The sequence below is a fragment of the Macrotis lagotis genome, chromosome X (assembly GCF_037893015.1).
Source record: "Macrotis lagotis isolate mMagLag1 chromosome X, bilby.v1.9.chrom.fasta, whole genome shotgun sequence".
In the NCBI taxonomy this organism is placed as follows: domain Eukaryota; kingdom Metazoa; phylum Chordata; class Mammalia; order Peramelemorphia; family Peramelidae; genus Macrotis; species Macrotis lagotis.
In genome coordinates this window covers 77551937-77786365 of record NC_133666.1, presented here as the reverse complement: position 1 = coordinate 77786365, position 234429 = coordinate 77551937, and the positions used below count along the sequence as shown (strand labels likewise).

Here is a 234429-nt window from a genome sequence, read left to right as displayed (position 1 = left end):
CCCCGCCTCTCCAGTCCCGGCCCTCTCGCTTCCTAGCTCCTACAGTGCGCCTGCGCAGCTCTGGCCTTTAACCGTGCACGGCCTTCTATAGGCTCAAGAAGTTCCGGCTTTTGTTTACCTTTCCTAGTACCTTTCCGCCACTTCGCCTCACGGACTTTTTCCTCCCAAGGAGCCGGAGCCGCCAGCAGGTTCGCCGCCCCGCCCCTTCCCAACCTCCCGGGCTTCTTTACTCCGGGACCGGCCGAGGCCCCGAGAGGGCCGCTCGGCGCGGCCGGGGCCGGGAGCCGGGCCGGCGGAAGGATTCTCCGCTGCTCGGGAGGCAACGGACCGACCCAAGATGGCGGCGGCGGCGGCGGCGGCAGGGGCGGCAGCAGGGGTCGGAACCAGGGGCGGTGTGGCGACAACGGCGACAACGATGGAGGCGGCGACGGCGGCGCCGGCCCGGGGGCGCTCTGGGTAGCGCGCACGCACGCACGCACGCGCACGCACCGGCCTTAGTCCTGGTCCGCGCCCGCATTGGCGGCGGTGGCGGCGGCGGCGGCGGCGGCGGCGGCGGCGGCGGCGGCGGCAGCGTCCGCGTCCGCGTCCGCGTCCGCGTCTTCTCCCACGTCCGCCATGGAGTCCGGCCCCGATGACTTCGTGCCCCCGCCCGAGTGCCCCGTCTTTGAACCGAGCTGGGCCGAGTTCCGGGACCCGCTGGGCTACATCGCCAAGATCCGGCCCATCGCCGAGAAGTCTGGCATCTGCAAGATCCGGCCGCCGCCGGTGAGCGGGAGGGACGGGCGGAACGGGAGGACCGGCGGACGGGGTGGGTGGCTGGCGCGCGCGCGCGCGCGCTAGGCCTCGACGCAGGTCTCGGGCCTCGGGCCTGGGCCTAGGCCCAGGCCCCGGCGCGCGGCGCCCCCTCGGGCCAGAGCGGACGGGGTCCAGCCGACGCTCCCCTGCAGCCAGCTGCAGAGAAGGAGGCGTGAAGGGAGGGAAAGATCTTCTGCTTCCGAATCTAGGTAGGGAGGTTGAGGCAGCCTCTTTCCCTGATTTCTTCCCTCTCCTTTCCCCGGGTTTCAAAGGACAGAGGGTCCGACCCTGCGCCGTGTGAGAAAAGCAGCTGGAATGGGGGGGGCGAACCCGGGGAGGGGCCCGGCCTGATCCTGCCCCGCTGTGATCTAGGCACGGGGGTGCCTCCTTGGGCCTTGCCGAAGGGCCCGAAGCCTGGACTGTCACTACCGGAAGTGCTTTGGCCTCGCTTGGGCCCTGATCCCCTGGCAGCCACGGGGCTGCTTCCACCTGCTTTGAAATCTGGGCCGTTTACTCTGCTCCTGCCGCTTACTGGGGAATGACTTGGGCCGCCAGGCACATGGGCCCTCGTTCTTTGCCAAGGGATATCCTGGGCATCGTGGGCCTCCCTTTTGGCCCGATTCCTAGTTCATTTCAGTTCAGACTCAGGTGTGCTAAGAAGGCAGTGGAGGGGAGAGAAGAGGTTCCTGCTGCCCCTCCTGCTTGGGGAGCTGACCAATAGCCTTGTGAGGCAGTGGTGACTGCTGAGCCCCCAGCCCTCCCACTTACCAAAGATGGCCGGGGGCCTGACGCAAAGGCCCCAGGTGCCAGCCAGGCAGTTTTTCTCAGATATCACAGGGGGGTCTTTTCCAGACCCAAAATGTTCTTCTGACCTTGGCAAGAGAAATGCTTAGTTTCATGGTCTGTCAAAATGAACAAGATTGGGACCAAGGGTCACCAGCCCTGGGACTTCAGAAGCTCCTCTGAGCTTTACTCTTGGGTCCAGCTGGGCCTTGTGGCAGAGAAGCAGGAGCAGGCCTTACAAACAGAAGGGCGTTGACTGTGTAGTTCTGGACTAGTCATTGCACCAGATGGTGTCTTTCACATGCACTTTTATAGCTTCTGTTTGGGATGAAATTAGGGGAAAGGGAGGAGCCGGTACAAACTGATTAGCTGTAGGCCTGGGCCCAGCCCCCCCTCCTGCCCCTATGACCCACAATCTGACCTCTACTCTGATGTGACTATCAGGTATCTTCTTCAACATGGGATGAACCCTGATGGCTCTTTCCTTGCCTCTGGTGGGCAGTAACCACTAACCTTGGCCCTTGTTCTCCCTCAGGATTGGCAGCCTCCCTTTGCTGTGGAAGTCGACAATTTCAGGTTCACCCCTCGGATCCAGAGACTGAATGAGCTAGAGGTAAAGGCGGGGTGGAGACGATAGGGACAGACAGACTAAGATGCCCTAGTAGGTCTAATTTAATGAGGTGTGGTTTGGCAAGGGCACTGGGTCAGCTCCTCATATTGCTAGGTTCAAGGAGATCTTGGAACAGCTTAATCCCATTGATTGTGAGCCTCCCCTAGACCATCAAGCCACAGGTGGCTTTCAATATTGGGGCTCCCCTGAGTTTCAAACCCAGGCTTTCCATATCAAAATGGGAAAAATCAAAACACATACGAGGTTCCTTTCTAGGGAGAAGCAAGCCCCATGGATCCCACTAGATAGATGCCCATGTACTAGGGTGGGCAGGCTGGTGAGCCAATGTGACTAAAACAAAGATATCTTACAAAGGCAGGAGAGAGAACAGACCCAAGCTCAGCTTAGCTAGACACCCTCCCCCCACCCCCCCAAAAAATTATAAACCAGAATGTGAGTGTGGGACTACCCTGGCATACAAGGAGAGAGGGACAGCCCCAATTTTCAGGCTAGGAGACTTTAATTGACTTGGGTGGTTCTCAGTTTTTCCTAACAACTAGGGAAAAGACAATTACTTTCTTCATCTCTTAAGGCTGGAGCAAAGATGAAAAGCTCATACTTTGTTCATTGACCAGGGCTAGTAGCTGTAGGGTCTAGGTCCCAGACACCACCATGACCCCCCTCCCCCAGAGCTTTTGGGGCCTGGGCATGGGGAATGACTAGAGCATTTTCCTCACCATTTTCCCTTGCTTTATTTACTTCAGGGGATTGAATGTGAGGCAGCAACTCTCATAGTTCAGAGGTGTTGAGTCAGCCCTAGAGACACACTTCCTCTTTGTATCTCATGTCTTTTGGGATATATTTCCTCAGTTCTCCTGAGGTTCAAATGTGCCTATGTGGCAGTTACGTGGCGCCACAGTAGTAGAGCAATGGGCCTAGAGTCAGGAAGGGCCTGAGTTCGAGTCCAGCTCCCAGCATTTCTGAACTGTATGACTTGGGTCGATTCATCTGTTTCCTCTTTTGTAAAATGTGGGTAAACAACTGCACCTACTTTCCATGATCATTGCAAAGGTTACATCATGTGGGTCATACTATATGGAACATAGTAAGCATTACGTACCTGTCATTACTATTACCAGTTATCCTCGTCGTTGTTCTCATTACTGTGCCGATGCTTTAGAAAGGGCAGACTGGCTGACAACAAGCCAGGAGGTAAGGTCTGGGAACCCTTAAGTCTCCCTTTCAGGAAGTTCAGGGGGTCTGCTGCTTCTCCCAGGGAATTCCCTAATTAGTGGTTTTCTAGGAGGAAGCTGTGTAACCAGGAGAATTAGGCTTAGTGGTCCAGAAGGTACTGGACCTGCCCACTAGAGGGCAAGACAGGTGTGTCCAATATGGCTCTACTCTTCTTCCCTAGGCCCAAACTAGGGTGAAGCTGAATTACTTGGACCAGATTGCCAAGTTCTGGGAGATCCAGGGCTCCTCCTTGAAGATCCCAAATGTGGAGCGGCGCATCTTGGACCTCTACAGCCTCAGCAAAGTGAGCCCTTTTCCTCCTCTTAGCTTTCTGGGTGTGCACGTTTTCCTGAGTTAAGCAATGGGAAGGAGGGAGCACTTGGGGCAGGGGGGAGGGAGATCGTCCAGCTGGAACTCTGGGTACCCATGACTTCTCTTCCTCCATGCTTTCCCTTCCAGATTGTGGTAGAGGAGGGAGGCTATGAAGCCATTAGCAAGGACCGTCGATGGGCCCGTGTGGCCCAGCGCCTCAACTACCCAGCTGGCAAGAATATTGGTTCTTTGCTGCGCTCTCATTATGAGCGTATTGTCTACCCCTATGAGATGTACCAGTCTGGAGCCAATCTGGTGGTAAGGGGTGGGGAGAGGGAAGAGAAGAGGATCTGGGCTGACCCAGCCCAGCCCTCAGTCTCCTGTTATTCCTGTTGGACTGGAGTTAGGCTTAGCTCTTGGGGGGGGGGGGGGGAATCAGCTCAACTTGGTATACAGAGTCCTCTTCTGGAACTGTCTGCCTGCCATGGAACTTCCTTCCATTCCATGACTAGTTAAATGCCTCCTATCGTGGCCTGTTGTTAAGGTGGTTGGACAGGGTGGGCTTTGCTTTGGGGAAACTCAGTCAAGGGAAGAAGGTGGAGGGGGGTTGGTCTGGTGGACCAGGCTCTCCTGCCAGGCTTTGGGGGGGATGGGATGCTGGCTGTTACTGATTCCAAGGCCATTCCCTTTTCTAGCAGTGTAACACACGTCCATTTGATAGTGAAGAAAAAGACAAAGAATACAAACCCCACAGCATCCCCCTGCGGCAATCGGTGCAACCTTCTAAGTTTAACAGCTATGGACGGCGGGCCAAGAGGTTGCAGCCTGATGTGAGTGCCCTTCCTCATTACTCCTCCCTTCCCTGCTACAAGCAGCTGCAGCTTGCTCACTCTCTCTAGCTCTCTCTCTCTCTCTCTGCCCTCTCTCACACACATGTCCCTCCCTCTCCCTCAGCCGGAACCCACTGAAGAGGACATCGAGAAGAACCCTGAACTGAAAAAGCTGCAGATTTATGGGGCCGGCCCTAAGATGATGGGCCTGGGTCTCATGGCCAAGGACAAGAGTCTTCGGAAAAAAGGTGAGGTGGCTATGGGGGACCAGAGTGGGGGTGTGGAGCCTGCTGCTGCCAATACCTACTGACTCGCTGTCCTCCCCAGATAAGGATGGTCCTGAGTGCCCCCCCACAGTAGTGGTGAAAGAAGAGGTGGCCACTGAGCCAAAGCTGGAGCCAACTTCACCTAAAGCCTTCATGGAAGGCAAAGAGGAGCTGAGCCACAGCCCAGAACCCTGCACCAAGATGACCATGCGGCTGAGGAGGAGCCATAGCAATGCCCAGTTTGTAAGGAAGACCTCCATCCCCACCCCAGCCCTTAGGGCAGGGTAAGAGTCAGGGGCTGGGAGGGAGGAGACCCATTTTTGGCAGGTGAGGGGCCTGAGGCATGGGGGGTGACTCCCATCACTTTGCCAAACCTTGACATGTGCCTGATAAAGCTAGTCTTTGGAGGGCCTCCAGCATAGGTGGGTTGCAGGCCAGGGGGGATGGTGAGTCCTTTCTCCGTGTGACCAGATTGAGTCCTACGTGTGCCGTATGTGTTCCCGAGGAGATGAGGATGACAAGCTCCTGCTGTGTGATGGCTGTGATGATAATTACCACATCTTTTGCCTCTTGCCACCCCTTCCGGAGATCCCTAAGGGCATCTGGCGCTGCCCCAAGTGTGTCATGGCGGTAAGCTGCTTGCCATAAGAGGTGGGGAGGCAGGAAAACTATGTTCTCCGGTGGCTCTGCCTTCTTAGCCACCAAGTCATTGCAGCCCACGGCTGTGCCTTGCTTTGCAGGAATGTAAACGTCCTCCAGAGGCCTTTGGCTTTGAACAGGCCACTCGGGAATACACGCTGCAGAGCTTTGGCGAGATGGCTGACTCCTTCAAGGCTGACTATTTCAACATGCCTGTGCACGTATGTGCCTTGGACTGGGTGGGTTCTGGGTTGAGGGTTTGAAGACCAGAGTCGGCTGGTGGTCTGAGGCCTGTGTCCCTGTCTCACTTGTGCCCCCAGATGGTACCTACAGAGCTAGTGGAGAAGGAATTCTGGCGTCTTGTGAACAGCATAGAGGAAGATGTGACTGTAGAGTATGGGGCTGACATCCATTCCAAGGAGTTCGGCAGTGGCTTCCCTATAAGTGACAGTACAAGGCACTTGTCCCCGGAGGAAGAGGTGTGGGCCAGGGCCTGGGGTCAAGAGCTAAACGGTCAGGCTTCCCCACTGGGTCCGGCGGTGGGGGGGCGCGGGTAGGGAGAGTGTTCATTCTGTTGTGGAAGTCAGAGGCCCATGGGGCACATTTGGGTTTCCCGCCATCTCCCTGGTTGTGTGCACATACTCTAGCACAAGCCTCTGATTCATCCCCATGTGCATTCCTTCTGTTTCAGCACTGTGTGAAGTTTTCGACTCTTACGCCACCTGTGAGGTCAGATGGCCTTGAGTTTGGGGGGTTGGGGAGCAAGGGCACCTAGACCACACTCTCCTAGAGCTTCCAGCTGGGAAGGCCCTGGGCACTCAGGCCTGTATTTGTCTCTATCTAGGAGTACGCAGCCAGTGGTTGGAACTTGAATGTCATGCCTGTCCTGGAGCAGTCAGTCCTGTGTCACATCAATGCTGACATCTCTGGCATGAAAGTGCCCTGGCTGTATGTGGGCATGGTCTTCTCAGCCTTCTGTTGGCACATCGAGGACCACTGGAGCTACTCTATTAACTACCTCCACTGGTGAGCAGGCAGGCACCCAGTAGGGTGGCTTAGGGAGGGCCAGGTCATCCCTGAGTGCCTGCGCCCTGCCCTTGACCACCTTCTACCCTGTGGGCAGGGGAGAGCCTAAGACGTGGTACGGTGTCCCGTCCTTCGCAGCTGAGCACCTGGAGGAAGTGATGAAGAAGCTCACACCGGAGCTGTTCGACAGCCAACCTGACCTCCTTCATCAGCTGGTCACGCTCATGAATCCCAACACACTCATGGCGCATGGTGTGCCGGTTAGTGCCCCTGCCTGCCTCCGGGTTCTCTTCCTTGTGCTCAGTCTTGAGCTTGGTTTTTCTGTGTGGTCTTCACTCTAGGGCTACTTTCCAGGAGCAGTCTTCTCCTTCCTCCCCAACCTCTCTCCCTCGAGCGGACGTTCATTGGACCTCCCTAGCCTTCCCTGGCTGGGATGGGACTTGGCTTCCCTTATCTGAACCTGTCCTTTTTTCCTCAGGTTGTCCGCACCAACCAGTGTGCAGGGGAATTTGTCATCACCTTTCCCCGAGCCTACCACAGTGGATTCAACCAGGGCTACAACTTTGCCGAGGCTGTCAACTTCTGTACTGCTGACTGGGTAATAAGCTGAACCTGGACTGCTGGGGGAGACTGGGGGAGACTTGGGCTAGCCTCATTCTTCTCTGCCTCCAGTTGCCAGCAGGACGTCAGTGTATTGAGCACTATCGACGGCTCCGGCGCTATTGTGTCTTCTCCCACGAAGAGCTCATTTGCAAAATGGCAGCCTGCCCTGAGAAACTAGATTTGAACTTGGCTGCAGCTGTGCACAAGGAAATGTTCATAATGGTCCAGGAGGAGCGACGACTGCGAAAGGCCCTGCTTGAGAAGGTGATGTCAGCAGAGGGCGGTGGGGGGGAAGGGGCAGAAGACTGCCACAGTGTTTCCCTGGAGCCCTGGGGCTGGTGGTTTGATTGGTCTCCTTGCAAGAAAACTAAAGGATTCCTGGGAGTCAGGGGACCTTGGCAGTTGCACTGGAGGGAACTGGGTGCCAAGGACCAGGGGAAGAAAGGTGACTATTGACTCTGGGCTCCCTTCCCTATGGTTCCAAGGGTGCCAGGTGTTGGCATGAAGCCAAGGAGACCCGTCTTTAGGCAAAGGAGGAAGAGAAGCCTAAGTAAGAGCCTTTGAAAGTCATAGCTGTAGTGTAGAGTTTGGGAGTTACGGAGGGTTGGTGTAAGCCAAGAGCCTGCAGCTGGCTTTCCAGGTGGCATTGTCAGGCCATAAGGGGCATCCAAGCAAAGGGCCACTGAGGTTAGCAGCCCCAAACCCCCATCGGGTGTGAATAAGAGATGCGTGGAAAGTGCTAGTCCCTGGGCCAGGGAGATCCCTTTCCAAAGTTCAGTGGAGATAGTGGCAGAAAATGAGAAACTTCTTAAGCCTTCTCGGTCTTCCAAAAGGCTGGTGTGTTCATTCTCGGGTACTTGCCTGGGAGAGCCAGGTTGGGGGATGCCTGGAGACCCAAGCAGAAGCCTTTGACTGAGAGTGGGGGAGGGGCTGAAGGGACAAACTTCAAAAGTCCTCCTGTGGAGCCCCTTCATCTTCCAGATGTAGTCAGGCCAGGTTAGTTCATGGCATAGTCAGCAACCCTCCCCTTCCCCAACTGGTTGCCCTTGGATCCTGGCCTTTTGAAGATCATTGCTTTCATTTCGTGTGGTCATTCTGTGGAGGCTGCCAGCATTTGACCTTGCTTCTCTAGCTAATAATCTCTGCCCACCTTGGCGCTGAATGTTGCCTTTCCCTGGAGGAGGGCTTAGGGCTTCTCAGGACTGCTTTGTAGACATCATCTTCAGTAGTCATTTCCCCTGTAGACAGACCTCGGTGAGTGGTCAAATTTCTGGGCTCTCCTTTCCTTCCCCCTATCTTTTGGTATCATTGTGAATTGAACAGATATCAAGATTGATGCCATGGACTAGGCACTGGCTGAGCATCTTGGGGCCCTCTCCCTGTGCTTGTGCCCAAGGGAGGGTCTGTTTTCTGCTTGGCTTGGTTTTGTGACAGACTCTGGTCCAACAGTACTCTGTCCTGACTCAGCTGGGCCTGCTTGGTGGCAGAGCCCCGGGAAACTGGGGAGTACAGTGGGGTTTGTTCTTGTCCCTTCTCGGTCTGCCAGACTGCTGGTTTGGGCACTGTGGGTCCCAACTTTGGCCTAAAGGCTGGCCTCAAGAAATTTCCCATGGATTTTCTCTGCCTATCACATGGGACTGTGGGAGGGCCTGGGAGCTGGGCAGCCTCTGACCTGCCCCCCCCATGTGTACACAGGGTATTACAGAGGCAGAGCGGGAAGCCTTTGAGCTGCTTCCTGATGACGAACGCCAGTGTGCCAAGTGTAAGACAACATGTTTCCTGTCTGCGTTGGCCTGTTATGACTGCCCTGATGGGCTTGTCTGCCTCTCCCACATTGATGACCTCTGCAAGTGCCCCACCAGCAAGCAGTATCTAAGGTGATTCACATAGGCGGTGGAGAGAGTGGGAGGACCTGACCGAGTGGCCCTGGCCAAGTCACTTCACTGCTGAATGCCTTGGTTTCCCAACTCAAACCTGCCTCACAGGTTCATTGTGAGGATCCACAGAAACTGCCTGGAGAGGCCTTGACATATCTTCAAAGACTGTAGAGTAATGGGGTGAGGGTGAGGGTGAGGGGCAAGCTGTGAGACTTGGGGATGGGCCAGCAGAAGGCCTCTAGAACAAGGAAGTTGGGGCGGGGAGAGGTTGGGAAAGGCCAGGATGCCAGCCGTGGCCACACTGTTCCCACAGATACCGATACACACTAGATGAGTTACCCGCCATGCTCCACAAACTGAAAGTGCGTGCTGAGTCCTTTGATACGTGGGCTAGCCAAGTGCGTACTGCCCTGGAGCTAGAGGATGGGCGGAAGCGCAGTAAGTGTGTGTGGGGGGGCTGGCGTCAGGGGGCTCCCATGGAGACTCAAGTTCATGGGTCATTGGCTCTTTCCAGGCCTGGAAGAACTCAGGGCTTTGGAATCAGAGGCCCGGGAACGCCGCTTTCCCCACAGTGAGCTCCTACAGCGACTGAAGGAATGCCTGCACCAAGCTGAGGCTTGCATCTCCCGGGTCCTGAGGCTGGTCAGCAGTCGAGAACCAGCGGGTATGGAGGCCAGTGGGGAACAACGGGTCCTCCGGGCTGCACCCCCCCAGCTGACCCTGGAGGAGCTGCGGGAGTTCATTGAGGAGATGAGCAGCCTGCCTTGTGCTATGCACCAGATTGGGGAGGTCAAGGTGAGGAAGGAACTCTCCTGGGTGGGCCTTGGGCTGAGCCTGTTGGTGGTGTGGGAGCATGGGGGCCCACCTGCCACTGTGTGCACCAGACTGGGGAATCAGCCTCTCCCCTTACTTTCCAAACACAGGGCATCCTGGAGCAGGTGGAGATTTTCCAGGCTCAGGCTCAGGCAGCTCTGGCCTCATTGCCAGCCAGCCTGGGTCACCTCCCAGGCCTGCTAGAGCAGGCTCATCGTCTGGGTGTGGAGGTACCTGAGACTGAGCAGCTGAAGCTGCAGGTGCAGCAAGCCCATTGGCTAGATGAGGTGAAGCGGGCCCTGGCCCCCCCAGCCCAGCGGGGTACCTTGGCAGTTATGCGGGGGCTGCTGGCATCAGGGGCTGATATGGCGCCCAGTCCTGCCGTGGACAAAGCCCGGGCTGAACTTCAGGAGTTGCTTGCCATTGCTGAGCGTTGGGAGGAGAAGGCCCATCTCTGTCTCGAGGCCAGGTGCTCCCTTGCCCCCCCCAGCCTCCCCATTTCTTTAGACCACACCCTCTGAGCCCTGAAAGGAGAAAGGGCCTATCAGTCTGGAAGCCTGATGCTTCCCCAACCATCTCCTGGCGTTCCCTAGTCTTTCCAGGGTATTGCTTTGTTCTGGTTTCTGGCTCAGGCACTGCCTCCCCCGCCCCCACGAACTAGGGTTGTTGGCCCTTGTCTTGAGAGGGAGTTGTCTCCATAACTCACCTTCTTTCCCTGCCAGGCAAAAACATCCTCCTGCCACCCTTGAGGCCATAATCCGAGAGGCTGAAAACCTTCCTGTCCACCTGCCCAACATCCTAGCTTTGAAGGAAGCCCTCAGCAAGGCCCGGGCCTGGATTGCAGATGTAGATGAGATCCAGGTGAGGCTTTGGGGTGCCTCCTACACCTCCTTGCCCTTTTAGATCTGTCCTTTAGAGAGAGCTGCCAGACAGGCAGGAAGCTGATCAGTTTTACTTTGATCCTGTGGTGGCAAGGGGGCTGATGAGATTGGGCAGGTCCCTTTTTTCCTCCTCCTTAGAATGGTGATCATTACCCATGTCTGGATGACTTGGAGGGCCTGGTGGCTGTGGGCCGGGACTTGCCTGTGGGCCTTGAGGAACTTAGGCAGCTGGAGTTGCAGGTGCTGACCGCCCACTCCTGGCGGGAGAAGGCTTCCAAGACCTTCCTCAAGAAAAACTCTTGCTACACTCTGCTTGAGGTGAGGCAGACCCCATTCTTTTGTTCCTCCTCCGCCACTGCCCTACCTGTTGGGCCTCACTTTTGTTTCTGCTCTCACCTCTGCCCAGGTACTGTGTCCATGTGCAGATGCTGGTTCGGAGAGCATGAAGAGACAGCGATGGAAGAGGGAGAAGGAGTTGGGCCTCTATAGATCAGACACCGAGCTGTTGGGGTTATCTGCCCAGGATCTCAGAGATCCAGGCTCTGTGGTGAGGAGGGAGAAGCCATGGAGTTGGGGGGGAGGGGTGGCCAGCACCAGGGGCAGCTGCCAGCCTTAGCCTCAGCTTACTGAAAGTATTCACTGATCATCTCTTTCCCTGGGGACCTAGATCCTGGCCTTCAAGGAGGGTGAACAGAAGGAAAAGGAAGGGATCTTGCATCTGCGCCGTGCCAATGCAGCCAAGCCCTGCCCATCAACTCTCAAGCTTACTGGCCCCCCCTCAGATGTGCCCTCTCCTGAATCCCCAGCCTGTGTGTGTGGGCAGGCACCCACAGGCGAGGGGGCCCTACAGTGTGATCTGTGTAGGGACTGGTTCCATGGCTGCTGTGTGGCAGCCCCCCGCCTCAGTGGGCTCCGGCCCCTGAACCCCACTCCCCCCGTTCCCCTGGCCTGGTGGGAGTGGGACACCAAATTCCTCTGCCCACTCTGCATGCGTTCTCGCCGCCCTCGCCTAGAGACCATTTTAGCCCTCCTGGTGGCCCTGCAGAAGCTGCCAGTCCGACTGCCTGAGGGGGAGGCCCTGCAGTGCCTGACAGAGCGGGCCATTGGCTGGCAGGGTAGGGCCCGTCGGGCCTTGGCATCCAGAGATGTGGCAGCACTGCTGGGCCGTCTAGCCGAGCTCCGGCAGCGACTACACAGATCCTCAGCCACCCCTTGGCCCCAGGCTAGCAGCCTGGCCTCTCCAGCCCCACTCAGGGAGAGCAGCGGCTGCAGCACCACCACTACCAATGAGCTTCAGGTGAGGGAGCAGGGTGTCCCCTTAGGAGGGAGAGACCTTGGCTCCCTCACTTTCCTCTCACTTTTCCCTCCTTTCTCCTTCCCTTTGTGTTGGCTTCAGGTGGCTTTGGAGAATGGAGATGGCACGAAAAGCCTTGAAAAGACCAGCTCTGGGAGCAGTTCAGGTAGGGTCTCTGGGTTGGGGTGCTAAGTGGAAATTGGGGATCAGGGCCCAGTGGAGCCGAACTTTTGCCATACCCATCTCTACAGACCTGGAGCTGCTGGCCTCACTGCTGCCCCGGCTGGAAGGTCCTGTGCTCGAGCTACCTGAGGCAGCCCGAGCTCCCTTGGAGGAGTTGATGATGGAGGGGGATCTGCTGGAGGTGACCTTAGATGAGAACCACAGCATCTGGCAGCTCTTACAGGCTGGTCGCCCTCCAGACCTGACCCGACTCCGCACGCTGATTGAGGTGAGGGTCAGAGGACCAGGGAGTTTGGGGAGGCTGGATTACTGGAGACTGCCGACCCACCTCTGCTGTTTCTCCCATCCTCAGCTAGAGAAGGCTGAGAGGCAAGGTGCTCGCGGGAGGAGCCGGGCTCCTGAGAAGCGGCGACGGCGGAAGGGGGACCGTGCCAGTGGGGACTGCCAGGATGTGCCCAGGGAGGAGCTGGAGCCAAAGAGAGCCCGGGGCCCATTGACCACCGAGGCTGAGGAGATACTGGAAGAGGAAGAAGAGGAGGAAGGGGAGGCCGAGGGGACCAGAGTCGGGGACCAGGACCCTCCCTCTGGTGGCAGTACCCGGAGTTGCAGCCCTCCCCTGAGCCAGAATAGGCCCGAGGTGAGGCCAGGGAACCAGGGGGGTGGACCCTCTGCCTGCTCCTCTACCATCTGTCCCCTGCCCACCTCCCCCTGTCAGTCTGAACAACAACAGCACTTGTGACAGTTTGGAGCTGGACGTGTGCACAGTCCCTTTGTCCCTGCACCCCCAGCTGGTCCACCCCTACCTTGGGAGAGGGAGAAAAAACTTGGGGTTGTGGGTTCTGGGTTCTATCAACTTTTGTCTGCCTGGGGCCCTGATGAGTCCTCAGAACCCAGGTGTAAGGATCCTGTCTGCCAGCCTGGGGGTGGGGTTGGGGGTGGGGCAGGGCTGGCCTGGCCTTTAGGGGTCTTGGACCTCTCCTCTTCTCCCCACTCTCCCCAGAGGGGGCCTCCTACCAGCATTCATTCCCTTGGATGGGCAGGCCTGTGGTCTGCCCCCTCCTGTCTTCCTCTGGCCCCAGCCAGCACCATTCCAGGAAGGGAGGCAAAGAGGGGCAGAACAGATGCCAGCTCAGCTGGTGGGGGGGGGCAGGGCATGGGGCTCTTGGCCCCTTCTCCTCTGGGCTAGGCTTCCACTAACCCTCTGCCCCCTGCCCTCCTCTTCCTCCTCTACTCTCCACCCAGGGATGAGGAGAGAGAGAGGGGAAGGAGCCCTTGGTTAGCAAACCCTCATAGTTTTTCTTTAAACTTGGGAGGTTTGAAAGAAAGCTTCTTTGGTGCTGCTCCTGCAGGCCTCAGCAGCCTGCCCCTCTGAACCCTCATCCCTGCCCCCCCCCCCATTCTGTTGTAAGGGGAAAAGAGATGGTGGCCCTGGCTGCCACCTTATCTATTTGTTGGGAGGAAGAAACGCAAGGAACTGCCCCTCCCCTACAAACAAAGCAAACCAACAGGAAACACATTGGTTCCCGAAGTTGCCTCTTTTAATTTTATTTTATTATTTTCCTCTTGTTAGAAATAAAACTGTTAGCAATGGTTTTTGGAAAGCCGACTCTGCCCTGGCCTTCCTTTCCTTCTCTGGCGCTTGGGGGGAGGGAGACATGAATGAGTTGGAAGAGAGAGGAGGAAGGCCTCATCTACTCTCATGACAGGATTGAAACCCTGGGCTAGGAGCTGGAGGTATAGACAAAGAACAGACTGCCCCCCCCCCACAGAAAGGGGGAGGGGGAAATAAGACCTACCTGCTACCCCACCTCCCTCATTTCCAGTACATCAAGATTCTCACCTGAGGGGGGTTGGGGGGGATGCAGTGCCTTTCCTCCATCTTAGGCCAACTCTGAGTGCCATGGTTTGTTACACTTGGGGCTACAAAGGCAGAAGGCCTGGAATCTGGTCAGTATTGAGAGTTGGGAATGAAAAAGCCATTGCCACATACCCACATGAGACCCAAGGGTCATGCCACCCCCCTCCCCCAAGTGCTGGATCCCACCTCAAGCTCCTACTTGGGATTCTAAAGTTCACCTTCCTTGTTTCCAATGGTGACTTTGCAGTTATCAAACTGCTGCCTGTTAGCAAGGACGCCCCCCCCCCCCCAATCTGTGTGAGCTTTCATCTCTAATTGAATACTTGGAACAATAGGACCCCTCACCTGAAAAAGGTGTAGGAAAGGGTAGAGTCTGCCCAAGAAACAATACCCAGGATGTGAGAGGAGATCAGCACAGGGGGCTGGGGAGTGCTTCTGCTGAGTGATACAATTGGAAACGATGGCAGGAAGCCCCTGAGCCTTTCTCCCCAAGCCCTTCCTTAGCTTGACCATGATTGTAGATAGCATCCAAGTTGATGGGAGTCAGACCCTGGGAATACTCAGGTCTGATCTTCATGGTCATACAGAAAAGGTGGGGGAGGGGAAGAGGGCACGAGGGGTATAATACTTGAAAGAGTGGATGATATGTTAGCTCTTATTTTGGGCCTCCAGCAGTGCTGGTCATCACTCTTGGGTCCATCCTGGGTTGGACACCTCCACCTGCACAATTTGTATCTGCCTTCTCATGCATACTTAACTGGAGTTGACCAATGAATTCACTAGGCTCTGAGAGGGATGAGAGAGAGAACAGAAGTCACCCAGACAGGCCAAGGGCAGTACACAAGAGTTCCAGGCCTGTCTAGGGGGTGGTGGGCAAGTCATCTGGGATCTCAGCATCTGGGTGGGAATGGCATCCATGGCCTGGAGAGAGGGGAAAGCAGTTGTTAGACCTAGAGAAGCTAGTGAAGAAGACCTGTGGGCCTAGCAGTGTCAGCAGTGAGGTGTGGAAGAATGAGAAGAGAAGGACAAGAGCTTGGGCATTTGGATCTATCACTAGAAAAAAGAGGTGGGGATAAGACTGAGGGATCTGTGGCTAAGAGTCAGGCTGGCCTTTGGAAGGGGAAGCCTCCCGACACCCTGGTGGGCCTAGAGCAGAAGGGCTGAGGTGCTCTCTTCCCTTTAAGGCACAAGACTTCCTGAACCTTCCTGCTCTTTGATCTGGAAGACTAGAGGATGTAAGCTGACTGGCAGACATCCCCAGAAAATGGGGGATGGTAGGGATGGAGTGTATTTGCCAAATACTTAGAGGTGTACCCAGTTGTGTTACAAAAAAGGCAAAAGCCACTTCCTACCTTCAAGGAGTTCCTGATTTCTGCAGAGCAAACTGCAGGCTAAATAGGTCTGTCTAATAAGGAAGGCAGCAGAATGCAATGGGACTGTGGAGAGCTTCTTCCACAAGATGCCATTTTAGCATTTGAAAGGAGCGTGTTCCAGCCAGAGAAAATAAATGCCTGCAGTTGGGATATGCAGTGTCTGGTTTGTGGAACAGCCAAGAGGCCAGGGCCACTTATCAGAGTCTATATCAAGGTTGGAAAGGTAGGAAGGGACAGGTTATGAAGGTCTCTGAATGCTAAAAGAATTTTGTATTTGCTTCTGGAGGTCAAAGGGAGCCACTGCAGTCTGTTGAAGGGGAGGTGTGACATGATCACAAATACACTTCAGGGAAATCACTTTGGTGGCTGAATGGAGGACAGACTGGAGTGGGGAGAGATTTAAGGCAGAGTCTGGTGAAAGGTGATGAAGGTCTGTCTGCCTGAGGGTGGGGCTGCCATCTGAGGTGAGAAGGGGGCAGGATAGGTGGATGTAAAAATCATCACTATAGCAATGGTAATTAAACTGATGGGAGTTGATGAGAACACCTTGTGAAGTCCAGAGTGGGGTGAGCAGAGGGGCTGGGACAGAACCCTGGGGGACACTTGTGGGTTAGAGGGTGTGACCTGGAGGAGGATCCAGCAAAGGGGCTGCAGAAGGAGTGAGGAGAACCTGGAAACCTGGAGGAGAGAGTGACCAACTGTGTCAGCGGTCAAAGAAAATCAGGACTAAGAAGAGTTTCATTTGTCAAATAAAAGATCCCTGATAACTTTTTTTTTTAGGTTTTTGCAAGGCAAACGAGGTTAAGTGGCTTGCCCAAGGCCACACAACTAGGTAATTATTGAGTGTCTGAGACCGGATTTGAACCCAGGTACTCCTGACTCCAGGGCCGGTGCTTTATCCACTAAGCCACCTAGCCACCCCTTATCCCTGGTAACTTTGGAGAAAATCGATATACTGGAATGATGAGGTCTGAAGCCTGGCTGGCATCAGTTTAACAGTGAGTGATGGGGCAGAAAGCCTTCTGACAGCTGATTTAAGGAGTTAAACCAAAAAAGCAGAAGAGATCTTGATCTCCTGTAGAAGCCCAGGCACTGAATTACACAAGAAAATACAGTATAATTACCTAGCCTTGTGACCATGGGCAAGTCACTTAACCCCATTGCCTTGCAAAAAAATTAAAAAAAAATAAAAGAAAATAGACAGTAAAACTATCAGGCCCTCCGCTTTCCTCTCTCAGAGCTAAATAAATAACTATAATATAAATAAAAAGGAAGTTAGCTGAGGAATAGAATTTTGGAAAAGTCCAAAAGAGAGGAAACTAAATTACCAGTATCAAAAAGGAAAAGGGTGAATACATTACCAGTGAAGATGAAAGTTAATGATTAGGAGTTATTTTGCCTGTTGACACTAAGTGAAACAAATGAATGTTTACATAAATGGAAACTGCAGATTAACAGAAGGGGAACCAGAATGCTTAAATAATGTTATTTTAAGAAAGAAAATTGAACAAGCTATCAATGTACTCCCTAAGAAAAAAATCCCCAGGACCAAAAAGATTCACAAGTGAATTCCACCAAACATTTAAGAAACAATTAATCCCCATACTATATAAACTAATTGAAAAAATAGGTAAAGAAGTAGTCATACCAAATGTCTTTCAGGGCATAAATATAGTTTTGATATTTAAACCATGGAGAACTAAAAACAAAAAACTCGAGACCAATTTCCTTATTATTGATGCAAGAATTTTAAATAAAACACTAGCAAAGCACTTTGTCACAAAGATCATACACTATAACCATGTGGGATTTATACCAGGAATACAACCAAGTCTGGTTCAATATTAGGAAAACTATCTGTGTAAACTGACCACAAGAACAACAAAAATCATTATTATTTGATGGGCAGCTAGGTGGGGCAGTGGAGCACCATCTCTGGAGTCAGGAGGACCTGAGTTCAAATTCAACCTCAGACACTTCATAATTATTGAGCTGTGTGACCTTGGGCAAGTCACTTAACCCCACTGCCTTACAAAAACAAATATATGATTATCTGAATAGGTGCAGACAAAGTACAGCACTTATTCCTAATTAAAAGCACACAAGGGCATAGGAATAAATGGAGCTTTCCTTTAAATAATTAAAAAAAATATCTATATAACTATCAGCAAGCATTATCTGTAATGGGGCTAAGCTAGAAGCCTTCCAAGTAGGAATAGGGATAAAGCAGTGATTCCCATTATCACCATCATTCAATACTGTACTAGAAATGCACACTATAGCAATAAGATGAGAAAAAGATATCAAAGGAATAAAAATAAGCTATGAGGAAACAAAACTTTAACTTTTTGTAGATGATATGGTGGTATACTTAGAAAATCAACTAAAACAATAAATAACTTTAGCAAAGTTGCAGGATATAAAATACAAATAAATTATCAGCACTTGTTTTTGTTTTTGCAAGGCAATGGGGTTAAGTGGCTTGCCCAAGGCCACACAGCTAGGTCATAATTACCTAGCTTCATAATTAAGTGTCTGAGGCCAGATTTGAACTCAGGTTCTCCTGACTCCAGGGCTGGTGTTCTATCCACTGCCCCACCTAGCCATCCCCAGCACTTCTATATATTATCAACAAAGTCCATCATGAAGAGACAGGAAAACTCCATTTAAAATAACTGTACATGTGCACTGACAATGTAAAATACTTGAAGGTCAACCTACCAAAGGACTGAGCCAAAATAATAAAAATGACAATTCTATCTAAGTTAATTTAATTAAATTACCAAAGAATTATTTCATAGAGCTAGGGGCAAAAATAACAATTCATCTGGAAAAACAAAGTGTCAAGAATATCAAGAAAATTAAGAGGGCAAATATGAAGAAAGAGAACCTAGCTATATCAAATCTCAAACTGGATTACAAAGTGGTAGTCATCAGAACCATGCATGTAGGACTGGCTAAGAAATAAGAGTAGTATATCAGTGGAATAGATTGGGTACACAGTAGTAAATGGCCATAGTAATCTTGTGTTTGATAAATTCAAAAAGTTAAACTTTGGGGGTAAAACTCAAATCTGGCAAAAGTTGCTGGGAAAACTGGAAAGCAGTTTGGAAGAAACTAGGTATACCAAGATAAAGTCAAAGTAGATACAGGATCACATAAAGGGTGATAAAAGTAAATTAGGGGAACATGGGATATTCAAATTTCTGAATAAAGGAAAAGTTTATGACCAAACGTGAAATAGGATCATAAGCAAAATGGATAATTGTGATTACATGAAATTAAAAAGTTTTTACACAAACAAAATTTACATAGTCAGAATTGGAAGGTGAACTGGAAACTGGGAAATGAAAAGTTTTACAGCTAGTTTCACTGAGAAAGACTTTACTTTTTAAACTGTCTATACAAACTAAACCAAATTTCTAAGGATAGGAGTCATTCCTCAATAAATAGAGGATTATGAACAGGCAGTTCTCAGAAGAAGAAATCAAAGCTATCAAGTCACATGAGAAAATATTGTAAATTTTTACTGTTTTAAAATCAAAACAACTTTGAAATACCACCTCACACCTTTCAAGTTGATTAACATAATAGAAAAGGAAAATGACAAATGTGGAAAAACTGGTGAACTGGTCAAATCATTGTGGAGAGCAATTTGGAACTATACTCAAAAGGCTATAAAACTGTCCATACTCTTTGACTCAGCAATACTATTATTACTAGTTCTGTATTCAAAAGAAATCAAAGAGGGGCAGGCGGTTAGGTGGTGCAGTGGATAGGGCACCAGCCCTGGAGTCAGGAGTAACTGAGTTCAAATCCAGCCTCAGACATTTAATAATTACCTAGCTGTGTGGCCACAGGCAAGTCACTTAACCCCACTGCCTTGCAAAAACCTAAAAAAAAAAAATAGTATAAAAGAAATCAAAGGAATGTTCCTATATGTTCAAAAATATTGGTAGCAACTCTTTTTCAGATGGCAAAGAAGTGGAAATTGAAGGAATGTCTATCCATTGGGGAAGGGCTGAATAAGTGATAAAGAACAGTGATGGAGAATTACTGTGAATAAATGATGAGGATGGTTTCAGAAAAACCTGTAAAGACTGCCTTCTAGGGGTGACTAGGTGGCGCAGTGGCTAGAGCACCAGCCTTGGAGTCAGGAGTTCAACGGTGACCTCAGACACTTAATAATGACCTAGGTGTGTGGCCTTGGGCAAGCCACTTAAACCCATTGCTTTGAAAAACCAAAAAAAAAAAAAGACTGCCTTCTGGGGGTGAGGGGGAAGCAAGATTAGGGGGAAAATTGTAAAATGCAAAAATAAAAGAAAAACCTGTAAAGAGTTACATAAACTGATGAAAAGGAAATCAGCAGAATCAGGAGAGAACATTATGTACAATTGTTACATTATATGATGATGATAACCTGTTAACCTGATCAAGACAATTCCAAAGGAGCTGTGGTGAAAAGTACTATTTACCTCCAGAGAAGAAACTGATAAACTCAATGCAAAGTGGAGCATATTTTTTTCTTTTTTTTTTTGTTTGTGTTTTCTTTTGCAACCTGGCTAACTTGAAAATATGTTTTGAATGAGTGCTTATATATATATATATATATATATATATATATATATAATCAAAATTGGAGTTGTTCACCTTCTTAAGAAGGGGGGGCAGATGGGAGGGAGAGAACTTGGAACTCAATTTTAAAAAATGAATGTTAAAAATATATTTACCTATAACCAGGAAATATTTGACAAAATAAAAATATGTTGGGGGAAAAAAATAAAAAGAAAATTTATTTTTAAAAAAAGGTCACAGGGCAGCTAGGTGGCACAGTGGCTAGAGCATCGGCCCTGGAGTCAGGAGGACTTGAGTTCAAATTATTGCCTTACAAAAAAAACCTAAAAAAAAAAAGGTCGCATACTGATTGCTCTTCTGGAGTCCTTTGGTATGGGTATGGAGAGAGAAATAGTTACTTCCCTAAAACTTTGTTGTTTCTTCTGTCCCTCAGGGACAAAGGAAGCATTTCCTGTGTAGGTAGGGTCCCCAAAGCCCTCTTCATTGTGCATAAGTGAGGTGGGTAAGAGAGGAAATTATGTGGGGGTGGAGGGGACGGGAGTGGAGTAGTCACAGCACCTGATTCACTACTATGTACTTAGGATTTATAGCTTCTTTCCCTCTGGGTTCTGGGTTACTTCTGTTGGTCAATAAATATTTGAGTGCCTACTATGTGCCAGACATATGGTTAAGTGCTGATAACTTGTGAAAGGTGCTGGACAGGAGGCAGGCCATAAGAGAAGGTTGAGGTCTAGGGAAGAAAAGGCCTGTCGTAATCCTGAAGACACTGTTAAGTAGCCTCCCAGAGATTTCAGAAAAACCTGGAAAGAATTACATCAACTGATGTAGAGTTGTACACATGTACAACATTGTGATTTGATCGTCTTGTGATGGATGTAGCTCCTCTCAGCAGTTCAGAGATCAAGGATAATCCTGAGAGCCTGGCTGTGGACAATGCCATTGACATCCTGAGAACAAAGTGTGGAGTCTGAGTGCAGAGCAAAGTATGCTATGTTCACTTCTTTTTGATTTGTTTCTTGTTTTTTCTTTCTTTAGGTCAGATTTTTCTTTCATAATGTGACTAGTATGGAAAAATGTGTTTAACCTGATTGTAAATGTATAAACTATCAGTTTGCTTATCTTGGGAGGGGAAAAGGAAAGGAGGGAGAAAAATATGGAACTCAAAGTCTTACAGAAATGATGAAAAGTATATTTATGTGTAATTTGGAAAAATCAAATACTATTAAATTATTTTTAAAAAACAGCTTTAGGCAAGAAGGCTTCAATTTCTCATATTATTGATAAGAGCAGTGAGATCCAAAAGAACCTTAAGGAACTTCTTCAATTGCACGTAACCCTGAATGACTTATTAGGCTTGTTTGTATTCTTCAAGGGTTCTAGATTTAGGAATGGCAAAGAATTTTCTAGGTGAGATCCCCAGATTCCCAAGAGACCAAGCCAACACCCAAGGGGTCATAGGCAGTAATTGACAGCCAGAATTTGAACCCAGGCCTCTGATTTCAAAGTCAGCAAGCAACCTGGTCCCAACATCATTTCTGTTTGTATCTTCTCACACAGAAAGGGAATTGGAAGGTCAAGGAGGAAAGAGCAAGGTCTCAAAATTTGCCCCAGTCTTTTTTTTTTCCTTTGAGACAGCAGTTTTCGAGATTGTATCATTCAAGGGAGAAGAGGGACTTTTTTTAAGCTTTATGCTGCAAGGCAGTAGGGTTAAGTGGCTTGCCCAAGGCCACCCAGCTAGGTCATGATGAAGTGCCTGAGGCTGCATTTGCACTCAGGTCCTTGTGACTCCAGGGCCCATGCTCTACCCACAGCGCCACGTAGCCGCCCCTAGGAGAGAGACTTCTTTTCAAGTCCAATTGCTAGAAGTCATTATTCTCATAGTGGAGACCTAGGCTGTCCTCCATTTTCACTGAAGGCGGCGGGGGTGGGGGTGGGGGTTGAACCTAGTCTCTGCTCAGCTCTTAGCAAGGGCAGATTGGGCATTGCGATTCAGTAACGTTCTCTTATATGACGTGGCCACGCAGTCCTGAAGCTGCTAGGGGCTGGCTTGCCTCAGAGCCCTTCGGGGCCATCCTCCTTTCAATGCGGGTGGGGAGGAGAGGTGACGAGATGGGGAGAGGGAGAAGGGAGCTGGCCCCAAAAGCCGGAGACAAGGGGCCAAGCCGGCGTCGTGGCTTTCTTTGCTAGGAAGCCGCTGGGGCCTGGGGCAGGCGCCTGGGCCAGGAGCGTCTTCCGGGGCAGCCAGCGCCCCCAGCCCCGGGAAGAGCTTCAGGAGCCGGGCCCTGGGTCCCCGCCCCTTCCGGGGGGGCTAGGAACTGACGCGATCGGGAGTGGGCCACCTCCTTGGCCCCAGCTGGGAAGCTACTTGTCCGATAAAGAGTGCTCGGAGGAGAAGGGCCTCCCCCAGGCCAGCCTCCACTTGGGGGGCCGAGCCCTCCCCACCGGCTGCAGCTCGACGCCCTCCAGGCTTCCTCCCCACCACCCCGGGAGGCACCTTCTCACCTGACCGCTGAGCCACAGGCGCCGGCGGGGTGGGGGCTGGGGCAGGGGGAAGGCTCTTCTCCGCCCCCAGCGGCCCCTCTTCCGGCCCGAGGAGGAGCCCGCGGGGGGCGGAGCCGGCAGAGCGCCTGCTTCCCGCCTGCGCTCTGCTGCCCCCGGACCTGGCGAAGGCCCAGAGCCTCTGGGAGCGGGGCCTCGTCGGAGCGGCCTCGGAAGCCAGCTCGCTGGGTTCCCCCCAGCCCCCACCCGCGGCTCCGCAGCCCCGAGGCACCGCCCTCGGGGGCGGTGCCTACACCGGGCCCGAGACGGAGCATGCGCAGGAGAGCCGCAGCAACCCTGGGCCCGGTCCTCCGCATCTCTAGCCTTCCGACCGCGAGCTTCAGCTTCTCGAGCTCCGCCTCCCGCTTCCAGGCCCCACCCCCATGAGCCCATTGGGAGCCAGCCCCGAGGCCGGCCAATCCCAAGACTTCAAGATGGTGGAGCGGAAAGGCTGGGCCCAGCTCAGCCTTTTTTTCCTTCCAGGGCATCCCGGTATCCTTCACAGCCCAGCATCCCCATCTCTCTTTCGGCCTCTGTCCTCGAATCCCCTAGCTCCCCACATCCCAGCCCGCTTCGGCTGTCCTGGGTCCCCTACGGGACTGGACTCTGGAACGGGCCCGGGGGGGTAAGTAAGCCAAGGCCTCCATCCCCTTCGAGGCGGACAGCTGCTTCATGAGTGGGGGGAGGGGAAGGTGAGGTGCTGCGGCACACGGTCAGGGAACCCCGGCCCCGCCCCACCCCACCCCCAGTTCAGATCCTTCACGACATCGGGAGCCAGGAGTTCTGACCTTTGGCTACCAATACCACACTCCCTAAACACCCTAAAAGGCCTGCTTCCAGCCCGGCCATCCCCTGGGGAGGGGGCTCCTGTGGAAAAGGGACCAATCACCCCATCACCTGCCACCCACAAGACAGCCAAGCCTCCTGAAGGACACACAGCCCGGGCCTTGCAGCTGGAACCTTCAGAGTGTTGTCTCCTCATCCATTGAATGGAAGTTCCCAGGGCAGAGACTTCAGGGCTTGGTACACAGCAGGTGCTAAATTAAGGTTTAAACTTAAGCTTTTGAAACCTGGAGCAAATATCTTAGTCTCCTCCCTGAAACCCAGTTTCCTCCTCTGGAAGACAGACCAAATTCCTCTCTTCTATTTACACATTTTCTGAATGCAGGAACATGCAGTCTGGGGGCAGTTCTTAGGCCAAGGTGGTCAGGACTCCTGGGCATGACTCAGGGTGTTCCTGCCCCTGACCTGTCCTAGACTCTAACCCCACCCCACCCCACCCCCAAGCCCCTGGAAAGAAAACAAACAAAGCTGAGGGATTTTATTTACTTCAGTATCTTAGTTTACAAAAAACAGGCAGAAAAATCAAGGCCCTTCCAAAAGGGCAACTGCCTATCTATGGGCCTTTACATCAGGCCCAGTGTTAGCTCCTATTTCATCCCTCCTCTCATTGGGCCCTGCCTCCTCCAGCCCTGAACCATGACTTGTTCAAACTGGCCCAGGATGGGGCCAAGTCTGGATTGGTCCAGAACCAAAGACTCAAAGCCCAGCTGCCTTCCTAATCCCCATTTCCCTCCACTGCCTGCCTGTTTTCTCCTCACGTTTTCTCCCACATAGGGAAGATTAGAGTAGTTGGAGGGAACAGCAGACAAGGGCTGAGAACCAAGAAGTTCAGAATTAAGGAGGCCAAGGGTGCTAGGTCAGGCTAGGCAAATATGGGGCAGCTGAAGCTCATGTGTTCCCCAGCTAGGAGTAGGGAGGAGATGAAGGGACAAATCCCCTACATGAACACTCATGGATGGGGTTGAGCCCAGCAACTACTCTGGGACCTAAAGGGCTTCCCAGCTGCCACAGGATCAAATGTTGACCCTTTTCTCTTGGCATTAAAGTCCCTCCCCCCCTCCAATTTCTCTTTGTGGCCTTAGCCAGTCCCTAATACATACCCCTAGCTCTTCAGGTCCTCCAATACTCCTCTCCCATCCACATCCACCTCCTCCAGGAAACATTCTCTACACCCAGCTCACCTGTCTACTGAATTCCCCCTCTGAATCTCTCCCCTCTTCCTAGCCTGCCCCTTACTTTCAAACCTACAAATGGGGCTAGCTTCCTCAGAAACAGAAAACTAGACAGTCTGGAGTCAACTCTCTGATGTAGGAGAATCCCTGACCATTGACACCCATGTGAGCCTCTTTTGGTTTCCAAGGATCAGGTGAGACAGGAGGTCTACTATGAGGCACCTCCAGAGAGGTATGTTCTTAGGGAAGGGAGGAGGGTCCCTGAGACACACTGAGCCAGGTCAGTGAAGAAGGAGAGTTAAGGATTAACAGAGAGAATGGAAAGAGGTCCCAAGAGGGAGAGGAAAAGGTGATAACAGCCCTCCACAAGGGTTCTGGGACCATTGACTCCAATGTAATGGGCCATCTATCACCTTGGGAAAAAAAGATGGGGGTTGACCAGCTTGCAAAAAGGAAAGCTGAGGATGAAAAGCAATCCTCAGTGGCAACAAGCTGGGATCTAAGGACCATCGAGGCTCCTGGAAGGACTCTGGAGAAGCAGAGACCTAACTCCTCTACCAGGATGGTACCATAATAGGAGACTGGCCAACCCCATCTCCATAAGGATCTTGGAGGGAGCTTGGCAGCAGGGGGATGCTGGTCCTGGGCTATCCCCGTGCCCCAACACGGGGGCAAATTGGAATTCCCAGTGGGAACAGAATGTGGAAAGAGAAATGATTGAGCCTAAAGACCATCCATAGCAGCAGTCCCCGAGAGGCTTGGTTGTCCTCTCCCCCTTAGCCTCCTGAGGCAGGGAGTTGGGGCAAGGATGCTGCTGGATGAGGCTCTAGCATTGGAAGGCAAGGGTTGCCCTCCCTTTGCCCATTTGGGGGGGGGGACATTCATTACTAAGTGTGACTGGGTTCGGGGAAGAGGGATTATGTTGTACATAACATCTCTCTCTGAAGACAACAAATCTGAGAGAGATGAGTTAATGTCAATGAAAACCCAGCATAGTCACAAGTAATAGAAAACCCCAGGTTTTTTGTTTGTAGTTTTTTAAAAAAGGAATAAACAATCTACTGTGTTGGGTCCCTAGAAGCTGCTGTGGACAGGGACAAGCCACAGGGGACATTCCCTTCACATACCATCTGTAACAGAACAGTACCATTTGATGACACCCAGAGAATCAATTAAGTTTTGGGACCCACTTCTGCATTGCCACCCTCCATGCCCTCAACTTGACTTCTTATCCACCATTTTTGGTTTCCCTCCCTTCATTGATCCTCTTTTCCCTTTCATTTACACTCCCTTCCCTCCTCCCTCTATCTGCTGGTCAATTTTACATGACACAATAAGGCTCCCGAGGCGCCTGGGGGCCTCCAGCCCCCCAACAAGGAGCATGAGTCCTCAGGCACTTCTTGAGGTCCTTGTTGAGGAGGAAGCAAACAATGGGATTGACCCCAGCCTGTGTAAAACTCATCCAGACAGCAGTGGCTAGGTATCGGTGAGGCACAGCACAGGTCTTCACAAAAACCCGCCAATAGCAGGCCACGATATAGGGAGACCAGAGCAGCAGGAACAATAGAGTGATGGCATAGAACATGCGACCTAGCTCCTTTTCCCCCCGGAACTCCTCCATGCCTAGGAGGCGCCGGCTGGCTGCATGGCCCCCTCCTCCTCCAGTTGCCTGCCGGATGCCCAGCAAGGTAGGAGGAAGGGGGCCTCGGCCAAAGCCAGCTATCCAGTTTGCAGCAGCCTGGCCGGTGGCGCCAGGCCCATGAAACGTCCAGTTCTGACTTACTGCTGGGACAGTCTGTACGGGGCGCATCTTGCGGTGGCGGTACTCAAAGAGAAGCAGCTTCCCATACACGGCATGGGTGGCAGCCATGAGGGCAGCCAGCATAAGCATGAAACCCAGTGTATCATTGGCCTTGAAGTAGCGGTGTTCAAAGATGCACTGGTCCTCCTCTCGGATGAACTTGTAGGTGCCCACGTCAAAAACAGGTGGGAAGGCCATGGCTACAGAGAGGGTCCATGCCATGCAAATGACTGCCGCACTGGTCCAGAGGGTCATGCGCTTGGCATAGAAGCGGTGGTGAGCCACGGCCATGTAGCGAGTGACACTGATGCAGAAGAGCATGAAGGCAGCATGGAAGCAGAAGAGGACTGCCATGAAAGCCACCACCTTGCAGCTGAGGGCACTGTAAGTCCAAGCCGAGCCATGCCGGATGGAGGCCAGCACAAAGGGGAAGCAGACCGCAGCACGCACACCATCAGCCAGGCAGAGGTCCAAGAGGAAGTAATAGGGAGCCTTATGCAAGGTACGCTCCCGGAGAACAAGCAGGGAGAGGAGGGCATTGCCCACTAGGCTGACACAGATGATGGCTCCCAAGAGAACTAGCTTGATGGAAGTGGAGGCGGCAGCTGCAGCGGCAGCAGCTGCTGTTGTAGGAGGCAGGGAGGACCCACTGCCGCTGAGGTCGTCTGGCCCAGTGGCGTTGGGCATCATGCCACTAGGAGGACTGGCCCAGGGAGGGAGGGGCTGGGGATCAGAGGCTCCTTTGGGCTGCCATGGGCTGGGCAGGGTGGGGTCTTCCTGCAGAGAGGACAAGGAGGGGAAGAGATGGGAAAGCAGAGGCAACGTGAGATACCATAAGCTGAGAAAGTAAAGAGGAAGATGAGAGACAGAGATGGAGACAGAAAGAGGAGCAGAGATATGAGGCTTCAGTGGGAGGCAGAGAAAGGGAACAGGAGGGAGAGAGAGAGAGAATGAGGGCGGGAAAGAAGAGAGAGAAAAGGGAGCAAGAGAGAGACAGGAGGTGGATACACACACACACCACATATACCATATCACACATATATACCACACACACAAACACACCACACATAGCCTATACCTCCCCACACACTACACATGCAGCCTATACACATTATACATACAACCACAAACATGCCACACATACCCCTCATACCCCATACTACATACTATACATATACCACTCAGCCCCCCCCCCCCCCACATGACAGGAGAGACAGAAGGAAGGGAGAAACAGTAGGGTTAGTACATCCTTCCCACCCCACACTTCTAGACCACTTCAGCCCCACCCAGAATCCTCCTCCATCTTATATATGTGTGTGTTCCCAAACTGCTTTCTGGGTGTGTTGTTTCTGTGGTATTGTGTCCAGTATGTTTTGTTGCCATGTCTGGATCTTTCTAGAGAGGTTATGCTGTCCTGATTGTGTGTGTGTGTGTGCCTGGATTGTATTTTTCTCTTGTGGGTCTGTGTGTCTCTACGCAGTGTGGCTCATGAACCTGGAGATGAAGCTTCTAGAACAGGTGCCCCCATTGGATACACACACACACATACACATACCCACTCATATACCACAAGAGGTCTCCCCTTATGACTCCTCTCTTCTTCCTTCTCTCCTCCTTGTACACAGACACAAAAGAACTAGACCACAGACATGTAGATGCTCTCTCTCTGATACACATACACACACACACACACACACACACACACACACACACACACACACTACACTACACACAATACGTGCAGGTGATCTCGCCAAACCGCCATCTAAATACACACAGTGCAGAGAGATGAGCTTGGAAAGATCTCATTGTCATCTGTAATGTCTCCGGATATACTCACACAGAATCCGGAGACACACACCAGGGCACCCAAGCCAACTTGGGTTCGACAGCACAGGCAGCTGGCTAGGAGGCTCCAAAAGAGGGAGGAGTCAGCCCCCCCCCAACTCCCTGTCTCTGTCTCTTCTTTCTGCTCTCAATCAGCACCAGTGACTGGCTGCCCCCCACTCCCTTCCAGGGAGGTGGTGGCTCCTCCTCCACTCAGTGGAGACAGCAAGAGAGTGGGAGGGACAGAGAGACAGAGGGAAAAATGGAGCCAGAGAGGAGTGAAGGAAGGGTGGTGGTTGGGCTGGCCAAAGCCTGGGCTTCTCCTTAAAATAGATCTGTGAGGACCCCAAGATGGGCTTGTGTCCATTGTTCAAATTCCTGCTACAGACCAACAGATGAGACAACCTTCCAGCCCCACCCCAAGGCCCCAGCGTCTGACCTGGGCACCTCAGTTTCTGGGATCACAGACCTGGCCAGACACATGAGCCCCTCCTTTAGGTCTGAGGTCAGACAGGCAACAAAGCCTCTGTCTCAACGAGAGAATCTGGTCTCCTTCCCCAACTCATTTCCTGCCCACCCACAGTCACTGAGAACAGTCTGGGATAATGAGAAAGAAACACAGAATAACATGGGGGTGGGGGAAGGAGAGAAGGCGCTGATGACCAACAATTTCTGCAGGACTCCATTTTGGGGGAGTGAGGGAAAGGTGGGTGGGCAAGCCAGAGAGACTGAGGTAGACTCTAAGGATGAGCAAAGACAGAGAGAGAAACAGGTGGGCAGAGACACAGTGAGGAGATGGAGAGAAAGGGAGGGAGACAGGCAGTAAGATGGACAGAGAAAGAAAAGGAAAGATGAAAAGAGGAAACAGAAAGACAAGAAAAGGGGAGACAGGGTTGAGGGAGATGGGAGAGAACAAAGAAGCTATAGGGAGAGAGTAGGAGAGATACAGAGAAATGTGGAAGACATTGACATACAAAGAGAATAGTGGATCAAAAAGATAGAGAAGAAATACATGGTTGGAAGTAAAGAAGGTGACAGAGATACAACTAAAGGAAAAGATAGGAGGAAAGGGGGCATAGAAAAGAAAGAAAGGTGGGGAGAGTTAGACTGAGGAAGCAAGAAGACAGAGGCCACAACCAGACTAAGATTCAGAGCAAGAGAGGACAAAGAAACCTCCCAAGGGAAAAGAAAAGAAAAAATGGCACAAGAGCCAGAGATAGGGAGAGAGAATCCCAAAGGAAACTGAAACAAGGGGAAAGGTGAAAGGGTGGGGTGAGGTGAAGGGGATCCTATAGGAAAAGAGGGGGCAACACCTCAATCAAAGGGGAGAGAGATAGAATAAAGGCAGAAAAGGAAGGACCTGGAGAGGGGAGACCTAAAGCAGCAAGAAGGACAGAAAGGGGGGGACAGAAGGAAGGGGAACCAGAGAGAGTAGAAAACAGAAGAACAGGAAACTAGAAAGCAATAAAGAGAGGAAAAATAGAAGATGGAGAGACAGGAAGGGAAAAAGGGAGACAGGAAGGGGAGGCAAAGGTGTAGGGAGACAAAGAGGCAGGGGGAAAACAGAAAGGGAGGGGTTGGGAGGGATAGAAAGAGTGGAGAGAGAAAGGGAAGACAGTGATGGAGAGACAGGGAGGATGAGGTAGGAGATAGAAGCATGGAGAAAGGAAGTGGGGCCAGAAAGATTAGGAGACCAAGAGAATTGGGAGGGGGATAAAGGAGGAAAAGATAGAGCTGGGGACAGACCGGGGACACAGGCATGGAAGGGGGCCAGCCAACAGAGGGGAGGGCAGGGAGATCAGGAGACTTGGGGGGGGGGATAAAGGAGGAGGAGATGGAGAGACAAAGGAGGTGACAGGGAGGGGGGCAGGCAAGGTAAGACTTAGAAATAGAGGGTGAGAAACAAAAGGGGAGCTGGGGGGAAATGAGAGCTAGATGGTGGGTGAGAGAAAAGAGGAAGGTAGACAAGGAAAACAGAATTTGGGTTAGCGGGGAGACAGAGAAATGGGGGAACCTTGAGTGTGGGAGAGAGCAGATGTAGGACTCAGCCTGGGAATGGGCTCTGTTCTGGGGAGATTCTCCTCACCTGGCAGCTTTGATGGCTGGACGATGTGTGCTGGCGATCGTGGCAGCAGTGGCTGCAGCAGCTGCGGTGGTGGTGGTGGTGGCAACAATGGTGGTGGCGGAGGAGGAGGTGGTGGTAGCGGTAGCAGTAACGGTGGCTGTGGCTGAATCTCCTGCCTCCTTGTTGTGGTCCCCAGGGGGAAGGGCTCTCAAAGGCCACCAGCCTCTCCTCCTCCTCCTCCTCCTTTTTCTCCTCCTCCTCCTCCTCCTCCTCCTCCTCCTCTTCCTCCTCCTCCTCCTCTTTCTCCTACTGCTCTTCTTCCTCCTGTTGTCCTGGAGACCAGGGGTCTGCTCTGCTCTTGAGAGGATGGGGAGGGGATGCGCATTACACATACATCACATGGGTCCCACATAAGTTCCATCTCTGCCCCACAGGCCTTAGATTCCATACTAGGCCCTGGCTATGCTGTGCCCAAGTCTGGAGGGATCCCCTAATGGCCCTCCCACTTCTATGGGCACACAACCTCTTGGGACCAGACCACAAGGAAGCAGTCCCAGTCTGAAAAAACATGCAGAAATAGAAAGAGGGAGACAGAAACATTGAGAGAAACCGAGACAGGCAAGACCCCCAGCATAAGACAAGAAAATGCCAACTACAGAGGCAAAGACTGGCACTGAGAAAGAAAGAAACAGAACAGGGTAGAAAGGGCCACCCCGACAGAGACCCCAAGAGATGCTTCCTCCATCCCCGTGCCAGGCCCCTTCCCTTCCCTCCCCAGTCAGGGTTCCAATTCGGAGGAGGCATAAGAGGCAGCCACAGCTGCACATTCCTGGCATGCAAATGAGGTGGGAGATCTGAGCTTCTCCCCTCTCCCCCCTCCCACCTGAATTGGCCAGAATAAGGAAGAGGAGGAGGGCCAGAGTTGAGAACTGGACCCTGAGGCCTCCAGGGTAGCCACTGGCTCCAGGAGAAGCATGGGCACTGGAAGCTCAGTGCCTTGGTGGCTGGCTGCGGGGAGGGGGGATCTCCAAGCACCAGAGAGATAAAGGGGATGGGGAGCTAGGCTGAGAGGCCCTGAGAATGGGAGACTACAGGAACAACGGGTCAAGAAAGAGCAATGAAAGGAGGTGGGGAAGAAGGGCACAGAGGGGGAAGAGAAAGGGGGAACACGGGTAGAGGAAGGCAGCCCCCCACAGCCCTGGAGTGGGGGAGGGACCTTGACAAATGTGAGGGGGTGGGGAGAAAGCAGACACAGACAGGCTTGAGTCTGGGAGAGGGCAAGTACTGAGAGGGGAAGCAGAGAAACAAGACCCCCGGCTCCTCCGGGGCCACCAGCCTAAAGGACCTCTGGAGAGCCCAGAACGCCAGGCCTAGGTACTAAACCCGAAATGGCACTTCTGCTTTCTGCCGCTAGAGGGAAGCACTTGCTCCCTTGCTTTCCTCAAGCTTGGAAAACAGAGAAGTTGCCCAGGGCTGGCCACCGGTCATCCACTCTCCCAGGCTGCCTAGTCACTGGGGGGGGGGGGGTCTGGGAGCTTAGCTTTGAAGGAGCTTCCAGATGAGAAGAGGGCTGGAGGGCAATTCCTGCTGTCCGGTGGATGGTGGGGTGAAAGGGACTTCAGAAGCAGAATGGGGAGCTACAAGAGCTGTCTGAGCTAGGGAGTAGAGGCTGTAGAATGAAGGTAGAACTCAATGGAGACTTCAAGTTGGCCCAAACTCTTGCCCTCCCCCCCTCAGGAAAATCTCCCTCTAGAACTCCACCTTCCTCCTAGTCCCAGGTCCCAACTTCCTGCTCACTCCTACCTCACTCTCCACCTCTGCCAACATACTTAATGTTCCCTTTCGCCACTTAGAGACTTTCTATTTCCTTGACCAAACAGCCTCCCTTCCTTTAGGGTTCATGCAGTCCGGATTGCTCTCCTGATGCAGCTCTTAGTGGATGTTAACTACCCATCTCCCCTCTTTCTCAAATTCAGCACCTGCTTCACACCCTTGCTTCCTGTCCTCATCATAGGACACGTTTATCCTATTCATGTTTATTGCCTGACTGATTTCAATATGGCATACTGATGTTCCCACAATCACCCTCACTCCCCATGAGCTACCTCCCTCCCCTCAACTACCCCACACCCACAAGTGGTGCCTTTCCATGCTTGTGAACTTAGAAATTCCTTCATTTCACAATCTTTGCTCATTGCACTTCACTCTAACCCCATTTTTTCCTTGTCCTTACTGTCCCAACCTGTAGGTCCTCTGCCTTCAGTTCTCTCTCCAGTCTTGAGAGTCTGCTCCCTGCCCAAACTGGACCCAACATTATATGACCCTCTTCACCAGTGGAATCACAAATCCACCAGAACTTTATGTTAGTGATTTTCAATTTTTCCCAGTTACATTTGAGTCTGGTCCCTCCACTCATCCACCTGCCTTGGTTCTTTGGTCATCTGTGATGTGGCTGACATGTGGAGGGTAAGGGGGGTGGGGTGGGGGAGAATTCAGGCCCAGCCTCCTTTCCTAATCCTTACGTGTTAGTTTCCCCAAAAAAGAGACAAAAGCTTCCCCAACATCTAATCTTAACAGCTTTCTAGCCACATAAAGGATATGGACAATAAATGCCCCTCTAACTTGGTGGATTTCTAAAGGGACCAAATCCTTTACCATATCAAAATGGCCCCCAATAACCAGATGTTTCCATATAGAGAGCCCATGGGGACTGAGTCCAGAAAACCAAAATACCATACCCCTTCTGAGTTAGGGGCAAATTAAGCCTCCTTTTGTTAACTGTTTAATGGTTCCAGAGCAGGTCATTTCATTCCAACATCAAACCCCAATCTAGAGAGTGTTAGCATTAGAGCAGAACCTCTGACACCCAGCAAATTTCAATATATGCCCCATCTGGCCTCCTTCCATCCTACCCACTTTCCATTGAAGGGAGCTGGAAGAAGTTATGAAACTGAGCTGAAGGGATCTCAACAAATCTGGGTTATCCAACCTCACCTGGGTCCTCACTGCAGCAATGCAATGCTCCTCCCTAATAAACTCCCATTTACCATAGTGGCAGCTTCAACCCATCTCTTTTCTCCTCAAGCCTCCTACATGACACCACCCACAGGTGAGGACTTGGTTTCATCCTTCACATCCCTCACCCTGCCACTAACTCCTCCCTCCCTCCAATCTCTGATAAAGAAATGGCCAGCCCTGGCACACAAACCCTTTCCTCCCCTTCCACCTTCCACAGCAGATCACCTAATTAGCTCCACTCTGGAATGGGAAATTTCTCCTTATCTACTGGCTACTGCTCTCCAATGTGCCCAAGTCTCCTCTATCCTAAAAAATAAAAACCCTTTAACAGACAAAAGGAATTTGTCCATAAAAAAGCTTTTACTGGACGCTCCCATTCCCTAGATCTTGCGTCCTTTTTACTGCCTTCTTTCTTTTTTTTTCTTCTCTCATTCTTTAATCATCCTTCTGTAGTCTGGTTTCTGACCTCATTTCACTGAAACTTTTCTCTCCAAAGTGACCACTAATTTCTTAGTAGCCTTTTCTCAGTCCTCATTCTCCGACCTCTCACTACAGCTTTAGACACTGTTCGTCACTCTCTGCTTCTGGATACTTTTCTCTTTGGGTTTTCAGAACATTGCTGTCTCCTCTTACCTGTCTGACCATTCCTTCTCATATTACTTTCAAATTTGTCTGGCTTATCAGTGTTTCTTTCTGAACTTTCTTCTTTTCCTTTCTGTGTACTTTTTAAAAATTTTTATTTTTTTAGATTTTTTTGCAAGACAATGGGGTTAAGTGGCTTGCCCAAGGCCACATAGCTGGGTAATTTAAGTGTCTGAGGCCGTTTTTGAACTCAGGTACTCCTGATTCCAGGGCCGGTGCTCTATCCACTGAGCCACCTAGCCACCCCCCTTTCTGTGTACTTTTAAAAATATTTCAAAGAATTCTGACCAATGACACTCCCCCAATAAAGAGCCTTGTAACAAATAAACTGAGTCCAGCCAGGGCCAGGGCCAGGGCCAGCCATAACGAGTCTTCTAGAAAACAGCTATCATGCTTCCAAATGGCTCCCTAAGGTCTTAGGGTTTGCAAACTTGTATTTCTTATGAAATGCCTGCCATGGCCATTTAGAGTTCCAGTTCCAGGCACTATACTAAGTACTGGGGAGAAGAAGAAGGGCAAAGGAAAGGGGAATAAGCGTTTCCTATAGCACCTGCTATGGGTCGGGCACTATGACAAGCACTTTTCTTTTGCTACAAAAATTATGTCATTTGAGATCATGAGAAAATGAGAAAGGCAAAAGACAATTCCTGCCCTCAAGAAGCTCCCAGTCCAATGGGTCAGACAATATGCAAACAGCTGTGACCAAATAAACTCTGGACGGGACAGATTGGAGAGAATCATGAGAGGTAAGCTCATAGTGATATGGAGGACTGGGAAAGGCTTCTAGCAGAAAGTGGGATCTGAGGGGCGGCTAGGTGGCATAGTGGATAAAGCACCGGCCCTGGAGTCAGGAGTACCTGGGTTCAAATCTGGTCTGACACTTAATAATTACCTAGCTATGTGGCCTTGGTCAAGCCACTCAACCCCGTTTACCTTTGCAAAAACCTAAAAAAAAAGTGGGATCTGAGCTGAGATTTGTGTGATACTAACTGTGACTCCTTGGCACTTGGAATTCTTTGACCACAAACTCTGGATTTTTGACATATATATTCCTGGATTTTTTCATTTCAAGATTTCTTTCAGAGGGTAACTGATAGATTCTATTTCTACTTTGTTCTAAGACATCTGAGCAGTCTTAATATCTAAGATCTTTTGGTCATGGTTCTAAGGGAGTCCATTGATTCTCCTTGATCTGTTTTCCAAGTCAGTTGTTTTTGCTATGAGATCTATTTTTTTCTATTTTGATTTTATGACTCTGATTTTTGACTTTGTTTTAATAAATATTCCTTACTGCCTCGTGGAAGCATTAGCTTCTGCTTGATCAATTCTAACTTTTAGGTAGTTTTGTCCTTGGGCATTTCTATCTTAATTCTCTTCCCAAATCTTTCTTCCATAATTTATTTTTCTCCCCCTTTTTTTCCTATAGCATTCTCATTGGCTTTTTAAAAATAATTTTTAGCTTCTTAAAATTTTGTTTCATTAACTTTCAGGAATACTAGTTGAACTTGTGCCTACACTGTAATTCTTTCTTTTTGAGGTTTTGCTTGTAGATGTTTTAGAGTCATTTCCTTCCAGGTTTGTATCTTGAGCATTTCTGTCACTATTAAATGGTGAGATATTTTTTGTTTGCTCATTCTTCCAGTCTACTTCTGGACTTCAGAATTCAATTTAGAGTTGGCCTCTGTGAACTTCTGGAGACGGTATTTGAATTGAGCTTGGGTCCTCTTGGATCAAGTTGATTTCTTGGTGTAGTGACTGTTATATTTTAGGATTTCAAGGACAACTAACACTGGACCCCTGAAAGTTTTTGGTTCTCCCAAAGTTTGATCCAGAGCAAAGTCTAACAACTTCTTCCCTACTGATATGAGTTTCGCAAGTTTCTGACCTCTTGCAGGCTTGCTCCTGGTTGGAAGTTCCAGTAGACTACTACTGGACTCAGCCACTATCAGTCAGTTGGAAAGCTCTATGATGATGTTTGATGGTTTGTCTTTCATCCTTGAAGACCCTAACATCAGAGATGATGGCATGACCAGCAAAGTGAATGGGATTCAAGTGTAAGGGGAGGCTGTGCGAAGTCACCAGCCTCACTTGCTCCTCCAGAGCCATCTAGGTCCAGGGGTCAGATCAGGAGAGCTAGTGACAGCCTGATATGACAATGACAGAACTACAGGCTCTCCTTTGGTCTAGAACTCCTGCCCTGGTTATTCCTCTTCAGGCTTCAGACTTGGCTAAGGTCAAAGCCACACAGCTACTATTTGTTTCTGAACTTGTTCCTAGCTCAATACATAACTTATGAATCACAAGAACGCCTCACCCTGGAATGCTACTCTTAGACACTGGTCCTCTGGAATCATTACGTATCAATGTGCTGATCAAAGTTAAATCTTCTCTAGTTGTTTGCTTTTATAATTTTTAAAATATAAATTGTTCTCCTGGTTCTGTCACTCTGCATTACGTCGGAGGAGTCTTCTCCAGTTTATCTGAAACCCTTTCCTTCATTCTTAGAATCACTGAATGGGTGTTGCTTCAGTCAAACTTGAGACCTGTTCAAAACCTTAGCTTAAAAAGACCCAGGTCTCCCACTATATCTGGGGCCATCTCCAGTCATCCTGATCCATATCTGGCCACTGGAAACAGATGGCTCCAGAGGAGAAAGTGAGGCTGAGGATTTTGCACAGATTTAAACCTCATTTAAATTCACTTTCAGGTCATCTCCCTGATGTCATGATTATCTTTGAGAACAGTGGGCAAACAACAATAACAGTAGCAGCAACAGCACAGTAATATTCCACCATATTTATGTATCATAACTTGTTCAGCCACTTCCCAAATGATGGACACCAATTTCTAAATCTTTGCCACCACAAAAAGAGCTCCTATAAATATTTTTGAATATATAGTACTATTTGCTCTTTTTAAAAAATCTCTTTGGAGGACAGGCCAAACAGTAGTATATCTGGGTCAAAGGGTATGTACTATATAGTGACTCTGGGGGACAAAGTTCCAAATTGCTTTCCAGAATGATCAGACCCATCCATGGCTCTACAAATACTACTAATGTGCCAGTTTTCCAGCAGCTCTCCCAAAATTTGCCATATAACTGAGGCTTGCTTCATGGTAGCATGGAGGCCTCTGGATATCCTCCAAAGACCCCTCAAAGGTCCCCTCCATGTTACTCAAATTGGGCATATTGGAAGTCTGGATTACAGCCTTTTTCTATTTTGTCAATTTGATGGGTGTGGCATAGAACCTCTGAGTTGTTTCAGTTTTTATTTCTGTGATTAGTGATTTGGCTACAAGTGACTTGTATTTCTTACCTCGAAAACTGCCTTTGAAGGATCACGAAATTATTTCAACTAGAATTCCTTTTCCTATTTTTTCCTGCTAGGGAAGGCAGTAATGGATGCTTACGATTTATGTGCTAGAGTAGGTAAGTGGGAGTTGGGTGACCTGTTTGGGTAGCCATATTGACTAGAAGTCAGTACAGTTAATACAGTAATTTGTTACTCCCTACCCCCACCCCTGTGCCCTACAGCACAAATCTGATTTTATCCTTCACCTCTTCAAGAATCTTCAGTGATGGGTAGCTAGGTGACTCAATGGATAGAGCACTGGCCCTGGAGTCAGGAGGACCTGAGTTCAAATCCAGCCTCAGACATTTCATAATTACCTAACTGTGTGACCTTGGGCAGGTCACTTAACCCCATTACCTTGCAAAAAGCAAAAAAATAAAAATAATAAAAAAAGAATCTTCAGTGACTCACTGAATCCTCAGCCTGCCTGCCACTATAATCTAGCTCCTTCCTACCTTTTTGGTCTTCCACTCCAACTGGTCTGCTAGCTGTTCCCAGAAGAAATGTTCCATCTTCCCAACTTTGCAGAGGTTGTCCCCATCCTCCATCAACACCCCAATTCATCTCCTCCTCCACTCCAGCCTCTTAAAAATCCTTCATTTCTTCCCAGCAGAACATGTCTCTCTCCACCTGAGTTCTATTAATTCTCTGTCTCTCTTTTACATTTACTTTGTAGTTTCTCTGTCTATTGCTGGCTTTCTGTGGGAGTGAAGAACTCTTGGTTTTTGTCCCTGTATCTCAGCCACTAGTACCGTACTTGAATGACTAATCTTGCCTGATTGACCTATAGGCAATCCTCCTGACTGACCCGGGTACATGTGAGCAGGATCCCTAGGTTTAGTTTACAAATTCCTTTCAAGTTGGGAAAGTTTTCTATGGCTTACAAAGTTCCCTAATATTTACAAAGGCTTTCATGATTTCAAAAGTACCCTTTGGTTTAAACAGTCCTTGACAAAGCCACTGCAGAGCAGGGTAGACAAGGTATACCAAGTGATCCTAGGGAAAAGACTAGGAGGAAGACTAGGAGGAAGGGGCAGCTCTCTCCTCATGGTTTCCTGAAGTAATCTTTAGGGCTTTCAAGGCTCAGCTCATAGAGTACCTCCCACATGTGATTGAAAAGGAACATGTGTTGGCAATGGGGAGGTGAAAGGGATAACCCCTCCCTCCCTTCTGCTACCACTTCAAATACTAACCCTTTAGTCCTAGCTCACCCGAGCTAAAGTTGGAAAATTCCTGGCCCCTGCCAGGGCTCCTATCTTCGGGTTGGGCTGCTGCTAGTGGATTCCTTCACACTGAGCTCATTGGAAGTGCAGAATCTAGCTTACCTATTTCTAGGATGCTTTACACCTTTCCTCATTGAATCAACACTTGCTCCCACCTGGTTCCCCCACTTAGAGACCACTTAGGCCCTTTTTTTTATCAGAGCTCAGGAACCAGGAGGGCCAGCACTGTTCAGTGAGTGATTTTAGAAAAATCTCCTTTCCCCTTGAGGGGCCTCACCCCTCCAGTCAACCTCCAACTTATGATTGATTTCAAAGCTGAGAAGGAGGGAATAGACAAAGTTCTTGGTTGTTTTTTAGTTTTTGCAAGGCAGAGGGGTTAAGTGACTTGCCCAAGGCCACACAGCTAAGTAATTATTAAGTGTCTGAGGCCTAGACAAAGTTCTTGATGAAGGTTAGGAGGAGGAATTTAAGAGATTAGAGATCTGAACCCATCCCATTGTTAAACCTGTCCTCTTGCTTTGCTTTCAGAGTTGGTCATGGTTGGTCTTGCTGCAGCAAGAGCACCACGGGACTGGGAGCCAGCAAGCCCTGAGTTCAAATTTGGCCTCAGGTGCTCACTAACTGTGTGACCCTGGGCAAGTCACTTAGCCCTGTTTGCCTCAGTTTCCTCATCTGTAAAACAAACTCCATCATCTTTGCCAAGAAGCACCAAATGAGGTCACTTGGGGAGTCGGACACAAGAGAAACAACCGATACATGTGAAACCATACAAAGGGATGTGCTCTTTCCTCAACATCCATCCTCAATATTTCTGTCCATTTCCCCAGACAGGATGGGGTAGCTCCTGGCCCTCCTAAACAAGTGCAATGGGGGGAGGAGGTATGGCGAAGAGAAACCAACACAGCCATGAGTAAGGAGCTGAGATTTGGGAATTTATTTGGACACCGTCACAGTGCTGAAGATGCACAGGCAGTTGAAGGTCAGGGAGCTCTAAGACTGGAACTCTTCTATTTTCCATAGCTCATGTAGCTTAGGAGATTTTTCAGTTTCTGAAATTCATCCATATGAACCCAAAGGAACGTATGAATTTACTGCTACTCTTCCTTTACCTAGTTCACAAAGTGCTGAAGGAGGCACACAGGGATAGATTTCCTGATCTCATCCCCACTCTGCCTCCAGAGATAAAGTGAGTAGCAGGAAGCAATAGGTCTGTCTTGGGCACAGAAGGGATTGTGGTTCCTAGGAAGCACCTATAAAACCTGAGGAACTCCCCAGATCTCCTCCAGGTTCCCATTTAGAGCCCTAGACTGAGCTCTTCAAAGACAGACAGAGATGAACAGACAGGAACATAGACATGGATGGACAGACAAGGATGGAATAGTCAGCAATGTGGACACATGGATAGACAAGGTCACAGAGATGTGGACAGACATACAGGGAAACAACACACAAACAAGGAAATACAAGAACAGAGTCACAGAGGGACACAGAAAGAGATGGGGATAGACAGGGAAGGAGAAAAGGATGGAATGACAAGGATGAATATACAGATATAGACCAGAGATAGGGATGGATGGACATGGACAGAGACTGGAATGAACTCACAAAGAGAAAAACAGGGAAGTGGAGCATGCTAAACACTCAAGGGATCTTCAATTTGATAAACACTTATTAAACCACTGTGTGCATGGTACCCATATTGTGGATGAAAAAAAACAAGCCAACAAAGGTCCTACTCTTAAGGGGCATACAGGTGATTTGGGGGAGGCCACTATGAGTTGTATGTTCTGGGAAGATTAGGCTTTGACAGATGGACAGAGGCTTGTGTCTAGCAAGAGAGAGCTGAACAAGATTTGGGGCATGGAGAGATTATACACATTTGGCTAGACCACAGAGTGCAGGGACAGGAATAGCATAAGGGGAAGCTGGATAGACCAATAGGAAGCAGACTGTGGAGGCTTCCAATGTCAGCAGTAGGGAACTGGGCTAGTTTCTGGAAGGCTGAGAAGCAAGGAACCCTCTGCAGCCTGTAGCACAGGAGGGGTTGTGGGCACATCTTACCTAGGGTCCACTGCAGCAGGATGGACTCTCTCACATGACAGTGGACAGTAGGTGGTGGTGCAGTGGATAAAGCACCCCTGGGCCTGGAGTCAGACAGACTCATCTTCCCGACTTCAAATCTGGCTGGGTGATGCTGAGCAAGTCACTTCACCCCACTTGCCTCAGGTTCCTCATCTGTAAAATGAACTGGAGAAGGAAATGGCAAACCACTCCTCTACCTTTGCCAAGAAGATCCCAAATGGGCTCATGGAGAGTCAATCACACCTGAAAAACTCACAATGGAAAAGAGGGCCACATATGGTACAAACTTCATGAAACTGGGGTGGTAATGTCCTTGATACTTGCTCCTTGAGAAAAGCTCAGCCTGAGAGAGGAGTGCTACTATCATTATAGCATCCTTCTGGGAATTGAAGCAAAGGCAGTTGAACCCATTTTGGCCCCTTCCTGGCTTTCCTTGACTGATTACCCACAAACTATCCTGACTAGAGCTTGTTTATACATGGTTGTTTGCTTGTTGTCTCACCCACTAAACTGTGAGTTCCTTGATAGTAGGGGCTGGGTTTTTCCCATTTCTTTGTATCCCTTACATTGTCTGGAATATAGTAGGTGCTTAAAAAATGTGCAATCATTGATTGAGGGATAACCATTATAATCAGATGAATAGGCAACAAACTCTGAGAGAGGGGCTGAGGAAGAAATTAAAAGCAATAACTAAATCCCAGACTTCCTCACAAAATAAGAGGGACTGGAGATGCTGAGGAGGCTGAGTGCAAGCAAGAGTCATGGCCCCTCCCTCTGAGACACCTGCTTGCGGGGAGGGGGGATTTGGGAGGTTATGAACATTTTCTTGTCATTCCCTTCTAACAAAGTGAACACTCAATGTGGAGGCTAGGAGCCCCCTCCCTCTTCCAAACATTCCCAGGTTGGGCTCCTTCACCCCAAAGTCCTACAATCCACTTGGGGGTAGCTAGAGTTCCCACTGGATCTCTGAGGCAGAGAGAAGAGATCCACTTCTAAGGTCTGAAAACTAAGTCAAGTGGGTTTCAAATATCCATTGACTATTCAAGCAGAGGTTTCTTTAGCCAATTTTCCTGGAGTTGAGAAGGCTGTTGAGATTTGGCCACAATGAGAAGAGGAAAAGAGGCTCACTCTTTCTTCCATTGATAGCTGGTTGGCCCAGTCCTTATTGGGGCCCATTTAAAATGAGAGAGCTGGCCTTGAAGACTTCAGAGCAATCAAGGACTCTGGTGCCTGGAGTCCTTTCACATATAAGTAGCAGTGGAAGCCTGAGCCCCTGGAAGAGGAAGAAAAAAGGGAAAAAATACCCACTTCTATGTCCAATCGGGTCTTTCAGCTGTCATTCAAATCAGCAGAGGAATGAGAAGATGAAGACTCAGGAGAAACTCACAAACTGCAAAAAGCCTCTGGTGGTTTCCTTGGAAGTGGTTTAGTAAGAAATAGAGCCAACAGGAATTGGGTTGCAAGAGACTAATTCATGACCCTCAATGGTGGCAGGGAGCTGCTTTTCCCTGCTCTATCTCCACCTACCACATACCACCCACATGTGTTATATATACATGGATGGGTATTCATATAGATCTATGTAAACATTTATTTGTGTGTGCCTGCGGATCTGTATGGATGCCCAATTTGGGCCTGGGTGTCTAAGAGCTTTGAGAATCTGCCTGTCTTTTCTCATTTTTTTTTTTACTAACCTCCAACAGAGCACACACAGCCTCGGGAGTGTAGAGCCATCTGGGGTTTTTGCGTAATTATTATTGCTAGGCCTCCATTCCCACCCCCTCCCCACCCCACCCCCATGCATGACCATCTAAGAGAACCAGGCCAGAGAGAGATAAAAGGCCAACCCCATGAAGGCCATGCAGGCATTCCACATGATGGGCAGGAAGACCAGCAGGCCCAGCACACATAGAGATTGGCTGAGGGCCCTCTGGAGCTGGCCTGGGAATTCCCAGAGGCCTCCCCCTTGGGCAATGCCAGAGGGCTTTTGCACTGGGATGCTATTGGACAAGAGCTTGCTTCTTTCTTGGAAGCAGGAAGAGAGTCCTTCAGCCTTGATGACACTGATCTGACCATGATCTTTCTCTGTATCCACTGGCTTCTGTTCAGGGGCTGCCCAAGAATGGGACCACAAATGGTCAGATCCCACAGTTTCCTCTTCTTCCAGATCCTGACTGAGTCCATCCTTTACCAAGACGAACCCTGGATGTTGTCCTGCCAGCCACATGCCAGTGATGATGCCAGGAGGGGATTCCTTCAGTGTGTCTCCTCCAGACTCCTCCTCCTCTTCGTCCTCCTCCTCAGTAGCAGAAGAGACCCCCGGCTCCTCAACCTCACTACCACTGCTGCCACCACCTTCTTTAGCATCTTCAAGGAGTTCCATCACACCCTGCACACTTTGCATTGCATAGTGCAGAGTGATCTCCTCTGCTAGAGAGCTGTTCAGAGCTCTTTCTGGACCCATCCATTTCAGGAAGAGATCTTGGTCAGGGTCAGTCATAGGGACACCCCCCAAATTGCCATCAGCCACCTTAGCAGCCCTCAAGCGGCTCAGGTGGGTAAGGTAGAGCTGTTCCAATTCCAGGTCCACAGCATCCTCAGTTTGGACCTCATCTGACCTCTCACCCAGAGGACTTGTCAATGGCGTACTTCCTATGGCTCTTCCCTGATCTGGCACCAAGGTCAGCACAGAAGGGTGAATTTCGATGGTAGGGGACTGTGGGTATTCCAGGACTGTCTCAGGCAGCTTTTCTGGAGAGCTAGCCACCATGATATCTGAGACCTAGGGTCACAGAAGATGAGGAAGAGGGAAGGGGGTTAATAGGATAGGGAAATAAATAAAAGAGAAAGAACAGAGGGAAAAGAAAATCAGGACAAGTTCTACCAAAAAATGCCTCATTCCCTTCTCAAGTTCAGGTTCCAATTCCCCCAAGGCAGAGGCTTTCTCTCTACACCTCACTAATGACTGTGAGTCTCACTCTGGTTCATTTCATTCGGCATTTATTAAGTAGTTACCCTTTGCAGGACCTGGAATCAAGAAGACCCAAGTTCAAATCTCACCTCAGACACTTGCTAACTAAGTGACTTCTCTGGTCTTCAGTTTCCTCCTCTGAAAAGCAGAGATATTAGTGCCTACCCACCTAGTAGGGTTGTTCTAAGAATTGAATAAGATCATATCTTTATTGTGCTTTATGAGCATCAAAGTACCATCAAAATGTGAAGTCTTATTAAATGGGACAAAGAGCCAAACCAAGTACCCTGAGAAAAGTGGGGCGAGAGAGACAGACAAAGACAGAATGAGGAAAAAGCAAAAGAGAAGAGGAGTCAAGAAGTTGAGATGACGAGAGAGTGAGTGTCTTTCAGATTTGGGAATGAGTCACCAGAAAGAAAAAGGAAAGATATGGTTGCCTTGATTAACTGTGAAGAATCTTGGAATGCACAATATCCTCAGTTTGGGCCTCATCTGACCTCTTACCCAAAGTACTTGCCAACTGGGGAGGGGGAGGGGGAGGATGGTTTCCTAGGACTTCTGCCTGATCTGACACCAAGGTGCATGATGGTGGGGGACTGTGGGTATTCCAGAAATGTATCAAGCAGGTTATCTTGAAACAGAAAATTGGTGAAAGTTTGGTGCCACTGGGAAGTCCACTGAGATAGGCTGGTAGACAGCTCCCTTTCCTCTTTACACTTTGATGACATCATGTCAACTTCAGATTTAGTGGAATTATCTGGCCCTCCCTATGGCTAAGGGGAATCTTTCACCTCAGAAAGAACAAACCTGGCCATGGTTTCGAAGGGAGGTAACATTAAAAAGTTTGAACTAAATTAGGCAGGCCACCCCATATTACCTCAACATGCTGCTGCTGCTGCTGCTGCTGCTGCTGCTGCTGCTGCTGCTGCTGCTGCTGCCGCCACCGCTGCTGCTGTTGCTGCTAATAAAAATAGCAAAAGTGGCCAACAAGGGACTCAGGAAACCTGGACTGGAATTCCAGTTCTGTGACATGAGGCAAGTCATTTTTCTTCTCTAAGCCTCAGTATCCTCATCTGTAAAATGGGAATAGTTATCCTTGTACTACCTATTTTATAGGATTGTTTTAACTTTGCAAATGTTAATGGTCTCTAGAAATAGGAGCTGCCCTTTTCTCCTCCTTCTATTACAATGGGTTTAAATTCAATAAATTTAACCCAGTGAGAACTTGGGTTCATTTAAAATTGAAGTGAATATGAATTGATGATCACAATGGTGCATAGTTCTCAAGCAAAGCTAGCCATCTATTTTCAGAAGTCACTTTATCTTGGTTCATCTGTTTCCCATCAGAACATAGCAACAGAATTAATTTATTCCACTCCCCATTTCAGATGGTTACTGTGAGGAAAATCTTTTTGTAAAGCTAATTGGGGGTTGGGGGGTGAGTGAAGAGACTGAGAAGAACTCAATCCTATGTGGAGGCTGGGTGACCTGTTTACAGAATAATGGAGGGGCCCCTTGATGATGATTCTCTGAAGCAGGTAACCCAAGCCTGTTCCATACATTTTAAGGAAACAGCAAAAGCAGAGGTATACAAGATATGGTAGGGAGGCCGTGGTTCCATTGTGAGAAGAGATTGCTCTGGAAAGGATGAAAGACTGGTGTGAGATTCAAGGACCAGGCTAAGAAATTTGGGCAGCTGAGTTCTAGACCCATTCCAAAGTCAAAGGCCATAGAAGTCAGGAAGAAGAACTGAAAAAAGAACAATTGCTTGATCATGATTACTTTGGAATGATGAGATCAGAGACTTAAGAAGAGAGCTTGGGGAAAAGAAGCAAGGACATCTATGGTGGAATTTAGACATAAAAGAGAGGAGAAATATGGGGCCCGATCTAGCAGGGATGGAGACAAGGCTCTGTTTGTAGGGAGCAGGGCAACAGCCAAGAGACAGAAAGTGATAAGAAGTGAGAGAGGATGGGATCAAGGGTGCATATGGGGGAGGTCACCTTGGCAAGGAGAAGGGCCACCTTTTTACAGAAGATGAAGTGAAGGAAGGCATCTGAGTGATGGGAAATGAAGAGGGAGCTCAAGGTCAAAAATGGCCTCAATCTTTTCCACTGAAATGAAGCAGTTTGGGGTAGGGGTGGATGGGGGACCAAAAGAGTTATGGGAGCTGTGAGGAAAGATTTAAAGGTGTGGAGAGTGGGAGATTGTCTTGCTGCAGGGAGGGTCCAGTTGTGATTATGTAACAAATTTGTTATGGACTCAGCAATTTTGTGAATTTCTCTAGCTTCCTTCAAGCAGCAAGTGTGAATGATCCAAGACTGAGAGATGGTAGGGAAAGATCAGAGATCCAATAAGTGGGCATGAGACTTGAGAAAAGGGTAGAAAAGAATTGGACTGGTTCATCAAAGGGTAAAGATAGGTAAGTAAGAAAAAGAAGAAAATGTAACCAGTACAGGGATGTTGGCTTGGGAGAGAACTATGGGGTGAAGGGACTGATGATTGAAGTGAGGAAAAAGAACAGGATGCTGGGTTGTAAGGCAGAGGGAAAGATGAAACGATAAGAGGCTTTGATCAGATAAAACAATGTCACAATTCTTGATCATGAAAGTGGGACACTTGTGGGTGATGGAAGAATCAAGGATATGACCATCTGAGTGCAAATGAGGTGAGGTGAAAGAGTAGCTCACAAGAACTGGGTGCTATGAGAATCTTGAGTGGGTGATAGAGATTGCAAGAACCTCAAAGAAGATGGCAGAAAAGGGAGAATCTAGTCAGTCCACAAGTATCAATTAAGCACTGGAGATCCAAGGAAAAGCATAAGACAGGTTAGGTCCTGAGCTATAAAACCCACTAAAACAGAACTAGAGCCTCTGACCCAGAGGCTCGAATCCTTGGGGTTGATGTCTAGACATCTAGGAGGCCTCTCTTCCTCAGGGTCTCTTGAGTCACACTCTCATTGGCTCTGTCTGTGTTTCTTCGGGTTTCTAGACTCCCCAACTCCAAACCTTTGGCATTTTGGCTTTAAAGTGTAAAGACTTGATGTCTCTCAAGTCTTGGTCTAGGCCACAGTCTCTAGTTTCTTAAGGTTTCTGATATGTCTGTAGCTGTAAGTGGCTAAGACTGAAGGTCAAGAGTAAAGTCTAGAGTGGAATTAGTTGGTGATTGACTATAAGGCAGAGATAATTGAGTTCTATAAACCAGGAAAGAACTGAGAGTTGGACCAAAAACAAGTTTAAAAAGATAGAATGAGAGAGAAGAACATGGAAGTAGACCATTTGTGGCTAAAGTGGAGAAGAGAAGGAGGTCATGGGAAGTATTTGAAGGGCTATCATGATGTGGGGAAGTAAGGGCAGGAATTGAGTTGGAGAGGAAGACTGACCATCATGAGAGGATAATAAATCTATATAGAAAATCCTCAAAGTACAAAGAGGCTCCAGAATAATGGTAGCAGAGGGAGACCGTTAAAAGCAGGAATGGAAAGAAAAGTATTCTGACTACCCCTTGTAGTGCCAGTTTGTCTGAGGTATTGGTATTTGAGAAGTGAAAATAGAATTATCTTTTTTATTTTATGAATTTTTTTTGGTTTTTGAAAGGCAACAGGGTTAAGTGACTTGCCCAAGGTCACACAGCTAGGCAATCATTAAGTGTCTGAGGCTGGATTTGAACTCAGGTCCTCCTGACTCCAGGGCCAGGGCTCTATCCACTGCACCACCTAGCTGCCCCATGAAAGTAATATTATCAAGAATGTCCAGGGATGTAATGTGGTAGTGCACAATCAGAAGGGGCATCACAGTACAGAGTGCTGAGTCTATAGTCAGGATGGCCTGAGTTTAAATCTGCCCTCAGACACTAGTTGTGAGACTTTCAGTTAGTCACTTCACCTTTGTCTCAGTTTCCCAAACTGTAAAATGAGGATAACAATAGCCCTTACCTCCCAAAGTTGTGGACATCAAATGAAGTAATATATGTAAAGTGCTTAGCACAAAACCTGGCACACAGTCCGGCTCTGTATAAATGCTATTATTATTATATCATTCACTGAGTGACAGACTGAAAGAGCATAAGAAGAGGCTTCAAATTAGTTTCTTAATTGAAGAACTCAAGAGATTCCACTCTTGAATTCATAGAATCATAAACTCTCAGAACTGGAGCAGGAATAGGGAAGCCCCAATTTCCAAAGATGGCTCGTTCCATCCTTGGCCAGACTTGATAAGAAAGACATTTTTTCTTATGTCATGCTGACCCACAGGCTAAGCTATTTTTGAGACTTGAGAACAGAGCAGCCTTGACATTCAGATTCTTGATGGAGGTGGAGAACCTGGATGACCCTCAGGTGACATTTCAGCTATGGATACCCTGGAAGGTTATGAATGTCAAACAGATATCCATGGGATCCACGGGTGTATCAAGCTAATGTGAGAGGGATGCTACTGTGACTCTTACCTGTATTACCTGTGGCCCTGGTTGGAGTGGCAAAGGGGTGACTAATATGCTCCCTGACCCCCTGTTCCCATCATCAGAGCATTCTGAAAGAGTGAGAAAAAGGCAGGAGGAGAGATCATGCTGTATCTCTGGGACTTCAAGTCAACAGATTCTTTTCAAAACTGATCATTACACTAAAAACAAACTAGATGATTTCGATTACATTAAATTAAAAAGCTTTTGCACAGACAAAACCACTGTAACCAAGATCAACACAAATGTAGTAAATTGGGAAACAATCTTTACAACTAATGTTTCTGACAAAGGACTCATTTCTAAAATATAGAGAACTGAGTCAAATTTAAAAAATATCCATTCCCCAATTGACAAATGGTCAAAGGATATGCAAAGGCAATTTACAGATGAGGAGATCAAAGTGATCCATGGTCATATGAAAAATTGCTCTAAATCATCACATATTAGAGAAATGCAAATTAAAACTTTTCTGAGGTACCACCTCATACCTCTCAGACTGGTCAATATGACCAGAAAGGACATGATCATTGTTGGAAGGGTTGTGGGAAATCTAGGACACTAATACATTGTTGGTAGAGCTGTGAACTCATCCAACCTTTCTGGAGAGCAATCTGGAACTATGCCCAAAGGGCAATAAAAATGTGCATCCCCTTTGATCCAGCAATACCACTACTGGGTCTATACCCTAAAGAGATGATGAAAAAGGGTAAAAACATCATTTGTACAAAAACATTCATAGCAGCCCTGTTTGTGGTGGCAAAGAATTGGAAATCAAATAAATGTCCTTCAATTGGGAAATGGCTTAATAAACTGTGGTCTATGTGCGTGGTGGAAAGCTCTTGTTCTATTAGAAACCAGGAGGGATGGGAATTCAGGGAAGCCTGGAATGATCTGCATGAACTGATGCTGAGTAAGATGAGCAGAACCAGAATAACATTGTACACCCTAACAGCAACATGGGGGCGATGATTAACCTGGATGGACTCGCTCATTCCATCAGTGCAACAATCAGGGACAATTTGGGGGTATCTGTGATGGAGAATACCATCTACACTCAGAGAAAGAATTGTGGATCTTGTACAAAGACCAAAGACCATTACCTTTAATTTTTAAAAAATGTTATCTTATTATGTAATTTTGCTTCCTCTTATACTTTATTTTTCTTCCTTAAGGATATGATTTCTCTCATCACATTCAGCTTAGATCAGTGTATACCATGGAAACAATGTAAAGACTAACAGACTGCCTTCTGTGGCGGGTGAGGGGGAGGGAAGCAAGATTAGGGGGAAAATTGTAAAACTCAAAATAAATAAAATCTTCAAATAAAAATAAAAAAAAAAACCCTGATCATTACATGAGAAATCCCCAGGAGATGGAGATGACCCAGCAGGCCTCTGTCAGCTCAATTTGGAGAGAAAATCTTCCCCCTCCCCACCCCACCAATGGACCACCTGCTAACCTGGATTTGAAACACCCCTCCCCCTTTGCAAACCAAACCAGACAAACTGTCATTCATCCATGAACTTGCCATGGAAAGTCATGGAAACAATTTGCTCTGGCCTTAGCCTCAAAAGATACTATTCATAACCTGTACTGGGCTTCAAATTAGAAAGTATCAGTAGAAAGCCTCTTGGCACAGGCAACCAGAGTGGCTGGAACTGCCCCACCCCACCCCAATGGCTTTGTTAGAGATGCTTTTGCCTAGACTTAATTATTTTTAACAATCTTTTTCATAATCCATTCAACTGAGCAGGATTCCCATTCCACAACCTGGGGATTTCTGAGACTCCAGGTGAATTTGTGGAAAACTCAAAATGAGATGGGGGCAGGGCAACAAAAGAACATGAAAGTATCAGTCTTTCCCATCACTCACCCATCGAAGAGACAGAGTCATCTACATTCTCTCTTCTGAGTTCCTCCTCAGTTTGCCTGTGGGAGATAAGAGAGGAAAGTGGCCACATATAGGTCTCCTGGTCTCTATAGCCCCCCCCATTCTATTCAGTCCTTCACACCATCACCACAGTGTTTCTGTAGCAGAAGAAACACAGCCATCTATGCCCCTTACTGGCAAGCCCCGGCATTCAAGACCCCCAGAAATCTGCTACTTTTATATTTAGCCTCATCTCTAACAGCGTGGCGCTTTGCCCTTCAAACACAGCTCCCCTCCCTCTCTTTGTCTGCTCAATTCCTAGTCATCTTGTAAGGGATATAAGCCAGATGCCATCTTCTCCAGGAAGCCTTCCTGACATCCCTTATTTCCTAAGCTAACATCATCTGGCACTCAGCTTCACTCTTCTCTCAGCCACTTTATATGCATATTATTAGAATCATCTGCATGACAGATGGCCTGCTGTTCACACCTGGCTCATTGCAGAAAAGCAGGTTGTCACTTACTAAATGAAGTCATTGACCTGCAAGAAGGTGGAGATTGTGGCCACCAGATGGCACCAGCCCAAGGCCACCAGGCTAGGGGATTTTATGACTAGGCTATTTCTCTCCCGCCTCCCCCCACCCCAATAAAAGCAGTCTTACACTCCTCACTGATAAGTATTATCTCCTGCCCCCCACCCACCCCCCACTCTGCAAGCATCAAGTGCTTCCTCAGTTAGGGAACTCAAATCACCAAATCAGTTCTGATCTAGAAGAATAAAGGAAAAAAACCTCAAAACACCAGAAGCAGGGGTGGCTAGGTGGCACAGTGGATAGAGCACCGGCCCCGGAGTCAGGAGGACCTGAGTTCAAATTCAGTCCCAGACACTTAATAATTACCTAGCTGTGTGGCCTTGGGCAAGCCACTTAACCTCGTTTGCCTTGCAAAAACCTAAAACAAACAAACAAAAAAACACCAAAAGCAGATTCTGGAGGACCTGAGTTCAAATCCTAAGTCACACACTTATTAGCTGTGTGACCCTGAACAAGTCACTTAACCCCAAATGCCTTCCTCCCCTCCCACCAAAAAACCTAACCATACCCTGAAATACGAAAAAGGTTTCACCTGGTTTCTTACCACCAGCAAAGTTGGGACCCTTAGGATCTTAATTGAACAACTTTATTCAGAGACTCAGATAATTTTTTTGGGTCTACACGATTTATTAAGATCTAACTATCCAGCCTCAGACACTTAATAATTACCTAGCTGTGTGGCCTTGGGCAAGTCATTTAACCCACTGCCTTGCAAAAACAAAAAGCTAAAAAAAAACCTAAGATGTAAACAAAGGAAACTGCCCCAGAGTTGTACTGTAAAGAGACTACTAGGCTTAATCATCTTTCTTCTCCCCACAACACCTCAGAGAAGGGATTGTGTATTTGTGACTGGCCAAAACCAGTGCTCTAGCAATTAGAGAATGGAGGCAAAGTGCCCAGGGCTGGGATTAATATCACTTAAGCCTTGGGGCAGCTAGGTGGCATAGTGGATAAAGCACCGGCCTTGGAGTCAGGAGTACCTGGGTTCAAATCCGGTCTCAGACACTTAATAATTAGCTAGGTAATTATTAACCCCATTTGCCTTGCAAAAAAAAAACCCTAAAAAAAAAAAATCACTCAAGCCTGGTCTTGGGTTGTCCATTATATCTCACACGGCCTTGTTCAGTGCTAAATACAGGTCTCTCTAACACAAAGAGACCAAACCTGAATTTGAAGAAGCTTAGGGGCTACCACCATCAGGGTACTTCTAGTCTCAAAAGCCTCTCCCATCCCAGCAGCCAAAAAAGTTCATCTAGAATAGTGGGCTTGAAGTCTCTCTCCAGGTCAAACTCTGTGACTACCAGTCCTCAGAGAATTACAGGATTTGAAAGTTGGAGGGGGCTTCTGTGGCCATCAAAAACAATCCGTCAATAAAAGGAATCTTCACCATAACACCCAGGCCAAGCAACTCAAAGCAGCTTCTCTCGCCCATCTCCTGGTTCTGCCCAGCTCCTCCTCCAGACACTTCAGCCCAGTCTCCATGATACTTCTGAGTCTTCTCTTCTGAAGATTAGATAATCCCAGTTCTTTCAATGTGGCCCTGAAGGATTGAAGGCCATCCTGGTTGCCCACCCCAGATAAGCTCTTTCCAAACTATGACCACCTACAGTTGAATCCTATATTCAAGATGAGTTGAGATGACCACTTTCTGATTCTCCTAATGCAGCTCAATGTCACATAAGTTTGTTCAGATCTTTCCATTAAAACCCTGGGATCTTTTTTTTAATTACATTAAACTGAATGTTCTAGCCCAGAGGTGTCAAATACAGAGTCCACAGTGAAATACAGCACTTGTAGGCCCACAACACTCCAGAGTAAGTTTTCAACAAAGTAAAATAAAAATGAAATCAAACACTGATAAAATTATATTTGGGTTTCTTATGTTATTTTATTTTTTTCCAATTCCATGCAAAGTGGTGTGTTCAATATTCATCTTTTTGTAAGCATTTGAGTTCCCCTCAAGTAATCGGATATCAGCTGTACTTGTCCAATTGTGTTTAAAACATTTCCATATTAGTCATGTTGTGAAAGAATCCGAACTAAAGGGGAAAAAATATACAAGAAGGATAACATGACATTGGAAAACAAAATCATTATGTGACTAGCAGGGCTCCTTCAGTATGGATGGAGTAGTGACCTTATTTCTATTTGAGTCTAACACCACTGCACCACATTGCCAAGGTCTTTCTGTGTGCTGACACTAGCCTGGGTGTCCTCTACACATCTGATGAGCAGACCATTTGTGCCTTTATCCAAGTCAGGGATATGAATGTGAAATAGCAGCTTGGAAGGCAGTTCAGATGCCTAGGGTCCCACTACCTGGGGACCTCATCCCGCCATGTTGACAAGGGGTCATTACCAACTAACTCCACTTTGAGGTTGATCATCCAAGCCTCTTCTGAATCCAGTTGCATGGATCGTCATCATCTGAATCACAAGAACAGGTGGAGACTTGATCATATTCCTAGTTCTGCAAAGTATCTTCTCTCAGAAGGTTCCAGGAGGGGAGGGACAACTGCCATCAGTTCTACATACTCAGAACAGGAGAGGAATTTAAGTCCTGTGGGAACTAAAGCAATGGCCAGGAGATTATGTACTTGAATGGCTCTCTGACCTTGTACCACCTTTTACCTCTACACCTTTTCAAAATCAACACCCTGAAAGGAAAAGAATTATGGAATGAGAAAGACATCCAAGTACATGGATACAAGAACTGTTTCTTTTGGGGGTGATTAAACAGAAGTGTCAAAAAGAGCCCTGGGAGTCAGGGAAGACCTTGTAGTCCCCATCTGACAGGTGACTAGTCCAAGGAAATGTAACTGAACTGAGGAGAGAAATAGCTCCCAGAAAGATGGGCAATTGGGGGTCAAAAGACCTGATGCAAATAAAATGATAGGAAGCCATCATATCTGGTCCTCTAATTTTGGCAAAGGAGCTGTTTGGGTAGTTTCCAAGTCTCCTTTCTAGAAAAATGTCTTTCATTTTCTCAAATCCCAAGTTCCAATGCCAAGAGGTCAGGGCGAATGAGCATTCTGTATGTCTAGATTTGCATCTAAGCGCCCTCTTTCTTCAGGCCTTGTTCAAACCTGGCCCCTTCCTCCCATTCCAGGTATCTTACATCTTACTCCCTCCACCAAGTGCTCTTCAATCCACTGACCTTTTCCTTCAATTCACCCAGCCATCCTCCGACTCCAGGCATCTTCACTGACGGTCCACGATGCTTGCAATGTTCTCCCTCCTTACTTCCTCCTTCTGTCCTCCCTGGTTTCCTTTAAGTTTCAACTCAAATCCCATCTTCTACAGGAAATATGATGTTAATGCCTTCTCTCTGTTATTTTTTCTGGTTGAGGTCTTCATTGTGTACCTAGTTATTTGAATGTTGGTTCCCCCATCTGACTGGGAACTCCTTGAGGGCAGGGACTGGTTTTGGTCTGTTTTTTTAACCCTAACACTTAAAAAAAGGGTTTCCTATAAATCCTTGTTCTCTGAAGTTTGAAAGTGATAACAACCTGAAAGCATAGCTCTGGCCATTTCACATGCTCCTATTGAATAAAGTCCAATGTTCCCTGGAGAATCAAATCCAAAGTCCCTGGTCTAGCAATTAAGACCCTTCCCAGTCTGGTTCCAACTTCCTTTTTCTCCAGCCAGACTGGTTGGTCTTCTGCTTTCTTTCCTTTGCAAGTTTCAGCTGCCTGGAATGTTCTCTCTCCTCAAAACCTCTTTCAAAGAGTTAGGACAATGATATTAGACTGGCTATGGACAAAGTTATCCCCATCCAGAGGAACAAAAACAAAACAAAAATCCAAACTCTTCCGAATCTGATGAACACATTACAAAAATTATCTCTTGTGTATCTCTTTCCTAATTCCTTATACTGAAAATGACTAATCTGTAAACATGTTTATCAAAAATATGTATGTGGGGCGGCTAGGTGGTGCAGTGGATAAAGCACCAGCCCTGGAGTCAGGAGTACCTGAGTTCAAATCCGGTCTCAGACACTTAATAATTACCTAGCTGTGTGGCCTTGGGCAAGCCACTTAACCCCATTGCCTTGCAAAAGCTAAATTTAAATATATATAACATTAACCTGACTGTTCACTGCTGAGGGGAGGAGGGGTGGGAAGAGAGGGTGGAAGGAAATTTTGTAACTTAAAAATATATATATGTGGGGAAGCTAGGTGGCACACCAGTGGATAAAGCACCAGCCCTGGAGTGAGGAGGACCTGGGTTCAAATCTAACTTCAGGCATGTCATACTTAGCTGTGTGACCTTGGGCAAATCACTTAACCTCATTGCCTTGCAAAAAAAAAAAAATAATATATATATATATATATATATATATATATATGCATATGGATGAATGTTGCAAAACTTTCATAATATGTATTTAGAAAAATAAAATATCAAAAAAAAAACAACCTCTTCCAATCCATAGCTTCCTTCCCAGATCAACTCAAAGGCTACTTCCAAAATGAAGCACCTCTAGCCCCCTACTTGTTCTGGTCTTTTGTTTAGTGTCAGGAACTGGCATGAAGGCAGGGTTCAGAAAAGCTTGATGAGTGATCAATTGATTAAGCAGTTAGATCACCTTTGTCCCTTCAACTTAGTCTTTTAATTATGAAAATCAAGCAGCTCCAATAGCTGGCTGAAGATAAGAGGGGAAAACCTGGCAGTCCTAAGATGAGGAGGTGAAGTGGAGAAAGTGAGCCTTGAGTCAATTGATCCAGCTCCTAGACAATGCAAACAGACTAGAAATAGGCAACCACAGAACTTTCACTTGAAAGGGAAAAAGAATCAGATGTGACAATTTCTAAGAGGCTATGGAAAAAAACATCAATGAAAAAGAAAAGTAGCACCCTGCCAAACCAAAGAATCCCGGGTCTGCTGTTTCCTCCAAGAGTCTCCCAGATACTCAGGGGATCTAGCCAAAACAGGTCACAGAAGAAAGAAAATTCAGCAACAGGGCAAGGGAGGAGTCTGTTCCCCCCCCCCCCCAATCAAGAGGTAAAATACCAATATGTGCAAGCACTGTGCTAAGCACTGGAAGCTATCTGGCTTAAAAAGGGAATGTGGCTGGGCCCATAGTGGGGCCAGATCTGATGGTAAGATATCTTCGCTCAGGATGGGAGAAGGGAATAATAAACATTTCTAAAGAACCTACTGGGCACCAATTGTAAAATTTTGTAAAATTATATTTCATGAATGGGGAGGGAGGGCAAGCAGAATGACTGTCTGTTCTCTGGGTCCATGCATGACCAAAAGGAGGAAGTTAAGGGGAGCCTAGCCGCTGGCCTAGCTTGAGTTACTGAAAAGCTACTTAGGGTCTTCCTTTTGCAAAGAGCCCTGTGAGCTCTGAATGAGCCAAGCTGGTGAATGGATGTTGAACAAGCCCGCAGGCCAAGTTGGGAAAATCTGAACTCATTCTGAACTCAAGGATGGATCAGTTTTCCTTCTCTTTCATTCTTTTGGTGAGTTTTTGCCTCCATAGTTAAGTGAACAAGCTAATGGGTGGTTCATAATTAGGGTGACCATCTTCATGGCTTTTCAGTATGAGAGCAGAATTTTAGGCCTCTCATTTTGTTGTGCCTCAAACTTTAGCAATAGTACAAAGGACCAGGGTCTCACAGCTAGAAAGTGACTGAGGGCAGATTTGAACTCAGAAAGAGGATTCTTCCTGACTCCTAGACCAGAGTTCTCTCCACTGCAACCCTGCCTTGTCACCCTACCAATAGAGCTTCCATACAGTTGCAGAGAATCTCCTGGGGTTCTAGGATGTGTTGAGGGCAGGACTAGAAGCCAATTCTTTCTGGGTTTGACCCCAATACTCCCTGCTGCCTGAGTACCAGCTTATGCTCATCTTCAGACAACTTGATTCTGGTAAAAGGCATCAGATGAGTAGTTCTAGTTAGACGTCTCTCAAGTGTTCACTGAAAAAGAAATGTGAGCCATACTCCCATAGTACCAAGTGTTAGAAAAAAAATTGACCTTGCCATCGAGACCCCATCTCTTACCTTCATAGGCTGACAGACTGGTGAAGTACTCTCCTCTCAATAAAAATAATCGGGGGCAGCTAGGTGGTGCAGTGGATAGAGCAACGGCCCTGGAGTCAGGAGCACCTGGGTTCAAATCCAGTCTCAGACACTTAATAATTACCTAGCTGTGTGACCTTGGGCAAGTCACTCAAACCTTTGCCTTGCAAAAACAAAAATAAAAATAATAAAATAAAAATAATCATTCCTCATATGGGAGGAGAAGGAAACTGAGGCAGACTTGAGAAGTTCAAGTCCCATTGTTACCAAAGGTAAAGGTTGAGTTCAAGCCCAAGTTTTCCTGAATACAAATTCAGGGCTATTTCTGTTATGACAAGATATAAAACTCAGTCACACAGAAACTTTTTAGTATTTAGTGGTAGAAGGGGAGGGCCACAGAAGTACTGTGCACATGGAAAGTAGGAAGTATGTTGGACCAGATCAAATTCAACAGTCAATGCAAAAGGAAATGGACCGGGGGGTGGCTAGGTGGCACAGTGGAAGGGGGCGGCTAGGTGGCACAGTGGATAGAGTACCAGCCTTGGAGTCAGGAACCTGAGTTCAAATCTGGCCTCAGACACTTAATATTTACCTAGCTGTGTGTGGCCTTGGGCAAGCCACTTAACCCCATTGCCTAGCAAAAACTAAAAAAAACAAAAACAAAAAAAAAACCTAAAAAAAAAGGAAATGGACTGTCTACAAAGTAACACCAATGTTGTGAGATGGGAATGTCTTAGCTTTTCTCAGCAAGAGTGATTCAAGACAATTCTGAAGAACTTGGTGAAGAATGCTCTTCATCCCAAAGGGCCACAAAAATATGCATACCCTTTGACCCAGCAATACCACTACTGAAGAGATGATGAAAAAGGATAAAAACATCGCTTGTACCGAAATGTTCATAGCAGCTCTGTTTGTGGTGGCAAAGAATTGGAAATCAAATAAATGTCCTTCAATTGGGGAATGGCTTAGCAAACTGTGGTCTATGTATGTCATGGAACACTATTGTTCTATTAGAAGCCAGGAAGGATGGGAATTCAGGGAAACCTGGAGGGATTTGCATGGACTGATGCTGAGTGAGATGAGCAGAACCAGAAAAACACTGTACACCCTAACAGCAACATGGGGTGACGATCAACTTTGATGGACTTGCTCATTACATGAGCGCAACAATCAGGGACAATTTGGGGCTGTCTGCAATGGAGAACACCATCTGTATCCAGAGAAGAAATGGTGGAGTTTGAACAAAGTTCAAGGACTATTCCCTTTAATTTAGAAAGAAAAACCATATCTTATTGTCTGATCTTGCTATCTCTTAAACTTTATGTTTCTTCCTTAAGGATCTGATTTCTCTCTCATCACATTCAATTTGGATCAGTGTATATACCATGGAAACAATGAAAAGACTGGCAAATTGCCTTCTGTGGGGGTGGGGGGAGGGAAGCAAGATTGGGGAAAAAATTGTAAAACTCAAAATAAATAAAATCTTTAATTAAAAATAAAAAAATTATTAAAAAAAGAATGCTCTCCATCCCCAAAGAACTGATGGAGTCTGAATACAGATTGAAGCAGACTTTTTTTTGAAATTTTACTTTTCTTGAGTTTTTTTGGGGGGCAAATTTACTATATTTTCTTTCACAACATGACTAATATAGAATTGTTTTGCATGACTATACATATATAGCCTATATTGAATTCTTTGCCTTTTCAATGGGGCGGTAGGGGAAGTGGGGTGGTAAGAATTTGGAACTCAAAAGTTTTAAAAATGAATGTTTTGGGGGTTTTTTAGGTTTTTGCAATGCAGATGGGGTTAAGTGGCTTGCCCAAGGCCACACAGCTAGGTAATTATTAAATGTCTGAGACTGGATTTGAACCCAGGTACTCCTGACTCCAGGGCCAGTGCTTTATCCACTGCGCCACCTAGCCGCCCCTTAAAAATGAATGTTAAAAATTCTTTTTACGTGTATCTGGAGAAAAATAAAATACTAAATAAACTCAAAAGAAATTCAATGGTCAAAGTCAACAACAAAGTTCTAGTAACAGGTTTGGTAAAAGATACCTTTGGGTAGAGCATGTACAGCAAAACCAGAATGAACTACTCTGGGAGATCATTGTTATTAAGATGCCCATTTTATAGTTGAGGAAACAGAGGCTGAGAGGAGTTCAGGGACTTGTGAAGGGATTCACAGGTCTTCCTGACACCAAAGCCAACAAAAAGCAGCCTCCTTTACACAGGTTAGCCACAAGGACCTACTGCTTCAAAACCAAATGATTCCACCTACCCCCCCCCCCCAAAAAAGAACGATGAAACACACATATAGACCCACAGACACACATGCACATAGATATAAACACAAAGATATAGACAGACACACTGATATATATATAGACACACATACACATACACATACACACATACACCACACACACGCACAGAGTCCTGGCCCATCATTTCATATGTGGGGAATTCTCTCTATAGATGTATACTAACAGGTTTTTTACAATTCACACTTTTATGAACTACCTGAGTGGTTGAAAGCCATAAAAAAATTTATGTCCCCAGAGTAGAGACCTGGGGCAACAGATAAAGTTAGGGGAAAGAAAGGATGTATCTGTTTGCTAACGGATCCCTGTTGAGATGAACAGGGATGAGGATAGGTCTGACTCCAAAACAAACATTTCTTAGTTGTCAAACCAATGTCCTTTTCTTAATCGTCATCCTTCTTGACAAAGGATCCCCCTCTCCTTGAGCCTCTCTTGTGTCTAGGTTTCTAGGACATCCCTCTTCCTTCTCTCCTGGTCCCCCTCCTCCCCCTCTCTTTTGCTGGATCCACCTCCAGATCACATCCTCTAACTGCAAGTTTCCCCGGTCTCTGTCCTGGGCCCTCTGCTCTTCCGCGGCCAGACTCCTGCCCACAGACTGAATGACCCTCTACGTCTATACTGACGATTGTCATATCTCCCATTCCAAGGCCCTAGCCTTTCTGCAGACTCCAATGTCACATCTTCACCAGTCTTTCAGACACCCAGCTGTGCAGTGGAAATCTGAAACTCCACACAGTTCAAACAAAATCCATTCTCTTTCCCCCTAAACTCTCCCCACGTCCTACCTTCCCAGTTGTTATTGCTTGTTCTTTATTTTCAAAGAAGACCAAAGACACCATTTTGCTATTACTATGGAGGACGCCTTCCTCTCAATCATCCAGGCTGACAACTCAGATCTCATGCTGGACTCCTCTCTTTTTTGCTATTGCATCCAACCTACTGCCAAGGCCTGTCAATTTTATCTTTGTACCATCTCTCATATATTAAATATCCCTTCTCTGCTCTGTCCCTGGGCCTCCCCAACACTGCCTCTCCAGGCCCTCATTAGCACATGCCTGAATGGCTGAAGTGACTACAGGGTAAGGGGGTGGTGGGGGGAGAGGCTCTGCCTGCCTCTGGGCTCTCATAACTCCAGTCTATCCTCCACCAAAGTGATTTTCCTAAAGTGTAGGTCTGACCTTGTCACCAGCACTCACTACTCAATAAATTCAGTTGATTCAGTGTTCCTAGGTGTCCTGGTTGCCCCTCAAAAAGGCCTGTTTTGTTTATCTCCCTGGCCATCCCCTAGACTTAGAATGCTTTCTATCCTCCTGGCTTCCTTCTATAGGAAGGCTTCCCAAGGTCATTTCTTTGGCATGACTTCCTATTTATTGTATAGAGAGTTTGCTTTCACAACCTAGTTTATTTGTTTTCTTCCCAGTTAGACTGGGAGCTCCTTGAGGGCAGTAGCTTTCTTTTGCCTTTTATCCCCAGAACCCGACCCAGAATCAATGCTTAGTGCCTAACTTACTCTCAGCTGTCCCAGGAGCTTACATGATAACTCTCTGACCTGTTTTGAATTCCAAGAGTGTGTGGAAGGGCCAAGAAGAGTCAACATGTGGTCCTACACAGGACAAAGTTTGAGGAGTTCATGGGATAATAGAGCCAGGGAACCTGGCCACCGTTGGGAGGTTGGGCCTAGGGAGACATCCAAGCTGCACCTTCTTTGGGATTGGATGTCTCTCTTTCCCTCAGTGCTTTTCTCCCTCAGTGTCTCCATTGTATAGGTATTTGCAGAACTTTCTGGGCAACTGGAAAAAAGTGTATTAAACATTGTGATCCTATTCTAAAACTGTAGTTTATTTTTCTTGCTTCCCATGTCTATAGACATGGGGAAAAGAGTCAGAAAATCCATTTCTCACATCTTTAAGACCCGTGGTTTAAATCTAGCACACCTTCATGCTCGGATCTGGGACACAGAGAAGGATGGATGGTTTCACAAGAACGCAACTATTAACTTGAAAACCTACAGTACTTCAGAGGATTTGATCAAGAGAAACAAAACCCTCTCTGCATCACTGACTTGGGAGAGAGACTTAAAAAAAAAGACTGAAGTACCAGCAAAACCCCTAACAGGGGAGTGGGAATGGAATGTTTACTTTCACCACGCCCAAGTCATAGGATAACATCAACAGGTAGAGAGGTCTGAATATCAGGTAGAAGAGTGGCAGCTTTATTGAAGAGAAGTGTCTTGCCCAATGGATAGGGGTGGTAAATAAGGAGGCAAGGAGATCTGAGTTGTAATTCTGCTTCAGACTTCCCAGGTGTATAAATATGAGGATGTCATTCACCCTTTGTCTGTCCCAGTTTTCTCATTTGTAAAACTGCACCTTCTTTCATGAGTTGTAAAAATGACATGAAGTAATACACTTGGCAAGTGCCAGCAGTGATGTTTATTGGACATCGGTTGTCCAAATTAAGTCTCTTCTCTTTTTCATTTTTATGGTTATCAAGTCACTTGGTTAAATACCTTCCAACTCTCCTAAAGGAAAATATAAATACTGTATGCAGGGGAATCCCTTCAGGTTTTTGCAGAAGGAAGGTTAGGGCCCACGTAATACAGACTCAGAAGTGACCTAGCCTTGAAGTTGGCTTCCTCCTGGCCAGTGCCTTAAAGGTCACTTACAGCACCAACTTACTTGAGGCCTCTTAGAATAGGCAGCATTGAATATTGACGTAATTAATTTTGCTATGCATAGGTGTACAAAGACCAAAGACATATTCCCATACTGGTCTGGGGGCCCCAAGAGGGCCAGAATTAGTTTTCCTAAACATCTTCTATCACAGGGCAAAGTATATTTGGGAGGGAAAGAGGAGAGGGGGAAAAGACCTCCAACTAGTGACTTTGTCTGTTTGGGGCAATGCCTTTCACTCAATGAGGAAATCTGTTCCACTCAGTCCACTCATTCCTATGTAATTTAGTTTTAAGGAGTTAGAGCAGAGGTAGCAAACTCAAACAATAGGGAACTGGATTAAAATATCATTGAGAAATGTTTAGCAAAATCAGTAAAAATAAATTAATTCAACATAGATAATGTTAATTTGTAGTTTTCTAAGTCAACAAGATTGCTTTATGTTGAAGAGTCCTGAAAGGGTTAGTAACTTGTCCAAAGAGTCCCAAAACCAGTAGGTATCAATCAAGAGGAGAAATGCAAATGCAGGCCTTCTGTCTCTATGGCCAGGCCTCTACTGCTATACTACTCTGCCTTATAAATTGGAGGGCAGTGAGCTGGATGGGTTCAATTGGAGCAGGAAACTTCAGTTCTCTGACATGTCAGTTGGCACCCACTTGGACAAGTCCTCGTGAGTTGGCTGATGGACTATGGACCTCTTCGTCCTGGGTTTAGCTGGGATAACAAAGAAAGTTAGAGAGCAGTGAATGTGTGTGTGTTCACCTGGGCTGTGTTTTTGAGTCAGTCCTGGGCATGAGAATCAGTTTCTCATTGTTTATGTAATCTTTATGTAATTTCAGAGAAAATGGTCCTTGTGAGTAACTGCTATTCTTGAGTTTTGGCTAAGTATATGGGCCCTATCATTCCAAACAAAAGCTCAGATGGAACAGAATCATGACATAGCAGAATAGATGGCCAGCTAGTCCAACTTTCTTATTTTATACAGAAAGAGGAGACTGCCTGAGGAGGCCTGGGCAGATGAGTTACTGTTTCAGGATGGACAGGGTGGGAACCTTACAGTTCTAAGTCCTATGGAACTGTCTCCTAAAGCAGTTCTGCACAGACTGAGTGGACTGGGACCATTCAGAGTAACTCAAACAGCTGGGTCAATAGTCCAAGCAGCAAGTCCAACTACCACAGTAAGAATACTTTCTAGCATTTCTATAGGGTTTTGAAGTTTGCCAATATGATTTCATTTGATCCTCATCAGACTTCGAGAAAGCTGCATTTCTCTCACAGATGAGGAAACTGAGGCCCTGAGGAGCTAAGAATCTGGTCTCTCCACTATCACCTAGCTGCCAACCCTTCTGCCATGAAGAGGAGGCTGGGGTGAGGGTGGGGCGGTGTTTACCTGTGTCTGCCAGGTTTCATACAGCTTTTCAGTTGTTTCGTCTGAACCTCCCAAAGGAGATGCTTGGTCGTTGCAGGTACAGGGGGCGTGCCGGGGGACCCCAGCACGGCCGGTTCCTGCCTTCCCTGCCCGGGCCGAGTCCCAGTCGTGGCCGTCTCCTTCAGCACCACCGTGTAGTTCTTGCCCTGGTTGTTGGCCCAGTAGGTGGCCTCGGGGGTCTGGTAGCGCACAACGAAGTCGATCCGGGCCCCGTCCCGGACCTGGGCTGCGCCGCTCGGGGGCTCGAAGGGCAGCTGGAAGGCAAAGCGATCCGTCTGCCCCCCGTCCTCCGGCGAGCCGCTCCCTCCTGGCACGTAGTGGGCAGGGTGGTCGCGGAAGGTAAGCCAGCCATCATGCGTGGCCCGCACGTGCACTGCCTTGTGGTAGGAGAGGTTGAGGACTCGGATGAGGCCGCGCAGCAGCGGCACTCTGCCGGGTGCGCCCGGGGTCTCAGGGGGCAGCAGGTCCTCCAGCTCCACCATGGAGCCCCGAAGGCGTTCCAAGCGGCCCGGGGCCGGGGGCAGCACGAAGGCCGGCAGCAGGTAGAAGGGGGGTCCGGGGCTCCCATTCAGGCCCAGTTCGGGCACTGGCTCCTCCCGCTCTTCGGGTCCGAGCCCCGCGCAGCCCCAGGGCTGGTAGCGCCGCAGCTGGGCCAGGGGCAGCCCCAGGGCTTCGTCGGCGAACAGCACGCGCCGGGGGCCCCCAGGGGCTCGCGGCGGCTGCACGGCCTGGCCCGCGGCCTCCTCCTGCTCCTCAGCGCCGTTAGAGGGTGGCGGGCCGGGCTCCTGGGGCAAGGCCGCCAGGCTCGAGGCCTCTCCTCGGGGAGCCGCTCGGGCCATGGCGCTGCCGAGGTCGGCTGCCCCGGAGCCAGGAGGCCGAGACCAGGCCCGCGGCCGCAGCCGGGAGCCTCCCGCCCCTTCTCCGAGCCCGGAAGGGAGCCAAAGCCTGAGGCGGAGCCGTAACCCGAGGCTGTCCTGGAAGCGGGCCACAGGAACACCCGAAGGCGGGCCGCCAAAGACGGCGACCAATGGGAGCCGGCGAGCGCGGAGGAGCGGGACGGTGTGGGGGGGGGAGGGAGGGGGCGCGCGAAGGCTGATGGACCAGGATACGCGAGCAAGGGACGCAAGCTGCGCGAGGAGACAGAGCAAGGGCGGAGAAAGAAGAGGGGAGGAGTGGCCGGGCCCTCCTCCCCCCCCTCCTCCCCCCCCCCCCCCCCCCCCCCCCCCCGCTCCCAGCCTCAGAAGCCTAAGGCGGTCGGGCTAGCAGACGCGCGCGGGAGAAAAGGTGGGAGGACCTTGGACAGCTGCTTGCCTTCCCCGCCTTACTGCCGCTCCACCCTCCCCCGCCTTCCTTTCGGTCCCCCGGCCCCTCCCTCTTCCTCCTTTTTCTAGAGCTGGAAAGGGTTCGGAAGTCCTAGGAGTTCTTTCCTACGACCTTGCCCACAAGCTGCTCTTGCAGATTGACCCATGTGGTCACCCCGATGCTGTGTAACAGGCCACAGAAGTTTTGGAGGAAAGGACTTGGGACACTTATGGGCCTACTTGGAGAAGCCCAAGACTCAAACAACTGATAGAACTCCTGAGCCTCTCAAGGAGACAGAAGAGTCTGGGAAAGGGGACTCCAGCCTGTGGGCAAGAAACCCGGGCCTTCAGCTCTGGCTGGTGCTGACTTGGCAGCTGAAACCCATCATGACCTATGATGATGAATCATAATCAGGATGCAAGAATGAATAAAGCACACGTGGCCTCAGAAGCATGTAACATCTCTGGAATCCTCGCTGTAGTCACCAGACATCTCCCGACCACCCTTACCCCTGCCCACCTCTAAATGACCTTGGCCAAGTCACAGCACCCCTAGACCACATCCTCATTCCATCTTTAAAAATCCCTCTTTTGAAAAAATAGGAGCACCTTTCAGATCCCTGTTAAAGAAATTCGAGGGGGCAGAGGTTGCTGTGACTTGACCAAGGGCAAATAGGAAATAAAAATAAGAAATACAGCTCACTTAATTATCATGTTCACCACTCTACTCACGGTGATAGGGTGAGATTCGTTAGCTTAGGTACTGCCAATGGGGAGATTTCCACCTCCATGACACAACACTGAACCTTCAACAGATAATCTTTAGTAAGCATGCACTAAGTGCCCTTAAAATACCAGTCACTATCCCACGTACTGGAAAGACAAGTATAAAAAAAAAACAAAACACCTCAGTCACTTCCCTGAAGAAATCTGGTAGGAACATAGTGCAGAACAAAGTGGGGTTTTATCTAAAACCTAAAGACAGCTAGAAAAACTAGAAAGACAGAGCATTCTGAGCATAGGGACAGCAAGAGAAACTGCCCAGAATACAGAGGTGTGGGTGTTGAATTTAGCAGGGAGGGAAGGGCAAAAAAAAAACCTGGGAAGGGAGGGGATGAGCATTAAATGACTAAATACCAAATTGACCTTCCTTTATTTGTTCCTGGAAACAATAGGGAGCCACTGGAATTTAAGAGTTGGGGAGTGACCTGGTCAGATTTGTACGACATTCAAACATCCATGTGACCACTTTGATGTTCATGAACTATGAAATTCCCTTATCTATTCACAATCCCCATTCTCTCCATTTCTTTGTTTTCTTCACCTACACCATGACCTCTAATCCCTTAGACTCTCACTTATGACCCAAGCAGAATCATCTGTTTCTCCAAATGAATTTTGTTATGATTTTATCTAGTTTTGGAAGATAAGCCTTTGCTCATTTGATTGGTATAGCATTAAAAGTGTAAATCAGTTTTGTTAGTGTTATCACCTTTATTCTACCGCTCAACCACGAGCATTTTGATCCCTGGATGACCCACCTCAACTCTACACTATCTACTTCACTCGAGTCCCTACAAGATTTCAGCCTTAGATCACTCCTACTAGTCATTTAACTTTGCTCCTATACACTTGTGTCTGAATAAAGGTGGAGAATCATAAAATCATGCAGAGTAGATCTACAACAAATTTGTCACAACTCAACTAGCAATCCTTGAACACCTCCCTTCTCCACTCCCAATCCCACTTCCACAACAACTCTTCCAAACCCTTTCATCCCTCCTCAAACTTCTGTAACTCCTCTATGTCCCCCCCCCCACACACACACAATAACAACCTGGCCTCAAGGTTTATTGAAAAAAAAAAGATAGAACCTTTGACACAAGAGTGAAAGATAGTAAAGTAAGATGTATGAGTGAATGGACATGAGAAAGAGGGAAGAAGATGCATTTGACAAGACATTTTTTTATTCCATTATTCCATTTATTCCATTTTATTCCATTTTTTATTCTATTATCCCTAAAACTGTTTCTCTACTGCCTATAAACAAGCTAATATGACTCCTAAGCTTACTTGATTACCCCATAACTCTCCTGCCTTTTTGTACCTAAATGCCTTGAGAAAGCTACCTCCCTCCTTATCTCTCTTTAGTCTGACTATAGAATTCATCATTTAACTAAAAGTACCATAATTCCCCATATAAGACACACTTAATCTTAGGGCCAAAATTTGAAAAATAAATGCATTATTACATAGTTATTTAACTCAAGTTTTATTTATCATAAAATCCCTACAACTCCTCACTGCTGTCAAAACTCCCATTCATGAGCTTGTCCTCATGTGTTGGATGAAGAATCACTGTTTTAGGAGAGGCTCTGCCTGCTCTCCTGCCTGCTGGTTATTTCTTCAGCTATTTTAATTGGATTTTATTTATTTTATGAGAACAGGTATTGATTGGGCAATAATAGATTAAACCCTAAAATTTTATACATTATGTTGTTTTTGACTAGAACTTCCCTTTTTATTTTGACTTCCTAGATATTGTTACTATTACATGGAAATACTGTTGATTTTTGTGAACTTATTTTCTAAGTTATACTTTTGCTGAAGCTATTGTCTTGATTAGTTTCTTTCCTGATTCCTTTGATTTTCTAAATAAATCATCCTCTCATCAACAGAGATAGTTTTTGTTTATCTCTGCCTATCTTTCTTCTTTAAATTCCTTTCTCTTTTCTGCCTGCTAATATTTCTAGAACTCTTTTAAATAATAGCAGTGTGAGGGAGCATCTTTCCTTTGTTGTTGTTTTTGAGTCCTCTTTCAGTTGAGTCTGACTCTTGGTGAGCCCACTACAGGTTTTCTTTTTCTTTCTTTCTTTCTTTCTTTCTTTCTTTATTCTTATTTTGTACAAATAATGTTTCTTATACATTACTAAAATATTCTTTTTTTTAAGGATTTTGCAAGGCAAATGGGGTTAAGTGCCTTGCCCAAGGCCACACAGCTAGGTAATTATTAAGTGTCTGAGCCGGATTTGAACCCAGGTACTCCTGACTCCAGGGCTGGTACTTTATCCACTACCACCTAGCCGCCCATAAAATATTCTTGTTTAAGAGTAAGCATAATACCCCCTCCCCCAAAAAAATATAGACCCACATGAGCAATAAAGTAAAGGGGAGAGAAAAAAATTTAAACTAAAATAAAAAAATAATTGTAGGCATGACCAGGTGGCACAGTGGACAGAGCACCGGCCCTGGAGAAAGGAGCACCCAAGCCCAAATCTGGCCCCAGACCCTCAACAATCACCCACGTATGTGACCCTGTGCAAGCCACCCCAACCCCATTGCCCTACAAAAACCCAAAAAAAAAGACCAAAAATAAAATAAAATAGTAATATTAATAGTAGGGGCAGCCAGATGGCAAATAGATCACTGGCCCTTGAGCCAGGAACACCCAGGTCCAAATCTGGCCTCAGACACCCAACAATCACCCAGCTGTGCAGGCCCCGGCAGGGCACCCAGCCTCATTTGCCCTGAAACCCCCCCCAAAAAATAATAATAAAAAATGAGCTTCAATCTGTGTTCCAACACCACCAGCTCTGTCATGGGTGTATCACATTATTTATGATAAGTCCATCACAAAAGTTACTTTCATATTTTTCCACCTTTGCCATTGCTGATCGCAACTCCCTCCATTCATGCTTCTCTACTACCATCAACTATATTTTCTCTCTCCTTTCACTTTGTCTCTGCTGTAGAGTAGTTGAGTGGCACAGCAGACAGATCCCCAGCCCTGGGGCCAAGAGGCCCCAGGCCCACATACCACCCCTTACCCAGCATCCACCCAGCCCTATGGTCCCAGACAGGCCATGCAATCCCAGCCCCTTGCAAGAAGTAAAAAAGAAAATGTGTTATATTTGACCACTCTCCCCGCTATGGTCCATCTTCTCCTCCATCACTCACATACCCCCCTTCCCCCTGTCCCCCTTTACTCCTTCTTACTACAGATGTCTATACCCCATTGAGTATATATGCTGTTTCCTCTCCTAGCCACCTCTGATGAGAGCAAAGATTCCCTCATTCCCCCTTGCCTTCCCCCTTCCATATCATTGCAATAGCTCATTGTAATAAAAAAAATCTTATTATATGAAATATCTTAACCTATTCCTCCTCTCCTTTTTCTTTCTCCCATTACATTTCCCTTTTATCTACTGACTCCATTTTTACACCACAATATATCTTCAAATTCATCTTTGTCCTGTGCTTCATCTATAAAAGTTCCTTCTACCTGCTCTATTAAATGAGAAGGTTCATATGAGTATTCTCAGTATCATTTTTCTATACAGGAATAGATGCAATTCATCATCATTAAGTCCCTCATATTTTCCTCTTCTCCTCCACTCTCTATGCTTCACCTGAGTCCTGTATTTGAAGATCAAACCTTCTGTTCAGCTCTGGCCATTTAAATCAGGAACATTTGAAATTCCCCTAGTTCATTGAAAGTCCATCTTTTTCCCCTGGAAGAGGATGTTTAGTTTTGCTGGGTAGTTGATTCTTGGTTGTATTCTAAGCTCTTTTGCCTTCCAGAATATTATATTCCAAGCCCTACAAGCTTCCAATGTAGTTGCTTCTAAGTCCTGTGTGATCCTGACTGCAGCACCATGATATTTGAATTGTGTCCTTCTGGCTGCTTGTAATATTTTCTCTTTGACGTGGGAGTTCTGGAACTTGGCTATTATATTCCTGGGGGTTGTTTTTTTTTTTTTGGATCTCTTTCTCCGGGAGATTGGTGGATTTTCTCCATTTATATTTTGCCCTCTGCTTCTAGGATATCAGGACAATTTTCCTGTAATAATTCTTTGAAAATGATGTCAAGGCTCTTTTCCTGGTCATGACTTTCAGGTTATTCAAATAATTTTTAAATTATCTTTCCTAAATCTGTTTTCCATATCTGTTGTTTTTTCAATGAGATGTTTCACATTTTCTTCTAATTTTTCATTCTTTTGGATTTGAAGTATTGAGTCCTGATTTCTCATAAAATCAACAATCTCCCTGAGTTCTATTATTTTGTCTGAAGGATTTGTTTTCCTCAGAGAGCTTTCTTATCTCTTTTTTCCATGTGGCCAATTTTGCTTTTTAAAGCATTCTTCTCCTTAATAACTTTCTGAACTGTTTTATCCATTTGACCTAAGCTGGTTTTTAACATGTTATTTTCTTCAGCATTTTTTTGGATCTCTGTGACTAAGCTGCTGACTTCATTTTCATGTATTTCCTGCATCTCTCTCATTTCTTTTCCCAGTTTTTCTTCTATCTCCCTCACTTGATTTTCAAGGTCTTTTTTGAGCTGTCATAGCCTGAGCCCAATTTCTGTTTTTCTTGGAGTCTTTAGATGCAGGAGATTGTGCTTCCTCATCTTCATACTGAGTGTTTTGATCCTTCTTGGGCTCATATGCAAAATATTTCTCAATGGTGTTCCTCTCTTATCTCTGCTTACTCATCTCTCCAGCCTGTGCCTGGATTTGGGGTGCTTCCTGAGCTTTTGAGTATTATTGGGACACACCCCCCCACAAGGATCTCCATGTGTGAGGCTCTGTCCTCCCTCCTGGTCTGTGAACAACTGCTAGCACACCCCTCTTCCATGGGGCTGAGGTGGGGGGGGGGGCCTGCTGTTCTATGGGGGGGCCTAGACTGTGATCAGGATCTGAATGTGGTCAGAGCCGCAGAGTCCTGTTCAGGGACAGAAAACAGAGCTCCACAATCTCTCTCCACTCCCTCCCTAGGCTCAGCATGCTCATGCCCTGGGGGCTCCTGCTTACCAGCTTCTGCTTCCAGTTCCTGGATCTGGACTGCCTTGGCCACACTGCTCACTGTGTGCCCTGAGGGCTGGACTTCACATGCTCACTCCTGAAGAGGTCACCTGCTGATCCCCCAAGTTGTGCCCGGTGCTCCCGGGGGTGTAGGTCAGGAAACCGACCCCCGCTGCTGCAAGCCAGGGCTCCCAGCACCCTGATGGGCTGCCCCTCTGGTGGGCTGCCCCTCTGGTGGGCCACTCCTCTGACCCGGTGAAGCCAAGCCTTTCTGCTCTTTTCCAGGTTACCTTGGGTGGGAGAACTGCCTCACTGCATCACTCTGTGGGTTCTGTCTCTTGAAAATGTAGTTAGAGTTCTTAGCTTATAAGTTTTGTTCAAGAGCACCTAAGAGATGGTCCTCTCCTGTCCCCACTACAGGTTTTCTTGGCAGAGATCCTGAAGTAGTTGGCCATTTTCTTCTCCAGTTTTTACAAATGGCAAACCTGAGGTCAGAGTGAAGTGACTTACCCAGATTCACACAGCTAGGAAGTGTCTGAGGCCAGATGTGTACTCAGGTCTACTTGATTCTGGACCCAATACTGTCACTTCAGGCCCCCCAGCTGTCCCACTACTCTGTGTTATGCATTGAAAAACCAGATTCACAAGTTAATGTCCTTCAATTGGGGAATGGCTTAGCAAACTGTGGTAAATGTATTTCATGGAACACTATTGTTCTATTAGAAACCAGGAGGGATGGGAATTCAGGGAAGCCTGGAAGGATTTGCATGAACTGATGCTGAGTGAGATGAGCAGAACCAGAAAAACATTGTACACCCTAACAGCAACATGGGGGTGATGATCAACCTTGATGGACTCACTCATTCCATCAGTGCAACAATCAGGGACAATTTGGGGATATCTGCAATGGAGGATACCATCTGTATCCAGAGAAAGAACTGTGGAGTTTGAACAAATTTCAAGGACTATTCCCTTTAATTTAGGGGGGAGAAGTGATATCTTATTGTCTGATCTTGCTATCTCTTATATTTTATGTTTTTTCCTTAAGGACCTGATTTCTCTCTCATCATATTCAATTTGGATCAATGTATACCATGGAAACAATGCAAAGACTGGCAGATTGCCTTCTGTGGGGGGGAGGGGGAGGGGGAGGGAGGTAAGATGGGGGGGAAATTGTAAAACTCAAAATAAATAAAATCTTTAAGCAATTAAAAACAAGATTCAGAGGATGCCATAAGGCTTCTTCCCCAGTGTGCCCAAGAACTGACACAAGAACAGTGAAAAGCCTATGCATATGCCCATCTCCTTTCTCCCCCTCCCATCAGTAGAAGGAACTACTAACATCCCTGCACCTCATGTCTCTCAGAGTGAATTGATGAGCAAGGGTAGCAAGTCCATAACTCTCAGATGGGCTCTTTGGAACTCTCAGTGAGGGTCTAAGTGAGAGGCTGTTTTGCAGAAGACTCAGAGGCTAATTTTTTCTTTCATTCTTGATCTTTTTTCAAACAATCATTTAAACTATTATTCTGCAGAAAATGGAGTAGGGGACTACAGTATGGTGAACTAACTCCTTCAGAGTTAGATAGCATACCAGAGCTTAAAAGGCAGAAGGAGGCATTTTTCTTTCTTTTGTTCTTTTTCTGTTTTTGCATATTATTACTATGTGAATTTGTTTAGAGTGATACAAACATTTGTACTGCACTGGGGAGAGAGAAAGGAAGAGTTTAAAACCAAAAATAAAATAAAATTACAAAACAAATAAAAATAAAGCAATAAAAAAAATAATTAAACGCAGCAGACAGAATCCTAATGGGAAAAGCCAGAAAAAGTCCACAGCATGGGGAGGGGGGTGGTACCTTCAGGGAAAATCTACTACAGACCCTAGGTCAGCACCAGAGAACAGCATGGGGGCCCGACCTTGGAGCTCTTCTGGGTTGCATCATCCAAACTTGACAAGGGCCACATGTAGAATTGAACATTAATTTATGACTATAATGTTATCAATGAGTATAATAAGAAAATGTAATAAAGTATAATAATAAAAATGAATATAATATTAAAACATTTACTTTTTAAACAAAAAATAAGAACATGCCATTTTGAATGTGAAAATTGAGTCTGCATTTTCTTTTTGTTTTAACATTTTAACATTTGTTTTCCAATTATATACAATAGTAATATGTACCCATCATTTTTACAAGGCCCTGAATTCTACAATTTTTCCCCCTCCTACCTTCCCCCACCACAGAAGGCTGTCTGACAGTCTCTACATTGTTTTCATGCCATACATTGATGTAAATTGAATGTTATAAGAGTAAACATAAGCATGAACATAACCCCCCCCCCCCAAGAAGATGAGAAACCTCAAGAATAGAGAGAGAAAGAGAAAAAAATTGTACTTCAGTCTGTGTTCAGATTTCAATGGCTCTGTCTCTGGGGTGAGTTGCTTTCTTTATCATAAGTCCACCAGAGAAGTTACTTCAATATTTTTCCCTCAGTTGCTATTACTAGCTGTACCTCCACTCTATTCCTCCCCACTCTCATTTATTCTATTCTCTCTCTCTCCTTTCATCCTAGCCATGTCCAAAAGTGTGTTGAATCTGAGGACCCTCTCCCTCAATCTTCCCTCTTTTCTATTACCTGTTCCCCCTTTCCCTCCCCCCATTCCCCCTCATCCCATTCCTTTAGTCCCATCCTTCTCCAGGGCAAGATAGATTTCTTCACCTCAGTAAGTGTGTATGTCATTTCCTCCCTGAGCCATTTCCAATGAGAACAAAGGCTCACTCATCCCCCCCCCTTGCCTTCCCCCCCACTCTATTGAAAAAGCTTTTTCTTGACTCTTTTGTGAAATCTCTAAGCTTCTTCTTCATCTCCTTTCCCTTCCTCCCAGTACTTTCCTATCACCCATTGACTCCATCTTTTTACTGTATTATACCATTATATTCCACTCTTTCCTATGTCCTGTCTATATATGCTCCTTCTAACAGCTCTTATAAATGAGAAAGTTCATATGAGTCATCAATATCTTCTTCCGATGCAGGAATACAAACAGTTCAACATCATCAAGTTCCTCTTAGTTAGTCCCTCTCTTCCACTCCCTCTATGGTTCACCAGAGTCCTGTACTTGGAGATCAGACTTTCTGTGCAGCTCTGGTTGTCTCAATAGGAAAGTTTGAAAGTCCCCTGTTTCATTGAAAATCCATCTTTTCCCCCTGAAAGAGGATGTTCATTTTTGCTGGGTAGTTGATTCTCGGTTGAAAACCAAGATCTTCTGCCTTCCGAAATATCATATTCCAATCTCTACAAGCCCCTAATGTAGATGCTGCCAGATCCTGTGTAATCCTGACCATGGAGCCTCGGTAGTTGAATTGTTTGTTTCTGGCAGCTTTTAGAATTTTCTCTTTGATTTGGGAGTTTTGGAATTTGACCATAATATTCCTGGAAGTTTTTCTTTTGGGATCTCTTTCAGGGGGTGATTGGTGAATTCTCTTGATTTCTCTTTTACCCTCTGCTTCTAGGATCTCAGGACAATTTTCCTGCATTATTTCTTGAAAAATGAAGCCTAGGCTCTTCTGGTCATGGCTTTCAGATAGCCCAATAATTTTTAAATTATTTTTTCTGGATCTGTTTTCAAGGTGGGTTGTTTTTCCAATGAGATATTTCACATTTTCTTCTAATTTTGGGCTTTTTTGGCAGAGTTTTATTTCTTCCTGCTTTCTTGCAAAGTCATCAGCTTCCTTTAGTTCCATTCTGTATTTGAAGGAGTTATTTTCTTCAGAGAGCTTTTTTATCTCCTTTTCCAGCTGGCCAATTCTTCTTTTTTTGTTTGTTTTGTTTTGTTTGTTTTGTTTTTTGCAAGGTAGTGGAGTTAAGTGGCTTGCCCAGGGCCACACAGCTAAGTAATTATTATGTGTCTGAGGCTGGATTTGAGCTCAAGTACTCCTGACTCCAGGGCTAGTGCTCTATCCACTGTACCACCTAGCTGCCCCCAATTCTGCTTTTTTTTTTTTTTACATTTTTGCAAGGCAATGGGGTTAAGTGGCTTGCCCAAGGTCAAACAGCTAGGTAATTATTAAGTGTCTGAGGCTGGATTTGAGCTCAAGTACTCCTGACTCCAGGGCAGGTGCTCTATCCACTGTACCACCTAGCTGCCCCCAATTCTGCTTTTTAAGGGATTCTTCTCCTCATTTGCCTTTTGTTTTCCTTTTTCCATTAGGCATAAACTGGTTTTTAACATATTATTTTCTTTGATTTTTTTTTGTATATCTTTAACCAAGCTTTTGATTTGGTTTTCATGATTTTCCTGCTTTGCTCTCATTTCTTCCAATTTTTCCTTCACCTCCCTTAAAGTCTTTTTTGAGCTCATCCACAGTCTGGGCCCATTTTCTATTTCTCTTGGAGGTTTTTTTTTAGGTTTTTGCAAGGCAAATGAAGTTAAGTGGCTTGCCCAAGGCCACACAGCTAGGTAATTATTAAGTGTCTGAGACCAGATTTGAACCCAGGTACTCCTGACTCCAGGGCGGGTGCTTTATCTACTATGCCACCTAGCCGCCCCTGTCTTGGAGGTTTTGAATACAGAAGCTTTGATTTTGTCCTCATGTGAGTATGTGTTTTGATCTTTCATGGGACTAAAATAATTCTCTATGGTCAGATTCTTCTTTTTCTGTTGTTTACTCATTTCCTCAGCCCAAGAATAATTTACAGCACTTCCAAGGCTTTGGGGGTTTTTTTTGGAGGGACATCCCACTGGGACCTTTATTCCTCCAAGGTCTTTTGCTCTCTAGCCTGTACTTTGATATGTAGATGGCCCAGTACTTCCCTCTGCCCTGGGGATATAAGGAGAGATCTAGCTTGGTTCTTTAGTATGGAAGCCCAAACAGCAATATGTGAGTGTAGGCAAACAACAGGGTCCTACCCCAGGGAGAGCAGAGAAATTTCTGCAGACTTCCCTTACAGTTTTTGGGGGTGCAGGCTGCTTTCTCCTGATTCTCACTGCAGATTCTGTGGCCATGCTCCTCACTCCACACTCATTCTTGTGAAGCAGGTTCTCTCACTGCTCCTTCAAGCTGTTGCCAGTAATCTCTCCAGTCTGCATTTTCAATATCAGTGCACCTATATCTGGTTTGGTAGAGGCTGTAGTGATATGAAGAATATTTTAAAGATGCTCACCTGAAATTTTTGTTCTATGTATGTTTCATATAGGAAAAACATTGCTTAAAACTCTACCTACTCCCCAAGAGAGACATCATGAACAAGGCACATTCGGGAAATGCTGGATAGCTTTCTTTAGGCAGGTACAACAAATAAAAGTCCAATAAAGACACTTGAATAAGTTTTTCTTTAAGTTGTATATCTTATTGTAACTCTGTATTCTATTTGTAAATTTGCAGACTATGTGTTGATGTCAGGTGAGAAGGAAGTAGCAAATAGACTGAAATCCAGTTGGTGTTTTCTAAAATCTTGTGATCTATTCTCAAAGTCCTGTGACAAATAGCAATTATCATTGCATACAATAAAGCTGTCTGTTGCAATTAGGATGTCATATAATGTTTTAAAATAAAGATCCTCATTCCTATATACATATCTTTTGTAAAAAAAGAAGCCAAACAAACATTCCTACTCTCTGCAAGACCACACAGTGTTAGTTATATAAAAAAGAAGACTTTAGTTAAGGGTTAAGCTGGTCTGTGGTGTCGCAATGTTGACACATTCACTCATCTGTTCCTTCATTTTATAGTTATGTGGCAAGAGCCACATGTGGCCCTTGGGCTTCAGGTTGGACACATCCAAGGAAGGGCTTTATATGTAGGCCAGATCCCTGAGCCCCTCCAGATAAAGGGTCCCTTGACAGAAACAGGTGCCAGCTTTGTTATCCACTACCCAATTCAGTCACAGATACAAGGCAGACTAAGGAGGGAATCTGTGTCCAGGGGTGGCATTCTCATGTAGGGAGACCCTGCCTGGCTAGTATATGAATCCAGCAGTAGCAGCAGTGGTGGTGGTGGGCTCTAACTCCAGGACCAGACTGGGCCCTCAATTTCGGCATCTAGCCCAGCCTGAAAAGGACAAGCCAAAAAAAAGGAAAACCATACCAAAGTGGAACTGCCACTCAAAACCAGCAGAGCTTGCCAGATGAGACTTAGTGTTGCCAGTGGATCAGATTCCTTTGGGAGCCTGAAAAAATTGAAGGTCCTCAAGTTGAGCTGCACCTGTACAACACACAATATCCTAAGAAAGTAGCAACAGTGTAAAGATTATCAGATTGCCTTCTGTGGGGGGGAAGGGGGGAGGGTGGGGGGAAAAGTATAAAATTCAAAAGCCTCACCAAAAAAATGACAGGTAGAAACTATGATTGTAAATAATTGGAAAACAAGTAAAATATTTATATAATTAAAATAAATAAAAGATAAAAAAAGAAAAATTGTAAAATTCAAAACCTTACAAAAAAGATTGGTAGAAGCTACTATTGTAGATGATTGGAAAACAATTAAAATATTTATATTTTAAAAAAGAATGAATGGACTGTCTAAAAGCCGTGATCAAAAAAAGGACCTAGCCATCTTATTCCATTTTTTTGTTTGTTTGTTTTTGTTTTTTAGGATTTTTGCAAGGCAAATGGGGTTAAGTGGTTGCCCAAGGCCACACAGCTAGGTAATTATTAAGTGTCTGAGACTGGATTTGAACTCAGTTACTCCTGACTCCAGGGCTGGTGCTCTATCCACTGTGCCACCTAGCCACCCCTTTGCCACCTAGCTGCCCCATGAATTGCATTTTTCATCTATGTGGACATTCAATTTCAAAATTTCGTAAAAGAAAACTGCCCGGATCTTTTAGAATCAAAGGTCAAAGTAAAAATAGAAAGAATACATTGGTTATCTCCTGAGTCTAGGAATATCATAGCCAAAATTTAGAGTTTCCAGGTCAAAGAAAAAATACTGCAAGCAGCCAGAAAGAATTCAAATTCTGAAGAGCCACAGTTAGGAACACACAAAATTTTGCAACCACCATTTTAAAGAAGCAGAGAATTTAGAAATTATCTAGCTGTTGTGACCTTGGGCAAATCACTTAGGTTCATTGCTTTGCAAAAACCAAAAACCAAAAAATCCTAACAAACTAAAAGAATTGATGAAGAGGATATTTCAGAAAATCCTGGGAACTTACATCATCTGGTTTCATAGAGGGAGTCCAATTAGACAAGGCCTGGGAATGGTTCTGTAATATCTTGATCATCTTGAGAGAAGAAAGAAAGGGGAAAAGGATTACACTGGGGTGGAAGAGGAGTGGGAAGGAAGGAAAAGAAAGTGAAATTAGGAAAAAATAGTTTACATCTACAGAAAGACAAGTAGAGGACTCCACTTTGTTGCTCTGCCTGTTTTCAACTCCACTGAAGTACTTCACCTTGGCTAAAGCAGTAGAGGCCTTGTTGGGGACAGAAAAACCAAAGATGCTGGGGAGCTAGGTTTTGGTGCTTTCCCAAGGAAGATTGGTAATCAAGCAGTCCCAGCTCTGCCATGGCCTTGCTGTGCTACACTAGTGAGCAGATTCTTTTTTTCCTCTGGGCTATATGAAGATATATCACTGAAGACCCTGATCCCCTGCCTGAAGGGTCAACTAGGTCAGATTTCATTCCTCTACTCTTCTCCTTATTAAGAAGGTTTGGGGCTGGGAAGTCTGGAAGGAATTGCATGAATTGAGCGAGATGAGCATAGCCAGAAGAACATTGTACACCCTAACAGCAACATGGGGCAATGATAAATCTTAATGGACTCACTCATTCCATCAGTGCATCAATCAGGGACTATTTTGGGGCTCTCTTCGATGGAGAATACCATCTGCATCCAGAGAAAGAACTGTGGAGATTGAACAAAAACCAGAGTATTACCTTCAATTTGGAAAAAAAACAACCTGTTATCTTATGTAATTTTGTGATCGATCTCTTAAACTTTATTTTTCTTCCTTAAGGATCTGATTTATCTCTCATCACATTCAACTGAGATCAATGTATACCATGGAAACAATGGAAAGACTAACAGATTGCCTTCTGTTGGGGGGTGGGGGGAGGGAAGCAAGAATAGGGGAAAAATTGTAAAACTCAAAATAAAATCTTTCTTAAAAAAAAAGAAGGGCAGCTAGGTGGCTAAAACAAATAATTTAAAAAAAGAAGCAAAAACTAAAAAAAAGAAGAAGAAAAGGGGCGGCTAGGTGGCACAGTGGATCGTACACTGGCCTTGGAGTCAGGAGTACCTGAGTTCAAATCCAGCCTCAGACACTTAATAATTACCTAGCTGTGTGGCCTTGGGCAAGTCACTTAACCCTATTGCCTTAAAAAAACAATTTAAAAAAATAGAAGCTCCGCTCAATGGAGCCAAGATGGTGGCAGGAGAAGAGCCTCTCCTAGGTGCCTTCTCCAAAATATTTCAAAAATCTTAAAATTGGGGGCAGCTAGGCGGCACAGTGGATAAAGCACTGGCCCTGGAGTCAGGAGTACCTGGGTTCAAATCCAGTCTCAGACACTTAATAATTACCTAGCTGTGTGGCCTTGGGCAAGTCACTTAACCCCGTTTGCTTTGCAAAAACCTAAAAAAAAATCTTAAAATTATGTCTCTAACTAAATTTTCGAGAGACAGAACCCACAGAAAGATCCAGTGAGGCAATTCTCCAGCCCAAGGTAACTTGGAAAATAGTGGAAAAACTGTTCCATGGGGTCAGAGGGGTGGCCCTGCTAGAGTGAAGGAATTTCAGCTTCCTGAGAATAGCCCCAGGGCACCTGGGAACCATGGCTCCCAGTAGCAGAAGCTGTTTTCTGACCTGCACCCCAGGTAGCACCAAGCACAACTTGGAAGATCAGCAGGGAGACCTCTGCCAGAGTGATAATGAAGCCCAGGCCCTCAGCACAACCATAGCACTCAGCACAGCCCTGGCACTCAATGTGACCCTGGAAGCCCAGATCCAGGAAATGGAAGAAGACCCAGGAAGCCTGCCAGCAGGAGCCTCCAGACAGCTGTGCCTTGAGTGCTCAGCCCACCGAAGGTAAGGGAGTGGAGGGAGACTTCTGAGGTCTGTCCTTTGTCCCTGGAATAGTACTCTGGGGCTCTGATCACATTTAGATCCTGATCACAGTCTAGGCCCCCCATAGAACAGAGACACCCCCCCCCAGCCCTGTGGCAGAGGAGTACACTTGTGGTCATTCACAGACCAGGAGAACAGTCAGAGCCTCAAACACTGAGGTCCTTGTGGGGATGTCCCAATAAAACTCAAAAGCTCAGGAAGCACCCCAAATCCAGGCATAGGCTGGGGAAATGAGTAAACAGAAAAAAAGGAACCAAGCCAATGACAAATACTTTGTCTATGATCCCATGGAGGATCAAAATACTCAATCTGAAGATGAGGAAGTCCAAGCTTCTGCATCTAAAGATTCCAAGAAATATAGAAATTGGGGTCAGGCTATGTCAGAGCTCAAAAAAAAGATTTTGAAAATCAAGTAAAAGAGATAGAAGAAAACTTGGGAAAAGAAATGAGAGAGATGCAGGAAAAACATGAAAAAGCTTAGTCAAGGAGATCCAAAAAAATGCTGAAGAAAATAACATGTTAAAAACCACCTTAGGTCAAATGGATAAAACAGTTCAAAAAGTTGAGGGGGTGGCTAGGTGGCACAGTGGATAGAGTACCGGCCCTGGAGTCAGGAGTACCTGAGTTCAAATCCGGTATCAGACAATAATTTCCTAGCTGTGTGACCTTAGGCAAGCCACTTAACCCCATTGCCTTGCAAAAAACCTAAAAAAAAAATCTTAAAATTATGTCTCTAACTAAAGTTATTGAGGAGAAGAATGCTTTAAAAAAAGTAGAATTGACTAGATGGAAAAGGATATAAGAAAGCTCTCTGAGGAAAATAAATCCTTCAGATGTAGAATGGAGCTAAAGGAAGCTGATGACTTTGCGAGAAATCAAGATACAATAAATACTTCAACATCAAAGAATGAAAAATTAGAAGAAAATGTGAAACATCTCATTGAAAAAACAACTGATCTGGAAAACAAATTCAGGAAAGATAATTTAAAAATTATTGGGATACTTGAAAGTCATGATCAAGAAAAGTGCCTTGACTTCATTTTTAAAGAATTCCTACAGGTAAATTGCCCTGATATCCTAGAAGCAGAGGGCAAAATAGAAATGGAGAGAATCCACTGATCTCTCCTGGAAAGGGATGCAAAAAAAAACAACCCCCAGGAATATTATAGCCAAGTTCCAGAACTCCTAAGTCAAAGAGAAAATATTACAAGCATCCAGAACTACACAATTCAAATATTGTGGAGCTGCAGTCAGGATCACACAGGACTTAGCAGCAACTACATTAAGGGCTTATAGGGCTTGGAATATAATATTCTGGAAGGCAAAAGAGTTTGGAATGCAACCGAGAATCAACTACTCAGCAAAACTGAACATCCTCTTCCAGCAGAAAAGATGGACTTTCAATGAACCAGGGGAATTTTAAATGTTCCTGATGGAATGGCTAGAGCTGAACAGAAGGTTTGATCTTCAAAAACAGGACTCAGGTGAAGTATAGAGCAGAGGAGAAGGGTAAAATATGAGGGACTTAATGATGATGAACTACATGTATTACTGCATAGAAAAATGATACTAATAATACTCATATGAACCTTCTCATTTAATAGAGTGGGTAGAAGGAGTTTTTATAGATGAAGCACAGGAGAAAACTGAATTTGAAGATATAATATATTGTAAAAATGGAGTCAATGACTAAAAGGGAAATAAGTAGAGTCAATGACTAAAAGGGAGTAAGAGAAAGGAGAAATGGAATAGACTAAGATATTTCATATAAAAGATATTTTTTTTGCAATGAGTTTTTGTAATGATATGGAAGAGGGGAAAGAAAGGGGAATGAGGGAACCTTCACTCTAATCAGAAATGGCTCAGAGAGGAAACAGCATACACACTCAATAGTAGATATCTAGAGAAAAAAGGAGGGAGGGATGTGGGTGATAGAGGAGAGAGCAGATCATAGGAGAGAATAGGTAACATATTTTCTTTTTTACCTTTTGCAAGATGCTGGGATTGGGTGACCTGTCCAGGACCATGGGGCTGGGTGATTGCTGGGTCTCTGGGGTGGTATGTGGGCTTGGGGTCTCTTGGCCCCAGGGCCAGTGCTCTGTCCACTGTGCCACTCAGCTACCCTTCAGCACATTTAGAAGAGGAACAGAGTGAAAGGAGAGAGAAAAATATAATAAATGGTAGTGGGGAGTAATGGATGGAGGGAATTACAATCAGCAACAGCAACTGTGGAAAAAGATGGAAGTAACTTCTGTGATGGATTTATGATAAAGAATGTGATCCACCTGAGACAGAGCTGATAGTATCAGAACACTGAAACACATTTTTCTCTTTCTTTTACTTTATTCTCATGAGGTTTTATATTTTTGTGGGGGAAGGAATATTACGTTTACTCTTAAAGAAGAATATTTTAGTAATGTGTAAATAAAAAGAACAAAGAAAAAATTAATAATAAAAAAATACAAAAAAAAAGAAACTCCTCTCCCCCCAGGTGGTAGGGGCTGCCAAGTGCCTCCATAGTGAGTGGCCATCCCCAAGCAAGCCTCCACACATAAATTTCCTCCTCTGTCCCTTCTGGGTTCGGACCTGAAGGAGAAACCGCTTTCTCTACCAGGCCCTGCCCCAATCAAACTTCCCTATGACAGACAATCTTTCAAATCTTTGAAGTTATATCCCTGCACCGCCCCCCTCCCATTTTCTCTCTTAGATAGTAAGTATGCCTGAGCAGAGAAGACTCTACCAGGAGCTCTCTCCTGCCACCACGAGGTCAGGGACAGGAGGACCTGGGAGTTTATAAACAGATGAAGAAATGCAGGCTGGCACATTGTGTTGAGACATTTTAGGGGAAATGACTGGTTCAGGGTCACACAGCCCAGCTCTGTCAGAGGCAGCACCTGAACCCAGGTTGACTACATTGTACTGAACCTCTGACCAAGACCTGACTTCTGCTCCTCCTTGTATGATGCTTATTCTCTTTTCTTTACCCTGCCCCAAATGGCTAGGCTTTCAAATCTGCTTCTCTTATGTTGTTAAAAGCTCTGGGGTTCCCTACAAGAAAATTCTCCCCTAGGCAGGACAGGATCTCATTGACCTCAACAACTCTTGTGGAGGCAGAGAGAGAGAGAAGGATGAAGAGAGAGGGAGAACCAGACAAGAAAGAGAAAGGAGGAGGAAGAGAGGGAAAATGAGAAGGGAGAGACAAAGAGACAGCAGGGAGGGAGGGAGGGAGGAAGACAGAGCAAGAGAGAAGGAGAGGAGGAGGGGAGGGAGGGAGGGAGGAGGAGAGAGTCTGAATTTCAAAATTTCCGTTTAAGACCCATACACCAGACCAAGAAGGGGGAAGAGCAATAGGATTGATTGAGAAGACAGCGTGTGGGTTCGGTTTTCAGTGGTTTTTTTTTTCTCACCTCCTATATAAAAGCGCACTTGTTTTTGAGCCTCTGGTACTTCTTCCCCCCAAGCCAGTGTGGCCACCCCACTTCCAAGAGGTGAGTAATTCCCGCCTGTGGGCACTGCCTTCACCTCTCTTCCCTCCCTCCCTTCCTTCCCCAAACCCATGTGGTTTTCTTGGCCTCCAGTGTTGGGGGTTAGCAGAGGGCTGGGGAGCCTTACCTTGGGTGCCAGGGAAGCAGGCAAGCAACCAGTGACCATTAGAGCCTTGGGAGTGAGCCCCCTTCCTGTGGGGCTCTGGGACCCTGTGGTTAGCAGACCTGAGGTAAAATCCAAGCTCTGGCATTTCTCCCTTGAGTGGCTCTCCCTGGGCCATGGTTTCTTGCTTTCTAAAATAAAGGGGTCATCGCTAAGGTCCCTCTAGCCCTTGCTATTTCCTATATCAAGTAAGAAGAGATCAGCACAAGGAGGAAAGCTGAAGAGCCATTGAGAAGGGAGTCATAGGATCTGGTGCAACAAGGGCAATTTGGGAGCCAGGTTCTCTCAAAGTCCTGATTTTTCAGCAGGGAAGGCAGAGAACTGGAAGCCTCCCAAAAGAAGGACCTGGTCCAGGGTTCCAAGGAATTAGCTGGAACCCGAGGGCTCTCTCCTTGCCCCAGATCCCATGCAGAGGGAGGCAGCATCTTGGGGAGCAGGCAGGACAAAGAAACCATTCCCAAAGTGGGCTTTTCCAGACCCACCATAGTCTCCACTTAAGAGCTATAGGGACTAGGGCAAAAGCAGACCATTCAGGGGCAGCTAAGTGTCATAGTGGATAAAGCACTGGCCCTGGAGTCAGGAGTACCTGGGTTCAAATCTGGTCTCAGATACTTAATAATTACCTAGCTGTGTGGCTTTGGGCAAGCCACTTAACTCCATTTGCCTTACAAAAACCTAAAAAAAAAAAAAAGCAGACCATTCCCCTCCAACCTGCATCTGCAAAACCAGACTTACAGTATTTGGTCAGTCTGGCTGGAGCACACTAGCTTGGCTTAGGGCTGGTCTTGACCCATCAGACTGCTGGGAGCCTCCCATCCTAGGAGCTCCTTTCCCCTTTGCCTTCTGTGACAGAAAGGGACAAAACCTACTCTTTGGCCTTGGGGAATCAGTTTCTGGTCTGGATAAAAGGAGGGTAAGTCATTCCTGCCTTCATTAATTCTTTACACTCTAATTCCTATTGTATATAGGCAATTTCTGGGCTCTCAGATGAGGTGGGGAAGAGGGAGTAGTGAAAGAAGAAGTTGGGGCAAAGAATTCCCAGGAAGGTTCTGAGCCTAAACAGATCTGGGAGTAGGGGCTTGCAGGATGTAGGTATATGAATAGAGATATGGGGCAACAGGGGCAGAGGAATGAGGAAGCAGGGAGGTGGTTACGAGAAGCCCCTGACTCTCAGATCAGACACCCAGGGATATGAGAAAGGCCTCTTCAGAAAGAAAAAAAATGTAAACACCAAGAAGCCAGCTTTTGACCTGGAAGAAACCCTGCCATAGTATAGGATAAATAGAAAAGTCACTGCAGGCAAACCTAGGTTTCTTCCAAGTGGTTTACCTCTGTATGTGTTGTCTGTGTGTGTCTCTGTTTCTGCAGATCTAAGCTGGTCACTTAGAGCAATCAGATTTAGAGCAAGGTAAGTCATCCCCTTCCTCTTAGTCCCCTTCACTGGCCTCCTCCACAGTTCAATCCTGTGAGCCTCGGGCTTGTGGGATTCCTCATGTGAACAGTGTTTGTGACTCCAGCCTCCCTTTCCCTTCTCCTGGCACATTTTCTCCACTGTCCATGAAAGTGCTTAAAGTTCAATGATTGCTGAGGTCTGGTGGGAGAGGTGCCGGATCTCATCCTCCTACCATTGTTACTTGCTAGTCAGAAAACAAGCAGGAGCAGAAGGGGCCAACAGGATAACAACTCTCTCCTTGGCTGTGGGCTCTGCTTTGGGTCCTCACTTGACCTCAGTCTTCAATTTCTTTCTTAAAAACAAACAAAAAAAGGCTGTGTGTGTATGGGGGATTGTGGGGGGTACCCACCTCTGTATGCCAGACCCAAGGATATAAAGACAGAAAAGTGAGATTTGGGCCTTAGGGAGCTTCCAGTTCTCTAAGGGCTAAAGCAGCTTCGATTGGACCAGGCCCTGTGATTTCCTTGGTATGAGGGACTCCTGATAAAGAAATGCCCTCTGCCAATGACACTTAGAGTGTACCCAGGAACACACAGTTAGGAAGTATCAAGAGCTCTTTGCCTCTCATAAATCTGTCCAGAGGGGACAGAGCAAGAACAATAGGGGAGATCAGGAATGGGCAATGTGATGTGGCAGATGGAAAGCAAAATTCAGAATAAGGGAGTGCACTCTGACTCAGAAGCTTCCTAAGGGTCATGATCAGAACTGAGCTGCTCCATCATCTTCTTACACCTTGGAGAGGAGGGATCTGCCATCAGGGGAAATTCAAGGCAGAGACCAGTTAAGAGACACAATATCCCAGTGGTCCTTGAATTAGTGGAGAATCAATATGTGGTGAAGTGTGAGGGAAGATGGTGGGCCCTCAATAGACTTAGAGAGGTTAAGAAAACAGGATGGGTTGTTTAAGTTCAGGGTAGGGCAGAGAAAATTATTTCTGTTGGGGACATTGATGAGAGTTTCAGTGTCCACCATTCTGTGTGGGACCTGTCAAACTACAAAGACATTTCCCTCAATACTGGAGGAAAGTCCAGAATGGGCCCTGTCACCTCTCAGTCTCCACAGAGTCTAGGGAACAAATTTGGAGGGAAGAGAGGGAAGAAGGGAGGGAGGCTTCCAGACAAAGTTCCAACCCTAGAAGTCAATGAGACCAAAAGTGGGAACTTGATTGAAGAATCACATACAGGATGGTGGGCATGGCCCTTTTCCAAGCCTTCTCTCAGGCCTGCTCTCCTGAGGGCCTTGGGAGCTTGGGGAAACAGAAGCTCAGAGAAGTAGTAGCTTGTACAGAACTGGCAGGTGGCTGACTGACCCATCCCAGCTTAATCCACTCACTGATGGAACACGAGAATTTTGAAGCCAAAAATCAATGTCAGAAATTGTCTAGTCCAATCACTTTGACTTTAGAACTGAGAAAAATGAGTCCCTGGTGGTTGAAGGAAATTGCTGAGGATCAGACACTCTAGAAACAGGCCCTGCTCACCAGCAAAGCTGGCAAACAAGGTTGGAATGACAATTGGGAGCAATGGGGAGCCATGCTCTAGGCAAGGCCTTGAGTCTCCAAGTGCACTGTTAGATTGGATTGGATTAGACTATAGGGTAAGAAGGTCCTAGGCCCAAGGGTGGAGTTGACGCAGGTGATGTTTTCCCGGATATCACCCATTTCCGCTGCTATTCACGTCATAAGTCCAGAAGTCAGGGGCCCAGACTGCTGGGCAGGCCCCACCGGTTCTCAGAACGAAACCCTGGGGTGGCGTTTTCTTCTGTATCGCCAGTGACGTGGCGGGAAGTCTGGGGGTGGCAGGGCCGCTCAAGCTGGCCATCTCCTCCATCACACTGGTCTGCAATAGAGCTTAGCTCTGCCAAGAGAGGCATGGTCCCCAAGAAATGGTCAAAAATGTAAGGGCATGTCTCTATTGATCACCCCCAAAATGGTATTTCTGGGGAAAAAACAGCATGGAGAATAAGGAAGAAAACTTGGGAGGACCAAAACCCAAGTTTCACCTGAATCTGTCCCTACCCCTAAAAAGTTCATCAGAGGAACAGCAGCCACAGTAACGCCAAGCTGGTGTCCTTCCTCTCACTTGAAGAGGGATCCTAAGGCTCCACTATCCCCGCCGGGTCCTAAGACTTTCGTATTTGAGGTGGCCATTCCAAGAACTGGTGTCAGAGATGGAGTGTTCTGTGATTCTAAGATTCTCTGGTCTACGTACAGACTGGTGAGAGGCTGAGGAGGAGATGGTCCTGATGTGCTTTGGACTCTCAGCAGCTGAAACAAAGAACTTTCAAGAATCAGTTTGCCCAGTAGTATCAACTGAGAGACCCCTTGCCATCAGGGAGCAAGGAGAGGAGGGGCCTCCAATGAGTCAATAGAAAAGGCAGGGCAAGAGTCTAGGATTCTAATTTACAATCTTAGATTCAGAGAATTTTTGAATCAAAAAATCTTAGAATTTGAAATTCATAGAATTTGAGACTTCCCATGACTTTTCCACTGCCCTCTTCGTACAGCGTTAAAAACAGCACCAGGCCACCACATGGTAGTTTGAGAGCGAGCAGGGCTTTCCCTCCATTTTGGTTTTCTCCAACTGAACCCAATCACTATTTTCATGACCTGGGGCTTTGAAATATGATTGCACCATTATGTGAATGGAGACAAACTCAAGAGTTAAAGTTTTTTCTCTACCCACTAACTTCACTGTTTGACCCGGGCTATGTCTTTCCCACCTCTGGGTCCCAGTTTACCTAATGTTCTCTTCTTAGGTCTATCAAGCACGGAGAGGGACAGAGAGAGAGATGGGAGGAGAGAGAGAGAGAGAGAGAGAGAGCAACAAGAATGGGAAAACTGTTTTGCTGTTGGCAGACATATGCAGTAGAGCCCTCTTGCCCTGCCACTAGTCCAATACAGAGGCACTGAACCACACATAGATCCCAGGCCCTCTACGGAGCCCAAAGGCTAAACAAAGAAGTTCTTTTTCTCCCATCCTCCCCTCCACAGTTCAAACTCTCATCTCTCTGCCAGGAAGCCCATCTCAATCAGTCTACAGGGAAGGTGTCTGAAGTCAAGAACTCTCTTCTCTCCCTCCAGGCTACCTGAGGACCATTTTGATGCCCAACCCCAAGCCACACCAAATCCCAGCAGCCTCTTCTTCTGTGGCTTCTTCTAGCATTGTGGCTCACATGAAGGACACAGAGCTGGTAACCAGAGGGGTTTTGGAGTTTCCAGGCTGGGAGGTTGAAGCTCCCCCCAGAGGGGGATCCACTGGGCCAACTGCCTTGTCACCACAGGTACCTCTGGGCCAAAGTGTTTGGGGGAGCTAAGGAGCTGAGAGTTCATTGAAAGAAACTTCACATACACACAAATACATACATACATATATATGTATATATATATATATATATATATATATATATATATATATATATATATCTGAATCACTGGGGAGAAGAGAGCAGAGGAAGTGGTTTCTGGTATCTCTGAAGGGATGAGGGGGTGCTGTCTGCTTCTTATGCAGATCTCACCAGCAGGAGAAATTCCCCTCCAACTAGGGCACCTAACTTCCCTACCCCCCTCCATCCCAACCCAAACCTTAGGGAGGGGGAAGGTGGGAGAGATGAAGACAGAAAGACAGATACAAAGGGAAAGAGACAGATAGACAATGCTTAATCAGGTGACCTCTGGGAAAACCATAATACATGGCTACTATCACATTTTGGAAGAAGTGGCAAATGATGACTACAGTCACATAGTAAGTGATTAATGGAGAAAAATTCCCAAGCATTCCCTCTTGGGAGCACTTTTTCCATTTGTCAGTACTCTCTGGGTCCTCCCCCCTGGCTTAGTTTGGTGCCTATAGCCCTGCTGGCCCATCCAAATGTAAATGGGAAAGACTTGGTCTAATGCCTTCTGGTACTGCAGGTATATTGGGACTTCAGAATTCCTCAGGTCTAAGAACTCCAAAAAGATAGGAACTTGGGTCCCCTGAACAGAAAGTGGTTTTTCTGGACTTGTGCTGCCACTTCCCTCCTGGTCAGGACAGGCATTTTCAAGCTCTCACCTTGGTCTATGTTTGCATTTGTGTCCTCCCTCTTCCATGGTGGCCCCTCCTTTCCTTTCTCCATTCCCAACTCTCCCCCTTCCAGGTCATTGCCCTGCTTGAAAAGCTTCATTAGTCCCATTCATCTGCTGCCCCTCACCCTCACCCCCCATCTGTGGGCTACCATTCATCTTCATAACTGGACTCAGTAGGCTTTCACTGCTGAACAGTGAATTGGTTTCTAAGCTTTCACTTGGGATAGTCTTCCATCCATCTTGGTTCTCTCCAGTTGAGTACTTTCATACTTCAATTGTGTCATACTGGGATGGATTGAAAAGTGAATATCTACTTTGAGTCTCAGAAGGAAAAAAAAATTCTCAATAGTCCTAAACATAGACTCCAAGGAATATCGACATCAAGGCCTTTAAGAAGCAGAGCAGCAGCAGCAAATTCTAAAATTGGCATTTGCCTTCCTTCTGCTGCCATTCTCACATCATGGCCTATTTGTCTCCTGACTGGGCCATCCTGGTCAGCTCAATAGGATGCAGCAGACACAATAGCCTGGAGAGACAGCTAGAGGCAGAGAGGGCAGCCACAAAAGACATAATATTCAGACCCAGGGAGGCAGGTGATCAGGCTCTTATTTCATGTTAGCCTCTGTAGATCTACTAACTGGTCCTATTTGGCCCAGATATAATCAGATTTAAGATTAGTGGATGGAGTTCTTCCAAAGTAGATCGGTCCACCATGGGAAGTAATGGGCTTCTTCAAGCAGAAACTGGATGCCTGGTTGCTGGCCATATTGTCACTCCATTATGGATTGCACAAGATGGTTGCTAAAGAAGTCCCTTCCCAACCTGAGACTCTGGGATTCTCTTTCTGACCTTCCCCTCCTAGTTGCCAACAGGTCCCACGGTGATGGTGGCCCCAGCAAGTGGACGGCTCAGCACCTCATCACATCCCCAGGCCCTGCTTCAGGAAAAGCAGCATTTGGTCCACCAGGTATGAGGGGGCAATGCCCTCATTGTTCTAGCTCTGGCAAGACCAACCTTCTCATATAATCACTTGACATGTGGCTCCCTATGGGAAGGGGAAAGGCCTCAAATGATACACTCATGGAATTTTCTCTCTTCTCCCCTCTCCCGGTGCCTTAGCTCACCTCTGCTGAGGTCCTTAGCCGGTCTCCACTGGTGCACATGACACCACTGAGTACCCCAGCCCTGATCAACCTGCCATCACCTCCTGGAGTTATCACCCTCAAGACCAGACCTGCCCAGTTGCATGGCCTTCCTCCTGGTGAGGATCCCTGAGTCTGATGAGTTGGACCTGCTCCTGTCTTTCCCCATCCATGGCTCAAAGAAACCTAAACACTTGGACTCCAGGGAATATCCAGTCCAATCCCACCCCCCTCCTTACACAGGAAAAATGAGGCCCAGAGAGGGGAGGGAATAGTCAGGATCAGATGATGAAGTCTGGAGTTCAAACTTCTTAATTCTCTTGGATTGGGGTTTACTGTCTTCAGGGGTCAATGCTCATGAGTGAAATTCAATTAAGGCTGAGTAGCCAAGGAAGGCCTTGCTCACCCTATTTATTGCCAATTACCTACCAGTGTGACTTAGGCCCCTGTGCGGAACCTTCCTATCACGATCACTTTCTCCATAGCTCTTTCTCCTTTACTCTTCAGGGATCAACCTTGCCAACCTGGAATGGTTGCCCAAGGAGCCAGCCAACATGCTGACAACTTATCTCTGTACCTTTCCCACTGGGCCCAGCCCTGGGGATACCTCTGCTTTCCGCCTTGGCCCCAAGAAAGAGAGGTCAGTGTCTCGCCTAGAAAGGGGAGCATTACAGAATCTCCACAAGAGGCTGGTGGCATTGCAGATGGAGGATCAGCTTTAGGAAGCCCTTGGTTCTCTCTCGACATGTCATACTAGGCAGGCTGAAGAGAGGCCTGGACCAAAATGAAGGAGGGAAAGCCTATGTGTGTGTGTGTGGGGGGGTAGGGGTTGGAAGGTATCTTGACCTTAGAAGCTGTCCAGCCTGCCAGGGGCCAATTCCCACCCATCCAGGGGGGGTGGAGTTGGTTCCAGACTCCCCAGCTGCTCCCCCGTCCCCACAGCATCCATCAGTCGTGCCTGCTGGACAGCTCCTGGAGTTGCTGGTGGCCCACTTGTGAAAAGCTCTTCCCAGACTCAGGGGAGCTCTTGAAGTGAGTGCCCAGGCCCAGGCAAGGGTGAGGGTGGCAGTGGTCCAAGCCTGCACAGGCTCAAGCTGCTGTTTCTCCTGCCTCCTTCCCCTAGGCACCTTCAAGAGGACCACCGCCTAGATGAGAAAGGGAAGGCCCAGTGTCTCATCCAGAAGGAGCTGGTACAAAATCTCGAGCAGAAGGTGAGGGAGAGGCAGGCTGGGAGGCTGGGCCTTGAGGAGATTGGTGACCCTCGGGAGAGAACTGGCCACCTCACACACTTCCCAGTTGGGTGACTCCAGCCAGGGCTGGCCTCACCTTCCCTTCTCTGTAAAATGACAATCAGTGTGGTACCTTCATCCCAGTGAGCTCCCATATGGTAAATGTAGGATAGATTCAGGAGCTATTATTGGGGGGGGGATGGTGGGAAGGAAGCTGTTAAGGCTGAAGGGGGGGCCTCCAGGCAGGTAGATGAGGCAGCCAGCTGCTCTCCTTCCTGGCTCCTGTCTAGCTCCTTTCTCTTCTTTCTCACAGTTACTGCTAGAGAAGGAGAAGCTGGGGGCCATGCAAGCCCACCTCTCTGGGAAGTTGGCCCTGGTGAAGCCCCTGGCTGTGGTGAGTATGTTGATTCTCCCTCCAGGTGTCTCCCTGGAGAACTGGACACTATAGGCACATGGTCTCAGAATGTAAGCAGCAGAGAAATTTGACATCTTAAAGTCTTTCACTCTTACTGATCCGCTCCCTTGACTCTGAATCACTGACCCATAGAGCAGAAGGTAGGTGGGCTCAGGAGGCATATTCATCTCCCAGATCTTTGGCTCAATCCTAGCTAATCATGGCCTATCCTGGAGCCTCCTCTGAAGGCCTCTGGGGGTGTGGGGCAAGAGGAAGAGGACTGGCTTTGGAGTCCCCCCAGCCCCTGGATACTTTGGGCAAGCATTTTGCCGCAGTTTGCTCACTTGTGAGGGAAAAGGGCAGGACTGAATAACCTCAGAAGATCCCTCTCAGCTGGAAACCCCTCATCTTAATCCTACCTTCTGGAGCCCCAAGAGAATGGAGGAAACCAAATTTCTCCTGGGCAGAATTATCTTGCAGATTTGACAGCTTAACCTATCTCCCTCCCCCACTCTGGCCCTAGAGCCCCTCCACAGGGAAAGCAACCTACTGCCCAACAGGGAGCCCAGGCCCCACCTGGTCAGCCTGGCCAGCATCCTCAGAGGACGAGGAAGAAGCACAACTCCCAGGGCAGGGCCTCTTCGCAGTTAGGAGGCACCTGTGGGGCAGCCACATGTCCCCAGGTGAGCACTCAGAGGTGGACTGAGGCTGGGGGCAGGCTGCCTGGCCACAGGCCCAAGAAGCAGCTCCAGGCAACTCCTTGTTTGGGCCACCTGTGTGCCCGGGCTGCCCCACCAGCTCCTCTGAGCTCCATCACCACTGGGGGAAGTAGTGGTATTTCCTGGGTTCCCAAGAATTGAAAGGCAAAGGGTGGGGATGGTAGGGGTGGGGGGAAGAAGAGCCCATAGAGCTAGTTCACAACCCATCTCCTCTCTCCACAGAATTTGTCCATAATCTGGAATACTTCCGATCCCACAATCTGCGGCCACCCTTCACCTATGCTACTCTTATCCGCTGGGTAAGCTGAGGCATTTAGAGCTTGGCAGACTATCTTGCCCTTGGACCCTGACCCTGAAAAAACACTCTAACCCTCAGTCCAAACCCAGAACCTGCCTTGAATTCAGACTCAACCCCAAATTGAAACCCTATGGTGACCCTACCCCCAGAAGTTGCCTCCAATTAAACTAGTCAACAAATACAGACCTCACTGTGAGTAAGATGCTCTGGAAGGTAAGCATTGGAGAAAAACGAAGAAAAACTACTTGCCCTCACCAAGATGCCATTCCATCAGGCCTAAAGAAAATGGCATCAAGGGCGCCTAGGTGGCGCAGTGGATAGAGCACTGACCCTGGAGTCAGAAGTACCTGAGTTCAAATCCGGCCTCAGACACTTAATAATTACCTAGCCTGTGGCCCTGGGCAAGCCACTCAACCCCATTGCCTTGCAAAAAAAGAAAAAAAATGGCTTCAGTCAAGAAAGGAACAAGCTAGCTGGCAAGAGGAGGCAGAGAACATACACAAAGAGGGCTGGGCTGGGCCACAAGGGGTGGGGATGGGAGACTAGCTCACCTTGAAGTTTTCCTACTGGTATTCCTCTCCTCAACTTCATCCAAATTCAGCTTCAAAAGCTGTTGCACCTCCAACCCAAATTCTGATGAGCTACCTCCACTCAAGTTACCGGTCCTCATGGGTCCAATTTGCTTATCTTAATGTTGTCTGACCTTTGACCTTTGACCAGCCCATTTCTAATCTTAATTCCTACCAAAGGACTTCTGAGGAGGCCCTCTTCTTTCTCTATTGGATTCTTTCTCTGTTGGATTTGGTATCCATTTGAAAATCTGGGGTTGAAGCTACAAGCTTTGCTATTGGGGCATCTGTCCTCAGTCTCCCCCTCTATAAAAGTTCTCCCTTTAGATTCTATTCTCTTCTGCCTCTGTCAGAAACCGAGTTTTCCAAGAACCTTCTTCCTATAAATTCCCTGATAGTGAGGGACCACTCCAAGGAACGGACTGAGGAAAGTCTCCCTAAAGCCTTCTTTGCCTGCAGGCCATATTGGAAGCCCCTGAGAAACAGCGGACACTCAATGAGATCTATCACTGGTTCACCCACACCTTTGCCTTCTTTCGGACCCACCCAACCACCTGGAAGGTAAACCCCTGTCTGAACAGTGGAGGAGACACATGTGCATTTGGGGGGGGGGGCTGGGTAGCCCTTGGATACTTGATCCTCCTAGGCCCAAACAGCCTTTTCTTGGAAGGTTCTGGAAGCTTCAGAAACTCTTGAGCAAAGCAGGGGGAGCTTCAGGTGCCCTCATTTCCCACAGAATGCCATCCGGCACAACTTGAGTCTGCATAAATGCTTCGTCCGGGTGGAGAATGAGAAAGGGGCAGTGTGGACTGTCGATGAGTTTGAATTCCGAAAGAAGAGAAGTCCAAGACCCAGCAGGTACCCAGACAGCCTTAGCTTGAGTATCCCAACCCCCTAATTCACTTCCCAGCAGGTCCTCCCATGAGAGATTGTGGAGGGGAGGAGGGTGTTGGGGAGGTTGAGTGACCCTCCTGTACCATCCCCCCACAGAGACCAAGATTTGAAACGACTGCTATCCTGTGCCCCACTGGCTGTGCCGGAGGCCTGGCTCTCTCTGCCTCCCAGCTAACCAGCCACACTGGAGCCTGGCTGCTGAAGGAATCATTTTTATTTGTTGTTATTCTCCAGGGCTGCCCCCCTCCCCCCTCCCCCCATAGTGAAGGAGGGCTTTGGTCTTCTTTCACCAATAAAGGCCCTATGGCTGAACCACACATTGGTAGAGGATATGCTTGAGGGAAAGGTCTCTCAGGGCCTCTGCCCAAAGAGAAAAGGGAACGGGAGTGATAGCCAGGCCCTGGGAGAGGTGGAGCATGCAGCCCTAGGCCCAACAGCTGCACCAATCTCACGCTTCATGGGCTCGGCCCAGCAGGCCTGTGTTTTCTTGGCGGACTGCCCTGTAGTCCTCCAGGATCTTCTCCAGATTGCTGAGAGTCTTCTTGCCAGTCTCTGTCTCGATCTGGTGCACAGAAGTGAGGGTTAGGTAGGCCGGGCCCAGCTGCACCAATAAGGATGGATCACCTGTTCTCAAGACTCAGGCTGATCAAGCTCCCCTGATGGCCAAGATGTGTGCATGTGCATGCATGTGGGGGTGGAGAGGGGAGGAGGAGGAGGCATTCAGTGAGGTTCTCCTGGATTCCTTCTCCTAGGCCCCATGGGTTTCCCAGACTTTCTTCTCTTCCCTAAAGAGAACTCCATCCCCCACCTGATTCTGTTGGGGGAGGGGGGAAGAGAAGGGGAAAGAACCATAACCAGGGGCCTGGCCCAGATGCTTGTCTGGTCAAGCAGCACCAGCCACTCAAGGAACAGGCCTCAATTAGACACAATGGCACTCAACAGTCAAAAGAAAAGTAAAGCCAAGATGGTGGTCCTGGCCCTGGGGGAGCTTCTAGGGGTCTCCCACTCCCTTCCCTTTCCCAGGGAAGAGGCGTGCCCACCCTCCTTGACTCCTTACTTGCTCTTCCAGATCTCGGACTTCCCGTAAGATGGTGCCAGTGTCCTCTATAGTCTGGATGAGCTGGCTGCAATTCTGAGAAAGATATGGAGAGGGGAAGAGGTCAGGTGGAGAAACCCGGGGCGGCAGGGGCTGTTCCTAGAGAACCCCATCCAACTTACTTCATGCAGGGCTGCCAGGTACTTATAGGCTTTCCTCACTGAATCATCCTTCTTGGCATCCTGCAGGGCGGGAACCAAGGGGCCAAAGAGTTGGAAGGGAATCCAGAGGCTGCCTTGAGCCAGCAGCAGTCAAGGCTCCTCCATCCTCCCTGATAGGTGTTTGTCAAAGATTCCAGGGTGAAGCCCCACATAACAGGGGAAGGTTCATTGCTTCCACCAAGCAGTGACCTGGCCTTGAGGCTTTTCCTTCTCTTGTGGTAGTCCTCCCTCCCATTTTGGGTCCTTATAATCCTTTGGTGGAATAACAAGAAGTCTCCTAGTGCTGGCATCCCAGAGGCAGGAGGGAGGGAGGGAAGGGACTTGCCCAGGGCCATACAATTTGAAACCAGGCCTTGGCAACTCAAGTCCTCTGCTCTGGCCAGTGTCAAAGCGCGCTGTCTCTTCATCCATGTCTGAGAGAAAAATGCTCAACAGCCCAGGGGCTTTATAGCCAATAGAGGTCGGGCCCCACTCAGGCTGGGTCAGTCCCTCAGGCCACCATTTTCCATTTGACATACCACATACTGCCTTCTCACTCAACTGTGCAACCCCAGGAAAGAGACAGGGTGATCCTGGCTCAACTGAGGAAGCAGCCACTGCCCCCTATAGATCTCATACAGACCTAGGCTGCCCCCTTAGCGATCCCTGCCCGGACACACACACCTACCTTGAAGACCAGTTCATCTGTGACAGCAAAGGTCCGGTCCAGCTTGCCAGACAGAGCATTGATCTCTTTCTGAAGCAGTTTGGTATCAGAAAGAATCTACGAGCCCCATTAAGAAAGAGAGGTAGATGGTGGGTAAGCATGGGTTGGCCAGGTCAAGGGGCTAGAAGGCAAGGACTGCAGGCTGGCTTACCTTGGTGATCTCCTCTTTCTGCTTCCGGATGCTTCCCACAATCTCCAGGATGCGATGGGTGTAGGCAGAGCGGGCCATGTCTCCAGGCAGGGTCTCCAGCTCAGCCACCTGGGGATGGACCCAGCGCCATTGTTCTCTCAGTCCAGAGATCCTGGCCCCAGTGCCATCCGCTCCCTTCCCAGCCCCTAAGCCAGGCCGGTCTCACTCACCAGCTGCTTGTATAACCCTTCCTTGCGTCGGGCCTCAGCAGCAGCCACCCGAACACACTCCTGCAGGGCCTGGAGCTCAGCCACCCTGTGCGATGATTCTAACTAGATAAGGAAAGTGGACCCTCAGCTTCCCCCAAATGTCAAGAGGGGGGAGGAGGGCAGGGCAGCTGATATTTCTTAAATAAGAGAAAGTCCTCTGGGGAAGGACCCTGGAAACTGCCTGTCTAAGCCTCCCACTTCTAAGTGAATGCCCAAAGCCTGAGAAGCAGGTGGGGTCACCTGTCTCTGGTCCCGTTGCTTCTTCAGAGCCCGATATTCAGCCAGAAGTGGCAGTCGATGCCTCTCCCACTGGCCAGCTAAGTGGATGACACGCTGGGCACTGGCCTCTACCACCACCTGGACTCAATGGGAGAGAAAGAAAAGAATCAGCAGGGACTCAGCTCAAAGCCCTGCCCTGGGTAGGCCCTGGTGGCCCACCACACTAACCTGCAGCTTGGCCAGGTTGCTGGGGGCATCAGGCAGCAAGTCCACAGCCCGGCGCTTCAGCCTCCGGGCCTGTTCCCGCTCTGTGGTGCTCAGCCAGTCTTGTCGGGCTTCTGCTTCAACCTGAAATCCGGCTCTGGGTCAGTGGGTTTGAAAGGGTGTCCTCTTCTTCCTCCCCACCCCCATGCCCCGAGGTCTGTGGTGACCCCTCCCAGGCTGCCCCCCCCTCACCTGGCCTGTGCTGAGCGTCAGCCTCTTCATGGTGGCCCCAGCTTCTTTGATGCTGTGGCCCACGAGCTCTAGGTGGTCCTGGAGAGAGGCCAGCTCTGCGTCCTGACCTGCCTGCACCTCCTGCTCCAAGTGGGCAGGAGACAGTGGGGACAGTGGTGCCAAAGGTGGAGCATGGGCCACCTTCTCTTCCTGGGGCGGAGAGGGGGGAGAGGAGAACAAAAAGGGAGCTGGCCTCCTAGATATCCAATGACCTGACCCTTTAGTCCCTCATCTGTCCCCTGGCCACTACCTGAGCAAAAGTGAATCTCTCAGCATGTGTGAACCTGGAACCCTTCCCCCGAGGCTGTCCAGAAGCAGGCCCCCAGGTGCAGAGGAGCTCGCCCAGCTCTCGGGCTGGTCCAGGAGCTCCTGAGGTACTGGCTGTAGCTTGGCCCCAGCTCTGCCTCAGGTGCTCCACCAGCCTTGGGGCCAGGTGCCTTCTACAAGCCTATGGAGAAAGAAGGGACATTTGTCCTTGCTCCTCCACCCAGAAGAGACCTTCTTCAGGGTCTGGCCCTTTTCTCCCTGATGTCTGACCACTTGGAGGCTCCCCCAAAAGGAGGGCAAGAAATGAAAGAGCAAGTATAAAAAAGAAGAGGAGAGACAGAAAGGGAGAAAGACAGAGAGAGTCAGAGGGAGAGGAAGAAACAGAGAGAAAAAGTGGGCCTGAGGAAGGGGGTGGGAAGGTCCAGGTCCCTGGCCTTACCTTGTCTGTATCTCCATGGGAGTCCCCTTCAGGCAGGTCATGGAGCTGGGCCATGTGCTCCTCCAGGAATGAGGCTGCCCGGATAGCCTGACAGGGGGTCTGGGCAGGAACTGGGGGCACTAGGGGTCCCCTACGCAACTCCTGCACCTCAGAGACACCTGGTTAATAGGGATGAAGACATGGCCTCAGCATTAGCAGGTCCTGCCCTACTGGCATTCCTGTGGACGCTAGGCTGAGGAGATGCAAGGTCTCCTTGGAGTAACACTGCCAGTTTTTTTCTATACAAAATGGTGGGGGACCTGATTGAGATCTTTTCACAGCTAACCGTGTATGCTGAATTGAAGGGCCCCAACCTGAGGCCCCTTCTTACCTCCTGGGGGGTTGGTTTCAGGGAAGATGAGGGGCTGAACATGGAGAGGCTTCAGAGGGACACAGTGCTGGGCAGGAGAAAGACAAGCAGAATCTAAGAGCTGAGCTGGGCAGCAGTAGGGCCAGGGGAAGAACAGAGTGGGCCACTGGGGACAATCCTACCTGGTGCTTTTGGGGTCTTAGGGTTGGGGGCATCCATGGCTCTGCCAAAAGTTCCCTGACTTGGGCACCGACAGCTCGGAGCAGGATGGCCGTCTCACCTACTGAGCAGGGAAGAAAACTCGGCTTGACTCTCAAACCAACCAGGCAATCCCCTGCCCTTAGCCTAGCTCCCATGGGATCCCAGTTACCTGAGGGCTGGGCACTCTCCTGGGCAGGGTCAGGGGGCAGCCGCTCCGCAAGGAACAGCAGCAGCTGCCGCAAGTCTGGCTCACTTGGGTACAGAAAGCTCTGGTAGCCGAGCTCCCGGGTATAGCCTAGATCCTGGCCCCATGTGGCCAGTGAGGAGAAAGGGACAGAGAGAGGGGACGTGCCACCCTTCATTTCCTTGCCCTCCTTCCCAGAACTTCAATCCAGTCGGGGTCCCAGGACTCACCGAGCAGGCTTGAGCCAAGCTCATGCCAAGTCGAAAGCGGGCAGACATTCCAGGAGGCAGGTGGGGACTGAGGCTGGCGCTTAGAGAGGGGCGAAGAACCTGTAAGCAGCCAACCACGGCTGCTATGGTCAGCTCTGCTGTGAAGGCCCGGAGAGACTGGACATCCTCAGGGATGGCCCTGCCAGGGATGAAGGAGTATCTGGGACTCAGGGCCCTGGCTTCTGTCGGGGAGGCCCTGGTGGGGGGGGAGACCTTGGCTGCGGGGGATTGGGGGACCCGAGAGGGGAAGGCCTGGCTGGGGGGAAGGGGGCCCTGGGACTCAAGCCTTGGCTGGGGGGGGGGGGGGACGGGAAGAGGGGGCCCGGCTGGGGGGGGGGGTGGAATCCCTGGGATTCAGGATCCTGGCTGGGGGTTGGGAATCACGGGGTGGGGGTGGGGGACGGCCCAGGACCCTCGTCTGAATCTTGGCCCTGCCCATTTGGCACGCCAGGCATCTGCTTCCCCGCGGATCTCGGACGACTCCCTGGCACGGCGCGGGTCCTTACGAGCCCGCCTGACGTAGCGAGTGGATCAGAATCCGGTCCGCCTCCTCCATGCCGCCCTCCGACACGTATTCTACAATTCCTATGCGCCGGGACTCGGATGCCTGGGTTCCGCCTCGGAGCAGGAGAATGAAGAGCCAAGTCACCTGGCTCGAGCGCGCGGCGCAGTCTGGAACTTGTAGTTCCTTCTTCTCGCCACCTACCTCCCGCTGCGAGCAGGGAGGAGCCGCCGCATGGCTCTCTGGGACTAGTAGTCCTCAGTCTCGGGCATGCGCCCCAGCATCCTTGTCCCTCGGACCACAGGACGCCCCCTGGCGGCAGAACAAGAATTGAAGAAGTGGGGCAAGGATGATGGGGATGACAGTGGGCGGCCGCTGGGATCACCCCTAATTGGAAAACGTAGGGCCCAGAGGCGAGTCCCTACGGAGAGGCCATCACAGAGCGCCTTTATAGAAACTCTGACCACTCCCATTCCCTGATTCCCGCCCCTCTCCCCCCTGGCCCCTGGGAAGACCATCTGGCTGCCCCCTCCCTTTCCCACTTCCCACCCCACCCCCAGGACTGGGTGACCTTAATCCTGGGAGGCCAAGTCTGGTGTCCCAGCGAGAGGGAAGAGGATGGAGGGAACTGAAAAAGCATTAGGTAAGTCTGGCGATGCCCCCCCACATCCCCAGAGACCCCCCAGAAGCTCCCCAGGATTCAGCCCCAGGTTCCTACAGAATCCTTGCCAAGCCTCGATTGAACCTGTGCTCCATTGAGTCCTGAATTCACCTCAAATGTTGTTCATCAGCTCCCACTTTTGCCCTGACTTCCCCTAGGTTTAGTCAGATGGGAGGGGTGGGGGAGGCTTTATCCAAGACCCTCTTAGACATAGCCTCTTCTCTTTTTCTCCCTCCCCCTCCAGAAATAGCTCAGAGACTCAGGAGACCAGGCCCTGAGTGGGGTCTGGCTGCTGGGCCCCCTCCGGGGGGAGAAGGTCAAGCCAGGCTACCAGCGGGGCGCCGGAGAGCCCCTCCCAGCAAACACAAGGGCCCAGGGACTGGGAGGATCCAGCGATCCCCCCGGGCCCTCTTCTGCCTGAGCCTCACCAACCCAGTGAGGCGATTCTGCATCACCATTGTGGAATGGAAGTATCCTGCCTGGCATGACCCCCTCCCCCCACAACTGAAGATACAGACAGTGGGCAATGCAAAAACAAAAGGCAGCATATGGGAGACTCCCTCCTTTCTCACCTGGAGGCATGGGCTGGGGAGGAGAGAGAGATAGAGATCTAGACTCCTTCCAGCTTCCTTGACCCCACCTGCTTCAGGCCATTTGACATCCTCATCCTGATGACCATCTTTGCCAACTGTGTAGCCCTTGGAGTCTACGTCCCTTTCCCAGAGGATGACTCCAATGCAGGCAACCACAACCTGGTAAGGGGTTCCCTTAGGCCAATGTAGACCCTGTCACCCTAACTTTGCCCCCCCACCCCAGGGAAGCTACTTCTAGACACCCTTTAAAGGACTCCCTCCCCTGGACCATTACAGAGCCTCACCCCCTGAAGCCTCAGACTTTCCCCAGCCCAATCTTATCTACCATCACCACTGTCCCTGTGTGATTACTTCAGGTTCTCCTCAGAAAATGAGAAGCAATGATCTTGTACCCTATAACCCCTTCTTGGGCTTCTATGGACCACCAACTTGGACTGTTATAGAGATCCCCAGCCCCCTTTTGAATTTGATAGGCAACCCTATCACCTCTCCCCAGTCCATGGACTGTACCAATTGAACCAGGACTCAGATGCCCTTAAAGCTCTCCAGGACCGTTTAGGGCCTCTGTCCATTCTTGGGCCCACAGACTTCCTCTTAACCCCAAGAGATGCCTTCAACACCCCCTAGGCCCAAAAGGTGGGCCAGAGACCCATTAGATACAGCCCTACTCTCTCCTCCACACTCCCAGGAGCAGGTGGAGTATGCATTCCTGGTGATCTTCACTGTGGAGACAGCACTCAAGATCATGGCCTACGGTCTGGTGTTGCACCCCAATGCCTATATCCGCAATGGCTGGAACCTGCTAGACTTCATCATTGTGGTTGTAGGGTGTGCCCCGTCTTACCCCTAAATCCCTGAACCATTCATCACTTCCTTGGCTCTGCCCCCATCCCCCCAGCCCCACCCTGGGCCCCAAAGCCCAAGGAATATCCAGAGATCTACTGGCTAAGCCTATCCCTATGACCTGAATGGGCCCTGAGCTCTCCTAATTTAGCCTCCTTTCCCCCTCACCCCTCCCAGGCTCTTCAGTGTGCTGCTGGAGCAAGGTCCAGCCCGGCCAGGGGATATTTCCCATGCAGCAGGGAAGCCTGGAGGCTTTGATGTTAAAGCCCTGAGGGCCTTCAGGGTTCTTCGACCCCTCAGGCTGGTGTCTGGGGTACCCAGTGAGTCTGGGCTACAGGAGGGGAAAAAAGAAATAGAATTGGAGGGAGAAAAGGGAGCTTCCAAGCCATCCCAGGGTCCACAGAGGGTGCTGGTGTCAATAGAACTCAAAAAAGGGAAGGTGTTTGCAGATGCCTAAAGTTTCACTGGGAGGATGGTCTCCCCAGAAGTGGGGTGGGGCCTCCCAGAGGGGATAGGGGAGCCTGGGAGAGTCTGTACCCAGGACTCAGCTCCCCAGGAGTGGGGCAGGGCCTCCCTGGAAGGCCCAGGAATCCAGTGTAAGACCCAAGGGCCAAACCCTAACTCTCCCCACCCCTAGGCCTGCACATTGTGCTCAACTCCATTCTGAAGGCCCTGGTCCCCCTACTGCACATCGCCCTCCTGGTTCTCTTTGTCATCATGATTTATGCTGTCATAGGCCTTGAACTCTTCCTGGGCCGTATGCATAAGACCTGTTTCATCCAAGGCTCAGGTAAGTTAAGGGGGTGGAGTGGCAGAGCTTTGACCGGAGTGGACCCTCCCTTCTTCCTCTCCTCCCCTGTCCCCTGGCCTATGAATCAGGAAGAATGGAGTTGAAATCCAACCTCAGGGTACTTAAAAGCTAGGCGACCCTGAGCAAGTCATCTAACCTCTGCTTGCTCAACTGTGAAATAGGGATAATATAATAGTTTCTATAGCAATAACAAATAAGTCTATGTGTTCTGAGGAACAAATGGGCTAATAATATTTGTAAAAGGCAACTAGGGCAACTAGCACATGCTAGTCCCCTCCCCTCTCCCCTCTGGACAGATTTAGAGGCTGAGGAGGACCCATCCCCCTGTGCCAGCCCTGGCTCCTCTGGCCGACAATGCCTCACCAACCAGACTGAGTGCAGGGGCCGCTGGGCGGGGCCCAATGGAGGCATCACCAACTTCGACAACTTCTTCTTTGCCATGCTGACCGTCTTCCAGTGTGTCACCATGGAGGGTTGGACTGATGTGCTCTACTGGGTATGTCCCACCACCCTGGACCTCTGGCTGGTGGGGAGGAGGGAACTAGGGGGCATCCAGCCATACCTTGACCACTGGAACCCCTCTGACTCTAGGTATTTCCTTACCTGACCCCTTGGCCTCCTCCCCCTTTCCTCCTCTCTTCCTCCCTCCCTCATCCCCTTTCTCCTCCAGATGCAAGATGCCATGGGCTACGAGCTTCCCTGGCTCTATTTTGTCAGCTTGGTCATCTTCGGCTCCTTTTTTGTCCTCAACCTTGTACTGGGTGTCCTGAGTGGGTGAGTCCCTGGAATGATTCGGGGCCTTAAGATGCTTCTTCCTGGGCATCTTCTCCCCCTCCCCCCTTATACCTCTCTCTGGTTGTTCTTAGGGAATTCTCCAAAGAACGAGAGAAGGCCAAGGCCCGGGGAGACTTCCAGAAACTTCGGGAAAAGCAGCAGTTGGAGGAGGACCTTCGAGGCTACCTGGAATGGCTCACCCAGGCTGAAGAGCTGAGCTTCAGGGATCAAGAGAAGGCAGAAGCTGAGGGGAAGACTGAGCCAGAGGTGGAGGAGGAGGGCTTGGCCACTGAAAGGCCTCAGCAACGTATGGAGGGGGAACTCCCAAAGTCTACTATGAGCCTGGTCCCTGGGGAGGGACATCCTGCACAATTTCAAATCCTACCAGGCCCCATTTGAAACCAAGGAGGGATGGAGATTATGGGGGAGGGTGTCATTTACAAGATATAGGATTTCTAAGGGGAAGGAACCTTAGAGAATTTGTTATTCCAATCCCTTCACTGCACAGGTGGGGAAACAGATGAGGATACTTGGTAGGGGGTAGCAAGAATCTAAATTTGAATCCCAGTCCTCTGACTTTCATTCCCTGCTTACCTTGACATGGACCATTAGCTTACAGGCATTAAAAGAAGAGACTTGAGTGGGGGTCCTAGAAGTCCTGATGCTCTTTCCACATGCTTCTTCCCACAGGAATGACCCTATCTGAGATTATCCACAAGAAACGAAGCCAGCTGAGTTGGTTCAGTCACTCAACTAGTAGCCATGGTATGTGTGGCATAGGGGTGAATGTGGGGGAGACCCTTGGAGACACAGCAGCCCAGAGGGTGCCTCTCCTGATCACATCTCCCTTTCTCCCTCCGCTTCTAGCTAGTGAAACAGGTTCAATGACTGCAGAAAATGGGCCTGAGGAAGATGAAGAATCCGGGAATGCCTGTACCAGAAACCTGTGAGTGCCATCCTCCACCAGTCAGGGAGGGTCTTGAGAGATTCTGGTCTAATGCTCTGGAGGGGGCCCCTTCTGCAATGCCTCACTTCACAGATTGTCAAATGCATGCTCCTCCCCTCCCCAGAGTCAGACTAGTCCTTTCCATTCTGCAGGGCCAATATCATGAAGACCAGGATGTGGTAAGTTTGGAGGAAGATTCCCTGGCATTGGCAATCTCCTGTGATTGCCTACCAGGCCCTTCCCTGCCTCCCTCACCCCCACCACCACCCCCAGCTGCCATTTTGCAAGATTCTCAGAAAAAGGTATACTGGTAGAGGTGACCCCCTGGCTGAGTCTTCAAGGAAGACAGTTTGTTGGAATGGAAAGTGGGCAAATTGGAGCCAGCCTGCGGAGGGTTGAAGGGAAAGTATTGGGAATATATGAAGCTTCTGGGCCATGGAAAGAAGTTGACTTTAGGGAGATGCTTTCATTGACTGCATCTAAGATCCTTAGAAAGGGGAAGAGATTTAGGGCAGTCTTCAGTTTGTAGGCTTTGATAGTAGGGCAAGCGAGGGATGATGGGAATCTGAACCAGGAGGAAGAGAAAGGGTTGGATGAGGGGTCCAGTGAGTTAAAGAAAGTCATCACATGGACTTTGTCAAGGGGACATGGGAAGACAGTGGTCCCTTTGACAGAGATAACAAAGCTAGGGAGAAGTGGGTTGGGGGAAGAAGAAAATGGATGCATTGGCTTTGGTATGTGTTGAGTTTAAGATGAGAGTCAGCACTTGCTCTGGTTTCAGAGGCCTTGGATTCAAATCCCATAGCTAAGGATTACTAGTCAGGGAACCAGGTCATTCAACCTCCACAGATGGAGCTGTCCAGTCAAGAGATCACTGAAACCACACAAATGGATTAGAGAATCACTGAGCAAAAAGGCACCCTAGAAGCAGAGGGGGGTGGGAGGAAAAAGGAGTCCACCAAAACCTCCTTTTCTCTCCTTTTGCGCCCCCCCCCCCAGCCGCAGGGTCCGAAGGGCCAACAGGGCACTCAGGGCCCACTGCCGTCATGCAGTGAAATCTGTGGCCTGTTATTGGACCGTTCTGTTGTTGGTCTTTCTGAATACACTGGCCATTGCTTCTGAGCATCATGGACAACCCCTCTGGCTCACACAGATCCAGGGTGAGACCCCCTAAGAGAACCAAAGCCTCCTGCCCCCCAAATACCCTTGGGAGACCCTACTGAGGATGCTAAGGTGGAACCTGGAGAATATTAGCCCAGGAGCCCCTCAATGTGGCTTTCTACCTTGGGGGTCCTCTGTCCCCACAGAACATGCAAACAAGGTCCTGCTCTGCTTATTCACTGTGGAAATGCTTCTGAAGCTTTATGGCCTTGGCCCAACTGCCTATGCAGCCTCCTTCTTCAACCGCTTTGACTGCTTTGTGGTATGCGGGGGCATCCTTGAAACAGCCCTGGTAGAGGCCGGGGCCATGCAGTCACTGGGGATCTCAGTCCTACGCTGTGTTCGCCTCCTGAGGATCTTCAAGGTGACCAGGTCTGAGAAGCTCCCCCCCCCACCATCCTCTCCCCCATCTATCCACCAGCCAGCTTTGATAGGCCTCTTCATCCTAATTAAGCCAGCCAGCTCTTGTTCTGTGAAAAAGAGACCATCCACCCCGGAGGAAAGTGGAAGTTGCCAGCAGGTGGCAGTAGGGAGCTGGGCTGGAGCAGCTCAGCCAGTTCTTCCGGAAACCACTATTTCTACCAGGTGGTTGAATCCCAGGGTGCACCCTGCCCCAAAACAAGCCAACCGCCCTTCCTGCCGGTAAAGGGATCCAGACCTGACTTCCAGAGGCTCCAGGTGGCTAAGGGAGCCTAGAGCTTGCTCTACCCACAGGACCACCCCACCCAGCCCAGAGTGCTGTTAGCTTAGAGACTCCTAATGGGCGCCTGCTGGGACTACCTTGGCCTCAGCCAGCTGCTAATCAGTTATCTAATATGAAAAAGTGTGCCATGCCGGTGGTGCTGGGTGTGCTAGCTGCTGGGAATACAAAAGAAAAACAGACAGTTTCTGCCCTCAAGGAGTTTCCACTCTCTTGGGAAAAGAGAATAGTCAGGTCACCAAGCAGCCAATAGCCACATTCATAGCTGCCCATGAAAGGAAGCTTTGAGGGGACAGGGTTACCTTGAGATGGGAGCAGGCAGGAGCCTGTCTTTCACCCCCAGCTCTGCATGGAACTTGTTTCCTCCTTCTATTAGATGATAGGGTTGGCCCAGGTGAACTCTCAGAAACTGCCAATCTGCTGTGCTCTTTAAGCCGGAACCCATCCATACTGTTAGTAAGCCCTTGGCCTTGACCTTTGCCCAGACCCTGACTAGGCTCTTCCCCTCCCTCCCCTCAGGCACTGGGCATCCCTCAGCAACCTGGTGGCCTCACTTCTCAACTCCATGAAGTCAATTGCCTCCTTGCTTCTCCTCCTCTTCCTTTTCCTCATCATCTTCTCCCTCCTGGGGATGCAGCTCTTTGGGGGAAAATTCAACTTCGATCAGACCCATACCAAACGAAGCACCTTTGACACCTTCCCCCAAGCCTTACTCACCGTCTTCCAGGTCACTGATTATACCTCAGCTTCTGTTGGCCAGGATGGTGTCGGGGGCTGAGGAGAGGGGAGGTCAAGAGGAGTCTGGGCTTGCTCTTTGGGGAAGAGAATTTGGAAATGTAATTTGGCTGCAGAATTGACCAGACCTGAGCTCAGGGTGGCTGGGAGTGGCCCAAGGCCTCTCCCCTAAGCAGTGGTGGCCTTGTTCCCACAGATCCTCACTGGAGAGGATTGGAATGTGGTCATGTATGATGGGATCCTAGCCTACGGGGGGCCCTTCTTTCCTGGGATGCTGGTCTGCATCTACTTCATCATCCTCTTTATCTGCGGCAACTGTATCTGCTTCCCATGCCCAACTCTGGGGACCCAGCTTTCCCTCAGCTTCCCCCTACCCCCAGCCCCCTCTCCATGGACTCCTCCCACTCCCTCCCACTCAGCCTCATCTCTGGCTCCCTGCCCATTCCCAGATTTCCTCAGGCTCTGGGAGCCCTTTCACTCACCCTTGAGCTTCCACACACCCTTTGGGGGAGGAAGGGAAGGACTATCAGGAGGTCCCAGAATCCTCAGCTGAACCATCAGACATCCTACTGAATGTCTTCCTTGCCATTGCTGTGGACAACCTGGCAGGGGGAGATGCCAGCCCCTCCAAAGACCGGGGAAAGTGAGGATTCCCCCACCATCCTTTATAGAATCCTTCCTGCTACTCCAGACTAACCTCCAACCCCAGCCAAGGGGTACCCTATATGACCTGGAGGGGGGATTCTCCCTAGTGTTTGAAACTCTCTCTAAACCCTAGCCCTCCAAGTTTCCCACCACCACCCCCATCATTCCCCACTGACCAGGGAGAAGAATACTGAGCAAGGTGCCGGCCCTCAAGAAAATGGAGTGTTGGTGAGTTTGACTGGGCTAGAACTTGGGGGGTTGGCACTTGGGGAGGGTCCTAGCCTTGTGCTCCTTATCAGCAGGTGCCCTGTGGAGAGGATGAAGAGCAGGAGCCAAGTGAAGAGGGAGGTAATGGAGGAGGGGACTTGAGACATGGAAGGGAAGCTTCCTTTCTTTGGCTTCCAATTTCTACTCTCTCAGCTTCTCCAGATTCTTCACCTTGCAGTCTCTGTTTTCTCAACCCATAAAAGGAGTGTGGTTAGATGATCTCTAAGCAGCCTTCCAATTCTACCATTCTCTGAGGTGGAATGGGGGAGGGGGAGGCAGAGGAGAACAATAGGATTTTGACAGGATCTCCATAGGAAAATGCTTGAACTCTGAGTTTAGATCCCAGCTCTTCCACTTGCCTGTGTGACCTTGGGTAAGTCACTTAACTTCATTTAAACTTCTTCAGTTTCTTCATCTTGTAAAATAATTGATTGGGCTAAAGAACTACAAGTCCCTCTGGTTCTCAGTCCATGATACCTGAGAATCAGGAGGGATCAAGGAAGAATCAGACAACGTAATAGGTGTTCCTACTCACGCTAACCTTACTTTCCTGCCTGTGCCAGTTTCAGGAGAGGAGGAAGAGGAAGATGATCAGGAAGGAATAAGGCTAGAACGCCTACAGGAAGTGGTACCCAAAGAAAAAGTGCTGCCCATCCCTGAGGGCAGTGCCTTCTTCTGCCTCAGTCACACAAACCCGTGAGTAGCTAAGGAACCCCTGAGTATTTGTCAGCCTGCAGGGCAGTTGTGCAGGTTTGGTATGTGCCACAAACCCGAGCAATGGGCTGCCCCATGCCCCATCCCAGCCCCGCTGCTTCTCCCAGTCACTCAAGCCACTCCTCACTCTGGGTCCCAGGCTCCGAGTCCACTGCCACGCTCTCATCCACCATCGTATCTTCACTAACCTCATCTTGGTCTTCATCATCCTGAGTAGTGTCTCCCTGGCTGCTGAGGATCCCATCAGGGCTCACTCCTTCCGGAACCATGTGAGGGCCAGCCACCAGAAGCATCTGGGTGGATGGGGAGGAAAGGGGGGGGGTGAGAAAGGGGAGAGCTAGCAGCACCTCAAAGATCCTGGAAAGATGGAGGAGGTGCGGCACCCTGGGCTCAGGCCTGAGCGACCAGATGCCCCAGGATTGAGCTTAGCTTCAAGGAGGGGGAGAAGACAACCAGAAGGGAAGTTTGGGGCCCCGAGGGGAAGTCAAAGGGATAAGGAGTTGGGCCCCTGAGGAGCCAGTGAACAGTTTTTTCCAAAAGAAATTATCTGACTGTTATGCCCAGAATAGACTGGAGAGAGTGTGCCAGGAGAGTCAGAGCTGGCCCTGGATGACTCAGTCTAGGCCAAGAAATAGAAAGGGCCCAGAGTGGAACATACATCCCATCCCCACAGTCTTGGGCAGCTAGAAAATGATAGAGCAAGAGAGAAAAAATCAGAAAGAGACATGTAAGAGAGGCCCAATGAGAACCCAAGCTGAAGAGAAGACCAGAGGGAGGCCCACATATTCATTGAGGGTCAGGCTTGGGACAACCATCTGGCACAGTTGGATAGAGCACCAGCCCTGGAGTCAGGAGGGTGAGGGTTAGGCTTAGGACCAGAGTGGAAAAAGGAAGGATACTCAGAGAAAGAGAGTGATCCAGGCCCTTGAGACTCTGGAGATGGGAAGAATAAGACACAGGCTGGAGGGAGGGTGACTGGGCAGGAGAGACCAGAAGACCTAGAAAGAAACAAACTCAGGGAATAACTCCAAAAGAAATCAAGTCCCCCAGAGAGAGTAGAACCAGGACAACCCCAGATGTGCAAAGTGAGGGAGCAGAGGGGGCTTGTCCAGCAAGGCCGCCTGGTGGCTAATGTCCACACTCTGGCCTCCCCTCAGCTCCTTGGGTATTTTGATTACGCCTTCACCTCCATCTTCACTGTTGAAATCCTGCTCAAGGTGAGCCACCCCTGCCCTGCACTATCTGTCTGTCTCCTTGGGCCTGGGCACCCAGGGCTGAGCCACCCTGCTCTCTTGGACTCATCCTTCCCCCAGATGACTGCTTTTGGGGCTTTCCTACACCGAGGCTCCTTCTGCCGAAACTGGTTCAATCTGCTGGACCTCCTGGTGGTCGGTGTGTCCCTTGTCTCCTTTGGCATCCAGTGAGTCCCTCCTCAGACCTGGACCCCAACCCTCAAAGAGTCAAGTAGGCTCACCTACCTATTGGGAACTCGAAATTTAGGAATATTCCCCCAAATAGCTAATGAAACTGGGAATGACTAGAAAGAAGAAGCTTTCAAACTGGGATCTCCTCCCTAAAGTCAAGCAAGATTCACTGAGCTTAAACTCCTTAAACCCCAACGAATCCTTCTGGAACTAGGATCTTTGACTTTAGGCCTCCCAAACTGGAAATCTCCAAACCTATGGATGCCAAAAATTGGATTCTTAAACCTGAACTCTGGGACCCCCAAATTAGACAGCTCCAAAATAAAGAAACTGAATCTCAGACCCTTTGTCTGCTTCCAGAATTCAGGAAGCCCCAAATCTAAGCCTCCCAAAATCTGGAAGCACAAAAAGGCCTCTCTGGTCAGTAATCTCCAAATATGGGTCCCCTCTAGAGCCTGTTAGAGCCTAGCCAGAAAATCAGATGCCCTAAATCCCCTCCCCCAGAATTCCTGGGTAGAATGAGCCTGACTCCGACTCTGACCTCTAGTTCCAGTGCCATCTCTGTGGTCAAAATCCTCCGTGTGCTGCGGGTGCTCCGGCCTCTGCGGGCCATCAATCGAGCCAAAGGTCTCAAGGTGATTGAACTTGTCTGTAATCTCCCTGACCTGGGACACAGAAACTTCTTTGTCCAGTCCTGGACATCATTCTTGTGTCCTCAGCATGTGGTCCAATGTGTCTTTGTGGCCATCCGCACCATTGGCAACATCCTGATCGTGACCAGCCTGCTCCAGTTCATGTTCGCCTGCATTGGGGTCCAGCTTTTCAAGGTAGGGAGTCCCTGGGTCAGCAGGAAGCAGGAGCTATGGTACTGTGGTAGACAACACACCTCTCCTCCCCCATCCCACTCAATTGCCCCTGCATCTCATAGGGCAAACTGTATAGCTGCACAGATGAGGCCAAGCACACACCGCCAGAGTGCAAGTGAGTACCCCGGGGGAGCCTAGAGAGCCTCATATTCTCTACCCTGCTACCATGTCCCTGGAAAGCTTCACTCCCCTAGGGAAGCATCGCTGTCTCAGAGCACTCCCCCAAGTTTGTTAGCGCCCCTAAGGAGCCTGTGGAGTCCAAACTCAGGGCTCCCCTCCCCAAATCCTCTCTCTTCTTCCCCTTTCTGCAAGAGGCACCTTCCTTGTGTACCCTGATGGAGATGTGGCCCATCCTGTCATGAGGGAGCGTGTGTGGCAGAACAGTGACTTCAACTTCGACAATGTTCTGTCAGCCATGATGGCACTGTTTACCGTTTCCACCTTTGAAGGCTGGCCTTCGTGAGCTCAGATGGGAGTGGGCTGGAAGGGGAGAGCCGGGGTCTCCTCCAATTCTACCTCCCCAGCCTCCCTTGCTCTGAGAGTCTAGACTCACTCTCCCATCCCTGGATCCCTCCCCCACAACACATACATACACATGCCCATGTACACATGTGCATATTATACACATGCACACTAAGCCCTTCAAAAAACTCAGTTAAATATGCATGTAGGGTCTTGCACTTGGGAGGTTCCTCCCTCAGGTCTTCTTGACCAGTCCACTTCTCTTCCCTAGGCTGTTTCCATTTCCTTCCAAGTCTCTAAAAATGACCATCTCTCGGTCTCCTCCCCCCATCAAGGTTGCTCTACAAAGCGATCGATGCCCATGCAGAGGACCAGGGCCCCATCTACAACTACCGGCTGGAAATCTCCATCTTCTTCATCATCTATATCATCATCATTGCCTTCTTCATGATGAACATCTTTGTGGGTTTCGTCATCATCACTTTCCGAGCCCAAGGCGAGCAAGAGTACAAGAACTGTGAACTTGACAAGAACCAGGTCCTGACTTCATCCCCATTGTGCCCCCATTGCAGCCACTCTTCCAGCCCTAGCCCCCACTAACTCCACTTTCTCCATTTCAGCGCCAGTGTGTGGAATACGCCCTGAAAGCCCAGCCTCTTCGACGCTACATTCCAAAGAACCAGCACCAACACCGGGTCTGGGCAGCTGTCAACTCCCCAGCTTTTGAGTACCTCATGTTCCTGCTCATCTTGCTCAACACCATTGCCTTGGCTATGCAGGTTCATCAACTGGCCAGCCTCCCCTCACCACCTCCTCACTCTGCCTGCCCTTGTGTCTTTCTCCATAAAACAGGCGGTTGAATTCAGTGGTCTCTAATTAGATTCTGCAAGGCCTGTCTCGTACAGGTCCCTACCTCTCAGAGAGCTCGGTTTCTTCCTCTCTAAAGTAAGGAGATGGTACTGAATGGCCATTAAGACATTCCAGGACCCTAAGTCCCTGCCCCACTCTGTACTTCACTTTCTCTCTCTTTCAAAGGTCTCTTCCAACCCTAATGTTCTGTGTTCTAGGGAAGTGGAGACTGTCAGATTCAAATCCTGCCTCAGGCATTTCCTACTTGTGTGACTCTGAGCAGACTACAGTCTACTCAGTTTCCTTGTCTGTAAAATGGGGATCATAATCATGGTCCCTTCCTCCTAAGGCTATTGTGAAGATCTAATGAGACCAAGTGTGGCATATAGGAAATCATGCTTATTGAATGCTGATTCTCCAGCAGCAGGTTTAAGAAGGGCTATATGCCCCTCTCCCCTCTTCCCTCTTTCTTTCTCACTGGTCCTATTTTCTCTCCCCAGCATTATGAACAGACAGCTCCCTTCAATTACACAATGGATGTCCTCAACATGGTCTTTACAGGCCTGTTCACTGTGGAGATGTTGCTCAAGATCATTGCTTTCAAGCCCAAGGTTGGCACCTTCCTAAGGGGGGCCCAGACTTGGATTAGGCTGAGCTGCACAGTGCTTGGAGCTGAGGGAGGCAAGGCCCAGAGGGACTAGGACATGACCAAGGTCACACAGCAAATTGGAAGATATGCCCAGGATAAGTCCCTCATTTGCTATTTCCACTAGAACCTGGGGCTCCTAGTGTGGGGACCTCCTGCACTTCCCCTGGGTCTCTCACACCAGTCCTCCTCACTTCAGCATTACTTCTGTGATGCCTGGAATACTTTTGACGCCCTGATCGTGGTGGGCAGTGTGGTGGACATCGCAGTCACTGAGATCAATGTGAGGATGCTACTTCCTTTCTCAATTTCCTCTGGTGCTTTGAGATCTTTTTTCCAGCCCAAATTGCCCTTCTCCCTGTAGGACTCAGTCTAGTTTCCTGTCATTTCCTCTCTTGTTTTCCCTGATATGACTTCCAGCCTTTGTCCTCTCCACTCTCTCTTCCAGCTTGATTTCTTCATTGTTTCTCTTTTGGTTCCTTCATCCTCTCCATGATCTCCAACACAGTTTACTACTTCCTCTCCAATGTTGTCCACCCCCCCTTTCCAATCTTCATAATCTTCAACCTTCCCTCTATCCTCTTTGTTAGCATCTCCATTGTTTCCTCTATTTTACCTTTATCTTTTCCCTTGCCTCATTTTCTCCTGTTGTCTATCTCATAATCTCCACCATCATCTCCATCGTCTCTTCTGTCTTCTCCTCTGCCATTTCCATCACCCCTAGAATGGAGGACACCTTGGTGAGGTAATTTGATTGGGACACTTTCCACCTTTTCCTTTTTTTTCCCTCTGCTGTTTCAGCTCTACCCTCATTCCACCCCCCAGTCCCCTAGAAGACCCCAATTCCCAGGATCTTCATGGGCAGGAGTTTGGGGAAGGTGGCCAGGGATGGGCACAGGGGGAGGTCCTTGATCTTTGGCTCTCCATTCCAGAGCTCAGAGGATAGCTCCCGGATCTCTATCACCTTCTTCCGTCTCTTCCGTGTCATGAGGCTAGTCAAGCTTCTCAGTAAGGGGGAAGGGATCCGTACACTTCTGTGGACCTTTATCAAGTCTTTCCAGGTAAAGTCTTTGGTTCTCTCCCACCCAAAAGCTAGAGTTACCATTCTCTCAGCTTGCCCGACAGAATTCTCCTCGCTCCTCCCTATCCCAGGACAACTCCCAGAATTCTTCTGATCCAACCCAGGATAGCAACTCCCCACATTTTCCCTGCTTCTCTCAGAATTGTAACTTGTCCATGTTGTAAGGACTTTTACTCAAAAGTCCATGTCCTTTACTCACTCCACCTTAGGATTACAATTCTCAGAATTCTTCCTGTTCACCTCCCCCTTCCAAAGCTACAATTCCTAGAATGATTACTGCTTCTACCTGACTAGTAACTAGGATGAAGTTTTGTAAGGAGAATCTAAGCTTTGTCCCAGGTTGGAAAATTGAAAGAGATGCTGAGAGCAGCAATGGAGTCTTAGGAGGGGATGCTGGCCAGGCAGAGTGGGTAACAAGAAGGTGACCCCCAAGCTATCCCCCACCTCCCAGCAGTCTGGCTCCTTGGATGCCACTAGTGAAGAATCACTGTACTTGGTACTATTAGTTAGACCAAGAAAAGAGGGTGATGAGGATGGTGGGTCCTGGGTGCTCCGTTTCTGGTGCTGATCCTTTGGCCATGGCTCTCTGTGTGTCTGTGTGTCTGTCTGCCACTGACCTCCAAGGCTCTCCCCTATGTCGCCCTGCTTATTGCCATGATCTTCTTCATCTATGCTGTCATTGGCATGCAGGTGAGCCTCTGGGAGAGAGAGGGGAGAGGAGGTAGGGTCTGCTGAATCCCCTCAAAGCCATCCATCTCATCTTCCATCTTCTTTCAGATATTTGGGAAGGTTGCTCTTCAGGATGGGACCCAGATCAACCGGAACAACAACTTCCAGACCTTCCCCCAAGCTGTGCTCCTCCTCTTCCGGTGAGGAGCCCATTTGGCCCCCTGGGGCCTCTGGAATTGGCCAGGTTTTCACAATTCCATGGCGCAGTCTTTCTCTTAAACAAATAGTCTCCAAGATCCTTCCCAGTTTTGCATGGTAGAGATACTTGTGTGACATGGGCTAATCTCTGCTCCTCTCTGGGTCTCAGTTCCCCCAGGAGGTTGGATTAGATGATCTCTCCCAACCTCAGCTGTACCCCAGCTTCTAGCCCTGAGCCTCTGATTTGATGACTTGGACAGGGTAGATTTCAGAAACTGCCAACACTGGCTCTGTGACTTTGGCCCAATCCCTTTCTCTAGGTCCCAGTTTCCCCCATATCTGTAATATCTGTAAATTGATAAAGATGGTACTTGCTCTTGCTCTCTGAGGACGCTTTTTGGCTGTGGCCCTATCCCTTGAGTTTGGGCTTTGGCTCTGGTCCTAATTGGTTGTGTTCTGGGGTGGGGGGGGCTGAATCAGGTGTGCCACAGGGGAGGCCTGGCAAGAGATCATGCTGGCCAGCCTTCCTGGGAAACGTTGTGATCCTGAGTCAGACTTCGGCCCCAGTGAGGAGTTCAGCTGTGGAAGCAATTTTGCCATTGTCTATTTCATCAGCTTCTTCATGCTCTGTGCCTTCCTGGTAAGCCCCATCAGAGTCTGGAAAACAGAGGGTGTGGTTTAGATGCTCACCCAAAAAGCCCTGAATTAGAAAGGTGAAGCCTGGAGCTCCAAAGCCACCTTTGCTCCTCACTTACTGTGTGATCTATAACAGGTTCCTGCCCTTCTCTGGGCTTGAGTTTCCTCTCCTGCAAAATGAAATGGGATTCAGTGGCCATTTCTGAGGTTTCTTTAAAGCCTGGGGGTGGGGTTGAGGATTTCTTTCTAAGCTCCCTTACCTCCCTCCAAGAATGTTGGGGTTAGTGACTAGGGAACCTTTTTTGTTAGACTCGGTTTCCTCTATCAATGACCTCTGTGGTCCCTTGCCCCTCTTAATTACAGGATGTTATTAATACTCATCAAGAGTTCACTGGGGGGCGCCTTGCAAAAAAAAAAAAAACCTAAAAAAAAAGAGTTCACCAGAAGGGCAGCTAGGTGGCGCAGTGGATAGAGCACTGTCTCTGGAGTCAGGAGCACCTGAATTCAAATCTGGTCTCACACACTTAATATTTTTTTTTAACTTTTTGCAAGGCAAATGGGGTTAAGGGGCTTGCCCAAGGCCACACAGCTAGGTAATTATTAAGCATGTAGGGGTGGCTAGGTGTCAGTGGATAAAGCACTGGCCTTGGAGTCAGGAGTACCTGGGTTCAAATCCAGTCTCAGACACTTAATAATTACCTAGCTGTGTGGCCTTGGGCAAGCCCCTTAACCCCATTTGCCTTGCAAAAAAAAGAGTTCACCTGAAAGTTAACAAAGTACTGAACAGAAGTGATCCTTCGGTGCTATGACTCTCCCTCTAATGAGATTGACAGCCATGGTTGGAAAGGATGATATCTAATTTCCCCCAACTCCCTGCGTGACCTGGGCCAATCTCAAACTCTTGCTCCACTTCATTTTCTCTCTCTGTCAAGTGAGGGGTTTTGAAGGTTCCTCTCAGTTCTGAGCCAAGGATCTAGTAACTTGGGTGGAAAAGACCCAAGAGGTAGCCTAGTTCAATGAAAGATGGGGAAGAGTTGGGTTCAACTGTGGACAAGTTTCTTTGCTTGAGTTTCCTCATATGTCAAATGGGATCATATTATCTGAAAACCTTCTCCACCAAACTCTGCTTGGGTCATCAAGGGCCAGTCCCTACCCACTTTAGGCCTCATTTCCTCTTTTTCCCTTCCCTAAAATGGAAGGATTTGACTGAGCTCAGGAGCTGAGACTCTTACAGGTTGCCTTCAGCTCCTTCCAGCAACCTTCTGGTCTTTCTAACTCTGTTTCTACCCTCTCCTTGGGGCAGATCATCAATTTATTTGTTGCTGTCATCATGGACAACTTTGACTACTTGACACGGGACTGGTCCATCCTTGGCCCTCACCACCTGGATGAATTCAAGAGGGTCTGGTCTGAGTATGACCCTGGAGCCAAGTATGAACCTCCCCTAACTTGGCAGGGCCTCACCCAGATCCTATATTTCTGGATCCCACCCTACCCCCATTCCTTACCCTGGAAGTTAGAGGCCTGCCTGGGTGGGAGATCTGGGAGTCCCTGAGGCCTGAAAGACTCTGACCTCCTCTCTGGGTTAACCAGGGGCCACATCAAACATCTGGACGTAGTGGCCTTGCTTCGGCGCATCCAGCCTCCATTGGGGTTTGGGAAGCTCTGTCCTCACCGTGTGGCCTGCAAGGTCTGTCCTTTGGGGTACCTAAAATATCCTTAGGGAGCCCCTTCCACTCAATTCCTGACACTCTGGACCCTCCTGAAGCCCTCAAAGTTCCCCAAGTCTGAGACCCCTCAAGGAGCTCCCTGAAACACTCTCTACCCTCAGAGATTCCCCATCTCCAAATACTCCAGCCCCCTCCAAAAATCTAGTCTCCCAGTCCTGGACCCCTGAGGGAACTGCTCCTCTCTGAATCTCACGTTTATGTCATACCCATATATCTCTCTCTCCCATATGGGTGAGCATCTAGTGTGTGTGTGTGTGTGTGTGTGTGTGTGTGTGTGTGTGTGTGACACAAGCCCTTGGCCTCTGCAGCGACTAGTGGCCATGAACATGCCCTTGAATGCTGACGGGACAGTGACATTCAATGCCACCCTCTTTGCTCTGGTTCGGACATCATTAAGGATTAAGACTGAGGGTGAGATGGGGCCCGAGAAGGGATGGATGGGGGGAGTGGAGTTCCAACCCCAATTAGCTAAGTGAAATGACTTCCCTGGCCATTGGAAGCGAATATTCTGGCTTGTCTTCCTTGCTGCACCCAGGGAACCTAGACAGGGCCAATCAGGAACTTCGAGTCGTCATTAGAAAGATTTGGAAGCACACCAAACCCAGACTCCTGGATGAGCTCATCCCACCTCCTGAAGGTCAGATGACTCAAGGCTCCTACACTAGTCACAGCCTAGCCCACAATCCCCTCCCCTCAGGTGTTCACTATCCCTGGGTTCTAAGCTAATCACCCTGGCACAGTCAATGAATCTATGAGTCTGGATTGTCCCTCCCACCTTTTCTTTACCCTCCCCAACACTCAACCCTGCTATCAGATGACCCAAAAGGGTAAATTCTGTGCTTTCCCTCCATGATGGCTGCCTACTTGCTCACAGAGGAGGAAGTGACTGTTGGGAAGTTTTATGCCACGTTCTTGATCCAGGATTATTTCCGAAAGTTCCGACGTCGGAAAGAGAAGGGTCTACTGGGGGCTGAGAAATTACCAAGCAACTCATCTTCCTTACGGGTCTGTGGGTAGACTGGGAGGGAAGTCAGAAGCCCGGGAAGGGAATCAGAGCCCAGGCCTCTCCTGGGAACTAGCCCTACAGTCCCACACCCCATCTCATCTCATCATTAGGCACTTACTATGGAAAAGGAGAGGAAGGGAAGGTAATAGAATTGGGAATGTTAAACTCAATTTTGGGCACCCACCTCTAGGCTGGGCTGAAGACCCTGCAGGATCTGGGTCCAGAGATCCGTCAGGCCCTTACATGTGCCCTAGAAGAAGAAGGAGAGGATGCTGACCTCAGGGAGGAGATTGACAGGGTGAGTACATGAGGACCCACCTCACTGACTTTGGGGTCTAGGGTAAGTCCTTTTCACCAATCTGGGCCTCACCTTCCCCATCTGCAAAATGGGAGAAGCAGGCTCACTAATTTTAAAGTTTAACCTTCTGGCTGTGATTAGTACCCACAGGATGCCCTGGATCCTCCTTCACCATCCTGCCATGACCCCATTGCTTTGGTGTCTCTTACTATGCACACTGAGGAGGATAGAGAAGTGGGGAGAAGACCTCCACTTGGAACCCATTATCCCAGGTATTAGGCAAAAGGGTCCCGGGGAGGGCCAAGTGAGCTTTCTACTGACTGAATCTTTTCTGTTGGTCTGGTTGCTCTCAATAGCCTGTTGAGAGGTGCAGGTCCAGAAGGAAGAATTCTTCCAGGAATGGGTAATCAAGGAGAAGAGGGAATGTAATAATAAAAATTATATTAATAATAATACCAATAATAATACTAACATTGCTCTAGTGCTTTGAGGTTTGCAAAGCATTTTCCAAATACTATTTCATTTGATCCTCACATCAATTCCTGCGAGGTAGGTGCTGTAATTGTCTCCACTTTATAGATGAGGAACCCAAGGCAAACAAAGATGAAGTGACTTACTCAGGGTCACACAACTAGGAAGGATCTGAGACTGTATTTGAACTCAGGTCTTCCTGATTCCAGGCCCAGGGTTCTATCCTCTGTGGCACCCCCTAGCATCATCTAGCTGAATGAATGGGTAAGTGAAAGAGCTGGTGAAAGAGTCCCTGTGTGTGTCAGGCACAAATACAAAAGCTTGATCAGTTCCTTGGACCATCCTTGGCTTAATAGCCCTTTTGAATCCAGTTAAATTGAGGGCTATTTTTAAATTTTTTGCTCAAGAAGCATTTATTAAATTGAATTATCATATGTGTAAATTATAAAAAATGATGGCATCTTCCTCAGTGGGTGTGACTGCAGGTGGCAAAATGTAGTAATTTCATTCCATAAACATTCTGAGACATCAGCTAAGCTGATTGAGAAGGAATGGATGTGGATTTGTAAGACCTGAGTAACTGAGTAAATAGGGAAAAACAACCCCTCCAAATTGAGGATTATTTAAAAAAAATCAAGATGAAATAAAAGCAACCTCTAAGTACAGTTGTATGTCTTATTGCGAACTACACTGTTTCCATTCTCCACACCAAGATTTCTCCCCATGTGGTTGGTACCAGGCCATTTCTCTGGCTCTGACTCCAACTATCTCACTTGGCTTCTTGGCTACTGCTGGAGTTAGCTCATATTTCCTTCATCTACTCCCAGCTGCCCTGTGGTCCTTTTCTTGACTTATCTGCCATAGGAGCTTTAGGGGAGCAAGGAAGGGGTAAGGCCTGGGAAGGCAGGGGAGGAAGTACCTGTCTCCAGGATGTCTTCCTCCTTCATTGGCAGCGCTTTCCCCATGTCAGAAGAGCTTCCCTCAGGACCTGAGGGCCTGGCAGGGCAAGAGGAAGAAGAGGACCATGCCCTTGGTCAGGACAGGTAAAAAGGAGTTTAAGGGGTCAGTCAAGCCTGGTTCATTTCTTATTTCCTTATTTCCTCCTTGGTTCTTCCACAGACATCTAAATGAGATCATTAGACAGCCCCATCCTATCCTCCTCCCACCACCGCCACCTCCTCCTCCTCGGGAACCCCATGGACAACTGGGCAGGCCACCAGGCCCACACTCCCGCTGCCACCACCACCACCGCCGCCGCCTGCTGCCTCCAACACCTGCCAGTGAGAGCTCCAATGGAGAAAGCAAAAGAGATGGGAAGGGTCTGGAGGGAAGGATATGGGCTTATTTCAGAGGAAAAGGATCACTGACCTTGTACCCCCTGGGTTTTGTCAGGCAGGAAACCCACTTTCACTATCCAGTGTGTGCAGCCCCAGGGGAGCTGTGATGACTTCCCAATCCCTGGAACCTATCAACGTGGGGGATCTTCTGGCAGCCGCCAGACCCAGGTGAGGAGGAACTTGGAGCTTACAGGGCAAGGACAAGTGCAGTCAGCCAACTCCCAGCCAACCCTACATATTTCTTCCCCCTTCTACCTGTGGGGTCTGTTTCTCCTCCCTTCAGGGTTCATGGGCCACACCTCCTCAACGAGGCCACCTGCTCTATGCACCCCTACTACTGGTGGAAGGGGGCAGTCTCCAAGGAGATTACACTGAAGGGGGGGCCCTGGGCCCACTGCATACCTATGCCCGCCTGCATATACCACCTGGCCCAGGGAAAAGGGGCAGTGCTGACAGCCTGGTGGAAGCTGTAAGTCTGAATGTGCTGAGGGGAGGGGTGAGAGAGGAACTAGGGCACCTTAGACATGGGGAACCCTGTCAATTCCCTCTCCTCATCAGATCTGCCCTCAGAACTTCGATCCTACATCCAGTTCCCCTGTAGGATCTGATGTCCCTCCTTGCCCCCACCCACCCCCCAGTACCTCCTGAACTCCCATCCCCTCTGCCCTTCAAATGTCCTTGTCACCCCCTCCCTTCTCTGGGCCACTGGTTGCCACCCACAGGTGCTGATCTCTGAGGGCCTGAGCCTCTTTGCCCAGGACCCTCGCTTTGTGGCCCTGGCAAAGCAGGAGATAGCTGATGCCTGCCGGCTGACCCTGGATGAGATGGACAGTGCTGCCTGTGACCTGCTAGCCCTGGGGGATCCCATGGGCAGTGATGAAGATGAGGAGGCCCTCAGGGCTGCAGAGGAGGAAGAACTAGCAGATGAGATGGCTTGTGTCCAAGCCCCTTAGGAGGTTCTTCTTTCTGGGGCCCAAGACCAGGCTCTATCCTTTATTTAGCTAGAGATGAGGGAGAGGCAGGGAAGCAGAAGGGAGACAGAGAGGGAGAGCCAGAGACCAAGCTCAAGTATGTGAAACCCTAAAAGGTCCAGCCTCCTGCAAAGTGCCTTTTTGCAGGAGGGAATCTGAGATATCCCAAGAGACCCTGAAAACCCTGGAGAAACCCAAGAGCCCACTAAGAGTTACTAAGGCTTCCAAAGCCTCGGCATCAAAGAAGAAAAAGAGATGACTATCAGATTCTGCCTTTTCGATCCCAAGTCTGCCTGAGACAAATTGATTTCATTGAACATTAATTTACCATCTGACCCTTTTGTGGCAGAGAGAGAGGGAGTTAGGGAAGAGAGATCTGAACTGGCCTCTGTCCTCCCTAGAGGCTCCCCGCAAATATTTAAGATGACAGTTCTCAGACTGAAGTTGAAGATGTTACAGTCCAGTTTGGGAGGTACCAATCCAGAACAACGATAGAGGAACAGTTATCTTCTGACTCCTTTGGGAATCGGAGAAGGAAGAGAAGAGGGCCATTCCCCACTTTCGTGGGTGGGAGGCCAATCCTTTGTGGAGACTCTGGACCTAGATGGGGTCAATAGCTGCATTACTTCGAGGGGGGTGGGGTGGGAGGGGAGGGAGGCAACATTGTAAAGCCCAGCCAGGGGCTGGCCCTGGGACCCTCCTATCTTCAAACCAGGAAGTCTCTGAAGGGGCTTGTGCCCAGAAAATGATTTTTTCTTCCTATCCTTCCTATTTTTATTAAGGAGTTTTAAAATATGCTTCCACCAGCAACATGGGGGTGATGATCAACCTTGATGGACTTGCTCATTCCATCAGTGCAACAATCAGAGATAATTTGGGGCTCTCTACAATGGAGAATACCATCTGTATCCAGAGAAAGAATTGTGGGGTTTGAACAAAATGTTACCTTCCAATTAGAAAAAAAAACCATTATCTTATTATGTAATTTTACTATCTCATACTTTATTTTTCTTCCTTAAGGATATGATTTCTTTCTCATCACATTCAGTTGAGACCAATGTATAACATGGAACCATTGTAAAGACTAACAGACCACCTTCTGTGGCGGGTGGGGGGGAGGAAAGCAAGAATGAGGGGGAAATTGTAAAACTCAAAATAAATAAAATCTTTCTAAAAAAAATAAAATAAAATATGCTTCCACGGATCTGAGAAACCTCTATAGAGTCTAAGAGAGAATGTGAGCCCCCAAGTCTAAATGAAGCATTAGGAGAGGCTTCGAGAGCTCTTAAGTGTCTCTAAGAGTGACAGAAAAACCCTAACAAAAAGTCTTGGAGTGTCCCCAAGTGATCTTGAGCCCTCAAGTCCCTGAGAGTGCTTAAGCCTCCCCCAGAGATTCTCAAGAGCACTCCAAAGGCCATTTGCATCTAGTAGAGGCTCTAGAGGCCTTGATTATCTAGGATGTCCCTGTAAGCTTCTAAGGGCACCCAGAGGAACAATTTGGTTTTTGCTGGAACTAGAACACTAAACCCTCAGACTTTGCTCCTGAAAGGGGGCAGGCCTAATCAAGACTTTGGGTTCTGGTGCAGATACACTTAGAGCAGAACCAAAGAGGACCTTGCAGGGGAATCCAGAAGATTGGCAATCCCTGACCCTCTTCACTTGGAATATAAGGGCTTCCAGTTTGGGCCATTGCCTTCTCCAGTGCATTAAGGCAAACAGAGATTCAAGAACTTGACTGAAGTCACACAGCTAGGGAATGTCTGAGGCCACATTTGAACTCAGGTTTTCCTGACTTCAGGCCCAGTGCTGAGCCACTTGGCTGTCTAAAGGAAAGGACTAATCTTAGCTTTTAGGGCATTTGATCTACCTTTTCTCTTGGCTAGGTATGAGCAGCTAGCTATAACTTAAGGCAGCCAGCTTTAGACACCATCCACAGTTCCCTTCAAACTGGGTTGCTCCTGAAGGGCTGGGTGTACCAAGAGAGACCAGAAGAAGCCAGTGGAACAAGAGGTCTGGCAGGAACACCAACCACTGAGGAACCAAGGAGCCCATCAAGTTTAATGACCTCTCCAGAAGATGCCTTTTTGGTTGTGTGGGATCCCTGCCCACTCACTCTTCCCACTGGCTTCTTGGCTAGCTGTGGGAAAATATGCTTTATTCCAAATTGTAAAATGATATTTTGTGAAATATTCTTGACTGGAATCTAACTAGATTCTCTGGTTGATCTAAAGGGAAGGGCTCATAAGTTTAGTAGCTGTGGCCCCACAAAAGACTGTAGACCCAAGTACCCATGGATGTGGGTAGGTGCCGATGTAGACATAGGAAGATGTTATAGCAGAATAAATGTCATCTTGGAGGAAGAGAGCTCAGGTACAATGGCTCCAGTTGCTATCTCCTGGGTCTAGAGGGATGGCAAGAACTCATCTGGGGCCTGGCTTTGTTGGAATCATAAAGGGGGAGAACAAGGGAGATAAAAAATATAGACAGACACAAAGTTACATTAGACAAAAGGAGGGGAAAACTGAGAGAGAAGGAAAGTAACAAGATATACCAAGAGTTCTTTTTAAAATATTTTATTCTTTTCCCAATTTCATGTAAAAATTTACATTTTTAAAATTTTGAGTTCTAAAATCTCACTCTCCTCTCTCCCTTCCCCCCTCATTGATAAGGTAAGCCATTTGATGTCAGTCATGCAAGTTCAGTCATGCAAAACAATTTCGTATTAGTCATGTTGTGAAAAAAAAAACAGACCAAAAAACCCCAAGAAAAATAAAGTTTATCCCAAAAAAGTAGACTTCAATCTACATTCAGAGTCCATCAATTCTTTCTCTGGAAGAGGATAGCATTTTTTATCATAAGTCCTTCGGAATTGTCTTGGATCATTGTATTGCTGAGAATAGCTAAATCGTTCAGTTGCCTATCATACAATGTTCTCCTGGTTCTGCTCACTTGATTTTGCATTAGTTCATGTAATTCTTCCCAAGTTTTTCTGAAATGATCCTGCTCATCATTTCTTATAGTACATCATAATCATATACCACAACTTGTTCAGCTTTTCCCCAGTTGATGTAATTCTTTTTTTTAGTGAATTTTTGAACTTCTTTTTCCATTTGAACAACTCTGCTGTTTTAATTGGTTCTTCTCTTCAGTTTTTTGTGCCTCTTTTACATTTGACCCATTGTGTTATTAAGTATTTTTGGTGCCTCCTTTAAACAAGCTTTTGACTCTTTTCATGATTTTCTTGCATCACCCTCATTTCTTTTCCCAATTTTCCCTCTATCTCTCCTATTTGATTTTTTAAAAAGCCTTTTTGAGCTCTTCCAGGCCTTTTTGAGGCCTATGACCAATAAACATTTTTCTTTGACCCTTTGCATGTAGCTGTTTTGACATTGTTTTCTTCTGAGTTTTTGCTTTGATCCTCCCTGTCACCATAGCAACTTTCCATAGTCAGGTTTTTTTCCTTTCATTTTTCTGCCTATTTCTTGTTTTTAACTTTTATTTAAAATTGGACTTTGCTCGGGGTGGAGGGGACAATGTCTCAAGCTTCAGGTTTTTAATGCTGCTGTTTTCAGAGCTAGTTCTGAAAGTTTTCAGTTTTTCCAAGGTGGTAGGATCTAAGGAGAGGTGGTCACTGCTCTCCCAGCCTGTGGTCTGGTCTGTGGAACCACAAATACTCTTTTCTGCTGTGGAACTCTGTCCAGGGTCCCAGCTCCCACAAGTGCTCTTCTGTGACCTGGAACTGTTTATAGACAATGCAACAGAGTCCTGTTCCCTGGGCCAGCAAAGGGTCCCCTGCAATCTTCTGACCAGTTGTCTGACTTCTCTTACTGTCTGTGGACTGAGTTCTAAAAGTCACTGCTGCCAATTTAGTCAGTGCCAAGGCCTGAGGCTAACTTTCCTGGATACACCTACACTGGACTGTGTTCTACTCTCACCCCCAATAAAACAGTCCTTTCCTGTGGACCTCCTAAGTTGTCTTGGGCTGAAAAATTATTTTACCTTATACTTTTGTTGGTTCAGCTACTTCAGAATTCATTTTGAGGCATTTTTTGACATTGTTTTTGACATTGCCTTTACCCCAGCACTTTGACTCTGCCCCTATACCAAAGGTTTTTAACCCGTGGTTCACTGATCTTCGAGAGGTCTTGTGGATGGATTACAAGAGGTCCATGACCTTGTGTGGGTGGAAAAACTACATTTCAATTTTTAAAAAAGTTTTAATTGATGCCTTTTTTCCCTAACCCCATAATTTCCCCTAGCATCCTTCCCCCCCTTCCTATCTGAGTTATTCTATAAAATAAATGGTATTTTTAGACCCCCAAAAGAGAGAAAACACCATAATTGATGGTTTGACCTCCCACCTGAGCAGAGAATCTTTTCATGTTTCTTCTTTGGAGCCAGGCTTGTTCTTTGTAAATTTGTATTGCTCACTTTAGGTTGTCTTCAGGTGGTTATTCTTTCTGTTGACAATTGTGGTCCTTATGGTCCTTGGGTTTGGGTTTGGTGGTGGTGGTGGTGGTTGTTGTTGGTTCAGCTCACTTCCCTTAGCATAAGTTTATGTAAATCTTTATTTTCACAAACTCTACCTGAAATTTAGCATTTCCTTCACAGTTATGAGTTTTAAAGAATTCTGAAAAAGAAACCCATGGGCTTCCCCAGATTACCCTAAGGGGTCCATGACACTAAAAGAAAAACAAAAATCCTGGAATAGATAGAGGGGAAAAAACAAAGATAGTAAAGTGAGATGAGGGTAGAAGAAACAGAGGCTGTTATCTACTAACCTTCCTCCCTTCCACAAGGTCACTCTCCATGAGTGAAATTTCTAGTCTTTCTTCCCCAACTCCTGCTTTCATCCTAGAGGACATTGACAAACAAATACCCAAAGCTTCTGGATCCTCAATTCCCAGGATCTGTTCCTTAAGGCCACTTCATCTCCACTTGGATGCTAGGTTTCATCTTGGCATCATCCAGCCCCAAATTTGGCTCTACCTACAGGTTCATGATCTTTAAGTGATCAGCATCTTTGCTTGAATAAGCAAACTTCCAGACCCTTAATCCTGTTCTCTGGTTTCATTGGGAATTTCAGTCCTTCAGTTACACTAACCTACTATAGAAAAAAATGATCTCATTTCATTCTTATAAAATCCCTTCAAGGTAGATGCTGGTATTATTCCCACTTTATAGTTGAGGAAATCAAGGCAGACAGAAGTTAAGTGACTTGCCCAGGGTCACACAGTTAGTAAGTATGAGTACAAATTTGAACTCAGAACTTCCTGACTCTAGACCTAGTTCTCTGTATCAGCAATTGTCTTCCAGTTTATCAGCCCAGCATTGGTTACACTTTCCTTCTTTTCTTTTTTCCCTATCTCGATCCCAAAATGAATCAGCCCAACTCTACTCTGTCCCCTTCTCAAGCTCCATGCCCTTTCCTGTATCACTGACCTTGCCCTCCTCTGTCTTGGATCACTTATACTCTTTCCTCCTTTACTTCTTAGCTTGAACAAAGAGTAATGACCCTCCTCCTTACCAAAGCTAACCTTGCAACCTGCACAAGCAATCCTATTCTAACTCACCTTCTCCAGCAGGTTGCCCTCTTTATCCCTACTCTCTTCAATCTCTCTTTGCTGCCTATTTCTCAACTGCCAAAAAAACATGTCCACGTGTCTTCCATTAGCAAAAGCCCCTCACCAGATACATCCATCTCATACTTCTCCCTCTTGTGGAGAAACACTTTAAGGGTTGAGATTAGGTTCTCTACAATGTTGTCACTAGCCTCACTTTCTCCTCCAGATTCATCTGGGTCCAGTGGGTAGATAGAAATCAGGTTGACTGGAGATGGCCCTGGATGGGAGACAATCAGAGTTAAGTGACTTGCCCAAGGTCACACAGCTAGTAAGCATCAAGTGTCTGAGGTCACATTCAAACTCCTGTCCTCTTGACTCTGAGGTTAGTGCTCTATCCATTGTGCCACTTAGCTACTTCTCTGATGACTTCTTCACTACTGGGCCTCTGACCTGGGCTCTCTTCTCCCTCTCTAGTATTTCACATGGAGACCGCCTGAGCTCTATGCATTCAATTCCCATCTCTATACAGAAGAGGCTCAGCTTTTTTTGTCTACTCTTAACCTCTCTCCTGACTTTTAACCTCATATCTCCAACTGCCTATTGGAAATCTCAAATCTGGTTGTTGTGCTCTCATCTTAAACTCCACTGAATTCATTGTCTCTCCCCCAAAAGTCTCCCCCAGGAATGTCCCTCTTACTTCTCATGGTACCCTCTATCCTTCCAGTTACCCCAGTCTTACAATCTTATGTGTCATCCCTGACTCTTCCCTTTCTCTCACCTCCCATATCCAATCTGTTGCCTAGTTCTGTTGTTTCTATCTTTGTACCATCTCTCAAATACACTCCCTTTTCTCTTCTGACTCTGCTGATTCCCCACCCCCTTCTTCCCACCCCCAAGTAAATTCTCATAACCTCATACCTTGATTAAGGCAATAACTTCTGGGGGAGTGGGGTCTGCCTGACTCAGGCATCTTACCTCCTCAACCCATCTTCTGCTCAGCTGCCAGTGATTTTTCTGTCACACATCCAACCATATCAGTCACCTACTCAATGAACTCCAAAGGCTCCATAGGATCAAATAGAAAATCCTCTGTTTGACATTCAAAGTCCTTCAGAACCTGGTCCCCTACTACCTTTACAATCTTCTCATACCTTACTCACCTGCAAGTACTCTGGGATTCATTGATACTGGCCTCATGATTCTTCCTCAAAGCACTCCATCTCTCTGGCCATTTTCACTGGTTGTCACATAGAGATGAAATTCTGTCCCTTCTCATCACCATCTCCTGACTTTCCTGGCTTTCTTCAGGTCCCAACTAAAATCTCACCTTCTAAAAGAAGCCTTTTCTGATTCTCCCTTATTTCTAGTGCCTTCTCTTTGAGATTATCTCTTTTTTATTTATCTATTGTAACTTGTTTGTAGTTATTTGACTTGAAAAACAGAACAGCTAGGTGGTACAGCAGTGGATAGAGCTCAGGGCATGAAGTTAGGGAAACTGAGTTCAAATTCTGCCTTGGACACACACTGTGTGACCCTGCACAAGTCACTTCACCCTATTTGCCTCTGTTTTGTCATCTATAAAATTAACTGGAGAAGGAAATGGCAAATCAACTTCACTATCTTTGCAAAGAAAACCCCAAATGGCATCATGAGTCAGACACAACTGAACAACAAATATGATTATATGAAAAAGAAAGAGCAAAAAAAAATAAAGACTAAGATATATTTTGATGGGAGATCTAGAATAGATTGAAATGTGTGTGTGTGTGTGTGTGTGTGAGAGAGAGTGTGTGTGTGAGAGAGAGAGAGAGAGAGAGAGAGAGAGAGAGAACAGACAATAGACAGAGAAGAAACAATGCAGGTTTCTGTAACTTTCTTTAGATAAAAGAACCAGAACCAGAGTTCAATTTAGGGAATATGTGAGGAGTTGAGACAACTAGGTAACTAGAAGGGTCTGAGACCCTTCTCCAGTAACAGGTGATTATTTCCTCTTTTGTTCGGTTACCATCTGAGAGCTGAGTGGTCGAAATCTCTTGTTATTTTGACTTTAGTTCTAATTCTGCTTGAAACTTAGTAAACTTTTGGTAAATTTCCTTCTTATGGTATTAAGTGTGTAGGTGCTACAAATTTGGAAGTGGGTACATTGCAGAATATTTACAACCGAAGAAGAAATATTTGAAGCATCAAGTCTAAGAAAGAAGGTAGCCAGAAAACTTTAGCTTCAGAGTATCTATGAACAAAAGTCATAAAATAGGTAACATGCCAAGGAAATCAAAGATTTCAAGTTAAGGCCACAAACATGGTCCCATAAGCAGTGATTACACTGGGTGGAGGGCTCCAGCCTGAACTATGACTGAAAGAATAGATTCAAATGGGCCAGTCTTCAGCAGGCACTGGAGACTATTCCAAAGCAACTTCTTCCCACTCATCCAGCCCTGGCTGCCCACCCAGAGCAGCTCTTGTCCAGGCTTCTCCAGCTTCAAATGAATCAGCAGTGGGATGATGGACAAAAGCAGACAACAGGGGTGGCTAGGTGTCTCAGTGGATAAAGCACCGGCCCTGGAGTCAGGAGTACCTGGGTTCAAATCTGGTCTCAGACGCTTAATAATGACCTAGCTGTGTGGCCTTGGGCAAGCCACTTAACCCCATTTGCCTTGCAAAAACCTAAAAAAAAAAAAGCTGACAACATGAGCTGCCAGGGAAGAGCTAAACTTCCAGGATGAAAGGACCGCCTGATTATCCTCAGGTGATTTCTGGGAGCTGTGATTAGAAAGACGTTCCTAAACTGAAGAATACATGGGAAGACCACCAGGTATCCTAATTTATGTCCTAAAAGGGAGTTTGGAGGAAATGGGATACGGAACCAATGAAGACTTGAAGGTACCTAAGTGTATCCAACTCCTGGAAGGGATGACACACAGTTGGCAAGGATAAGACTTATTCTGTTTGACTCTCTCGGGCCAGGTCAAAGTGTCCACTAATGGGAGATTCGGGCTTGAGACCCTTCTCCCGAGGAAGGGGATGGGGGTGGGGGTGGAGAGGATGGGCAGCTAAGGTTCAAAAAGAAGCCTGGAAAAAACATTTCTAATTACCAATGTCAAAGCTGGGAAAAAACTGAATCAACTGAAAGTTGAACAAATGGTGAGGTGTTTATTCAGGGTCGGGTCAGCTTGGTGCCTTTTTCAGACCGGGACGCCTGGTGATCAAGGGGAGAAAGGAGATTCTTAGAATGATCCAGGGAGCTATAGAAGGGAAACACCGACCAACAGAATTGCAGGAAGGGAGTGTGGAGAAAGAGAAAGAGAAAAGCAAACCCGGTCTGCAGAAGTGGCCTTACTGGAGAAAGTGCGAGTCACAGCGGGTGAGGGGACGGGAGAGTCCTAGGGCTGGACAAAAGCATAGCTTTTCCCGAGCTGCCTTGGGGGTGGGGGGGCACAGGCAGCCTGGAGACTCCTCGAAGCGGGGAGGGGGGGGGGGGATTCAGATAGGATTAGGTGGCCACTGAAACCATTTTCCTCCTGGAGGCGGGGAGGAGAGGGAGGGCAGTCCTGGTCACCTCCAGTCTTCAAGGATGACCCCCAAAGGAGGGCTGGGGGCGGGAGGAATGCCGAGTACAGGCGGGCCGCCCGGGAGTCCCCTTCTAGAAGGCAGAGGCGTGGGGGAAGGAGTGCCAAGCTGGGAGCTCTCCGTTCCCGAAAAGGCCCAAGCCGGGGGTGGGGTGGGGGTGGGGGTCTCCTGGCCCAGCCTGCCTCGCGCCCTTCCTCTGGCGCGCCTGCGCACAGGGAGTGGAGGGGGGTGGAGGCGCACTGAAGGGAGCAGCTGAAGCTGTTCCAACGATTATAGCGCTCCGCCCCCCGTCCTGCCACAGCCGCTGCTACTGCTCCTCCCCCCGCTGCGGCTGCGGCTGCGGCGGCTGCTGAGCCTCCAAAAGACCGCCATGGACGTGCTCAACCAGGTGGGGAGATGCGGAGGCTACCGAGGGCGCTTCAGCACCACGGACAGCCGCCCCGAGCTAGCATCTAGGCCCCCGGGGTCGCTCCTCCCCTTCCCGGAGGGCTCCGGGAGGGTAGCCTAGAGAGGAACAAAAGGGCGGGGTGGAGGGAAGGGGGACCTGGGAGGGGTGCGATTGGAGGTGAAGGAGTCCCAAGGGAAGAGGGGGAGTGCCTGGGGAGGGGCAGGGGATAGAGAAATCTAGAGGTCAGAGGGACCTGGGAGGGGCAGAAAATGAAGGAGCAGGGAATGGGGGGAGGAGGGCAGGAAATCAGAGCCGGAGGGGAGGGAGGATCTGAGGATGTACAGAAGATAAAGTAGTCAGAGGTCAGGGAAATGGGGAATGGGGGGGGGCGGGAGATGAACGAGTCTGGGTGGAAGGGCCCAGGAAGGGGCAGGAGATAAAGAAACTAGAGGTCAGGTGGACCTGGGAGGGAAGGAGATGAAGGAGCTAGGGAGAGGGGGACTGAGGAGGGGAGGGTAAGAGATAAAGGGGCCAGAGGGTTGGGGGGGCAGGAGATGAAGGAGCCAGAGAGGAGGGGGACATCCAGGCAGCAGGGGATGAAGGAACCAGAAGGAAAGGGGACCTGGTGAGGGGAAGGGCAGGAACTAAGGGAGCCAGAGAGGAGGGGGACATCCAGGCAGCAAGGGATGAAGGCATTAGGGAAGGGGGGAGGGGACTTGCTGGGGCCAGAGATGAAGAAACCTGGGAGGGAGAAGGTTGTCTGAGGGACAGTAGATAACTTAGGGGAGGAGGGCATCCAGAGGACAGGAGATGAAGTAGTCAAGCTATAAGGGTCAGCATCAGAGAGCTGGAGATAAAGGACACCCAGGAGGTACAAGATGAAGGGGAAAAGGGTGGGGAGGAACAACTCATCAAGGGGGAAGAAGCTGAAGAGGAGGCCTGGAAGAGAGAAAAGTGGGGAAGGGGGGGGTTGCACCTCAGAGAATGCAGGGAAGGCCTGGTTGACTAAGCCTGATGAACAACTGGTGATGGAGTAACCTCAGAGGACAGCCTGGAGGAAAAAAAAAAAGGAAGATGGAGAAGGGAGGGGCAATGAAAGCAATGGATGCTTAGGATGCTGAGGAAAATAGGAGAAAAAAAACTCCTGAGGGCATCCAGTTAAGATTGGAATAGAGAGAGATGTTGGACACATGGGGAGGAGGTGAGATGAGACATAATCCTGAAGAACCTCCAGAAGGAGGCAGGAAGCTGAAGCAGGTCTGGAAGGTAGAGCTAAAAACAAATTAAGGAAGAGGAAAAAGGAGGAAAGGAAGGGAAGGTTGGACATGCAAAGGGGACTTGCTGTTGAGAAATACAGATGGGACAGATAGAAAAATCTCAAAAGGCATCCAGAAAAAGGAGACAGAAACTGTGCTAGAAGTGACAGGGGAGAGATGGTGCAAAAATTCAGGGGGTTACCAGGCACTAAAACATAATGATAAGGATGACTGTAGAAGAGGTTAGTGGGGAGGTGTGGAGAGAAAGAGAGAGAAATCTTGGAGGTCATCAAAAAGGAAGAAGGTTGACTTGGGAGTCTGATGGATAAGAAATTCTGGAGTATCTTAGTAAAATAGGAGGTCTAGATTCCTGGGGGGTAGACAGAAAGAGTGAGATACAAAGAGAGATAGAGATAGACACACAAAAAAATCTCTAGATCCTGTCCTGGAGGAAGGAAGAGGTCTATAGGGGCCAAGGGAAGATAATAGTGCTGGGGGCTGGGGAGGAGATGGAATTTCAAGAAAAAGAAGGGATGCAACATATGTAGATGGAAATGGGGGCAGAAGGGAAGTCTCAAAGTGAGGAAAGTGGGGAGGAGGAGGGATGGGATTGGATGAGGATGGAGATATAAAAATAGAAATGCAGGAGAGGGAGGAAGCTCCCTGAATATACGAGGGTGAGAGGAAGGTGAAGGTTGAAATCCTGCAATGAGTCCAGAAGGCATACGAGAGATTAATTTTGTGAGGGAAATGTATAATTTCTGGCTCGACCATACATGAGCAGATGGCCTAGAAAGAGGACTAGGTCGGAGAAAAAGGGAACTAGATGAAGAAATCCTAGAGTCAGAAGAGATTTGGAAGGTAGAGATGTGCATGAACTGAGAAAATATGATGACAGGAAGCCAAGTTAGAACAAGGCCAGAGGGATGGAGAGAGAACTGGGAAGCCATTTTGGTTGAGACCCCATTCCCCTCCTCACCCCAATTACCCATGGCTGCCCTGCTCTTGGATGGTATAGTGTCCTTTGCAAAAGCCATCCCAAGGACTAACTGGGGAGCTGGTTAGCAGCCTGTGCTCATAGCTCCCCCAGGAAAGGGCTGCTCTTTTCCTACCCCACCCTTATATCCCTGCCTGTCTTCCAGTCTTGTTGCCTAACCATCCCTTCAATGTTCTCTTCCCTCTTTGGTTTCTTCCTCTTATCTTGCTTCATTGGTCCTCTTCTTATCCTCCTCCCCATTCCTTTTCTTCTCTTTCTTAATCTCCATATTTTTTTCTTTCATCTTTCTCCTCATCCTTTCTTGTCTCTCTACAGCTGGTGGCTGGGGGTCAGTTCCGGGTGGTCAAGGAGCCCTTAGGCTTCCTGAAGTTACTGGAATGGGTGAGTCTCTTTTAAAGAGAATTTTTGGAGGGATTTGGTTAATCGGGGAAGTTTCCTCTGGTTCCCAAAAAAGGGAGAATCCTGAAGAGGAGGGAGACAGATCCATGGGAGAAGCTGAGGAGAAGGGCGGGGGCAGTTAATCCACTCTCAATTTTGGTAGGCTGAGAGATGGGAATAGAGGGGGGGGGAATGTAGCTTATCTAGGCTTAGGAGAGGACAGAGCTGAAGGATGGCTGAGCCATCTGCCACCTGCCTGGCTACCCATTGTATAAGAAGAGGGAGGGAGAGAATAAGCAGCTGAATAAACTGGACAAAGCTGTGGAATTAACAGTTCCTGAATTTCATGGGAGGTGTTTTGCAGATCCTCAATATATCCATGAATAAAATGGAGGGTTGTGTACCAGAGACAAGCCACTTGGGTGGATTCAGAGGTGGTCAAATGGCTAAAATTTCAGGAACAATCAATAGATTATAGTCATTGTGGAGGGAGGAGGTCTGCTAGCAGCCCTTGGACTCCACCTTCTATCTTGGTCTAGTCAGAAGTAATAGAGGAAGAAAACATTGGAAAAATCTAGGGAGACCAACCAGAAGGAGCAGGAGTGGAACCAGGGGGAGCATGGTAGAGAAGTAGGTTTAAGGGAGGGTTGCAGATATAGGTGAATGGGGGAAGGAAGGAGATTCAGAGACAGAGAGGGATAGAAAGAGAGGGAGGGGAAGACAGAGAGTCGGGTTGGGTGGGGGGGAGAGAAATCCGGACTTTCTGTGTTGGAATAGATGACTACTTAGCTCTCTCTGATAGTGGTTTGGGATGGTAAAGTTTTTGGTTTGGTTTGGTTTTTTTGAAATAAGCCATGAATATATTGTTTATTAATTTGGGGTTCACCTTGAAGTGGAAGGAAGCAGAAGAATCAAGACTACAAAATCCTCTCCATGATGAGCTAGAAAGAGCTCAACTTTTGGGGGCCTGAGTTACTATTCTAGGTCTGTCATTAAGTGGTTGTAAAATTTTCGGGAAGCCCCTTTTCTTCTTAGGACTTGGTTTTCTCCTCTATAAAATGAGACACTGGTCTTCCAGATGATCTCAGGTCCCTTCCACTTCCACAGTGAGTAGTCTTAAGAATAATGACTCAGGGTTAATAAAAGGAACATTAACAGGAATCAATGTAAAGTCTCCTCCCGAAGGTAAAATCATTAATCAGGTGAAGGACAGGATGAGGTAGACCTTCTGGACTGCTATGTCCAGTTCTGCAGGCCAAGCATAGGAAAGACATGGAAAAGGTGGAATGTGTGACTGAGGAGGAGACAGACCCGCCAAGGGCCAATTGAAGGAAGAGGAACAATTGATCCTGGAGAAACTCTGGTGTGGGAAAAGGTTGGGTCTGGATAGCCCTTCTAATCCTCTGTCTCCAAAGACTGGAAGGACCAGCATTGAAGTGTGAGATTGGATTTGCTCTCCTTGCCCTCAGAGTCTCAAAGGTGGATGCATGAGCTGACATCTAACCCATCTAAACTGACATGAGCTGACATCTAACAAAGTTAGACCCTCTTCCTCAGCAGGCCTAGCCAGCCCCCAAGCTCAACAATGGTCAGATAGAATCTTCAGGCCCCTCCCATCCTCTTTAGTTTTTCACTGCCCTCCTTAAACTGGGCTGCCCAGAACAGAACCCCATCCTCTAGATGGGTCTGACTAGGGCAGAAGCCATTCACCTCCGCTACCACACATCACTTGGAGCTTACAATCCACTTAGCTGTGCAACTTAGACTCAAATACCTTCATCCAACCAGGCCTCCACCATTTTGGCCTTGGGAACTGAAGGGATTCTTTCTATGGAATTTTGTCTCATTAGACTCAGATGCTCTCAACTATTAAGATCTCTGCTCTAGCCCCCTAAGCTTGGTGCCATCTGCAGGTTTGCTAAGCAGGACAGCTAGGCCTTCATTCAATGCCCTGATAAAAAGCCCACATTCCTTGAGCACTCCAGTAGCGACTTCCTGCCAAGTTGACAGTGAACTCTTAATGGCTACTTTTGGGCCATGCCACTTAAATGGTACTGTATTCTCTGAACTGATCATTTGCCCCAAATCTTTCCATTTTCTCTTCAAAGATAACATGAGATTGGATCAAGGGTTTTGTTAAAATCTAGGCAAAACTACCTCAACAACCTATCCCTCATCTCCTGTTTAGTATGCAGAGAGAGGAAAAAATGGCAGTGAGATCAGTGATGCCTTTTGAGGCAGGCCTTGCCTTTTGCTGATGTTAATGGTGTGTCGCCAAGGGCAGCTCAGTGATTTTATAGTATGGCATCGAACATTCATTGCCTAATGGCACAGGGAGGAAGGTTGGAGCTTGATAGAAGGAAGACCTTCTCAATCATCTTGGTCATCCTAAAGTGGCTGAGTTTTCTTCTGGGCCACTGATGAAGAATGTTGTAGCAAGGCTCTTAGCTCAAGCAGGGGTGACCCTCGATGCCCTTCCAGGTCCCTTGCCACTTAAAGTGTCTGTGTGACTATGTTTCTACCCAAGGTCTTCGCTATTTTCGCCTTTGCTACTTGTGGTAGCTACACAGGGGAGCTGAAGCTCAGTGTGGAATGTGCCAACCGGAGCGAAAGCCAGCTCAGCATTGATGTGGAGTTTGCCTACCCTTTCAGGTACCTGGACTCCCTCCCCCCCAACCCCATGCCTCCAACTCCTCAAGATTCTCAGAGGAGCCCTGATGTCTAAGCCCCTTCCCAGGCCATTCAAGAGCTAAAGAAACCACAGATGGTTTCAGGCTACCCTAGCTGGGGTCCTCTGGAAATCCCTGGCCCCACTCCCTCAGTATCTTTTCCTGTGTCAATGTCCACTTCTGTCCCCATATGTATTCCTCTCTCTCTGGGCAGTATCCATATCTCGGTATACTGCCTTTCCCTCTGGCTTTGGCTTCCTCTCCCTTCTCTTTGTCTCATCATCTCCAATTGTCTCCATGTCTACTCTTCTCTACCAGTCTCTTTTTCTGCCTCCCTCACAATCTCTGTCTCTGCTTTATGGGGACTGCTCTGTGGTCTGGATGGGACCTCCTGGGAGGGAAAAGAGGGGAATAGCCCAGAGCATAGTAGAGATGAATCTGGGAAGCACCATGGCCTCCATCCTTTGCCCTTGAATAGCATGAGCTCTCTCTGTCTCTCTTTTTCTGTTTCTGTCTCTAACCCGCCCCCCCCCCCCCTTAGGACAGGAGTTAGGTATTGAGAAGGACTCAGGCCTAACTTTGCCTCTGTCTGATCCCTGCCCAGGTTGCACCAAGTGTACTTCGATGCCCCCACCTGTCAGAACAACGTTGTCAAGAAGGTCTTCCTGGTAGGTGATTACTCCTCTTCTGCTGAGTTCTTTGTCACCGTGGCCGTCTTTGCCTTCCTCTATTCCACGGGAGCCCTGGCCACCTACATCTTCCTCCAGGACAAGTACCGAGAAAACAACAAGGGCCCCATGATTGTGAGTCATCCCAAGCCCCCCTCTTCCCCCAGCCTGGCATGCACATTCATATGCACAGGCTCAGCTAGGGAGGGAGCCAAGGCAGCTGGGTGTACCCAGAGACTGCCTCAGCCTTCTTCTACCTTCTGTTCTCCCTCCTTGCAGGACTTCTTGGTCACTGCAGCTTTTGCTTTCCTGTGGCTGGTGAGCTCCTCTGCTTGGGCCAAGGGTCTGTCTGATGTGAAGATGGCCACTGACCCAGAGAACATCATCAAGGGGATGAGCAGCATCTGTTCCCAACCTGGTGTGTCTTGCAAGGAACTGAGAGACCCTGTCACCTCAGGCCTCAACACCTCAGTAGTAAGACAACTTCCTTAACTTCTCTGGGCTTCCGTTTACTTATTTGGGAAAGAAGGGGTCCCTTGGGTCCTGTAGCTGGCAGTCTCAGAGTAGTAGGTGGAATGGAGAGCTTGGGAGAGAGGGGAGGAGGGTTGGAGGGGGTGGGGTGAGAGAGGCTGGGTATGGAGGAAATCAGGAAAAAGCTGAAGGGAAGGGTTCTTTGGCCCCTCTCTGTCACCTGCAGGTGTTTGGGTTCCTCAATCTGGTCCTGTGGCTGGGCAACATGTGGTTTGTGTTCAAGGAAACTGGATGGTCTGCACCCTTCCTGCGCCCCCAGCCCCCTGCCCCGGAGAAGCAGCCTGCTCCACCAGGAGATCCCTATGGGGAGTCTGGCTATGGTCAAGGGCCAGGCAGCTATGGCCCCCAAGGGGGCTATCAGCCTGACTACGGGCAGCCTGCAGGGGGCATGGGAGGCTATGGGGGCCAGCCCGCAGACTATGGCCCCCAGGGAACACCCACCTCCTTCTCTAACCAGATGTAGGCTGGTGAGTGGGCAGCCTGGGGTTCTGGAGGTAGGAGTGGGGGGCAACCTGTGGACTTCCAATCAGCTGTGCTCTCTCTCTCTCTCTCTCTCTCTCTCTCTCTCTCTCTCTCTCTCTCTAGGTGCCACTGGGGGGGGAGTGAGACAGCCACATCTGCCACTCCTGCAGGAAGTCCTCTGGTGTGGGGGCTAGTGTGCCTGTACCTGTGTGTGTATGTGTGTGTGGCATAGTGGGGAATATCAGAGCCTGCCTAGAAGCCCCAAGTTCAAATTCCTGCTCCCCCCCCAGGGATATTCTAGTTGTCTTTGATGTTTATATTATATTATATATATATATATATATATATATATATATATATATATATATATTACATAGAAAAGTATATTATTTATCTGTGTGGAGATCCCTCACCTCCTCCCCTCCCAGTCTGGGGAACAGGAGCCAGCTAACTAAGCTGGTGACCCTCCAGGCCCTTCCCCACTCCTTGTGATGCTCAGTCTCCTTCCTTCTTCATCTCTTTCCTTCCCTGAGGGCATTGGCAGGGAGTAGGAGACCCCCCCCCATCTCCCTGGAGAGTTTTTTGCAAGAAGCTCTGTTCAGAACTGACTTGGGGGAAAGCTCTTTGAAGCACCACTCATGGACCCTTAATAAAAGGAGACCCAGGAAGGCTGAAGCAGGCAAGGAGGTAGGCAGAGGTGGGGGGTCCAGAGTCAGAGAGACAGCTGGCTGGCTGGTCTTCATAGGGTCCCAAGGGGAAAAGGGAAGGAAGGATTGCTGACCCCAGTCCTGTCCATGGGGTAGTCCTGGTGGCCCCAGCCCCCATCTCCTTTCCTCTCCCCAGACTTAATTCTTCCCCTTTCTGCCATCCCCTCCTGCATCTGTGATTCCTGGTGGTGACTGTACCGTGTCTCTATTTTGTCCTGCTTTGTGGCCCTGCCCTTTCCCATCTTGGTAATCCTAACCCTTCAGGGAAAAAACAGTCCTCTCTCCCCATCCTCTTTAAATAAAACGTACCAAGCCTATCATGCTTTGCCTCTTCTCTGGGAATAGAGGGGAAGGGGTGAATAAAGAGGAAGGACTGGGGAGGGGGAATACTTTGTCATCACTCAGCTTCTTAGAAAGTCCCCCCTCTCCCCTTCAAGTTTCTTTGAACCCTCTGACACACACATTCATCCAAACCACTCCTTGCCCCAAAGGCCTCCAGGCTCTTCCACTTTCCTCCCAGATGTCAAGAAGGGGGAGCTCAAGAGCACTATGCTGATGCCTTATCTGTGTAGCCTTGGGGGGGATGGGTGGCTAGGGAGGGGTGTTTGCTCCTACTCACTCTCTGACTCATCCAATTTCTTTCTCAGACTTGGGAGTGTGAACTTCCCTGGTACCATGATGTTCACATCCCCTTCCATTCTTTCCAGGACAAATATTTTATTGGCGACAGTAGAGCCTCAAGGGTACATGTTGGGAAGGGTATGTCTGTGTGTCTGGCGGTCCTCAGTTGCTCAGGGTCCCCCTAAAAGTCACTAGGGTCATATAAAGTAGTTCAATTAAGTGCTGACCCCAGGAGGTTCAGTTTCTCATTCTGTCTCATTGCTCCCACCTGGAATATCTAGATTTTCTACAATGTAGAAATAAATATAGCTGCTATATGAGCATTCAAGGTACCAAATGCATATTGGATATAGGACAGTTTTTATTTCATTTCACATAAAATGTTTAAGACAAAAAGCACTGGCTGGAGCCCAAAAATAAGAAACCTAGAAAAAACTCAAATCATCAGTTCCCCTCATAAGGGAACTGAACCTGGGAAGTGCTGTTGAGGCAACTTTTTGACATTCAGTTGGTTCCTCTTTCTAACAACCCAATATATTTTTAAATTTTTTTTGTTTTTTACATTTTTCAAGGCAATGGGGTTAAGTGGCTTGCCCAAGGCCACACGGCTAGGTAATTATTTAAGTGTCTGAGGTCCGATCTGAACTCAGGTACTCCTGACTACAAGGCTGGTGCTCTATTCACTGTGCCACCTAACCACCCCCTAACCACCCCCCTAACAGCCCAATATAGTCTCTCCAAGATTGCAGTTTAGCATCTTCCTTCAAAGGTAAACAAATTACAAATAATCTCCTTCCTAGTGGACCTGGCTGTGCTCACTAAATTGTATGTTGTGCATTCATAATCACTTGGCAGACAATCCTTTTCTTTCTATTGGAGCACCCTACTTCAGAAAATCCCTTCTTTCTAGGAGTTTGGACCTTGGGAACTCCCCAAGCTGATGCTGCCTTTAAAATATCCTGTTATTTGAGGAAGCTAGATCTTGGGCTTACCATGATGCCTATGGAGTTGGAAAGCATACTACCCCCATCCCCACCATCATCATCCCCACCCCCACCCCTATCACCATCACCATCACCAGCACAACCACAACCACTACCTTGATCCGAGAAGCAGTTCAAAGGCTGCCTTACTTTTGGCCCAAGATGGCCAAAGAAGATATCCTTTGGTCCAAGATATCCTTTTTGTTGTTGTTGTTCTTTTTTGGGAGGGCAAGGGAAAAGGAGTTAAGTGACTTGCCCAAGATCCCACAGCTAGGTAATTGTTAAGTGTCTGAGGTCAGATCTGAACTCAGGTCCTTCTGACTCCAGAACTGTGCTCTATCTACTGCTCCACCTAGCTACCCTAAGATATCCTTCAAGATATCCCAAGATAAACCCCAAGATTAAGGACTTCAGTTACTTCCAAAGAAAGGACCAAATCTTCTCATCTCATTACTGGAACCCAGTTGTGATGCACACCACAACTCTTCTGTACCTTAAAGCAGTGTTGGGGCATATTGGCCTCGTACAGTTCCAGGGGGCCCTGAGAATGGTCACACATTGACTTGAACCCAGGGCTGTCTGACTCTAAAGTTCTTGAGGTTCTCAGCCACCATATTGTCTCCAGTCACCAGTGTCTCTCTCCTTATTTGGAGAAGAGAGATCTTCTGTTCTTTTCCTTTTCTCCTTGAGGTGTCCTGTGGTGAGCAGCCCTGGGGGTTCTGCTCCTTCCTCCCCTCCTTTTTCATGCCACCCTATCTCTCCCATCTCTCTGGACAATGAAGGGGCATCTTTTCTGAGCACTCAGGAGTGCAGTGGGTGGTGGGGGGCTGGCCCGGCCCCAGAGGTGGGGGTGCAAGGGAAGCCACCCACCTGGCTGGGCTGCTTCTCTCTGAGTTCCTGTACCGGCCGCCAGGGGGAGCTCTGTGGCCGACCCGGGATCCCTAGCCGAGCACTCAGGACAGGACAGGACAGGACAGGACTGGACTGGGGGGGGGGGGGGGGGGGCTGAGGGGCAGGAGGGAGCTGCTTGTCTCCTCCCTCGTCCCCCTCCCCCTCCCTGGGTAGTCTCTAGCAGAGACAGGTAGGGTTGGCGCTCCTGGCCTGGGGGAGAAGGAAGGGAGCAGGGAGGAGGAGGAGGAGAGGGAGGAGTCCTGGCGGCCGGGAGGGCGGCTGGGAGGGAGCGCACCCAAGGCCAGGGTGGCCATGTTCGCCCGGGGATCCCGCCGGCGCCGCTCGGGACACGGGGTAAGGAGCCGTGGCCTTGTCAGGGCAAGAGCTGGTCTCCACCGAGGCCTAACCCCAGGTTTGAGTCGGGGGCGGGGGGAGGGGGCGCGCAGGTGGGGGGAGTCCGGTGGGAAGCCGGGAGGCCCCTGCTTCCCTCCTCCTTCCCCCCCCCTTCCTCTCTCTGGGACCAGGTGAATCCCGGAGGGCAGGAGGCCTGAGGGCTCCTCTGGGCCTGTCTGCCCCCAGCCTGCAGCTTCTGAAGCACCGGACCTGGGGCGGCCATGCCAGAGCTGTGGGGACCAGTGTCCTGGCTTTCTGGTGCATGGCTGGAGGTGAGGGCCGCAGCTAGTGGCTTCCTAACTCTAACCCTAATTCAGAGAACAGAGGCCTCTAAAAGATGGGGGAGGAGGGGGAGCCCCCCTGGAGCTGCTGAGACCCCGTTTGAGCTCCCCACCTACCCCACTCCTCAGTTTCCTGTCCTGTCACTTGGAAGAAGGATTTCATGGGTCCCTCTCCACTACAGTGGGCAGCTTCCCATCTGGCCAGGGGCCCAGTGAGGGTGTAGCCAAAGCATTTCTCCACTTTGGAGGTTCCAAGGTTTGCTCCCCACCACAGGAAGATTTGTCGGCACTGCAAGTGCCCCCGAGAAGAGCACACCGAGAGCAGTGTCCCTGAGGACCTGGAGCAGCTCATGGCCAGGCTCACCTCGGACTTCCAGCGACACTCCACCTCAGATGACGGCTCAGGCTGGGCTTCTGAAGAGTATACCTGGGTGCCCCCAGGCCTCAGACCTGAGCAGGTAACCTCTGGGCCCCCTCCCATGATTCCTCTCTGGGTCCTTGTAGGGGTAGAGAGACGGGCCAGCTCAACTTGATCTCTGAGACATGGATTCTGCCACTGAAAATGTTCACTTAAGACGAACCCAGTGATTGAGGACCCCCACCACCCTAATCCCTCTCTAGGAGGGAATATGTCAGACAGAGTGAATCCCCAGCACATCCTCCTCCCATGTCTCCAACCCAACAACTCCAAATCTGTAAAAGGAGGTTCAAAACAACTTGGTGGTTGCACCTAATGATCTGATAAGCCCAGCACTGGGTCCCCTTGCCTCCTCCTGGAACTTTGCTCCTCTGGCTCTTCTGGATGATTGGCGCAGGTCAAGCAAAATCATTAAGTACCTAGAGAGGGGCAGGGTCTGGTCCAAGGGCCAATTCTACCATGTTTTCCACTTAAATGTCTCAGAGCAGGGTAAAGGTGAGGGGACAGTGGGGCCAAGTGTGATCCTTTTTTGAGTTGGGGGACAGATTTGACTTGCATTCCCCCCATGGTGACCCTGTGGTCTGCCTAGCTATGATGACAATTTCCCCTTCCTTCCCTCTTCAACCCTCAATTGCTCCCAGGTAGACCGGTTTTTCAGCTGTCTCCCAGAAGACAAAGTTCCTTATGTGAACAGCCTTGGGGAAAGGTACCGGATTCAGCAACTGCTCCGACAACTTCCCCCCCACGACAGTGAGGTGAGATTCCCCAGCTCCCAGACTGTGGGCAGTCTTCCATTGAGACCCAGAGTAGAGATCAGGCAAAGTGAACAGAGACAAGAGGATCCAAGTGAACCTGGTAGGGATGATATGGGTATGAGAGGAAGAACCTGGGTTGTTGAAGGACTAGATCTAGGCTAGCCTGAGAGAGGAGAAGAGCAGGATAAAGAGGACAAGGAGGAGGAGGAGTGCTTTGTCCCTTCTATCCTGCTGGATCGTTTGGAAGGGTAAGTGAAGAGAGGACTGGAGGACCACTTTAGGTAACTAGAAAGGGCCAACTAAGGCATCAGCAGTGGCATAGTTCTATGACTTTTGAAGTGTTCCCAACACTATTCCCTAGGCCCAGTATTGTGCAGCCCTAGAGGAAGAAGAAGAGAAGGAATTAAGGCTCTTCAGTCAAAAGCGCCGCCGGGAAAACTTGGGCAGGGGGACTGTCCGAGCATTCCCAGTGTCCATCACAGGAGCCATCTGTGAACAGGTGAGGGTATCCCTGGAGCTTGCAAGCCCAACCCTTCTTTATACTGCCCTTTTCCCCATATCTACCCTCACCAATAGCTCCCCATTGCCTCGAGGCACCAGGCCTGCCTTGCTTTTTAGCCTCAGTCCATAGTGTTCCCCCTCACCATTTGTAATGCAGTTCAAACGGCCCCTGTGTTACTGTTCCAGTGCTTTACTCCAATGGCTACCCAGGCCATCCCCTCTGTCTGGAAGCCCCCCCACCCCAATCTCTGCTTCTTCCAATTCCTGATTTCCTTCCTGCCTTAGCTCAGGCACCATGGCCTTCAGAAGATCTAGTTTGATCCACCCCCCCACCCCGCCCCAAAGCTGCTAGGACCTCTTGCCCTCCCCTAACAGACTTTGACTTGGCTGTGAATATTTACTTGGTGAACCTCCTGGGGGGAGGGGTCTGGCATCTCACTTCCCAGCCCCCAGCAGTGGGGACTGATTCAGGCAGTTGAGTCATTATGGCTGAAGCTCCTACTGTGTACCAGATAGTGAGAAAGGGAGCAGAGATGTATAGCAATGCTTCTTGAGTGCCCAGCTGGCTTCTTTGCCAATAGTACCTTGGTTTCACCCCCTCCCAGTGTGGGAAGCAGATCAGAGGGGGTGATCTGGCCGTCTTTGCCAGCCGGGCAGGCCATGGGACCTGTTGGCACCCCCAGTGCTTCCTCTGCACCACCTGTGGCGAGCTGCTTGTTGATCTCATCTATTTCTACCAGGCTGGGAAGATCTACTGTGGGCGCCACCATGCTGAGCGCCTTCGGCCCCGCTGCCAAGCCTGTGACGAAGTATCTCAGGGACCTGGCGGGGGAGGGGGAGGAGGGAGGGATTTGTCTGGGACCCTCTTGCCCTTTCCACCTCCCATTTCCCTGCTGCCCCCCTCCCCTCCCAGATCATCTTTGCGGCAGAATGTACAGAGGCCGAGGGCCAACACTGGCATATCCAACACTTTTGCTGCTTTGAATGTGAGGGGCCTCTGGGGGGGCAGCGCTACGTGATGAGGGGGAGCCGGCCTCACTGTGGGACCTGCTATGAGGCCCGGCACACCCAGTACTGCGACAGCTGTGGAGAGCGCATCGGTGAGGCTTTGGCTCCCATCTGGCTGGGGAGGGGCTATGGAACCAGAGGCACAGCTATGTGGGGTGGGGGTGGAAGGGGCCTTGAACTAGGCTTGTGCACCTCTGGCGTTATTGCACCTTCTTTCTCCATGCTTCTGTTCTCTCCCTGCCAGGAATGGAACAGGGCCAGATGGCATATGGTGGGCAACACTGGCATGCCTCCGAGAGCTGTTTCAGCTGCTGCCGCTGTAGACGGCCCCTTTTGGGGGAGCCCTTCCTGCCCAGGCAAGGGCAGATCTTCTGCTCTCTGGTCTGCAGCCTTCCCATTCAAGCTGAGGCCGCAGTGACCGTGGCACCAGTGGGGGCAGGAGCCACTGCCATCTGTCCTCCAGTTCCCACCACAACAACACTCCAGACCCGCACCCAGTCAGGCTCCCTAGCATCCAGAGAGTGCAGCCACCTCTGCCGTGGGACCTCACAACGACATTCCATGCCCGTGTTGGGGCTCCGCCGCCGGGTAGGGCCTTCCCCTTGGCAGCCTCTACAGCCAGACCTGCAATTCACATCTGCCCCTAACTCAGCAGCCTCCTCAGGGGGCCCCGAGTTCTGCCGGCAAGGGGAACTCCGAGTTAACTTCCAAGAACCCCTGTTGGCCCAAGTCCCCCAAGAAAGGAAGCAGCTCCAGGGCCCTGCTCTTCTGTCTCCACACAGCCCTCCAGCCCAGGCCAGTCACCATCCCCTGGAGTGGGACTCGATTTGGGTCTCCTCCTCTTCCCTTTCCTCCTCCTCTGACTCAGAGGAAGATGGCTACTTCCTTGGGGAACGAATTCCTTTGCCCCCAGCCCTGCAAAGAGCCACTCTGGGACCCCAGGGTAAGGAAGGAAAGTGGAGGACTTGCCCTGGGCCTCCCAGGCAGGCTCAGAGCCAAGGCCAACCTCAGGACAGGGACAGAAACTGCATTGTAGCCTGAGGCCCAATTGGCCCCTAGCTTATGCAGACTCATTCTCTTCCCTCTCTGCCTCATTTTCCCCAACTGTAAATAGGGATGAAGCTCTCCTCCTCCTACCACCCTGGGAGCTGCGTCCCCCAGGAGTACATATGTAGAATGTTCTACTCTGAGCCACCCTTCGCAGGATGGCTCTACCCATTAAAGGGATTGTTTTCCCATGTTTGAGTTTCCAGGTGGTGTTTTTGTTAAGGTGCCTCCCTCCCCTTATCTCCTAGTGATCCCCACCAATGAAGCTCCTCATCAACAGATAAGCTGCTTTATTACCCATTTATTCATTCTCTTACTGCCCTCCACCCCAAGCCCTTTGCTGCCCCTTCTATGGGACTGCCCACTGCCCCAAAGCCATTAGCTTCCTTTCTAGGAGAAGCTGGTCCAGCTTGATTGAGGGCTACAGTTGAGGCTCACAGGGGCAGAGAGGCTGGTTCCTGCTAGAAGGGACCGAGGGTGAGGAGATCTGTAGACATTTGGGCTTCTCCATTGGTCATCCTCTTCATCCTCCTTTTGTGAGTGAGGGTGACCATGGTGGCCATGTTGGTACTACGAGGGGCCATCAGGAGACTCTGCAGGTGGGAGAGTTGGAAAAATAAAGACAAACTCAATTTGTCCAGGCTCATCTCACAAGCCCAGTCCTCCCTGGCCTTGGCACTCACCGGTGGCAGCTGGGGTGTGGCGGTTCCGCTGGGTTTGGAAGGTGCTGTAGGCATCATAGGCAAACAGGATGGTGGCCACCATCCCCAATACCTAAGGGCCAGGAGGATGCAGATTAAGAAATGAGTGACAGAGGGGCAGGCCAGTCCCCATCCCACAGTAGGCAAACTAGAAGAAAGTCCAGGTGAAGTCCAGGTGGAACCCAGTTTCTATGGGAGCTTACCCCTCCAACCATGCTCTGAGCATCCATATATTTGATGATGGTGATGAGTGAAGTGATGAAGAAGAGGACAGCTGCGATGAGAGCTCGGAAGAAGTCCTGCATGGAGGGGGGGGGTGTGCAGTGAGTAGGGCCCTCAGGTGGCCTCAGCTGAAAGAGGTTTCTGGGTGGTCACTACAAGGCCTCAGTCCTAAGGGTTGGTCAGGTGGGCATTCTAGCACTGGCTTTTCAGGGCACAGTGAGCCAGCCCTGATGAAGCCCTGGCTCAAAAAGGGAGAAGGGAACCCACAAACACAGGGTGTGTGGGGGAGCCCAGAAGCCTTTGGCCTTCCTGCTACTCAGCTCCTGCCTCCCCCAGAGAGCACTCACAGTCCAGGGCCAATTGATGAACTGGATCTGGTGATGCATGTTCAACATAAAGATGACAAATAAGACCCCAGCCATGACCATCTCCACCACAGGTAAAGTGAGGTAACCCATCACTCGGGAGGCTGAGTAACAGATGATGATCAGCAAACACAGCACCTGGCTCATGGGAGAGGGACAGGACAACATTATTCACTAACCCCTGAACAGAGGACTCTACTAGGTCCAGGCCCAAGACTTTCTCTCCCTCCCCTTTCTCCTTGCTCCCAAGATCTTCAAGGAAACATTTAAGGATTCTCCTTCTGGACACAGGGCCTTCAGCTCCTGTCCTCCCTGTCCCTCTGCCTCCAGCTCTCTCTTGCCCACCCCCATCCACAAGATATGGAGTCAGTGGATAATTGGCTGAGTTGGGGGGGAGGATAAGGAAATGAGTGAAAGTGGCAGAAAATGAAAGAAGGAATGAATGAATCACCTAGTTCAGATTCAAGGAGGGGGGTAAGGCTAAGTGACAGGCTGCTTCCAATTCCCCCCAGTTTGAGAAGGGGAGGGCCAAAACCCCCAGAAAATGGAGGGTGGGAATCTACTCTCCCAGAAGGCGGCCGGGTCAAGGGGCAACAGAGGCAGAGCAGAGAGAGCATCCTGGGCGGTAGCCCAGGTGCTAGCCCTGGCGCTAGCCCTAGCCTTCCAGAGCGGGGGAGGAAGGGGCCCGGGAGAGCCACCAGAAGGGGGCACACCCTGTTGGGCCTGGCCTGCCCCGTCCTCCCTTCCTGCTGCAGGGCCCCATTCAGCCTCCCTTTCCTGGGGAGAGTCTTTACTTCACCCCCTCCTCAGGCTCAGCCAGCTTAGGGAGGGGGCGAGCCCCCCTCCCCAGCCTCCTGCCTTCCTCCTCTCCACATGCTCAGACACACCCTTCTTTTCCAGCCCCCTAAATCCTACCCCTCCCCACCCCAACAAAGTCCAGATTTCCAGGTCCCACCACTGCCCCCCCCCCCCCCGTCTCTCCTCCCCACCTCCCCAGGGAAGCTCACCATCTCAGCCAAGAGAAAAATCCCCTTGCGGGTACGGGAGAAGGCCGGGCAGGCGGCCGAGCAGTCGGGGGTCGAACCCCGCTCAGAGTCGGCCATCCTGGGACCAGAGGGAGAGAGAGGGGGGCGCTGCTTCGGAGGCCTCGACCTAGGAAGCCTGGTGGCTGCACGGGCAATCCCCGACAGCCCTGGAGGAAGTAGGTGAGGCCGCTGCCCACCCCACCCTACCCCACCCCTGCCCAGCCAGAGCGTGAATCACCACCTTCAGGCCAGAGGGAGGGAGCGGCGAGGGCGGGGCCGACGCTCTGCTCTCCCTATATGGAGGGGACCCAGAACTGGTGGGGAGGCCCTCCTTGCCCAGGGGAGGGAAACTCTTCCTCCCAAGGTAGGTGGTTGGGAAAGCAGAATGTCCCGAGCTAGTCCTGGGCTGAGGAATGCGGACAGCTGGATCCTTCCCGACTAGACTAGGATGGCCCCGTCTTCGAAGTCCTTTCTGCCTGGGAGCCCCATTGGAGAGGGGGTTACCTGGGGCCCGAATTAGTTTACTTCGCCGGGAGCAGATTAAGAGAAAACCTAAAATCTTATTCGGCATCAGTGGCCTCCCCACCCAGCTACACCACTACTACCACAGAGGCACTCAGGGTGGAGTTGCAGTAGTCTACAGGGGTGAGAGGAGAAAAAAGCACCTAGACCCTGGCTGCCCCAGTTCCACCCTCTTTCCCTGCAGATTCTGCTACACTTCCCAGCCCCACCCACCTTAACCCTCCCCAAGTCCTGGTCCCTGCCCAAGAAGCCACCCTTTCCAAGACCAAGACTAGCTCCTTTCCCTGTGACCCCATCCTCCCCCTATTTCTCCTTAGAGAGAGTATTCAACATCTCTATTTCCAGTCCTGCCAGAGGAATATACCCACCAGAGTCAGTATGTTTCATAAGCATCTAAAACTCAACACATCCACAAACCTTCCGGATTTTCTTTCCCATTTCTGTTTGAGAAGATTATCATCCTCCCAATCACCAAAGTTTGAAATAGCAAAGTCACAAAGTGGAAGAGAAACCTCACAGGACTCCTCAGGCAACCCCCATCCTCAATACAAATATTCAACTCTCTGAGTTTGGCTTTAGGTTTCGTCCTTCGTAATAGAGGAAGGCCATGACATCAAATGCATATTGATAAAGTGAGGGGAATGTTGGGCAAACACATCCTTCTCTCTCTTTCAAAATCATCATCTGTGATCTGATCTAGTAAGAAACAGGACTTCTTGAGTCTGGATGCTGTGAGAGTCCCTGGTCTATAGTATGTGGTCACTCCTCCACCCCCATCAGCGGGATAACAGTCATCAACAACAGGATGTTGATTTTTTTTTGTGACAACTTTGCAACAACATCATATAGCTAACCTGTCTCTCTATGTCATCCTGATTTATCCCAGTAGCACACTTAGGGACAGTTTCAGTTGTCAAGAATCTTTCCTACAATGACAGAGCCTCTGCCTCTATATCTAGAGGTAACATCAATCTACAATTCTGGGGTCTGTTCTCAGGGGGCCAAGCAGAACTAATAGTCTGTCTCCCACGTAGCCCTTCAGATATGGAAGCAAGCTTTCCTGCCTTTCCATGGTCTTCCTCCCCTTCCCCCCTCCCAGTGTTTTTGTTTCCAGGTAAAACAATCTCTGCACCTTAAATTGATCACCATATGACATAAACTTGAGGCCCTTCCCCATCACACACTTCCAGCTCCAGTTCCTCAAAGTCCTTCTTAAACTATGAGCCCCCAAAAGTAGAGACAATCCAAAAGAATTGGTGTGACTAGAGCAAAATAAAGCTGACATTCATCCTGATGCTAGTTGGTTCAGAGAGCTTGAGGATAATTCAGTTCCCAAAACATTATCAGAATACCTCAATGTCCATATCTTCTCTCATCCTTCAATTGGTTGAACCCACGTGTAAGACTTCTCAGTCTTCCCCATTGCATTTTATTGTAATTCATTCAGCTCAATATTGGAGCCTAATTCCTTGGATTCTGACTCTGACCTCCTGGCTTTGTATCATCTCCAGATCTACTGTGCATCCAAATGATTGTTGTTCAATTTACCTTACCAAAAAGGGTAAAACAGCCAAGGGCTCAGTACAGAGTTCTGGGGTACTCCTCTGGAGGCTTCCAAGCAAGATGGCATTGAACCTTTAGGGATTCCTTCTGGACTCCAGCCAGCTAATTCTGAATACAATGGAAAATTGTATTAAAGTCTAATCCACACCTCTCCATCTTTTTTTTTAAGGTTTTTGCAAGGCAAATGGAGTTAATTGACTTGCCCAAGGCCATACAGCTAGGTAATTATTAAGCTCTGAGACAGAATTTGAACTCAGGTATTCCTGACTCCAGGGCTGGTGCTCTATCCACTGCGCCACCTAGCTGCCCCACTTCTCCATCTTCCTAAGAAATATGAGACACATCACCAAACGTATTAAATAGAATCTTAGTAAACTCTATCTACAGTATTCCTGACAATGACCAGGTGAGTAATTATGTGAAAAAGTGGCATTGCAGTTAGTCTGGCATGATCTTTACTTGAGGAAACCCATCTTACCTTCTGATTAAGGTGGATGTGCTCCACTTATATCATTCATGATTCATGCCCTACAAATGGATAGCAAACCGGCTGGCCTGTATCTTGCAGACCAGTCATTTCTATTCCTTTCCTTGAAGATCAGAATGCTTGCCTTTTCTCGCCAATCTGGTGGCACCTCTTCCACTGCCTGTTATCATAGAAATTCCAGGGAGAGTGATTCAATAATCATGGCTGTCTGTCCTCCCAAAACCAAAAGGTGCCATTCACATGAACCAGGTGTTCTCATCAAGAGGAACTGGCATTTTCATATTATTGATCTCCTTGTCAGAGGTATCAGCTCCCTATTAGCCATTTCTGTCTGTGAGGTCATGTTCCTCAGAAGAGAAAAACACAGCTAAATATATCATGTTGGACATTTCCCCTTTCTGCCCCATACTTTTATGGCTCCCTAAAACACACATTTCACTATGTTACTCTCCTATTCATCAAATTCCTGTTTCCTCTGAAATCCAAATCAAACTCTTTAGTTTGGCCTTTTCAGCGCTTCTCAATTTGCTCCCAATTCCCTTTTCATCTCAAAGGGGCTAGGGGTCTCCCCATTCCTGGCCAACTTTTTCTTTCCTTTTGCTGTGCAAATCTCCATTCTCATCAAGACTTAGCTCAGATTCAATGGCTTTCCTGCATTAAGGAAGCCTTTCCTGATCTCCCTCAGGGGTTAGTGATTGCCTGCCCCCAAATTACTTTGTCTTCATCTTTGTCTTAACCTAACTTACAGAACCATACCCTTAACCAGGACCTCAAAATATCTATCACTATATTTGTTCTCAGGCCCTTAACTCTTCCAACCTCCCTCCCTGATTCTTCAAGCCCCCATTTTCTCATTTTGTCATCCTTCATGAATTCCTGGGGATTCAGAGAAAATCTGTGGATAATAACTAGTATTTCTCTGGTGCCTACAAGGTGAGTTCCTTCAGGAAACTCCATCCACATTTGGAGAAAGGGCTCAGACTTCACTCATGCTTCACTTTCTAGACTGCCAGATCCCCCTCCTCTTCAGTGCCCTTTTCATTTCAACTGCTTTGGTTGGTTCTCTGTTCCCCCCCCCCCAGCCATTAGACAGAGCTCCTTGAGAGCTGGGTCTGTGTTTTAGGATTTTCTGGTATCTTCAGGACTTAGTGTGAAGTAGGTGCTTCATGTAGACTTGTTGGCTTTGACTTTTCAGTGTTGAGTCTGGGAAGGTGTACACAGTAAGTATATCATATCTGTTAGATTAAATTGGTAGACAATGAGAGAAAGGCACATTTCAGCTCTGGGTAAGAACTGAAGTTACTGGAGGAGTTTGTGAGCTTCTTGTCATTAGACATCTGCTTAGCTATAGCTGGAGGTTAGTTAATTGGTCCTCACCTCAAACACTTAGCAGCTTTGTGATCTTGAACAAATTCCTTCACTTCTGCCTGCCTCAATTCTAAGATAAGAATAATAATCACACCTACCCACCAGGGTTATTGAAATCATACTTGCAAAGTGCTTAGCATATGTCTGGCACCTTTTAGGCACCAGAGAAATACTAGTTATTATCATCCACAGACTGGAATCCCAGGAATTCATGAAGGATGACAAAATGAGGAAATAGGGGCTGGAAGAATCAGGAAGGGAGATTGGAGAGGTAGTTGCTGAGGAGTGGGGGCAGGAATTGCAAAGTTTTAGTTTGTGGTTTAAAAAAAAAGGCAGTGCTGAGAAATAATGGCTAGTAGGCAGCCAGAATCCTCACCCCACTACTGAGCAACTCCGGTGGGCATTGATCCTGGTATGCGCATTCAGGATGCTAGTCCCAGTGGAAGGTGAGCTCCTAAAAGGCAGGGCCTGATCCTTTGGTGTTCCAAAAGCACAGCTGAGTGAAGCACAGTTTCCACTTACTGACATATACTAAGAAATACTTGTTGAATGGAAATGAATTGAGATTGACAAGTTCTGAGACCTCAGGGTCCTCACTCTCAGCTGCCTGCACCCAACTCTACCATAGGGAGGAAAATGATACCCAAACTCCTCCAGGCCCTCTACTTCATATCACATTGCCCTGGTGGCAATATACACTGGCATTTGCTTGTTATTTGTTCTTTGTCCTTGAAGAGATCCAAAGGTGACACCACCATGTCAGGGTAGAGGTCCAATGCATCGGACTGTAGCTGAGCAGTCCACTCCAAGCAGACTGTGGCTCTGCCCCAGGTATGGGTGAACATCTGGGATGGAGAAGGCTCTCTATTTGCATATCTATTGTTTCTTTTGAGGTCCTGCCATTCTGCTTTGCTTATAGAGCACAGCACCTTCTTTAATGTGGGTCCACTGTGCTGGGCAGTCCTGTCGAAGTGGCTCCCACAATTCCCAAATTTTTCAGAGAGACCTTGAAGTGACTTGGAATTCCTTCTTTTGCCATCCATATGCATGCTTGTGTGAGTTCTCTATCAGATTGTCTAAGGCAGATGTATCTCGCTAGCCCATTGGAGCTGCACCCTCTGCAGAATGGACTGCTTGGTAGCTCAGCTGGAGATGTATCAGCTCAGTGTCTGATATTTGATCTTGCCAGGGGATTTTCAGAATCGTCTGGAGACACAGTTCAGTTTCTGGGCATATACCAGTGAGATCAGCACAGAGGTTCTGGAACCCTTTGGAGCTGGGAGGCCCACTTCCAGCAGCTCTCTGGGAGCCACCAGGCAAAGACAGTCTCCTTTAGTCGAAACTCAACAGAGGATTGAAGGGGTTGCACTTCGAGGAACTCAGAGGCCTAGAGGAGACAGGAGAAAGAAAAGATTAGTACATTCTCTCAGCAGGGGGGAAAAAACAAGTGAAGCACTTTGAAGTTTAATGTGAATTCTTAACACTTTCTTAAAGTCTACCCAATCAATAAAGCAATCCAGTCCCAAATAGTACTGCCTTGTACTTTGCCCTGGTGCAAGTGCCCAGATGATTGATCAGAGTAAGCTCCAGAGGGCTCGGACAACCTCATTCACTCCAGAATGAGGAAGTTCAAAACTGACCTCAGACTTACTTACTAGATGGCTGCAACCCTGGGCAAGTCATGTAAGCAGTGTTGGCCTCAGTTTCCTCAACTGAAAAATGGGGATAATAATAGCTATTACCCTCCCTCAGAGCTGTTGTGTCAAATGAGGTATTTGTAACTGCACTAGTTCTCTAAAGTTCCCAGCCCAAAACTTAGGTGAGAACCCAGAAGCCAGTGGTTCCCTCCAGTGGTCCCTATGATTCTAGCTGGCTTGTGCTCTCTTCCCTCTTCAACAAGTGACCACCTGGAGAGCAGAGGCATTCCTCAGGATCCCCAGGACCAGGCCCACAATAGGTGCTTTATCACACTGTCTGCTGATTTGCAGATGATTGGTGGATTCCCTGAAGGTACAAAAGCCCTGAGGTCAGCAGAGGAATGGTCATGCTGGCAGCTCCTCTCCGGTCTCCAGAACTCCTTCAACCCCTTAGCAAGTATCCTCGGGGGCCCTTCGAAAAGGTCGCAGAGGGAAGGGAGGAGGAAGAAAGAAGGGAGAGAAGGGCGGGGGGAGGAAGAAAGGATGTGACGTGCCATAGGGCTGCTTCTTTCCCTTTGCGCGAGCCCTAAGGAGGACACGGAGCATGCGCACAAAGACCAGTCTACCTGCTAATACGAACCGGGAAGCTCCTGGAGCCCCGAGCGCCCCACCGCAGCCGAGCCTGTCAATTCTATACAGGACCTCGGCCACAGGCTGGGAAGAGGAGTGTTCTCTCTCCTGCTCGGGCTCTGGCTCCGTGGAGCTGTAGAGGTTCGGGACTCTAGCCGCCTCCATGAAAATCCCTAGTAGAAATTGGGGAGGAGTTCTGCGCACTTGCAAAAGCTCTCCCACCCCTGCTGGGATATGGAGAGGGTGGCTTGCCGGAGGAGATGGACTACGAGAACTACAGTTCCCGGCTGGGCCGCGTGGCTGCGCAGGCGCAGTTCTTCTAGTCCCTCCACTGCGTTTATTTGTCCCGTACCTTCTCGCGAAGTCTTGCTCTCCCCGCTAAAGTGCCAGCCCTCTCAGCCTACTCGGAATGCCCTCCGGGTAAGGGAGGTAGGCACTTCTCCTGGGCGGTTACTGTCCCAGCGGGAACGGGATTATGAGGGGGAACCTTCAGTGAAGTTTCCGCATAAAAACATTCTAGTGAGAATGACCTTCAATAAAACTTCCTCATGAATCCATCATTTTATCCCTTATCTGTGTGGTTGGTTGGCTGGGAGACAAAAACACTGGGTGCCCTATTCTTTGAAAATGAGGTCTTCTTAAGGAACAAGGGACTGGCTCTCTTTCTGATCGGACGTCTCCGAATTTGTCAGAGGAAATGCGTCATGAGGTTTTGTGAAACAGCATTTCTAATCGGGTATAGATTAGCTAGGAATCATTATGGTAAGAAAGCATTGAAAGCTGTCACTTTCTAATAGGATAGAAATTAGTCATGAGTAATTAGGAGGATGAGGATTGACTTTGCTTTGCGCCGGTTGGGCAGTATTAGTAAAAAGGCTGTGAGCTGGTGTTAGCGGCCAAGGCTGGGATAAGGCCGAATTTAGAGGTCGGGCCCTCCATTGCTCTAAAAAGGCCCAGCAAGGTTTTTTATTTGGGGCACTCCCTGGCTGACGCTGCTTCGCATCGGAGTTGTGTCCTTTTCCTCAGGACAAAAATAAGTCCTTTCCTGCTCTCTGCCTCGGACTGCCTTCCCTTGATTCCTGTGGTCGCTGTCCCACACAGGATGACTAAGTGCGAGGCCCAGCAGGCCCCCACGACAGCAGACGTGCGTCCGGGCAAGAGAAAATGGCGGATGGCGAAGCGGAAGCTGGGCATGCAGCCCGCCCCCGAACCGAGTGTCCTTCGGCTTTTTCTGGGCTGCACTGACTCCCAGAGATGGCGAGTGTAGGGCGAAGAAGAAGAGAAAAGCTGTCCGTCAGGGTAAAGGGGGGGGGGGGGTGAGGGTGGTGGCGCATGCGCCAACCCGAAAACCTGTGAGTGGATGGCCGAGTGAACAGAAGGCCAGAGCAGTCGAATCCCGTACACATCGGCCTCTCGCCCGCCTCCACCCGAGAATCTGACCATTGGCATCGTCTTTGTTTCTTCGGTACCATTTCTTGTAAAATTACCTTTCAAAATGAACTACCATTTCTTTTCTCTCCTTTCAGCCCTCATGAAAAACCACAAACAGAAAAAGTCACTGAGAAGTCATCTAGCCAGCAGCAGTGTTACAGGACTGGCACCCAGGTCTGGGTTCACTGAGCCTGGCTGCTTCATTATGAGCCTATAGAGGATCTGAAAAAATATTCTTTTTTTAAATTATTTTTTTGAAAAAATATTCTCAACTTCTGTGTTGCCCTTACTGCTGAGCTCCCTCCATGCTAAGACGATCTCAGTGAATGGTTGAGATGATGTCTAGGCTCTTGGCCTTCTTTTGTTGGGGAAATTACTGAATGACCGTTCAGCATCAAGAGAAGTGGAAATCCTACCTTTCTCTGGCTGTACCTTTATCCATTTCCCAATTTTTGATTCTCTAAGTTAAAACTTGAAATGTCAGTCATATCTTCTCTTTCTTGTTCTCATTTGATATCAATACTGATCTCATTATTTAACCCATATAATGACTGTATATAGACAGCTGGTACCAAAATTCAATTCAAATATTTCATTAATACTTACTTTGTGACAAGCAGCCACTGTGCTAGGCACTGGGTTCACAGAGACCAGAGGGAGTATATTCCAGACCAGGAGAACAGCAAATACAAAGACTTGGAGGTGGGAGGTGGAATTTTTGTTCGGGGAATGATTGATTAATTAGCAAGCCAGTTTGACTAGAATAGAGAATGCATGCATAGGACTAACAGGAAAGACTCCACTAGTATAGGCAAATTGATAATTAATTTATGAAATTGTGAAATAGGGGCAGGCACTCCTGATTCTTTGGGCACTCACTGAGAAAGACCCACAAGAAATGGGGCAAAAAGCTCAGAAAGGCAGTAAGAAGTGTACAGAGGCTTGTAGTGGAGGAGAAGCCCTTAATGAGAGAGGAAGAGATTCCTGCAGATGGGATGTGAACTGGGCCTTGAAAGAAGTCAAGAAAATGAAGTGGAAATGAGGGACAGAGCTTGCCAGGAGTACAGAACTGTCAGTGTAGAGACAAAGGTCACAGATGAGAGGAAGGGGCATATTTCAGGGACAGCAAGGAGACTAGTCTCCCTAGATAAGGGACTATGTGAAATGGGGGAGGGTGTAAGAAGGCTGGAGATTGGCAAATCAATACCAAACAGATTTGATCCTTAAGATAGAGGAACATGGTGGACCTGTGTTTTAGGAAGACCACTTTGATAAACTAAGGGATGGACACTGGTGGAATAAGGCTAGAAGCAGGGAGACCAGCCAGAAAGCTGTTTCAATAGTCTAAAGGAGGGGCAGCTAGGTGGCACACTGGATAGAGCACCGGCCCTGAAGTCAGGAGTACCTGAGTTCAAATCTGGCCTCAGACACTTAATAATTACCTAGCTGTGTGGCCTTGGGAAAGCCACTTAACCCCATTTGCCTTGCAAAAAAAAAACAAACCTCTAAAAAAAAAGAAATCAATAGTCTAAAGGAGAGGGAATGGGCAGCTAGATGGTGCTACAGTGGATAGAGTGCTGCACCTGGAGTCAGGAAGATTTATGATCCTGAGTTAAATCCAGCCTCAAACACTTCATAGCTGTGTGACCCTGCACAAGTCACTTCACCCTGTTTTCCTCAGTTTCCTCACCTGGAAAATGAGCTGGATAAGGAAATAGGAAACCACTCCAGCATCTCTGCCAAGAAAATCTCAAATAGGGTCATGGAGAGTTAGACCCCACTGAAAACAACTGAACAACCAAAGAGGGGAGGGAATAAGCATTCATTAAAGTCTCTACTATGTGCCAGGGTTTTACATAACAACCCTGGGAGGTCAAAGGCAAGACTGCCAGAACTAAGGTTGTAGCTGTATGAATAGAGAAGAGATGTTAGGAAGGTATGGATACCAACATTCACATGAATGAGAGCAAATAGTGAGGGTGACCCTTGGTTGCCAGACTGGGGGACTGAGTGGAAGTTAGAAAGAAGGGAAAGATTGGGGAAATAAGAATGAGCTCAAGGGCAGCTAGGTGGCACAGTGGATAAAACACCGGCCCTGGAATCAGGAGTATACCTGGGTTCAAATTCCGTCTCAGACACTTAATAATTACCTAGCTGTGTGGCCTTGGGCAAGCCACTTAACCCCATTTGCCTTGCAAAAAAACCTAAAAAAAAAAGAATGAGCTCGATTTTGACCATGTTGCGTTTGAGATGCCTGTGGGACATCTAGGTCAATTCATCTAATAGGTATTTGGAGTTGTGGCAGCAGAGTCTGATAGAATTGAGAAATACATCTGGGAATCACTTGCATAGAGATGATCATTGAAGTGATAGGAGCTGATGAGTGACATAGTATAAAGGGAGAAGAGGGCTCAGGAAAGAGCCTTGTGGGGAATACCCAGAGTTAGTGGAGGGAACTAGATGAAGAACCAGGGAAAGAAATTTGAGTTGTCAGTTCAGCAGACAACTCTCAGCAGAGCTGAGGAGATGGTAAAAACAGTGTTAAAAGCAGGAGAGATCAAGGAGAATGAGGATTTAGGGTTAGCAATCATTGGTAACTGTGAAGTTGTTTCAGTTGAATGATGAGGTTGAAAGCCAAACTGCAGTTGAGAGTGAAAGGAGAGAAGTGCAGGCAGCAGGTGTAGATGGTTTTCTCAAGAAGTTTAACCAAGAAGGGAAAGAAAGCTCGAAGGAATGGTCAAATCAAGTGAGGAGTGTTTTTGTTTGCTTGTTTGTTTTTAATGGAGGAGACATGGGTTTGTTTTTATGCAGCAGGGAAGGAAGAGAAATTTAGGCTTAGAGAGTAGGGATTATAATGGGGACAAGGGCATGGGAGAAGACCAGGAAGGAACCAAGGATACCCAAAGAGGAGTTTGCCTTGCTAAGGAGTGTGACCTCTATGAGACAGTCAAGAAACATGTGGTGCCTACTACATGGCAGCCACTCTTCTAAGTGCCAGGGATATAAAGAGAGCCGATAGTATTTGCTTTCAAGGAGCTCAGTCTAATAGGGAAGACAACATAAACAACTATGTAGACATATGATACAGTTAGGATAAATTGGAGATCCTCAACAGAGGGAAGGCACTAGAATTAAGAAAACAAGCAAAATTTCCTGGGAAAGATGGCATTTGAACCAGGACCTGAAGACAGCCAGGGAAGCAAGGAGGAGAAGGAAGATGAGGAGGGACAGACTTAGAGAGCTGCCTAGAATTGCTTTGTGGAGTTTGGGGGTAAGTTGGAAGACTGGAAAGGCAGTGGTGGGAGAGAAGGTAGTAGCCTTAGGTCATGAAGGGCTTTGAAAATGCATTTGATCCTGGAAGTGATAAGAGAGCCACAGGGATTTATTGAGTAGAGCAGTAGAGTTCTGAGTGATATAAGGTGAGGGGAGAAGAGGAAGCTCTTGTTGAATGTTGTGAGTTTTTTCCGGGGAATCTGAAGGAAGTCCTCAACTGAGAGGGTGGGGGAGGGGGAGTCATGGGAAGCCTGAGAAAGGAAGAAAAAAGTTGGGAAGAACCACAACAGTGAGTGGGAGAGCAACTTGATTTTCAGTTGTTTCAGTCATGGCTGACTCTTGGTGAGCCCACCTGGGGTTCTCTTAGCAAAGATACTGGAATGGTTTGCCAATTCTTTCTCTAGCTTTTTTTACATATGAGGAAACTGAGGAAAACAGGGTGAAGAGACATGTTCAGAGTCATATAGTTGGTGTCTGAGGCTGGATTTGAACTCATGTCTTCCTGACTCACTTGGCCTAGGGTTCCATTGCTCCCTAGCTGCCCCAGGAAAATTGATAAGGGGGTATAAATGGATTTCCTTGCTTCAATGAAATTTTAAGAAAAGTCTATTTGGGGGTGGCTAGGTAGCGCAGTGGATAGGGCACCAGCCCTGGAGTCAGGAGTACCTGAGTTCAAATATGGTCTCAGCCACTTAATAATTACCTAGCTGTGTGGCCTTGGGCAAGCCACTTAACCCCATCTGACTTGCAAAATCCTAAAAAATAAGCCTGTTTGTAGTGGGCCCATTTGACCCAAATCTGTGACTTTTTCCAGCACCATGAGTAGGAGCTGATTTGAGCATGGAGGATGGTGCTGAATTGGACTGGTTCACTGAGGGTGGAGGGATGAAGAATAGGGTGAGGGTCATGAGGCAGAAGCAAAGGTAGGATCAGAGATTATGATCAGAATGAGAGCCATTAGAACTTGAATTTCAGAGTTCATCCATGTGGAGGTGACTCACTCATGGGTCAGCTCTGCAGGTAGCTCCATTGGTGTAAAGGAGAAGCTCATGTTTAACTTCTGTTTAATGTTAAAGAGGGTTGGAAGCTTTGGACTAGATTTCTTTCCATGGACTTTCAGTACCTGTGACTACCATCACAAGGCCCTTCTACAGGGGACTCAGTTTCCTCATGTGGCTCCAAGTCTCTGAAATGGAATGGGTGAAAGCCTTGAATGAGATCATGTATAAGCACTTTTCTGACTCTTGAAGATCCAAAGTCCAAAGAACACCAGACTTGATCTTTAAAGGGACAGGGGAAAGGAAGGTTTGGGGAGGCTGGAGACAATCAGGGAGGCAGAGGCCAGTACCATTCACCTGTTTATTATAGAAACCCCTCATGTTCCAGTAATGATGTCAGCCAGAGGCTGGGGGGAATCCATCCCAGGAACTCATTTCTTTTCTACTCTCCCCTCCAAAAAAAGAAAATTGCTTCTTCCCTCTCCTGGGGACAGATGGCACAACAGCTAGACAGGAGAAAGGGTCAACAAAATGTCTTTGTGTGGGTTGGAAAGGAGATGCCCCGAGAGTTTGGGAGGCCTCTTCAGGAGATGAAGGACAAATGGGTCTCACCCACTCATTGCAACTACTGCAACAATGATTATTCTGGTGGGGGGGTTAAGGGGGGGGGAGAGTAGAGACTCCTGAGGGGAGGGCAGGGAATATGCTCCTCCCCCACTAAGGAGCCTTACCATCTTGCCCCCAATATCTTCCCAGCCAATATGCAGGGGACCTCTGCTGACTGCTGAGCCTTCTGCCCCTGACACCCCAGATGGGGCCAGAAGAGAAACAGATGCAGAAGAAAAAAGATGAGGACTGGAAGACTGAGCAACGGCTTGCCTTGGAGAGAAATCCTCCATTTCCAAAGGCTTGAGCTAACCCCTGCCCCCAAACCAGGGTGGTTGAGCTTGGTACTTGCTTCCATCTGGAGGCCTGATGTCAACGAAAGGAAATGGGGGCAATAGGTTAGATGGGGTTTCAGCTGCTAGCTTTTCCCTCTGCCACACTAGCATCCAGCCCTAGCCCCCCTTCCCAGAAGCCCAGGCCCCCTTCTCCATGGGGGGGGGGGTGTCACAGATTAGATCAATGTGCACAGAGTATCTCTTGCTTCCTCATAGCAAGTAAAAGGTGTGTGTGTGGGGAGGAGCCTGTACAGCTCACATCAGCTGAGAAATGGGTGTGTCAGCAAGGGTTTGGGAGGGCTGAGGGTGGCTGCCCCAGTGCTCAGGAAGCAAAGGGTAGGACAAGGGGGCATATCCCTGGGTTCCGTGCAGGGAAAGGGTTACAGAGACATGACACCAGCACCCTAAGGGTCTAGCATCCCTACGGTGGAGCTAGGGTTACTGGGATGTCAGACCAGTGTCTCCAGGGGCAGAAGGGTCAGACCAACGTCCCTGGGGTTCGAGGATCTGAGTCCAGGGGCCGATCCCCCTCCAATGCCAGGTCACTTAAGTGGGAGCTCAGTTCTGGGGGGTACAGGAAGTCTGCATAGTGTCTTGGGGTGGGGGAGGGCAAGGGAGAGGAATGGAAAGACAAGAGGAGCAAGAGAAATAGGGACAGACAGAGTCAGAGACAGAGAGAGAAAAGAGTAACATTAGAGAAAATAGAAAGACAGCAGAGCAGAGAACAGGGTCTACTGGGCTCTCCTTAGTCCCCACCTCCCCAAACCCTGGAGCACCAAATCCCCAACCTCCCCCCCATTGTACCATCACTCAGTACCTGCCAGAGACAGGAGGTGCTGTGAAGCTGAGGGAGTGAGGTAGGGCTGTTGCCGCTGCCGCCGCCGCCACTGAAGGCAAGGCCACTCCAGCATCCAAGTATGGCTCAGGGCTAGCCTCGGGGCCATGGGCAGAATGCAGCAAGAGGCCATGGGGATAGCTAGAGTGATGCCAGGGGAAGGGGGAAGGATGCAGAGCTTGGCCCTCTGGAAGGAGGCCCCGGGTAGAAGGCTGAAGGCCTGTCACAGCACCCCCTCCTGTCAAACCCACGTTTCGAATATACCAGTCCCGGAGACCCTCGAGGGCCAGAGCCTTGTGACCACTCCGAGGGTCAGTGGCTGCCTGGTCTGACTGGTTATGGTAACGAATTGGCCCAGGGCCTGCCCAGAAGGAACCAGGCAGTGGACCCCCATCGTCAGACTTAGTGCGACCAGTTAGCCCACGCCCAGGGCCTCCAAGGGGTGCTGGGTCCTTGGCTCGAAGGAGGGGACTGCCAATGGCACCTCCACCATCCCCTTGAAGTGCTGAGGGAGCTGGGGGAAAGAAGACAACCCTGCAGGAAAGGGGGCCTGGGCCCTCAGCCCAGCACTGTCCACCCCGGGCCAGGTAGTAATCCAGTAGCAGATCACTATAGGGAGGCAAGGGCCGCCCCCGGGGAACTGGAGGGGCAGCAGAGCTGGGACGAGCAGCCCGGGGAGGGTCTGGAGGCCCAGCTGTTCGAGAAGAGAAGGCTGGGGGGGGCACTGGGGCTGGTCGCTCAAAAATGCTCTCATTGCTTTTGCAGGGTGGATTTACTGGTGGCCCTTCTGGGGGTAGGCGAGCACAAGCAAAGCCTCGGTCGACCAACAGAGCCTCAGAACTGTTGCTACGGCGGGTTCGGCCAGAGACCAAGAAGGCCCGCTCCCAAGAGCCATCTGTGTGTGGGAAGCCCATCTGGGAGTCCTGGCTGCCAGACCATTGACGGGAGTGAAGGCCCTCCAGCCTGGGACAGAAGAGAGGGAGAATGCAGTGAGGGGGCAGGGGATCCACCTGCCAGTAATGCAGAAGATGCCTTCTCTCTCTGGAGCTTCAGTTTCCCCCTCTAGAAAGTGAAGGGTTTAGATTGGCCAGTCTGCCTTTCTGCGCTTACTTACTGATGAGTTAACTAAGAATCTCCTTGCTGTGTTCAGGTCTACATTCCTGGCAACTAAATCAGGTGAAGAAATTAGAACAGCCAGGGGAACCCTTCACCTTTGTGGTGTCATACCCTTCTCTATGCAGCTTGGTGGAAAAACCCATGGAGTAAAAGACCTGGTCCTGTTGAAGGGATCATTTTCTTCCATTCAAGCTTGCTCACAGACTCCTCCTACCCCCCTCCCCCAATCTAGCACAGGCCTTAGTATTGAGAAGTCTGACCTCTTTCTTCTCCTCTTTCCCTTTGGCCTTACCTACAGAGCTGGGGTGCCGGGCCCCGAGCCAGGACAGGTGTAGCGGGGACACTTCTGCCCTCAAAGCTGGAGATGCTCCTGGGAAGGGTCCTTGTGGGGCTGCCAGTGGGGATCAAGCACAGGCATTAGTGGTTTCCAGGCACCTGGTGGGAGTGGCATTGCAGCTGCTCTCTTGAGGTCCCTTGCCCTGATCACCTGGTAGGGCTAGCCACAGAGTTCCTCCGGCTCTTCGGGTCTCCATAGAGCTCAGCAACTGGTGGAGGGGGCATCACCTTCCAGGGGGTTCGACGCTCAGGGCTGCCCCCTGCCGATACTGACACTCCTCGCAACTGGTCTCGGGCCTTGGGGAGTGAAGGCCTCTCGCTGTGTGGATCCTCTGAGAGTAAAGGGAGAGAAAGGGGAATGTTCTCAGTTCCTGCTCCTCCCAGCCCTCCTCTGTGGATCACACTCACCGTTTTCCTGGCTCACCGACTCTGAGAGAGAGCTGCTCTCCGAGCGCGAGGCATCATCTAAGGGAAGAAAGTAGGGGCCTGTCTTGGGAGTTCCCCAAGGTCCCTCTTCCGTTGTCCTCTAATATCCTTGGCCCATCCCCATCAGCGAAGGCATTCTCTCCTTTATCACTCACCCTGACTGAGCTGAGCGACACGTGTCCTGAGCCCTGGTGGTCCAGAACCTCCGTGGCCCAGTGAAGGCAATGGAGGCTGGGTCTGGCCATGAAGCAGGCTAAGTGGCAGGCCCAGAAGAGCCCGGCTGGCCCTCAGTTGTTCCTCCAGTTCAAGAAGTCTCTGCAATGCATCTGCCTGGACCTGCCGCCGCCGCCGTAGCTGCTCAATGCTCAGCTCTGGGGCCAGAGCGAGGCGTCTGGCGGCTGCAGCAATCTGTCTCTGAACTGATACCTCTCTCTCTAACGTCTCCAGTGCTAGTATCTGTGAGCCAGAGAGAGGGAAATGAAAGGGGGAAGATGGGTCCCCATAACCCCAGCCAGCCCTGGCTTTTACTTCTGCTGCACACAGCCTTGAGTTCAGGTCTCTCTTCTGACCCACCTCCACCCCACTAGGGGTCTCAGCTACTTACCCCAGAGGGGCAGAGTCCCCGAGGCTGTGGGGTGATTGGGGCAGCCCTGCGCCGGATGGGCTGAGGCTGCTCCCCAGGTTCCAAAGGGTATTCGGCAGGCAGTCGGCCTGTGAGCTCCTGGGGTAGGGGAAGATGGTTAGTACAGGGCACCCCTCCTGGGGCCTGTTGTCCATCCCAAGCACCAGGACCCCTTCACCCACCGCCTCCTGCAGGCAGACCCTTCGGAGTTCTCGAAGCTTCAGAGTAAGGGTCTCTTGTAGGCCCCGTTGCCGTTCCAGCAGCACCCGAAGTCTTTCCACCTTCACTGGGGGGCTTTCTTCTACTGGCAGTGCTGTTCAGTGGAACAGGGAGCAGGCTAGAGTTCATCTGCCCAGATATCTGACCTCATGCTCAAGTCAGCTGGTATCCTAACCCACCCTAGGGTGAAGTCAGTCTAGCCATGCCACCCTGGGGCTTTCTCCCTTTGGTATTTTGGGTACCGACGTTTCCCCGCACCCATATCCCTGGGGCTTGTACCTGGACAGTTGTAGCTTGGGGAGCTGATGAGTTGCCCTCTGACCTCCATCCTAAGGCAGGTGAAAGGAGGCAGAGACAGACTTCTAGCTGGAGAGGGCCCGGGCCTGGATGAGGAGAAGCTCTTGGTGCTCTCCCTACTCAGCCAGCCCTGGGAATTGGCCCTCCCTCAGACCCTTGGATTGGGATTGAAGCCTCCTGCCTCCTATTTTGGAACCTCTGGGAGGCAAAAAGCTCCCCTTGCCTTTTGTCAGCCCAGAGCTCTGCCGGGCCCAGAAACCAAGGTGGCAGCTGGTGTCTTGATCTGTCTCACTCTCCTGTTCTGATCCCCTGCTGCCTCCCTTCCTTAGCTCCTGGCCAGGAATGAGTCAGGGAGCAGAGAAGCAAAGTCCAGAAGAGACAGATAAACAAGGGTTTGGCTCTGAGTAGGAGGTGGGGAGCTCCTCCTCTTCTGCACTTGGCATTTCCCTCCAGCTCAGTTGGGGAGCTATCAATCCCAACAAATTCTCTAATTTGGGGGGAGACCCAATGAGAACCTCAGAAGGGCCCTGGCTTTGGGTTGCTACCAACCCTCAGCAAAAGGCTTCTCTGATCTAGTGTCCCCTGGGGGGAGAAGGGGAAGCCCTGGCTTCTTGGGGTACCTCGTCAAACTGAGAAGGCTATGGAGGGGAATGTTAGACTCTACCCTTGCCCCTACCGTTTCTCAGTCACCTCAATTTCTGGTTCCCTCCATAAATCCTCAGCTGCCAAGATATGATTCCCCAAAGATCTAGGCTAAAATGGCTTCTTCTCCCCCCGCCCCCCCCCCCCCCCGCAAAGCCCAACCTTCTAGGGGCTTCTGTGGCTGTGGTCTGAGGAATCTAGTTCCCCGGGGCCCCCCTTCCTTGGTTGGACATCTTTCCCTGCATCCTCCCAGTCCCTCTCTCTAGTCATCCCCCTTTTCTCACCACTTGGGGGGCTCCTGTCCTAGGGCTGGGCTGAGGCAGGTCAGGGAGCAGGAGCACAGGAGCTTGCTAACCTGCTAGTCAGCTAGCTGGGGGGGGGGCGGGGGAGGAAGAGGAGGAGGACTAGAAGAAGAAAGCCTCCCTCTTTTAACCCTTTGCTTGGTGGCCCAGGAGGCTCCGGAAACACCTGGTCTGAGGGGGTGGGGACCGGGAAAGGTAAGGCTGAGGGCGGGGCTGAAAGGAGCAGGAGGCCCACCCCTCTCCTCCGGGCAGGATCTCCCCCCACCCCCAGGCCTCACCCAAGCAGCTCAAAAGATCCCCCTCCCCCCTTTACCTCTTCCACCTCCCAAGGTTCAGGCCGGTTGGGCTAGTATGGGGGGGGGGGGGTGTTGGGCCTTGGATTCCTGGAATTCCTGGCCCTAGCCCAGGCTCACAGGTTAGGGAGGCAGTAGGCCCAGGGGAGGAGGGCCATCCGGACCCAAAGAAGGAGGAGGAAAATGCTGGGGGTGGGGAGAAGAGGAAAAGAGGGACCTTACCCCCCCCATGTTTGCTTTCTCTTTTCCTTAGGTCTAAGGTTCGGGAAGATATAGGGGAAACTGATGCTGTGGGGGAGGGGATATGAAGGGAAGGTGGGCCTGGGGAGGAGGGTGCGTCCACTTCCTGCCAGCTGCTCGCTCTCCCTCCCTCCCTACTCACCCCCCCCCGGCCCCCCAGCACAGACCGACCTGTCCCGTGCAGGGTGCTCCCGACACCCCCCACCCCAGGACGGCGGAGAGGGGCGGGGCGCGAGAAGGTTTGGAGGGGAGAAGAGAGGGAGGCGTCATATCCCCGCTGCCACTCCCCCCCTCAGCCCGGCAGCCCCCCATGGGGGGCTGGGCCGGGGGAGGGGCGTCAGGCTGCTCCCTTCCTCTCCCCCCTCCAGGTTCTCAGGCTACCCCTCCCCACGCCTCGCACTCACCGCCGCTGGGGGCTGGGTCCGAGGGGGAAAGGAGACAGATCCCCTGGGCCGCGCTGATCTGGGGGGGAGCCCTGCCCGGAGGCGGGGGGGGCTGCCGGGGGAGGGGGGCACTCGGGATCGTCCCTTTGCCGCGCGCCCCCGGCCGCCCGCGCCCCCGCGCGGCTCGCTCCGTTGCCTGCCTGCGACCCAGGGGCGCGCGGCCGCCGCAGCGCGTCCCCGAGCGCGCGTGCGCGTGCGCGGCGGCGGGTGTCTAGAGGCCTGTGGTGGCTGCTCTTGGCCCCTCCCCGCCGCGGGCGGAGCGGGCATGGCAGCTCCATTTCTCTCTCCCTCCCCACTCTGCCCAGCTCTTTCTGGCTGTTTGCTTTCCTCCTCCCTCACCTGACAGCCCCACCTCCACCCCCAGCATCCTGGGCCGGGGCCTTAGACCTGAAAGCAAAGGAAAGTGTTCCCACAAGTGGACACTTCAGGGCCCCCAGCCTCAGGCCTAGCTGTGCCTCCCACCCCCCCACATGCAGGTCTGCAAATCCAGCTCCAAGATCATTGACATTGGAGGCCCCAGGATGGGACAGGGCACCATGGTCTCCAGAAAGGCCCAACACACAAACATATTTGACTGATGCTAGCCTGCTCTAACACCACTAGAGTGGCTCTCTAGGGCTTCCAGGAAAGCCCCCTTCTAGTTTACTGTCTGTACTACACATTTGGCTAACCACAAAACAGGCAGCCATTCCAGCTTCTGAAGACTTCTCCACACCATGGCTCCTATGCCTTCTCACATCCTCTTTCTTTCCAAGAATTCAAAGCCTTTCTGGAGCCTCTGACAGTGTTTCCATCCTAAAATACCTTGGAGTCCTTTTGTATCTTTTGTTTATCATTTGTTGTGGTCAATCAGTCCTCTTCAGCCATATCTGACTATTTTTTAATTTTTTAAACTTTTTTATTTTTAGGTTTTTTTGCAAGGCAAATGGGGTTAAGTGGCTTGCCCAAGGCCACACAGCTAGGTAATTATTAAGTGGCTGAGACCAGATTTGAACCCAGGTAGTCCTGACTCCAAGGCTGGTGCTCTCTCCACTGAGCCACCTAGCTGCCCCATGTGTCTGACTCTTGATGACTCTGTTTGACATTTTCTTGACAGAAATCCTAAAGTGGTTGGTTGACCATTTCCTTCTCAGCTCATCGACAGATGAGGAACCTGAGGCAAAAGATGTGAAGTAACTCACCCAGGGACACAGAGTTAGTTGGCATCTGAGGCCAGATTTTTAACTTTGGTCTTCCTGACTCCAGATCAGGCATTCTATCCACTCTGCCACCTTGCTGTGCCTTTGAATTACAGTTTAGGCAATGACCTAATATCAGGGGAACCAAGATTATGGTGAATAGAGTGAGAATGCTCTCTCAGGCCTCACTCTTCACACCTCCATTTGAGGTCAACCAATCAACCCACACCATTCCTTTCTTGACCCAACTGAGGAAGTTCACATCATATTTAAAAAAAAATCGAAATGTCCTCATGCCTTTCCTCTGATCATATCATGTTCATTGAGGCAAAAATGTCAGTAGCTGCTCTACTTTGTGCAGAGAACTCTACCACGTATAGAGATAATAGAAACTCCCTGGGATGGTTGTAGCATGCCCCATGTCAGGGTTTTCTTTCCTCCCTTTCTCTTTTCTCTATGGGTCCTTTAAAGTTATACTTCAGGTTCAGCCTCTAAGACTCTTTCCCCAAGTGCCCTCCTCCATACTCCCTTTCTCATTTCCCTCAGAGCTCTAAGTTTGAACCAAATCTGTGACTTCATTGGTGGCAGAAGCTTCTCTCCCCAATCTGATCATCACCTTTTGAGAACATGGACACACTGTGGCAGGTAGGACTTGAAACTTGGACTTCTAGACTCCCAGGCTGGTTCATTTCCCAGGCTGTCATCTAGGAAGGTCTTAACCTTCAAGGAAACTCATTCCCAACCATCTTTACACTTCTAAGTTGTTTTTTTTCTTTTATTAAAGATTTTATTTGAGTTTTACAATTTTCCCCCCATCTTACTTCCCTCCCCCCACCCCCCCATGGAAAATCTATCAGTCTTTACTTTGTTTCCATGTTGTACATTATAAATTGCTTTGGAATAAAGTATCTACTTATTCCCAGCCTCAATCCAGTCACCCCATTTCTTCCAACCAAATTTCACTGACACCCACGGGGTCAGTCAGCCTCCTTGCATTAGAATCCCTAGTTCCTCTTCTTTGTTAGCCATATTTTGTACATTTTTTTTTAGGTTTTTGCAAGGCAGACAGGGTTAAGTGGCTTGCCCAAGGCCACACAGCTAGGTAATTATTAAGTGTCTGAGACCGGATTTGAACCCAGGTACTCCTGACTCCAAGGCTGGTGCTTTATCCACTGCACCACCTAGCCGCCCCTATTTTGTGCATTTTTGCCTTGATAAGTAACACTATGCATTTCATTGCTCATTTGTTCATTTCTTGGATTTTGTATACTGCCTAGAAATTTCTGGACACCTCACTTCTTTTTGCATCTTGGATACTCCCTATGTAGGATAGATAGAAGCTACTTCCTCCTCAGTCCTTTTCAATTTAAAACCTACTTGCAGCCCCCCTCCCCCACTCCAATCCAATTCATGTGCATGGCATAGCATGACCTCCCTGATGGCCTGTTTTCTTCAGAAATAAAGGACAAACAACAAAGCCCTATGGGATTAGATTTGTAAGCCTCTAGTCAAATCCATTTTGACTAGTTCTTGTGAGGTGTACCCTAGACCTGACCAGAAGCTTGTCATTCATTCCTCTATTATATATAATCTATAGTGTAGAAGCCCAAATTCCATTACACTCTTAGACACCATCTCCTTCATCAGCTTCCCAAATCTCCTTTTTTCTCTTGAATTCCCTGCCTTCGATGGCAGTAGGGACCAAAATACCATCTATATCTGAAGGGCTTCCTCCCCCCCCCCACACACACACAGTCACACTGAATAAGCTCTTCCTCAGACAGGCTGGTAGCTAGATGATCCCTTGAGGGACTCTCATATCTGGTTCTAAATTCCAGCTCCCTTCCCTCCTCTGAGTGATAGTATTTGACCTTGTAGCTATACAGAGCCTAGCATTTCCCACACCAACGTCTACATAGCCTTTTTTTTTTTGGATTCTTCCAAGGCAATGGGGTTAACTGAGTTGCCTGAGACCACAGAACTAGGTAATTGTGAAGTGTCTGAGGTTAAGTGGCTTGCCCAAGGCCACACAGCTAGGCAATTATTAAGTGTCTGAGGCTACATTTGAACTCAGGTACTCTTGACTCCAGGACTGATGCTCTATCCACTGTGCCACCTAGTTGCCCCCCTTATGATTTCTTAAAGAAGCATTTTCTAGATAACCTGGTGTGTGGAGGCACAGTCCTTGAACCCCCATCATCTTCTAATGAGGAAACTAAGGCTACACTTTAACTCTAAATAGTGGTCATTTGGCTGTAGAAGCGGTGAAAATACCAGCCACTGAATTCAAGTCACTACCAAATCTCTCTTGCTCTCCATACTTCCTCAAAGTAAGATTTTTCAGTCCTTGCTTTATTTGCTATGTTCTCTTTCAGAACCACAATGGCAAAATGATCATGGGTGAGCACAGCTCCAAAACTAACCTTCTCTTCCCTGTACCCCCTTAACAAACTCTTGGCCACAGACAAATTCTATTCTACCAAGTCCAAACTAAATTGTTTTCCTTAGGTTATTGTTCTTCCCAATGTCCTCTTTCTCCTTAAGTCAAAGTTGTTCTACTGATATGTATCCTTCTTGGATCCTCCAACTTTCTCTGCTTTTCCTTTCCTACTTCCTATTGCTCAGCTGGCTTCAACTGAGTAATTCCCTGATATTCTTACTAATTCCCCTGCATCTCAAGCCTTCTTCTACCTTCTTACAGATGTCTTCAAATCACTTTCATCCCTCCCTTTCTTTCCTCTTTCAACAAGTTGACTAAACTCAACAAATATATTTTTAAATTACTTCTTATAAGCAAATCACCATACTTCAACCTTAACATTAATAGTCTTAAATGGTGTAGTACATAGGGGAAGTACAAATGATTTATAAAAGATCCTAAAGGCTTAGAAAAAGTCTTGAATTGGAGTGGCTAGGTAGTGTAGCAGGTAAGGAATCTGGAGGACCCGAGTTCAAATCTAACCTCAGACACTTAATATTTACTTGGTTGTGTGACTTTGGGCAAGTCATTGCATTGGCGAATCCCATTGCCTTGCAAAAACCAAAAAAAAAAGGTCTTGAATCTTCTTCATACTGAAAAAAGGTAACTGAGAGAATTTAACAACTGTGCACATTTCTATGCCACTTTAAGATTTGCAAAGCAATTTACAAATATGATCTTCAAAACCCCTATGGGAGGGTGGCTAGGTGTCACAGTGGATAGAGCACTGGCCTTGGAGTCAGGAGTATCTGACTTCAAATCCGGCCTCAGACACTTAATAATTACCTAGCTGTGTGGCCTTGGGCAAGCCTCTTATCCCCATTGCCTTGTAAAAACTAAAACAAGAAACAAACAAACAATAACAGAAAAAAACAAAACAACCATGGGAACAAAGTGCTATTATTCACCTTATTGTATGGATAAAATGTCTGAAACTGACTTCCAGAGGCTCATATCTAGTAATTCTCTGGGGTCAAATTGAACTCAGATCTTCCTAACTTCAGATTTAGCACTCTATCCACTACAGCGCCACCTAGCTCTTTCTACTGACCCATGTCTAGTATGTAGAAAATCTTTATGAAATCCATCTATATCCAAATCAACGCCATTCTCCATGAAGGAATAGGAAGAAACAAGCATGTGATACAGTTTAAAAAGTTGGAGATACCTGGTAATTTAATCATTTTATTAAAATAGTCAGCTTATAATTTGGCTGCTTCTCTTAAACCAAGGCTGTCCAACCTAAGGTTATCTTAGGACCATATTAAAATAAAATAATTATTCAAGGGCCACACCCAGAATAAAAAATTCAGTCCAAATTCAGCAGACATAGTGCTACTTGAGGGCTCCAGGGCCAAGGTTCTTAGAGATATAAAAGGTTGCCTCATAACTTTTTAGAAAGTGGGAGAAACGTGCATCATCTATACTAACAGGTGAAGCCATTGTAAAAAAAGCACAAAACAGCGAAGCAACAACCGAACAGTATAAAGGTAGGTGCATGCTGACTAGTCTGCATTGTGCATACAGAAAGCAAACCCCCAGATTGATTGAAAATTCCATGTGATATGTTCTATCTCTAATAGTACTTAAAAAACACCAAAGAAAATGAACGAGATTATTTATTGATTGAATTAAAAAATCTAATACGCATTCCATGCAAATTGTCATTTCATTTTTTCACTCGTGAAAATTAAAATCCACAGGCATAAAATCACACTGCACAGGCCAAAATTTGGACAGCTCTGTCTTAGACCAAAGAGCCCTAATGGCAATGGGGGTCACAATTTATATGCTCTTCAAAGAGGAGGAGTTCCCAAGGAATGCCTAATCACCTCTGATTGGCTAATCAAATGAGAGGTGGACTATCTTGGGGTACTGACTTAGTTTACTCAAATCTTGGTCAAGACATCAATTTCCATATCACCTGTCTTGATAATAGGGAGAATCAACATATTTTCGAAGGACCTGTCTGAGCAAACACTATGAGAAAGGAATACACTCATTAGGCTAAACTTAGAATTTCTTTTACTATCTGCTTAGATCTTGGCCTGAGTAAAAATCTTTAAGAGAGATTTCCCAGAAGGCGGCTAGGTGGCACAGTGGATACAGCACCAGCCCTGGAGTCAGGAGTACCTGGGTTCAAATCCGACCTCAAACACTTAATAATTACTTAGCTGTGTGGTCTTGGGCAAGCCACTTAACCCCATTTGCCTTGCAAAAAAAAAAACTTAAAAAAAAGAGAGAGATTTCCCACACCAGTTGGTTTCTGGATAAGGATGTATGAAAGGGGAAAAACCTTGATCCTAATACAAAAATTAGTTATTAAATAGAAGAAATTATTTGTCAAAGTGTTTCCACAAGTGATCTTTTTCTATGAACCATTCTACTCATTCTACACACCCTGAACTCATCACCTTTTTGCCAGAAGGTGGGCAGGATGCTTCTGCTCTCAAATTGTGGTTACTGAATTCATCAGTGTTCTTAAGATTGTACTCTGTATGCACCTTTATGTTTCAAATGTGTGGGGTTTTTTTGTTCTGGTTTTGTAAACAACATGTCCATTTTATGAGTAAGTTCCTTCTGTTCCTATTCATAGTTGTGCTTGTTAGTTTTGCATTTTCCTCCATCCTTATACTTTTTCTTCTCTTTGTTAATTTTGTATTTTCCTTCATCTGTTAAACTTTTTTTCTTTTTGTTTCTCCTCTTTATAAAAAATAAGAGGCTGGTGAGAGAAAAAGAGTGTGTTTTAGTATCAATGCTCTAGGTTTGGTGTAATCTACTTCTGCTCCTCTGCCCCCTCTCTTTGGCTCACCCTCAGACCAATCACAGATTGATTTACTTTTTTCTCTTCTTTTGAACTCACCTTTATGATTCTGCCCTCTTCAGCTAGAAGTTGGTTTCCTCAGGACTAGCAGGACTTAGGTAGCACAGTGGATAGAGGGTCAGGCCTGAAGTCAGAAGGACTTGAATTCAAATCAGTCTCAGATACTTTTTAGCTTCATGACCCTGGACAAGTCATTTCATCCTGTTTGCCTCAGTTTCCTCACCTGTAAAACGTGCTGGAGAAGGAAATGGCAAACCACTCCAGGATCTTTGCCAAGAAAACCTCAAATGGGGTTACGAAGTATTAGACATGACTAAAACAAGTGAACCACAACAAATCTCTTCGTTAATGATCCCTCTCTCATCTTCCCCACCTTTTCTGCTTTACCTTCCCTAATGAGTGAAATATATTTCTGTACTCAATTCTGCATGGGTACATGTATGTGCATTCATTCCTCCTTTGAACAGTTCATATGAGAGTGATGTTCAAGTGGCACCTGCTCCTTACACTCTTTCCCATTTCTTTGGATAATATTCTAATTGTCCAGTTGTCCAGATTATGTGAGAATATTTCTCCAAATTTCCTCTTCTCTTTCCCCTCTAGCGTATTCATTTCCTCTTCCATTCTTTTAAGGTTATCAAAGCATGGGACAACTAGGTGGCACTGTGGATAGAGCAAGGCTCTGGAGTCAGGAGTACCTGAGTTCAAAAAATTACCTAGCCCTGTGACCCAGTTAACCCCACTGCCTTGCAAAAACGAAAACAAAAACAAATGATCAAAACATAACGAAACCACTCATAGGCTCTCTAATTATTTCCTTGTCACTTTTGATGATAATGAGATATCATTTCATATTAGAGTATAGTTTATCCCTTCATAGTCCTTATCATTTTTCATTCAGAGTGAATACTCTTTTATGTTTCTCTTTACTTCTGCATTTGCACATCAAAATTTCTTCTCAGCTCTGATCTTTTCAGCAGAATTCATTGGAAGTTCTTATTTTCCCCTAAAGGATTGGTTCAGTTTATAAATTCTTTTTGACTGTATGCAGTGTATTTACTTTGACCCAGAAGTTTAAGATTTGCCTTTGGTGTTGGTAGAAGTTTTAATTGGGGGAGGTCTTTTTTTTTATTTCCACTTTGCCTTTGGGATCTAAAAAATCTGGGAAGTCTTCTTTTAAGATTTCTTGAAATATGATATCTTGGCTCTTTTTTGACAAAGGTCTTTGACCTGTCTTCTGGGTTAGTTGTTTCTACTATGAGAAACTATATATTTCCCTATTCCCCCCCCCCCCAGTTTTTTTAACTTTGTTTTAGTATTTTTTGTTTTCTTTTTTAATTACCTTGTACAGAGCAGAAAGAATTCAATCTAAAACAATAAATTTCCATTTAAAAAAATAAATATCACACATTGTTTTCAAACCCACCTAGCTCTATCTTATGTGTAATTCACTGTTGGGCTCTGAAAGGCTCCATGCCTAGATTCCTTAGAGTCCTTTTCTCCCATCACAAGAGGTCACAATCCCTAAAGTTTTCACTGGCCTCCAGTGAGTGATTATCCTTCCACATCTGACAGCAGGCACTGCCTCTATCAGCAACCACTACTACTGTGAGGGTCAGTGCTAAGAACTCCAGTTTGCAATGTGACATCCAACGGATCTACTGATCTCAGAGTCACCTCAGGATATTCATTTACCTGAGATGAGGAAAGAATAAATAGAACAGAAACAGGTGGTATGTGCTCCTAGACACATGGCAACTGGATGAAGCAATACTGCTTGCTGCCATTCCTTCACCCAGTTCACAATAACAAGAAGGAAAAAAATGAGGATTTTGGTTCTTCTCATTTCTCAGCCACTTAAAAAAAAATCATGATCACATGATATTAGACCCTTACATCCATGGCTGAAAACAAACTTTTAAAGTTTCATATGCTGTTGTTAATAGGGAAATGTTTTATATAATTTGAAGAAATAATTACCCAATATAATGAGTACTATATTGATGAAGGAGAGACTAGAGGAAGGGAAATAAGTTGGAAATCAACATGTAAAAATGAACGGTAAAATAAAATTTCACAGCCTGCATTCTTTAATCCAAGAGCAAATCCAAGCATGTTTGAAAGATTGGGACCTGATGGGTCCCTCGTTATATTAATACCAAGAGACAAACTATAAGATAAGCCAAAGGCATTTTGAAATTTGGACAATAATATCCACTTGATTTTTGTCAAATCTAACTCTAAATGTCTTTGGGTGCTTAAAGATCTCTTCAGGCATTTGAGCAGTATGCAATCACTTGATGTAGTTAGTACAATGTCATTCACAGAGACATACCTGAAGGCCTTCCTCATCTATAGGACATCCTTCTTAGGCCTGCACTATATACTGGATCTCTTCCATAAGACTGCAGAATTCCTTTGGCAAATAGATATCTTTCGGTATTTTATTTCACTCAATGTCTGTGATCACTTGTTCATTGACCAATGGTATTCCTGTTGCCACATCCTCCAAAGAGTAGAAAATGATCTGTATATATCTGAGTGATTGATTGGCACTCTAAAAGAGCCTGTAAGGTGGTGTGTGTTTTGTTCTACTGATTGTATATGTGTATGTTTACAGATATCTATATCTATATCTATATATATCTATCCTCATTTAATTGTAGTAGAGTTTTCTAGGGTGTGGTGGGGGAGGGGGAGGGAGAAAAAATAAAGTAAAACCTGCACAGCAGATGAGGAGTCCATGAATGGAGACAAGGACTTTCAGGGCTAGAATTTAGGAGATAGCCTTTGGTCATGAATGTTCTTTTACATGTCAGAATCCACTCTCATCAAGGACATTGCGTGCCTGGTTTAGAGGGGAAGGAAGACTTTGGAATCCCTCTTCTGGCTGTACTTTGAAAAAAGTACATAGGGTTAAAAACAAAAAACCAATAGATTTACATGGCTTAATTGGAGCACACAACTCCCTCATTACCCCCTCAAAACCCTGTCCCCCCCACTCAATTTACCCCTAAGATTGGGAGTTGGGGGCCTGACTGCAAAGTCCCCAGGGTTTAATACAGCACACAGTAGGTGCTTATTTACTGTGATAGAGGGCAGAGATGGTGTATTAGGTCTAGAGTCGAAAAAGGGTGGAGGTAGGACAGTTTGGGTCTGGGGAAATGGAAGGGTGCTTTCCCGGTCCTGAATCTCCCCAGAAAAAACAGGTCTGTCTGTCTTTGCAATTCTAACATTTTATGGGTGCTGGGGAATGCCCCAGAGAGAAGCGTGGAGATGTATAGGGTCGGTGCGAGCAGAGCAACAATTAACATTAGTGAAGCCTTCTATAGTGCCTTCCCCATCTGACTTTACTGGCTATGCACAGGAACCCCCATTTTCCAGAGGAGGAAGCTGAGGCACAAAGAGGTGCGGCGCCATTCGAATCTGTGAATGTCTGAAGCAGAATCTGAACTGTGGGGGCCTCTCCTCACTGTGGGTCCCCTGCTTCCCCACCTAGGAGAAGAGGGGCTGGTAGGCTTTGGAGAAGTGGGGTCCGAGCTTTGTGGGGAAGGGCAGAGGGGAAGCGGAAGCCGGGCTTTGGGACATGGACCCTCGGCGACTGAAACGAGTTGATGGAGACTTCGACCAACCAGGAAGCTAGGAGTCCATAAGCCCGGACACTCGAGGGGACTGCCCTCGAAGGCTACGAAGACCGAGATCACCACAATGAAAGGGGGAGGCACTGAAGGGTAGCGCAGCTCCAGTAGTAGTAGTGGTGGGGGGGGGGGGGGAGGAAAGTCCTGAAAGTCCTGGACCCTTCTCGCGAGAGCACGCAGGCTAGGGATTCCAGGTTTACAGGCCAAAGGCGGGCCTGGGCATCACTCCGTATGTAAATCCGACGTCCTGGAAGAGGGAGGCGCCGCTGCTGAAGTCCTCAGAGGGCTGGGGGCGTGGCCCGGGCGTCGGGCATGTAGCCCAGCCTCCGAGCTGGGGGCGGCGAATACGTGTGGGGAGGAATCAGGAGAAACCTTGGAGTGGCTCCGCCCCCAGATTCTGCATAACGAAAGAGATGAGAAAGGGAGGTGGTGCCTTTGCGTAGCACCGCCTCCGACCTTACGTCACGAGTCCAGGGCGATGCCTGCGGGAGCCTTGGATGAGTGGCTGCGGGTGGGGAGGTGGAGGGGGCGGGGCGGGACGGGGCGGGCCCGGCTCGCGTCAACCGGCCTCTGAAATCTTGCTGAAGACAGGGGGCGGGGCCTACTTGGTTTCTGGGGGCAAGGCCTTCGTTCCATTAACGTGCGGGGATTGGCTCCGGAGCCGGCCTGTGTCGTCTCAGTCACTTCCGGAGGCGAGCTCCCGAGGAGGAGGGGCGGGGCGGGGCGGGGCGGTCTGGGCTGGGGATGAGTCAGGGCCCAACCCAGGTGGCTGACACCGGCGCCCGGAGGAGGCCCGAGGCCACCGCCTCCTCCTCCGCCTCCTCCGCCTCCTCCTCCGCCTCCTCCCCCGCCTCCTCCCCCTCCCCCTCTCCCTCCTCCTCCTCCTTTCCCTCCGCCTCCGCCTCCGCCTCCCTCTCCTCCCTCTCCTGGTCGTGTCCGGCTCGGCTCCCCTCGGCTCGGCTCGGCTCGGCTCCAGGCCGGTGGGCTGGTGCCGATGGCGGCCGGCGGGCAGTGAGGGCCAGAAGGATCCCGCGGCCGCCGGCGCCCATGTCAACCACCTCATCCATGTCGGTGCCCATGTCGGTGTCCGGGGCGGAGCCGGGCCGGGACGCAGCGGAGCCCGCGAGCTCCGGGCCTGGAGCGCGGGGGACCCCCGGCGCTCCCGCTGTCTTCGTACTGCTGGAAGAGCGGCGACCCGGAGGGCCTTCCGGGAGTAGCGGCGGCGGCGGCGGCGGCGGCGGCGGCGGCGGCGGCGGCGGCGACGGCGGCGGCGGCGGCGGCGGAGGCGGCGGAGGAGGAGGAGGAGGAGGCGGCACGGGCTCGCTACTCAGGTCGGAGGGGGCCTGGGACTGGGACTCCAGCCCCCGGTGTATCTTCGGGAGGGCGGGGCAGGGCGAGGCGGGCCAGGCGTCCTCCCTCCGATGGGGGGATGTCATTTAGGCCACCTCTGGATAGGGGGTCAGCCACAGGTTTGCACCCTTGAAGGGGCGGCTGTTAGGTCCCAAGGCTCCTGGCCTTGGGAGTAAGGAAGAAGCCTCGGGAAAAGAGAAGGTCCCCCTTTATGGCCTGGGAAAAGGCAAAGACTAGTTTAAAGACATCCTGGATTAGTCATTCCCCATCCCTTTGCAATGTCGGAAACTCCCAGTTTAATCTCTTGGTGGTCAACAACTGAAATTGCCCTTTGATGCCCCCCTTCCCCCAACCATTTTCCCCTCTCTCCAGAGTTTGAGTGTTCCCCCTCCAAGGAAACTCCTCCTCCAGGAAATGGACCTGTGGGAGGGAAGGAAAGAAGGGAGGGCACCGAGTTGGCACCCTTGCCGGGGTTTTGTTTGTTTGTTTGTTTTGTTTCGTTTTGTTTTCTGGCCTCATTTTCCAGGACTCTTCTAGACTCCCCCTCGTGGATCTTGGCTACAAGAGAATTAGACTTTTTATCTCTTCTAACCTCCCACTTTTGAAGCTGCCTTTCAATGTTCCCTATGTCTTTTCCATATCATTCTGATTTGGCTTAACCTCCTCCCCCAGACTCCCTGATTTCTTTTCTCTGGCTCCATCCTGGAGTAGAGCAGCTTGCTTCCAGTCCTCAACATTTCTTTAGCTCTTAAACCATGTTTTCCCCATTCCTTTACTAACTCATTGAGACCTCCATCTCATTTCTTTGTTGACTCTTGGTTAGCCCTTCTTAGATGTGCTCAGAAATTGGGGTACTCCTTGGAGCCATAAAATCTCTTCTTGACTCAGTTCCCAACTCTTGACAAATTTCCCCCATCCCTCGAGTGTCAAATCTTTGGTTTGCTCTTGTTTCAATTTTTCCTTGATTCAGTTCCTGATCCCTCTATCAAGTCCCCATGTCTCTTGCTGATATTCTGGCTCCAGTACTTAGTTCACTAATCAATTATCATTGGGCCTCAGTTTTCTCCTTGCCAAATGAGGAATTTGGACCTGCTTAATCTTCAGGTCCCTCTGGCTCTAATTTCCATGATTTCTCCAGCATTTTTACCAGTGCCCTAAAACTTTTGCTCCCTTTGGCTTTTCCCTATTGAGAAATCCTCTTCCCTTCCCCGAAGTCTGACTTTCTTCCCAACTCTTAGGGCAGTCAGTAAACATTAACTGTCTACTGTGTGCACTATGCTTAGCAGTGGGAATACAAAGACAGTCAAAAGAGGGTTCCTGCCCTCAAAGAACTCCCAGACTTAGAAGACAACATACCTTCCTGACCCTTGGCCAAACCCTTTCCCAACTCTTCCTACAACCACAGAACAGGAAAAGCACTCAAGCCCAGATCTTCCTCTTGTCACACACAGGACCCCAGGGCCAAGAAAACCTGAAGGAGTTCACCAGAAGGCTGCCTCATGACCAAGGGCCTATCCCTGTGTCTCTGTGAAAGACAGAGGCACAACTGGGGAGGGGGATTAGCTAGGGATCAGATGACAGCCCCCACCCACCCAATATCCACCTGTTCTCCTTATAGCCTGAACTCCCTGCTCCCTGAGTCTGGGATCGTGGCCGACATTGAACTGGAGAACGCCTTATCCTTGACCCCAGATAGCTTCTATGAGCTGAAGAGTCAGCCCCTTCATTCCAGGTACCAAGGGAGCCACTCCTCAGCCTATGTGACCTCTGGCCCAACCCTCCCTATTTCCTGACCTCAGGCCACCAGGGGTCCAGGCTCTCCCTCTTCTGTTGTTCCTCCCTGGGCATTGAAAAAGAATGTGCTGAGTCATCTATGTTCTGGGTAGGATTGGGAAATCTTTGTCCCTCTTGTCCCTGTCTTTTTCTCATTGTTCAATTCTATACCTCCCACGAGGAGTCCCAGATCCTCATGTCTGTCTGCCACTATGTCAGCCACCCCTTCTGTCTTTCTTGTTTCCTTTCTAGCCTCCCTTCCCAGGTAGTTCCTGCAGCCTCCTCACAGCCTCCAACTTCATCGTCTTTAGTCATGTCTTCACGAATTCTCCTCCGTCAGCAGCTAATGAGAGCCCAAGCACAAGAACAAGAGCAGCGGGAGCGTCGGGAACGGGCGGCCTCTACCACCTTCCCTAGTGGTCCGGCCCCTCCAGCATCCCCTGCCATCTCGGTGGTCATTGGGGCTAGTCCTAGCAGCCCTTCTGGTGGGGTGGGGCTTACCCGACCAGCCTCTGCTCAGGTGCCAGTGGAAGTGCTGAAGGTGAGGAGCCCACAGAAGTGAGGTCAGCTCACTGCTCATCTCAGGGCTGCCTTCGTTTCCTTTATGAGGATGGCCTAGAACAGGGATTCTTCTAGAGATAAATTTCAGGAGGGAGTCTGTGAACTTAGATGAAAAAAGTCTTCTTGATTTTTACACACTTCTAAACTGAAATTGAGCATCTCCTTCACTTCTTCTGAGAAGGGGGCCATGCCATAAGGAAGATTAAGAACACCTACTTTAGATGATCTTTTCAGAGCCCTATCAGTTTTTACAGGCTGTTATGGAAGAAAGAACACTGGAACTGAACAGGCCTATCCTAGCCCTGGTGTTTCTTAGCTTTCTACTCTGAGCCTATTCTCAATTCTAAAATGAAGGAATGAGAGAAAATGTCCCTTCCAAGTGTAAATACATAATTTTCTGAGTGCATTGACCATCTGAAGCCTAGGCTAGGCTTCCAAAGGGGATTCTAGTATGCTGTTTAGGGGCAGCTAAGTGACACAGTGGATAGAGCACTGGCCCTGGAGTCAGGAGCAAAGGAGTTTGAATCTGGTCTCAGACACTTGACACTTATTAGCTGCGTGTCTTCCAGATCACTTAACCCTTAATTGTCTTGCATCCAGGGGCATCTCTAATTGTCCCAAGATTCATATCTGGCCACTGGACCCAGATGGCTCTGGAGGACAAAGTGAGGCTGGTGACTTAGCACAGCCCCCCCCCCTCGCTTGCGATGGTATCACCTCCCTGTGTCATTCACCTCCTTATATCATGGTCCTCTTTGGGGACAAAGGACAAACATATCATCCTAATTGTTCAGGTTCAGACACATCTAGAGAACCCTACTCGCTACCACCTGCAACAGGCTCGGCGACAACAGGTTAAACAGTACCTGTCAACCACACTTGGCCCCAAGCTTGCTTCTCAGGCCCTGACACCACCACCTGCTGAGGGCCCTTCAGCTGAGAGGGCCCAACCAGCTGCAGGAAGTGCCCCCAATAGCCCCATGGCCCTTCTCAACATTGGCTCCAGTTCAGAAAAGGAGGTGAGTCCCCATGATGGCCCTGGACAGAGTATCTGGCTCAAGTTCTCCTTCTCCTGCCATTTGCTTTCTTTGATTCTCAGATTGATGATGTGATTGATGAGATCATCAGCTTGGAGTCCAGTTACAACGATGAGATGCTTGGCTATCTGCCAGGAGGCCCTGGGGGACTGCAGCTCCCAAGCACAGTGAGCTTAAGATGGCCCTAGGATATGGGAAGGGGGCTCTGGGGACCTTTGTTTTAAGAGCCAAGGCCCTGACTTTGTAAGACTAAAGAGGAGTCAGATGACACCATTCCTCTCTCCCACAGGTGGAGGTATCCCATTTATGAATGCCCCATGTCCCTGGGATGGAGACTGGGGACCCCTGGAACTTGGATTCCATAAGTCCCTTTAAAGGGTTCCTTCTGGAGATGGAAAGATTAGGACACTGCAAAGTTTTGCCAGGGATTTGTGGGGGCAGATGGAGGGTGAACTTGGTGGTGGTAGTGGTGGTGGGGGAGACCTGGTAAGTCTCATCCCTACCCCCCTCCCCGGAAAAAAGCTGCCCGTTTCTGGGAACCTGCTGGATGTGTACAGTGGCCCCAGTGCTGTGACCCCAGCTGTCCCTGTCAGCAACTCCTGCCCTGCTGAGCTGAGTAGTATCAAGCAGGAGATCTCTGGTGAGCTGTTCTCCTCCCCCAGTCTTCCCTCCCCTCACAGTGGTAGAAAGTCCAGCACTCCAGGATCCATGACCCAAGTAGTGGGGACTCAAGCGCTGGGGTACAGGGGAGCTTCAGAAACATCTCTTGGAGACTAGAATTGGGTGGCTGTTGGGAGGGAAATCAGTGAACAATGTGGATGAGCTTCAGGGCTGGGAACTAGGGGAAGGAGTGGAAACCTTGGGGGGAGGGAATGGCTCCTTTCCTTGACTTGGCTCTTCTCCATCCCCTCCCTACAGAGAATGAGGCAAAGGCCCTTCTGAAGGAGCGACAGAAGAAGGACAATCATAACCTTAGTGAGCTTTGGGGAGTCTGGGGCTAGGGATTCTTGGGGCTTGGGATTCTAGGGTTGGCTTGTTCATAGATAGACTACATGGTTCTGCTTCTAAACCTTATCCCAGTTGAGCGGCGGAGACGGTTCAACATCAATGACCGGATCAAGGAGCTGGGCACCCTGATCCCCAAGTCTAGTGACCCGTGAGTCCTTTTGGGACCCTTCTTAGGGTTGGAAAAAGATTTCCTACTTTTAATCCAGCATCTGTGTCCCAAGGCAAGGCTCTAAGCCTCACTGGATCAGTAGTTTTTTCCATGAAAGGGGACGCTGTGACTTGACAATATCTACCCATTTCGGAGGAGAAAATTAGGGTGGTGAAGGGGAGTAGGAGATTTGGAGGAAAAATCCAGATTTGAATCATGTCTGCTACCTGTGACCTAAAGCACATTCTTCTTTTTTCTCTGTAAAAAGGTTTCAATAAGTCAGTGTTTACTGTTTTGGTTGTGCCCAGTCGCCTGCTAACCTTGGTAGAGCCTAGGAGCTGGGGTGGGGGGGGGAGGATGGTGTTTCTTAAACTCCTTGCTCCATGACCTAGGGAAATTCGATTGAACAAGGGAACCATACTCAAAGCCTCAGTGGACTATATCCGTAAACTCCAGAAGGAACAGCAGAGAGCCAAGGACTTGGAGAGCCGCCAGCGGGTGTTGGAGCAAGCAAACAGAAGCCTGCAGCTCAGAGTCCAGGTGGGCCTGCCTTTCCCTCCAAAGGAGTAGGGAAGGGGGGGGCATGACTTTTGAAGCTGGGGAAAAGAAAGTTGTTCAGGATGTTGGCTTTTATCTGGGGAATGCTGAGGTGGGGAGCAAGAGTCTGAAAGATATATGAATAGGCCATAGATGGCACAGGGGTTGGAAGGTAGAACTGCTTCAGATCCTAGGTTTGTGATCGTGGACAAGTCACCCAAGCACTCTCCCCTTCAATTTCCCTGTATGTGCAATGGGAATAATTGTAGCCCCTTCCTGGGACGGTGGTCAGGAACAAATGTGCCCGTGCTTGGAGGGGAGTGATGGTGCCTTCTAGCTTTCTGCCCCTTACAGGAGCTGGAACTCCAAGCACAGATCCACGGGCTGCCCTTGTCTCCAGCACCCAAGGCTGATTCGGCAGAGTGCAGCGGCCCGCCCCCGCTGCCTCCTCCTCCAGAAGCTCTCTTGGATCTGCACTTTCCTGAGGATCCCCTGGGGGAGCTGGGCGAAGATCCTTTCCAGCTCGGCCTGGAGGACATTCTGATGGAGGAGGAGGAGGCAGGCGCGGCAGGAGCCTTGGGGCCGAATCAGGGGGCGGGGCTGTCCCCTTTGCGGGCTGCCACTGATCCTTTGCTCTCCTCCGTTTCCCCGGCTCAGTCCAAGGGGAGCAGTAGCCGGCGGAGCAGTTTCAGCATGGAGGAGGAGTCCTGATGAAGCCCCCACTTCCCGGGAGCCCCCTGGCGCAGACACATATGATCCTGCTCCCCTCCCTTCCCACTTCCCCCTCCCTTCAGCGAGGGACAAGAGGCGGGGCCTGGACAGAAGAAGGGGTGCTGCCCCGGAATTCTACGGCTGAAGCCCAGTGTTGACCCCGGGGGCTGCCAGGCTGGAGTTAGACTTGGGGGGGGGGGTCGGCCCGCGGGTTCCGCTTCTCTTGGCAGATACAATAAAACACGGCCTATCTTTGGTAAAGCGCTTTGAAGTCGACCCTGTCCTTTTCGGAATGGGGGGCATAGGGTATTGGGAAGTGCAGCGGGATACAGCCCTGAGGTCTCTTGGGCCCGCATTCACTCGAAGATGGGCGGGGCAGGGGTAAGGGGGCGGGAGCTGAGGTTTACGACGAGACTTCCGGCGTAGGAAGACGTCGGCTTTCCCGGCACCCTCTTTTCCCGCTGGGTGCCACCAAAAGCCGCGTTGACGGGGACAGGGGGAGAGACGTCGACTCCGGCGTATCGGTTCGTCCTGCCTCGCCACAGCCTTCCCTTTCTCACCCACCCCTGCGATTGGTAGCGTCCCACCTTCTCGGAGTCGTAGCCCGGCAGAGGCGGCTGCGCCTGCGCGCACGGCGCCGGAGGCGGTGGCCGGGGGGGGGGGGCCGGGAACATGGCGCAGGCTCTTTCCGAGGAGGAGTTCCAACGGATGCAGGTGGCTAGAGATGGGGCGCGGGGGACAGGGGAGGGTTGGCCGGGGTTCTGAGTGTTCCGGCTGGAAGGAGAGAGGGGAGCTATCTAGGGATTTTGCGGGAGGAGCCTTAACGGGCTTGGGGTGGGGGGGGAGCAGGATCTAATGCTTCTAGAGGGATATTCTGGGGGCGAGGTCAGTAGGCCCTAGCAAATGAGGGTCCAATAGGAATTCAGAGAGGGCGGGCACAGCAGCGTCCTAAACGCAAGCACCACCAATAGAAATCCAAGGGAAACACTGAGAGGCGGGGCGCCCAGTGAGGGTCAGAGGAAGGCCGGGTGCAGGAGGGCATTGAGTATAGGAAGAACCAATAGGGATCCAAAGAGGGCAGTGGAGGATGTGGGACCCATGGAACCGGAAGGGGCTATGGAGCAGTGCAAAAAAGGGGGTCCGTCCAATTCTGGAGGAAGAGCGTCCCAAAGAGGCTTAAGGGGGGGGCCCAGTGGTAGGGGAAGCTCCCCCCTGATGACTGAGTAACCTTACACAAGTCCCTGCTACACCATTGAATGGGGGAGGGGCACCACTGTTCGGATTCAAAGGGATGGGGGGCAGAGAAACTCTGGAAGGGGGGGGGTCAAAAGGTAAAATCTGCAAGGGAGGGATGAAATGGTAATGAGGAAAGGGGGGCTCCCACCCTCCCCGCCCCCAGGCTCAACTGCTAGAACTTCGGACTCAGAACTACCAGCTGTCAGACGAACTGAGGAAAAATGGTGTTGGTAAGGCAACAGGGGTAAAGGGGCTGCTGAGGGAGGGTGAGGAGCGTAGATGGGGGCCTAACCTGAGATTCATGGGACTGTCAAGTGGCTGGAGGATCAGTAGCAGCCTCTCTCCCTGCTGTCCTCTCTTTTCAGAGCTCACCTCCCTGCGCCAGAGAATCATGTTCCTGGATAAGGAGTTTGCTCGAGCCCAGAAGGTGTCCAGGATCCTCTCAGCCCCTGTCACCGTCCTCTCTCCCACCACTCACTGATCTTTCTTTACCCCTACTTCCAATCTCCCTCAAAGTCTTAACTTTAAGTTGTCCTCTTCATTTCAGTAGTATCCTCCTTAACCTCACCCTCTTCTTTCTTTTTCCCCCTCCCCCCCAGTAGTTCTTCCCTAGACTTTACCCTCACTGGTTTCTATTTCAATCTCCCTTCTTCCCACCCCCCCAAAAAGATTTTACTTCATTTCCCATTCCCTTAGGCTGCCTCCTTCCCCTATTCTTGTTCTTTAATGGTTTCTCCTGTGACTTTTTCTTTCTTTCTCTCTCTGTCTCTCATCTTACAGGCCCTGAGCAAGAGCAAGAAAGCCCAGGTGAGTAGGACTTGAAGGGGCAATAATTGGGCAGCTCTGGGAACTGGTTAGACAAAGGTGATTTCAGAGCATGGACATTATTGGCTCTTGCTTGGCGCAGAAAACTGAGTCCTTGGACTTAGTGTGTAATGCTGAACCAGGCCCTGACCCTGGCCCTTCTGGAACATCATTCTCTCTCATCAGTAAAATGCAACAGGGTGAAGGACTTTAGACAAGGTTTCACATTCTATGGTTCCTGATGTCCTTCCTCTCTCAGAGAAGAGTTCCCCCCAGACACTTCCTAAAAAGACCCTCTAACACTCAATCCCATCAAATGAAACAAAAGCATGAGTGTGCTTTTTGAAGAGTTTGTGGGGGAGACTAACAGCCCCTGTAGATATCAATGCCAGGAACTCATAGAAAGGTCTCTAGTGAATCCCTCGAATTTTCAGAGGTTCAGAGAGATTCTCTCTCTCCCTTTCTCTCTCTCTCTCTCTCTCTCTCTCTCTCTCTCCCCCTCTCTCCCCCTCCCCCTTTCCCCCCTCCTCTTCCCTCGCTCCCCCCTGCGTCTCTGCTGTCTTTTCCCTTCTCTGTCTTCTCCTCTGTCTCTGTCTCCCTTTCTTGTTCTTCCACCCTTCCCTTGTCCTTTCTCCCCCAATTCCTTGCCTATGTGTTTTCTCTTTGTTCCTTCCTTCTTGTGCACATGTGTCTACATGTTTCACATGTACCTCTGCATGTATCAGGAAGTGGAAGTTCTGCTCAACGAAAACCAAATGCTTCAAGGGAAACTCCACAGCCAGGAAGACGACTTCCGTCTCCAGAACAGCACACTGCTTCAAGAGCTCAGCAAGGTTTGGGATCCTTGGTGGGGAAAGGAGAAATGTGGAGTGGTCTCAGATTCCCAAGACTGACTTAGGCACTGCTCCATTAGCAAATCCTGGAGGTTGGCCTTGTCCTTGCCTGCTTCTATGGTCTTGAGGTTGCAAAGGAGGGATCTGAAGGGAGGATCTCTTTATCCTTCAGCTTTGTGCACAGCTTGAGCAGCTGGAGCAAGAGAATCGGCAGCTGAAGGAGGGCTCCCCAGGTCCAGGGCCTCTGAACACAGCCGACAGCCCCACGGATGGGGAGCTTCTGCGCCTGCAGGCAGAGAACACAGCCCTCCAGAGGAATGTTACAGGTAGGATCCTAGGGACCCAAAGCAGGTGGTATGATGGGGGCTAGGGTCCCTTGAGGACGTGGTAGGGGTTCATCCCCCCCATTTCTGTGCAGCCCTGCAGGAACGCTATGAGAAAGAGCAGACAACTTCCCCAGTCCTGCTGGGTACTGCTGGAAAAGATGAGTCACAGGGCTATGGGGACCCTCCTGGAGGCCTGGCAGTTCCTGTTCCATTGGTGGAAGCCGAACTAAAGTGGGAAGTGGAGAAGGAGGAGAAGAGGCTACTTCTGGAGCGTTTGCAGGGACTGGAGGTAGGTCTTAGGGCTGGAGGGAGGGGGCAGAGCTTCTTGGGAGTAATGCCACCTGACACATCTGCTGGGGTCCACAACCATCCTACAGAGCTCAAAGCAGGCAGAGATGGCGAAGCTGCAGGAGGAGGTGGCCAAGGTGGGACTTTGCCCAGGACCTCAGTGACAGTAGGCCACAGCTGGTTTCCAACAACACCCTTTTCTCCCCCACTCCCCTGGGCCTTGGTTTCTTTTGTGAGTCTTTGTCCCCTTTTCCTGGAATCCTTCTGGTCGGGAGGGGGGGTCATTTCCATGCCAGAGTCCAAGCAGTAGGCCTCCAGAGTCCCCTCTGGGTTCAGTATCAGCAGCAGCTCCTCCCTTCCCTAATCCTGACCCAGACTTTTGGCCCTCTAATCCTCTTCTTTCTTCCCATCTCCAACTTTCCCAGTCCTGGGCTTCCTAGGGGCCTGATGCTCCGGGTACCCATGGCTTTTCTGTCCCACAGCTATCGGAGAAGCTGAAGAAGAAGCAAGAAAGGTACAACAAGGGCCCCTCTTGAGCACTGGGGCTTCACGGAGGGACCCAGGGGGAGGGAGCCATGGGGAGGGGCCTTGAGCTGACCAGCCCACTTTTCTCTCCCTCCCTTGCTTAGTTTCTTCCGCCTGCAGACAGAGAAGGAGGCTTTATACAATGACAGCAGGTATGGGGGGGAGGGGGGGAGGGGGTACTGGAAGAATTGAGGGAGACAAGGAGTCAGATCGCCAGCACACCTGATCCTATCCCCTGGCAAGGAATAAAATTGAAGAACTTCGTCAGCACCAAGAGGCGGATCTCAAAGTCCAGCTAGTCCGGACTCAGAAGCTGCAGCAGGAACTACAGACAGCCAACCAGGTTGCCCATGGTGGTGGTGGGGGATATCCCTGTGTGGGGGCCGAGGTGTGCCCCAGAGAGCCCAGAGATTTGACTTTGCTTTGCCTTCCCCTATTCAGAGCCTAGCCGAACTAAAGGAACAGTGCCAGGCTGAACGCCAGGATCATGCCAGCACCCTCCGAGCCCTACAGGACCAGGTATGGCTTGAGGCTACTCTCTCTTTTGGCTATAAACAGGTCTAAGGAAAACCTCGCACCTGGCCTTCTCCAGCTCCACATAGTCTGTGTGTATTTGTGTGTCTCTTTTTCTCTTTCTCCTGTCTCCTCGGGATCCCTGTGTGTCTTCTCCCGGGGCTTTTCAATCCTGGGGAGCCAGGCAGCCTGCCAAAGCGCAGACTCACAGGAGCAGGTACAGGCACTGTTGGCAGAGAATGATGCCCTGCGGACCAACCTGGCTGCCCTCGAGCAGGTATTGGGACTGGGGTGTGCCCTCTCTATATGTCTCTGGCTCTGGCTCTCTGCATCTTCCTTTTAGCATGTACTGTCCCTTGCCCCACTTGGCTGTTTTTCTCGGTATCCATGGGATGCCCCTCTTAGGCCCCTCTGCCTCCTGGGGCCCCCTCAGATTCAGACAGCCAAGACCCAGGAGCTGTGTGCCTTACGAGAGCAGACTGCAGGCTTGGCCACTGAGCTGCAGCAGTGCCAGGCAGAGTTAGAGGCCCTGGCAGGCCAGAGAGATGACCTTAGCTCCCAGCTTCAGGTGAGTGCCATTGGCTTCCCTTTTCTTCCTCACCCCAGCTCCTTGGATCTGGGGCCACAATTTGAGAGTCCAGGTGATTAACACTCCTTAACACTTCTCAGGAATCACTCCGGGCCAATGGACGGCTTTTGGAACAGCTTCAGGTCCTGGGGCAGGAGAAAGAACATCTCAGTCGGGAACTGGAGGAGGCTCGAAAGGTGAGTAGAAACTCAGGTTGGGCAGTTTCTCATGAACCACAGACCTTGCAGGTGGGGCTGCCTTCCCCAAGACTCTCAGTAATTCTCTGGTATGTTTGGTGAAGTTGGGGGCCTCTTAGGGACTCCAGGAAAACCCTGAAGGTTTGGCAGGTCACTTTTGGGGTTTGCAGGACCTTGGTTTTTCAGAGTCTTGGGTCTTAGTTTGCCAAACTTTGGGTTCATTAGTGGGACCCTTTTGGGATACTTGGACTGAGGAAGTCTCTGGCTTTCTTGGGCAACTGTGGCTTCTGTCTAGTGTTTCATTTCAGGCTTGCCAGCCCCTTGGTAAGAAAAGGATGGACAGGAGATGATGACCTCAAAGCGAGTGGGTCAGACTCACTTGGCTTCCTTTTTTTTAATTTTTGTTTTTAGGGTTTTATTTTTTGGCTTCCTATTTTGACAAGTGAATGTTAGAGGCAGAGTTTGGTTTGTCTAAGTGGCCAATCAGATTCTTTTGATCATCTTATGGGAAAACAGCTTGAGAGAGGAGAGTGTTTGGGAAGGTTCTCTTGGTGCCCTAGCAGCCTGGAAGAGGTGGGGTTGGGGTCCTGGGGCCTTGGGAGCCCAACTCAGTCAACACACACTTTTCAGAGTGCTGAAAAGAGGAAGGCCCTCCTGGATGAGGTGGCAGCTGAAGCGCTGCAGGAAAAGTCAAGGCACAAGGAGGAGCTGGGCTCAGCCAGGCTGCAGGCAGAAAAAGATGTGTTGGCAGTACGGGCTCGCTATGAGCGAGAGCTCCGGCAGCTCCATGATGGCCGGAGGCGGCAGGAGGAAGAGCTCCGGGCCCAGATCCGGGAAGAGAAGGTCAGTTCCTTCCACCAAGGAGTACGGCTTCCATTCTACTTGGGGAAGCGGGGGTTGGGGGGGTGCAGCAACAAGATTCTTTTAGCAGAGGAGGCAGAGCATGCCCACCATAAGGCATAGAGTGTGCAGAGATAGGAGTTGGGATAAGGCAAATTAGGTGGGAACTAAACCATGACAGTCTTGGAAATACCCTGACACATTTGTATTTCAGCCTTGAGGCACTAGGTAGTCACTGGAGTTCTATCGAGGAGAGTGATGGGGGTCAGACCTGCATGTTAGGAAATATCCCTCTGATGGCAGAATGGAGGACAGATTGGACACAAACAGGCTAGAAGTGCAGGCTAGGGAGAGGCTCCCTTTCATTCTGGATTAGTTGAGTGGATGTTGCCTTTTCCTCAGGCTGAGATGGGGGTGATCTCCAAGGGAGCAGAAGGGGAGGAGATGGAACTAGGATTTCTCCCTCTGCCCTCAGGCTCGGACCCGGGAGCTGGAGAGCCTACAGCAGATAGTGGAGGAGTTGCGGGCCCAATTGCAGTCCATGGAAGGAGCTAAAGGCTGGTTTGAACGACGTCTGAAAGAGGCAGAGGTGAAGGCACCATGCTCTCCCACCCTTCAGCCCGCTTTCCAGATCCCAGGAGCCTGGGCTGAGCATGCTCAGGCCTGCTTTCTTCATATGCAGGAGGCTCTAGAGGAGCAGCATCAGGAACATGAGGAGGGTCTTCGTGTGGAGGAGGAACGCCACAAAGCTGAGCTGCAGGTGGGCCCAGGGCCCCTGGGGAGGCCAGGGTGGGGGTGGGGGGTGAGGATGTGGCCCAATCCAGCCCATTCGACTCATAGCTCCCACCATCCCTAGGGAAAAGAAGAAGAAGTGCGGGCAGCAGAGGGTCGGCTGCAGGAGGCTCAGTCCCTATGTGGCGACCACCTGGACACCATTGCTCGGCTACAGCAGGAGGTGAAGGATGTGGTGGATGGGCAGCGTATCCTCGAGAAGAAGGGGAGTGCTGCGGTGAGCAGTCAATCTGGAATCTAGTCCTAGGACTCTGGGTAGACTATGCACTCCCATCCTCTGAGCTCCTTCTCCTCTTCTCTCCTTCCAAAGCTTAAGGACCTGAAGCGGCAGCTGCAACTAGAGCGAAAGCGGGCCGACAAACTGCAGGAGCGACTCCAGGAGCTCCTGACCAATAGCAAGAGTCGCTCTGGTGAGCAGCACCTGGATGTAACTTGGGGAATGGAGTTGTGTGGAGAGACTGGAGGAGCAAGCTGGTCTGAGGCTCAGGTTCCTTCTGTCATGGTTGCCAGGGACCAGAGTTGTTTTTTTTCCTCTCCTTGGGGGAAGAATGTCTATGTCCATGTCATTCTCCTAGTGACAAAGAAAACTGAGGTTTCCTTCCCCTTCCCAGGCTTTGAGGAGCTAGTCCTGTCAGAGATGAGCTCACCCAGCCGGGCCCAAACGGGTGACAGCAGCAGTGTCTCCTCTTTCAGCTATCGGGAGATCCTACGGGAGAAGGAGGGCTCGGTTGGCCCTGCTCGGGTACAGCCCTGTGGAGAAGGGAGGGTGGGTAAAGGGCAGGTGGTCTGGTGATCTGGTCCTGACCTGTTCACACAAGATGGGAGCTTGGCCTTGTCTACACTGAGAAGACCACAGGCTTAGAAAGTGTGTTCAGGAGAGATTTCAGGTCTGGATGCCATCTTTCACAAATGCGATTGGACCCAGGGTCTTATGGGAATCTGGGGAGCCTTGGGGGGGGGGAGGCTGGGGAAGGGAGTAGACTTTGCAGCCCAAGGTCTTGTGGCCTTCTCTAGTCATCTTCAGGGAGCCCCCCAGGCCCAGCTCGGCCAGCAGAGCTGTCAGATGAAGAGGTGGCTGAGCTCTTTGAGCGGTTGGCAGAGACTCAGCAAGAGAAGTGGATGCTGGAAGAGAAGGTGCCCACTTTGGGGCTTTGAGAGGAGGGACAGTGGGCCCTGGCTAGGTCAGCAAGGACGTTTCTGACTCCAGGCCTTAACAGGTGAAGCATCTGGAGGTGAGCAGTGCTTCAATGGCTGAGGACCTCTGCCGCAAGAGCGCCATCATCGAGACTTACGTCATGGACAGCCGCATTGGTCAGCTCTGCCTCTGCTTGCTTGACCTCCCCTCCTTTACTTCCCTGTCTATTTGTGGGTCCACATCAAGATCTGGAGATGGGGAGGGGGGCAGGAATAGTCCAAGGCACAAGTCTCAGGCCCTGCCCCCCCCCCCCCAGATGTGTCTGGCCCTTCGGGTCACACAGACAGAAGTGGCCTGGGCAGCGTCCTGCGGGACCTGGTGAAGCCAGGGGATGAGAACCTCCGGGAGATGAACAAGAAACTTCAGAACATGTTGGAAGAGCAATTGACCAAAAACATGCACCTCCACAAGGTGTGGAGGCAGGGGGCTGGCCTAGGGTGAGGGGTGGCTTCTAACTCCAGCTCTGGGGCTTTCAGCATTTCCATCTCTCTGCACACCCCCCCCCCCCCCAGGACATGGAAGTTCTCTCCCAGGAAATTGTTCGGCTCAGCAAGGAGTGTATAGGGGGTGCGGAATCCTCCCCTTCTGTGTCGGAAGAGGCCAGCTGAGGACAAGATGCAGCCCAGCCGGCTGGCCCAGCCTGGGCAGGGGGTGCAGGCCATCTAGGCCCCCCAGCCCGCATCTGTCCCTGTGCATGACTGTGTGACCCATCTCTCTCTATTTATGTCTCCTGACCCACTGGGGCTGTTGCACTTGGGGGTGGGGGAGAACCTGGAAGCGGGATTCAAGGGATTTGAAGTCCCAGTGTGCTTTGTCAAGGTCCTGACTCGTGTAGCCCTTTTTTCCCTGAAAGAATAATGTCCTACCTTCCTCTCCTGCCTGAAAAAAAATCTCATTGCTTTTTTTTACTAAGCGTCCTGGACTAGATTGGGATAGCCTGGGGCTACTGAGGCTGGTGCCTCCACTTGCCACCTTTCCCTTCATCCCAAGGCCTCCCTTCATGTTTTGCAGCAAGGAACCCTGTGCCTTCTTTTTCTGGAAGTCCAGTTTTCAAAACTAGGGGTAGTCACCTTACCCAAGATTATCTAGAATGGGGTCTGTCCCGGGTTTCAGTGGGGACAACCCTCCCCCCCATAGCAACACTTGCTCCCCTCCCCCATTGCCCCACCTGCTGTCTGAAGGACAACACAGCAGGAATTGTACTCCCCTCCCCACCTTTCCTCCGAGGCCCATTAAAGGCCATGGTTGTCCCCTCCCACCCATCGATCTATGCTGCTTCCAGCTAAGTGCAGCTAAGCTGGGACCCCAGGGACCAGAGGAGGAGGGCTTGGTTGGTTGAGAAGAGGACAGATTGGGGGGGGCATTGCCCAGGAGGAGGAGGAGACTGGCATTTAGCAATGGGCAGTGGGAAGCTTGGTTAGACTTGAAGGGAGTTGTGAGGGGTCAGGTTCCCATCCTCCACTGAGAGCTAGGGATTTCCCCCACACACACCCCAGAATGAAGGCTTAGGGGCTGGGAACCAGGAAACCTGGCTGCTGCCACTCTCCCTCTCCACTGGAGGCAGGGCCCCTCCCTCCTCTCCTGCAGCCTCCTGTTTGCTGGGAGAGAAGCAAGGCAGAGGATTTGCTGTTGCTGCAGTGGGGAGCCCTGGCACCCCAGCCCCGCCCCAGCCCTGCCGAGGAGCAGGAGGAGGGGCCAAGGGAAGGCAGCAGAACCTCCCTGCGGCCATATCTCCATCCCCAGGAGCTGGGGAAGCCCCCAGTCCCTGCTGCCGCCCCGCCCCGCCCCTCAAGCCTCAGTCTCCTCCCCTGCGCAGAGCCCAGCCCCAACCCCAGCCCCACAGCCGGCCTCTCTCCTCCCATACCAGCACTGGTCGCCACCTGGTCCTGGCAATCCTTCCCCCCAGCCCCCTCCCTTGGCAGCGCTCACTCCTCCAGTTCGGCCTGGTTTCTGGCCCTGACCTGGCACCTTGGTGTCCCCCCCGGTTCTCAGCCTCCATCCCAAGCTAACTGCTCCTCTTCTGGAGCTGCATCCTGCTGCCCCCAAGGCAGATGCCCGCCTGCCTCAGCCCAGGATGGCAGCTGGGGTAGCTACCTGGCTGCCTTTTGCCAGGGCTGCTGCTGTGGGCTGGCTCCCCCTGGCTCAGCAGCCTCTGCCCGCCGCCCCCCAGGGCTGTGAGGCCCGCAGTGATGAAGTGCTGGTAGTGAATGTCAGTGGGCGCCGCTTCCAGACCTGGAAGAATACGTTGGACCGTTACCCAGATACCCTGTTGGGCAGCTCTGAAAAGGAATTTTTTTTTGACCCGGACTCTGGAGAATACTTCTTTGACCGGGACCCAGACCTCTTCAGGCACGTCCTCAACTTCTACAGAACCGGCCGCCTCCACTGTCCCAGACAGGAGTGCATCCAGGTGAGCCTGGGGCCTGAGAGAAGGTGGGGGTGGGGTAAAAGAGTGGCAGGGGACTCAGGGAAGGCCTGACAAAGAGCTCAGGGCTTCCCCTGGGAGAGAAGTGGGTGGGTGGGCCAAAGGCTTCAGACCCAAGTGGCCACTTTCTCTCTGGGAGTAGAGGGTTGAGGTTCCACCCAGATCCCTTCCCTCTCTCTGGGGAAGCCAAGAAAAGAAGGCTCTCCCAGGGCAGAGAACAAGTGAAGGGGGTCAGCCTCAGGCTTCTATTCAAGCTACAAGGAAGAAAAGCAGAGGGATTGCTGGGCAGCCAGGGAGTCCCAGCTTGGTGGGGTAGCCAGGGCCCATCCACCACCTCAGAAGGTAGCCAGGGCCTAAGGAGGAGATTGAGAGGTTTTGTCCCTAAGGTGGGGGGGCACATTTCGAGGGGCAGGTGCCCCCCCCCCAGCCTCTTCCTGTCCCTCAGGCTTTCGATGAGGAGTTAGCTTTCTACGGCATCGTGCCAGAGCTCATTGGTGACTGTTGTCTGGAAGAGTACCGAGACCGCAAGAAAGAGAATGCTGAGCGCCTGGCCGAGGATGAGGAGGCCGAACTGGGGGGACCCGGGGGGACTGGGGCTGACTGGGCCCTGCCACCCGGCAGTCCCTTTCGCCAGCGCCTGTGGCGAGCCTTTGAGAACCCCCATACGAGTACTATGGCACTGGTGTTCTACTACGTGACAGGCTTCTTCATCGCGGTCTCTGTCATCGCCAATGTGGTGGAGACTATTCCCTGTCGGGGAGGGAGCAGTGCAGCTGGTGGCCGAGCTGGCTGGCGGGAAGAGCCCTGTGGGGACCGCTTCCCACTGGCCTTCTTCTGCATGGACACAGCCTGTGTGCTCATCTTCACAGGGGAGTACCTCCTCCGGTTATTTGCGGCCCCTAGTCGGGGTCGCTTTCTCCGCAGCGTCATGAGCCTCATCGACGCTGTAGCCATTCTGCCTTATTACATCGGGCTCTTCATGCCCAAGAACGATGACCTGTCTGGAGCCTTTGTGACCTTGCGGGTCTTCCGGGTCTTCCGAATCTTCAAGTTCTCTAGACACTCACAGGGCCTTCGGATTCTAGGTTACACACTCAAGAGCTGTGCCTCTGAACTGGGTTTTCTCCTCTTCTCCCTCACCATGGCTATCATCATCTTTGCTACAGTCATGTTTTATGCTGAGAAGGGTACCAGCAAGACCAACTTTACTAGCATCCCAGCTGCTTTCTGGTACACTATCGTTACTATGACTACTCTTGGGTAAGTGACTTAGACAGGGCAATGGCACTAAAATCAACAGGTATGATTACAGTTCCCATGTTACAGCTGGGGGGCTCAGAGAGTAATGAGCTTGGCCAGCATCTATGGAGGAATCGGAACCCACATCTGACTCCGAGGCCCATGCCTTATAACTGATATCCCATCCTCTCCGTCAGAAGGATGGAGAATGGGAGAAAAGGCCGAGGTCCAGGGAGAAAAAGGGATCAGCTAGAAGTCACCCAGCATATAGGGCTTCTGGAGTCCATGAGGACCATTTCTCCATGGGAGTGGTGGAGGCCAGACATTTGATCTGTAGAGTCTCCAGGCCTGAAGAGGACTTGGAGATGTTCTTAGTGACCCAATCTCTTTTTTTTATGGAATTAATAAGAGGAAGGACTCAGCCCAGAGCAGACCCCCAGGGAAGAATTGGGGGTTGGGTAGGTATTACAACCAAAATATCAAATCTTGGTCTTCTAATCATAACGGGGCTCAGGAATCACTCAGGGATTTGCTCTGGGTCACACAAGTGTCGGCCATATTTCTCAGTCAGGTCTTGGTAATCTCTCAGAAATAGGGAAACCATGGAATTCTAGTCTCCATGGGACTTAAGAGAACCTCTGTTTCTTTTCTCCCCCCTCCAGATTAATTTGATTCACTTTTTTAATTAGTAAACGCTTCTTTCTTCTCCCCCCCCCCCACTGAACAATTAAGGAAAGAAAAAGAAAACTACCATGCCAAACTTTCACAAATCAACAAAACAGATGTTTGGGTTGACCATGTTGAAAATTTATGTCTCACTCTGCATCTGGAGGCTGTCCTTTTTCAAGTTTCTGCATCAGTCCTCTGGAACTGTGTGCATTCACTGCGTGACTTGGGCCTTCCAAGTCTTTCCAAGTGGATTGACTTGATTCTGTATAACCTGCTCTCGTGGTTCTCTGCTTCCTCCATGCCTTCCCAGTTTTCTCTTTCTTCAGAGATCCTTGAAGTGATCAGGCCCCAAGTTGGGGTGCCAGAGCTGGAAAGGGAATTGGAGACTGAGGCCCAGAGAGGTTGAAGGACTTGGCCCAGATCAGTCGGGGCACTCCCATGGTTCTGTCAGAATTGTGAGAGAGCTGCGCCCCAGGAGGCCTTGGGAGGGATCCCACTGGGGTGGTGGTGGTGGTGGAAGAGCCTCTGAACAGACATCTTCATTGTCTGGGTATAAGTCAGCTGAGAACAAGGCTGTGTCTAAGGATGCCCAACCAGTCTCTGGGGCAACTGACTGTTCCTTCACTGTGCCTCTGTCAGATTGGAGTTTAGGCCCAATGAACACATCATACACTCCCCCAATTATAAAGAGGGGGAAACAGGCTCAGAGGGAGATTTAAGTCTTGGTTTTGGTACTTCCTATGTGGCTTCCAATGTGAGCTTTGGTTTTCCTCTCTGTAAAACATCTGGATAGCACCTGGAGATAAACAAATGTTTTTTCCCAAGTGCTTCTTAGGAAAACCACCCAGAGAGGGTTCTACAGAGAGCATTTGTTCCCCCATCTCCATTCCCCCATCTTTCCTGTACATATGTGCGTGTGCGCGCACTCGTGCACACTCACACACATACACACACACAGACACCCCTATACACAAAGACAAAAACAGGCAGTCCTACAGTATTCCTTATACACAGGTCAAATATTCTCCAAGTTCCCTTCTGTGATCTCTTGGGAGAGCCAGTATCTGGCATTGGTTGTATGCCCGCAGGTATGGGGACATGGTGCCTAGCACAATTGCAGGCAAGATCTTTGGCTCCATCTGCTCACTCAGTGGGGTGCTGGTCATTGCCCTGCCGGTGCCTGTCATTGTGTCCAACTTCAGCCGAATCTACCATCAGAACCAGCGAGCTGACAAGCGCCGGGCCCAGCAGAAAGTGCGCCTGGCAAGGATCCGAATGGCTAAGAGTGGGACCACAACAGCTTTCCTTCAGTACAAACGCACCAGGGGTCTGGAGGTGGGTCAATGCACTGGATCATGGCTGAGGAGGGGAGGGTATTTCTTCACTATTTCATCACCAGTTAAGAGTGAGATGAACTCTGAAAACTGGCAATGGGAAAGGGGTGAGGCATGAGGGTTTGCTGCCATCTGACACTCCACCTGTGTGACCTAGGACCAAGATGGTGCTGAAAGGCCAGTGCTGAGTACACGAAGCCGCTCAGCTTTTGAACAACAGCACCATCATCTTTTACACTGTCTGGAGAAGACCACGGTGAGATCCTTTCCTGCCTTGCTCCCTGCTGTCCCCTCCCCATTCCCCAAGAGCCCTTCTGATGAGGCCCCTGTATGCATTTGCTCGGGTTCTTGGTCCACTAGTGAGCCTCCCTCTCTCTGTTCCATCAGGAGTATTTACTTTCTTGGGTCCTTCCTACCTTCACCCCCGATGCTGATTCTCCTCTCCCCCCCCCCAGTCACACGAGTTCACCGATGAGACCACCTTCAGTGAAGCATTGGGAGTCATTTCTCTGGGTGGCCGCACCAGCCGCAGCACCTCTGTGTCTTCCCAAGCAGTCTTGGGAACTGGTGCTCGGGCTAGTAGCCTGATCACCTCCTGCTGCCCCCGACAAACCAAGCAGCGCCGTGCCATTCGCCTGGCCAATTCCACAGCCTCTGTCAGCAGAGGCAGCATGCAGGAGCTGGACACTCTTGCTGGGCACCACAGTCCAGGACCGCAGAGGTAACCTGGGACCAGGAAATTAAGATTTGGGGAGATTCAAAATGAAAATGAACCCAGAAAGGAACTTGGGGATCACTGAATCCAATCTCAAGAGAATCATTCCCATTAAGATGAGAATTTAGAACAAAAGTTAACTCCCTTATGTCCATTGTAGTGCCACCCCCCCCCCCCATCCCCACTGATCCTTTTAGAGTTTAGGGTCTAAAGACAATTATTTTATTGGAATCAAATAATTTAGTTTCCCTATGTTCCTCCTGTTTTATGGAAAAGGAAATTGAGGCTCAGGGGTCAGACTGACATACCTGAGGTGATGTGACAGCTGTTCTGAAGAGCTTGGGAGTAATTTTTGCCCTTCTTTCTCACCAGCCGAGCCAGCCTCAATGCCAAGACTCATGACAGGCTGACTTTGAATTATGATAGTCAGGATCTGGTGGCAGCCATTATCAGCATCCCCACCCCACCAGCGAACACCCCAGATGAGAGCCAGCCACATCCAACTGTCAGTGACAACGGGGAGGGGCCTGGAAGACCTTCTGGGGGTGGCAGCAGCAGCAGCAGTAACAACCGAGGGGCCCTCCGCAACTCCAGCCTGGGTTCTTCTTACCTTCTCCACAACACTGTTAAAATCTCTTCCCTATGATTGGGGGCTTCAACTCTCCTTGGGGGTTGCAGTTCCCCACCTTGGATGTCTCCCTGTTTTGTTTCCAAAGCCATATTTGGAAGGGGCAAAGTGTGAGGCAGATGAGGGGTACATTGCCCTTCTCTTCCCACCATAAGCTATGCAATGGAATATTCTAGCACTGGGGGAGTAGGGCCCCCACCTTAGCCCTTTTTTTTCCCATCTCCACTGCCCTGAACAGGACAGTTTTGTGTGGTGCAATGGATTAGGGCTGGGGGGTGGGGTAGGTAATTGGTCTAATCCAAGAACCCAGTTGGGGAAAGGAAGAATCCTGGGTCTGTTCAGTCCCACTTCTCTGTCCCTCAGAGACATCCACATCACCAGCTGGGATGGGAGAGAATGAGCCTTGGGGTCTCCCTATAGCTTATTTATTCCTAGGATAGTCACTGACCAGGCCAGCAGAAAGGAACCTAGTTTTCAGTGAGGAGGAGTCAGGGCTTGGCTTATATTTTTGTCTTCAGGATATTTCACCTCCTGGCATTGTGGCCCTGACAGGGGCAAGTTGGCTTGCTTAAAGTACATCTCCAAGATATGTTACTACCTGGGCTAACAGAGGGTGACTGGTAGGTGGTAGCAACAGCAGGGGGTCTTTCCCTCTGTTTCCCCATAGCTTCACCCTAGGAAATGTTACCATATGCTATTTCTTTGGTGAGTGGCTAGCTGTTTCTATGGATTTCCATTTTACAGTGGAAGGGGAGCTTTCCACCATCTCCTCACATCATCCTCAGGCATGGAGATCAAAGAAAGAACAGCAGAAAGTGAACCATGTTGTTTTGAAAGGAGAATCAGGTCCTGGCACCATTGAGCACAAGCTCAGTTCCCTAGGAAAGGAGGCTCAAGCTCCCTTCCCACTCCCAATGACATAGCTCCAAGACTAGCTGTTTGATACAGAGTATCTGGCTATCCCACTATTCTGCCTTGAGATCCAGTGGAATTTTTGGTGAGATAACTAATGACAGCAGGCCAGGAGGAGGAGGATGTGCTTTTAAGGTCTTTCCTTGGTATCTCCAGAGTGCTTAGAGCCTGCCCCAGTTTCCCTTCTGTGTCTTAGATTCCCCTTCTTCAGCTGGGGTTTTCTATCTGCCTGCTTGCCTGCCTTCCTCCTTCCTGGCACGTCTCAGGTTTCCCCACCTGCTCCGTGCTTAAAGCCAGTGGTTTACTGGATGCAGTTTAAACCAATAAAAATACACACAAACCAAAGGACACCTTGGTCCACAAGTGGGGGATGGGAGTCCGACTGGGGCGATGTGGGGTGCTGGAGCAGGGGTGACATCAAAAAGGGCTCGAGTTGAGTTCCATCAGCCATTTTCTTTCCCCATCTAGCTTTCAACTTGCTTATCTGGGAAATCATTGGTCTGATCCCTGCTTCCCTGGCCAATACCAACCATTCCTACCCAGGCAAGCTAGCCTGCCCTGCGGGGTGGGTGGGAAAGCATGGACTGAAATCCTCTAACTGGACTCCCCCAGAGAACAGGGTCTGGGGAGGGCTTTGGGTAGCCCATGGGCACCAGGAAATGAGAGTGGTTTTTGTGAACTCAGAGGTGGGGGGTTTTCTCTGCGGGTGCTTTTAAAGGGGGACGGGGAAAAGTCCAGGAAGAGAAAGCCAGGCTGGCTCCCAAGGTGGAGTTGGCGCCCAGTCCACCCGGGGAGGGGAGTGATTAAAATCCAGGGGCCCCGCCACCATTTCGAATGGTCCATGATGCACAAGGTGCAAGCCAGACCTAGAGAAAACTCCGCGGTCCCCCGAGATGGGGGGCGGGGTCGCAAAAGCCAGGCCTCGGCAAGCAGAGAGTCCCTCCCCCTGGCTACCAGGAGGGGGCAGCATGGACCGCTGAATGTCCAGAGAGGTTGCCAAGGCATGGGGGAGGGGAAGGAGGGAGTCGGCGGAGTGGGGGGCGGTACAAGGAGAAGGATGGGGCGGGAGGGGGGGTCCGTAGGCGGAGCTAGCCTCTCCTTTGACTGACGAGCTCTTCAGGCGGCTAGGGTCGGTCCTCCGCTTCTGGACCAGGCGGGGTGACCGGGCAAGGGGCGGAAATGACGCTACGACGGCGCGTGAACGACGCTCCGGGGCAACTTGCCAGGAGGGGAGGGGGAGGGGCGGGCGCCCGCGGTGGGCTCTGCCCCTCACTACCCGACCGGGCAAGTCGCAAAGGCCTACGGGGCCTCCGCCGCTGACAGAGACTAGACGCGGGGCCTGGGCCCAGACTTACTGCACCCCACCCCGCCCCGCTCTCCGCCCCCCTCCCCCCCACCCAGCCAGGGATCGGCGACGGGGGCGGGGCGGAAAATGGAAGGGAGGGCACTTTACTCCGGAGTCAGTGCGCTTGCGCGTGGCGCGGGGGCCGGTCTGCCGCGTCAGGGTGTTTGTTTTTGTCAGTCACCTGGTGGAGCGGGGCGGGGCCTCCCGACTGGCTTCGGGAAGAAGAGAGGAAGAGAAGGAAGAGGGAAGAGGAAAAGCCAGCGGCGGCTTCAGCGGCGGCTGGGCCGGCGCCCCGCCCCCCCACCTCCTTGGGTTTTGCATCCGGGACATCCCCGACCTACGAACTCTGCTCGCAGCCTACCTTAGGCAGGACCGAGTCGAGCTCTCGGGTCCCTGAGCCGTGCGTTGACTAGGGCTCGCTTTCCGGGCAGCCGCCGGGGGGGGGTGCTCCCCCTCCCCCGTCCCCCCTTCTTCCCATCCGGGGCCCGGGCCTGGCCCCGCCCCTGCTCATCCGGGGCCTCGGGCCCTCGCCCCGCCCCTTCTCCCTTCAGTTTCCCGGGGTCCGCCGGCTCCTTTCCGGCCTCTCCTCGCCAGGCCTGGTCCTTCCCGGTCTTTCCTTTCCCTCCCCTCCCCTCCCCTCCCCTTCCCCCCCCCCCCGCCGCTCCCGTCCGCTACTCCCGCTCCCGGCCCGGGGCAACGGCTGTGGCGGCGACAACGAGGACGACAACGACGACGACAACGACGACGAGGGCGGTGCTCGGCATTGCGGTTCCGCGGGATCAGGCGCCTCCTGGTCTCTCCTGGTCCCCGGGCCGGCCCGGCCTCCCCACCCCCACGCCCGTCTCAATCCCCGCCCCTGGCTCAGTCTCGGCCCCGGGCCGATCTCCGGGTCTCTTTCCGTCTTGTTGGCTGGCCTGGCTCCGGCCTGGCCCCGGCCCCGGCAGCCCTGAGGGGGGGCGTCGGAGTCGGAGCCGCTGAACCCTAGGCCCAAGTCGAGCCCCCTGGCGCCTGGGCCCGGAGCGCCATGACCATCCTACCCAAGAAGAAGCCGCCGCCGCCGCCTGGGCCGTCGGCCGCTGGCTCGGACGCCGATTCGGGCCCGGACGGCGAGCCGGGCAGCGGGCCCGGTGGCCCGGGTGGCGGCGGACCGGGCGGCCCGGGTGGAGGTGAGGGCGTCCCGGGCGCCGGGCCGTCGTCGGGCGGCCGCCCGAGGGCTTCGCCGCCGCCTCTGGCGCGCTGGGCCTCGGGCGCAGGTTCCGCGGCCTCCCGGCCACAGGCCTCACCCCCTCCCCCCGGCCCCGGGGGGACGGCCTCTGCTGGGGCCGCCGAGGCGCTGGGCCTCGGCCTGGGTCTGGCCTTGGGGGCTGTGGGCGGCCCCGGCAATGGGCCCGGCGTCGGCTGCTGCTCCGGCCCGGGCCATAGCAAGAGGCGGCGGCAGCAAGCGGGCCCCGGCGGCAACCCCGGCGGGCCGCCCGGAAGCGGCGTGGGCGGCGTGGGCCCGGGCACAGGGGGTAGCCCCGAGCACGACGAAGGTGGCGCCGGCTACAACAGCGAAGACGAGTACGACACGGCGGCGGCCCGGGTAGAGGCCATGGACCCAGCCACGGTGGAGCAGGTAAGAGGAATGGGGGGGAAGGGGGAGCACGGACCCCGACCCAGATTCCCAGGGCCATTGGCCTGCCAGCACTGGTTACTCCGGGTCCCCCCTCCCCCCCAGGGCTCCCATCTTTGTCCGCTGGTAGTCCGTAAACACCCCCATCTTTGTTACCTTCCTAATCCTTGTTTTTCTCATTCCCGAGTCATCATCCCTCCCGGGTCCCGTCCCCCCCCCCCCCGTCCCCCCCCCCCCCCCCCCCCCCCCCCCCGCCAGAGAAGCTCTCATCTTTGTTTACTGATTCTTTCTGTTTTTCTAAATAATTCGTTTCTCCCTTTTCCAACCCACTGGGTCCTCTTATTTCAGCACTCTCTTTCACTCCTCTTCCCACAACCATTCTTGCATTTTTTAGTCCATCTTTGGTTCCCGGGACCTACCCCCAGCTCCCCTTTACCTATTGTTTCTGCCTAAATCCCTGGACACCCCCCCCTCGCCTCTAGCCCATCCTAGAGCCCCTCCCCTTTTTTATTCCAACCTTAGTCCCAGGCGCCTCCCTTGCCCTTCCCTTCCCCCTTGTCTTGCCCCATATCTTTCATTTGGTCTCTGGATCTCTTTTCACCTGCCCCCCCCCTTTGTTACTCCTTGTGGGAGGGGCACTGGCCCTGGAGAACTCCTTGCTGTTTTTAATTCATTCTTGGTTCCCCTCTTTTGCTTTTCTTGTTCTTTGTCTCCCCCCCCAATCCCCAGCCACCCCACCACTCCCAGCCTCCCTAATTTTCTTATCTTATCCTTGGTCCCCAGGGCCCCTACTTCTCCTTCCCTGCTTTTCTTCTCTCCAGGTCCTTACAGCCCCCTGTTGGGAACCCCCTACTCTTACTCTCACTCGATATTTTATGTTGTACCAAAGCTTCCCCCCTCCCCCCCTTCTGATTTTTTTTTTTTTCTCCGAGAGTCACTTGCTTTTCTTTCTCTCTTTCTTGGAGTTGGTTTCTTATCATGACACAGCCTGTCTCCCTGCCCTCCCTAGGTTCTTCAGGCACAGCAAAGGAAGGGAAGGGAAAGATAGTGGGATCCATTTGTTCCCGTGGGTGGTGGCATCAACTTCAAAGATTTGAAAGGTCCCTTATAGCACCAAGTACTTCCCCCTTGTCTTTTTTATCTTCTCAGTTTTTTGCCTGGTCGGCTCTTCCTCCATCTCTACTCTCAACTCCTTGTCTCAAGAGATAGAATAGAAGGCTGGGTGGCAGGGCGGTGTCCATTTGCAAGTCTATAAGTTAAAATCTTAGCTAGTACCCTTGGAGAAACCTTTAGGAGGGGGACTGCTTTAAGCCTCTCCTGCCAAGACTGGTATTAAGGGAGACTGGCTCCCATGCTCAAGCCCATGTAGGAACCCATTGGGGGGAAATGAGCCAGGGGGACACATTCTGCAGGGTCCTGACATTTCTTGTGGGCTGGTCAGCCTAGATATCTTGGGAGAGACTTGCTTCATCTCCTTGCTGTGTACTTTCTTGGGAGTTGGGGAGAGAGGGGACCCTCAGGGAGCCTGAGTAACTAAGAGACTGCAGTGGGAGCAATCTGAGACCCAGGATCTTGACTCGTTGGCTGAATTTAAAGGAGGCCTTTCCATCCTTGGGGTTAGGCCCTGGACCTAGAATCAGGAAACTTAGAATTCAAATCTAGCATCAGATGATTTGCTAGCTGACCCTGGGTCAAGTACCTGAGTTCCCTTCTCTGTAAAATGAGGTTCATAATTATATCTGCCTCTTGAGGTGATAAGTGCTTAATAACTGCTGGCTCCTTGTGTTGAGGGGCTGTCTTCCTTAGTCAGGCCTGGGCTGAAGGCTACTGCCTTGCCTTTGACTGTGGGGGGTGGGAGTACAATGATTGCTCCAGAGCAGCTGACTGGTCCTCTTCCACTTGGATCCCCTGGCAAGGGTTGCTACTTCTGGGGTTTCTCACCATCCCTAGTCCGCCCCCACCACACACACACACCCAGACCTGGACCAGACTTTGGAGCTGATTAAGACCCCAGCCCCTCACCTAATCAAAAGTACTCCATGGGGAAAGGGGGCCAGTCCCATACTTAGCTTTTTTTAGGAACAGTATAGGACCAAGACACTTGGCTGTGACCATAGCATTCCATATGCATGCATACATGCACATGACCCAGGATCCCTACTCTACCTTGGTGATCACAGGCTTCCAGAAGTGCTTCCCAGATTTGGGGGCCTTACAGGACATGACAACCTCAAAATTCCTTCCCTTTGTCACCTCAGCTATGACTGCAGTTGGGTAGCAGAGGCTGGGGCCAATGAATTTCATTAGAATCCCCTTCTCTTTGGGAGTCACAGCTAAGATTGGGGAGTTCCTTCAGCTTGGAGACAGCTGGAAGTGTAAAGAAATTCAACTCTCTTGCCAGCTTTTCCCCTAGAGCTCTTGCTCCTTCCCTCTGGGCTAAAGCTGAAAGAATTCTAGTCCCTCTTTTTTTTTAGGCAGGATTGAGCACTGGCCCAAAGGTCTTTCAGCCCTATCAATAAGATACCAAGGAAAGACTGATGATAAGATGGCCACAGGGCAGCTCAGCCTGGAGGGCTCCCTTCATGTCCTGCCCTTTGACCCTCTAGGCTTTCTTTTAAGCTTTTGAGTGACCAGGGCCTTGGGTGTGCAAATCCTGACCTCTGGGATCCTTGGGGTTGTGCCCCTTACCAAAGCCTTTCTGCAAGTTGGCCAAGGCTGCTCCAGCCAATTTCTGAGCTCTTGCAATCTCACATCTTCAGCAGGAACACTGGTTTGAGAAGGCCCTTCGGGACAAGAAAGGGTTCATTATCAAACAGATGAAGGAGGATGGGGCCTGCTTATTCAGGGCTGTGGGTGAGTTGCTGCTTATGCTTATGCTGACACTGCTGCCATCCTCGGGGCTGGGGAGAGTGGGAGAGGGAGCCTCTCAGCAGAGACCTCTGGTTCTTCTACCCTCCCCCCCCCAAAAAAAGTACAATGATTGTGAGCTTGGGGGACTAAGAATCACCACCCTGGAGCTCCATGTGGCTCCTTCACTGCATGATGCTGAGTGTCTGTCCTGATAGCTGGTGGTGTAGTGGACTTGAAGTTGGGAAGACCTGAGTTCAAATCCAGCATCAAACAATTCCTTGGTGGACCTGGGCAAGTCACTTAAGTCCTATATGCCTTGGTTTCTTCCTGGAGTGATAAGCATCAAAGGAGATAATCTTTATAAAGTGCTTAGTGCAGGGTCTGGCACTCAGAGAAATGCCTGTATGGGAGGCAAGGAGACTCCCCTAAGGTGATGATTAGCCTGAGGGCTTCTCCCCCCCCCCAACTTCTCTTTCTTAGGCCAATCAGTGGATCTTTTAGTCAATGAGAATGAATTGTCCACTGGCTTTTGGAGCCAGCCTCCCCCTGGCAGAACCAGCCTTTCATCCAGCTGGGCAAGCCTCTCCTTTCCAACAGGGTTCTTGTCACTTCCTCAGTTTCTGCTCTGGGAGGACTTTGCCCCAGGACAAGCACAGCAGGTTCCTGGGGAGGGGTGGGGGGGAATCTGAGTGCCAGGAGTTGAGGGTCGTAATTGGATAGAAGAAAGTATTAGGAGGATATGTTGCTAATGGGCCTTGGTCACTCCAGATAGGCTGGAGAATTAGGGGAGCCAGAGGCAGCTGTTTAGGTGGCCCAAGACCTCCCCTTCCCAAATTAGGAAAGATACCCAGAGAAGATGAGCAGGCTTCTAGGTCTGACTCCACATCCCATTATTCTTTCTGTGCTAGCTATGGCCCCGGAATCAGAGCCCTCTCCTGGGTACTGGCAGGGTGTCTTACTTGCAACAGTTCCTTGGGAAAGTGAGTGGACATCACCCTCCCCACCATGTGGGGCTCCACAGGAGCCCTCCAGGCTAACCTTGGGTCCATACTTTGCCCTCCTAGACCCCAGCTCAGCTTTTAATTGAATCCTTGGGGGATGGTCTGGGGTGGAGAGAATGTACCTGGGATGAAATCCCCATTTCCTTTCCTTCCCTTCGATGAGCTTCATTTTCTTTCTCTGAGTGGGTTGGCCTCCATGTAGTCTAAAGGTACTTTGTATGCCTTAAAGTGTGGGAGGAAATGGGATTAGGATTATTCTGGGGGGGGGGATTTATACCACCACTACCACCTCAGCGTGTCTGGAGAGGAAGGAACCTTTCCTTGGCTCCTTGTGGTCTCCATTTGCTTACAGGCATTCCTTTAAGGATAGACTATGAACAGAGACAGGGGGGGGGTGGGGGCACGTGACACAGTTCCCTGAACACAGTGCCTGGAATCAGGAAGACCTGAATTTGAATTCAGCCTCAGACTTTCTGGTTTACTAGCTGTATGATAGCTGTGTGACCCCAGACTAGTCATTTCATCTCTGTCTGCCTCAGTTTCCTCAGATATAAAATGGGGTTAACAGTCTTTATATTCCAGGATTGTGAGAATTAAGAATGAAATAACGTTTCTAGATTGCTTTGCAAACCATAAAGTACAATATAAGTGGGAGATTATTGAGATATTATTAGATTAGCAGGCCTGAGACTTCACTGGACAAAGGGAAGCTGTCCCTGCCCCCAAGGAATTTGGATTCAAATGAGGAAAATGCCAATGAAAGGCAAATGTAGATAAGAATAAATAGAAGGCAGCCAGGGCAGCAGAGAGCGCCACAGTGAATGGTGGTAGCAGCAGCTAGCAGTGATGGTGGTGGTGTCCTACAAAAAAGCCAGGGGTTGATGAGAGGGGTGGGGCAGAAAGGAGGCCACTTGGGCTGGGAAAGACTTTGAATGCCAGGGAACTTGGCATTAAATTTTTGGTGGTTAGCCCAGTACTTTGGTGGCAGGAATGGGAAGAGACTTAAGACAAGCTCCCCCAGCCTCCAAGTAGGTTACTTCATTAGTCCCAACATGAGAGAGCTATACTAGGGGGAATGAGAGCTTGGTGAGGGTGCAGATTCAGATGACATGGAAGTCAGGAGTTTTTTGAGTGTGTGTTTGGGGATGGGGAGGGATGTATTAGAGGGAAAGTTGGGGTGGTAGGAGAGAGACTAGAATGAATTGCATATGGGAGTCATTGGAATGGAGATCTCATTAGCATGATTGATTACTGATGAGATGACCACATTGGTTTGAAGAGAAGACCTGTATTGAGTAAATGTGACCAGTGGTCAGGAAAAAAAGAAAGGAAAGATCCCCAAGAGCAATGAATGGATATGGTGCTCATGGCTGCAGAGACTGGAAGTAAGAATTTATGGAATGCACAGGGAAGTGAGTCTAAGGCTTGGCCTGGGAGGGCTAGTGGTTGTTCCTCTTCTCACATTCCCTTAGCCAGTCATGCTTTTGTCATGTGGGATGGTAACTGACCCTGTGGGAGAGAGAGGAGGAGTGGGGGTTTCCATCAGGATCAAGGTCATGGACTGGGCAGGGAAACCAGCTTGGTGAGAGCCCTTAGATATTTTGTCCTCACTTGGGATGCCAGCCTCCCCTCAGCTTCTACATCTTCCTGATGTTGGGAAGTGGCTTCAATCATCTTCTAGCATTTCCTACAGAGCCCTATCAGCATCAACAATTCCAGGAAGAAAGTAAGGGCAGGCAGCCCCATTTCATAGCTGAAGAAACTGAGGGAAAGGAACAACCAGGACTGGTATCCAGCATCTTTTGCATTCATTCCACTGTAAGGCTGATTACGGTTGGGGGAGTTGGGCAGGGCAAGGGACCAGAGAAGGGAGTCATACTCATCTTGAGGGCTGAGCCTGCTGTTTCTTCATCAGTCAACTTCTCAGCCTGCTCTTTCCACCTCTGGTGTCTTCCATCCTTTTGCATGAGGAAACAGGAAGAAGAGGCACTGGAATCTTCCTCAGTGGCCCAGGATTGTTTCCATAGAGATGAAGAGTCAGAGCTAGGACCTGGGCCATTAGGAGAGACCCAGTTGGGGCTGGGTGATCTTGTCTGATTCCCTTCCCTAGGAAGGGCCTGAAAGACAAGAAGATAGTGTCCTCAGATTTTGTTAGAAGCCTTAAAAGTTCAGGGTAGAAGGCCCAGTCTCAGCCCTTCTGCTCTTAGTCCCCATTGGAAGCAGCTCACCAGAAAGAGAAGGCAGGTGCCATTTCCATCACAGTGTGGTTCTTGATTTGCTTAGAGGGGTGTGAGGGGGGAGGAGGGCTTGTCCTCAGAATGAGATAAGTGGCCTTACCCCTGGCCCTAGGATGGACCTAGGTGGCAGAGAAATCCCTCTTAGTTTGAACTGAGGGCTTTGTAAGAGGAGTTGCCATAAGGCTCCTTGGCCCTGTCTGCCCCAGACATCTGAGGACTTGCTGAAACATCTAAGACCCTGGTAGGTTTATATTGGTGAATGGGTCACTACTTCTTATGTACAAAACACAAAAATAAGTGGAGGATGGGAGCTATTCCCCTTCTTGTGACTGCCATGTTGGGCTACCATGAATAGGGCCAGACTGCCTCCCTGAGGTCTGTGCCCCTCTACATGGCAGCCCATAGCCTTTCTCAGAAGTTAGTTTGGCCACTAGCAAAGTCAGAACACATGGACCCTTTCTAGGCTTGACTCTTCTGGAAAACCCTCTGACTTGCCTCCCTGAGCACTCTGATCTCTTGGAAACCTCCACTTGTCCAGGGGGCTGGCCTGAATAATGGTGGAGGCCTTCCAATTCCCCTGTTGCTGTCCTCCCCTTCCCATTTCCCTGTCCTGAGATACATGGGCCCAGAAAGAAGGGAGGACAATGTTCTCTCTTCCCACAGCACAGCTGGTAACTGAACAGTAAAATCCTGGGGTTGGGTTGGATGGCAAGAAGCTGCTCTCCTGGTGTGCTGTGAGACTGGAAACCTGTGCCCCTCTTGGGTTTGTTTCCTTGCTCTGGCTTCACCCTCCTGAACTTCTGACCTTGTGCCACCTTTCTGCAGCGGACCAGGTGTATGGTGACCAGGATATGCATGAGGTTGTCCGGAAACATTGCATGGATTATCTGGTGAGATTGGGGACTGCTTGGGGTTGCTGGAGACTGGTTATCCCTTCTTTGTCCCCTGCTGAATCTGTGCTCCTTTCTCCAGATGAAGAATGCAGACTACTTCTCCAATTACGTCACTGAAGACTTCACCACCTACATCAACCGGAAGAGAAAGAACAACTGTCATGGGAACCACATTGAGATGCAGGCCATGGCGGAGATGTACAATCGGCCTGTGGAAGTGTACCAGTACAGTACAGGTAGGACCAGTGAGGGCCACAGGTGGGGGAGTCGGCCTGGGTCCTACCCCACCCCATCCATCACAGCACAAGTATCCCCATCCCCCCAGAGCCCATCAACACGTTTCATGGCATTCAGCAGAATGAGGATGAGCCCATCCGGGTCAGCTACCATCGCAACGTCCACTACAACTCAGTGGTGAACCCCAACAAGGCCACCATTGGTGTGGGACTGGGGCTCCCCTCCTTCAAGCCAGGGGTGAGTGAGTTTATGAGCTGGACTAGCTGCTCTGTTATTTGTTTGCTTTCCTCCTTTTGTACTCAGACTTTTTTACATGGGAGCACACATGTGCATGCAGACACAAACACACACACACACACACACACACACCCTACCTCTCTCTGACCTCTCCCTAGCATCTCAATTCATGACATTCCCCAAGGCCTCACTTCTACTGGCTTTTTGGAGGAGGTAGATCCCTGGGGGAATGACTTGGCGGGGAGGGGGGGTTAGGGAGAGGACCCTTCAAAATGTCTTATTCTCCCAGTCTGCTTTAGAGTCTAGACCTTCACAAGGGAAGGAGGTCATCTGCTGGCAGGGAGACAGCCCATATTCAAGGGTAGAAATGCTCCTTTCTGCTGCATGTCTCCCCTTCTGTCTCCCTTTGTAGATTGGGACCACCTTAGCAGCAGACTAAGCTGAGGCCCTCACCTGAAAAGGTTGGGGGAAGGTGGCCATTAATGGTCTTGGACCTTGGCATTGTTGGGGTTGCCCCTCTCCTTGGGTTGTCTTGGCCCCACTTATTCTTCCCACAGCCCACCCTCTACCCTACTCCCATGCTGAGAAATTCTCCTTCCTTCCTCTCCTCTCCCAATCCCCTCTACTCTCCCTTCCTTAACCTCCCTTAGGGCTGGGCAGCCTTATTTCTGCTCTGACCCATCCTTTCAATGCCCAAAGTTCTACTTTTCTGTCTTTCCCTAGTTTGCTGACCAGTCTTTGATGAAGAATGCCATTAAAACATCTGAGGAGTCATGGATTGAGCAACAGATGCTGGAGGATAAGAAGCGAGCCACGGATTGGGAAGCTACAAATGAGGCCATTGAGGAGCAGGTAGCCAGAGAGTCTTACCTGCAATGGCTTCGGGACCAGGAGAAACAAGCCCGGCAGGTCAGGGGCCAAGCACAGGTAGGTGGGCTGGCTTGGCAAGGGGAAGCTTTGGGTCAGTGGTCACTCGGGCACCTCTTGGACACCAAGACTCTTATCCTAGAAGGGTATTGAGCTTGGCCTGCTACTCCAGGTAAGATTTAACCCTGTGGGCATCTACTGCCCTTTCTCCCAGCCCCGGAAAGCCAGTGCTACTTGCAGCTCTGCCACAGCAGCGGCCTCTAGTGGTTTGGAGGAGTGGAGTGGCAGGTCCCCCAGGCAGCGGAGCACTGCCCCCTCCCCTGAGCAGCAGGACCTTCACTCAGAGCTGGGCCCCAAGCCACCCTCGCCAGGCCATGCCCTCACTCTCGCCAAACCCCCCTCACCCTGTGCACCAGGTCAGTGTTTCCTAGTGACCTGGGAGGGTTTTTGGTTGGGAGAGGGGTACCTCTTTGTACTTTTGGCTTGTGCCCTCCTGACAACAATCCATCTATCTTAGGTCCAAGTAGCCAGTCTGTGACAGGAGGAGACCGAGCCACCTCCCCCCTTGTGTCCCTGTACCCTGCTCTGGAATGCCGGGCCCTCATCCAGCAGATGTCACCTAGCGCCTTTGGTAAAACCCTTCAGGACTCAATATGTCAACTCCCACCCTCCATTAGACTGCTGGCTCCCCTCTTCTCCAGGTCTCATTTTCACTCTTCTTCCCTTCCTTTCCAGGTCTGAACGACTGGGATGATGATGAAATCCTGGCTTCTGTCCTTGCCGTCTCTCAACAGGAATATTTGGACAGTATGAAGAAAAATACAGTACACAGAGATCCCCCATCAGACAAGAGTTGATGACCAGGGACTGGAGCCCCCTGCCCACCCTCTCCCCTTCGTTCTGCTTTCCACCACTCTTCCCTCCCTTGGTTTAGCAAGTCTTTGGGGTATTCAGGCACTCTGGTCCAGCCTTGGCTGCCCCTTGGATCATGTGCCTCCCTCCACACCCTACCACCCCCTCGATTCATGCCCACCTTCTTCCTCAAGCTTCTCTGTACCTAAACTCCAATATGGATTGAGTGGCAGAATGAATGTGGGCAGGCCCTGAGACACACCGGACAACCCCAGTGGCCCCCTTAGGACCATCATTGTGACCCCACAGCCTTTTGGATACGTCTGTCAAAGGAGGGAAGTTGTGCCCACCATCTCTGCTGCCCCCTCTTGAGGGGGTGAGTGGGGGGGTGGGGGAATCCAAAGAACACCCCCCCCAGCCTGGAGGACGTCTGAATCAGCAGTGTTTGGGTGTCTTTACCCTTTCTCCCTTTATTAAAATGTAATTTTATCTTCTAAAAAACTCAGATCCTGACCCAGCTGTATCCTGGAGGCTGGGGCCCCAAGCCCCCAGCCCCCCTCTCCCCCACCTGGGACTCAGCTGCTCTCTGTGCTTTTCTTTCCCTCTCTCCTTTTAAAGGTGGGAGGAAGGATGGAGAAGGGTGCTAAGCAGTGCCTCAGGCCCCCCTCCCCAAAATCCCAGATTTTGGACAATAAAAGTTGTGTCCAAATTGAGCTCCCTGGGCACCCCTTCCCCCCACTGTTCCAGAGTCTGAGGATAAGAGTCATTGAGCCGTAAAAGGTGCTTCCTCCCTCCCCCAACCGTGGTGGGAAGGACGGGCCGACACCCATGTCCCTGACCTGGATCTAGCTAGAGTCTTTCCCCTGCCTCGTCTCCAACTCCCATCAACTCACTGGCCCCTGAGAACTGGACTGAACTGGCCTGCTAAGCTCTTCCGTGCCCTTCCCCTGCCTTTGGCCTCGGCGACAAGAGGGTGCGGACTCAACTTGTTTCCGAGGTGGTGGGTGGGCCCGCGGTGACTCCTTTGCTTTTCTTAGCCCCCTTGCCCCGTCTCTCCCGACCCCCTGCCTTTTTCTCGATTCCTAGGAATGGGGGAGACTCGAGAGGCTGGGCTCCTTATAGCTCGAGGCGGGGGGACGGGGGGGGGGGGGGGACAGACCAGAACGCGGCTTGCACTCCCGGAGCGGCTCCCGACCCCTTCCTGCTTCCAGTGGAGCCGCTCTGCACAATTTAGGCCGAATCTTCCTCCGCCCTCTCTGCTTCTGTACAGCGTCCCCGAGTCACGGGGGCGGGGCCGGGAAGCCGGTGTGGATTGGCTCGGCCCGGAGGGGCGGGGCGTCGCGGCCTACCCCGCGGCTGGCCGAGAGAGAGCACGTCTCCGGCCCGGGAGGAACAGAGGCCAGCCCCCCCCCGTGCCTACCATGCTGCCCAAGGGCTCCGAGTCCCCGGGCCGGCTGCCCAAAGGCCGGGAGGTCCTAGAGGCCCCCGACAGTCTGGGGCCCCTGCTGGGCAAAGGCGCTTTGGGCTCCGTCTTCTCTACGCACCGCCAGACCGACCGCCTGCAGGTGACCGCACCCCCACCTGCCGCCTTCCCTGGGGGCCCCGCGGCTCTACTCAGCCCCCCCCTTTGATTCTCCATCAGCTCACTGGGCTCCTGCTTTTCTCTCTCAGGTGGTTGTGAAGCTGATTCCCCGGAGCCGCGTCCTGGGCTTGCCCCCCCCCCCCGTGTGTATGCACCCCAGCTCCTTCGCCCATAGGTGCCTCGGCTCTCCATGTAAAGGGCTATCCCCCTTTCCTTTTCCCCTTCCCCGAGGATGGGCCAGGTCTGGCATCCCGAGGGCCAGGAGTCTCTAACCCCTTGGGGGAGGGGGGAGCTGATGGTTTAACTGGGCTGGGGGAAGGTATCAGGCACCAGAACTCACCTCAGTGTCAGGGCATGTTCTTCTTGGGATCTGCTCTGAGTCCAGAACGTTCTTCCCTCATCTGTGGGATGGATTCTCGTGCATGGGGCGAAGGTTGCGGTTCGGTGGACATCCTCTCCCTTTTTCTGGGTGAGATGTCAGCATCTTTCAGAGTCCATGGCTTCTTTTGTGCTGTCACCTGGGAACCGGGGAGTGTCGGATGTCGATGGGCCCTAGGTCCCACGAGGAGAAAGTGGTCCAGCCGGTTTTGTTGAGGATAAATTTGCAGTTTTTCCTCCTGTCCTTGTCTCTCCAGCAACACCCCCCACCCCATCTGTGCACAGATGGGGGAAGGCTTCTCTGGAACATTATTAGGCATCTGAGTCAGAGGTCCCTTCTGCCTTCCTGCAGTCTGACTCGAGTCCATGCCCACTGGAGATAGCTCTGTTGAGGAAGGTCGGGGCTGGGAGTAGTCATTAGGGTGTGATCCACCTGCTGCCTTGGTTTGAGACCCCTGAGAGCTTCCTGCTGGTGCTTGAGCGCCAAGAGTATGGCCAGGATTTCTTTGATTACATCACTGAGTGGGTACCCCTGGGAGACAGCCACTGCTGCCGTTTCTTCGTCCAGGTGGTAGGTGCTGTCCACCACTGCCATGTCCAAGGTGTGGTCCACTGAAACATTGAGGATGAGGACATAGTAGTCGATTTGAGGTGGGGTGAAGTGAAACTCATTGATTTGGGCTCTGGTGCCCTGCTCTGGGATGAGACCTACACTGACTTTGATGGTGAGAGCCAAGGCCAGTGAAGTTTGGGGACTACTGCACTAAATAAAAGGGGACAGAGCAACCTAGTGCCAGACTCAAACCTGGCTCCTTGGGCCTTCTGGCTTTGTAGGACCAAGGCTATATAGCCCACCAGAATGGATCTGACAGCAGCAGTACCATGCACTACCAGCCACTGTGCGGTCCCTAGGCATCCTGCTTTATGACATGGCCTGCAACGACATCCCCTTTGAGCATGGGTGGGAGATCCTTGGTGCTCATCTCTGCTTCCACTGCTGGGTCCCCCCAGGTAAGGTCCTTGGCATCCTCCCATGCCCCTCTCTCCCCTGTGCTTTCCTTCCCTTCTGGGTTACAGATGTTCTGCCTGTTCTGCAGGTTGTGAGGCTCTGATCCGTTGGTGCCTGGCCCCTGACCCTGACAGTTGGACTTCATGGGAGTAGATTCCCTGGGACCCCTGGATGCAGGATGGGGAGGACCACTTAGCACTGGCTTTGGAAATCCTGTGTCTTCTCTCTTGTGATAGCACTACTTACTGTGATGCCAGTACCCCAGAGTGGTCAGCTCTGTGATAGTGGTGGAGCAGGAGGAACGGAGCATGTGTACTTGCGGTCCCCTGAATGGGACTAGGCTTTTGAGGTGCACCATTAACTTGGTTTTACAGGTGCTTAGAGATGCTCCTTCGGACCTCAGCAAATGGACAGAAAAAGACCTTTAGCCACCTCCAGCCCATTGCCCATTCTCCTCCTGCTCTCAGGGATGGATGGGGACTTTTTAAATACTAGCCACCCCTCCCCCTTTCTTCCATAACTTGTTTAGATTCCCCGAAGTTGGCGTGGAAAAGAAGATTGGGGACTTGAGGCTTGCTCTTCCAACCGGAACACTTCTTTGAACCAGCCGCTGTCCTCTACCCTTGCCCCAGGCCAGCGTCACTGATTTCTTCACCTTCCCCTCATGAAGTCAGCCACTGCCTCCCAAGCTGGGCCAGTAGTCCCGGCAGATGATTGACCACGGGCTGGAACAGAGGATGCCCAGCCGGGGGAGGGGGGGTGGCCGCTGGGACCTGTGTATGACATTAAAACGTGCCCTCCGAGGCCTTTGCAACCCCTAGCCCTGGCCTAGGCAGTGGCATCCATCCCTCTGGGAGGCGGGGCCCAGGAGCAACCTGCTCAGCCCCGGGTTGGGGCGGGGCCAGACGAGGCAGTCGAGGGGAGGGCTCCGTGGCGGTGCCTAGCCAATGAGAAGGCGAGAAATGCAGGGGGGGCGCAGGGGAAGTGTCAGGCCGAAGCGGGGGCGCAGCCGCGGCGAGAGGGAGCGGGAGGGGCGGAGCTCCGAGAAGGTACGACCAATGAGGCCCCTCGATTGGGGAGGCGGTCCCGGACCCGGGGTCCTAGGAAGCGGAAATGACGGACTCTGCGGAAGGAAACGGAGGCCCGGGCCGTTGCCGAGGGGACTCACCCGGGCAGGTGCCAACATGGCAGCAGCGGACGCAGGCGGAGGGGACGCGGCAGCTGGGGCGGCGACTGGGGCCGTTGGGCCCCCGGGGGGTCACCACCAGCCCGGGTTGCCCAGCACAAGTAAGGACGAGGCAGGGCGCTTCCGCCAGGGAGGCTGAGCCAGGGCGCGTGTCCACCCCTGGGAGCATGGGTGTGTCCAGCCGGGGGGGGGGGGGGGGGGGGACAGGAACCGAACATGTTATGTGCGGGTGGCACACACGTGCGTCCTGGGCTCCTGGGGGCTCCGGTCCCTGACCTATTCCCCTGCTCCCATCGGGAGCCTATCCCATGGGTGCTTTCTCAGGGAGAACCCCCCTGACAGTGGGAAGAGGGGGAAGGGGCTGCTGCACACTGACGCAGGCCTTGGCCGGGGGCTCCCCTGCAGGTCACCACCGGTGGTTGAAGCAGGCCTCGCTGGCAGTGCTGGTGGTGCAGAACGCATCTCTGATCCTTAGCATCCGCTATGCACGGACCCTCCCCGGGGACCGCTTCTTCGCCACCACAGCCGTGGTCATGGCTGAAGTGCTAAAGGGAGCCGCCTGTCTCCTGCTGCTGTTCGCCCAGAAGAGGGGTACCGAGCTGGGGAGTTCCTGGGTGCAGGGGCAGCCAGCAGCTGGTGGGTTCAGATGCCCGTGCAGAAGAGGCAGCTTTTCTTCTTGTCCTCCTCCTGCAGGCAACGTGAAGCACTTTGTGCTGTTTCTACACGAAGCTGTGCTGGTCCAGTACGTGGACACCCTGAAGTTGGCAGTGCCCTCTCTTATCTATACCCTGCAGAACAATTTGCAGTATGTGGCTATCTCCAACCTGCCTGCTGCCACCTTCCAGGTCAGTTGGGGGGGGGGCAGCGAAAGGAGGGGGAAAAAAAAGGAAGAAGCTAGGGCACACCAGATCAGACCAGTCTAGACTAGGCTAAATTTGACTAGACAAGATGCAGGGAGGTTGTGGGGGGGGGGGGGGGGAGAAGACTTAGGACAAACCTACTTTTTCCTCCAGGGGGATCCTCGTCCCTTAGACCCTGCCTTCTACCTCCACTTCACAGGTCACATACCAGCTGAAAATCCTTACCACAGCCCTGTTCTCAGTCCTCATGCTCCGCCGGAGCCTGTCCCGCCTGCAGTGGGCCTCCCTGCTCCTGCTCTTCCTGGGTGTGGCCCTCGTCCAGGTCCAGCAGGCAGGTGGTAGCAATGGGTCACCACGCCCAGAGGGCCAGAACCCTGGCATGGGACTTGCAGCTGTGGTGGCTTCATGCCTGTCATCAGGCTTTGCTGGTGTTTACTTTGAGAAGATCCTGAAGGGTAGCTCAGGATCAGTGTGGCTGAGGAACGTGCAACTGGGCCTTTTTGGAACTTTGCTGGGCCTGGCAGGGCTGTGGTGGGCAGAGGGTGGGGCCGTGGCCAGTCGAGGCTTCTTTTTTGGCTACACACCAGCCGTGTGGGGGGTGGTGCTGAACCAGGCCTTCGGTGGCCTGCTCGTGGCGGTGGTGGTCAAGTATGCAGACAACATCCTCAAAGGCTTCGCCACCTCCCTCTCCATTGTCGTTTCCACAGCAGCCTCAGTCCGCCTGTTTGGCTTCCAGGTGGATCCACTATTTGCACTCGGGGCCGGTCTGGTCATTGGGGCCGTCTACCTCTACAGTCTGCCCCGAACTGCTGCCGTGGCCACCCCTCCCCCTCTGAACACAGCACCGCTGGCCAGTGGTCGCCATGCGGACCCCGAGGAGGAGCCCTTCCTGCCCAAGTCAGTACTGGGGAAGTGACATCTGGGAGCAGAGCTGGAGTTTGGGGAGACACCAGGGAGTCCACATCTCCCAACTCCTTCCCCTCAGTTCTCCACTGCCATCAACACACACACACACTGCCCATCTCCCTCCCCACCTCCTTTGTCTCAAGGTCTCCTGGGGCACTCTGACCCCTTGCTGACCCCTCCAGATCAGTCTGCACAGAGACTGTTTCTAAAGATGCTCTAAGTTCCTAGCAGGGCAAAGTGGCTGGTTGCCTTTCTTCTCTTGTTCTTGTCATTTCACTAAGTCTGACTCATGTTTCCAGATCATGGGCCCCTCCCTAAGGACCTTATCTAGTTCTTTGGGGTCAGTTTTCCATGTCCATTTCTCAGCATTTGATGCCCCCTTCCTGAGGGTCTGTACCTTGCTAGAAGGGGAATGGAGATATGCCTTCCAGCACACATTTCCCATTCCTCAATGTCTTTATTTTCTCCGATCCCATGGAAGTGCTTCTTTCCCCATCGTTTAAATCCTTTTCCGTCTCTATACTAGTCTCATTTTGAGGCTCCAACCAGCCCCTGGCAAGTCAGGGAAACAGCTTCCCACTTCCCTTTCCCAGCAAAGGAAGAAGAGTTTAACTTCTTCCACCTCCTTTCATCCAGACTCCAATGTGGGGGAGGGGCAGGAATTGGACCTTTTTGACTCCCAGCCCCATCTTCAATCCCAAAGTGGGAATTGATCTGGGAGGAGGTGTGTGCCACTGGTTATCCCATGGTGCTCAGGATGAGTAGTAGAAAAAGACTGAGAAGGAGGGTTGGGCTGGATGGGAAATAGGTAGTTAGATGATCTCTTAAGTGGGGGGTAGAAAGTCAATCAGAACATGAAGTGGACAAACTTGAGTTTGGAGAACAAGGAAGAAAAGAATGAAGTCTGAACCTGAGACTAAATAAAATGACTGATTTCAGTGGGGGGGAGGAGAGGGAGGGAGTTGGGGAATAAAATCGAGCTTCAGATTATGTAAATGAAAGGCAAACAATCACGTGCCAGAAAAAGGTCTCGTCCCCCCCTTTACTTTGATTAACCCTTTAACCCACCCTTTCCCCAAAGGCTAGGGGGAACCTCCTGCTCCTACTGTACCGGGGACTTGAGAGTTGCTGCTGTGGCCAGGCTTTTTGGGGGTGGGAATGATTATCAGTTCTAATTTTTGTAAGAAAGGAAAATGATTGATTTCTTCATTGGCTGGGTGATGCTGGGCAGGGTCAAGTGTACAAATGCCAAAATAAAGAAATTATATTTATGTAGTTGATGTGCAATTTACTAAGTAGGGGGAGACGGGACCATCTTTTCATGATATATTTAACCCAATTAACACTGGGGCTTATCTACAGAAAAGGAAGTGGGAGCTCTTTTAATTCCCCTAACCCTCCAACCCAGAGGTTCATGGCAAGGTCTGAAAGAAAGCCACCTGGGCTCTCTCTCTCTTTCCCCTGCAGGCTGCTGGCCAAGGAGAAAGGGTCGTAACCACCCCCTTGTCTGATGGGGGTACCGAAGATGCCCAACACCTTCCATGGCTACTCTGAGGATATCCTGGTCCTGTCACTTCATGTGGAACTGGAAGCAGTTTCTTCAGTATTAAAGAGTTAAAACATTCTCTTCCCTCTCACGCTATCCACCTCCTTTGCCACGATGGGGTGATGGGGAATTTAAGGTCTTCTCTCAAACTCCCTAGGGTTAACACTACTGACCTCTGATCTTCCCCTATTCACTGACTGAGACTTCAACAAAGTATGGATTGAGCCAAATTCTGTAGGGAATATTTCCTTGGAAAATAAATTGGTAACAGCTTCTTTCTCTGTGGCCCCTACACCCCACCAGAAGTTCCAATAGAAAAACTTGAAAGGGAAAACACTTTATTGTGAACAAAAGGTTTGAAGAGGGCAATTCAGGCTCAGTCTTGCTGTTTAGCCCGGGAGGCCTCAGCGTTGGCCCGAAGCACTGCCCCTGGGGAGGGGTATGGCCGTTGCTGGAACAAGGGTCCAGCTGCTGTTGTGTCTGCCCCTGTTTTTGCCTCATTCCGCTTGGGGAGACCTGTAGACCATGTCCCTCTGGAGATGAGAGGAATCGATAGGGTGGAAATGGGTAGCAAAAAAGATAACCAGTGTTCTTCCACTTCTACCCCATGACCCATTTGATGTGAGAATATTGCAGCACACAGTACTGAGACTCCAAATCAGGACCTGGCTGGGTCTCCAAAGGTACTCACCGAGGAGCATCAGAATAGGCACTAGGGTCCATAGGGTCCAATTCTTCATCTTTCCGACTGGCTGTGGGGAGAATCAAACTCACTTTGAGGTCACCATTTGCAGTATACTATTGGATGGAAAGGGCCTCTAGAGACCACCTTGTCTGAAACCAAAGCCCAGAAGAAGCACAACATTCTTACTGGGTTCCATCTGGTTCCCTTCTGTGATGATCCTGGGGGGGGGGGCTGCTCTTCTCTCCTAAATCCCCTTGGGGAGCCATGATCTCAACTTAGAACCATATCCCCTGAGCATACCAAATTCATTTTCTCTCAATCTCCTCCTCCTGTTCAGGACAATCAAACATTAAGTTCCTTCTGTATACTTTTAAAGAGCTTACACTCTGTGAAGTGGATGTAATCTAATCATAGATAGAAGCTGTGACCCTGAGGAACTTGAGAATGGTAGTAGTGCCTTCCTGTCTGAATATATCAGCACCTGCTACTGCTTTGATCTTTATGTAGATGAGTTCCAAATCTACAAACCCAATTAAAGGTTTAGGCCTGTAACTCTTAATTTTCTGCAGGACACTTCCAACTCAAAAAGACGAAGAGGAAATTATCCTCAAACTTTCTCGACCTTCCCTTTACACATCCATTCTGTGTCTCAGCTCTGTTTAACACTCAGCACAACCAAATTGACCACCTACTTTCTCAGACTCCTTCCCTTCATTAAAATGTTTCCTAAGGTAACAGGTTCAACTAAGTCACTTTCTTTCCTCAAAAATCTCTAGTGATACCAAGAGATAGTATTTCTACTTTCAGCCTGGTCTTAAAGATACTTCACTATCTGCCTCCGAGAGGCCCTCATTCTTTTTTTGTAGACTGTCCTTACACTGTGGTTCCCATACCTTTACAGAGGTTATTTTCCCTGCACCTGGAATACCTCCCCCCCCATTCCCCCAATCTTGTCTAGCTTGGCTCAAGTGCTGTCTTCTCTGTGAAATTATTGTTCATCAGCAGAGATGTTAAATGCTCATCTACTTTTCTTTAGTAATTATTGCCTTTATGTGTCTCATCACAGTAGACTACAACCAACTTGAGAAAAGGGTACATTTGGAGTTTGTCTTTCTGTGTCCAAAGTCTGGCACTATAAACCCATGATACACTGGCTTGATCTGGAAAGCCAGGCAGCACTAGAACCTGACTGAGTGAATATATGTGTTAGGGGTCCCAAGAGGATTCTTGTCCACTGCTGCACTCACAGTGCCACTTACCTTTCTTGCCCTTGGGGTAGGGGGCCAAATCTTCTCTGCGGTGGTAACGGCGGTCCTTCACCTCCTCCCTTTCCAGCTTTTCATAGCCTCGGTCCAACTTATCTTCTGGATCTAAGGCACCAAAGACAGGGAAAGCAGAGGGTCAGAAACAGAATGGTCAAATGTTGGACTCAAGAAGGGACGAGGGACTCACCCAAGTTGCTTCTGAGTTTCTTGGCTGCTTTGGTGATGACAGAGCTGGGATCATGGGGGTTCAACCAGGACACAAGATCTGTCTCCACATTCCAGTAGTAAGGAAGGCCACTGAGAGATTGTGTGAGAGAACCTTTAGGGTGAGCCCCAAGATTCTGAGGTAATCTTCCCAAAAGCCTCCCTCCCTCTTCCAGTGGTGATCTCAGTACCCACGTAGAAAATCTAACTGCCCAGAAAGTAAGCCCCTCTGGCCACCTCTTCTCTCCCATAATAGGGCTCACCAGACTGGGTCGAACACCTTGTACCAGTTGGGTGGCAGACCCTCGATCCTGGTGCCTTCGTAGTCCACAGGATCATCGTCATAGTCTTCAGCGATGATCTCTTCCTCTGGCTCTGCAGTAGGTAGGTTTGAGACCAGGGGGAGTATCAGCAGTGACCTCTGTCACCCACCACCCACCTCCCTGGAGGCTGGGGAATTTTTTTTTGGGGGGGGGGCGATGCTGAGCTCCCCCTCCCAACTCCGAGGCGCCATCTCACCGGGTTCCATGTGTTTGAGGATTCCGCGCTTGGCCAGGCGGGATTGCAGGGCCACGGGGAGCGGCATGATGAGGCCGTGCCACTGGGGTTCGTTCCTTCCTTCCTTCCTTCCTTCCTTGGTTCGGGGCGAATTGGGGAGTTCGGCGGCCCCGCCCACTCAGACCCAGTGGAATGGGGATGGCGCAGAGAGGCCGGCGTCTCTCGCCTGTTTTCTAAGGGGGAAAGCGACTGGGCACGGCTGCCGAAGTGACGTCACTTCCTCCCGGTCTTTTCTCCACCCCCACCCCGACTCTCGGGCGGCTAGCTGAGGACCTTCCAGGTTCGGTCCAGTCAGCCCCTTGCCTGGCCAGTTGTACGCATGTGCGCGCTTGGCAGCCAATGAAGGCGTGCAGCGATGAGGGTCCGCGCCCCTCCCCTGTTCCTTCAAGCTTCGGAGAGCTGTCTCGGTCCGCTCCTAGAGCCGGCCTTTCTCTCGTCACGTGTCCCTTCCGTCCGTCCGGCGGCCTGTGAGAGCGCGCGCAAGTCACTTCTCTCCTCCGCTACTTCCGACGCCGACCTCTGAGGGAACGTCAAGAGGAACATCGGGGCGGGGCCAAGGGAAAAATGACCAATCAACGTGCGATCCAGTTGCCCCGGCAACCCTTCGGTACGTTAGGGTCGTCCGTTGCGCAATCGTCCAGGGAGTGGCTCCCTCGTCCATTCTGGGGTCCTAGGGGTGGAGCGCAGAAAGAGGCGGGCGCGGGGGAGGAGTCGGCGAGAGGAGCGGCTGGCTGCCAGGCTCCGGGGTAGGACGCTCTCCTTTGGCGTGGGCGACCCGGGTCCGCCTGAGGCCTTATGGAGGAGTACGCACGAGAGCCCTGGTATGGCTTGGGGGAGCGAGGGGGAGCCGGGAGCCGACCGGTGGGAATTCGACTGTCCTCGCTCTTTGCCCCGCTTCCGCCCTCCCTCCCCGCCGCACACTTGGGCCCTCGAAGGCCTCGGCCTAGCGGGCGCTAGACCTTTCCATTACGGACGGATAGGGGGGAAGTATGGCGCCTGCCCCACCTCTTGGCACTTGGGCGATGGACCATTCTATTGGGGAGGGACGGGACTGGAACCCCGAAAGTGGGAGTGGGACGGCGGGGTGACTGCAGGCCCGACTGGGCTGACCCGACCACAGGGCTCCTTCCTTTCCCCCCCTTCCTTCTCCTCTCCTCTTCCCTCTCGCTGCCGGGGATGGTCCCAGAGGCCTCAGAGTTGAGAGCCCGGGGAGAGGGGGACCCTTTAAGCTCACAGCACCTCTGACCCGTCTCACCCCACTACTTCCCTCTGCAGCCCCTGGAGGATTGTGGACGACTGCGGTGGAGCTTTCACCATGGGAGTCATCGGGGGAGGCGTCTTCCAGGCTATCAAGGGCTTCCGAAATGCCCCAGTAGTGAGTCCTCTAGACCTCGGTTTTCCCCTTCCTGTGAAATGGCTGAGTTGAGAAGGGAAGCCCAAATGAACCCAAAGGGTCTATCTTGACTGCCTAGTTGTTCCCTTCCACCCAAACAAGAGAAGCTGGAGGGGGGTGATAGCCTAAGCCATCCTTAATAATTTCTCATAACCCCTCTTCATTCCTTCACCAGGGCATCAGGCACCGCATGTGGGGTAGCATCAGTGCAGTGAGAATCCGGGCCCCTCAGATTGGAGGTAAGGGACTGAAAGGGAGGTGACAGGTAGCCCCTGGTGGGGCAGAACTCAGAGACTTCAGCCTGGAAATACCAACCCTGGGACCAAGGGAGGCCTTGGAGAGTATGGACCAAGAAGGGACCTCCCCACTGTTACCTTACCACTGCCACTCCTCTTTCAGGTAGTTTTGCTGTTTGGGGTGGTCTCTTTTCGACTATTGATTGTGGACTCGTGAGGCTCCGTGGGAAGGAGGACCCGTGGAATTCTATCACTAGCGGGGCTCTCACTGGTGCTGTCCTTGCAGCTCGGAGTGAGTGACTTCCCCTGCCTCCTCATCCCCCCCACCCCACCCCAGCCCTCCTTTACCTCTGCTCCTAGAAATGTGGGAACAAGGAAGGGGAGCTCCCCCAAGGGAATCAGACTGGTTACATACTATCTTCCTATTACCAGGTGGGCCCCTGGCTATGGTTGGCTCTGCCATGATGGGAGGGATCCTGCTGGCCCTGATTGAAGGTGTGGGCATCCTCCTCACCCGCTACACAGCCCAGCAGTTCCGGAACAGTGAGTCACTCTCCTGAGATGTGTTTCTTCCTCTCTGCAAAGTTAGACCTTTGTCTAACCATCTCTCCAAAGTGTCTCTTTCAGCCTTTCTTCTACTTCTTTCCCTCATTATTCTGTCACTCATTCCTACTATCTTCTGTTTCTTATCCCTTCTCTCCCACTTTAGCTCTGCCCATCTTCATCATCTCTGTTTTCTGTGTCCTGCATTTCTTTTTGTCTTTTGATCTACTCTTTCCCTTTGCCTAAGCCTTATCTCTGTCATTCTTCCCTCTTTTCTCTTGTTTTTTTCCAGCACCCCCCTTCATAGAAGATCCTGGACAGCTGCCCCCCATGGAAGGTTCTTCCCCACCCCCCAGTTACCCAGGCTACGGACAGTACCAGTGAAGCCACCAGGCCATGGAGAAGGGGAAGAGTGAGGGGTGGTGTGGGAGGGGGAGAACATGGGAGGAACAGGGGGACATTTGGATCCTTGAGTGTTGAGGGAAATTAACTGGACTCTGACTCTTTTTCACTACCTCTCTGAGCTGGTGCTTCAGGGCAAGGGAGCCCTCAATGTGCCCTCCTGGCTTTACTCCAGAGAGTGGGGCTGGCTAGGCCAGAGTTCACATCATCTCAGGGAGTGTGACATACCTCAGGGAAGGGATTGCTGTTCCTAGAGATGAGGGTTGGATTGTCCATACAGTGCTGCCAACAGAGGAGGCCCCTTCTGCTTTCCCCAAAACTTAACTCATTGAGACCAAGTCATAGTTGGCTCCCAGCTCATGTACACTATCATCCTTCATACCCCAACTCTACAGACATACACACAAATCCCCACTCCAACAAAGAACAAAAATTGGCTTTTTCTCCTTTTCAATTTATCTTTGCCAAATTTCTCCCTCTTTATTTAAAGCTGGTTCTGAAATCAATGTGTGTTTTTATTGTCCTGACACTGCGGCTTAAAGATGGAGTCATATCTTGCTAATGAAATCCCTTAGGGGGAGGAGAGGGAAGACTTTACTGGACTCTTGGGAGAGAAGGATACCTTGGGCCCCACCTCATATGCTGACATTCCAGGACCAGGTCACTTACCTTCTGGGACAGAGCCAGGAAATAATGGTCAGAGGTTAAGTGAGTTCAGGTTAGGGTTATTGTCCCGTGACCTCAGAGTTTCCCTCTTGAGCCAAAGTGGAGTGAACTCTCACTGAACAATGGCTCCCACGCTATTGTGGAGTCAAGAACATTGAAACCAAAAACTGGCATCCTGACTTCATAATAACCCTTCTGAAAGCAGAAAGTTCATAATGAAATGAGCCAGGAGTTGATGAGAGGACTGATGACCCAGAAGCTTTGGAGCAAAAGGCCCTGTGTCAAAATTCATGCTACCACCTTGGCAACTTGGAGCAAGGTCTTTTCCTTATGGACTTCATTTTACTCCTGCCAAACAAGGTTGTTAGGTTTCCCCATCTTGAATGTTCCTTCCAGCTCAGAGATCCTAAGTCTTACCCTTTCAGGGCCATGATTTTTATGGTTTCTTAAAGACTACTGGCATCTATAAACCAGTAGCTAATGAAACCCCAGAACAAAGAATTTCATCCAGCAGAATGACATTCCACACACTAAAACTTGGGAGACTCAACTATTCTGGGCTGGGTCAAACTTAGGCCAGACCTGCTAGTTTAGGTTTCACAATTTAAAAAAATATTAAGAGATTTGCATAGTTGCAGGATTGACTTTCCAATTGACTTGGTGGAACACAGCGAAGCTTCCTTGTCTCACCCATTCACTGTCCTCGGGGCTGATTGGGATTCAAAGATTGAGGAAATGCTGGCCATGGGTTCAAGTATGGGCCCTCTCCAATGCTGCATCCACCCAGTGTAGTGCTGGTGAGGTTCTTAAGGTCTGGAGGAATGATGTCCAACTTAAATGGAAATGGGGTTACCTAAGCACACTTTTTTTTTTAGGTTTTTGCAAGGCCATAGGGTTAAATGGCTTGCCCCAGGCCACACAGCTAGGTAATTATTAAGTGTCTAAGGCCTGATTTGAACTCAGGTACTCCTGACTCCAGGGCTAGCTCTATCCACTGTGCCACCTAGCCACCCCCTAGCACACTTAAAACACATTAACATGTTTTTGGATTCTGTTACATGTTTCCCAATGATGTTTGGATGCAATTTGGGCCAAACTTGTGACCAGTTTAATGCTGCTGTTGGTGGGGATCTTCTAGCACCATTTGGACTTTAGGGCTGCTAGTAGGCAAACCAGACCTCAGTTATTCCAGAATCCTGACCCTTGTAGCACTAGGAAGAGGGATCTAATCTGAGAGTCCCAAAGACTGTTGAGTCTGTGTGATGGCTAATAACAAAGTGACCTTGAGCATTATCAAGAACATGATGGGGACACTTGGATCCAGCCAGTCTCTGCCCACCCCCCATGGTTTTCTTTGACTAAGGAGAGATCTGAAGGGGCTGCTCAGATCCTCTAATCACCACGGTCCTCTCCCTTAGTTCTGCAGAAGTTGCAGTAAGTAGTGGTCTCCAAAAGGCCTGCCTTTTTTCCTTAGACTTTCCAGCTGGCACCTCCACCTACTTTTCTTGAGCTAGCACAGCTGGGGCCCAGCTGTGTGTCCAGGGCAGAGGTATATGGGCTCTGCTGAAGGCCATCGTCACTCCCCTCAGTAGTGGTGCTTTGGGGCCTGAATCAGCCCTACTATGTTGAAGCAAAGACACAGTGTACAAAAAAGTAGTAACTGCATAATGGAGGTGTATGTGTTTGTGTGTGCATGTAGAAAAAGAGTGTCCCAAAAGCCTTTGTGCAGTTTAGGTAGTTAGCCACATATGGTTGGATGAGAGGAAAGTGAATGAGGGAGTATTTCTTCAGCTTTTAGCACTTGTCAAGGACTGAGTGAAGTGCCAGGGAATATGGGGGTGGGGCAGGTTTGCAAATGAGGGGGTGAGGTCTGGGGAGTGAGTGAAGCTGGAACTGAAGTAGCCATGGTTGGAGTCCCTCATAAAATGTGGCCTCTGCTTGGGCCTCAGCAACAAGAGCCAAGTCTGGGACACAAGACTTAGCAAGATGGAGATGAGGTCAAGGTCATGGAGCAGAAAATAATGTTCAGAATGTGGTGGACAATTAAGAATCAGGTGGAGATGATGCCAAAATACAAAAGGATGCCCAGAAATAGATGGGCAGCACATGAAAATGACCTTGCTCTAGAACAGCCTGAGAAAGACATGGTACAGTCACAAGACAGAAAAGCATGCACAAGTGGTGCAAGAAAATTGGCTTGGAATCTTGAAAAAGGCCAGGCCAGGGCAGCAGGGCACCTTGTGGTATGGGGGACTTGTTCCAGAGCTTCAGTATCAGCTAAGAAGAGTCCCTTCATGTGTCAAAAGAAAAGCAAATGATGGGGTGGCTAGGTGGTGTAGTGGATAAAGCACGGGCCTTGGAGTCAGGAGTACCTGGGTTCAAATCTGGTCTCAGACACTTAATAATTACCTAGCTGTGTGGCTTTGGCCAAGCCACTTAACCCCCCCCCCAAAAAAAAAGATTGACTCACAGGAAACCTTGGTCAGATGAAATTGAAAAACAGGCTCATATTTTATAATACTGAACCCGAATCCAAAGCTGGAGCAACTCACCCTCTTTCCCTTTCCCCACAACCCCACCCTCCCCTCCTGTAAGCTACAGTAAGGAGGCAGTAACTAACATCCCAGGGCGTTGGAGGACTGCCATTAGACTCGGTTGAGGTGCCACATACAGGCTGTATGGCAGTGTCCCTACGGGGCTCCAGTCAGCCGGGGTGAGCCCAACGTGCTTTTCATCTACATTCTGGACATCTCCATCACTTACTGAAGTCTAAATAATCAGCAAAACAGATAATCCTGGATTTGTTTTTCTTGTTTGGTTATGTCCAATTCTTCATGACCCCATTCAGGGTTTTCTTGGCAAGGCTTGTGGAGTAAACTACTCCTTATACTGACTTTTCCTTCTCCAGCTCATTTGACAGATGAGGGAGTTGAGACAAACAGATTAAAGCGATCTACCCAGGGTAACACAGCTAAGAAGTGTTAGAGGCCAGATTGGAACTCAGGAAGAAGAGTCTTTCTGACTCTAGGGTCAGTTCTCTCCACGGAGTGCCCCCTAGCTGCCCCAAATGGCCTGATTTGTAGTACTTGCTAATTTCTAAAGACTAAATAATCACATGTCCCTCTTCATTGACTTTGAGACCCGAAAATGGAGCAGATGGGCTGCTGACGGGCTCCATGGCAGAAGATGGGGAGAGAGGAAAAGATGCAAAAGATTCTAGCAGCACTTTACTGTCCAAGGCCCTATATGCTTCTCCTTAGCATATTTTTGCAAGGGGTTTTACCTTTTTTTTTTTTATTAAATTTTATTTTCAAGCAAACATCAGCCTTCTCTCCTTCCCACTTTAATTTCCCACTACACACACACACACACACACACACACACACACACACACACACACACACAGCCTTGAGGAAACAAGAAAAAATAAATTCCTGTTCCAAGCATGTAGAGTCAAGCAAAACAGTTTCTTCCAAGCCAGGCCTAAAAACAGTGTCTCAAATCATACTTCAGTTTGCTTGGAAAGCAGCAGCAGATGTCATCATGAGTTCTCTTGGAATTGGTTGATCTGTTGATCACAGCTTCCCAACTTTTTATTATTATGTTATGTTTTTTTTTAGCAAGGCAATGGGGTTAAGTGGCTTGCCCAATGCCACACAGCTAGGTAATTATTAAGTGTCTGAGGCCTGATTTGAACTCAGGTGCTCCTGACTCATGGGCCGGTGCGCTGGACCGGTGCGCTATCCACTGCGCAACCTAGCTGCCCCCTGCTCCCCAACTTTTTAAAAATCGTTTTACATTAAGATCTGCCTTCTCATCCTCCCACTTCAACTCCCCCTGCCTACCACCACTACCACTGAAAACAGATAAACCAAACCCTCTAGACCCACATTGTCTCTGTCCAAAAAAAAGATTTGTCTCATTTGGAGTCTTTCCCTTCTCCAGCAGGAGGTGAGGGATAGGTTTCATCCTGAATCCACTAGAATCATGCCACTCATAATGCTGAGAAGTGTTCAGCACAATAATACTCCATCCCAATTTGAGGCATGAGGGTGTTAAATGAGCCCCTTTGGTGAGAGGGCTGCTAAACCTTTTTTATGGGCTTCTTATACATTGTTATTGTCCACCTGTCCCAACTCTCACCTGTGACTAAGAAGCTGTAGCATTTCCAGCAGCCACACCCTGGTAAAACTCTTTTGGCAGATTAGCTAAGCCAGGTTAAGTGAGGATAACTGATGGACCTCAAACCCATAGGTGAATTGGGGGGGGTGGGGATGTCTACCCCTAAGCATGTGAAGACTTCTCTGATGTGAACAATTTGTTCCAAGGGCCATGAAGGCAGCTGAAGCAGGTGTTGTGGAGCACTTTCATTGACTACATTCCAAGCCATCACTGGTCATCTTGAATTTTGTCCTGCCACTGGACTCTAATGACTCTGGAAGAGAGTGAACTGATGAGTAGCACTACCTCACTTAAATCATTTATAGGCCTATCAAAAGGCAACAGCTATACCATTTTTCCAACCTGAAAGTCCTGTGGTGACAGGTAAATGACATAGCAGTAGGTCTAGAAACACTAGGAGCTGTGGTCACAATCCTGCAGACAGGTGGCCCAGGCCATAGGGTCATCTCCTTAGTGGAAGCAGAAGTGGAGTTTAATAGCTCCCTGGATGACTGAGCAACCACTTTTAAGGACCACATTGCTCAACTGCTGAAGTGAAGAAAGGGCTAGAAAAGATGCCCTAGGGGCGGCTAGGTGGTGCAGTGGATAGAACACCCAACCTGGAGTCCGGAGTACCTGAGTTCAAATCTAGCCTCAGACACTTAATAATTACCTAGTTGTGTGGCCTTGGGCAAGCCACTTAACCCCACTGCCTTGCAAAAAAAAAAAAACTTAAAAAAAAAAAGATGCCCTAAAAATAGTTTGCTTCATCTAATCTTTCCCAGTCATCAAAGGAATGAAGCAAGACTGTGTGTTTGATTCCATACTTTTTAGCATAGCATGTGCCACATTAAAGAAGGTGCTGTGGTCTCAGAGGGTAGCAGAATTGCAGCAACTCAAAAAAAAAAAGTGAGATGCACACATTTTGAGCTATATCTGCTCCAAATATTTATCTGGTCTATCCATACCCAATGTGGTAGAGCCTTCTGAGCTTGTTGGATGCACTGTACCTTGACCCTGACACAGTACTGTTATCTGGGTCCTCTTCAATTACAAAGGACAATGACCAATTATAATATATTCATCTATTCCCAAATTATGGACACCCTCAAGGACTGATGTCCTTTGCCACCTCAAGAAGAGTTGCAAATAATTTTATATAACCTTAGAGTGTTCTGCTTAGAATTAATCTTTCCTGGGGCAGCTAGGTGGTGTAATGGATAGAGCACTGTCCCTAGAATCAGGAAGACCTGAGTTCAAATCCGACCTCAGACACTTAGTAATTACCTAGCTGTGTGACCTTGGGCAAGTCACTTAACCCCATTGCCTTGCAAAAACTTAAAAAAAAGAAATGAGAATTAATCTTTCCTTTAATCTTTGCTCTCTTTAATTCCTGTTCTCTTTTTTTCCTTCCAATTGCCCTGTTGAGGGGAATGTATTTTTGTACTCAATTCTGTATGTGTTCGTTTGTGTGTGTGTGTGTGTGTGTGTGTGTGTGTGTGTGTGTGTTTTCGTGTTTCCTCCTTTGGACAAGTTCAGATGAGAGTGAGATTCAAATGTAAGTCATCCTTTCCTCCTGATTATGAGGGATACTTTTTATTACTCTAACTCTCCTCAAGTTTATTCCTCTTCCTCTCTCTTTCATCATTTTCTTAAGATTAAGATATAAAATTCCATTTTATTTTATTTTCAGTTCCAGTGTCTTTCCTTCCCATCACCCCTACCCCACCCATTGAGAAGGCAAGAAATAGAAAACCCATCATAAATATGAAGTCATGTAAATCAAATATTCACGTTAGCCATGTTAGGGGGAAAAAGCAAGAAAAAAATCTGCTTCACTCTATTCTTTGAGTCCATCAGCTCTCCATATCTGGTATGTTTTATCATGAGGTCTTTGGAATTGTGGCTACTCATTGATCATAGTAGTCAAGACTTAAAGTTGATCATCTTTACATTAGTGTTGGTTTCTTAATCTTTCCAACTTTTGCTGGTTAAGTTATGCTGTGTGATCCTGACTTCTCCTCAGTCAATGAATTCTTTCTTTCTGGCTGCATATAGCATTTTTTTTTACTTTAATCTTGATGTTCTTGGGAGTTTTCATTTAAGAATTTCTTTCAGGAGGTGACTGGTGGATTCCTTTCTATTTCCACTTTGCCTCCTAGTTCTAAAAAGACCTCAACAGTTTTATGATTTCTTGAAATAGGCTGTCTACCCTCTTTTTGTGGTTATGGTATCCAGATAGTACAATGATTTTTTTTTAATTTTTTTGTTCCTAATTTGTTTGCCAGGTGTTTTTTCTCTGAGATATTTGACATTTTCTTCTTTCTTCAGACATTTGTTTTTGTTTTAATAATTCTTTTTGGTCTACTCTAATTTTCAGGGAGTTTGTTGCTTGGGCAAGGTTTGTAACTCCTGTTAATTCCTGTTAATTCCTTTTCTATTTCTTCTAAAATCCTTTTCCAACTTTTCTTCCTCAAGCACTTTCATGCCATTATAAAACCATTTTAAGGGGCAGCTAGGTGGCACAGTGGATGGAGTACCAGTCTGGTGTCAGGAGTACCCAAGTTTAAATCCAGCCTCAGACACCTAAACTTACTTAGCTGTGGGACCTTGGACAAGTTACTTAACTCCATTGCCTTGTCAAAAAAAAAAAATCAGGGGCAGCTAGGTGGTGCAGTGGATAAAGCACCAGCCCTGGAGTCAGGAGTACCTGGGTTCAAATCTGGGCTCAGACACTTAATAATTACCTAGCTGTGTGGCCTTGGGCAAGCCACCTAACCCCATCTGCCTTGCAAAAAACCTAAAAAAAACAAACCAACAAAACATTTTAAGCTCTTTAAAAAATACTCTTGTTTCATCTCTTCCAGGAATTCCAGTTGTTTGTACCCAAGCTGTGTATTTTTCTGAGGTTTTACTTGGAGACATTTTAGTCATTCTTTTCTGCATTTATCTAAAGAATCCCTGCCACCATAATAGCTCATCCTAGTGGACTCCTTTTTGTGTTTACCTGTTCTTCCAGCCTGCTTCCTGACTTCAGACTTGATGTCAGATCTGGGCTCTGTCACACTTGTGGAGAGAAGATCTGGGCTCTTCTCACTGCTACTTTCTTGGGGTTATTGAGTGTTGTGTTGTTCCAGGGACCAGTTGTCCTAATAGGGACAACTCAGACTGAGGACCTGCAAGCTTTCAGTGCTCCCAGGGGGGCCTGATCCAGGCCAAAATCAATTGCTGCCTCCCTGCTCTGAGCTCTGAAAGTTCCTGGCCTGGGTTTGAGTCTGAGCTGTGAATGCTATAGGACTCAGTCCCCACCAATCAGCTGGCAAGCTGTGCTGGTTCAGAGCAGCAGAATTACAAGCTCCCCTTTGGTCTGAGGTTCCCACCCTGGCTATTCCTCTGCAGGCTGGGCTGTGTGCTAGAAGTGAGACGTTATTACTCTGAGCTTGGGGGATGAGCTCCCCACCACTATTACTTCTGATTTCTGACTTTCATCTTTTTTCTATTGAACAGCCCAGGGTCTCCCTGTTCAAGAATGCCCCTCCCCTGCATAAGTCTCTTCTCAATCTGACCCATGTCAGTTGCCACCTGTCCTCTTCACAGTGTTCCAGGATAGGTCTGGGTCCTCCTCTTGCCCTAGTGTGTAGCCTCTCCCTGGGCACTCAAATACCTGCCCTGTCTTCAGTCCACAGACCTCCTTGTCTGTCTTTCTATGGCTGAACAAAGAACTTGCTGTGCCATATTCTGGATTTCCTCATCAAGATTCAGGCTGGTACATTTTCTATGTCTGGAGAAGTCTGTCAGCACACTGCATTCTGTCACTCCACTATCGTGACTCCAACCTCCCTGTTTTTTGGTTTACCCAGAAGAGACTCCCCAGTTTTGTCAGAGAAGAAAAACCTTGTGACCTTAAATGACTCTTTGAAAAAAAACCCAACAACAAGATGAATTTCATTGATGCTGGCCTTGCATACTAGTTCCTTTCATGTCTGCCCCTGATCAGGGCAAGACATCACAGATATTAATGGAGTTTTTTGTTTTGTTTTTTAGTTTTTTTGCAAGGCAAATGGGGTTAAGTAGCTTGCCCAAGGCCACACAGGTAGGTAATTATTAAGTGTCTGAGCCCAGATTTGAACCCAGGTACTCCTGACTCCAGGGCCGGTGCTTTATCCACTGCGCCACCTAGCCGCCACCTAGCCGCCCCCTATTAATGGAGTTTTAACTGAGCCATCTCTAACGTGGGGGTCACAGAGCAGGCCAGAGACAGAGTGCTGATAACCAGATAGCAGTTCAGTAATTAATTACTCATTGCAAGCAACCAATTTGCAAATCATAGGATTACTCCTTCCTTGGAGCTCCACTTTGCTGTTGTGGAGCCAGATACTGTATACATGATCTTAAGTGAGTAGGTGGATCATAGAATAATCCACTTTGGACCTTGAGTGCTATTCCCAGGCCAAGCTCACCATGCAGGACAATATAACAATGACATCAGTTGTGACCAACCAACACAAGGTATCCTCCAGTCCTGCTGGAATGGCTAAGTTCATTGTATAGTTTTGGGAGTGCCCCATCATTCTTGGGTACAAAACTGGACTTGGGTACAGTACAGAACAGGTCAAAGTGATTCATGTTATTTAACATAGGCAGATGTGGGTCAGGGGAAAATGAAGGACCTGTCAGATGATTCCTGATACTTTGTTGTCACTATTTTCCCAGTTTTCCTAGAGCCAGCCTGTGAAAGGGATCTCCAGAAACAAAAATGATCATTATTAAATTCGTTATACATATTAATATAAAAATCCTAACTCTTGACACAGAGAAATATTTGACCCTTAAAGATGCAGTAGCTGGAAATACAGTTTTTAGACTATGTTCCTCAACCACCACTTCCTCCTCATGGTACACAGGAGGGATTGATTAAGTAGCCCATCTCACTTGAAGAGGTGGTCCTTCTATTCAGTAAAGCAAACAAGTAATCCCATAGGTCTTTCCAGGAGATTGTTCCACACCCTTAGTAAGCTTCTGTCTCTCCCCATGTACTGGCTCCTTTCCTGATGCCTGCAAAGATATCTGGGTCTTCCCCTTCCTCAAAGGCCTTACACTTGATCTTCCCTTTTAGGGCTAAACTGGACTCAGGAAGAGAAAGTGAGGTTGGCAACTTAGCACAGCATCCCCTCACTCAAATCACATGCATATTATGGCATCACATCTCTGATGTCATGGTCTTTTTTGATAATGAACGACAAACATCATCATCATCAAGCTCCTGAGTGTCTCCAAGACTCTATCCTAGACTCTCTTCTCCATCTATACTATCTCACTTGGTGAGCTTAACTCTGTGGATTTAGTTATTTTTCTTCTGATGAATTTCAAATCTACTTATCTATTCCTAACATCTCTCCTGACCTCCAAAGTGGATGTCCCAAAGAAATCTTTAAACTTAACATGTCCCAAATGATTAATTTAGTTCTCTTTCTCATGAAGCCCTAACTTTCCTAATACCATGGAAGGCACCACCATCCTTTCAGGCACCCAGGCTGGCAACTTAGATGTAAGCTTCGATGTCTTATTTTTGGCATTTTGCAACTTTTTCATTTATATGCATAGTGAAGAAAAGATTTGGGAGATTCTTATGGAATTTTCATAATCCTCTTTTTCATGTGGTGGAAAGGAAAAGACTGTTCCTGGTACCTGTTCCATGAGCCTGGAAAGGACAGAACCAGGCTTTTACTCCTGAAGAGACTGGACATTGGTCTCTATAGATACAACCTTCAATAGGACCAGGGCATTGTCTACCTTTATTATCACGAAGAAGACTTGGTTCCCAAATTTGGTCAACAGAAAGGCAGGAATGGGTTATTTCAGGGAGTGGAAGTGTCAAAAAGTTCAACCTGAATCCAATTAACATGTAATTGGGGGGCGGCTAGGTTGCGCAGTGAATAGAGCACCGGCCTTGAAGTCAGGAGTACCTGGGTTCAAATCCGACCTCAGACACTTAATAATTACGTAGCTGTGTGGCCTTGGGCAAGCCACTTAACCCCATTGCCTTGAAAAATCTAAAAAAAAAAAAACCAGGTAATTGGGAAGTATTTTACCAAAATAAACTAGAATCCAATAAACAGGCCCATAGATAATGTTAACATGTGGTTCTAAGTCCGTGTGAAAGCCATGACATAGCCCCCTTTCTTTGACT

The 234429-nt window shown here is 49.7% G+C and overlaps 18 protein-coding genes and 2 long non-coding RNA genes across 34 annotated transcripts; 12 read left to right on the top strand and 8 right to left on the bottom strand.

Annotated features, from left to right (window-relative positions):
* The first annotated feature begins 583 nt into the window (after window positions 1–583).
* Window positions 584–14508, top strand: KDM5C (lysine demethylase 5C). The gene is made up of 25 exons (XM_074208218.1): window positions 584–765; window positions 2114–2191; window positions 3603–3725; window positions 3881–4051; window positions 4429–4563; window positions 4688–4811; window positions 4891–5072; window positions 5301–5459; window positions 5570–5689; window positions 5789–5947; window positions 6313–6494; window positions 6592–6754; window positions 6973–7092; window positions 7167–7361; window positions 8793–8974; window positions 9288–9412; window positions 9489–9769; window positions 9898–10256; window positions 10510–10648; window positions 10807–10986; window positions 11075–11215; window positions 11336–11965; window positions 12065–12128; window positions 12214–12413; window positions 12498–14508. The coding sequence occupies exons 1-25, from the start codon at window positions 616–618 to the stop codon at window positions 12882–12884; spliced, it is 4749 nt and encodes a 1582-aa protein (XP_074064319.1). The 5' UTR covers window positions 584–615; the 3' UTR covers window positions 12885–14508.
* Window positions 14509–23784: 9276 nt separating this feature from the next.
* Window positions 23785–27056, bottom strand: GPR173 (G protein-coupled receptor 173). Its single transcript, XM_074208267.1, has one exon. The coding sequence runs from the start codon at window positions 26993–26995 to the stop codon at window positions 25826–25828; it is 1170 nt and encodes a 389-aa protein (XP_074064368.1). The 5' UTR covers window positions 26996–27056; the 3' UTR covers window positions 23785–25825.
* Window positions 27057–30428: 3372 nt separating this feature from the next.
* Window positions 30429–42282, bottom strand: LOC141503100 (uncharacterized). Its single transcript, XR_012472760.1, has 2 exons — window positions 40495–42282; window positions 30429–30549 (listed from the first exon to the last, which is right to left on the bottom strand). It is a non-coding gene; the product is annotated as an uncharacterized LOC141503100 (long non-coding RNA).
* Window positions 42283–42314: 32 nt separating this feature from the next.
* PPP1R3F (protein phosphatase 1 regulatory subunit 3F) lies at window positions 42315–63772 on the bottom strand. Of its 2 annotated transcripts, none has more exons than XM_074208265.1 (5): window positions 62824–63772; window positions 49821–49876; window positions 47933–48015; window positions 44364–44447; window positions 42315–43297 (listed from the first exon to the last, which is right to left on the bottom strand). In XM_074208265.1, exons 1-5 carry the CDS (start codon window positions 63699–63701, stop codon window positions 42326–42328), a joined length of 2073 nt encoding a protein of 690 aa, XP_074064366.1. In that variant the 5' UTR covers window positions 63702–63772; the 3' UTR covers window positions 42315–42325. The 2 variants fall into 2 exon arrangements, with proteins under 2 accessions (XP_074064366.1, XP_074064367.1); XM_074208266.1 differs by having other exon boundaries at window positions 44364–44444.
* A 20275-nt stretch (window positions 63773–84047) lies between these two features.
* FOXP3 (forkhead box P3) lies at window positions 84048–93622 on the top strand. The gene is made up of 13 exons (XM_074201425.1): window positions 84048–84089; window positions 87217–87416; window positions 89063–89167; window positions 89320–89461; window positions 89850–89982; window positions 90285–90374; window positions 90466–90553; window positions 90885–90965; window positions 91489–91648; window positions 91907–91983; window positions 93011–93112; window positions 93288–93409; window positions 93542–93622. The coding sequence occupies exons 2-13, from the start codon at window positions 87237–87239 to the stop codon at window positions 93618–93620; spliced, it is 1359 nt and encodes a 452-aa protein (XP_074057526.1). The 5' UTR covers window positions 84048–84089; window positions 87217–87236; the 3' UTR covers window positions 93621–93622.
* On the bottom strand, window positions 93181–98937 carry CCDC22 (CCC complex scaffolding subunit CCDC22). 2 transcript variants are annotated; one of them, XM_074201423.1, is made up of 16 exons: window positions 98737–98937; window positions 98192–98369; window positions 97947–98079; window positions 97759–97856; window positions 97598–97664; window positions 97228–97385; window positions 96772–96969; window positions 96483–96671; window positions 96255–96374; window positions 96048–96164; window positions 95769–95870; window positions 95560–95667; window positions 95370–95465; window positions 94664–94723; window positions 94503–94577; window positions 93181–94007 (listed from the first exon to the last, which is right to left on the bottom strand). In XM_074201423.1, exons 1-16 carry the CDS (start codon window positions 98784–98786, stop codon window positions 93894–93896), a joined length of 1863 nt encoding a protein of 620 aa, XP_074057524.1. In that variant the 5' UTR covers window positions 98787–98937; the 3' UTR covers window positions 93181–93893. The 2 variants fall into 2 exon arrangements, with proteins under 2 accessions (XP_074057524.1, XP_074057525.1); XM_074201424.1 differs by having other exon boundaries at window positions 93183–94007; window positions 97759–97859; window positions 98737–98935.
* Window positions 98938–99002: 65 nt separating this feature from the next.
* Window positions 99003–120208, top strand: CACNA1F (calcium voltage-gated channel subunit alpha1 F). Its single transcript, XM_074201872.1, has 49 exons — window positions 99003–99132; window positions 99638–99863; window positions 100043–100148; window positions 100675–100814; window positions 101007–101149; window positions 101467–101619; window positions 101937–102136; window positions 102311–102414; window positions 102507–102721; window positions 103105–103179; window positions 103212–103238; window positions 103282–103360; window positions 103513–103539; window positions 104360–104520; window positions 104668–104893; window positions 105741–105948; window positions 106153–106273; window positions 106518–106599; window positions 106781–106829; window positions 106904–106949; window positions 107351–107564; window positions 107722–107851; window positions 108740–108799; window positions 108896–109002; window positions 109554–109641; window positions 109726–109833; window positions 109935–109987; window positions 110185–110331; window positions 110670–110871; window positions 110955–111113; window positions 111684–111794; window positions 112029–112112; window positions 112554–112574; window positions 112762–112890; window positions 113535–113600; window positions 113688–113779; window positions 114258–114417; window positions 115717–115844; window positions 116007–116103; window positions 116452–116554; window positions 116679–116780; window positions 117018–117148; window positions 117340–117447; window positions 117589–117719; window positions 118872–118961; window positions 119038–119198; window positions 119311–119423; window positions 119539–119724; window positions 119978–120208. The coding sequence occupies exons 1-49, from the start codon at window positions 99003–99005 to the stop codon at window positions 120206–120208; spliced, it is 6030 nt and encodes a 2009-aa protein (XP_074057973.1).
* A 9441-nt stretch (window positions 120209–129649) lies between these two features.
* On the top strand, window positions 129650–137722 carry SYP (synaptophysin). Its single transcript, XM_074199649.1, has 7 exons — window positions 129650–129745; window positions 132314–132379; window positions 134904–135028; window positions 135650–135848; window positions 135993–136187; window positions 136411–136711; window positions 136830–137722. The coding sequence occupies exons 1-6, from the start codon at window positions 129728–129730 to the stop codon at window positions 136705–136707; spliced, it is 900 nt and encodes a 299-aa protein (XP_074055750.1). The 5' UTR covers window positions 129650–129727; the 3' UTR covers window positions 136708–136711; window positions 136830–137722.
* A 2290-nt stretch (window positions 137723–140012) lies between these two features.
* On the top strand, window positions 140013–144504 carry PRICKLE3 (prickle planar cell polarity protein 3). 5 transcript variants are annotated; one of them, XM_074208214.1, is made up of 8 exons: window positions 140013–140098; window positions 140488–140573; window positions 140857–141040; window positions 141642–141755; window positions 142117–142254; window positions 142862–143065; window positions 143170–143356; window positions 143509–144504. In XM_074208214.1, exons 3-8 carry the CDS (start codon window positions 140933–140935, stop codon window positions 144303–144305), a joined length of 1548 nt encoding a protein of 515 aa, XP_074064315.1. In that variant the 5' UTR covers window positions 140013–140098; window positions 140488–140573; window positions 140857–140932; the 3' UTR covers window positions 144306–144504. The 5 variants fall into 5 exon arrangements, with proteins under 5 accessions (XP_074064315.1, XP_074064316.1, XP_074064314.1 ...); XM_074208215.1 differs by having other exon boundaries at window positions 140036–140098; window positions 140433–140573; XM_074208213.1 differs by lacking the exon at window positions 140013–140098 and adding an exon at window positions 140173–140262 and having other exon boundaries at window positions 142997–143065.
* A 93-nt stretch (window positions 144505–144597) lies between these two features.
* PLP2 (proteolipid protein 2) lies at window positions 144598–146807 on the bottom strand. The gene is made up of 5 exons (XM_074208217.1): window positions 146607–146807; window positions 145582–145737; window positions 145216–145311; window positions 144995–145085; window positions 144598–144904 (listed from the first exon to the last, which is right to left on the bottom strand). The coding sequence occupies exons 1-5, from the start codon at window positions 146700–146702 to the stop codon at window positions 144882–144884; spliced, it is 462 nt and encodes a 153-aa protein (XP_074064318.1). The 5' UTR covers window positions 146703–146807; the 3' UTR covers window positions 144598–144881.
* An 11946-nt stretch (window positions 146808–158753) lies between these two features.
* On the bottom strand, window positions 158754–164103 carry CCDC120 (coiled-coil domain containing 120). 2 transcript variants are annotated; one of them, XM_074208210.1, is made up of 9 exons: window positions 163308–164103; window positions 162992–163122; window positions 162792–162908; window positions 162343–162643; window positions 162170–162226; window positions 161913–162093; window positions 161718–161816; window positions 160292–161272; window positions 158754–160067 (listed from the first exon to the last, which is right to left on the bottom strand). In XM_074208210.1, exons 1-9 carry the CDS (start codon window positions 163354–163356, stop codon window positions 159953–159955), a joined length of 2031 nt encoding a protein of 676 aa, XP_074064311.1. In that variant the 5' UTR covers window positions 163357–164103; the 3' UTR covers window positions 158754–159952. The 2 variants fall into 2 exon arrangements, with proteins under 2 accessions (XP_074064311.1, XP_074064312.1); XM_074208211.1 differs by having other exon boundaries at window positions 158760–159505.
* A 12212-nt stretch (window positions 164104–176315) lies between these two features.
* On the top strand, window positions 176316–182752 carry TFE3 (transcription factor binding to IGHM enhancer 3). Of its 3 annotated transcripts, XM_074208111.1 has the most exons (11): window positions 176316–176592; window positions 176650–176695; window positions 178333–178446; window positions 178740–179028; window positions 179843–180067; window positions 180148–180252; window positions 180608–180725; window positions 181004–181060; window positions 181166–181241; window positions 181634–181781; window positions 182133–182752. In XM_074208111.1, the coding sequence occupies exons 1-11, from the start codon at window positions 176412–176414 to the stop codon at window positions 182487–182489; spliced, it is 1716 nt and encodes a 571-aa protein (XP_074064212.1). In that variant the 5' UTR covers window positions 176316–176411; the 3' UTR covers window positions 182490–182752. The 3 variants fall into 3 exon arrangements, with proteins under 3 accessions (XP_074064212.1, XP_074064211.1, XP_074064210.1); XM_074208110.1 differs by lacking the exon at window positions 176316–176592 and having other exon boundaries at window positions 176633–176695; window positions 182133–182751; XM_074208109.1 differs by lacking the exons at window positions 176316–176592; window positions 176650–176695 and having other exon boundaries at window positions 176776–178446; window positions 182133–182751.
* A 347-nt stretch (window positions 182753–183099) lies between these two features.
* Window positions 183100–192196, top strand: GRIPAP1 (GRIP1 associated protein 1). Of its 4 annotated transcripts, none has more exons than XM_074208105.1 (25): window positions 183100–183203; window positions 183889–183955; window positions 184091–184152; window positions 184506–184532; window positions 185255–185362; window positions 185535–185688; window positions 185781–185977; window positions 186066–186113; window positions 186459–186490; window positions 186606–186653; window positions 186745–186844; window positions 186943–187020; window positions 187199–187291; window positions 187448–187582; window positions 187684–187779; window positions 188410–188622; window positions 189095–189208; window positions 189302–189379; window positions 189476–189628; window positions 189722–189821; window positions 190023–190153; window positions 190426–190545; window positions 190629–190722; window positions 190863–191017; window positions 191119–192195. In XM_074208105.1, the coding sequence occupies exons 1-25, from the start codon at window positions 183162–183164 to the stop codon at window positions 191212–191214; spliced, it is 2541 nt and encodes an 846-aa protein (XP_074064206.1). In that variant the 5' UTR covers window positions 183100–183161; the 3' UTR covers window positions 191215–192195. The 4 variants fall into 4 exon arrangements, with proteins under 4 accessions (XP_074064206.1, XP_074064208.1, XP_074064205.1 ...); XM_074208104.1 differs by lacking the exon at window positions 183100–183203 and adding an exon at window positions 183338–183627 and having other exon boundaries at window positions 191119–192196; XM_074208107.1 differs by lacking the exon at window positions 187199–187291 and having other exon boundaries at window positions 191119–192192.
* A 251-nt stretch (window positions 192197–192447) lies between these two features.
* KCND1 (potassium voltage-gated channel subfamily D member 1) lies at window positions 192448–198971 on the top strand. The gene is made up of 6 exons (XM_074208334.1): window positions 192448–193016; window positions 193477–194291; window positions 196028–196274; window positions 196431–196529; window positions 196729–196994; window positions 197361–198971. The coding sequence occupies exons 1-6, from the start codon at window positions 192681–192683 to the stop codon at window positions 197632–197634; spliced, it is 2037 nt and encodes a 678-aa protein (XP_074064435.1). The 5' UTR covers window positions 192448–192680; the 3' UTR covers window positions 197635–198971.
* Window positions 198972–200042: 1071 nt separating this feature from the next.
* Window positions 200043–211164, top strand: OTUD5 (OTU deubiquitinase 5). 2 transcript variants are annotated; one of them, XM_074208335.1, is made up of 10 exons: window positions 200043–201488; window positions 204245–204338; window positions 205244–205315; window positions 208399–208463; window positions 208546–208702; window positions 208792–208940; window positions 209664–209867; window positions 210022–210223; window positions 210325–210438; window positions 210543–211164. In XM_074208335.1, the coding sequence occupies exons 1-10, from the start codon at window positions 200898–200900 to the stop codon at window positions 210662–210664; spliced, it is 1770 nt and encodes a 589-aa protein (XP_074064436.1). In that variant the 5' UTR covers window positions 200043–200897; the 3' UTR covers window positions 210665–211164. The 2 variants fall into 2 exon arrangements, with proteins under 2 accessions (XP_074064436.1, XP_074064438.1); XM_074208337.1 differs by lacking the exon at window positions 205244–205315 and having other exon boundaries at window positions 200045–201488.
* On the bottom strand, window positions 205458–208822 carry LOC141503143 (uncharacterized). The gene is made up of 2 exons (XR_012472768.1): window positions 208379–208822; window positions 205458–207453 (listed from the first exon to the last, which is right to left on the bottom strand). It is a non-coding gene; the product is annotated as an uncharacterized LOC141503143 (long non-coding RNA).
* Window positions 211165–211747: 583 nt separating the features above from the next.
* PIM2 (Pim-2 proto-oncogene, serine/threonine kinase) lies at window positions 211748–214548 on the top strand. Its single transcript, XM_074201871.1, is given in 6 exon segments — window positions 211748–212224; window positions 212331–212384; window positions 212972–213344; window positions 213454–213630; window positions 213717–213896; window positions 213899–214548. Coding segments are annotated over 6 exon segments (1419 nt in total). The 3' UTR covers window positions 214057–214548.
* Window positions 214549–214738: 190 nt separating this feature from the next.
* On the top strand, window positions 214739–219731 carry SLC35A2 (solute carrier family 35 member A2). The gene is given in 6 exon segments (XM_074199442.1): window positions 214739–214765; window positions 214768–214915; window positions 215220–215405; window positions 215508–215659; window positions 215874–216571; window positions 218048–219731. Coding segments are annotated over 6 exon segments (1236 nt in total). The 5' UTR covers window positions 214739–214741; the 3' UTR covers window positions 218076–219731.
* On the bottom strand, window positions 218448–221316 carry PQBP1 (polyglutamine binding protein 1). The gene is made up of 6 exons (XM_074199443.1): window positions 220800–221316; window positions 220544–220655; window positions 220264–220373; window positions 220071–220181; window positions 218818–218878; window positions 218448–218659 (listed from the first exon to the last, which is right to left on the bottom strand). The coding sequence occupies exons 1-6, from the start codon at window positions 220864–220866 to the stop codon at window positions 218503–218505; spliced, it is 618 nt and encodes a 205-aa protein (XP_074055544.1). The 5' UTR covers window positions 220867–221316; the 3' UTR covers window positions 218448–218502.
* Window positions 221317–221361: 45 nt separating this feature from the next.
* On the top strand, window positions 221362–223914 carry TIMM17B (translocase of inner mitochondrial membrane 17B). 2 transcript variants are annotated; one of them, XM_074199445.1, is made up of 6 exons: window positions 221362–221445; window positions 222114–222213; window positions 222407–222470; window positions 222631–222759; window positions 222900–223010; window positions 223303–223914. In XM_074199445.1, the coding sequence occupies exons 2-6, from the start codon at window positions 222154–222156 to the stop codon at window positions 223392–223394; spliced, it is 456 nt and encodes a 151-aa protein (XP_074055546.1). In that variant the 5' UTR covers window positions 221362–221445; window positions 222114–222153; the 3' UTR covers window positions 223395–223914. The 2 variants fall into 2 exon arrangements, with proteins under 2 accessions (XP_074055546.1, XP_074055545.1); XM_074199444.1 differs by lacking the exon at window positions 221362–221445 and adding an exon at window positions 221532–221659.
* Window positions 223915–234429: the final 10515 nt, after the last annotated feature.

What these genes read in the sequence shown, in the direction of transcription:
- GPR173 (XM_074208267.1), bottom strand. Translation starts at nt 26,995, where the DNA reads ATGATGCCCAACGCCACTGGGCCAGACGACCTCAGCGGCAGTGGGTCC.
- PRICKLE3 (XM_074208212.1), top strand. Translation starts at nt 140,221, where the DNA reads ATGTTCGCCCGGGGATCCCGCCGGCGCCGCTCGGGACACGGG. An exon ending in CAGGCCTCAGACCTGAGCAG is followed by an intron (nt 141,041 to 141,641) that starts GTAACCTCTGGG and finishes AATTGCTCCCAG; the next exon opens with GTAGACCGGTTTTTCAGCTG. An exon ending in GCTGCCAAGCCTGTGACGAA is followed by an intron (nt 143,066 to 143,169) that starts GTATCTCAGGGA and finishes CTCCCCTCCCAG; the next exon opens with ATCATCTTTGCGGCAGAATG.
- TFE3 (XM_074208111.1), top strand. Translation starts at nt 176,412, where the DNA reads ATGTCAACCACCTCATCCATGTCGGTGCCCATGTCGGTGTCCGGGGCG. An exon ending in GCTCCAGTTCAGAAAAGGAG is followed by an intron (nt 180,068 to 180,147) that starts GTGAGTCCCCAT and finishes TTTGATTCTCAG; the next exon opens with ATTGATGATGTGATTGATGA. An exon ending in GACTGCAGCTCCCAAGCACA is followed by an intron (nt 180,253 to 180,607) that starts GTGAGCTTAAGA and finishes CCCGGAAAAAAG; the next exon opens with CTGCCCGTTTCTGGGAACCT.
- FOXP3 (XM_074201425.1), top strand. Translation starts at nt 87,237, where the DNA reads ATGCCCAACCCCAAGCCACACCAAATCCCAGCAGCCTCTTCTTCTGTG. An exon ending in TACAAAATCTCGAGCAGAAG is followed by an intron (nt 90,554 to 90,884) that starts GTGAGGGAGAGG and finishes TCTTTCTCACAG; the next exon opens with TTACTGCTAGAGAAGGAGAA. An exon ending in GGGCAGCCACATGTCCCCAG is followed by an intron (nt 91,649 to 91,906) that starts GTGAGCACTCAG and finishes CTCTCTCCACAG; the next exon opens with AATTTGTCCATAATCTGGAA.
- CCDC22 (XM_074201424.1), bottom strand. Translation starts at nt 98,786, where the DNA reads ATGGAGGAGGCGGACCGGATTCTGATCCACTCGCTACGTCAGGCGGGC. An exon ending in AAGGGTTATACAAGCAGCTG is followed by an intron (nt 95,668 to 95,768) that starts GTGAGTGAGACC and finishes GTCCATCCCCAG; the next exon opens with GTGGCTGAGCTGGAGACCCT. An exon ending in AGAAAGAGGAGATCACCAAG is followed by an intron (nt 95,466 to 95,559) that starts GTAAGCCAGCCT and finishes TGGGGCTCGTAG; the next exon opens with ATTCTTTCTGATACCAAACT.
- SYP (XM_074199649.1), top strand. An exon ending in TCCTGAAGTTACTGGAATGG is followed by an intron (nt 132,380 to 134,903) that starts GTGAGTCTCTTT and finishes TTTCTACCCAAG; the next exon opens with GTCTTCGCTATTTTCGCCTT. An exon ending in GAGTTTGCCTACCCTTTCAG is followed by an intron (nt 135,029 to 135,649) that starts GTACCTGGACTC and finishes ATCCCTGCCCAG; the next exon opens with GTTGCACCAAGTGTACTTCG.
- PQBP1 (XM_074199443.1), bottom strand. Translation starts at nt 220,866, where the DNA reads ATGCCGCTCCCCGTGGCCCTGCAATCCCGCCTGGCCAAGCGCGGAATC. An exon ending in AAGGTGTTCGACCCAGTCTG is followed by an intron (nt 220,374 to 220,543) that starts GTGAGCCCTATT and finishes ACAATCTCTCAG; the next exon opens with TGGCCTTCCTTACTACTGGA. An exon ending in GCCTATTCTGATGCTCCTCG is followed by an intron (nt 218,660 to 218,817) that starts GTGAGTACCTTT and finishes TCTCATCTCCAG; the next exon opens with AGGGACATGGTCTACAGGTC.
- CACNA1F (XM_074201872.1), top strand. Translation starts at nt 99,003, where the DNA reads ATGCGCCCCAGCATCCTTGTCCCTCGGACCACAGGACGCCCCCTGGCG. An exon ending in AGGATCTTCAAGGTGACCAG is followed by an intron (nt 104,894 to 105,740) that starts GTCTGAGAAGCT and finishes CCCTCCCCTCAG; the next exon opens with GCACTGGGCATCCCTCAGCA. An exon ending in ACCTTTGAAGGCTGGCCTTC is followed by an intron (nt 110,332 to 110,669) that starts GTGAGCTCAGAT and finishes CCCCCCATCAAG; the next exon opens with GTTGCTCTACAAAGCGATCG.
- GRIPAP1 (XM_074208104.1), top strand. Translation starts at nt 183,577, where the DNA reads ATGTGGGACCCATGGAACCGGAAGGGGCTATGGAGCAGTGCAAAAAAG. An exon ending in ACCTTAGCTCCCAGCTTCAG is followed by an intron (nt 187,583 to 187,683) that starts GTGAGTGCCATT and finishes AACACTTCTCAG; the next exon opens with GAATCACTCCGGGCCAATGG. An exon ending in AACTGGAGGAGGCTCGAAAG is followed by an intron (nt 187,780 to 188,409) that starts GTGAGTAGAAAC and finishes CACACTTTTCAG; the next exon opens with AGTGCTGAAAAGAGGAAGGC.
- TIMM17B (XM_074199444.1), top strand. Translation starts at nt 221,634, where the DNA reads ATGGAGGAGTACGCACGAGAGCCCTG. An exon ending in CCGGGCCCCTCAGATTGGAG is followed by an intron (nt 222,471 to 222,630) that starts GTAAGGGACTGA and finishes CTCCTCTTTCAG; the next exon opens with GTAGTTTTGCTGTTTGGGGT. An exon ending in AGCCCAGCAGTTCCGGAACA is followed by an intron (nt 223,011 to 223,302) that starts GTGAGTCACTCT and finishes GTTTTTTTCCAG; the next exon opens with CACCCCCCTTCATAGAAGAT.
- PPP1R3F (XM_074208265.1), bottom strand. Translation starts at nt 63,701, where the DNA reads ATGGCCCGAGCGGCTCCCCGAGGAGAGGCCTCGAGCCTGGCGGCCTTG. An exon ending in TGACTCTGTCTCTTCGATGG is followed by an intron (nt 48,016 to 49,820) that starts GTGAGTGATGGG and finishes TCACTCTTTCAG; the next exon opens with AATGCTCTGATGATGGGAAC. An exon ending in CAGGGCCACAGGTAATACAG is followed by an intron (nt 44,448 to 47,932) that starts GTAAGAGTCACA and finishes TATTTTTATTAG; the next exon opens with CAGCAACAGCAGCAGCGGTG.
- CCDC120 (XM_074208210.1), bottom strand. Translation starts at nt 163,356, where the DNA reads ATGGAGGTCAGAGGGCAACTCATCAGCTCCCCAAGCTACAACTGTCCA. An exon ending in GGGTCTGCCTGCAGGAGGCG is followed by an intron (nt 162,909 to 162,991) that starts GTGGGTGAAGGG and finishes CCCCTACCCCAG; the next exon opens with GAGCTCACAGGCCGACTGCC. An exon ending in CCGGCACCCCAGCTCTGTAG is followed by an intron (nt 161,273 to 161,717) that starts GTAAGGCCAAAG and finishes CTTCTGTCCCAG; the next exon opens with GCTGGAGGGCCTTCACTCCC.
- KDM5C (XM_074208218.1), top strand. Translation starts at nt 616, where the DNA reads ATGGAGTCCGGCCCCGATGACTTCGTGCCCCCGCCCGAGTGCCCCGTC. An exon ending in CCAAGAGGTTGCAGCCTGAT is followed by an intron (nt 4,564 to 4,687) that starts GTGAGTGCCCTT and finishes CCTCTCCCTCAG; the next exon opens with CCGGAACCCACTGAAGAGGA. An exon ending in GACTCCGCACGCTGATTGAG is followed by an intron (nt 12,414 to 12,497) that starts GTGAGGGTCAGA and finishes TCCCATCCTCAG; the next exon opens with CTAGAGAAGGCTGAGAGGCA.
- PLP2 (XM_074208217.1), bottom strand. Translation starts at nt 146,702, where the DNA reads ATGGCCGACTCTGAGCGGGGTTCGACCCCCGACTGCTCGGCCGCCTGC. An exon ending in TTTTTCTCTTGGCTGAGATG is followed by an intron (nt 145,738 to 146,606) that starts GTGAGCTTCCCT and finishes CCCATGAGCCAG; the next exon opens with GTGCTGTGTTTGCTGATCAT. An exon ending in TCATCAATTGGCCCTGGACT is followed by an intron (nt 145,312 to 145,581) that starts GTGAGTGCTCTC and finishes CCCTCCATGCAG; the next exon opens with GACTTCTTCCGAGCTCTCAT.
- OTUD5 (XM_074208335.1), top strand. Translation starts at nt 200,898, where the DNA reads ATGACCATCCTACCCAAGAAGAAGCCGCCGCCGCCGCCTGGGCCGTCG. An exon ending in AACATTGCATGGATTATCTG is followed by an intron (nt 208,464 to 208,545) that starts GTGAGATTGGGG and finishes TCCTTTCTCCAG; the next exon opens with ATGAAGAATGCAGACTACTT. An exon ending in GATGTCACCTAGCGCCTTTG is followed by an intron (nt 210,439 to 210,542) that starts GTAAAACCCTTC and finishes CTTCCTTTCCAG; the next exon opens with GTCTGAACGACTGGGATGAT.
- KCND1 (XM_074208334.1), top strand. Translation starts at nt 192,681, where the DNA reads ATGGCAGCTGGGGTAGCTACCTGGCTGCCTTTTGCCAGGGCTGCTGCT. An exon ending in CCAGACAGGAGTGCATCCAG is followed by an intron (nt 193,017 to 193,476) that starts GTGAGCCTGGGG and finishes CCTGTCCCTCAG; the next exon opens with GCTTTCGATGAGGAGTTAGC. An exon ending in AACGCACCAGGGGTCTGGAG is followed by an intron (nt 196,275 to 196,430) that starts GTGGGTCAATGC and finishes TGTGTGACCTAG; the next exon opens with GACCAAGATGGTGCTGAAAG.